Source organism: Phaenicophaeus curvirostris, chromosome 1 (assembly GCF_032191515.1).
Source record: "Phaenicophaeus curvirostris isolate KB17595 chromosome 1, BPBGC_Pcur_1.0, whole genome shotgun sequence".
NCBI lineage: Eukaryota > Metazoa > Chordata > Aves > Cuculiformes > Cuculidae > Phaenicophaeus > Phaenicophaeus curvirostris.
Window position 1 is genome coordinate 201,203,447 of NC_091392.1, and position 288,358 is coordinate 201,491,804.

Here is a 288,358-nt window from a genome sequence, read left to right on the forward strand (position 1 = left end):
CAAAGTTTACATCTACTCTTTCAATAAGGATAGACATAATAATAATTTTAACTAAAGCTATGCTTTTTGGGGGTGGGGGGAGACATTGTCAATAAAACAAATGAGTTACATTACAGAAATGCTCTTTTTACTTAGACTTACTACCTCCAATAGTAAGTTATGCATAAATTCAGGCCCTCTGGACATGGAAAAAAAATCTACAGGGCATATTTTGCATATTACCATAATTTGATGGTCTGTGATTTCTCAAGAAAACAGAAATGTGAGAAACATGTTGACAGTTCAGTCTAATTCCAGAATTCTTTTGACTATGTCGTAGTTGCTGCTTGTGAGTACTGCAAATAAAAATAACTTCCCATGGCCTAAAGAAAAAGGCTTCTTTTTTGTTTTCTTTTATTTTTTTTTGCTAAAAGATTACTTATTTTATACAGTGCTCTCCATGACAGGATATTTATGAGCACGTGTTCAAGAGACCGAAGTGTGTTTAATAAAGCTGGCATGACTTTGAGGATCATTTGAAAAGATCTTCTATGATAACAATAACATACAATATATTAAGGCAAAAACAATGTTCTAGCTCTCCATGTGGTAGCTACAATAGGATAAGGCCATTGTATGGACTCTACCAGCTACCCTGAGTACAACAGCAGCATCTTTGCAACACATGATCCTCTGTCACAGAATCACAGAATCACAGAGTTGGAAAAGACCCATCAGATCACCGAGTCCAACCATTCCTATCAATCACTAAACCATGCCCCTCAGAACCTCGTCCACCCGTCCTTTAAACACCTCCAGGGAAGGTGACTCAACCACCTCCCTGGGCAGCTTGTTCTAGTGCCCAATGACCGTTTCCGTGAATTTTTTTTTGCTAATGTCCAGCCTAAATCTCCCCTGGCGGAGCTTGAGGTCATTCCCTCTCATCCTGTCCCCTTGTCACTTGGGAGAAGAGGCCAGCACCCTCCTCTCCACAACCTCCTTTCAGGTAGTTGTAGAGAGCAACAAGGTCTCCCCTCAGCCTCCTCTTGTCCTAACCTGGGATCACATAGTGGCTTTCCTGCTCCGGGGTTCAGAGATGAATTACTCTGAAAAATTAGACAAAGACAGCTGGACTTCAGGAATAATGAAAAGAGTCTTTTACAATATAATCATATAGAAGAGAATGCATACAAGCTATAAAAGATATATATCCATCAGTAATAGAAGCAACAAGACTAGGTTTTATGAACACCTTCATAGGTGGAACTTGATTATTGATCTCATTTAAATCTTCTGACCATTGAAAAAACATTTTCTGCTTTCAAACTTGATGTCATGCACACAACTTGCGCAATAGCATTTCTTTATTTTTAATCACTTATTGTCTTGATGTATAAATTTTATATAGCCTAAGTTTAAGATGCTAATTACCCATCCTCTGCTCACTTCACAATGCCAAACCATTCAGCAGCAAACTCTAGGGCAAGCCAATCCAGCCTCTTGACAGGAGAAAATGAGTTTTTACTGCTGGTACCTATTTAGTGGCCAGATGGCAAAACCACCTTCTAGTGTTATGGTAAGGTGAAAGATAATGCCAAGACAGGACAGGATTTACCTGTGAGCAACCCACGGAGAGTGGTAACAGTTTAAGAACACAGGTGAAGGTTTGGAAAATTGAATTCTGGTTTCCATTCTCAGATCGATAAACGATATGCCATGCATTAAAAAATATTGAGGACAATTTTGTTCGTTATTTCTTCCCCCAGACTCCCTACCTCCAAATACAGCTGACTACGCATACACAGCTACATTAGCAGGGGCTGAGTTTCCAAGAATTCATCAAAATTTCCAAGAATCTGGAACCTCACACTTCTGCAAAACAAAGTGCGGTTGTGAGGAGCCTGGCCATATCCCCATCTCCGTGTTTGCTAACATACCTCACAGGGACCTTGTAAGAATTCACTAGCTGGGACAGTTCATGCAAAAAGGTATTCGGCATGGCTCACAGCCCATCTATTTCTGCTCCTATAAACATGAGTAACAGAGCTGAGCCTTATATTTACTTCTTGATACAAGTGTATGCAGAGCAGAGCATAAGCTCTGAAGATGATTCAAGGGACTCTGAAAGACATGCTGTAGGTGCATCTCCTCTTACTTCCTGACAAATTCTGTCTCCAAAGAAACTTAGAAACTGCCTTAGTAGCAGTGTCTTTAATTTCCTCCTATTTGTATGTTTGCTAGATACACATCTATCTTTTCCACAGGGATAATAGCAATGCTTGACTTTTTACACCAGAGAGACCCATCTCCAGTCTCCAGACATTACACACAGTCATTTATGAAAGCCTTCCTTTTTTCCTTCCAGTTGTCAGGCAGTTTAAGTTCTGCACCAGCTGGTGACAAGTTAAGACAATTTTCCTCTGATTTTCCTCTTTCCACCCTCTGCACTGCCCAGCTCTGCTAGGTTTCATCCACCTCGCTTAATGTAGAGAGTGTTGCCTGACACATTACTCAAAAGCAGCCCACACAATAACATTGCTCTGGATCTCCATCACCTTCTTGCCCATGCTGCTTTCCCAGACAGACTTGCTTCAGGTGAAATGCAAATACAATTCTTGCCAAAAAGATATCCCCCAGCTTTTTCCACTTTAGCAGAAAGACATAGAAAATACTGCTGGTTTTGGTGTTCCTGGAATTTTCTCACACCCTTTCTAGGAATAAGAAAGGGCATCTTTTTGCAAACCCATTACTACACACGTGCATGGTTATAAGAAAATGCTCTGAAGGGACATTAGGTAAATTATATCAATTTTCATAGTTCTATAGCAATGTATTTATACAAATTACAGTATTCTGTATGTATTTACACACTGTTACAGAATATCAAGTAAATAACACCAATTGTTCTTTTTTTTCCTCAGATTTCCCTCAAGTGAATTTTAGTGCTCAAGAAAGGTGCCAGATGGACAGCACTAGAAAATAGAGACTTCTCTTTGTCCACAGCACAGGAGGAGCTGCTCTGCAAGCCTCCCCACTTTGCTATGTCAGCTCTCTCCAGCCCTGTTTTAGCAGGATCACATAAGGATGAGGAAGGCATCCCTACCCCTGCACACCTTGGCAAAGGCGCTAAGCAGCGCTCCGGTGATGATGGTTTTACCCATCCCCCGCCAGAGCACAAATAGAAATGATTCATTTTACACAAGTGACTGAACAGAATCTGTTGTTCGCTACCCGAAAGAGGCCGAATTCGACCCAGTGAACCTGCAGGGAGTGGCAAACTGCCAAATCCTGGACCATCCAGTCTCACAATAATGCCTATGTTAAATTACACATTTCTATATTTACATAAAGCCAGTATTTACACACCATTATGGGTTATTTGAGTAAATCGGTTACAGTTTATTTATATGGACTACCATAAACTCATAACATTTTTCTTGGGTTTAATCCTTTCTTTAGAAAAATACAAAAAAATAAATAAATAAAACGTTAGCTAGTAGTAATGACTTGCCTATGACTAAAAAACCAAGTCAATTTAACATTAAGATTCAAACCGTGGCCTAGTATTGTGGCCTCAACTCATAGTATTTTCAAGCTTTGCAATTAATTTCCTGGTGTATGTGTCAGATTTATCAAAAAAGCAGAGTTGTAACTTCCCTGCCTTGCAGTAAGATTTATCTGGTTAACACAGAGCAATGAACTCTAATCCTCTCCAGAAGCTCATTTTCCTGTCCTACAGTCCAGCACAGCCTTACATCACCTGGACTGAGCGATTCAGCACCCAGTTAACCCACAACAGCAAAACTGCCTGCAGGTCTCAGCAACTCCAAAGGGTTAAAAGCAAACACGTGGGCTGCAGGCAAAGGCTTCAAATTCCCAGGCAATAATAGTCTCTAGACAAGTATGTCTAACTGTACCCTATAACTCAACTAACGCAATTTACATATCTTTATCATTCAAAAACTGTTATAATAAAATGCCAAATTCTATCCAAGATTATTGATATCACCAGTTGAGACATGGACCCTCCTGCCTGTGTCAGTACAGAAGTCACATTCATTCAGGACACCAAGTCAGAGATTATTCCAGAACAGAATTAGGTTTCAAATCATATATATCACATGGACAAGAGTGACTTAAAGCAAAAATTACTTAATTTCAAATAGGCTAAAAACTTATGCCTAGCTTCTCTAACGTATGTCAGTGCTTAGCCTCCGTGCCTCTGTGGACGATCAGGGGTGTTGGGACCAGCCACGCTCCCAACAGATCCAACAGCAAAGGTTACACTCAACTTAATGGCATTGGATTCAGATCCTACGGGACACAACAACTAGAAAATGCATTTGTCATATGGACCTTTAGTGATTTTTCTCTTTATTTTTCCTTCAGGGCACTGGGGAAAAAAATACCTCTTCCTAAGTGTTAGTTCCCAAGTGGTAACTGCTAATCAACCTGTTCATGTGCTTAACATAAAACACTACAACTCCTTAATTATTACATTCTGTCAGCTCACTAACAGTTCATGAATATTTGAGCGTATTTTAGGAAAAAAAAAAAAAACAAGTTTAATACTGTCCCCCTCATTGTCATTATTGATAGAGATTTATTAGTTTCATTTTGCAAGTTTTACTTTAGGAAGGGTGCTATATCATGTATTATGACAGTTCACACTGAAAGCAATTTTCCATAAAAGATGTTACAATGACCCCTATGGAACTCGTATAATTTCATAGTAGATAGTCAAGTGCACAAATAAACATTGTTTACAAGAGTGATCCTGTTAACCTGGTTCTTGCCCTCTGAAACCATTATGTGCTTTTTGTGGAACCTTAAAGTTAGTACAATTGTTGATACTACTTATGTTGTTTCTGGCATTCTGCTTCAGGAAAGAAAAAAAAAAAAGCATATTTATCATTTAGCTTTGGTATAATCTGCAATAGGTTTTAACAAGTAGAATATATTCCAACCCCTATATTTTCCACAGCTGTGAAGTTTACAAGGATGTAAGAAGTCACTTTTTCAGAGAGGAAATATTACAGACACAGAAAGTTGAAGACCCAGTTTTGTCTTTAATCCTCTGGGGGTAAGCTATGAAACAAGCAGTCAGAAGAGTGAGGACTCAGTGTCATGAGTGGTGTGCATACTTGTACAATAATACGGGAACAAAAGAGATTGTCACCTTTAGTACATGAGGGTCACTAGAATTTATTATTATTATTATTATTATTACCTTTTTATTGTTTGTTTTGCTTTTTTTTATCCATGCACCTTTATATTTACTTGCATGAATTTACCACAGGTTCATAGTGGCCTTTGCCATTGTAATGCTTACAGAGCCTAAAGCTTCCAAAATGCCTATCTGGCCTGTACATATTTCATTAAAAATAAACTCTATATAATAAATAAATATATAAAATAAATAAAATGTTGCCTTTGGAATTTCTATAAATAAATTTAACTTTTTATTTTTATTTTTTTACTAAGAGGTCTTTGCTTTAAACTCAGTGGGATGAGACCCAGAGAGCAATTAACTGAAAAGTCTCTTGTTTAAGTAAGACTGCACCCTCCATGCCTTTGTAAATGCAGCGTACACTTGAGCAGGCCACCAGCCAAAAATCCTGATGAATCAAAGTATGGCAGCTATGCTGATATATGACGAAGTACAACTGATCAAAAATTTAAAAGCGTGTCTATTCCCCTGCATGCATCAGGCCTTCCTCCTCCTCCTCCTCCCGTCAGCTCCTCTCTCGCGCACTCTCATTCCCATTCATCCTCCCTTTCTCTCTCTCTCTCTCTCACACTCACTCTCTCGCGCTCCCTCTCGTACTAAATCAAGCGAGTGGGCATAGGCTCTCCTCCAGGAGGACAAACCTTTAAGTGCAGAACAAAATCAGCATGTTCCATCCAAGCCTCCATCATACATTATGCATGCGACAAAGTTTGGCAACAGTGGAGCTGATGTGATGACACAGCTAATCAATAAGAACCCACCGCATGAAACCTTTATAGTGGTTACTTTTTAAGGGCTCAAGTGAAGGTATTGTCTTTGTCAACTTTGGCTTAGAATATCCTTATATAGTTCCGGTACTTTCTCAGGGTCCACTGGTCTAGGTAAAAAATGTGTAAATTTTTGATGCCGTTTAGTCCTAGTCCCTTCTCTTGGAGTCCCATCTTTATTTAATGCAACGTAGTATCGTCTTCCAGTGTCCACGTGTTTATAAAGATTTGATGAATATGTGTTATACCAGTTTTCTTCAAACTGCTCTCTGAATACACACTCCTGGGTTAATTTTTCCTATGGAAAGAAAAGAAAAAGCAGTAAGGAGATGGATAGCCATAAAAATAAGCTATTTTTAAAAGAATTACTATTTTCACAGCTTGAAACCAGCACCTCCTTGTTCAATTCACAAAATGAGCCATTTCAGTATTCCCAGCTTTAGCTAAATAAAGCTTTATTGCTGGCATTTTCATTAAGCAGTCATGAGGGTAGATGACTGTGAAGCAAAACTGATTCTCCAAAAGCCTCATTGCCCAAATCAAAACAGCAACAGCAAAACTGGAAATAGATATTTTAATTTCTGATCATTCCTATACAGCTCACAAGAAGTTACTGGACTTGTATAACTAATTACTTCAATTGTGAGTGCAGGCATTCAAACAGACATCAATAAAGAAAACTAGAACTGTTTCGCAGTGCTGTAATACAATTTAGGGCCCTAAAATTTCTTTTCATTGCACGCAGAACTCAATACATTTCATTAATTCAAAAAAGATACAATTTACTACCCTTTGTTTGGTTTATTATTTGTACCACAGAAGCACAATCCAAGAAAGCTTCGAACAGGAGGACAAATCCCACACTCTAAGATGAAGTTAGGTGAGGAAATTCCTCCAGGCTTGCTTTATTAGGGTTGCCCTCATGTCCCGTCCTAGTGATGGGACTCACTGAAGACATCAACCATTCATCAGATACCTTTGCCACAGACTCCTGCTCCTTCCAGTTCACCCACTTATTCAGTCTGTGTGTACCCTTCCACACCTTTTTGGTCTGAATAGATGGGGTTTGCTTAAAAAGCAGCCACCTGATAACCGGATTCATTTTAGGAAGGACTCTTACAAGTGACTGAGCAAGGTGACTGGAAAAAAACAGTGCTGAGCTCTAGCATGGAAGAGCTGTTGGAAAGCTGGGAAAAAATAAGCTTGTAAATAGACTTTTCAGCTAGTACAAAAAATATAATAATGATAACTTAATACATTTTTTTGTAACAAGAGTTCTCACCTGAATAGCAGTCACATCAACCAAACTCAGCTTCCAGCTAAGGATCAGTTTCTAATTATTACAAAGCTCCACACAACGCAGACTTCTGTGCATGTGTGTTTCAGACAACAAATCTTAAAACAGTCCTTTTAGATAGATACACAGGGAAGGGAAAAAGTACACCAAGACCCAGGTGCTGCAAAGCCTTTACACCCCCCAAGCCATAAATGTGTGCCTGTACACAACTAAGGACCCACAGCTCAAGAAGCACCACGCATGGCTTAACCCAGGAGCTTCTCAAAACCCACCATGACCAGAAACTTGTGTCTTGTCCTGGGGCCACCTCTTCTGCTCAGGAGTCAGTTCACAACCCTTTCGCAGAGCAATATGCTTCAGCCCAGATATATCCTCACTGCTTTGCATGGCAAGGCTGGTGAAAGCTCTGCAGCCCACTAGGGTTGGGGATCGGGGTCCCAGCCAGGTCTAAGGAGCCTTACGCCCCTTACAGGAGTCACCCAGGAACCATCCCACGTGGGGAGAGAAATCCCTGCACGAGTGGGGAGAACAAGCCAGCATCCCTCTGCACTGCTACAAACTAGGTACTGGGCTGCAAAGCCAGGGTCCTTCTCAGCACCTAAAGGTTTGGCATTTGGAATTTTTTTTTAAACTCAGCCTGTGGCGAGTCCAGTAGGCAGGAAAGGCAGCAAAAAAAGCAGATCCTGACTTTTCATTTCATGGTCACTAGGAACCTCAACACCCTTCAGGAAGGAGAAACCCCCAACAGGACCAGATTTCAGATGTCAAACACTTGGTTATTCACTACAGCAGGGCTATGTCCCTGGGTGGACTCAGGTGGCTGTGGCTCGCACAGTCCCAGGTGGAGCCTGTGGCAGAGAAAAAAGAAGGCAGTCCCATCCCTTGCAGCCTCTCCTGTGGTTCCACCAGAAGAATTCCCTCCCTGTGGGTCCAGCTGCGCAGCACAGGCAAAAACATGAGCACCTGTGCAGGTCGGGGATATATAACAATTTATTTTAGAGGTGTTTCTGAGTGTAACGATTTTTATGTGCAAAGTAGCTCAAACAGAGCAACACACTATACTGGTTATAGGAAAAAGAAAAAAAAAACTGTTTACATTAAATCCTTGTCTATGGGCCAGATCCTGCAACCTCCTATCCATAATTGCCTTGACAGGTAGAAAGTGCAGCAGCAATGAATTTTACTTGACCTCAGCAGCAGCTAAAAGTTGCACCCATTGCAGCAGTCCTCTTGTACCACCTCGGTGCACAAACTATTATAAAAACTATTCAGCTGCTATAAAGATTGTCTTTAAGTAGAGCTTTCATTAGTGTTTTCATTTTGCATGAGGTTTAAAATAATTTTGTTTGCTTTACGGCAGAAGCAGATGCTAAGGGGTGTTATAAGCCGGGTTTATACATCCGTGGGGAAAGAGAAACTAATTCAAATTGTTTTCCTTCTCTCAGAAGGCAATAGGATCACATGACAAGCACTGCAGAAGCACTCCCTGCTAAAAATAGCAACATTTTAGGGAGATATTTCAGTCCTGTCTTGTTTTCATTAATTATTCACTTCATCTGCATTTTTTTTAGCATCACCATAAATTTCTATCTTTGCAAGAACAGTACTTCCCCATGCCCTGAAGGAGAAACTTTAAAATAGCCTCTTTTTATCTGGCAGGTTTGATGGATCATGACAATGCTGCAGTGCACTTAACTAGCAGACCTTGAATAAGGGGGTTTGTATTGTACTGTGCTCTGGAGGAGTTCCATGGATTTCAAGCTTACAAATTCAGTATTTATTTTACAAGCTTATCCTGGTTTTGCTTTTTAACCTCTTAGAACACAGCTACAACTCTTTTGTCCTTCCCCAAAATTCTCAGAAAATCATGCATAGACAGCAGGAAAATAACTCAACAGGAACCTGACAGAGGAATCAGGATGCAGGTGTAGGGACACTAACAATTACACATTCAGATAAGTGAAATAATTTCCTTATAATTTCAAACTATTTCCTTCTAGGACACCTAGAAATTCTGGCTTCAGCCAGAGACTGCTGGAGTAAATTGGTGTTGGAGACTTTGAATAAGGCCCTGTAAAACCGATATCTAGTAGGATAGTCATCTATGTGAAGTCATAGAATCATTAGGTTGGAAAAGACCTTTAAGACCTTTGAGTCCAACTGTTAACTGTCAAGCCCACCACCTAACCATGAATTAGCATGACACTATTTAACACTAGTTTACACTCAGGTTCTGAGCACACACGCCTTTATTCAAGCCAGAAATGAGCATAATACAAGGGTGAGGCTGGTCCATCCTGCCGACAAGCACTTTCTTGCCTCACCAGCTCAGCATGGGAAAGTCTTTCTGAAAGCCAGCTCGCCCAGTATGGGAAGAAGATGATGTTACCTGATCACAAGTGGCTTGCATTTCCCCTTCTGGCTATGACTTTTTTAAAGTCCCTGTATGCACAGTCAAAAAGCAATATTTAGTCCTACAATTCAGCCATTTTTGCATACTTTTATTCTAGCAAATGGCTTTCCTATCATTTTTCTGTACCAATATTTCCTTCCACCATAGTTAATGTCACTAGACATCTTTGTTGAGGTCGGACACAAATACCAAACACACCCAACTCAAACAGCTGCGGAAAGTGACCCGCATTCCTGTGAAAAGAGAGGCTGCCTGCCTTGATCAAATCATTTAATTCAGGAGTCAAATAAAGAGGTGACCTCAAAATTATATAAATCAGATGTTGCGCCACATACCACATGTTTTCTATGATGACTGTTCATAGAGTATTCCACTACAAAGTGATTGATTCTCGATTTACTACATTTCCACACTTTACCTATGTTTTTTAACCTGCTATTTGACTCAGAACACCGAAATAATTGAATTGTGCAAAGATGCATACATCATAAAGGTGGAAAAACAAGGCAGATTTAATTCAGACGTCTGTTAACGCTTGGTCAGTGTTAGCAAGCCCAGAATCCCTTTCCCTTCCTACACTCTCCACCATCTAACAGGGGAGAAAGATCATTATGTTATCCTATTTCTAGGTAGATGAATTAAAAGTGAGATTGTAAACTAATAAAGTAGATAGTGACAGCCATCATAACAAAAGATTTGCCATCTTGTCTAAAAATAGATATCCCTGTGAAACAGCTAATTGGAAACAGGCAAAGTACATGTACGGTGCCCAGAGAACAGTTTCATGACTCTAAAGAATAGTAAGACATTTGTGCTGCTTAGTAGTTGGAAGTAAAGTACACGTTCCTGTATAAAATTCATCTGTGTTCTTTTTTTTTCTCTTAAATAACCTTACAGAGTTAAAACTCCAATTTATTTTGTGGCCTGACAAAAGGAAACCTTTTCAGACTGCCATTCCTGAAGTCACAACAAATACATTTCATGTCTATTTGGTTTAATGCCACATATAGTTTTCCCTTGCACAAACTGCTGCACTAATTCAAGACACTTCACAAGAAAAAAACCTGATCCAGAAGTTCAAACAACTATTAACAAGCACACCTGATATAGTCAGCATTTCCTACATACCTGCTGCATGTTATCACCGGGTTAATCCACCCTGTGGTAATAAAATCATGTTTAAATACATAGTCTCTCATATAAGTTCACGAACATCCCTCATTATGACTATATGACGTTAACAAAAATCTTTATATACAGTGAAGAGAAACAACAAAAACCCTGTTCTCTTCCGAAGTGGTTTTCTTTGCTGTTCTACCTACAAACACAGATATTTTACATGCAGTTGGCCCTTCCCATGCTGTAATGCAAACAGAGTCTACAACATACCACATTCTGCTAATAATTAACACTCATCCAGAGTTGTCATAAATAAAAGTCTAATTTAGCATTTATTGTAGTGTTGTCTGATCTCCCATGCTACGCCTGTTAGTCTCTGGCTGGGTAGACAAGGTCCAGCCACAACGAGAAGCCAAATACCAGTGTCCGAGCAGCGCTGCTTTCCTTTCCAAGTTAGGCAGCAGTGCAAGGCAAGCCATGCACATAGAGCATCTAACTTTGTGAGCACCACAGAGATTTTTTTTGTACAGTTTCACCAAGCAATGTTTTTTTTTTCAAAATTCTTCGTTAAATAATTTGAGGAAATATGGAAAAAAAAAAAGAAGAAAAAAAAAACAAGTCTGCCAAAAGGACTAGTTGAGTGCTTTTTTGTGTTTGTGTCAGTGCTTCTCCACGACCATTTCAGAAAGACAGCAGGAAACCTTGCAAGGCCAGAAGAGAGACCAAGCAAACAGCCAGGCAGCCACACTGCCACTCACACGCATTTCATATTCCATGGCACTTTTTACAAGATGAGGGAAATTAGGCAAGGTGTCCTGGCAAAAACACAGTTGGGCAATTGCATTTTCCCTGCTTGAGATCACCTTGTAATTTTACAGGGATGAAGTATTCATCTTAGTTTCTCCTTCTAAACTTCCAAATAATTTGTATAATTTTTTTATTATAAAGAAATCTCCACTTTCTGAAAAAAAGAAGTGTGACTGTTTGCTACTGCTGCCATCAAGCAGTTACGAGAGTGCTTAAAGATCAATATCTTTCATACAAAAAGCCTGTAAAGTTCCCAAGACCCAGGAGAACCTGGTCCTCTTGGGAGCATTATTATCAAAAGCCACGATAGCTACACAGATAGAGACACCACGGTGCTTCTGCTCACTGATGAAGGTGACAGAAAAGCAAAGCATCTTGAACAAAGCAAGCAGACTCCAGAATCAACAATAAAACTTATCAACAATAAAAAAAAAACAAAAATAAAAATGGGGTTGTTTAGCCTGGAGAAGAGGAGGCTGAGGGGAGACCTCATTGCTCTCTACAACTACCTGAAAGGAGGTTGTAGAGAGGAGGGTGCTGGCCTCTTCTCCCAAGTGACAGGGGACAGGACAAGAGGGAATGGCCTCAAGCTCCGCCAGGGGAGGTTTAGGTTGGACATTAGGAAAAAATTTTTCACAGAAAGGGTCATTGGGCACTGGAACAGGCTGCCCAGGGAGGGGGTTGAGTCACCTTCCCTGGAGGTGTTTAAGGCACGGGTGGACGAGGTGCTGAGGCGCATGGTTTAGTGTTTGATAGGAATGGTTGGACTCGATGATCCGATGGGTCTCTTCCAACCTGGTTATTCTGTGATTCTATGAAAACCACAGGAGACTGTCAGTGCAGCAGGGGTTTTGTGGCTTCTCCCTTTGCCCCATTGCCCCTCTCTTCCCGCTCCCTCACTCTCCACATCACCATGGGTCTCCTCCAGAGGGACCAGAGTGGCACGCAACACTACGCTCTCCCAGGGCTGTTTACAGAGCTTTTCTGACATGAGCTGCAGGAGGATGAGATGCCAATTATGCCTCCATCCACTCCTGCCGCTGCCAAGTCCACAACTTTTGCTTTTACCAATAGCCACTCCTTTGAGGTTTCAAGTTTGCAGCATCTGTCAAGCTTCAAGCACACCCTCCCCGGACGTGAAATCATTATAGGAAGAGCCACCCCACTGTGCCCCACTGGCATCTGCCAGCACAGGCTGCCTACCAGAAGACATGCTTCTGGCCATGAAGGTTTGATTCAGATCTGCCAAGTGCATTAGATGAAAATTAATTTCCACCTAAACACACACCCAGGGTCTGCTCGTGCTGCTGCTGGAAGTCATAACAAAGCTCCAGGGACAGGCCTTGGGCCACATAAGCTGTCACAGTGCCATTTCTCTGGAAGCTGAGGAGCTTCCTTCTCCGTGCCACAACAAAGCAGGACAAAGTCAACTCTTAAAAAACAAACAAACAAGCAGGTGTGTTCTCCTCCCTTCCATGCCAGCAGGACCAGGCCCACACTGTGTCATTAACTAGTCATACTTCTGACCTCTATTTTATTTTTGGTTTCCCTGGCACAATCAAGAACTGCAGCCATCAATGTTATCTAAGCATCTAATTCATAACGCTTGGCTGAACCCTTCCAAGAATCAGAAAGCAAGGTGGTATGCAATCTGATACAGGGCCAGAGCCAATTTTTAAAGACAGGAGAAAAGTTCCCATCAGCTTAAATGGAACTTGGATCAGGTTTGCAATGATAAAAAGGCAACAAATATTTTAAGACACTAAAAGAACCATTTCAGGCACGCTCAGATTTACTGAAAGCTGTAACTTGACCTATCCCAGCTCCCCACTCCACAAATTCTCTTCTATCAAAAGACAACGTGTATGTCAAACCAAGACTGTTATCCTACAGCTACACTCACAATCTTTAGCATGAAATACTAGTTAAGCTTTTAATCTAATAGAGACTTTTAGATAAAACACACTTTCCATAAATACAGTTAAGATGGAGCATAGCATCAAAGTGTTTTGTCAGTATTTTTTTTACTTTGTTTTATAGTTTTCTAAGCATGGAATGCTGAGTTGAAAGGCAGACCTCCTCCACCAGAAAGTGCAGCCTTTTTGCAGGGACAGCTAATCTCACACCTGAAAGACATTGCTAAGTGGGTGAACAAAAGTACTTAATCTGTGTGAGTCTCTACAGTCAGTGAGTATTGACCAAACTCCATTTATCAACCATTAGCAAAGCGCCTTATCCCTCAGCTACAAGGTGTCATCATAAAAACAGCAGAATGCTCAGGGCCCTTTATGAAACACTTTACCATGGGGACCAAATGATCGCAACACATACGTAGTGACAAAAATTTACACTATAAAAGTATTTCATATTTTATTCTTCCAGGAAGATGATTTGGTCAAGGACTAGTGAACAAAAGCTTGTCTCTATATTTTGTTATTGTTTTTATATAAAGCTACCTGCTGGGTACTAGCCCAGAGGACAGGGACATTACCTTCAACATTGCCATTCTGGATGGGGGTCATCAAACAAACAGAGCATCACAGGCTATCGCATTTTGGAAAGATCCAGTCCTCCTCGCTGAAATGCCAAAAATCCACTGGAGTCTTGGAAAACAATAAATTTGCCAGAGAGATTTTAAAATCTACAGTGCTTTGGTGGGCAGTACAGCAAAGGGTTTATACTCTAAGATTTTTACCCAACAGAACTCAATTGCATGTGCAGGTTAAGTTGTTAAAAGGCCTAATCTTTAAAATTCCCACCAATTTAGGACAGAAAGGAAGGCCAGAATTTCAAAGAGCTGCTGCAGATGAAACAATGTCACATTTGCCCTTTGAGACAGCAGAGCTCCTCCATTGGCAAACATTTCTCGTAAGCAGCCTCTCTAGAGATGACTCTTTGGACACTTCCCCCATTCCTTTTCCCAGCAGCAGTCCCACCATAAAATCATGGATCTAGTTACATAATTTTTAGTGTTTCACTTTCTGAATAGGACAAAAAAGGTATCCCTAAAATTTCTCAGAGAATCCACATATCTGCTACTCCCTGACAGGTTCTCAGTGATACAGCTGACCCAGCCTTTGGGAGACGCTGGGGAAAGTCAGGTGGCTCTGCTCCTCTGTGAGCCCCCAACTCCTCACATACACACGCAGTGGACCCATCTTTCAATGGGTCCAACTTTAGCTACACAGTTAATTTCAGCTTTGATGAAAGAAGTCGTCAATCTGTCTAAACAAAAAAATTGATTTATAAAAACAACTTCAACAGAACTGGTGATTGAAGAGATCAGAGAACAGGCAGTTGGTCTACCAGGTACCAGCAGCACATGGACCTTCCAAAGAACTAAGATTTTTAAAATATAAAGAAAAAAAATACTGATGATTTTGTGTAACCTTTACAACACTTGTATATTCTAAAATGACTTAAAGGAGTTTCCTAAGCCTTCCCCTGTAAGTTTCCTGTTCTGAGTCCAGTTTATACACTAGATGCTGTCCTAACAAAGGCATCAGCAGGCCAAAATCTCCCTTGCTATGCAAAAGCAATAAACATTTACGTGTTAAAAGACTGTTGCAGACTCTCACAGGCAGGAACCCTGTCTAGATTTAAGTTTTTAAAATTATGAATACAGTAGAGCTCTTATCTTGATCAGGATCTGCTGACACAACCATAAAATTAATTGGTGGTTTTACAGGAGCAAGTCCAATCCTGATTCCATTGAAGTCAATGGTATTTCAACCATAATAGAATCAAGTCAAAATTTCTCCTGAGTCACGGTTGCCTCCATAATTGTGTTAAATTTAAGAGTAAAGTTTAGCAGATTAAAGATGCACAGCCTGGGCCAGACCTCAAAAGTATGCAGCATCCACACCAGAAGCCAAGCTTTTCCTCAGCAGCAGTTGTGGAACATGAATTTAAAATCTGATCTTCAAATCAAACTTAATGGCTGAAGCCTGCCTTTATAAAAGGAATTAAAAAGAAACCAAAGGGCTTTATGAAAGGGGGGGGAAATGGATTTGCACTGTAACAAGCTTTATTTCTCCAGCTTTCTGAATGTGACACAAATGATCTGCGTTACTGCACATCACCAAATTAGCCTGAGCACATTCAAACTGCAGAGCAAATCTCAACCTAGACAAAATCCCTAATGAAGTCCCTGCAGGGCAGACTTCTGCTACTCTGTCTTTGATAATGATGAATGGTAAAGTGGGAGAGAGTGCCACATTCACATCCCACTGGCTCCTGAGTCAGAAACAGAGCACATCAGATCTTTATCTGATGCAGCGAATAATCCCCAAGCATATCTCAGTATGTTACTGCTGCTGATGCTCTTTTAGCATGTCACTTCAACATATAATATTCTCTGATCAACTGAAGACGCTGAACCTTTTCACACATCCACATCATTCACACAGCTGGCTCCTGGAACGTTCAGGGCTGCAGCGTCTGCAGAGCTACACAACTGCAAAGAAGTGAACCCGAAGACATTCAAACTGAACATGGCTTCTGCTTGCTTGCTGGGTAGGATTTGGGTTTGTGATGCAGTTATGCCACTCTAACAGCATGGTCCCAACCCCTCTCCCATCCCGCGCCGCAGTGGATTCCCCCAGCAGTGCCTGCAACAGGCAACAAGCCAGTTCAGGGAGCTAAAGCAGCAGAGAAGCAACCACACACACACACATAAAAAAAAAAAAAAAACAAAAAAACTTTATCATGAGGCTTTAGATCCCTAAATTAGCCTTCTGACAGATCAGATGAGTGCTGAGCGCTGGTGTCGCAGAAAGGAAGGAAGCAGAAGCACGTAGCAGAGGCAGGGAACCAGGACTGTCCTTTCTAGAATGGGGTTTCTGCAAGGTCTTAGGTCACCTTGGCTGGCTCCTCAGGCAGCATCTCTAATCCCCTATAAGAATACAGAATTCCAGACTTCCTTCATTAGAGGAAAGCAAATCATTCCATTAAAGTTTGAGTAGGATCTTGCTTTACCACAGCTCAGCTTTATACACCCGTACATACAAATACATATATCTTTAATGGAGAAGATATTCTAATATTTTCCTGTCCCACGCATGTAGTGAGAATCCAAGATCAGTGGAGAATTGCAGACCAAGGCAAAGAGATCACTGAGAGTTTACTGTCATATAAAATTATCCCCAGGCCTAGTATGCATCTGGAATGAAGTCATCTGAGGAAAATCAAAGACCTGAGGAAAAGGGTAGTATCTGTCCCACAAGAAACTATTAGCAGGTGTCCCTCTTTGCTGACAGGTGGTATAATCCGTGAAACTCTGATTTAAAAACGGGCTGAAGCTTTAGTTTCAAAAGAACTGCAATAGCTGCAGTTTCTTACAGAGCTTTCTCCTGTATTGCCTGTGTTAAGCATGTGGATTCACCTATCGTTCTTCCTGAACCAGCACAGACATCTCAAAAGATCTTTCTTTACTACAGAGCTCTTTGTACCTCGCTGAGTGGGCTGTAGTTTCTGCTCCCCCTCCACCCCATGCTGGCACCCATGAGGAACGCCACTTCGCGGTACCCGGCTTTCAGCAAGCCTTCCCATGCAAATTCAAAGAAAAGCTATCCACAGTGGGGATGTAGATGAATTTGTAAATAAATCTTTCTAAGTAACTAAAGTTTCAGTGCTATTTTCACACTTATGCCTTGCACAAAGAAAATGTCCACAATTACAAAGCTGTTTCTTACTGTACTATGCAGAGAGAAAGCACTTATGCTTCATCTCCCACCTCCTTGCAAAGATTCCTTAGGCCAGCTCACTTCCCCATGATCCAAAGCTTTCCCATTATCCAGTCTAAGCTTTCTTGTGACCCTTCCAAACAAATTCATTCTTCTCCTCTATTTCAAGGACTTTTTTTTCTTTCCTCGGTGTTAAACCTCAATGTATTTACGGAGACCAAGAGCGTAACCTCTCAGTTTTCATTCTGCAGGCTAAATAAGCCAAGATCTTTAGACTCTATCATTTGATAGTCTTTTCATCCCTCTTTTCATCCCAGTAAGCCTTTTCTGCACCTGTTTCAGTTTCAATTCATCTTCTTTAACACAAGTGACCAACTGCACTTTGTATTTAGACTGGATCCTACCCGTGCTGTATGCAGTGGCACCAACAGAGCTCTCCCTGACCCCTATATGTAAACATTTTGAGTGCTTTAGGTCACCAAGCCCCTTCTGTGAGGCTGCCTTCTGTGCTGAAAATACTTCAGAAAATTGCAACAATTTCACTAACACACTACTACTTTTTTATGACAAGATGTTTCATGTCCTTAATAAAAACAGGGAATAAAACCAGCCCAAGGACTAATCCATAACAAATCCACTACTAGCTTTACTCCAGTCTAATACTTTTCAACACTCCCCACTCCTGTCTTCTCTTCAGTTTTTTCACCATCTATCCTGCAAGCCTCCTCCTAACACCCATTTTACCCACTGTAGCAAATGCTCTCCTCTGCAGGTCAAACCTCACGCAGTCCTGCAGATTAGCACAACTGCTCTTCCCATTTCTAGAAAAAGAAACATCTACCAAAAATAAAATATCAGGCTAGTCTGAAACTATCTATCCAGCTTCAGTAAACTAATCTTGTATCTGCTTCCAGGTCATCCTCTACACTTCCATTTAAAAGCATGTTCCAACACCCCGAGCACAACCAGAGCTGGACCTGTAGCCCTCCAGCTTCCTAGATCGTGCCCCTGGCTAAACACAAACCACATAGCCAGAGGTCGGCAAATGCTTGAGGATGGCAAACACGTGCATTGCCTCTGAGAGAAACAAATCCTCCCTCACCCAGGCTTGCTCCCACCTTTGCACCACATCTTGCAGTGACCTGGGGAGGGGATGCTGTGGCTGAAGACATCTCCTTCTGCTTGGCCAGATTGTTTGCCAGTTGCCTGCTTCAATTCACTAAGCTGCAACAGAAAAAGCTTGTGCCAGCAAAGAGGAGGGGATGGATAGTTGGAGGGGAAAGAGCCACGTCTTTGAGCAGTGGTGTCAGCTGCCCCTGCTCCCTTTGTCCATCATACAATAGGAAATCCCCCAGATCCATGTTACCAACACAAGGAGCCAAATTAGCAGCCATATTCAGACAATATTACATCTACCCTCCCGTCTGAATACACAGCACTGGTAGAGCTTCCTGCTCCCTTTTCATTTATAGAGGTTCTAAAGTTTTTGCCTTACATTTTAATATACATTTCATCAGGGCCCCAGTCATCTTTATTGCAGCAATTTCCATTTTATCCCTGTGCTTCTACGCCTCTAAGACACAAGCTTTTCTGCCACCTCCCCTTCTCCCATTCCCCACAGACCCACTGCCAAGCACTCAGACCTGCTGCCAAGCTCCCACAGCCTATTAGTTTCCAATCCTTCCTGGCAGTTTCACCCTTGCTGCAATACCATTTAGACAGAATTTCTGCATCTCTGACAAAGTTTCAAGTTTCCTTCACATTCAGAGCCATAAGCACCTTTTTGAACTAGTCCTCTTCAGATCTCAAAGTTTGCCCTTTCGAAGTAGCTACAGGCCCACTTCTTGCAACTCTTCTGCTTAAAGTGGATTTAACTCAGGAAAACGTAAGTCTCTGTTACAGCTAAAAAACACCACTGGGGGTTTGATCATGGAAGTGTCAGGTTTTCCTGAGTAATGCTGCTCGTGCAGGAAGCCTCACCTCTCCTCACAACTCAGCCGCCCCAGAAACTGCCCTCTCTCTCTGCACCGTTTACAACTTTTACCAAAAGGTGCTTTATTATTTCACACACAAGCAGAAGGGTGTTAACCTTGCTGCTGCATTCCTTATGCCTTTGGGGATTTGACCATTCTCAGCCTAGAAATCTGTGCCTCCACTCAGGGAAATTGCATTTAATTCTCCCCCCACAAACTGTTGTACGCTGCAACCGTCCTGTTTCCAAGCTCCCCTCAGGCACAGGTACCTGTGTGTACAGTAACAGACAGGTAATCCATATTATAAAAACCATCAATTTGAAGCATATGGAATTGCTTTAGATCGGAAGTGTTTAACAGGAAAGCGTGAATGATACTGCAGGGTAATTTATTTATCATCTGTCCTATTCTTAGATATCTATAATGACCATATACTTGACTCAAATGCTGTTCCAAACATGCACCTTCAACCTGTTTTTTTTCTTCACATTGTTTCCGTGCACCTTGACCCACCATTTGAAGGGCTGAACAATTCCCTTCCCTTATTTGCACGGGAACATAAAAGATATTTTTAGAATGCAGCAAAAGAAATCCTTACCTGCACCAAGGAATTTTCAGTGAACTATGAAAAATTGTCCCATTTTTGACAAAAAAAAATCTGTTCACCCATCTTTGTAGCTGCATAGTCCTTCCAGGACTGTGGGGACACAAACAAAAGCACAAAGCACTGCAGGTGCAGCCCTGCTGGGACAATAAAGAGGCATATCGCCACCTCCCCGCTCACTTACTGGGAAAATATGTTTCTTCAAGGACAGCACTCTCTCTCTCTCTCGCTCTCTCTTTCCTCCTCCACCCTCTTCCCAGCAGTTTTAGGAGCAAAAGGCAGGTTTAGTGTCCCAAAAACATTGGGACAAACAAGTTTCCAGTTAATTTTTTGAAGGACAGCAATTCATTACCCTGTCACAAGCAGCCCTAAATATCACTTTGCTGCATACACCCTCTAAGTCTGAAACCCAGACATGAGGAGCTTCCCTCCCTGGCTCCAGATCTGGGCTCTTCAGCTCCATCCAACCTGCTCTGTGGGCACATGAAACTTCCCCCTCTCTACCTTCCCCTCTCTTTCCAAGCATTTCTAGCTCTCTCCCCCTTCCTGAACAACTCCACCATAACCCTCCTGTCTTCCAACTCCCCCTGCACAGTTTCCCTCACAGCTGTTCCAGATCTTTCAACTCCAAATTTTCGTCCTTGAGCATCCAAACTAAGCTGCCTTTTGCCACCTGCTAAAGACATGGGGAGCATTGGAGATACTGGCATTTCATAGAGTGGTCTGGGTTGGAAGGGTTCTTCAAAGGTCATCTTATCCAGGCTCCCTGCAGTGAGCAAGGACATCTTCAACTATATCAGGTTGCTCAGAGCCCCACCAGATCTGACCTTGGGTGCTTCCACGGATGAGGAATCTATAGCCTCTCTAGGCAATATATTCCAGCATTTCACCACCCTCATCATAAAAAATTTCTTCTTTATATCTAGTATGAGAAGATGAGTGAAGCAGGTCTGTGCCCGACAGAAGGGAAGGGATGCTGGCCGTGGGATGCAGCACAGCTCTCTCCTGCAGGAAAGTCTGGTACAACGAGGGCAGCTGAGGTGAGGGTGTCCCATGGTCCTGCAATGCTTGAGGTAGCGTGGGACTTCCTCAGAGGACACCTTTCAGTGTGAACAACAGTCACCCTGTGGGTGCACATCACTGCCTGCCATGTGCACACCAACTGTTGATATTCCCAAGCACAGGGGCGCAGGGCAGCATGAAGGCGGTGATAGCCCATAAGGGGATGAAGGTCATGATCAGAAAGACCTCCCTTAGCCCATGGCAGGGCACTGAGGATCACAGCTAAGAGACATTTGCTGACACTTTTGCCACAGGTGTTGGCAAGGGCTGTTTGGCACTCAGGAAGGAAAAAGGTCTTCATGTCTCTATCCTTTGAGTCCTGTCTGTAGTTTGGATTTTTCCTCCTCTCCAGTGACAAGCACAGTAGCTGCTGTGAAATATGATGAGTCATAGCTGCTGGCTGCAAGGGAAAGGCAAGGTAAAAGGAGAGCAGGAGCAGATAGAGACACGAGGGAAAGCTGCTGTCACTAACCAACCGGCCTCTAAGTCATAGAATTATAGAACCACTAGGTTGGAAAAGACCCATCAGATCACCGAGTCCAAACATTCCTATCAATCACTAAACCATGCCCCTCAGCACCTCGTCCACCCGTCCTTTAAACACCTCCAGGGAAGGGGACTCAACCACCTCCCTGGGCAGCTTGTTCTAGTGCCCAATGACCGTTTCCGTGAAATTTTTTTTGCTAATGTCCAGCCTAAATCTCCCCTGGTGGAGCTTGAGGCCATTCCCTCTCATCCTGTCCCCTTGTCACTTGGGAGAAGAGGCCAGCACCCTCCTCTCCACACCCTCCTTTCAGGTAGTTGTAGAGAGCAATAAGGTCTCCCCTCAGCCTCCTCTTCTCCAGGCTAAACAACCCCAGCTCTCTCAACCGTTCCTCATAAGGCCTGTTCTCCAGCCCCTTCACCAGCTTCGTTGCTCATCACCATGTCTCCTCTGCAATATCACATACATATATCTTCAGCTTTCCCTGGCTAAATCCGTGTCACAAGGAAGAAATTGAGAACAGCCACTCTGTAATACACAGCTGCCTGAGAACAGTGTGAGCGTCACTGCGCTCTTTTAGCCAGAAGATGCAGTAGGATCTGCCCCCCGTAACAGTGGCAAGTTGGGAAGAGTTTGTCAGGCAGTTAATCTAGGAGGAAAACAGCACTTTGAGAAGGCCAAAAGGAACGTGTCTGGATCAAGATATGCTGAAACTGCCTTTACTGTTGCCTTTCATGAAAATTGGCAGCGATGACCCATCCTGGCTGCTCTGTTTCACCATATGTCTCATCTCCAGTGGCACCACAAATATGCTGGGAAAAATCTTCCTGTGCCAAATGTTTCAAACACAAATATAGAAGGATAGAGGTCATTTAGGTCGCTAATTTGAATCGCACCTAATGTATTTTTCATGCAGCAATCTGAATATAAATATGATAGTGTCATAGACGCGAGGCATCTATTCTGGCAGTGACGAGTGCTGCAGTGCTGAGTGCCTGCAGAAACACCTCTGCTTAGACCCACAATGCTGATGTAGAGCAGGACCAGCTATTTCCTAGTTTACTACTCAGTTGTGCATGGGAAATGGTTTTCCCACCTTAGAAAACACGTTCACAGCCTCACAAATGTACCTGCTCCATGACAAAGCTGATGCTATTCAGAGCCCTGAGTGAAGAAATCAAGACAGAGTGGCCTATCTCCCAGCACAGGCAGCAAACGGATAACTTAGTGGTGCTACAGAACAGTTCAAGTGACTGCTGTGCTTAATTCAGGTGGAAAACTGGAACCTCAGTCTATCACGTATCAGTCTTGAAACTAATTTCAGTTGAACTGATCTCTCTTGCCCAGAAGATAATTCTGAGGAGGATTGTGCCTTGCCTCTGGTTCAAACTGCAACATTTATTCCCACCACAGAACTTCATTTTCAATTAATTGTGGGTTTTGCCTAAAAGCAAAACACTGTCACTTGAAAACGTCCAGCCAATTCCATACAAAATCTGCTCTGAGGCCTGCTTATCTCAGTGTTTCCATGAGAACTGACAGTTGCTGAAATATAGGCACTAGGATGGCTAGTGTTGACAAGGCTTTAAAGCATCGTCACACTGAGTAGCCATTAGAGGTTATATTTCATTTGAAGTCATGTAATTCAATTACCATCACTCTTTAGTACGTCCCATCTCTGGGTGCTGACAATAAGCCATATCATCCATCAGATTTTAACCTGAACTTTGCATTCTAGCTCTACAGATTGCCAGTTCTGCATTATGAATGGCTTCATATTTTTAGCATCATTTCTTAGGGAAAAGAGGTTATCCACTCACATTGTACATCCATCTGCCTGTCTATCCTTCCTTAACTTTTGAAGCAGTTTCAAACAGGAGTCAAAGGTCTTCAAGAAAATTAAATTCCTATCAGTTTTGTGACTAGTCAGAGGCAAAGTAAAGAATAGAAATCACTGGCACATCCCAGTTGGGAGTAGTGAGCTATGTAATTCCTGCAAACTAACAACTCGGTGAGCACAGACAGCTAACAGTGTCTCTTTCTCCATGCAAGAAACATAAAAGGCTGTGGAATTTGTGTCTGTGGAGGGACACAAGGTGAGGGAGACTCATGTCTTGGACTGTGAGACACAAACGCCTAGGAAAACAGGCTCCTTTACAGCTGCTGATCATGGAACAACTATTTTATTAACACAGTGAGCTTAGTAATTTACAAAGAATTTCTTGTGCATATTTCTTCAGCAAAGAATGTTTTGAGTACTTCATTCTGACAGTCAAACACATTGCAAACGCTAAATATAAATTGCACACAAAAGTCATGTTGCATTTGCTTTCCAAAGTTTATGCATTTAAGCTCTATCAATAATCACATTTTCTTTTCCTGAATGTCTGAAGTATAGAGTAACTGATTCACTATGTTTATCTGTTTAAACCACTACTCTTACTGATGATTATCAACATTACTGATTCATGTTACTGTTGTTGTTCTGCTTTTTTGCTGTCTAACTGAACCATAAAAGTACTCATGACTTCACCTCTTTATCCCATTCATCAGCTTCACAAGCATTATGACTTCTGACAACTTACTCACTCCTCACAGGCAACTTGATGACATCTGTCAATGCATCCATTCCCTTTCTGTCTTCTTCTTCCCATCCTGCCAACCTTTTTCTCTTCCACTTTGCCATTTATGCTAAATTCCTTTTCCTTGGCCTTTCCCACTCACTGGTGCTCATCATCTCTGCATCTCCCCTTCTCCCATGTTCACACATTCTCCATCTCAGCCTTGTTCCCCTTTCTACCACATCTTTTTCTTTCTCCCACATACACTGCTGGCTTCCTCTCCTATCCTGCTCTTTGCTTGGAAGACAGTCCCCTTGCCCTCTCTACCTTCCCTCTCTCACATAAAATTTTATTGGAAAGGAACCAGTGAACCTGGACACCCCCATAAGAACACTTCTGCTTGACCTTCCTGGTCTTACTTCCTCACACTCCTGAGGAATTTTCACCTACCCTCTCATCACCATCTTCTCACATCTCTGTCCACTCTCACTGCTGTCCCACCCAGTCCCTTCCCCGTCCTTTTCCCAGTCATGGTTACTCTCTTCTGACTGAGGTATCTTCAGCTGCACCCAAAACCACTCTCTATCACTTTAACTCCTTTTTAAGTGTCTCTCTTTGAAACATTTATACCACCAATCAACAACTGTTACCTTCTCCACTGTGCTTCTGGTGAACCCCAATGAAGCCTCTCTTCACTTTAGACCCTTGCTTACCCTTCGAACCTGCCATCCTCTTCCGCAAATCCAGCCGCTTCTCTAGTCCTCAAATCCAGCTTTGGATGTTGATATTCTACTGCCAGAAGACGTTGCCTTCTACTGTTTGGGGAGCTATTTGCCCCATTTCAAGATTCCCCTTGCCCACGATCTACCTGGGATGTGAACCCTCATGTACATCAGATGTCTTAAGTATTCCCAGGTAAGGGTCATATCGCACACATACACACACATACATTTTTCAGGCAGGTTGGATTGCTGTTTTTTTCACATCTGAAATACTGTTTTACTCACCCCTCCCTTGCTCCCATCACTCAATGCTGCTGCCAGCCTGCAGGGACCACCAGCTTAAGTTTCATTAAGACCACCAAGCCCTTGCCCTCGTTCCTATATTTTTTATAAATTTTACCCACCCCCATTTGGCATTTCTTTATCACATATGCCACCCTTTTACCTCCCCCTCTACTTGCTTTTGTCGTTCCTAGAAAGCTCTCTGCCTACGCACAAAAGGCAGTGACTTTGTCTCAGTTTAGGCCTCTACTAAAAGGACAGGTTTACAAATCTTACAGTACATCCTTAAGCCTTCAGTGACCAGCCCTGGCCATCAGTCTACATTGTTTGTATTCAAATTGTCATCTGTCCACATTATTACTCATTCCCAATTTTGTCACCTCTTCCCTCTCCTGTATTTTTACACCACCCACAGGGTCTTGTTTCTCATTGGACTGCAAGGTACTTAAAACACAAACAGGGCTTGTACAGTGTCTGGTGCAACAGGGGCTTGTAGGAGTTATCAAGCATTTATCCCACAGAACATAAGGATCATGACTGACCAAGACATGTGGGAACTTACCGAGCCGTACAGTTCCCCTTTCTCATTCATTCCAAGGTAGAGTCCACTGTCGACTCCTCGGATGCTGACCAAGCCCACTGCTATACTGATAAATTCCAGTATACCTATAAAACGCAGGAAAAAAACAGACAATGTATACGATGTTTCCATTGAAAGATTTGGTTTTTCTCAGATGTGACTGATCTCTGAGCAACAAGCAGCTATTTTCAAAGGTGTTTTCCCATTTTCAGAGTTGTTTGGAGGAAGATGAGGAGTAAACAAATATATCTTAAAGTACAATACTTGAAGAGTGAAGTCGTTTGAGTCTCTGCTAGAAGGATGCATTTTAGACAGCATTATCATACCAAATTAAAAGATTGTTCTCAATCTCTCACGTAATTTCTAAACACAAATCTAAAGCTCACCCTTATTCTAATTTAGACAACAAATAATACATCCCAAGAAAATAAAAATGAGCATTTAGATTGCCAAAATTAGCAGTACTAAAGAACCTATGAAATTTGTCTTGCAAAACAATTTCTGAAAAAAATACATTTGAATCAGCATTGTGAGATGAAAACAATATTGCACATGGAACCAAATAACCTACATCCAGGTATCAATGAATTGGAAACATTTACTCACAGTATGATCTTCCAGAAGCTTGAGAAATGAAAATCCTTAGTACAGTCCAGTCTTTCACACATCTCTGCCTAGATATTAACCATCTCTCTGCTGTGTTATTTTTTACTCATCTCAAAGCTGAAAATTAAAATATCCTAAATCTAAGTAATAGTACATAAATTATTAAGCCTTTCCATGCTTGTAACGGCAACCTTACGCAAATATTTGTGCACTAGAGATACGGAGATTTTGCAGAGAAGCACCTTCTGTAAAGCTCCTAGATTCAGCATCAATGCACATGGTACAGTAAGTGTCTGTATCAAATATCAGCTCATCTGGTGAGTGTTTGGGGTGGTTTTGGCAGCCTTCCCTGCAAACTGCTTACCTCTTCAATGAGGATGCTACCAGCCAAACCTTGCATAAACCTAGAAGTCTTGTGGAAAAAAAAATGGAAATTGCTTCCTATTTGGGGAGCATTTGTTTAAGACAGTAACGACCTCGCAGGAGTTCCCCAGCAACGTTCAGAGGCACACTGCTGCGTTATGCTACTTTGTGAGCCACAAAACAAAGCACAGAGTGGCATTTTTGATATATTTTGTGAATTTTCGTGCCTAAGCACACCGCATAACTATTTTTAAAGCTTATTGGAAACTATATTTACATGAAATAATAAAATAACAGCACAGTATGTGTTGAGCCTCATGTGGCCAATAAAAAAGCACTTTCATGGATTTCTGAACAATTAATTTGGCATCTCTCGCAAAACAGTTGAGCACTAATCAATAACAGGCATGAATCACATAAATCTAACACAGCACAAGTTGAAGCCAATAGGGAAAATTTATAGCCAGGCTAATATAAAGATGAAATGTATTCCCTGTAAGGGACCATTGATCATTACCTTATATATTATTCAGTACTACAAACACCAGAGTCTTATTGTTTTGATAGCCCTGTTTTAAGGCCCAGGCATCTTAAATTATTCTCTGCATATGCACAAATAAAAAATACCGGGAGGAAATGCTTAGTAATTACAGATTTTTTTTCTAAAGTAATAAAAAATGGTAGCATGCGGCTTATCTAGCATATGTAGTATCTCAGATACAATCAATCCGTTGAAACAATTTAAACATTCCCATTGTATCTGGAGACAAAACACTTTCAGATTTCTTACTAAGGCTTCTTCTACAAAGCTGTTGCCAAACTATCATATTACCTGATATGTATTACCAAGCAATTTTAACTGAGGTTAAATCTTATGTTAGGTGTGCAATATACCATCCTACGGCTAAATTAGTAACTCTGGCATGTTTCTCATGAGTATAAATGTAGACTTTAATTGCTGCCCTCATTTCAAACATTTGGGTGCATGCTGCTTAGTGTGTCAAAAGAACAAAAAAGCACTGTCACATCCTATTGTAAGTGCACAAGATTAATTTAAGGTGCTTGGCAAAGCGCATCCACATATTTGAGATCAGAATAGAGCCTTGCTCATTTGAAATATTCAAAAGCCTATTCACAGCAAGTTTTATGTGCCATGCTGTTAAGTCCTTCCAGAGATTATCTGGGGCCAAGCACGCACTCTTACACAAGTGTCTTGCCAGTTTAAGGATGGCATGATTTGGCTCAACGCTTCTATTAATATTTTCACTGTATAGTTTCTATAAGATACGTATAGTGCTTAGGACCCGAACCAGATATAAAAATAGATATTCCTGTTCAAAATGAGGCTGGACCAAATGAAAACCAGGACAGCTCCAAACTTTACAAGCTAGGGCCCTATTTATAGCTAAATATAGGGAAGAGAATTAAAGGAGAGAGGAATTAACTGTCTCAGTGCATGGAGTGCTGAGCATCTTCTTGTCAGACACTGAGCATTTTCTTTAATGAAACCACTCCAAGGCAAAGACCCGTGAGGAAGAAAGTTTGACGGAAAGTTATTCCTGACATGCCCCCATCAGCCCTTCAAGCACCTTCCTCCCTATGACCCAACTCTGATGGTGCTGAACGGCAGCAGGACACCAGGATGCTGGCCATGAAGGCCAGTTCTGCTCTCCTGCCAGGCTCACGGGAGAGAAGAGGTGGGTTGCTCACACAAGGTGAAATTTTGACTTTCATCTAGTTCGGCTCGGCTGCACAACAGACCTACAGAAGTATGTGCCTTGGGTTTAAGTAACGAACATCTACAGATCTTTTTACTGTGAGCGTTCCACCCTTTGCACATTTTTTGTATTTGGCTATATTATAGGCTGGATTGAAGCAATTTAACGTCCACTTAGCACGCTAACACACCATCGACCAACAGGGTAAACAAGCATCTCTGCCAACCAATTCTTTGTTCACCTTGCAGGGGATGCAGGGAGAAGGGATGCAGGGAGAAGGGATGCAGGGAGAAGGGGAGCGGAGGAGCGCAAGTCGCTGGAGCAGCCAGCCAAGCAACCACCCCCCCGGGGACGAGCAGAGGGGCGAGGAAAGCGGAGACCTTGGTGGCTAAGAAGCTGCCGGGAGGTCACCCCGGTGCCGGGGCGAGGGTCGGGGCTCCCCTGGCGTCCCCCCCACCCCGCCCCCGCCCGGCGCAGCTGTCACCGCTCCGCCCGCTCCCGCACATGATGCCAATTAAGCGCCGGGAGCGCAGACAGCCGAGAGCCCCCCAGGAGGCATCAGGGCTCCGCTTCACTTCCAGGCTCTCCCAGCGCCCTCGCCTCGCCCCCCGCTCCGTCCCCTGAGCATCCCCCGCATCCCCTCCCCTCGCTCGCTGCGGGGGATGCTCAGGGGCTTTCCCTCCCCCTAAAATGCAGACCCCGATTCCCATTCCTGGGGGGCAGAGCCCTCCACAAGCACACACGCACCCACCCACCCCGGTCTGCCGGCTCTCCCCGCAGCGAGGGGAGCGGGGACAGCCCCGCATCCAGCAGCAGGAGGGATGGGAGGCTCGCCCCGGGGCTCCCGCAGGTGATGAACGCAGCGGTTCCTTGTAGCAGCAGGTCCCGGGGAGCGGAGGTCACCTGCTGACAAGCTTTTTTGCGCTTTTTTTTTTTTTTCCTTTCTTGCACGCTCCTATTTTTTTAATGCTGTGCATGCAGTACTTGTGCTGACGCACAGAGGCACGCCTCTCCGCTCTTCCAGAGTTCCTGAATTTACAATGACTCCACTGTCTAGCAAATGCCCTAGACTAAAGGAGACTGCATCAAAAAAAAAAAAAAATTAAATTTGTCACCCAGGAGAGATAAGGCTTTGATCACCTGAGAGCGCATTACGGGAGGGACCGAGCCGGGCTCTCCCGGAGAGCTTTTTCTTTGAGAGATGGACATCTTGCTGCAGAAATTGCGAAATGCCAAGGCTCCCAGAACCGGGCGAGTATAGACACACAGCACGGCTCGGTTTATTGTATGCAATGGGCACGCATCCAACATAGCATCACAAAAGAATTACTCTTATCTGATGTCTCTCCAGAGGTGTGTGTGTGTGCGGGGAGGGGGATTCCCACAGGGCAGAGCCCAGAGAGGAGTTTACGCGCATCCCCCCGGGGTTTTCTCTTTGTCCTCCTTATTCTTGGAGGAAAACTTCCTTTTCACTTTCTTTTTTCACTTATCGTCCTCCCACCCACCCCAATCCCCCCCTACACACACACACACGCAGGTTTCTCGCACACGCTCAGAGATCAAGTTAACCCGCTCTCCCACGGGCACCTCCAGACTTGGGATGCAGCTCTTCCCAGGATCACCAGAAGGCTTTCCCATCACCAAAACCCGAAGAGCATCTGCCACTCTGCAAGCTGCCGGCAAACACAACTGCAATGCCACAGCACCAATTCAAAAGCACCTGAGATCCCTTCCCGACCCCCAAATAAACCGGGAGCCCCAACGCATCCCTATGGCTTTGCCATGCCCGGGCTGCCCGGCAGGAGCATCCCCAGCGCGCTCCGTGGGGTTTATCACAAGGGCGCATCCTGGGGAGGAGAGGGTGATCAAACCGCCACGGGGGGGGGGGAAGATCTATTTAAAGCCAAAGCGCTGGAAGAGCTGCTCCTCGGAATCGGCAGTTTCCTACAACCGCGGCTGGAAAGCCATTTGTAAAAAGGGAACGCCGCGAAAAACGTGGTCACCGCCGCCTTGCGCAGGGAGCAGCTGGCGACCCTCCTCGGGGGGCTCTGCAGGCCCCCCCCCCCCCCGCAGTTCCCGCTGTGAACACAGCCGCGGGGTCCCACGCCTGCCCGCATCGCACCCTCCCTCCGCATCGCTGGTCCCGCACCGCCCCCCCGCATCGCTGATCCTGTACCGCCCCCCCTCATCACTGATCCCGCGCTGCCAGCCCCGAACTGCCCCCCCGTATCACTGATCCTGCACTTCCAGCCTCGCACCGCCCCCCCCGCATCGCTGATCCTGCACCGCCCCCCCGCATCACTGATCCTGCACTTCCAGCCCCGCACCGCCCCCCCGCATCACTGGTCCGACACTGCCAGCTCCGCACCGCATCCCCCATCACTGATCCTGCACTTCCAGCCCCGCACCGCCCCTCCGCATCACTGATCCTGCACTTCCAGCCCCGCACCGCCCCCCCGCATCGCTGATCATGCACTTCCAGCCCCGCACCGCCTCCCCGCATCGCTGGTCCTTCACTTCCAGCTCCGCACCGCATCCCCCATCACTGATCTTGCACTTCCAGCCCCGCATCGCTGATCATGCACTTCCAGCCCCTCTCTGCCCCTCTGCATCACTGATCCTGCACTTCCAGCCCGCACCGCCCCCCGCATCGCTGATCCTGCACTTCCAGCCCCGCACCGCCCCCCCCGCATCACTGATCCTGCACTTCCAGCCCCGCACCGCCCCCCCCGCATCGCTGATCCTGCACTTCCAGCCCCTCTCTGCCCCCCTGCATCACTGATCCTGCACTGCCAGCTCCGCACCGCATCCCCCATCCCCCATCCTACACCGCTAGCCCCGCACCGGCCCCTCCCGCATCACTGATCCCGCACTGCCAGCCCCGCATTATTGATCCTGAACGGCCACCCCGCACCGCCCCCCTCCATCCCTGATCCTGCACTGCCAGCCCCGCATCGCTGGTCCTGCACTATCAGCTCCGCACCGCATCCCCCATCACTGATCCTACACTTCCAGCCCCGCATCCCTGATCCCGCACCGCCCCCCCATCACCGATCCTACACCGGCCCCGGGGACCCGGGCGGGCGGGGGACGGAGGAGAAACCTACGGCCGCTCGATCCTCATCCCTCTCTCTCCATCCCTCCCCCTCCTGCGCCCTTCGGAGATCAGCTCCTACCACACCGGCATCAGCTAAACAGCTTCACACAGCAATAAAATACAGTTTAGATATGGTTCAACATCTGGCATTAAAATACGAAGAGATAGAGAGAGAGGAAAAAAAATCATCACAGGACTTTGTTTTTACGACCGAATTTCAGTGCTGTCAGGTTGGGTCACTCACAAGTTAACTCCTTCCAGCAGCTGGGAGCGTGGCGAGCTAACCTGGCATATTTTCTTCACCGCTTTTTAATTAAAAAACCCGAAAGAATCGGCTCATCCGGGCTGTTTTAGTTACTTTTTTACATTCCATGTGCCCGGCTTTTATCATTTTCCCAGGCACCGGAGCAGCTCCAGGCTCTGTGTGAACTCCCAGGCTCTTCGGAGCGGCCGAAGCAGCCCTCGCTGCTGAGTCACAACCCGCGTCCCCTTGGACATGAAACCCAGGGGATGCTCCTTCCAATTCGCTGCCAGCAGCTCGGGAAAAGCAGGTTTTGCTGCAGCCTGCCCGGCGGGGGAAGGGGTGAGCACGGACCCCACCTGCGCCGTGCGGGATGCGGGATGCGGGATGCAGGATGCAGGGTGCGGGATGCAGGGTCCGGGATGCAGGATGCAGGTTGCGGGATGCGAGGTGCAGGTTGCGGGATGCAGGGTGAAGGATGCAGGGTGCGGGGTGCGGGATGCGGGATGCGGGATGCAGGGTGCAGGGTGCGCGGGGTTCAGGCGCTGCCGGAGAACCCGCGCCGGGAAGCGAAATAGGCTGGGTTTGCAATTCTAGCAGTTACCAGGGCAGGTAATGAGCAGAGAAAAACGCAAGAAAAGCCGCCGTCAGTTTGCGTACAGGACGACAGCCACTCCCTTCAGGAAACTCGGCGCATTTTAAATTGCGGTGGTTAATGATTAAAACCCCTTTAAACTCGCGAAATCAAATCATTCAGCAGAAACGTCCCGAGCAAAAAAAAATTCCACCACCACCTCCCAGCCCGTGTCTGCTCCGAGGCAGAACTTGGGGCTACACAAACACACACACCCCCCTTTCCATCCCACCTCGCACCCCCCCACCCCACCCCCCCACCCCGCAGTTCTGCCCCATTATTTCATCCCATGGCCGCTAAAGGGTTAAGGATAATACCTACCAAATCTGCTGTGGTCTTGCCTGGTTCCCTGGATAGTACCATTGGGGAAGATTTCTAAATGAAATCCAGTCCTGCAGTATAGCTGCCTCCGCCTGAGGATCCCCTTTAAATGGTCCAAGTCCGTGACCGCGGGCCCCCTGGGCAGCCCACCTGCCTCAGACTGACCCAGGTGGTCACTTAACAAAACCGGACTGTCCACCGGCAAAACGGGCACATTCCCAAAGGGTCCTGCATCCTGCACACCGAAATAGTTCCCAACTTCACCTAAGGGAGCCATCAGAAGATTCTGCTTTTAGAGAATAAGAATAAACAATAATGATGGTGCCAAACCCAGGAGATATAAAGATTAGGTATATTCCACTCCTCTCCCCTCCCTAGCGCAGTTACAGAGAAAATGTTCTTTCTTCAATCCATTAAATGCATAAATAAAAGTAATATTCTGTTTTGACTGGTACAGGTTCAAGGTCAAACCAGTTAGTCTAAGAAAACCACCACTTTATACTCACACACTGACATATTTATAAACATATAGATGTGTATATCTATATGAATGCATATATCCCCAGCTCTTAGCAAGCAATACGGTCTTCAGCCCATCCAACTGTAATAAAGAAAAAAATCCGTAGTTTCTCCATTTGGTTTAAGGTAAGAATGACCATAGCAACTTAAATACCTAGGCGTTATAGGGTTTGGTTTTTTTTTTTTTAAGATGCACAGGCTACGTCAGGATTTATGGATTCTGACTCCAGAAAGGCATGCGCTGTTTTTACTCTATAACAGACTGCATACATCAGCATGAATCCCGCAAAGGGGGAGGGGGGAAATCTCACGTTGTTGGCTGAGATAAATCCAATTAAAAAAAAAAAAATCAGGAAAAAAAAAAAAAGAAAAAAAGAAAAAACTTTTGACGTCCAAATGTATTATCCAGAATTCTCAGGAGGTTCAGCAGATGTCCACTGGTTTAGGATTATTGACGATCCACGAGCAAAGCAGCAACATACAAGTGCTTGTGCCTTTCTTGGCTGGCTCGGAACAGGTGTTGCTTCTGCAGGGCTCCCAGTGAAATGTTGTACTCCAGCACTGAGCTGCAGCTCCTGGATCTCCATCCAGCACGCAGAGTGGCGCAGGAAGAGGCATTGGGCTGGGTTTAAGGTAGTCCTGATTGCTGCTGGAAGGATTCTCCGAGGTCCTAGCGCTCAGCCCTCCCTACCTGCTGCAATACCGAGCGGCTTCCAGCGCTCGGGCTCTTACTGCTCTGCGGCAGCAGCGCCCGCCGGCAAATAAATAAATAAACGGGGCGAAACTTCGGGGGGAGGGAAAGAGAGAGAGGAGAAAAAAAAAAAAAAAAAAGCAAGAAAGCGCCGCGATGCTAAATATACCGAGCTGGAGCGCTGCGGGCTCCTCGGGAAATGCCCGCATTAGCCCGAGTCCCCCTTGACATTGGCGGGGGGGCAGCGCCCCCGCACCGCAGCCCCGCACCGCAGGTAACCGGGCTGTCCCGGCGTCGGGCGGGGGCTAAATGCGGCTCCCCGAGGGGCTGCGGGAAGTTTGGGACCCGGGAAGGAGCGGGGGGGAGTCCTTATCACCCACGATGTATTTTTTTTTTAACCCTCACCCCGCCTTTCTCTGCCCCCCCCCCCCCCCCCCCGCGCTGCGGGGCAGGATTGGGGATGCTGCCGTGGGAACCTCTGCCACCGCTCCAGGGGGGGAGCTCCAAACGGGATCTGGGGGGCTTCAAAGGGAACGTGGGGGGGACCTGGGGGGCTCCGGGGGGGGGAGCTCCAAATGGGATCGTGGGGGCTCCAAAGGGAACGTGGGGGGTGACCTGGGGGGCTCCGGGAGCAACCTAGGGTGCTCCAGGGGGGACCCGCAGGGCTCCGGGGGGACCTGGGGTGCTCCAGGAGGGAGCTGGGGAGCTCCGTGGGGGCACCTGAGGAGCTCTGGGGAGTCCTGGGGTGCTTTGGGGGGGCAGCTGGGGAGCTACGGAGGGACCTGATGTGCTCCAGGGGGGAGCTAGGGTACTCCGGGGGGACCTGAAGTGCTCTGTGCAGGAGCTGGGGGGCTCCAAAGGGGACCAGGGGTGCTCCAGGGGGCAGCTGGGGTGCCCCAGGGGGAACTGAAGTGTTCTGGGGGCGACCTGGAAATTTCCAGGGGGGAGCTGGGGAGCTCTGGGGGGACCTGAAGTGCTCTGGGGTCACCTGGGGTGCTCTGGGGGTGATCTGGGGTGCTCCAGGGGGAGACCTGCGGCTCCCCCAGCTTTAGTTTTTAACAGCACAGTGGAGGGAAAGGAGAGGCAGGCAGGAGGTGGCATGGGGGAGGCAGGGGTGTCAATAAGTATGTGTTCTTCCCCACCAACCCCCCCGCCACCCCAAAAAAAAAAAAAAGAAGTTATTTAAAACCACCAGGAAAAACCCAGCGAAGGGGGAGAGGATTCCCGTTTCTTCTTATGATGCCGAAGATTGGTGGTGTGGTTTTGCCGCGCTCCAATGTAGCTGCATTAATCAGCAAAGGGACAGAAGGGTCTCCTGCCCTTGCAGAAGGGTGGCTTGGGCAGAGCTCAAAGACCGAGCATGATGCAGAGGCTCGTGTGAAGGAGAGGACGGCTCTGGCAGCCCCTCAAATTCTATGCAGAACCTGGAGACAGGCTCTTTTGTGGGTGGGGGGGGAGGGAGAGAGAGGCTGGCATCAAAAAAAGGAGAAGAAACATAGTGTCTTGGGGGTTGGGGGGGGAAGAGATTGCATGGTGTGAATGATGATGTGCATCTCTGAGGTAGCGGGGCCCAGAAGGTCACTGGTAGAGGCTGGAAACAGAACTCCAGAGAAGGAAAATTTTGCAAGGAGGTTAATTAAAAATAATTGACTGCCTGCACATCCTCCTGCCTGGTGGGCATGCGGTGGAGGGGGTGGCTGTCCTCACCCTCACCACCCCAAAACCCAGCAGCCCAGCTCTGACTGGTGCAGCCTTTCTGCATCCCCCCCACTTGCCACTGTGACTTAACACTTGAGGGAACAAGACTTCTAGTTTCCATGTCTAGCGGGAAAACTGCAGCAGGGAAATGCTGTGCCCTGAATCCTCATGGACCTTTAGGGAACTGACATGCACTATGTCAGTGGTGCATGAGCCACCTCCCTTTCATTTGACTCCATGGGTCTTTATTTCTGTCTGAAGGATGGGATGCAGAAGCTTCAGAGCATGGTCCCATAATGCTAGTTCTGCACAAACCCACAAAAAGAAGCAGCTGCTGCACGTCAGTCCATGCACTTGGATGCGCGAGAACGGACAAGCCCCCAGCCCCCAGCAGGGAAGTCAGCACTCTCCACTAAAAACTTCCATAGCATTTACCCCATATGTGGGGTTTAAGGACGCTGCTCGCACACGCACACACACGTACACGGGTTATATCAGCATGAACAACTGCAGAATGACTTGGGAAAAAGTGCGGAACTCACCATGTCAAAAATCATTATTCTTTATCAACTGGATCACGGAAGTACCCAGAGGCCCCGTTTAGGGATCACAGTCCCATTGTGTCGGATACTGTAGACACATGTAATAAGAGAGATGCTCGATGCCCAAAGAGCTTATGATCTTAACCCATGATGAAAGACAACAGGTGTATTCCACAGGCCCATGGGGGAAGGAGAAGGGAAAAGCAGCCTTGGGAATAAAAAGCAACAGGCCTGGCCAATGACAAGTGTTTGGTGTCAGAAGTAACTTTTAAGGAGATTTGAAGGAGAACAATAAAGGACCTTCATGGTTATTAACAGGAAGGTTTGTCCATGCAGAATGTCTAACTTGGAAGAGAACATAAAATCGCTTGTTAGGATATCGGACTGCTGAAAAGTGAAGGTTTGTGCCACTGGCAAAGCAGAGGGAATATTGCAGGGTGCCCAAAGGGCCTGGTATCTGGTGTGGTCTCAGTCTAGAAACAACTGGGAAAGAGGCTTTTTTTATTTTTTTATCTAGTCCAGTCTTCCGTATGTTGCATCCTGTACTTCAGACCAGCACACCTTACGAAATGTATCTGAAGGTAAAAAAGTAAGTATTGGTATAGTTGCTTTTTTTTTAAAAAGGAATTTAAATGGAAGTCCACAGATTATTTGCTATAAGAAGTTTAGTGTTATAAAAGTGTTATCTAAGTTGAGCCTTTGATGTTTGAATTACTCATAAGTATCAAAGCCACACATGAATTATGCAGGACATCCCCAAAATTATACCCATCTGTGAGTAGGTGGTGTTCCAACCCTGCTTCACATAAAACCTATCTGTGATGTGTAATGTCAAACTTACCCCTTACAGAAGTTTGCCTTTACCGATAGCTGGGGCTGTATTACAAACCTACACTTTTACCCCCAAGACACTGAGGCAGGAACATCCCTAGCTCCCCTCTACTCGAGATTCACACCCACTTCCCTTATACCCTCCTGGAATTAAAGACTGCATCTGCCACAGTGAGTCATCAAGAGCTTACTCATCAGCTTTATGCAGGATTTTAACTCCTGCAAGCAGAGCTGGTCAGAAGGAGCCTGGATTTCTTAAGTAGTTCCTGGTACATGTTCTCCTCACACATACCGCCCTAGTGTGACATCTCTGGCAAGTTTTAGACATTTTATTTAAAAAAAAATAAAACAAAAAACAAACCAATATTTCACCTCCACTCTGCCAACCAGTTCAGCCTCACATGAACTTCTCAGTTTTTGAGTATCATTTAGAAAACCGTATCAGCCTGCCATAAGAAAACGGGGGGGGGCAGGGGTTTCATTCCCCCAGATTGCATAATTTCACCAAAAATACAAGATCTTATTTTGAAGCTGCAATGAATCTAACTTGTTTATTTTTCCTTGTAGACAGAGAATTGGAAAACTTACACTATTAAAAAGACAGGTACGACAACTTTCCTGTGAAACACATGGCATTTGCTATTTTTACTAAAATACCTTGAGTCAGCAAACTTTTAAAAACTGCTTTTTTATAAATCAAGAATAATATAGAAAGTAGTGCTATTTTCAGTTTTATTTACAAATAAGAAATTTTAGGTTACTTGGAAATATGATATAAGCCCAGATATAAGATTATTAACTCATTGCACCTCACTTAAGGTTGCCACAATAGAGACATTGAGATCTAAACTACTCGTTCTTTAATGCAGATAAATAGAAACAAGTTTAGGGCACAAATCATATGACCTATTCTAGGCGTCTACTTTAGGATGACATGACTCATGCTCTAAAGATGCTTAATTATTCCTCGTGTATGAAGGGAGCCTATATTAGATGTAGGCTTCTACATGACAGAGGTCTAGATAGGACTGGATGGATCCCACCTGCTACTACTCTATATATGTGATTCAGCATTTCCCCAGAATGGCTGGTGAGGGCACTAAACTATTAATATAGCTGAGCAAATTAATCCTCCAAAGAAAACTCATGTCATCTCAGCAATGAAAAGTCACTGAAAGTCATGGTTATGAAACATTCGATTTGCCTGGAAATAAAATATTTGTGAAAACCTATTAACCGTGTGATGCGGGTTGATTGGATTAACCTAAGTAGTACCTACGGGTTTAGAAAACTTCATGTAGAATATATCTGCATCCTCACTTCAAAAACTGTAGAAATAAAATGAAGCACTTATAACAAAAAAAAGATTACTTCTAAGAATCTCAGAAGACAACATAGAAGGGCCCATTTTCTCAGTTCAGCAAATTTTCAGACCAGAGGAGTGTAAAACATGTAGTTTAGATGGAAAAGTCGAAGAAGACACCAACAATCACAGCCGCAGCAGGATATCTGACAGAGATTGTGGTATTATGGTATTTTGCTGCATACCGCAATTAGTGAATCTCTGCTAAATTAGCATTGGCAGAATACGATCTTTGTGACTGTCCTATGGAGGAATTTATCACAATACATGTTTTAAGGTATTTAAGTACAAAAGTAATAATGCTGTTATTGTTCAGATGTGGTTGATAGCATTGACACAGGTGTTGATAAAGTCTTATGGAACGTGCGTCCTTCTTGAGTGATGCTGGAAGGTAGGTAGGGTGATGTAAGTGTGACAGCTACCAAATATGTTTCAAATTCCTTTCATGCACGTATTCATGCATGGCTTTTATCTGCTTTTCTTAGAAATAACTTGATGTTCCAAGTCCTTCCAGCTAAAAAGCCAAAGCACTGTTCATTGGAAGAAGAAAAGAGGAAGAAATCAGAGTTGCCATGTGTGCAGGTGACCACAGAGGCCTCTGCATGGCCAGTGACGTGTGTGGCACAGCTCACAGAACCGCTCACCGCAAGAACGGGTCTGCCGCTGCCCACCCTTTGTCCTGTGCTCCTGTCCTGTCCAAGCACACACAATGTCCTCTGTTCCAAGAGGTTTCTGTCTTTTTCATGCTGCCGTGCTGTTGGTGCTAGTTTGTGACTGTAGGCTTGGCAGGGCTTCCTAGCAGGCTGCGGGGTGTCTCGGAGGTTCTTCCTTTGCCTGATACACTCCTTTATTGGAGAGTTAATTGCCTGAAAGGTGAGGTGACATCTGTACACCTACCAAAGCCCATATCCAAATGACCAGACCAGAGCTGTAGCCAGCAACTGGCTGGTCACCATCTCCCTTGGGGCAGGGAGAAGGTGCTTCTCAGTGCTCATCTGGCTCAGCAGGAGCTGGGTGGGTGCCACCACTCACCCTTCATCCTACACTGTAGCAGGTGCAGCAGCCCGCCGAGCCTTCACTCCAGTGGAGAGAGTGGTCCATGACGTCTCCGTGCCATCTCCATGGTCCATGCCGTCTCCGTGCCGTCTCCGAGCCATCTCCATGCCCACCTTCTGGAACTGTTAAAAGCCTCGCTAGCTCCCCAGTGGAAGTGATTACCTGTCCAGGTGCAGCACCATGGCCGTACAGGACATTCCCTCCCACATGACTTTAATTGGAAGAAAGGGGAAGATTTAGACTAGACATTAGGAAGAAATTCTTCATGCTGAGGCTGGTGAGGCACCGGCACAGGTTGCCCAGGGAAGCTGTGGCTGCCCCATCCCTGGAGGTGTTCAGGGCCAGGTTGGATGGGGCCTTGGGCAGCCTGGGCTGGTGGGAGGTGTCCCTGCCCATGGCAGGGGGGCTGGAACTGGATGATCCCAGGCTCAGCCTCACCTCTGCGCCGGGGAAGATCGTGGAACAGATCCTCCTAGAAGCTGCGCTAAAGCCCATGAAGGTCGGGGAGGTGATCAGCGGCCATGGCAGGGGGGTCGGAACTGGATGATCATAGAATCACAGAATGATTTGAGTTGGAAGGGACTGTAAAGATCTTAAAGATCCCTTGAAGATCTCGAAGGACCTTAACGAGCTGTACGGTCCCTTCCAAGCCACGCCACCCTGTGCCCCCCTGCCCCGGGGGCTCGGGGCTGGCGCTGCGGGGGCCGCGCTTGTGCGGGGCTCTCTTGCCCTCTAGCGGGCGAAGCCGCGGCCCGAGCGGCAACTCGGAGAGAAGGGAGTCGGCCCGGGAGCCAAGGGAGACCTCAGCGTGCCTGCAGCTACCTGCGGTGGGGCGGGTGTTGGTCTCTTTATAGAATCACAGAATGGTTTGGGTTGGAAGGGACCTTAAAGATCATCCAGTTCCAGCCCCCCTGCCCTGGGCAGGGACACCTCCCACCAGCCCAGGCTGCCCAAGGCCCCATCCAGCCTGGCCTTGAACACCTCCAGGGATGGGGCAGCCACAGCTTCCCTGGGCAACCTGTGCCAGTGCCTCAACACTCTCAGAGTGAAGAAATTCCTCCTTATATCAAGCCTAAATCTGCCCCTCTCCAGTTTATACCCATTTCCCCTCATCCTATCACTACAAGCCTTTGCAAACAGTCCCTCCCCAGCTTTCTTGCAGCCCCTTCAGATACTGGAAGGTCGCTATAAGGTCTCCTTTGAGCCCTCTCTTCTCCAGGCTGAACAACCCCAACTCAGCCTGTCCTTGCATGGAAGGTGCTCCAGCCTCTGATCATCTTTGTAGCCCTCCTCTGGACCCATTCCAACACCTCCATCTCCTTCTTCTGTTGAGGATTCCAGAACTGGACACAGTTCTCCAGATAACGACTCACAAGAGAGGAATAGAGGGGTAGAATCCCCTCCCTCGACCTGCTGGCCGCACTTCTTTTGATGCAGCCCAGGATATGTTTGGCCTCCTGGCCTGCAAGCACACATTGCTGGCTCATGTTGAGCTTCTCATCAACCAGCACCCCCAAGTCCTCCTCTGCAGGACAGCTCCCAATCACATCATCCCCCATCCTATATTGAAACTGAGGATTGCCCCGACCCAGGTGTAGGACCTTGCACTTGTCCTTGTTGAACCTCATGAGGTTCTCACAGGCCCACTTCTCCATCCTGTCCAGGTCCCTCTGGATTACATTCCGTCCTTCCAGTGTGGCAACTGCACCACTCAGCTTGGTGTCATCAAACTTTCCCAAGTAACAAGTGATAAGACGAGAGGGAATGGCTTCACATTGTTCCAGGGGAAGTTTAGATTAGATATTAGGAAAAAAAGCTTCACTCAAAGTGTTGTCAAGCATTGATACAGGCTGCCCAGGGAAGTGCTTGAGACAGCATCCCTGGAGGTATTTAAAAGACAGGTAGATGAGGTGCTTAAGTATATGGTTTAGTAGTGGACAGGTACGGTTGGACTCAATTATCTCAAAGGTCTTTTCCAATCAAACAATTCTATGATCCTATGATGGGGCAGTCAGAGGCACCATTCGTTTTTGGTGGGTGTGATTCCCTCAACTGGTCATGATGGCAGCCCAAGTCCCCACTGGCTGGACCTGAGGCAGCCAAGCAAAGGCTAGTCTCCAAGGGGAGCATGAGGCTGTGCCCCCCCAGTTTCTGGGCAGGCACTGAGTGCCCACAGCTGCTGCTGCTGAGGAAGGGAGCAGTCACTGAGGACATGGCCCTGCCATGCAAGCACCTAGAGGTAGCTCTGCAGCGAGCCTGCGGCTGGGCAGGGATGGAAGTGGAGCTGGAGGCTGTGCTTGGGTAGGGGAGGGTGGCTGTGCTTGTAAGACCAGTTTTTAAGTTGTCTTGCCTTTGCTTACTAAAAGTTCTCCTTTTGTGCTAATGAATTAGAAATATTTCACTGTTGCGATCTCCATCATTTTCTTCCTTCCCAGATCCAAATCAGTAAAAACTTTCTCCTTTCTTACTTATTTTAAATGTACCATTTCCATCTAACAAAAGATCTTATGCCATCACTAGGAATTCTTCCTTTACAAAGATGTTTCAGAAAATTTTCATTTCTTTTTAAACCCATCAGTGACTTTCTTCCCATAGTCTTCAGCTTGACTTTATCACTTTCCCCCATTTTGCAAATCAATTTTATTCTTCTTTCTCCCCATTTTTTAATTATTTTCAGTATTATATATTGCATTTTTGTTCTGACTGCTGTTGTAACCACTGAACCACAACAGGCTTAAAAGTTATCCTTTTTATGAAATATAGCTTGTTAGCTAGCTAACAGAATTCAGAATCTGAGTTTGTCTTCTTCCTTGCTAAAACTTTTCCTCCTCTCACTCTTATTTATGATTTCCCCTTCTCTGGGAAACCCTGATACCTCTGGGGTAACCTCCCCCTTTCATTTTTGTTCTTTGAAGAAGGGTAGTGATGAGAAAGCCCTATGTTTGCCAGTTGTGAATGTAGTTGGTTACTTGGAATGCAGTCACTTGGAAACCTCCACTCTCTGCTACAGTTATAATAATCCTTTGTAATATTTTACATGCCTGTGTCTGTTTCATTCGCTTAAATGCCATCCAATTGCCTTGTTGATAACTAACATATTTTGCATCATTATGCCTGTTGATTTCTTTAATCATTCTGATGCTATTTCACCAATAACTCAACAGTATGTAACTGCACTCTGATCCCCTGATGTGATGGGACAGAAAAGGTAACCATTTTCTTCAAATAATTACCCTCAGTATGTACTAATGTTTTCCTTTTGATTGGCCAAGGCAAAAGCACCTCTGACTGGAATCTTGGCTTGTTTCTCCTGAACTGCCTGCTTTTAGTGCAAGACTGGAGACCCTTTCTCCTTGTATGGGGAGAAAAGAAGCTGTAGACAGTAGTTGTGGGGAGCTGAGGGACTGTGAGGTTACTAAGCTACTCTCCATGGAGGACTGCCACCTTCTGTTTAAGGGATTTCTGTATTGTGGAACCAATCAACGGTAAATTTCTTTGACAATATCTGTGACCATCATCACAGATGTAGCAAGCAGTGGTCCTTTCATATCATAGATCTTGTACTGTACCAGAGAAGCATCCAGGTGTTAACCACGATATACGGTGAATATCATTCTAGCCATGGAGACTGTACCACAAGCTTGTCTCAGCTCTTGATTGCTCGGCCAACGGGGCTAATCCTGTGTTCAACTAAAAATGTTTAGGTCTGATCCTAGTAGAAAATTCAGTGGCACTCAAGACATTAACATGGTGGAGTGCTGATCTGCAGACAACAGTGACATCACACACCATTAAATGGTGTTTGTTAGACTTCTTACATTTGATGGTATTCACCAGCTTAAGGTACTCAGGGATCTTTCATCAGTAGCCAGGCTATAGCCCTCTAACACTGTCAACTGTTAGTGAACTACTGCACTGACAAGGTGAAGGAGGAGAGAAGGGACTGTGCTGTACAAATTGCCACCAGTGTAATATTTTCACATGTTGTCATGAGCCACCAAAAGCATTTTATGTATTATGCCATGTGCTGGTGAAGAGTTGGAAATGCCTGTGACCTAGCAACTACTAAGGTATTTCAGATAAGGAGATTTTTGCCTTCAGATCTCCATGCAAAGCTGAAACCTGCTTGATGTTATACAGGGAGTTAACTAACAGTAACAGTGATCTCTTCTAGGTTTAAAATATGCAAAAAATAGGTTTTCAAGAAGAGGAAAAATAAATCAACAGCAGTGGTTCTGAGGTACTACACAGCCCTCAATGCAAATCTCCTTCTCTCTCTCTGGCTTTCAGGGCAATCATAGAATTATAGTATAGTTTGGGTCAGAAGGGACCTTGAAGATCATCCAGTTCCAAACCTCCCTGCCATGGGCAGGGGCATCACACTAGACCAGGCTGCCCAAGGCCCCATCCAACCTGGCCTCAAACAGTTCCAGGGATGGGGCAGCCACAATTTCCCTGGGCAACATGTTCCAGTGTCTCACCACCCTCATGGTAGAGAAATTCCTCCTTATATCAAGCCTAAATCTGCCTCTCTCCAGTTTATACCCCTCATCTGATCACCACAAGCCTTTATGAATAGTCCCTCCCCAGCTTTCTTGTAGCCCCTTTCAGGTACTGGAAGGTCGCTAAAAGGTCTCCTTGGAGTCTTCTCTTTGCCAGGCTGAATGACCCCAACTCCCTCAACTCGTCCTTGTATGGAAGGTGCTCCACTCTTCCGATCATCCCTATACCCCTCCTCTGGACCCGTTCCAAGAGCTCCATTTCCTTCTTACGTTGAGAGTTTCAAAACTGGACACAATACTCCAGATGAGGTCTCACAAGAGAGGGATAGAGAGGAAGAATCATCTCCCTCACCCTGCTGGCCACGCTTCTTTTGATGCAGCTCAGGATACGGTTGGCTTTCTGGTCTGTAAGCGCACATTGCCGGCTCATGTTGAGCTTCTCAATCCTTTTATCAGGGTCACCCCCACACTTCTAGTACCAGGCTGTATCTTTATCCCTACAGGGGATGCCTTCCTACAGAGGAGCTGAACAGGAGAGAGTCTCTACTCCTCTGCCCCTACCCCTCAAATTCCATACTGGGTTTCCACATCCTACCTTCATTTCTCAGAAAAAAAAGGGACATTGAGATGAAAAGCACTTTACTGGCAAGAGTTTGGTTCTCTGCCTTCATAGCTGCTCTTGATAAAAAACAGCTTTCCCATCCTGTTGTTCAGAGATTTCATCAAAATCTGTAAACCTGAAATCCACTGTGGAGATTCCAGCCCCCTCCCAGCAGCTGTTATTTGAAGAGAGCTTAGAAATTCACCAGAGGGTCTGAAAAACACATTAGCACTGGGAATCCACAACTAGGATTTCACACCAGAAATAGATGCTGTCTGAACTGCTTTGCTTTTTCTAGACATTGCAGTGAAATCACTGACAGGCAACTGGAAAAGAAACCATTCAGGGGGTTCCTGTGCTTCCTTTGCTTTAAACATTGCTGTAAGTTTGTGAAGAATACAGTTACCATCAGGGATTTTCAGGAACTGGCTTTATAGCACAACAAAGCACTGAGAGCTCCTTCTTCTGCAGATACAGACAAATTGGCTCTGATTACCTTGCCCTTACCGCAGTAGCACTGCAGCCAACAGAACTATGCATGCAAATGTTGAGACATCAGGCAGGATCAGGTATCCTGCTTTTTTTTAGATGGGGGACAGGCTTGCGAAGAAACATGGCAAAACTGAAGGGAAATTATCTTGCCAATCCTCATGTTATGCTATTTGTATAAATCTTGATAGGAACAAGCAGGAGGAATTTGTTTGAACTTTCTGGAATTCATACCATGTATTCTTGTAATCGTCTGATCGTTCCAGCTCTGTATTTGGGAACCTGTTTCTGCTGCCTTGCTGAGGGCTGCTAAGGACCTTGTAAGCTTGCTGCCTTCTTTAGAGTACATGTTTTGTGACTGTGTCTTCCAGTGAGGCAATGGTGACAACACTGCAAACCTCAGTCTTCCAAAAAACCGAGGCAGATTTTCATCTTGGTAAACTGTCACAGCAACATCCCATTTCTGGAGCTCTGACTATTAATATGAATAGAAGATAAGCACATTTTAGTCTTTTATTTCCTTGTTTTAAAAAAGCCTCTTAACTGTTCTTCATTGCAAACCCTCAGAATTTGTGGGCCATTCTTGGTCATAGCTTCCATAATAATGGAAAACTGTAAAAGTCATCATAGAAGGCCAGCTGAAAGCAAAGGCCATGTACACCAAGCACAGGGAAATGAGTAAAAGATCTAAGAACTGCCTAAACATTTACAGAGTCACTCTGTGAATTTCTGGAAAGACTGCCATCCAGCTGCTCAAAATACTTGACTCTCAGCTGTAAAAGTGCAAGGACTGAGTCCTTAGTAAATGCTCTTGGCTAATCCTCTTTGTAGCTTTGACTGTCACTAAGTTTTTCCTGCATGCAGATTTTGGTCCAGTAGTCCCCATATTTTATTTATAATTTGAGTCATATGCTGCTTTCATAATTTTTTGTCTAGTCATTTTAAACATCTTTGCACAGTATCCAGACAGCAAGAATGCATCTTGTAGCTGTTACTATATTTGCAAATTCCCTTGGGTGTAAGTGAAGTCTATATAACACAATGTCTATAAAATATTCCAGATTTACTGCATTCCAAAGCTATTTAAAGTTGAGGCATTGGAGTTGTCTACTAACTTATTAGTGATAATGAAGTTTATTTTGTAGCATCACTGAAAGATAAAAATAAATATGTAAGACACAAAAATTACATACTTGGAAAAATACAGCATACTGGTAATATGCTTGAAAAAGTTGGTCATTTATAAGGGTGTTTTACAAATTGAACAGAGAATCAAATAACTTCCACTACTGAAATTATCTGAAATTATGCATTTTATAAGGCTAAGGGCAAATATTCAAAAAACAGAGCCTAAATTAAGACTGAAAGGTTACGATTTTCAGAATTGCTCTTTGTTGGCTCTTTTGGGGCACTTATATTCAAAAACTCTGAAGATGCTCAGTAAGTGAACTTCAGAAAGTACACAGAGAAAATGAGGTTTCATTAAGAACTTTTCAATAACTTTGACTATTTACTTACTTATGTCCTCAGTAAGGATAAGGCATTAAGTGCCTGATTTTAAGCTCTCTCTGTTTTAAATTTCTGGCCTCATTTTCCTGTAGTGAGACTGAGATTACACTTTCATTAATCTGTGGGGTTTTTCAGATGTAGAAATTCAAAATACTTGCTTTACATTACTTCATACCACCTTAGCCCTTCTGAAAATTATGTCAACCAGTATAAATGACTAAAGATTTCTTATTACATAGACTATACAGGTATGATCTTTGCTTTAGAGTATTTGGATAGTCACTGGGGTAGTCCTTCCAGGTTATGGAGAGCAAACATAAGCTACCAAGAAGGCTAACAGACACAGTACTTTTTTATTTATGGTGCCTTTTTAATCACATGATTCTTCTTATGCAAACTGAGAAGTAGAGCTGGTGCAGGCAACAAGACAGCAGCAAGCCTGTATGCAAGATACACCAGGAGACAAAGAATAGAATCATAGAATAGTTTGGGTTGGAAGGGACCTTAAAGCCCACCCAGTTCCAGCCTCTCTGCGATGGGCAGGGACACCTCCCATCAGACCAGGCTGCCCAAGGCCCCATCCAGCCTGGCCTTGAACACCTCCGGGGATGGGGCAGCCACAACTTCTTTGGACAGCCTGTGCCAGCGCCTCACCACCCTCACCATGAAGACTGGTTTAATACTGCATTTTGCCTGTAAGTGGCCTTCCAGCCTGACCTTACTAGCAATTCCGTTGAAGAGTAGTTCTTCCATAAACTACTTCTGAGCAGAAGGTTGTAAATTTTTTTTTTTGCATCTTTTGAACAGTGTTTAAGCACAAAGATCACAGTCCTTTATTAAATGCAGAGCAGTCTGCCTCCTCCTCTCTCACTTTAGGTGGGCAACACAGGCATAAAGCTCACAGTGATTTTCATGTTCAGGGACTCTTTCTGACCGGAGTGCGAGTGCTCTGACTCTCAGGACTTTAGCAACCTTAGCAGGCTGCAAACTCAAATCCTACTTCTGTGGAAATAATTAGGCAGCAACCTCAAACCTCCTGGAGGAAAGCTTCACACAAGTGGCTCCAATTGCTCAACTGTATACAACTGCATGAGCTTAGCCGATTTCCAGTCTTACTCCAAGGGGGAATATAAACAACTCAGTTCAAGGTCGGTTATGCCAGATCATGGCAGAACATGAATTCACACTGAGCTGGAGACAAACTGTTCCTGACATTGCAATCTTTGAATATTTTCACAAATGCAGGCACCCTTGCTAGTCATGCATATGTAACTGCTGAAAATGAATATCCATTAGGCTGCATTTACAGTCTATTTAAGACTGTTCCAGTTTCACTGAGGACTAGACTGGTTATCAATTGACATAAAAGAAAGAAAAAGCTAAAATTCCTATCTAGTGAGTGATACATATCCCAGTCCACAAAACTAACCTTCAGTTTAGACCTGATAGGCGAGGATTTCTCTCACATTGCAGAATGCTGTCTCATGCTATTCTGAGGACATCTGTTCACAGTCACTACAGCCTAGCTGGTTCCCATCAGTTCCAGCATTTCAATAGTACTAACTGCTGCCACATGGCAATTTCTGATGAGTCTGCAGAAATCCATCCCATCTCTTCTGGCTGAGAGCATAAGCGCCAAGATTGCAAAGTCATGTGAGCTCTTTTCACATCTTGTCTTCTATGATTTGGCTTTTTCCCTCTAATTTCTTACAATTGTCAAATGGTTCTTACCCTTCCTTGCTTCTTCACCTTTTCAGGAAGGTGCAGACCACTCAATTCAACCAGCTTTGATTTCATCTCCAGTTCAGCTCTCAGAAGGGAGTTATCTCATCAGCTTCACATTCCATTGCAACCTTGCCTTTCATCTTAGTCATGTGGCTGTTTGATGGGTGGAACAAGAAATGCCCATTTGTGTACAGAATCCTTAAGCTTTTAATCACTGAGCATTTTTAGAGCAGAAATTCCACTATTTTGCCCTTAATAATAACAGGCAATGACCTTGCACTGGGTATTACAACATTTCATCTTGTTCCTACCCTTCTACCAAAAGTTCATTTCGTTCTTCTTGTGTAACAATCTGATCTCTTCCATTTTCCTTATCAAATGTGTCATCCTCAAACTATGAGATTCCTCAAAGAACTACGTGTGTAAAACAGAGACTAACAGAATACGATATTCGAGAGCAAGACCCTGTATTTTCATATCAGCTATGGCCCCTGTGCAATAACCTCTTTGTCAAAGCTACCTTCAGCACCAAGGGTTCTGCACAGTAGTATACACATCTTCTGAAATGCCAGAAATTGTTAATGCATCCTCCTTCTACTCCCATTACTGATAGGAACATTCTCAGCTATGGAGGGTTAAGGCTACAGCAGAGCCAGGTGAACAATTGACTTACCCTGTCCTGCTGATGATGTGTCACATCCACACAAAGACAATCCCCTTTGTGCAAAGAGCTCAGCAGGAATGCTCAAACCTCAAGCTCTTCTATTCAGCTTTTCAGAATCAAGCAAAATTTCCTAGGCCTTTTTGATTTTCGTTTTATCTCTTTGTGTGACCGTTATTCTCAGTGTTTGTTAGGTGGCAACATACCCTCAGGGAGGAGTATTTTATGGTACCCTCATTTTCTGGAATACTGCCTTTTTATTCTTGTTTAGGCCCTTGGCTAGTTTTAGCACAGCCAATGTTCTTTAACTGACAATAAATCAAAGAGAACCACAACTTCAGATTTTAAATATATGAAAGTCAGTAGAAGTTCGGGGGAAAACCAAAAACTCTCCCTAAGCTTAAACTGTGTGCACAAAATCTGACAGAACCTTTTGGAATTAAAAATCTCCACAGTACAAATGCAACTAATGTGATCACAAAATAACAGACTGCATTCAAATATATCTGTAAATAAAATATGATCTATGTCACAGACTTGGTTAAGGTGGTTGGGAGACTGAGACTCAGAGGAGACTAATGTTATCTACACAAAAAGACTGCTTTTGGTTGGATTTTTTTGTTTGTTTTGAACAGGTCTTTTATTGAGCTCTTTCTGACATGAAAACCTTGATCCAGAAGCTTTGCAAGCATAAACCTCGCCTCAAATTCAGCAGAAGTTCTGTGGATGCAGAACTGATGGGATAACTTTTGGAACACACTGTACAGTGTGCTCATATATGCACATAAACAACAGCACCTATTTCTCTAGCAGTGATTTAGAGATTTGAAAGCAGAACTGCAGTGCTAGGTTATGAAAGCATCTCGTAAGTCAGAAAAATCTAGAAAGACGATGCTCATTCCCCTCAAATGAAGCTTTGGGTGAGGTTGTAGCCTCCATTTCAGCTTGCATAACATGTAAAAGATAGAAAGAAAGGCAAACAGAATTCCTCTTCCTTTTTCATCATCACAACACTGTTGATTACAATGTTATTAGACATTTTTCAGGCTGCTAATTCAATGCCCACTGGCAGTTCTGCTCTTTCTTCTTCAAGTACATTTTAATGGTATCTCATCTGAAACTCAAGTCTGGTAAATATAATAAATTTGATTGTAACTTAGATTCCCTAGTTATTAAATTAGCTTCTGTTCAGAGAGAGTGATGAATCTAAAGGAGAAAAAGCTACAAATTATACCTGACAGCTTTAATGCTCTTATAACTACTATTTTAATAAAAGAAGTTGTGATTCATCATAGATAATATGTGTTGCGAAAAAAAATTGGGTGAGCTGAGAAAATAATGCTAACAGCTTTGCAAAACTACTTACAATTTAAAATAATTTGGGTGGCAGAGAAAATGGGGGTGATTCTGAAGACTAAAAAGTGTTCCAAATTATGTTAATTTTTTTCTTGCAGAATCTCTGGTTTTGTGTAAAACAATAACAGTAATTTCTACTTTCGTAACTGCCAAGGTAATAGCAAGTATGGAGAACCAGGCAAGATACCTTTTGTGAGTAAACATCCTACCATTTTTCTGATTTGCTAGAATGAAAGCTGAGATTGACTGTAAACCCTCACTTCATGTTCATAAGCCTAACACATATTAGTGCTTATATGACAACAGGGTTATGTATTGCACAGAATCAATATTATAACTGCAGGATTCATAGGAGATGGTAGGTCAGATGGCTTTAATGACACATTAAAGAACTCAGAGAAAGCAGCGGAAACGTAAAGTATAAATAATGGCATTCTTGTCATAGAATCATAGAATCACTAGGTTGGAAAGGACCCACTGGATCATCAAGTCCAACCATTCCCATCAATCACTAAACCATGGCCCTCAGCACCTCATCCACCCGTGCCTTAAACACCTCCAGGGAAGGTGACTCAACCACCTCCCTGGGCAGCCTGTTCCTTTGGCCCAGAAATCAATCACTTGAACCAAGCTGCATCACTTCTGTTTGTAGATGTCCTGGAATTGCTTACAGCACATCCTAGGGGGAGTAACTTTTTATTTACACCAATTAGATAGAAAGCTTGAAATTTAAAAAAAAAAATCAACTGTAGGTAGCAACAAAAAAAATAATTAATATTATAATCTTCATACTTCAAGATTTAATATAGAAAATTAAATTAAGGTCTAGGCTACCATCTGGAATTTCACCATTCCATTTTCTTAGGGGAACAAATCTTTAAGATTTAAGAAATCTTTTCCATACTGAGAGTTGTCAGCACTTCCCTCCTCTACTTTCCATTGTCTAGACTAAACTAAATTTCAGTGTTTCCTTACACTGTTGCACTTCACTGAATTTACCGCTATTTATTTATATCTTTTAAAGTGCAATGTCCCAAACTGGGTACAGTAAACCAGTTCAGGCCTCTGAAATGCATCTTATCTGGCCTTCCTTTCCGGGTGATCTTTCATGGTCCCTTCCAGCCTGAGCTGTTCTATCATTTGTAGCGGAGTATTCAATCCTTCTGTCTCTCAGTACATATCATACAGGAGAATTGTCTTTAGGTCACACAATCGCATTTATCGATCTCATTTAGCTTGTAAGTTTCTTCAGATCTATGCAGTCATCTTTATAGTCTTCCTGTCCCATCTGTTGTTCTTTGTCTGTTTTGCTTTTGTGCAACTGTTTCATCCTTCATCAATGCAAGAACCCATATTTATTGCACTTGTTGATTTTAAGCCATGTCTGCAACTTGGGAGGATCACTTTACCATTCTGATCCCTTTTTCCAGTGTAGTTCCAACTTCTTCCAGCTTAACATAAATTTTGAAATTTATAAGCGTATAGTCTAGTCACCCATCCCATCACATCACAGAGAACTGTCCCCAGATTCCTAAAGCCTACAAGAAATGCCATCTCAGATTGACTATAAGCCACCACTGACCACTTTCCCAGTGCAGTATTTTTTGATCAGTTGCCTTCATCCATCCTTACCTTCCAGTGATTTCAGATAGGCCGTACTTCTTTTGTTACTAATAAAACCCAAAAGAAAACAGTGAGAAGCCTTACTAAAATCAGTCATTTTTCTTGCTTCGTCTATACCTACTAGGCAATATATTGAAGAAGAAAATTACTTTTGTGTGACCTATGTTCTTAAGAGAAGCATTTCAGCAAGTTTTTATCACCTTATCATGTTCTGGGCCTTTAGAAACTGCTTATTTAATAATTTGTTCCAGAATCCAGGAGTGGAAGCTTGTTAGGCCACCTGACACCTTGGGTTCTCTTCTATCTCTTTTTCTAAAAGGTATTATGTTTCCCTTTTCAGTCCTCTACTGTCTCCTCTGTCCTCTATGAGTTTTCAAAGATACTGGAACTATGCAAATGATTCAGTGCTTATTTTAGCTTGTTCCTGAATTACTTCAGAAGGCAGAGGCAAGAAATGTGAATGTAACTCACCCAAGTATCTTCTCTTTCTTAAAAATTTTCTTAAATATCCAGACAGCAGTAACCTTTCATCTGTGTTTTGAAGACTATCTGATGTTTAAGAAGCATACCTGTGGGCATCCAAATTAGCCAACAACATGGTATACTGGCTAATGGACAAGTTTACAGCTTTGAAAAAAATCAAGTTACCAAAGGAAATTCTAACTAATTAAAATGATCAACATAATCCATAAGGAGCAATTGCAACCTAGCAGAATTTTTTAATGCTACTATGTAATGATCTGAGGGGTTGATAGTTTGGGGTCACAACACAATTCTGATCATTGCAGGACTACACCATTTTTGTTGAAAGGAGAGAATAATTTTAGGGAATCTAAAACCACTTCTGCAGGATATTTACTATTTGTTCTGACTAAGCTGTTTCTGAAGCTAGGGGGAAAATAGAGATTATGAAGAGGGCAGGTTATGTTTTAGGGTATCAAGCACACATAGAAGTACAAAAGATGAATTCTGGACTGAAATCCAGAAGGGTTTTGCCAGTGACTTCAAGTAGATTAAAATCACAGAGATTGTTTCAGTGTCTTAGGGATATAAGGGACTTCCAACTTGCATCATTTAGATACCAAGGAACTAGAATAAAGTGCACTAAATAAAGCATAAAGTTAATGGTAGACATTCCCACCATGCTTTAGGCATTGCTTTCTTACATCTTCTTGTAACTTACTTTTTTTGGACCATAGTCTGTCCTGTCTCTTCAGAATGTCAGTTACAATAAATTAGAATCAGTGGAGTTAGTATAGAATCATAGAATCACAGAATAACCAGATTGGAAGAGACCCACTGGATCATCGAGTCCAACCATTCCTATCAAACACTAAACCATGCCCCTCAGAACCTCGTCCACCCATCCCTTAAAAACCTCCAGGAAAGGTGACTCAACCACCTCCCTGGGCAGCCTGTTCCAGTGCCCAATGACCCTTCCTGTGAAAAATTTTTTCCTAATGTCCAGCCTAAACCTCCCCTGGTGGAGCTTGAGGTCATTTTCTCTTGTCCTGTCCCCTGTCACTTGGGAGAAGAGGCCAGCACCCTCCTCTCCACAACCTCCTTTCAGGTAGTTGTAGAGAGCAATGAGGTCTCCCCTCAGCCTCCTCTTCTCCAGGCTAAACACCCCCAGCTCTCTCAGCCGCTCCTCATAAGGCCTGTTCTCCAGCCCCCTCACCAGCTTCGTTGCTCTTCTCTGGACTCGCTCCAGAGCCTCAACATCCTTCTTGTGGTGAGGGGCCCAGAACTGTACACAGTAGTAGTTAGAAAATTTTTAAAATTATGTGTAAGGTAGATGTAAGGCAGTACATGAGTAGTAGCATAAGACAGACACAGACACCCTTAGATTTTAAAATCAGATGTGGCACCCCAAAAGTTTAGTAATACAGAAATTTTATATTTTTTTATTTTGCAATAATTAACTTTGGAAACCATCAAAATAATGCAGTATTTGCAGAAAATACTTTACAAATAGCTTCTGCCTTCAGAGATTATTTCTAGCTCTGTTACTGCCTTGTTTTAAGATCTTAGACCCTGCTGCATTTCATGGTACCCAAAGAAGGCAATCAACTTCCAGTGATCCTAAACAGATGCTGCAACACTTAGTTCTTGATGAGGAAGCCTAACTCTTCAGAGTAGCAGAGTCCCCTGTTGAACTCTGTGAATAGAGTCTGTTACCTCCCCAACCACCAGTGGTAGTTGACTTTCTGGTGATCAGCAAGTAAACCTAGTTGCTGAATACACACCATATGACTTATAATGAAAAACAGATTATACAGAAATAAATTAAGAAGCAGAGTAGACTAAAAATGGGAGAAGAGAACGGAAGCAGATGGCATGGACATTAAGTTATTTAGATCCTACTTAGTCTGTGACAGCAACCATTATTTTTTCAACATAAAAATGCAATACTTGTTCCTCATAGTTGCCTTCCACTTTGTCCATCCAGGTCAGGTCAGAGCAGCGACCTCTTTTGGGTGCCAGGATGTTATCAGGTGTAACAGAAGCTGCCATGGGTAGAATCGGGGTAAGATCATACCATGGATGGTCATTGGTTTCCAGCAGGTGGCCTATTGGCTCTGCTAGTCCTCAGTCCTCTGCTGCTCTAACGCTTCCTGGAGCTTCTTAGGTCTTATGGAGTGGGAGCCTCCAAGCTGACATCAGGTCTTGTGAGTCAAAATAGCAGTTTCTCTTGCTGCTGTAGAGAGCAATGAACAATAAACTGCTTTCATCAGTTGCCCTCTCCCTACTCATAAAGCCCCGCCCCAGCTAAGCTTAGGGCAGCCTGGCACAATACGCCAAGCACTCCTAAGCGCCTTCAACTAAAACAGGCAAGCAGGCAGGTAGCCTCTGCAACACTGGACCATCTGCCTTCGTGAACTCTCTCTGCAGCAGATGATGGGAGTGATGTCTGAACTGACAGAAGATATGCACACTTTTCATACAAAGCAAGACAAGCTAGGGAGGGACTTCTTACAAAGGCATGTACTGATAGGACTAGGGAGGATGGCTATAAATTGGAGAGGGGAAGATTTAGACTAGACATAAGGAGGAAACTCTTCCCAATGAGGCTGGTGAGGCACTGGCACAGGTTGCCCAGGGAAGCTGTGGCTGCCCCATCCCTGGAGGTGTTCAAGGCCAGGTTAGATGGGGGCTTGGGCAGCCTAGTCTAGTGGGATGTGTTCCTGCCCATGGTAGGGGGATTGGATGATCCAACTCAAACTATTCTATGATTCTATGGTGAACGAGACGTAAATTCCAGTGTTCCCAAATACAGGTGTTCATAAGCCTAGTAACAAGTTAGTACTTAGGGTATCACAACTTCTCACACGCAACAGCAATTCCCTTAGCTGCACCTTGAAATAACACATCTGTGCTTCCATCTGTCATCAGGGTGGCATCCCATAATCAAACCATGTCTGACTATCTCCTTTGTTGCCAACTCCAACAGCATATGTGCCCAACAAGCTTGATATCCAGATCTGCAAGGGTTCCTTTTCAAGAATACTTGCATCAACAGTAAGCAGTAAATAAAAGCACCTTACAGTGTAGGTATTTAGCATTGAACTAAAACAATCTCTGTTGCCCTTACAGTCAGGAAGAGTGAAATGCGTATTCTTGGGTTGAAATTCATCTGAGCCACTTTAAACCTCTTAGGATGAGATGGATCATGGTGCAGAGATGCATGCTCCTCCCCACTGACTATAACAAGAGCATAAGGCAATTAATTTAGCTGCAGACACCTCTATGTAGACATGTACTTTTAGGCAGAAAAAACCCAACTGTGTCTTACATATCCTTGCCATTCTGCACAAAATGATGTTATACATGGTTTAGTCTCACCAGTTTGCTTTCCTCAGACATTAAGCCGATCTGTTGTGGATCCTGACTAATACTAATATAGGTACATCTTCTATGCTGCGTAAAAGAGAGAGACAGACTGAGGTCAGGGATCTGAACCAGCACCATACGTGGGTTCTGGCCATGCTCTGGGCTGCTCCAACTCAATCTCTCCACTACAGACCAGATACAGAGAGAGACCATGCCTAAACCGTGTGAATATGTGAAACCGTGTGAACCATGCCTAAACCGTGTGTGCCTGGAGGAGAGGGACCTGGGGGTGTTGGTTGACAGCCGACTGAATATGAGCCAGCAGTGTGCCCAGGTGGCCAAGAAGGCCAATGGCATCTTGGCTTGTATCAGAAACGGCGTGACCAGCAGGTCCAGGGAGGTTATCCTCCCTCTGTACTCGGCACTGGTGAGACCGCTCCTCGAATCCTGTGTTCAGTTCTGGGCCCCTCACCACAAGAAGGATGTTGAGGCTCTGGAGAGAGTCCAGAGAAGAGCAACAAAGCTGGTGAAAGGGCTGGAGAACAGGCCTTATGAGGAGCGGCTGAGAGAGCTGGGGTTGTTTAGCCTGGAGAAGAGGAGGCTGAGGGGTGACCTCATTGCTCTCTACAACTACCTGAAAGGACGTTGTAGAGAGGAGGGTGCTGGCCTCCTCTCCCAAGTGACAGGGGACAGGACAAGAGGGAATGGCCTCAAGCTCCGCCAGGGGAGGTTTAGGCTAGACGTTAGGAAAAAATTCTTTACAGAAAGGGTCATTGGGCACTGGAACAGGCTGCCCAGGGAGGTGGTTGAGTCACCTTCCCTGGAGGTGTTTAAGGCACGGGTGGACGAGGTGCTGAGGGGCATGGTTTAGTGTTTGGTAGGAACGGTTGGACTCGGTGATCCGGTGGGTCTCTTCCAACCTGGTTATTCTGTGATTCTGTGATTCTGTGAATATAAAGACCCATAAATGCTGCGAATGTCTTGTGAACATGGGCCACAGTCACTTTATCTTGACTTGCTGCTCTTGGTATAGCTTATGCCTCCTTGGACGCATGCAATTCAGATATTGCAGAGTGCCAACTCCCTCAAATTCCCTCAACGCCCTTCTCTTTTCTAGAAGTGAGTCCTGCCATTGACTGGAAATCCCTCTGGGTATGCTTAGCCAACAGCTCCTGCCTGAACGGTGCCAGGTGAGGACCGGACCCCAAAGAGCAGCTTTGTCCACAGTTTTTTCAAGGATTTTTATTACTGCCTTTATTGCTATGCCTTTGTGGGTGGCTCCAACAGTCCCTTTTCACGTAGCTACTGACCAAGGAACTCCTCAACAGCAAATATACTAAGACTGCCCACAATATTTACACAAATAGTATAGCTTTTGTTCAACTCTGTAAGAGTCAAATGCAGACATCGGTAGAAATGGGGAGATTCTGCTGACCACAATGAGCTATGTATTAGGACTTTCAACTTCTCTACGAAAGCATCACAGAACCTTTTATAGTGAAGGTGTCTACCGCATGCTCCTGCTATTAGCGTAGATTAGACCCTATACTAATTCTAGATACTAAACATACGCATTTGGAAAGTAATCATGCCTTCCCTTGCTTATACAAAGATAGGTGCAATCAAAAGATTGTAAATGGTATTCTGAGCAAAAGAAGTAAACACTACTTAAAATAATGGAATACATTACAGAAAACAGTAATTTAGAGTTTCATAATGCCCTTCTTTTTCAAAGAAATAATAATATACACTTCACCATCTTCAGCAGTATGAAAGACACTATAATTTAAGATAGCATTAATAAATCACAGTAGCACTACAAAGTGTTATTAATAGTAGCTTTAGACGACAGTCTGGGAAAAGAAACAAGAAAGAAGGTACCTTCCACTTCAGCATTTCCAGGAAACATATATTTTTTAAATGTTTTATAGGTTAAAATGCTGATAATTTTATATTTGTTTCTTTAGTAATACTGTGAAGTAATGTCTTTGCCATCTTTAATGTATTTCTGAACTACATAACAATAATTATTTAAAATTATATCAATCCCATTGCATTTAAAAATACAGAGTCTGAGTCCCTAATAAATCCTGTTTTTTTCAAGTAACACAGATAATATTCACTTTGCCAATCTTGACTTGTTTTATTGTCCCCTTATGTACAATTTCTATCCCTCTCTCTTTTTAAGTACAGAATCCATACAGTGGAAAGCGTTAGGCAACTTTAACTATAGTTATTGCTGCCAACTCTTCCTATAAAACTTAAGAGTGAAATACTGGTATAATTAAAATTGATGGCAACACTCAGTCTGATTTCAGAGGATGAAAGAAAAGAGAAGTAGCACTCCCTGAAATATAGTAAGGTCCCCATAATAAAATTTTATATTTACATGGGAAGCACTAGTAATAAGATTTCAGGTAGTTCTACAATTAATATAGTACAGGCAAAATACATATAGAAATGTATACATATTTATGGATATAAAGATCCAGCTAAAAAGTAAAACTGGTAGGATTTCACTTAGATATGGGTCTATCTTTTTATCGGTGCCAGTAACACTACAGAGGAATGTTTGGAAGGGAAGAAAAATGAACTATAACTTATTCAGCTGGAACCATGAGGAAAACATTAACCACTAAATCACACAATGTAATTCTATTACTTAAAATGTTTTCAGAGGACCACCGGATCTCTATTATTGTTGCAGAAGTGCCACAGGATCTTATCATTAAAAGATAAAACAGCAGCTGAACCACAGTTCTCATCTCGTAGCAGTCCCCAGTCTTCAAAGATTTATGTATACAGTTAGTTTTACACAGCAGGATTTGTCTTGCTTCAGACCACAGAACTTCTCAAAATGCTTAAAATTAGACATGATACATGTTACTTCACATAACTGAGACCTACAGCCTAACGTAGAGAACCATAACGAGTATACTTTTCAAATTCAAAAATGTGCATGTTCTTTCAGAAGAATCTATCAGTTTAACCTCTTTTTCTTATTCACATAAAAGCAATATTTCAACAGTCTGTGCACCATTTCTTTTATGAATCAAATGTTTATCACAGAAAGGTCACTACCAACTTAGAAACTGTATTTTTAAACCTTCTCAATTACATCTCTAGTATCTTCAATTCTTAAATCTGTTTTTTTTAAAAAACAAGAATTTTGCTATCAACTTCTTCCTCCGATTTTTTAACTTGACTTAGAGTAATGCTTCTGAAGTTTGATAGAACTGATTACATATGCCAGCAAGGTGTTTTTCAGCTCACTACACAAGAATAGAGTGGGAAGACAGTTAGTATATTAGAAAAGTCAATACAAATTAATGCTATAAGAGGTATTTGGGGGGCATATATCTTAGATAAATTTTCATTCTTTTCCTTTTAAACGGACCCTATCATGATACGCTGTCAAGTAACTTTAGCAAGTTGTAAATATTTGAAGATAAGCTATATTTATGGCCTAGGTCCTAAATGCAAAGATTGCTATTAATTCTTATTTATGAGCTAAATGGTGTTATCTAGCCACAAAATGTTCATATTATTTTCAGTCTTATTAGTGGACAGATGTTGACTGTCTGGTACTTAGTTCCATTTCCATCACCTCCAAAGCCTACAAAATAACTGGACTTTCTGTAAACTATAACAACAGAACATTGTCATCTTAAGGCTTCCTCTTCAGAGTATTTCAGGTTCCTTGACACTGATCTCTCAACTGGTTGTTGGTGTTTGGGGTTTTTTTCTTTTGGAGGAGGGATGGGTAGAAATTACAGAATAATGGCCTATCTAGCATAAGAGACATTTTTGAAATCCCTGAAGCCAACTCCTAACCTGCATCATAAACAGTCTTGGTACAGGACCTCTGAGACTCTGGATAGAGATCAAGGTATCAGCCGGACAACTTCAATGACTGTCCAGTTTTATCCAACCCCCCTGTAGATTTTGAAGTGCACTGGGATTATTTCATTTTATCATTTAAGAAAAAATGTCTTCCTTATGTTCATATCCTTATCTGCCTCAGAGTGCTTTCCTTGTAATCACAGGCAGACAGATTGCTTTCACATCTGTTGAAGTAAAATACAAGTGATATATGTAATGTTGAAGGGGCTAAAGAAGGCTTGGCTTTGTGAGGCCTTCCATTTCAGTCTTCTGTCTGACTTTCCGCACAGTTCAATCTAAGGTCCAGTTCTTACAAAACCAAACAATGGTATTTTCTGCCTTTCAATTAGTCTTGTCTGTTCAGCTCCTCCAGGAAAGTATCCAAAATATTGTTAACACAGCGCCTAGTCTACTAATACCTTACTTTTATTTGGAGTTTATTGTCAAATGTACATATGGTATATAAGTCAGACCACCCCCATGCTATTTTTCATGAAATGGGGTCATGTATATAAAAGACAGCTTGCCAGCCTCGCCCTCAATTCACAACTGTCTGGTTGCCGCCTTCCCCAATCCAGTTTATGCAGCATTTGGAGTCCTGAAAGACAGATACGCTTGATGGGTGGCCCTCAGACTGGATGACTGAATCCATCTCTCAACTCTTATTCTATCTGAAATAGCAAGGAAGGGTTTAAATTGGATGTAACAGGAGTTAATTTAAGCTACTACAAGGATAAATGAATGCTGGCACTAAGCCTAATGCTCTTGAGGGGATTGGAGTTCTAGCAGAGAGTGAATCCCTGTTGGAACTTGGCCTAACGCTCCTCAAAGACATTGAGACATGGAAGTGGACATTCAGGCTTACTTGGTATTTTTAAATTTTGCTTCTGACTTTGTAACAAGGCTTGAAAGAAATGAAGTTTCTGCCAAACATGATTTCCTAAGAATCACATGGGTCACACGGGATTTATTTCATAGTGGTGCGTCTTCACCTTTTGATGTGACTTCATATTGTGTTCACTATGCCTAACAAGAACAGAATGCATTTAAGTATTGTTATGTAACAATTCAGTGAAACATTGAATCTTACAGGAAAATTACATTCTTAAACATTTAAGAAAATATTTTATTAGGCTTTTCATTTGCTTTTGCAAATTTTCAGCAACGCAAATATCTCTGGAACCAAGTCTGAAGTCAAAATGTAGAAAGCACTTGTTAAAAAAAGCAGGCATGTCAGCTTGCTAAATGGAATGACTTCTGTTTACAAGAGGTAAGTAAAAGCAAACTGCAGGAAGCCTCTGAACTAACATTTTAGTGCCACAGGGCATAATACTTCATGACATTTGTCACCGTGTAGCTCCGTTTTTCTGATGAAACATCCTGTTATATTGACCATACTGTCAAGTGTCATTTCTAGAGACTACAGTGACCTTTGCTTTCTATCATAAACTACTCTGCAGTGATACTGCATCAAGTGACACAGAACAATACTTTAATAGGCAAGGGTTTTCTGACTATTTAGGTGCATGTTCTAGCACCCACAAGTATACTGGTCCTGTTCTGGCAACACAGGTGCAGCACAGCAGTAGCTTTGCACTCCTGAATACTGAACACACAAGGATCAATTTACCGCAGAGGAAGAAGGGGTGGCTAAGGACACTTAACTTCCCCATCAGCATTGCGTGCTTGCGGTCATATGAGACTAGCTCTCCATTCACATCGCAGTTGTATCTGTTCCAGGCAGGAATGTCATCTGAGGAAAGACAAATGACCTACTTATTCGTTCTTACTGAAAGAAAAACTGAAAATATCTGGCAGGGTGCTGAACTAAACCTGCTTACCTGTGTTGTGGTCGTGTGTTCAACTTCAAAGGATCTGGCATTCAGAACTCAAATCTCTCAGCCTTCCTCTACAATGTTTCTGAGATGTCACCAGCATTTATGAAGTGCTTGTTAGTGGCTGGCACAGAAAGGGAAGTACTCTTAATGTGTTTGTGCAAATATTCTTGTGCCAAACTACAAGGCTGGGATGGCAAATATTTTGTCTGTCTGGAGGGAGGTAGAAATAGAGGACAGGAATTTGCTGCAAGTTTTACATCTCTACAGCATAAGTGGGATTTTGCAGTGTGTTTGTGCATGACGACAGAGGGATTTTGCTGCTAAGTTTTACAGTACCTAGGGATTAGAAAGGATTTTCCCATACGAGTTACTTTCTAGACTCTGGGGGTAGGAAAAAAGATTTTGCAATGTACATTAGTTTGTGGAGATAGAAACTATTCACTCTGCATATTGCATTCTTGGGTGATTTTGCAATGAGCAGTCATTTTTGTTCCCAGAGAAGGTGTTTCTGAAGGGTTTGTACCCTGCTAAGAACTCAGGTGGCACATTCCTGAAGATGTCCCAAACACTTAAAAGAATGACACTCAGTGAACAACACATGCTAATGGAAGACTGGATAAATTCTGAGATGCCATTAGTTAGATGGCTGAACTTACCATCTATGAAACTGAATTCATGACTCAAAATTCACATCAGGGAAGGAGAGTGAACTAAGATTACTTTAGTGGCACTGATGGATGATCATCGTTTGTCAGTGGATAGAGGGCAAAAAGGCTTTTCCATGTTTCAGAGCCTTTACCACAGCATTTGTAATGCTGACAACACAGTACTGGCTGTTATATCAGAAAGAGGTGAAAGATAGAGTTTGCTAAAATCGACTGAGTATTTTATGAAGTACTTTAACCAATAGCCAAAATAATGGGAAACTGCATGCGACAATTTCTCTCCCCAGCCTCTTCCATTCACATGGAGCCCCTACGTGAACTACTCTGAAAAGAGGGATACAGGCACTGCCAACCTACAAATGACATTTAGCTTCATCTCTGCTCATCTTCAAAGATGATCCGAGGGCTGAAGCACCTTCCCATACAAGGACAGACTGAGAGAGCTGGGGTTGTTCAGCCTGGAGAAGGCTCAAAGGAGACCTTATAGCGACCTTCCAGTATCTGAAGGGGCTACAAGAAAGCTGGGGAGGGACTGTTCGCAAAGGCTTGTAAGTGATAGGATGAGGGGAAACAGGTATAAACTGGAGAGGGGTTAGATTTAGGCTTGATATAAGGAAGAATTTCTTCACTCTGAGGGTGATGAGGCACTGGCACAGGTTGCCCAGGGAAGCTGTGGCTGCCCCATCCTTGGAGGGCTGGGGGGGGAGCGTCAAATCAAGGCATTGGAAAAGTGCAGAGGCATCCTGAAGTCGAAAGGCTTTGCCAAGGAGCCAAAAGTCAGATGGCAGCTGGTGGTGGTGTCACTAAAATTGTTGTGGGAAGATGAGGTGCTTTCCCTAATCAGTTTTGAAGAAAGGATGTGCTTTTGCCTATTCAATATAAAAAGGAGATGCTCTCTCCAGTTAGACTTGACGGAAGCTTTTCCCAATTGGTTCTGAGAACAGTTGAAAACTCTTTCCCCAGTTTGTTGTGAAAAAAGGAAGTGCTTTCCTCAGTTTGATAGGAAAAAAGAGATGCTTTCCCCAACTTGTTCTGAACAAAGGAGGCGCTTTCAGAAATTTCATATAAGAAAAGGAGACACTTTCCCCAGTTTGGTATGAAAATAAGCTGTCCTCAATTTGCTCTGTAAAAAGGAGACTCCTCAGTTTTTTTGGAAAAAAAAGGAGGTGCTTTCCTCAGTTTGGTGAGGGGGAAAAAAAGGAGACACTTGCCCCAATTTTTTACAAAAAAGGGAGATGTTTGATTAAATGTCCCGTCTTTTTAGCAAAACAAACCTTGAATGTGTGTCGCGGGGCAAATTTAAAATCAGAAATCATCTGGTAAGCTAAGCCAAACAAAGATGAGATAACTGAGAAACACAAGGACTAATGATTTGATTTTAATACGAGCAAGGAACTGGCAAGAGTTCAGCAACAAAGGGCTGTGGAATAGCCACAAGAGGCAATAAAAGTGGCTGTAAAATAATATATTTGGCAATTTGGGGCACACACATGGTGAAATATCAAGGTAGTATGGGTAGTTAGGGATATGCATGACTTTTCTCAGAATTCTATGAATATTTATTTCTCTGTTGTGTATAAAATTGTGCGGGCTTTGTTGGTGGCTTTACACTGGAGTTTGGAATTTGTGCAAACTCTGAATAAACATTATCAGTAAGGTGAGCTGGGGTAGGTGCACCCAAGTGATAGGTGATAGGACAGGAGAGAAATTTAGATTGGACGTGGGAATGAGTTCTTCACAGAAAGGTTTATCAGGCACTGGAACAGGCTGCCCAGGGAGGTGGCTGAGTCACCATCCCTGGAGGTGTTTAATAGGTGGGTGGATGAGGTACTTGGGGACATGATTTAGTAGCAGACAGATACGGTTGCAGTTGATCATTTCTAAAGTCTTTTCCAACCTAGTGATTCTATGATTCTAAGTAAAGGAACTGCTCAACCTGGTGACAGAGCTTCACAAGGTGTGCAGGCTGAGGAGTATCAGGGAGTCAGAGAAGGAAACTGACTGGTGGAATCATATGCTACTGTCCCTGAAAGAGATGCATAAGCCAACTGCGGCACAGGAGACAAAGGTCTCCCCACCCTCTTCCCACCATCAAGCACATGGAGGAGGCCCAGGAGATGGGGGAGGATGGAAAAAGGTTACTGTTCAGGTTGGCAGGTGAATCCGCACCAAGCCTGCCTTATTCTTCTCAGGTGCTTGTACACAACAGGCCCTGAAACTGCATGGGCAAACAGCCGATGATGTGGGTGTTGATCCTTCTGGGATGGGAGGGAGCATCTAGGCAGTCAACCACCTACATCACCACCACTCGGGAAGAGATAGAACCAGAAAACTCCTTAGTCTGGTAAAGCCCTCATGACTCACTAGTGGTTTTTTGATGTAGGCAGTGAAAAGATAGCAGAGAGAAATGATAAAGCAATCAAAATGGGTTTCTGAACCTTGGGACTGCCACCATGATATCTGCCTTCTTGAGCATACCGCTGACTTTTACCCATAGACACTCAACCTTGTCACCACCATCGTTGAGCTCAAGGCAATCGAAGCTACCACTGGAGCGAGTCCAGAGAAGAGCAACAAAGCTGGTGAGGGGGCTGGAGAGCAGGTCTTATGAGGAACGGCTGAGAGAGCTGGGGGTGTTTAGCCTGGAGAAGAGGAGGCTGAGGGGAGACCTCATTGCTCTCTACAACTACCTGAAAGGACGTTGTAGAGAGGAGGGTGCTGGGCTCTTCTCCCAAGTAATGGGGGACAGGACAAGAGGGAATGGCCTCAAGCTCCGCCAGGGGAGGTTTAGGCTGGACATTAGGAAAAAATTCTTCACAGAAAGGGTCATTGGGCACTGGCAGAGGCTGCCCAGGGAGGGGGTTGATTCACCTTCCCTGGAGGTGTTTAAGGCACGGGTGGACGAGGTGCTAAGGGACATGGTTTAGTGTTTGATAGGAATGGTTGGACTTGATGATCTGGTGGGTCTCTTCCAACCTGGTTATTCTGTGATTCTGTGATTCTCTCTTTCCTTGCTTATCCCACCTGGAGAGTTTATAGCCAACCATGGCAGCACTCCAGCTATATGAGTTGTCCCACTACGTTTCCATGATGGCAATTACAGCAGTTTTCTTGCTATACAGTGACTTCTAATTCCTCCTGTTTGTTGCTCATGCCGCACGCATTGGTGTAGATGCACTTGTGATTCTTGCACCAAAGTTACTTGAGTATTTAAGGATTTGGGCTTTTACCATAGAATAATTTGGGTTGGATGACTCTTTTCTAAAAGCTCCTTGGTATCTGAGGAGTTTGGACTTCACAAGACTTGCGGCAGGTGCCCTTTGGGGTGAAGCGGGGGGGGAGGGGTGAGGGGTGAGGGGGGAGTGGGGAGGGCAGCGCCCCCGCACTGCGCATGCGCCGCGCGTCCGGTTCGAAGCCGGCGGCGCCGCGGCAGCTTCCGGTAAGATGGCGGCGTGGCGAGCGGCGCTGGCGGCGGGTGGGCGCGGGGCGCTGCGGGGGCGCCTCACGGGGCTGCGGGCGGCGCGGAACCGGCGGCCCCCGCCCGGCTGGAGCGTGGCGGCCGCGGCCTTGCTCGGGGGTGGCTCCCTGGTGGCGAGTTACGGGGGGCGAGCGGGTCTGTGCCCCGTGGTGCTGGCGCAGGTAAGGGAGAGACCACGGGACGGGGTCTGGGGTGGTCTCGGTCCTGGGAACTGGAGGGCTGGGGTGATTTGGGACCTAGGAACCGGCGGGCTGGGGTGGTCTGGGACCTAGGAACCAGCGGACCAGGGTGCTCTCGGACCTCAGAACCGGGGTCCCTGGTGGTCTCAGACCTAGGAACCAGTGACACCATGTCAGACCTTAGAACTGGTGGGCTGGAGTCCACGGTGGACTCAGACTATGGAACCAGCGGGTTGGGGACCATGGTGGTCTCAGACCTAGGAACCAGTGGGCTGGAGTCTATGGTCATTTCAGATCTCATAACCGGGGTCTGGGGTGGTCATGGAATTGGCAGGCTGGAGTCCACAGTGGTCTCAGACCTTGGAACCACGGTCCGTGGTGGCCTCAGTCCTCACAGTGGAGGGCTGGGGTGCTCTCAGTCCTCATATCCAGTGGGCTGGGGTCCACAGTGGTCTCAGACCTTTGAACCAGCAGGCTGGAGTCCACAGTGGTCTTGGACATGGGAAGTAGCAGGCCGTGGTGCTCTCGGAACCGGTAGGCTGGGGCCCCTGGTTGTCTCAGAACTGGTGGACTGGGGTCCACAGTGGTTTCTGACCTCGGAATCGGCGGACTGGTGTGGTCTCTGACCTCAGAGCTGGCAGGCTACAGTCCACAGTGGTCTCAGACCTCAGAACTGCTGGTGGAGCCCTTCTTTAGGTCCTGCTTGGCACTGGTAGCCGGGATCAGCACCGGGATGGCTGGAACTGATCTTGCCTTGTCTCCTGGATGGGAGCTCTGCTGCTTTCTTTGGGGTTTGCCTTCAGCTCCGAGTGCTTCCCTCCTCCGCTTCACGGCCTGAGGAACCAGTGTGGTGTTTGCAGGCTGAGCTCCTCATTTCCCTGGTAGCTCCCAGAGTTTCTCTTCCTTCCATGGTGCCCTGATACAAGAAGCAGATAGACAATGTTGATGTTCTTCTGCCTCACTTGTTACCCTAAGAAGACAGGAAGAAGAGTGGTGTGGCCCTTTACGTGAGATTCGTATGTCCAAAAAGAAAAGGAGGGATTTGATGCAAGAAATAGTTACTATTACAAAGAGTGGGATATTTTTTATTTAAGCTAAAGCAAAGTTTCATCTAAATAATTGTGTTCTTTGAAAGTTAGGCAGAACGTCCCTCTGAGATAGCATGTTTTCTTTCAAAGAGTGTTTTTCTAGGCACTGTTCATCCTTTGGCGATAATAACGCCTAGCGTGAAGTTTGACCTGTGATGAACAGATGTGTCGTCTATAATCACCTCTGTTTACAGTCTTTCCCTGTCTCAAATAGAATGTGAGGCAGAGAGCTGGAGCCAGCTCCAGACTAGCAAGAGTTTTGACTCTTGTGAATTTCCCAATAACATAAAATGAGTCCTGGGAAAGTAATAGAATCTGCATAAGATTTCTGGGAAAACTTATCCATAGGCATGTAAGTGGGAAATGTATTCTGTTCCCAGCTCTTGTCTCGCTGCACATGATTGATGGAGATGACTCCCACATGTTGCCCAGGCCTGATAAAGGGTGCTTGCTTTTTAAAACTCCAGAACAAGTTTTAGAGAGTTTATTTAACGGCATTTTCGGTATCGTTCCAGTCTTCACATCAGATGCTGTTAGACAGCCATATACCTTTCCCCCATTAAAAAAGAACATTGCACAGAAGTAGTTCTTTTCTATCTCATACTTCATCTGAAATGTGTCGCACACGACAAGAAGGTTTCCTCTTGATGTCTTCAAACTATGTGCTGTGAATATTAAAATGTATTTTGCCTGGTAGCATCAGTGCACACTCACACAAGTTACATTCAAATCAGTATTTACAGAACGTTCTTCACAGGTTCCAAAATAGAGTTATGCTTCCCAACTTCATCCTTGTCATGAGGAAGTGAACTTTATCCCATTGTTCCTTCAGAAAGAAGGTGGTACTATCAATTAGAGTTGGTTGGGTATTTCAGGACTGGAAGACCATTTGGTTTTTAGTCGAGAGGATTCAGGTGGGCTTGCAGGAGGTCAGTGTATGCTTGTACTATTCTTCTACTTCATTGTAGGGAAATTTTGGAAGTATTCAACAGTTTGTATGCATCAGTGTCTTGTCTTTTAACAGGGCTTGAACAGGCTGAACTACAGGCAGGTAGATAAAAACCTTAATTCTTGAGTCAAGAGCAAAGAATGATTAATTTTTTATTAATTTTTTACACTGCAGACCTAATTGTGGAGATTTTCTAAGCTGCAGCTCCTTAGGAAACTCAGTCTTTTAAAAAATAAGCTTGTTTCTAAATAGATTAACTGTTAGTCCTCATTCTTTGGACAGTGCATGTTGAAACTTCATTTTTCTGCATGCAGCTTCTAGTGAGGAAGGTACCCATTGTTCCACTAGAAACTTACTGGAAATGTATCTCCTTGTAAAGAGCCAACAAAATATGATTTTACTTTTAGTTATGTGGCATTTTTAATCAGTACTGCGTTATGTTTAAATAGCCCTCTCGTTGTCATCAATTCCATGTATGTATGGGAGTCTTGCATAAGTAGGTGTGTATGTAGTTACATATAAAAAGTGTTAAATGCAGGAAGTAATCACGTTTAAAGGCTGTTGGGTGAAGTGATGTGGCTCTGATGCTGATATGTTTGTGGAGTAGCTTCCATGTAATGTATGGACAGTCCTACAAGTATGCATTTTAATTTTCTTGAGGAACTCTGAAAGTCTACAGCTTTTTTAGTTGGTTCATTTTTGGAGTCATTAAATTGCTGGACTCCGCAGATCTTAAGTCGTTTATTCAACTTAAACTTTTCAGTTTTCAAATACAAGGCTGTTGGAGATGCTGTTGTAGTTGCAGGCAAAAGGTCTCCATATACTTTGTACTCCATGTGGCTGCAATTAATATATTTAGTTTTTGAAAACTACCTAAGAACTGACTCTGCAGAGCCAGTAAACTGAAAGTGGAACTGGATTGTAAAGGCTACAAGGAACGGAGTAATAGTGCCCAAGTAGCACACTGTGAGTCTTTTGAGCAATTTAGAGGCTACTTGTGGATTCTTACTGACAGAAATAGGAAATACTCAAAAACAAAACAGTGTTGAAATAAGTATATCCCCTGTTGCTTATTTTTCAGAGTGATATTTTTTTTTCAGCTCAGAGCTTATGCAATCCTGTTAAATGGAGATGTTTTTCACATTCTAACAGTGGATAACTTTGCTTTCTATTATTATTGCTTTTCATTATACTTGATCTCAAGCAGCCTTGCTTGAGACTGTGCTGGCAAGCAGTTCTGAACCATTTGCTGCTGTTACAGTTTATTATATAGTGGAAATGTTTGCAGCATAGGTACGTGCGATGTAACACGTTAAGGCAATTATTTGACATTAAACAGCACAATTTTAGTTATCATTGTGTTAGTAAAGGAATATGTAGTGGAGATGTTTACACTTCTTTCACATCAACCAGGCCTAGCGTTTGCTCTTGAGAGTGGAATGGGATTATGCTACAGTGCCTTCCCATTTTCCTTAGTAATATAGTCTTTACTGTTGAATCTTAAGAAGGAATTGCTGCAAAATGGAAGGTAGTTATTTAAAATATTGGACAGAGTGAAGCTAACAAAGTTACTACGTGTCTCCATGCTGTAAAGACCGACAGAATATGATTTTATGTTTAGTTATGTGAGGTTTTTCATCATCGCTGCATTATGTTGGAAAGGTCCTGTTGTTAAGACCAATTCCATATGTGTATGGGACTCACTAAGCGAGATGTAACAGCCGTTTATAGCTTCATTGGAGAATTAAAGTCTTCATTGTGAATACCTGCTGTTTGTTTAGTTTACGTAGTTGAAGTTGATAACTCTTTAGATTTTCCATTAGTCTCAACACAACTAGTGTCTATCAATCTAGACAAATTTTTCAGCTATACCTTGTTCTATTCAACATCAGAAACACAAGTGTCATGGTTCACAACGTTACTGTTGAAGCTGGCAAACAACTTGTCTAAGCTAAAGTTCTGTAAATTCAGTATTTATTCCAAAGCTTGATACTTTTGGCATCCAGTTTCTCAAATCTTTATTTAAGTCCAGTCCTTATGTGGTACTGCAGTGGGTTTAAAACTGATTATATGGGTTGTTGTCACTTCTGACTTCTTAGTGTGAGTGAAATCAAGCCTGTCTACAAACCTTTGCAGAATCAGAGGTCCTACAGAGTCAGTTAATCTGTTTTCCTTTTTTAAGTTGTATGGGTAGTGCCTGTTTTATTTTGTAGTGGCTTATATTTGGTTACTATTTGCCAACATAATTGTTAATTCTGGCTATAGGTTTTCAGTTTGTTTTTTGTTTTGCTTTTTTTTTTGTTGTTCGTTTTTGTTTTTAAAATTGGTTTCCCCTCAGGTTTTATCAGCATTTTCACTACAATTTGCCTTTTCTGACAGCTTACGTTGAGTTGGTATCATATTAGTAATATGACTTGTTTTATGTGATGTAAGATTATCTCTGATGTAAGCTTTCATACTGTGTCTTCAGAGCTTCAGTAATGGATTTATGAAGTTATTTTTCTGTCTCAATTTGCTGGCCTGCTGTTTAGAAACTTAGAACTAATACATACTGGAATAAGTCCTTCATGCTGATTGTAAATCTACTGTTCCAAAGTAATTACAGCAAAATTAACATAATCTTTTAAATTTTTAATAGATACTAGGTGTTAGTTTTGTCTGCAGTTATCTACCACTGAAGCTGCACTGACAGTATTCTAGATCATATTTAGCCTGCTGGGAAAAAATAGATCAATTCTTTCAAATGAAATGAAAATATGTGCCAAGGGACTGTAGTGTTGTTCTCATAAATGCACAGATTGCAAATGATAAAACTCTTGAAAAGCAGCAAGCTGCCAGGGGTAGCATCTCCTGCCCCTACTGAGTGCTTTTTGGATATGACTGTAGTCTCTAGCTTCAGAATGAAGAATATAATTTGATTCACCCCTGAAAAGTTGCCATCCCTGTAGAGTTATGTTTTTGGCCGAGTCTAAGTCACTGTTTTCCAGATGAGACTAACTGGAGTGGTTACTAGCACACGTATGAAGTTATGCGTGTGCAAAGCCATTTCTGTCTGGTCCCATAAGTGTGGTTTCATTTCAGCACTCTCTTCCTAGGGTTATGGGAGCATTAGTTGGTACTTAAACATTTGATACTGCATACTTGGGGTAAAGAGGAAAACCAGTTTACAGCATTTTTCTTCTGTCCTTATTAATAATTTCTGTTACATGATGGTCTGTTAATTCTTTTTATCTTCCCTTCCTTACTATTGCCTGTGTTCTATCGGCAATGTGCTACAATTCTTCCAGATAAGAAGAAACTAGATTCCTGTTCTGGAGAACTTAAATAAATTGTATTTGAAAATACTGAAAATATTACGATAATGCTTACAACAATGGTTAACAAACCATTTGTGCCTTTTTCTTACCTGATATTTCTGAAACTCTCATTTTATTTCAAATTTATTTATTGAAATAATCCTCTTTTGGACTCTGTTAAATGTTTTATTTCACCTTGAACTGCATCGAATGTTTCACCCTTTTGTAGTTTTCCAGTGTTAACAGAGGTTAAGAGAAGCAAAGATAGCCACAGGTGATAGTGGTGACTTCATGTTGCAAAGATACAAAAACTGTTATCCCAAGCAACTGTGCATAGAGGACTTGTAATTATCAAAACTGGAGCTTAGATTAGTTTTCTGGGATTACATGTATAACCACCACAAAAATTTATTTAAAAAATATTTCAATTTGGAACTATTGTCTGACACTGTTTAGAGAACCCAGAACATTCTCCAGGGTCCCCTAAGCACCAGGTTTGTTCAGGGAAGATTCTTGGTTCTACCAGTACAGAGAAGGCAAAGTAATCCACTGGAGGATCTCTTCCCAAATCCTAGGCGTGGTACAGAGAACTCGGAGTGCCACAGTTCATAGGATAATCTAGGGAGAGATTAATTAGAACTGTAAGTTTATAAGGGTTTTAGTAGAAATCTCTGGACTCCCAGGCTTGGAGGCTGATAAAAATGTTTCTTAAAACTTCTGAAGTACTGTCTGTGTTTCTCAGTGACACTTTGAGATTTGCACCCTGTCACCAGAGAGATGAATGTTGAGTTAGAGCTTAAGACAAGTTCTAATATGTTGCGTGTGGTTTTCACTCCAGTAAAATTTCCAACACAAATCAATAGATGATTTGCATAATAATGTCTGCGATAAGCCTGTTACCTGTTTAGCATATTTATACTTGTTTGGTAATTTCTGGCATAAAGATGTGTGAAATATATTATGGTGTTGTCAAGTGACTCTTGTTATATGCTCCAAAATAAATGTAATCCCTTGCACACGTATCAGTAGCAGCATTTTGTTTCAATTACTTGAAGTTATTTCTTCAGAGTAGTGGAAGGAAGAATTGCATAGCTCTGGAATTTTGATTTTTTATTTTTATACATCCTTTACACGTCCAGTACCACTTTGTGACTTAAGTTGTGCTTACACTACTTTTGGTCCACACTTCCTCACTCAGTGTATTTCTGAATGTTTTTTGCAATAGATTATGTTATTTAGGAAGACAAGCTGTACATAATAATTGCATGCGAAGGATTTTTGGTACTGGCAGATAAAAAAATATATATATGGCATTTGAATTAGGTTGCCAAATAAAAAAAAATAGAGTATTTCTTTGTGGGAGCTATTGCTTAATATATAAGTTACATGTAAGTGCTTTAAATTGCATGACGTTGGCGAAGCTTGCTGGAATTTTTGTGGGCGTTTCTTTGCAATCTGTTTGAAAAGCCCAGTTCATGCTAAGGGAAGAACACTGCTATTAGGATGAGGTGTCTCGATAAATATAGAACCTGGGATTAAATTGCATACGGATTTGTAGTGATGTATGGAATCGCCAAGAGGGAGGAATGTGATTCTAAAATAAAACTAGAAGGAATATGTGCAGTCTAATCTGAAAAATATACAGGAAGATTCTTGTGCTTACTTTGTTGTAAGAAAAAAATCGCCTGCTTTTGTTGGATAAAAAATCCTAGATGAGTTTTCTGTCCTAAATAATATTTTAAAGTGTTTGAGTCTTTATAAGAAATTAATTGAGAATACAAGTATAGCAGCATATAGAATACATTACTAGGATACTCATGAAGTAAAATTAAGCATTTATAAATTAGAAGTCTGTAGCATAATGTCTTAACAGGCTTTTGAAACTTAATGCAAATAGTTTTAATCCACAACTAGCGTGGTACTTGGTGATAGCTCATGGGCCTCAGACAAGCGTGATATTTGAATTCAGCTGCTGCAAACCTGACCACATTGTTAGGTCATTAATGCTCAAAATCTCTGTAGTAGAACATGGCCATGTAAAAATCATCAAAATTGCCGTTGCTGTTGTGGGCTGGAGCATCTCTATATAAGGATTATATTTTTTAATATTTTTTTTAATCTCTTCCCTGCTTTACCTTGTCCCTTTCCTTAAAATGCGATCCTTCCTTTTTTTTCTTTCTCATCTTATTTTGCTGCTGACCGTTGTTCTTTCTGCATGACAGAAGATATTGTGCTGTCTGGAGTGGGCTGGGACACACCACTCGCAGCCAGGCAGTGGTCCCCTCACAGCGTTTCATTTCTGTTACAGTTGTAGCACGGCTGGAAAGGTGTTAGAGGATTCCTGACTGCGTCTTCAGATTGCGTCCTTGAACCATCTGCAAGATGGTCACTTAAAATCTTCTTGCCACTGAAGGATCTGCAAGACTGGCCGCCTTTGGGGGTGTGGTTTGATTGAAGGTGCTTCAAATTCATGATGTTTCTTTGCAGCAGTGCCCAGCGCAGGAAAGGCTCGTGGAGGTGCAGTTAGCCTCTTGTCAGCATGTGGTAACATCCCTCTGCCAACTCTGTGTTTTACTTTCTGCTGTATCTTTACTGCTCCATTTCCTGTCTCGATTCATATTACAAAACCATGGTGTGTTAGGTCATGACAAGGCAGTCAGCTTTGAAGATCGACACATTAAATACTTTCTATTTTTGAGCAGGAAACAAATAGTTTTTTTATTACACGACTGCAGTATCAGTAGTCTATAGATATGAGAGAGTTTTAACACAATTCATGCATATGTCTTATAACTCTGGTGTATCTTGTGATTATATTCCTGTTAAGTTTTTGCTTTACCACGTATTGGGAAGTAAAATGAAGTACTACAATATAATTGGTTTAGTTCTATGCCTCTAAATGCCTTAATAACATTGCTGCCTCCTAATTAGTCAAGGCTGAATGAGTTTCAGTTAATAGTCCCAAAGTATTATGGGAATAGTATCTGTTCAAAAAATGTATATTAAAACAACATTCCTCCAGGTTTTAATCATCAATAAATATGAATCTCCTCAGCAAGAACTCCTCTTTGGAATTAGATTGCCAGCTCAGCCTACCTTAGTCTTTTTTCTTTACCTTGAATATGCTTCAGCCTTTCTGAAGCTGTTCCTTTTGTGCAGCCAACCAGGGTAACCTTAGCTACCTCTTGTTTAACTCTGTATTTCAGTGTACTATGGAAATACTGTATGTATCAGGTATCCACCAAGAAGCCTAAAGCAATACCTGAGTTGTTAAGTATGTCACAAACATCATTCTTGGCATTGGTGACATACAGACACTGTCATGTCGTGTGCCTGAAATAGCATGTGGTATAGAGAGTATAGAGCCTGTAGGACTGTGATGTTATAATTAATTATAGACTTAAGTATTACTTATAGGCAGGCATTTGTTTCTCAACTTTAAATATTCTTTTCAGCTTTTTGAATGCGAGATATTTATATCCTGAAGTTTGGGGCTTTAAAAATATATTTATTCCATTCCCTGCGTGCACGGAGATCCTTTATGCAGGTGTCTTCATTGATACTAAACCAACATGATATCAAATGTAATCTTAGAGGTCAAAGTTAAAATTTAACTATCTTTCATCTAATCTGTCACCTTTTAGTAGATTCACTCACTATAGGCTTCAGTGATTAAACAAAATGCAACTAGCATTCTTGCCAGGCACTTTGATACATGGGGACAGGTGGGGTGAATTAAGCCCAGTAAGTGTTGTGGTGGTTTAATTGCAATCTAGTAAAGGGTTAGTATTTGAGCGTCTTTGGCTGTTTATGTTAGCAGAAAAAACATAAACACATAAGAAAATAGCTTGCCTGAAAATAAAAAAAAATATTCTTTTGAATGGAATAAATTGCACAAAATAATATTCTGATTTTTAACAAAGATCCCAGGGAAGAACTAATATTTGTGTACTGGTGATACAAGACATTTCCTCCAGTAAATACTTTGTCTGGTTTGAAAATATATATTTTATTTTTTCTTTTTATCTGTAGTACTTTCTTAGATGGAAGCTATGCTTTTTTTTTTCCCCTAAAGCTTTGAATGTAGTGGTAATTAGACTTTTTAATAAGAAATAATCTGTTGTGTACAAGTAGTAGTATCCGTTCTGCTGTTGCTGATGGTGTTTACTGTTTTTCAAATTTGTTTGCTGGATTAGCAAGAGAGCTCTGTGTCCTTACAGACCTTTCTGTAAAAACTTGGCTGGCTACATATGACTATTCCTAACAAGTATTTGGCATCTTGGAAACACAAGGTAGTCAGAAAAAGAAGAAATTACTCAGAATCTAGTTTAGCTTGTGCTATGGAGAAACTTATATAGTGATAGCTGTTACTATTTAGCTAGCTATTTCTTGGTAATAATTGTCACAGTAGTGTTAGGCCTATTTATTTAATTTCCTGATTTTCTGCATTGGGAAGTTTCAGGTCACTAAATTTTGGTACATTGTAATGTAGTCAATGTAATGTTCTTTTTACTATGGTTCTTATAATATGGTTACTTGACATAGGCTTAATTTTGTTTGAATAATACTCCAGAAAGACACTAGCTAAAAAAATTTTCAAAGATAAATGACAGATAAAACTGTGAAATGCTCATTCAGAATACCTGTAGTCATCTGCATTGCTTCATTACTACTCCTGAAGGTTTTTATTAGACCATGAACTAAAAGCCATTGAAGGGAGCCTTGTCAGCTTTAAACACCAAGCAGCGTTTGAAGTAGCTCCTCAAGGTTTGCGTCCCTTTCAGTGTAGGAGAAATTTCAAGAGTGACTGTCTTGTACTGATGGAGTCTATAAAAAGCAGTTATAGCAGATGTAGCTAATAAATATTATCAGCACTGATAGCTTCCCAGCCCCTTTGCCAAATCAGCACAGAAACTCCTTTGCCTCCAAAACCTGCAGAGACGAACTGTAGCAGAGATGAAAAATTTACGTGAAATGCAGGAAATCAGTGTTTCCAGCAATAATATTTTTTCTTACTTTTTCTTTTTTTTAAAAAAAAGTACACATTTTGTTTGATAATGAGGTCCCTTTCAACCTGGCATTCTATGATTTTTGGAGATACTGCCATATTGCATTAAGAATCTATAACAAATTACCATGCAATGTTAAAATGCATTGACCTGTATATAAATCTATATACATATGGTATCTCTACTGCAAATTTTTACTTTGTATGTATTGATAAGGGTATAATAGTATGCATATGTATAAAATTACTAAGATACAGGCTGTGTGAATGGAGTAATAAAAAAATAAATACAATACTGTGGTAATAATTGTTACGGCATTTAATTTGACAGTTTCTAATCTAAATTGTCTGCTATGCCCAAAATTTAAAGGATGCATTCTGCCTGAAGTCCCATCCAAGGCTCCTTCCCATGGCCTTGTAAGAGGCAGGCGGCTGTGTGCTGCTGAGTCAGGCCGGGCTTTGAACTTGGCTGCATCCACGTGCTGATGTGAAATCTTGCCAACGAGGAAAGTGGAAAGTTCCGTGCTGTTGTATTGCACACCATGGCTAAATGAACTTGGTGATAGTATTATATTCTCTCACAAAGTTGCCAAAATGCACTTTATTTTTCAGTACAAAAGTCTTAATGGTTACATATTGAGCATGTTATTTGATAGTCTGCTTCTCATTTCCTACAACTTAGAAAATTAGAGGATACCAGAGCTTAATGCTGTAAATGACGGAAGAATCAGTTTGGGGCTGCAGTACCTCATCTGTACCAGTTCTCTCAAGGTTTGTTTTGAAGCAACTGCAGATTTACCTGGTAATTTGGTGGGTTTTTTAAGGAGTTGCAGAATCAAAATAATATTTGACATAGAGCTCATTTTCTTTTGCTCTGGCTTATTTAGTCTGAAAGTATTTTCTTCTAACCTTCCACCAGATTATCTGGCAGTGCATGTTGTTTTTTCTTAAGTGACAAACGTTTATCCTCTGCAAACTTTCGATTGGATGTAACCATACCTTCCCGAATGGAAGCTTCTCAAGAAAACCTTAAAATATGTTTGGATTAATTTATAGTAACTAAATATGCTCTATTTTGTGGTATACAGTTAAAAGGTCAACTTTAATTTGCCATTCAAAGTAGATCAATTTCTGTATGATATCAGAGAATCATAGAATTGCTTGGTTGGAAAGACCTTTGAGATAATCAAGTCCAGTCCTTCCTGTCCACTACTAAACCACACCCCTTAGCACTTCATCTACCCATCTTTTAAATACCTCCAGGGACTCAACCACCTCCCTGAGCAGCCTCTGCCAGTGCCTCAGAACCATTTCAGTGACGAAGGAGCTGGAGTGTGGCTTTATGGGTTGATGGTTCTTGTGTGTGTTATTGTTGTGGTATTTCTCCTTCTGGGAAATAAAGTAATTGTTCTTTTTTTTCACCTAGGGCTGTAGTTAAGCCCTTCTGTGAAGAAATTCCTGCTTGTCTGTCTTGAGCTCTCTCCAGCAACTTTCTTGAAAGGAGTACTAAAACCCTAAAATAAGTAACAGCATTTAGGGTGTGACCTGTGGGAAGGGCTCAATATGGAAAACAAAACAGTTACTATACTTTTTGATTTATGTTTCTGGATTTTTACCAAATCCGTTAAAACTTTAGATTTTCAGCTTAGCTGAAGAACCATCATGGACAATAAAGAGCATAAAGTGCATAAAATTACTTTTCCTAGAACACAGTGTTTTCTTTTATTCTGAATATGCCTGTTGTATGGAATGTTCCTACTCAATCTCCCAGAAAAACACTGTAGAAAATTGCTGACATACTTTTTTCCCAGCTGCTGTTAAATTTAGAAAACTGACAATGTTGTCTTGCCAAATGGTGTTGCGTTGTTATTTGTTATTTTTAAGATTTATGTTCTTATTTCTCTTCAGCCTCAAAAGTGAAAAGTACAAAGAAAAACTTATATTTAGGTGCACTGGAAATGTGGCAAATGTTAATGAGGTAGACTTGGCATAGCAATAAATACTGGATTCTTTATGTGAACACCTCTAGCACTTTCATCTGTCAATATGCCATCTGCTTGCTGAATGTTTATCACAGGTACCTCATTTTATAATTTGTGACAAAGAAGTCCCTCGACACTACCGCTTCTTGAAATTACAGTGATGCAATCAGGATACGTTGTCAGAACTAGTGATTCCTAGTCAGATTCCTTGATGTAAAACTCCTAAAGCAGTATACAATGTTCCACTACTGATCCCCTTTTCTTTGCACCATACAGGCATTCTCTGTCGCAGTGGTAGGAGGTGCTATTTCCAGCTTTGCAGAGTACTCATACTGAGCGTAAACAGGACTGACTGCTTTGGGGGAAGGGTTTGGGGGTTGGAACTAGATGATCTTTAAGGTCCCTTCCAGCCCTAACTATTCTATGATTCTATGACTTGTGAATGCTTCTCCATCCACTAACTGCTTTTTAATTAGATCTTTGTGCAGGTCTGGGAGTCTTCCCTTACAGCAAACGCTGTGGGATGAAATTGTGCAGAGGGTCCCGAGTCCTCTCTCCTTTGCATAACCTATGGGTTAGGTCACTGTCCCGCTACCGCTTCCAGGCCCAGCAGACTCAGTGTGAGGAACCTCTGCGCTGCCACTTGCCTCCAGGAAGCAATGTTTGCTTCTGCTCACTCCATGACTGGAACCAGAGGGGCTGGACTCAGCTCAGCTTTGCATATGGAATGAGACGTAGCATGTAATGAGAAACAGACACTGTGGCTCTGGGCTAAACTGTGTAGGGATTAAATTCTGGATGTGGTGTTACTGTGATGGAATCGGACCCTTCCATACAGTTCAGTAAGAATGTACGTGATTGTGTACCACCTCTATAAATTCATGTTACGTACATCTGCTTCTGGTCGTCAGAACTATCCAGTTGGTCTGACTAGTCTCCTGCAAGTGGATTTAAAAGTTCCTTGCAAATCTGTGAAGTGTGCTACACTTCATGCATGCAGTGTTCCTTGTCATCCTGGAGGTTGTATCTGGGTTGTTATTTTGCTACTTCAGACCTGGAGATTGTCAAGTTTCTCATCACTGCATGCTTGAGGGATGCTTCTAGCCCATGTAGTGTTCCTGTGAATGTGTTTGGCAAAACAAAGTTGAGAGACCCAATATCCTTTTTTACACAAGCTGCTGTAACTGGAAAGTTTACACAAGCTTTTATTTGCCAGACCGAGCTATACAGCGTTTCTTCTCTGATACTGAGTTACTGACGATGATCAGGTTATGTTGAGGTAGCCATGAGACAACAGTGATGTACCTTTTGATTGTGGATAGGGTATTGGTCATAGAGGCTACACTTAGCAAAGGGCAAAGTCTGTTTATAGTTTAATAAGAATTTGAGGTTAACGTGCTAGCAGCAGTCATGCCTGTGCATCAGCTGAGTAATTTTTCATGCTGAGATATTTTGCTGAATGTGACCAACTTCCATTATAAGCAGTTCATAAGAGAAGTGGTTTTACTTTTGTAGTAAAAAATGTCCCTTTATTTGGTTTTGGTCCTGCAATATTCCTATTTAATATAGAACTTTTATAGTAGGGGAGGCAAGGGAGGAGAACGTGAATCTGCAACTCCAGAGCTTGCTTTACGGTGTTTTTGGAACTAACATATGTGTAAGACACTGAATAAAGCACCCTGTGTTATTGTAGTTGACTCAAAAAATGTTATTCTATGTAATTAGCATATACAATAGCATAATTAATTTTTCATTATGCATAAAATAAGTGTCCATGAAATGCCTGACATTTAAAGATATTAAATTGCTGTTTTATATGTAGAATCAATTTAGCTACCACATAACCAACCTGCTAATGGTAAAACAATGCTTTAACAGGAGACTAAGTTGAGCTTCATAGTAGAGTGATGTAGGGGTCATGTATGTGTTCAGAAAACATAAATCAAGTCTTACATTTTCAGCTGGTTCAATTTTAAGGCTTTTATTTAGGATCATGTGGATTTTTGTTTGTTTATTTATTTGTTTGTTTTGAACTGCCAGGCTTGAAACTTCTGAATTTTAAGGGCTAGAAGTTTTTCAGTTAAAGCTGAGTTACTTTCTCACTATTACGAACAGTACTGTGGCTTTAATGATATCAAAGGCTTTGCTATTATTCATGATGAAACTAAGTCACAGGATCAGTGTGTGTGTATACGTACACTTTGTATATCCTTGACTTGAGAATCAGGAGTAGCAAAGGTCTTGAGTTCTGAGGTGGCATTTGTTAAATCTCCAGGTGAGAAACGTGACCTTCAGGTTCCTAAAGATGGAAAGGGAGAAAGAATCAATCCGCACACAGAGGAAACTCAAGAAAATTGTAGTGTTTTTGGAAAAGGAGGGTGGGATTTTTTTTTTACATGGAAATAGCTTATCTAGTACATAAAATCTTTCATTATCTTTGTGTCTGTCTGTTTTTTACAGTTATTTTTGTCTGTTGAGATCATTGATAATGACGAAGTTTTCATGCGCTACAGCAGAACAGATAAAAGCCTGTGTTACCTGAGCTGTGTATTCTGGGTTGAGATTGGCTGGGGAAGTAAAAGCTTTGGTGGTTTTTTGTGAGTGTATGTGGGTTGTAATATTGCATGTCACTTTTCTCCAATTCTCCTCTTTATCAGCATGGGAATAGCTGTGTTTGTAATGCCAAGTTTGATATGGAATTCCAGCAGCTTTGTTTTAAAAGTAACAAGGCCACACTTGAGGATAATGATAACTGTGCAAGGAAATCCTGGGCATTTGTGTTTGTGTGCAGAAAGCCTCAGATTTTCCTCTAGCTGTAAATTTGCTAGAGAACTGGCAGAGGTTTCGTAAATTATTTTTTTCCCACTGAAAGCAAAGCAGATGGTTGTAATCTACAATGGAGGAATATGTCTGTGTTAACAATATTTGGGAAACTTCTACTCCTTAAGACAGGAAAAAAAGAGGAGAGGTAATTTTTCAGAATAAGGAGAGTCTGAAGGTTGGAATATGAAATATTTGAGCTCAAACCCGTCATCTGGATAGAGCACAATGCAAAGCTCAGTCTGTATCCTTTATATCGCAGGTTTCAACCAACTTAATAGGTGTTCTAGGAGGATTTTTTTAAAAGCTGAACAACACCAACAAAATTGTCAGATGTACTGAAACTGTGATGACCTTTTCCAGTCCAGATACTACAGGACTTAAACCAGTCTTATATAAGTATATGTAATGCCATTTTATAAAAAGGAAAAGCTTTCTGGAGAGTTGTCCTTTTTTTTTTTTTTTCTCTTTAAAGTAGCAGTATTCTGCTTCCTTTGATATTATTTATCTCTGATAAAAATATGATTGGTTTAGGGTCAGAGCTATGCTATTTCTCAGCCAGATTTGGATATAACTGAATGCAGCAAATACTCGCTACTGAAGAAAAAACTAATGCGTTTTGAAGGAAGTGTATCTTCAGCTTTTTTATCCTCTCAGTTTACCAAGAACTTCCCGGAGGGCTAGGGTTTTTTTCTGAGATTTAAAGTCAAAGTAATTGGGATTTTATGAGTCAAAATAATTGTTTTTATGGAACATTTAGAAGGTTCTTTCACAGATAACTTGGTATTCAAAGTACAGTTGTTTCAGCATAACTCACGTAAGTATCTGTGTGACCTGTATCATTAGTTTAATTTGCCTGTTTTAAAACCAGTATTAGATTAGAGTTGGAAAGATAACGCAATAATTTACCAAGTGCTAAACTGGGTTTAAAACCCTCCTTGACGGTATAGCCTGAAGTATGTATCTCAGTTGTGATAAAGATACTAAAGTTAAAAATAAACGGCAGGAGGAAGGGCATATCTGTGGTGTCAGCGAGGCATGTGGTAAGCTGATGTATAAAGAGAAGGTAATGGATCTGCTTGGATTCCAGCCAGTGGTGCTGGATGCGGGCATTCTGCCGAGGCACATTCCGGGGCATTAAGTACAATCCCTTCCCCAACCGTGCTGAGCCCTCTGTGTGATTCATCTCCTCTGTGGTCCACTCTGCTCAGTCGGTTTCAGTCCTGGTACAACTTCTTGATAGTTGCTTTTTCAATTCTGAGCCAAATTTGACTTTCAAACACTTAGACATTTGACTCCCATTTGAATGTACTACACAGGCACTATCTTTCACCTTGCTACTACTTTAAAAAGGGTATTTGAATCTTCTTTCTGTAAATATCTGGTTGTAAGCAAATAAAGATGATTTCTTTTTTAATGTATTTTTTTTAATTTATGGGCACTGTTGGTGTTAGCATGCAAAATAAGTGGTGGTGGAATTTCCTTTCAACTTCTCTGTCATGTTAGCAACAGATTCTGAATCTACAGCACTTTGCTGCCTTATAGTAGCGCTAGAGGAAAAAACTGCATGATCCATTTTTGTGAACACAAAGAGGAAGAACACAAGGAAAAAGGAAAAGGAATTATTCATCAGTGGAAGTCACCTGTATATTTCAACAACAAGGTATCAGGTGCTGCAGTAAAACTCACTCTCTAAAGGTGTCCAAGATGGAATTTTACATCCTCCAGCCTTTCAGAAGCATCATGGCTATTTTTCCCCACCAGACTAAATTTTCACATTTTCCCATTTTCTTAGCCATTTAAAAGCAAGATGAATTAGGCGCACAATACTCTCTTATATTTCCTAGAGTAAAAACTTCAAAGACCTTCAGAAATGTTTGTGGGATTGGCCAAGTGCCCCTCCCTGTGCTCAGAGGGATGCGTTACCTCAGATCCCCTGATGACAAGCATCTACCATTTTGTGAAATTAATTCCTCCAAGGTTGTCTTTGACTAGCAGGATTATTTGGCCACTTGTTTTATGGAATGACCAGAGCAAGCCTGAATGTATAGACTGTAGCTTTCTATGTTTGGTTGTATGCAACCCATTTATTAAGAAAGAAATGTTATGAAGGCATTTAACAAAATATAAATGTTCATAATATTGTAGCTTTTATTATCAGCTGCTCATGCTAGCAGCTATGATTACTTTTCACTGGTCTTGAAAAGCCGTTTTGTAATGAGGTTTCAGATAAATATTTAACATCAGACTGGGCTGAAATTAATCTAAAAGATATTAATAAGCCCAAGGTAAATGTGAGCTGCACTTTGTTGAGAGGCTGTGCCTTGAAGCTGTGAAATGACCTGCATTTCTAGCATGAGTGTTCATATTCACTTTTTAAGAGCCTAATGGTCAAACCCTATTTTTAGAATAGCTTGTTTTTCTGACATGCTTATAGCAATTAATCCTCATTCAAATATGTACGACTAGAAGTTAAGCTTGCTAAACTGCTTGATTTACCTTTTGCTTCTCCTACCTTCTTAGAAAATCTTCTTACTTTAAGTGCTACATATTACTGTTTGTATTTGTGGATTCAAAGAACTAGAAACACTGGACAGTTGAAAGTGTGTAGAAAGGGATGGCATTTTCATTCTCTGTCACTGGGAATGGAGTGCACTGGCATCTGTCCTTCTGCATTCCCACAGCCTTGCTCAAAAAGAAGCCAAGGCCCAAAGAACTTGTGTTTAACTTGATGCTCTCATTTAACATTCTTGATGCTTCTACTACAAAGCTATTTATGCATGGGACCTAAATAGCCGTTCACAGCTGCTGCCAGCTTACACCCTGGCGATGGTTATAGCTACTCACACTAACACTGGTGAGACTTCTTTTAAAGATTGTATTTTGATGAAGGCTGTTTCTTGGTTAGAACCCTTACCTAACCCTGTTGATGTTTCACACATTTAGGAGAACTGACATGAAGCTCATCTCTGTTAAGTAAGGGGAGCCATAAGCACTTGAAAGTTTTTAAGAACAAATGAATATATTTCAGGAATAGTAGTGCAAAATGGTATAAAATATGCCTTACACTGGACAGTGCTTCAGTTTTGGCAAGTTCTAGTTCTGATAGTAGGTATGTTTTTTACTGTAGTTGAGTTACCCTGTGCCAACTGTTTAACTGTACTTTACTAGTAACTTCTACTGAGCTATCCTAAGCATTTAGAGTTTAGGGGTGTCAAAAGAGAAATTAATATGCAGCTAAACCAAAGGCAGCAGTGTTTACACTGAGAGAAAATAAAAAAGTAACACTAAGAAATAGCTTGTCATCTCTTTCTCAACTCAGTTATCTATTCATTCCATAATCCTATTAAAATAAAGATAAGAAAATAAATACCCAAATCTTTTGTTGGTGCTCTTGTGTAGTGTAGAGTGGGAAAATGGCCCACTGAAAATTCTGATGTACTGTTCTCTCTTCCCACATAAAAATGTTCTAATTTCTTCTTTCAGGTCACTGTTACATTGCCTTCCTCTTGCCTCTAAAGAGCATCTTCAGCTGCCTTGTTCCTGCTTTGAACTTTCAGGCTCTCTTTGAACACTTTGATTAAAAAAAACCAAAACCCAAACACTTATTGGAGGAGAAATAAAGAGCAATATCCTGTTCTCAAACTAAAAGATAACTATATAGCTATGAAAAGCGAGTTTGAGCCAATGATATTGGTATCTTTGTACAAGAAGTGGTGTAGGTTAGTATTATTCTGAAGAGGCAACATATGTTCTTCAAGTTATCCATATAGTAACTAAAGCAATTAACTTATTAAAAATTCTTGCAACTAATTTGTACAGATATTACTGCGCCAAACAAAATGTGGCATTATGTGATGTACAGGTCAGAAAGTATACAGAATCGTGAAACTTCTTTTATGGTAGAATTCATAATGAGCACTTGTGTATCTTAAGAAATATGTGCAAAATGTTAAATATAAATAATGAAAATATGCACAAAATATTAATTGGAAAGGGATGTTATATTAGGAGTTGCTTTGTGTTGACACTGAAAGGAATTATATACATTTTGTTTAGTTGCCTTATGTAAAGCATTAGGGGTGTTAACTATGTATTAAGGAGAGCTTGGTTTTCCCTCAGTAGAAGCTTTAATGACTAGCTTAAAGGCAATTAATATTTAGACATAACATTACCTATGGGGGTAATTAACAGGTTTAGAATAATTAATGAATAACATTGCAAGGACTGTAATTTACATTGCCTAATATCAACTTTTAAAGCTTTATTTAAAGGTTTTTGCTAGTTAAAATGTTAAATTATTTCATGAACAGGATATAGAAAAATAATGTTGTAATTTCTTTGTAGCCTTCATTTGATTCGACATTTCATTTAAATCAAGACTGTAATAGTAATTTACTTTTCACTAAGCAGATAGGCTAGAGGTTCAAAAAGCCTCACTTGGTATTGCTTATTTTTAAATCTCTGAAATTTAATTTTATTTTGTGATTGGATTTTCTTGATTCTATAAGAAATAAATATTTCACCTTTTGGTGTGTATCGGTAGGGACAAGGAGAGAGACATGGACTTCTACATGGGCTTTTGAATTCTGTTTTGTGCAAAAACGAATTCCTCACAAGAGTGGAAATAAGCCCTTTAACTGGCACATCTAATACTGCATCATAGTTGGCGCACTTCATTGATGTTCAAAATGACTGAGGTGGTAATATTTATACCTGAGTAAAAATAGAAGCCCAGCAGATATTTTAAGCATGCACATTGTACCTGACTTCCTGTGGTTTGGTATTTCTCCAAATTCATAATTGTACTTAAGAAGTTCCTTTTTGGTCTTCCAAATCATTAGGAAAAAATGGACATTGCTAACTGATGTGGGAGTGGCATCCCAGTGCTTCTGATCTCTGGTGTTTTGAAGTGGAAAGAATAATAGCTTAGGTTGATTGAAGATTACTTCAAGAAAAATGCATTTAAGAAGTGGTTACTTAATTGATATGTGACCTGTAGGGTTAGAGAAGCCATACAGCAAAACTGCAGTGAAAAAGCCTGGCTGAACTTTATTTAAATAATGCTTTCAGATGCTATTATACATACAGATTGTAATCAAAATGACTGTTTTATCTAAAGCCCCGGCAGACACCATAAGAATTGGTACTTTATATTATCAGTAAATTGCTCAGGCTGCTGCTCAGCCTGGCTAATTGCTTTCCTTTCTATACTTTCTTCTAATTAAAGAAGAAAGAAAACTCTGACCCAGCTTAGTACTGGCCAGCGTTGTGTAGTAGGAGCTGCCACTCTTGGTGGTTCACCAGTGAAGAAACTTTTTTGCTACCTGGCCAAACAAGGTGCTTTTGGTTATAAGGCAGTTATGCTCCTTGAATGCTGCTGAGTATGGTGACACATTGAGTGTTTGTTTGAGGAGACCTCTTTCCCATCCCTAACAATGTATTGACCATTTGACATTACTTCATTTGTAGAATGCTTTTAATTTCTATTTATAAATGAAGTAAATAACCAGGATTTTTTTTCCAATCTTTTATGTATTATCATGATTCTAAAATAAAACCAACCTGGTGGATTTCTACTGTGTTGTGTTTTTTCTTCAGGGATAAACTAAAAGTTCTTGCTTTTCTTGAATTACTCTGTCCATATGTGTCTGTACTTGATGCTTTTATCTTGAAAAGGATAACGCTTGATGATTGCTAACATTTTATTAGCATTGTTATGAGATGTGGTGGCATGTAGCAGTTGTGAGAGAAGATACTGTTCTCTAACACATTAATCCTGTGTTATGCCGGGCTATGCACAGACCATTCACATGGTCTTCATTACTTATCATTAATCTTCCATGTCATACTTTGTTCAAATCTTTTGCCTGTTATCGTTCCTTAATTGGAGTCCATATTTAAGTATATGGAACGTGGAATTTGTGAGTGATGTGGTGTCCAGAGAGGATTAACGCAGCACTCTTGGTTCCTCTTGCTCTGGGTTTTCATCTTAATCATTTGATTGTTTTTTTCCAGTCAGTCAATCAATTCTGTTTCCTAGTTTTTCACATAAAGTCACAAATAATTGCAGACTTCCCAGATATTCATAAAATTATTTATGAAAGTACCAGAACTCACTTTTTTTTATTTAAAAAACCAAATAAATCTATATTGTTTTTACATTCACTTGTTCTACTTCACTTTCCTAGCAACAGTTATTGGATTTTATTGGAATCTATAACTTTATAATTTTCATAATTTTTCTTATCCATGTAAAACCACTGGGAGATGGAAAAAATAAAAAAGCTTTGTATGGTTAATATGGAAGAATTAACATATACTATATCGGTATCTGTAATGTATCATTAGTACTGTGATTCTTTGGTGTTCCTTGATCAAATACCTCTTACTGTGTTGAAAGAAACTGGTTTTGGTGTAGTCCTGCTTTCAGGAAAAGATTAGTGTTCATTGTAGCACAGGCCTTTTTCAGTACCTGTAAGTAACTGTGTAGATTGCTTTCTTAAGTTGTTACTAGTTTAAGTAATTTAAATTAATTAAATGGTTTCATTTTATTTAGTAGTAAAATAGCAGTGCTTAAAAGTGGTATGGCAGGAGGATGGCCAGAATTGCTGCATGCTGTTGCAACGGGCAGGCAGAAGCATTGATGCTGTTGTGTTGTGTGTGCTTGTGAGTGAGCAAGACCTTTCCTGTGTAGAGCATAGAATTTGGCAATAGGGGTTGTGCTTGTGTTGTGAAACGGAGGGGGGACAAGTTAGTGTTTGTATGGTATGTGGTTTGAGTTTACTTTGTTGGATTTTTTTTAATTCAAGGGCTTTTACTCTTAGGAAGCAGTTCTGGTTCATCTTTTCATAATGACATAATAGACCTCCACTTGATGAATGATTTTAAAAATTAAATGCAAAGATTTTGGAGGACTTAACCAAGTTGCTTGCTGCTAAAGGCACATTTAAGTTTGCTAGTAACATTTATAGGTATGTGTAATTTTTGTAGATATAACAAAACTCAGATAATTTGAAAATAAGTGTTTCCTATTTTATGTACATAGAGACTTGTTATTGATAAAGTACCATTGATTAGTAAGTTCAAGCAAAGCTGTGGAGTAGACAAAAAGTAAATTGCATGGATAATAAAATAATAGCAGTCTTGAGGTCTGTAACTCTTTCATGGCTTAGATACATGATATTTTGCTGGCATGAAGTTATAAAACCTGTTCCTTTACAATTTGTAATTTGACTTCAGTCATGCATAGACTTGTTGACAGCTATTTACTAGAAGTCTACCTTTGCAAGAGACTGGTACCCTGCTGTGTAGCAATAAAGATATCAACATACCAGCTGCATGAACTATTTTTCAGCTGTGTTAATATACCAGCATTAAAAAAATGGGAAAGACTTGCACTTGGAGTAGAAGTGTACAAATGCGCTTAATTTCTCATGTTAATTGCTTGGCTGCCTGATTATGCTGTTTTCATTAAATTGTTCTTTATATTTTATATTTTTATCAAATATCAATATTAAAATTACTTTTTCAAGCTATTATATTAAAAAATGTTACTGCCTGGCAAATCTGAAGCCTGTTTTCTATTAAACTCTTATGTTAGTAACTTGAAAAGACACTTTCTGCAGTTTTGTCACCCATGGAAGTAGACGGCACAGTGTGGTAAATATAGACAATGCCATTTTGTAAAAGCCTTTAGGAAAACTCTTGAGTTGGTGTCCAATAAATGAAAATATTTGTTTACAAAATTCTGAAAGTTGTAATGTCACCGTTCGGAGAAAGCTGTGCTTTTCTTGTCACCTGCCACACACATACTTTGAGGGTACTCTGAAAACTGGATTCACTTTCTCTGCCTTTCTACTCCACGGCTTAAACATTTCCACTGAGCGCATCAGTCCAGTCTGGTTTTCTATATCACTAAGATGGGAGACATGCCCAATCTAATGATTTCTTCTTTGGCATTTCCAGTTGAATTTGGTTTGGCAGTTAGTAGGAATTAATATTCTTATTTTGAAGCTGCAGCTTTTAAAAGTTTACTGATTCTTTTGATTGTAGGAGCAGTAAACCTAGTTAATCTGTCACGTTGCTCTACTTGGTCTGTTCTGTATCTAGAAGGTAACCAGTAGCTGTAATAGTCTGTATTCTCTGTATCTTTTTGGGGGATACAGGGATGGTTTGGGCTGCTGCTGTTGCAATGAGTTGGTGTTCCCATTCCACAGGACTTGCGTTAGAATGTTGTTCAAGTATCGTTGGACTGTGTCTAGTCCTGTGGGGTTTGGGTTTGGTTTCTGCAACTTATCTGTCTTGATGCTAAGTAATAACATGCAGAATTACAGAATCCACAGGTAGTTATTATTTCAGCATTAATGTTGCAGCTATTCAGAAAACAGAGTTACAAATACAGACGTGAAAACAAAATCGTAACAGAAAATATGTATCAGTAAAAACAACCCTTTCAGGCACCTCCAGACTTGCGAAAGTGTAAGCATAAATGGGGAGATTGAAAATATCATTAGTACCCTATAAGTAACTTTGAGATGTCAGATAGATAGGAGCCCTGCCTTTATGTGTTGTGGAAAATCACATTATATTTAATCTTTCATTTAAAATGGAAACTTTAGCCAGACTGTTAGGAAAAAACTTGCTGTTGTCTGAACTGTTCTTAACATGTAGAGGCGGTATTATTTTCTCTGTTATGTCCTCAAACATATTTTTCCATTCGAAGTTGGCGCTGTATGATAGAGTCTCCTGAGAAAGCTCTCTCAGCCTTTGATTTTGGTTGCACTAGATTGTAGCCCTTCATTCTTGACCTTGGAATAAGGATAGGTTACGCTGTTGTTCATCGTTACCTTAACAAAAGTCTATCACCTGAAGTTGTCTGCAAGACATATTTTAGTTACTGATAATTTTTCAAAAGTGATTCTTACAGCTAAAGTATATCAAATCCTTTTTTAATTTGTGCTCTGCTAACTGAATATTTCTAATTTCATGGTGGAGAAGTGATCCTTTTCTCATAAAAACAGCAATACAGGTTCAGCCAAGAAAGAACAGGGGAATTGGACAAGTGTATATGGCACTTTTTAGAGCATGGTGGCCACTTAACGTTTGGCAGCCTAAGGAGAAACCGTCTTTGGCAAAAGATTTACTGGCTTTTAGGAGTTTTTATTCCTTTCAGTGAACATCTCCTAATTTTACTTGAATACAAAACCTTCTAGTTTCTACAGCATAAAATGGCAGCATTTAATAGCTGCTATGTCAAGAACTACCTCCTATTGGTTTTGAGCATTTGATATCCAAGACATCTACCTCTTTTTAATGTTTCAGATATAAGTCAAAATAGAAGCTAGGAACAGACTTTAATATTTTATCCAAATTCTGTATTTGCATTTGAATAGAGGGCTAAGTATCTCAAGTGTATTATTAACAAGTATAAAGTTAAATTAAAAGCTTTTTTTGTAACAGGAGTGCTATCTTTCGTAATGAGTCTTATTTGTAATAGCTAATGGAATTGTGAATACAGAAATCTTTCCGAAATCTAGCGCAGAAATATTTATGCAGCATTCTTTTCTGTCTGTGAATATATTTGTTCCACGCAGGTTGGTTGGACATAATTATATGCTTAGACATTTCATCCCATCTTCAGCAGTTTTAGAGCAAGAAATATCGCAGATTGCTATTGCAATACAAGGTCACTTCTTGTGCTCTTTACATCACATAGAGAAAATATTGGATTTCTTGAGGTTGGTCTACGTTGTGATCCCAAAATTGTAGACTAATCAATAGATGCAGAAGCAAAGTTAAACTGACTTGCTGGTGGCCGAGAATCTGTAGCATGTTTGTCGCCACAACTTGACTGCTTGGTCCTGCTGAGAATGTTCAGCAAAAGATATAATGCGGGGAGGTTTGAATTGGGAGCAGTTGCCAATTCTGGCTCCAGCTGTGAATGTCAAGAGCGCCATAGCCAATGTGTTGTCTTTTCAAAAGCAGGTAATAGCTTTCAATTAGCCTCTGTACTAGCGGGATTCTGGTAACTTTCTATTATGCTTACTTTCTATTGCAATTTCAACACAAATGCTCAAATAATTCTTAAGTTAGGGATAGAGTTCTAAGCCAGGGAGAATTGCTGTAACCTGCAGTATGACACAGTTCACCTAGCCCTTTGTTGAAGTCGAGTTAACCAAACCTAAACAGTAAACTTTCTCAGCTAAGCTGGAGCTTTGCTAATACACCTGCATTTGTAGGGGGGGTAAAAATGTTCATATCTATGTTGTCAGATGAACAAGAATATATTATAAATTCTAATCCTGTTTTGAAAACTTATCTGGTCCATGACCTGCTACCTTCCTGCATGCGAGGGGTCCCTGGGAAAAGAGGCAGCAGCAAGCACGCTACTCTTGAGTGTAGTGGTTTAGGCTGTCAGGCTGGGCTGGGCTTAAGTAATATATTCTTAAGGGTGTCTTAGAATTTGAACTTTCTCTGGGGAGTATAATGTTCTTATGTTGGTAAGTATAAGTAATGGTTTCATTTTGTTGAATGAATGGTCTTTCTCTGTAAACTTCTGTGAGCAACTTTCTAATTTTGTTGAGAAATTAATGTTCTCTACTGTGAAATGTAATGTTCCGTAGCTAAGATTTCTTCTTTTCCCCAGTTTATCACCATCTATATTAAAACAAACAAACAAACCCCATAGGAATTAGGGCTACTAGTAGGCTAGAAAATAATTATATTAATAAAAAGAATCTCTGCCTTTAACCAGCTTTCCTAATAAAAGAACTTTTCCATCATTGTCTATATACCCGTCTATAAACTTACCTGCCATTTCTTCAGTACCCAGCAATTTTACTACTTTTGCAGAACGCATTCAGTCTGGGGGTTTTTTTTAAGTCCATGCATTTACTGTTTTATTGTTTGGGTGTCTTTTCTGGTCCCGAAGCATGCTTTCTGCATTGCTCGTTTCCGTTTTTGCTGGCACTCCTTGGTGTGGCATTTACTGATTATCAGGCTGTTGCTTGCACCATTTTGTAGAATGTCAAAGCTGTGAGGCTGCTGCTGCTGCTGCTATGCCAGGGTTTGTTGATGAATAAAACCTGAAGCTCTTCAAAACCAGATATAAAATCATAGAACTGTTTGGTTGGAAAAGACCTTTGAGATCGAGTCCCACTGTACCTGTCCACTGCTAAACAATATCTTTTAAGTACCTTCAGGGATGGGGACTCAGCCGCCTCCCTGGGCAGCCACTGCCAGTGCCTGAGGACCCTTGTGATCAGGGTTTTCAGTGAACCGTTTTGTTGAACCTCATACAATTGGCCTCAGCCCATAGATCCAGCATGTTCAGGTCACCCTGTAATATGTCTATTACTCTCGTTACTTTGGATGTCTAATTAATTCATTTCAGCCTTGTTTTTCTCCTTGGATCTGTCCTTACATTTCTGAAGATCTATTCTCATATTTTGGCATATTTTGTTCCTCAATGAGTTCTATTTTTTCCACTTTTCTTCTCTTTGTAGTATTGTTTGGTCTGATTTGCTGCCTTTATAGCTTTTGGAATTGTAATTGCCATTGTTAATTCTGTGCTCCAGAAGTTCTTTCTGGACAGTTACAATGGTTTAATCAAATTAGGGTGGATAATGTTAATAGGTGCACTCCCATTGTTAGAATTATGGTTGGACTCGATGAGCCGGTGGGTCTCTTCCAACCTGGTTATTCTATGATTCTAATTCAAAGAAAGAAAATACAGTTTAGTGTATTCATTTAGTATTTTATGGTCTTTAGGTACATTTAGTCTGACATTATTACTATGGTTTATTTTCAGACCCTCATCTGTGGTGAACATGACTCAAAGATTTAGTGTTTCAAATATAATTTCTTGCAGATTTGCCATTTGTAGTGTATCTTTGTAGAAAATTATGTGTACGTCTGTAGTTTTGGATGTAAGATTATAGCCATTTTGTAGAAGTTAAAATATAAAAGTTACCTGGCCTTATAGTGAAGTGGAGAGACGATCCAGATAAACTGTACAAGGACATCACCAGGTTAGTGGTTTCTGTGTGATTGGAGGTATGTTGCTGTTCTAAGCTTGAAATGTTCTCAGACGTCTATCTCAAACCTTGTGCAATTTGCTTGTCTGTGTATGCCAAAGCAAGATACATAAGATACATCAAAAGAAGTGTGGCCAGCAGGTCAAGAGAGGTGATTCTACCCCTCTATTCCTCTCTTGTAAGACCTCATCTGCAGCATTGTGTCCAGTTCTGGAATCCTCAACAGAAGAAGGATATGGAACTGTTGGAATGGGTCTAGAGGAGGGCTACAAGGATGATCAGAGGACTGGAGCACCTCTGCTATGAGGACAGGCTGAGAGAGTTGGGGTTGCTCAGCCTGGAGAAGAGAAGGGTCCGAGGAGACCTTATAGCGACCTCACAGTACCTGAAAGGGGCTACAAGAAAGCTGGGTAGGGAACTGTTCACAAAGGCTTGTGGTTATAGGACATGGGGCAATGGGTATAAACTGGAGAGGGGCAGATTTAGGCTAGACATAAGGAGGAATTTCTTCACAATGAGGGTGGTGAGGCACTGGCACAGGTTGCCTGGGGAAGCTGTGGCTGCCCCATCCCTGGAGGTGTTTAAGGCCAGGTTGGATGGGGCCTTGGGCAGGTGGGAGGTGTCCCTGCCCATGGCAGGGGGGTTGGGACTGGATGATCTTTGAGGTTGCTTCTAACCTGAACTATTCTATGATTCTGTGATTCTATACCATTTAATATTCAAGTGATGTTTTGCCAAATGTCAGTTATATAGAAATAGTATCAATATAACCTCTCTCTGCACCTTATTCTACATCTTTTATTTCTAATAGAATTTTACTTCTCTGCTTCAAGGGGTAGTTAGAAGGCAAGTAGATGTTTTTCAATATAAGTTCTTCAAATTTTCCATTGTATGAAAATTTTCCATTGTATGGAAAATTTCTATTCTATAAAAATTAAAAACCCACACACAAATAGTTAACACTATGTACTTCATAAGCTGCTTGTTTGAGTGCCGTTATTTTCCATTTAACAGAATGGTATGTACAGCTCTGTTTAAGTGTGCTTGTGTTCAAGTATACATACACACAGGGAGTAAGATAACTGCATTTTTAATTGCAAGAAATTTTTAATTTTGAATTGGATGTTTCTTTGCAACTATCATGCATGTAATTTTGAATAGAGTTGGTGTTGTGTTCTGTTCTGTTCTCACCAGCAGTTCTGACCCTCAGTTAGGTCCAAGCCCTTACTTCCTGAGGTCCCATCGATCAGCTCCAATTTTCACATAAAGTGACAAAGCTCTCTGCTTTGTCAGATTTGAGAAAAGCCAAGCCTAAAGTCTTTTGTACACTGTTTTTGAGAGGGAGGAAGGCATATTTCCAGATAAGATGGTTAGTGGTTTAAAGGAGCTACCTGTTGTGGTTTCAGATGTGTGTTCGGCCCTTAAGCTGTCTGTGATGTAGTGCATCTAACATCAACATCACACACAGTGATCAGCTCGTACATGTGAAGCATGATCATAGAATCATAGAATAACCAGGTTGGAAGAGACCCACCTGATCATCGAGTCCAACCATTCCTATCAAACACTAAACCATTCCCCTTAGCACCTCATCCACCCATGCCTTAAACACCTCCAGGGAAGGTGACTCAACCACCTCCCTGGGCAGCCTGTTCCAGTTCCCAATGACCCTTTCTGTGAGGAATTTTTTCCTAATGTCCAGAATGATGAATGATGTTTCAGGCTCCTGGTCCTGGGCAGCTTGTGTGCATTAGCCTTCTAGCTTTATATGAATTTTAGCACTTCATCCTGTTCCAGTGAAGGTCTTTCCCAGTGTTAACCTGTCTTAATTTATGAAAGAGCAGACCAAGGTACATATTGCCATTTTAAAACACCATGTCATTTTTACCTTGCTTGTTGTAGAGCCTGCAAAAGCCATCTTCATTGCTCTGACAGATATGGTCAATTCACCTGTTTACTGTTGTTGTTCTTTATTTTTTCTCCCTAGTCTGAAATTTGCATCTTCTTGTTCTTTAGTCTTGTTATGGCTGTAGATTATACATATCTAATCAAAGAAGTTCCAGTATTTTTCGAGGTAACACCACCACTAAAATAAATTGCTCTGTGATCTTTTTAGATGGGAGAAATAGATTGATCTCTAGATGTGTTCTTCAAGATTGAATTATTCTTTGAACCTTATCTGCTGCCTTTTTTTTTTTTTTAAATGAATTCCAAAATTGAACGGAAGTCTTTGTGGTTTCACGAGCTAATGTGGGGAAGCAACATAATATCTGTACTCCTAGTCAGGATTTTTCTTGTTTAATTCCCATTGCCAGCAAGTCCTAAATATATAATGTTCAGCAAACCGTCTATCATAAGCCCTAAATCAAAATGTCAGATCCTGGCCAGGAAACCTTTCAATATGAGATATGAAGAAGTGAATGGATCTAAATCAGGAAGGCATAGTGTTTGTGCAGAATGGAAATAGTATTTGTGGACACAAGATGGGGGGAAAAAAAAGGCATTTTAATATGTATGAGGGGCAGAAGTCTCTTAGTTACCTTTTTCAGTGACAGATAACACTGCCAAGTTTTTGCTGAAGTGATGAAACAAGCAGTGCGGGTTGTGGATGATGGTCAGGGGCAGATGATCTGATGACTTTCTGTCCTTCTGGGTCTGAGAGAAGGAAGGCAAGGACACAACAAAATCAGGAAGTCATTGGCAGTAATGATGAAGGTTTAAGGTTCTTCATTTGTTGGAAAACAGTTGGAGGATGTGTCCCAGCTAAATGCCTGAGGCAAATCACTTCTAGATTATGGGACAGAAGGCCCAATATAAAGTAAGAGCAAGGGGAGAAGTTGAAGATTTGAGAGAATGATGTAGAATTTTTTCTGCCTCGTCTTTGTACCTTGAATGAAGAAGTAAGCCAAGTGAGAATATAGCTGTAAAAGAATAGATAAGACTGGGACACTAGTAGCTGAAAGTAAGGAAAAACATAGAAGCAATAGGTAGGTAAGATTTACTTCATGGACAGACTTTCTCTTCTGTACCAAGTCAGTTGGAAACATGACCACCTGTGATCTTTTTGTCACCTGAAGCTGGTGTTTGCTGTCCCCACAGCCAAAGTGTATGATCATTCCTCATCCTGCTTCAGGCAAAATGAACTACATTAGTGTATATCACTGGTGATAAACCAGTAATGAGCAGTGGAAAAGAAGGAAGGAAAATAGGCTCCTTTGGCTGAAACATCTGTTTACAGCGTGCATGTCTGTGATCTTAATGAAAGGGCACTGTATCAGCTTCGCCATAGACACCTGTAGTATCCGTAGGCCAAAGTATGGGGTCAAGAAATTAGAACTAGAGCTACAAGATCAGGTAAAGAAAGAAATGCTAATGATACATGGCAAGTTTTTGCTGGGGGGAGGGAAAGGGAGTGTGACAGAAAAAGTAAAACAATTTGGAAAGATCAGTAGAAGAAGTATGAGAAGGAAGGATAAAGCCATATTAAGTCATCTGGGGGTAATGCTGCCAACATTTGCTACTTGAGTTAACCAGATCACATCTTAAGTCATCTAACAGCAACCTTATCTTTGAGAAATGGTGCAAGATATGGATTAAGTACTAGAGGACTGGAAAGGATAAATGTATCTGTTGTCAAAGTGAGGAGAGGAGTCAAGGAGGGGAGAGTGCAGGCATCTTAAATATTGACTTTTCCCCAAAAAAGGTTTGTCAAACTTTTTATTTATGTGCAAGGTAATGAAGAGACGATTAATCACCAGCGTGGGGTTAGAATGTCAAACTAGTTTAATTTCACTCTGTGATAGAACAGTTGAACCTGTGAATAGAAACAAAGCAGTAGCTGTAATATATTTTTACTTTATAGGCTTTCGTAAGGTTGCCTTTTGTGACGTTTTCATAAGGAATACGCAGAAAAGTGATCTAGGAGAAACTAGTGTACAGTAAGTACAAAATTCATTGGAGTACTATTACTATTGATCAATTGTCAGTAAATTGCTCTCAAAATGAAAAGGTATATTGGGCAGGGTTTCTTTGGAGACCTGCCTGAAGTTGGGTTCTTCTGTCTGTTTCTACCTAAGTGAACTGAATGATAAAATAGAGAGTAACTGGAGTCATTCTGCAGATGACACAAAACTGGAAAAAGACTGTCCTGGAGAACAAGATCATATTTCAGAATGATGTTGGAAAAACTGGAAAAAAAATCTGCAAACAGGTGTATGAGAATACATGACGCTTATTCATAAATAAATCATAGCAGTCCTTCAGGAAAGGATTTGCATTTTTTTTATTTGACAGTACTAGTTGTATCGAAAGGTAACCTTTCCGCTAGCATGTACCGGTAGAAGGGTAGCCAGTGTAATGAGCAAAGTCAGCCTTATTCTTAATTCAGCAGTATCGGAATCTCTGCTGGAACTCTGGGGAGTCACGTTTCAAGGAAGGCTTGGATTCCTTCAAAGCTGACGAAGGCATCGTAGTTGATCAGAAATGTAGGAAGCATCTGTTGGAGGAAGAATAAACCATTTTCTTTTGTTTAGTCGGCAAAAGAGAAGACACAGGAGAGAGCTTGGTTTTCTGATATGTAAAAGGCTGATGCAGAACAAATAAAATAATAATCCCTTGTGTCACTGGTGACCACGATAAGTAAAATGAATCCAAACTCAACCAAGAAAGACTCAAAGGAGGTGTTACCAGATTACTGAAGTAATAAAGCAGGTTGCATGAGAAAGCTGTGAACTTTATCATTGCTAGGCTTTCAAAAGCTTGTTACAGGCAAGAAACTGTAATTTTCCCCACTTATTTTAAGAAATTTTTTTTTTTTTCAGAAAAATCATTCATTAACCTGTATTTTTCTAAAAGTTTCTGACTGAACGACTGCCTGGAACATAAGTATTCAAGTTGAGGCAAGAACATCAGTTACATTTCTATGGCCTCCTGCTTGAATTCATCTTCCTTGAGAAGGAAAGTGAGAAAACTTTTTCTTCATATTTTCTTCATTGTAACAGGGTGGAGATAATAATAATAAATAAAAAATACTGCTCCCAACTGTAGAACTCTTTCTTTCAGGAAGATTTATTCTTATTCATATTGATCAAAGTGATAAGCTTTCCTTTTGATTCAAACATAATATATTTGATTCAAGAGACATTTTATTTTGCAATATCTTTTTGATGCTCTAGTAGGAATTTGAATTCTAGCAGTTGATATCTTCAGGTTAGTTTTAAACAATATATTTGTGTTTTTATAGTAGCTTTCAGGCAGAAGTCTGTCCCTCACCTTTCTCTGATTTGAATTTGAAAGGCAGCTCTTCAACGTGACTGTCAAGATTATTTTAGCCTTCTAACACTAACTTTACTTTCTCAATTTCTTCAAGGGTGGTCATCTATTTGGGGGTTTTGGGCTGTAATCTGTATATACAGAAGAAGCCCTACAGAGCTTAATTAAAAATTCATTGCTGTTTTATGTTTGACAAAAAGCTAAACAATGCATTAGACTAAATTGTCCATTACATTTTCATGCAAGACAGTGTAATCCCATGAAAAATAGCCCTAGCAGTAAGAATAAAATTTATCATGGGATAGTCCTAATGCATTTATATGCAATGAGAGTAGATTTAATTATAATACATTTAAGACTGGTATGCCAAAGGCAATAAACTTTACAACAACATACTAAAGTTTAATAAGCATGAAACGCCATAAGAACAATGTAGACTAAACCTTCCTTGCATCCGAAAAGCTGAAATGCAAAGAAGTTTTTATTTATTGCCTCAGGTAAAAAAGTCTGTAGAAACAGATAAGTGATGACAAAGCTTTGATGTTAATAAACCCAAATGGAAGTCAAAAATCAAAGGTTATAAAAAGAAAGATGACAGAGTTATACCCTGTAATTAGGTGTAATTTGTGCTTTTGGCACAGCTATTTGTCCTGCATGAATGAGAGGTTGTCTTATGTTTTCTTGTCCTTGTATAATAGAATTGCAGTACGGACACATCCCACTTCAAACCTTCCTGGGTTGGGGTTTGTTTTTCAATAAGTATTTGAAAGCAGCACACATTGATCCCCTCTCACGTGAGCACTGTATATGGTTTACCCTTCCTAGTACTTGAAAATAATTATAAGCTGAGTGTTTATAAAACACTTGCAGCTAGAAACAAAGTAATAATTTTAGAAAAATGCAACCAAATCACAGAATGAGTCTTTGCATTAAGTATAAATCATACTTACGTCATGTAAGTAAATTACATGAAAACTAGAAAATTAATAATCCAATTAAATTATTTAATGAGTTCTGTTTAGCAGCTGCATAATTGGCTGTCTCATCCATATTTTAAACTGTTGTAGAACAAATTGCTGTTAATTAAATAATTTAATTTAATTGATTCCCGTCTTTGTTTTATGGTGTCTCTGCATGAGACCTCAGATTTTCAACGCTGAAACCTATTTTACAACCATCTCTTTCTGCCATGTACCACGAAAATCTGAAGGAAATCTTTTCTTCTACTTCCTATGTTGCGAAGAAACTGAAAGAGTCTATTGATTTGGGGAAAATTGCAGGTTTTACTAATGGCAAGATATCTGTACAGGTATCGGGTTTTAGACTTTCCTGTTCAGGAATAATTACTGTATTTTTAGACATACTAAATTTTCTACATCGTTACAAAATTGCCACAAGGTTTGGTGACTGATGTGTGGTGTCAATCTCTCTGATGTGCAGTTCACAGCTCTGGGTTGGTGGGGTGTGAAATACACTAGCAGATCACCTTTTGGTTAGCTGCATTACACATTTAAGGTTGTAAATCTATGATATGCAGTGTAAGAACTGACTGTTCCAGCAGTGTAAAGCCACTTGCTGAAGGTTCTAATTCTCTTATATATGAGAACACGTGAAACAAAATGAAAAAATGACTGTGAATCCCTTTTATCTTGGCCCAAATATATGTTTGCTTTGTTTTCATTGTCTCCTGTATTTGAAATTTGAGTCTGACCTGTTCAGAAGTTCTCAGATTATTCCCATGAATGCTGCAGCGTGGTTGCAGATCAGTGTTCACTGGTGGCATGAGGTGGCCCTCTGCCTCCTGTGGGTATCCTTTTGTCTGCTGGTACCTCCTTGGAAGAGTGTGTGCTTGGACTGCAGGACCCTTTCTTTCCTGTTGTCTTTCAAGTTCATTAAGCCTTTTTCATTAATTCCACCTTAAAGGACAAACTCCTTGGCAGGGAAAAGGGATCTCTGATGATTCACGAATTTCCTTTCTGTTGGGGCCAGGAGAGTTGCAGTTTCCCTTCTGGGGATCTGTGCTCATTCAAGAGTGAGGGATTCCTTTGTTCAACCCCAATATCATTCCTGATGCTGTTACATGTGTGTCCTATTCCCAGGCTATATTGAGGAAAAGGATTTGGCAAGTCTGTAGCTTCTTCAGCTGTTAAAGGAATAATCTTCTTGTTATAAAACCAGTTATGTAAGTATTTCATTTCAGAGGTCACATTTTGGTAAGCTAAATAGACCGGCTAAAATTCTGGGAGCCTATGTGGGATATTATTCAAATAAAATGAAAAAAGGCAAGTTCTCAAATGATGGTATTGCAGCTCATGCCCGTGCTGTCAGTACTTTAAAACAGCTTCAGAAGATTCAAGTGAAAAGACATAGTGTATTAATAGGCTGCTACTGAAGTTACTTCCACTCTTCTGTTGAGATTGGGTGGGATTCAGTAGAATTCCAAATATCTGTGGCATGTGACAAGAGCAGAACTTTCAACAGAAATTCAATAATGGTCCAGTGATCTAATAATTATAAAAGTAGATGCCTGTAGACAGGCTTTAAACTAGTATCACCACAGGATTTCTGCAGTCTAAAACTTTTCTAAGAAAACTAGAAAAAAACCTGTATGCAATTTATGTTCATCTACTGCCAAAGATGCACGTGTTTCTACCTCACCTGTAAAATCACTGTCTTCTAAATGTTCTGGTCATTATTGAATTTATCGTTTCTGATAAATGTGATATTGTTAGTGACGCATGGATGAATATTTCTTATATAATCTCAGAAGTTAGAAAATACTGATCTCCCAGAGAGTTCTGTGTGTTTCATGCTGACAAGTTACTTTTTGCTTTCCTCTTTTCTTCCCACTGAGATCCATTTTTTATTTTATCTGTAGCTTTTAAACTGGGTTTTCTAACTGCAGGGAATGAAAAGATGTGACCTTTATTTGTCTCTTAAGTTAACTAGTAGAGCAATGCTCTGAAAGGCTCAGCTCATTGTCTTTTCTCCTGATAACATTGTGAGTTAAGCTTTCCCAAACAGACTTGTTTAAATCTGTTTCTTGGGCTCAAGTATCTGCTCACAATTGCTGCTGTTCTTGGAGTGCTGATGCTTATTGAAAACTATAACAATTTCAGAACCGCTGGCACTGTTCGTTTCTAACTGGATGACAACTCCTGTTTAATTGACAAAATCATTTTGAAGTTTTCTTAAGCCCACACTCTGTAGTCACAAAGTGTACCTTAGCTTAGGATCGGTTTCTCTCTGTTTTTCTGGTTGTTATTTGGTTACTCTTTTGCTTCCCCTTTCCTCCCAATTAATTATGACTTTTTTTTCATTACTCTCAGCTTTCCAGGTCTGTCAGAACTGAGGTTGTTTCTCTATCTCGACCATCTCTTACAAGGTTCAGTTTACACCTGAACCATTTACACACCACACAGCAGAGGTGGGAAGTTGAAGCAGGTCTCCTCAGAGCCCGCGCGAATTGTGACCCTGTGGTCATGCCAGCTGCCAGCTTTCTCTCGAGACCATCTGGTTTGCAGAAGGACAGAAGTGCATGGAGCGTGGCCTCCTGGCCAGACACTGTTGCTTCTCAACTCTTTGGGTCAAACCCAGCAACTTTGTATGGCTTTGAAGGAACGGCCAAGTATTTATTTGGGACTTCCAAGTTGTCTTACCCTAGGTAATCTGATTTTCCTCTCCATTGCCCAAATTATTATGTTGTGGAAAAAAAATTTGGAAATTCTTTTTTTGTAAGTTTTCTGTCAGTTTGAGCTGAATCAGTTTGTGAGATTTCTCTCTTAACTCCAATATATAAGCCTGAACCTTTTTGCTTGTCTTTGGGTGGAGCCATTTCAAATTAAAGCATAATTAATTTTTAATTCAGAGTTGTTTTCTTTTAAAAATGAGCGTGTGGAGTGGGAACCTAGAAGCATACATTAGTATGATTTATGCTGTTGCGTACATCAGAATTAATTCTTTGTATTGTCCCCATACTCTGTTGAGGTGATGCTACTTGTTGAGAACTGGGAAGGGAGAATTGGACTCCTTTGTGCAGAGTTGTACCTTTGCATAGAGACTTATGTTAATGTGTTATTGTTTTGTTTCTTTTTTTAAATGTAGGATTAATCTAGATTGGTGGTTACAGAGATATTTTGGCAATGATTGAAGTAAATGTATATAGATTAAAACTAGAATAATGGATAAGTTATCCTCTTTCAAATATTTAACTACAATTACATTAGATTTCTAGATAGGAAAATATTTCTACTTGTCTCTCTGGAGTCTGTATCAGTTCTGGAGTTCTTTGTCTCTTTTTGGTGGTCTGGTTTTTTTGAGTCATTAATTTGATGAATGTCAAAGCCTTGCCTTTGTTTAAAGTGTAACAACATCTTTATTGGAGAATGTATGGGGATGTTATCATCTGGAAATGACGAAGACAGATCTGTGTTCTTTAAAGCACCTTTGTTCTAAATGGTGCTTCTAGAGTGCAGTTAGTTCAGCGGCTGCAGTCGTCATAGCAAATCAGTTCCCTCCAAAGGCAATGATTGTTGTAAATCAGACCTGCTTAAGTCATCATATCAAATAGACAGGGGCTGCAGGCCATGGCCCAGTGTAAGGAATCGAGTTATTCTTTGCCAGGGAAGCATTAATTGTTTTAGGCCAAGAACAGAACGTGAGTACTTGCAGAGAGGAGCAAGAATTACTGAAGTGTGATTGGTTTACTAACTGTGACTCAGTAGTAACTTACTGCTTCAGGTAGCTTTGGATTTAATAAGTAAAATTTAATATCACCTGATCAACTTCAAATTTTTGTTAGGATAATTTCACATGCATTTTGTTTTTACAATTTATCTTCTTTTCTGTAATGGCTAGGTGTGCATTTGCATTGCAAGTTAAGTGCTAGAAAAAGTGTAGTAAAAGTTTATTTGATCCTCTTAAAGTTCTAGGTATGGAGTTTTACCGTTGAGATGCAGTTTAGTTTTTCTTAAGTGTACTGATTTCAAAATAATTAAAATGCTTGTTCTGGGGCAGATAAGCATTTTTTAAAACTATCTAGCAAATATAATTGAGAATTGGGGGTTATGTGAATGATGCTTCCAAAATGTGTTGCAGTTTTTCAGGTTTTTTAGTAAAAGTAGAGATTTGAAATTCAGTTGTGCAAAACCAAGACGTGCAAAACCAGAATATTCATATACTGAAGTGTTTGAGTACTATATAGATAACTCAGCAAAATCAGTAAATGTAAATATATGTATACACACATGCACGGGTATGAATATAACTGCTGATGCTTCCACATAAAAACCTGTGGAGAGAAAAGGCAAGAAACTTCCCATGGTGTTTTTACATCGTCCCAGTAATCTACCTGCCACGGAGGGAGCACCTGCAGAATTGAGGGGAGATTGGTGTGGTTGTCTTACCTGATCTGTCTCTACCTTTCCTGTTGAGAAAGTTAAGAAAAGGCCTAGGTTTTCTTTGTTTAAATAAAAATCCTGTCCTGTTTTAGAAACAAACTTTTGTTTGAAAATTGTACCATGGCTTTCTTGTGCTTTGATGTCAGTGTTTTCTGCTTCCAGACAATGACCCTGAATTGCAGTAAAAATGTACTGATAATATTCTTTTCAGAGAACCTTTTATTTGTTTGGGGTATGAAAATTCCTTTTTTCATCACTCCAGAAAGCAAGCGCCATTATTCATCTCTGTCGTTTCCCCTATTCCTGTAGTTCTGAAATTTGTTTTTCAGTGTCTTTGAATAGAATCCTGCTGAGTTCTCATGAGGTTTTTGCATCTAAGGTTACGACGTTTAGGTCTTTTTAAAATCAGCTTTCAGAATTAACGTTTTACTGAGTTACTTGTATCTGCCAGTATTAAGTAGGCCGGGAGTATTCTGTTCTGCTTTTTGAAACAATAACAAATTTTGTCACTTTAAATGGAAGTGAGAACAGCATTATATAATTGCTGTTGGTTTTAGCTCAGATTTCTAGAGTGTACCACAAATAAAACCCTAGCTTTGAAAGTGTCGAGGAAAACATTATGGCCTTGATGATTTCTGACAAACAAATGAGGGTTACTTATGGCAAGCCAGTGTTGTTGAATTAGAAGCTATATTCCAGGCCTGCTTGTAAGTCTTCACAAATCCTATCACAATGGAAGCCAGGGAGTAACAAAAATATTGTGAAACAAATGCCTCCTGGGTGGCTAATTATTGGCATTCTTTTCTCTTTACTCAAAAGGAAGCTCTGCATCTTCCCTGTAAAATGCTGCCTGACTTGAGAGCAAGAATGCTTTGGGGTGGGGAGCTGAAATCCCTTCATGTGGTTTATTTGTGAGAGATTTCTTATTCATGCTTTTATTTTATTAAAAAAATAGTTCTTAAAAGGAACTGCATTAAATCCTTACTGTCGCAAAAGACTGTTAATACCTTGGCTTTCTCTATTAAAACATCATGTAAACAATTATTGCGTTATTTGTGCTGGCTTGTGGATGTTGTTCCAATTTAAAATAAATGTTGCATTCAGAAGAACAGCTAATACACAATTTAGCATGTTTTGTTTAGATGAGCTAATGGAGTGAGAAGGCTTTTCAATTTGTTATACTTTCTTTTTAAGTGAATGCCAAAGCTTTTCTGCTGATTTGAAGTAAGAACTTATGACCATTTTACCATTTATCATGTGCTATAGAGGTTGCAATTACTTCTTTTCTCTGAGTGTTCCTGTATCAGCTTGATTATTAAAAGCTTTGGATGCCATAATGTTAATTAGAAAATGACAATGGCATAACTACATTCTCAAATTCATGGAAAAGTGGCAGTTCTCAGAAGGAAGGAATAAAAGGCTGATATGTGCCTTCCTGTGTCTGCTGAAGGTGGTTCATGTTATAGCTTTTCAATAGGCATGAAAAATTAAAGCATCAAATTTGAGACAAATTTAGAAACAATATAGAAAATTAACTCACTCGAAGAAGTCTAAATTTGAGGGTGGAAAAATAGGTTTCCACAAATTATGCTTTTGTGTTGGCTGTGAAAGCCACCAAACCGTTTCTCACTTAGTTTTTCATTTAATAGGCCACCACTTGTGTTCCATTAATTTCAGTCCTTTACGAAATCTGGGAAAGATTGCTGTAAGGGTGAATAACTATCTCTGGTGATACCTTGATGGCGTGACTTCCTGGGTTTGGCTTTCTTCACTTGCATTGTGCTTCCTAGGAGATTAGAAATTCATTATTGTGCATCTGTTCTTCCTTCTTTGTGAAAGCTGTCAGTCCAATATTTTGATTAGGGTTATGATTTGGGGGAAGAAAGGGTATATTGTTAGGGAAGAGAGAATCTATTCTCTGCTGACTATGCTGCAAACAGGTTTTGTTACAGCATTTTCCTGTCATGATTTTCTACAATCCCTTGCCCCACGGAACTGAAGCAAAAAAAGACAGAAATCCAGTGTCTCTGACATGAAGTTTCTGTTTTTCAGAGCATTGGTATGTATTTTCAGCTCTGAGGGAGCTTTTCATTGTGTTACTCTTATTAGTCCTGATAGTGAAGGGTAGAAGAGTATTTTACTATATGGAAACAAGTGTTTTTCTTGTTCCATGAATGTGCAATACTCATCCTAAATCTGTTCTAAACAAAAGAAAGCCCTTGTGTTTTATAAGAACATCTTAGTGACACAAGTCTGATCACATCACTGGCTTGTTCAAAACTGCAACAAGGGAAAAGAATCTAGTTGTAACACAGCGAAATAGCTCACCTCATCAGCAAAAAAGCTCTTCGTAGAGCAACAAAAACCTGTGGCGGACAGCTGTGAAAAACCTTACAATTTCTTACTTCCATGTTTTTGGCATTAATGAAAAAACAGGTTTATAATTTAGAAGTAGTTGAATAGTCATGGAATACAGAAGCAAAAAAAACCCCTCCTTAATGCAAAGTGACTTACAGTATTTATTTAAAAATCCACAATTAATTTACCATGTGTTCATTTTGTTAAGGCTACTAGAATTATTTTTCTTCCCCTAATAGTGTGTAGCTGCGTATTTGTGTGTGTATATATATTAAAATAAAAGCATCACTTCTTGTCCAAATGTGGGTGTTGTACCTTAGGCTGATGCTAACTAATCTCAGAGTACTACTTCAAAATCAGTCAGGTTTCTATACGTTAATAAAAGTTAAGTAATTTCCTGATTTGTAATCAGGATAACTCCACTGACTACATCTGAGTTTTCTGATTTATACTATCTTGACCTGGTTTTACTAAAGAGAAAACTGAGCAGTGACTAAATACCAAAAAGTGGGAGAAGGCAAGTGGGACAGAAGGAAAATGTTCTGTGAAGATGGAAGTATAAAAAAGCAGAAAGTTTAGTCAGGAAGTCATGCTCCCTGACCTAACCTTGGAATGCAGAATATGGGAGAAATGCAGAAATGGTCTAGGAATTTCTCTGGGCTGTGTCATTTAGAGGGAACAATCTGCGTGCATACACAGTGCATCATTTTTATCTTCAAACGTGGTAAAACCACTCAGCTAAGGAATCAGACTAAAAGACTTCCTTGAAAAATAGATCTTCAAATTATGCTTAATCCGTTTGCTTAAGTTCTGGTTGAACTAACTGAACCTAAATATGTCTGTAAAGCTGAGCACACATTTAAGTCTTTTGTCAAATGCAAAGAGTCTTAAACTAGTTTTGCATGCATTTAAATATTCTGATCTACTGTGGTCATCTCAGTACTCTTACCTGTGTTCCTGAGTCTAATAAAAACACAGTCTGTTAGGTTAGAGATGTAGAATCAGAGGTGTTCGGCTTTGATGCCTTATGCTGTCTTCACAATCTCTACCAGTAGGCTGCCTTTGGAGTATTAAAATGCAGAAATGGAAACCTGGCAAAGTGTGTGCTGCTGCCCTCAGCACTTCTCAACAAAACTGTCGTCATCAAACGTCAGTATTTACAGAGCCAAGTACAAAATAAGTTAATGACTGAAAGTAGAGGAATTTAATATCCATTATCAGTCTCTTTGATGTTTAAATTCTGCTCTAAAATAAAATTGACGGAGCTGTGATTGACACGAGCACTAGAGTTGTTGGTGAAGCTTGACGTGGGGAAATGGTCCTGCTGAATTTCTTGGCTAAGTGAGGTGAAGTGAGGCATGGAGTTGGGAGCACATTCATAACAAACTTGAAAAACTGTAATAATTTGAAGTTCAGGTGAATCATACTATTCTTATCAAATACTAAACTGACAAGATGTTACCCTGTATTGTATGTTCCCCCTCTCTTATCTGTGTGTGTATGTGTCTATATACGTAGAATGCAGTCCGCGTGTAGTAGTGCATGCATGTGTATATATACACAAATACATGAAAATCCCAAACTGAATATGTGGCGGGCTTCTTCCAATAATTAAAATTCAGCCTTCAGAGTCCATTTCATCTCTTCCCCCACTCTCCTCCTCTCAGTGTTTTCATGCTTCATCATCACCAAATGAGATATCCGTCCAAGAAAGGGCGACTATTGAAACCAATGGTGATTGCTTTGTAAAGTAACATAGCTGTCAGAAGTATTAATAATTTGTAGAGTGTATCAGCTATTTATTTACTTTTCACCTTTGGAAGTAAGAAATTGTGGTTATTCTGAGGAAGCGCGTCTTTTCATTTTTAATGGTAGTGTTTTCCAAAATCACTTAAAGCAAAAACTCAGTGAGGAGCAAGACATTTAGAATATTTTAGTACAACTAACTGATTCAATGGATACATATTGCAAGTTGTGGTAATTTCACTGCCTCCCAGTCCTGCTTGTAGCTTCTGTTGTTCATTAAAATTTATAATGAATTTCACAGCTGCTTTTGATGAGTTAACTAAGGTAACAGCCTGTGTTTTGCCGTAATTGGACTCTCCATGTCGTCTTGGCTTGCAACATTTTGAATCCTGTTAAACATTATTAAACTTGTGACACCCTGTGGCAGTGGTGAGGCATTGCATATTATCTGTTGCTACGAAAGATACTATTTTGAACATGCTTTTGGGGTAGACCCTTCACTTTTCTGGACTAGGGTGACTGCAAACTGATTTTCCTCTCCCAAAACAGCCCTCTCAGAGGCAAAAGTAGGAGTTGGGCTTATTTGCAGCATCATGCATTTTAAAAACAAACTAATTTACTGCACCAAGCAAACATGTTGTGTTTCACATCTTATTTTGAAACTGCCTCTTTAACACTGATGTTTCTGAAGCTACCTTCTGCCTGTGTGCACCGTGGCAGTTCAAGAAACAGCAAGGGCAAGCAAATATTTCTGCAAAGCCCAGTCTTCACTGAACATTCTGTCTTTGTTTTATCATAAACCCTTGTAATTATTTTGTAAAGCAGCTGTTAGTAATAGTTGTTATATTATCAACTAATCAAGTAAGGTAGCTAAGACACAGTTTTATATGGACTTTTAAATCATTATCCTTACAGTGCTCTTAAGGATTCCTGAAAGAGCTTGTAATAACCACTTACATTGTATGTTGGCAGACAGTGAAGGATGAGCCCATGGGGACAACTCATACTGCGTCTTGAAATATTCACTATAATGTTTGCACCTCTCCACTATAAAGAAGTGTTGCCCTACAAACCCGTGAAGCAGGAAGTTATTTTGTCCAAGCATTATATTCTCTTGTACTAATAGGTTGTGATTTAGTGATTTTGCTTTGCATCACACCCAACAGAAACGGGAATGGGATGTGCTTTTACTGCTGCCATGGTTAAGCCTTGGTATTCTGATACAACGTGGTAAAATACTTGACATATTTTTATCAATAAATATTTAGCTTGGACAGAGGACAGATAAATTGCAAAATATTATTTATGTATCTACATGCATCATACAGATATGTATATACACATACGTGCCTGCTTTTAGGAGCTGTGCCCCAACAGTTGTGCCCCCAACATGTGTATGGGGCAACCTAAAAGTTAACAGGCTTCTGAAGTCACAAATGCTTACAGTTTCCAGGTAGCTCCAGTGGCTTCGCTGTGACAGATAAGGTTACTCAAACTTTTTCTTTACGAGCCTGGCTCCAGTTGTTTGCAAGTGTCAAAACATAACTCACTCTGAAATTCTCTGTGCCAGGACTCAGCCTTAGGCTGAATTTTTCTGAAACTTCTTGGAGAAGATTAAATGGAACGTACGGGCACTTCCAGGGAAGTGTCTTAGGTGCGGGAAACAGGAATGTGACAAACTCGGATCAGGAGATGGAAGGATAAAACCAGCTTCTGAGGTGGTAGCTGCAGGTTGGTAAAGGAAATAGCAAAGGGGAAACTGAGCAGCTGATGGAGTGGGTAGTGGGCATGGGACAGTGGCTGAGGCAGGGCGATCTCTGCAGAGTACACGTTCTGGGAAGTGCTGTCCTGGGACGTTCCTTTGCTGTCTGTAAAATATGAGGTGTGGGGATTTAAGTTGATCAAGGTGACCTCCTGCCAATTGCTCCCTCAGATCAAACATTGGAGGTGCATGCTGTTGTGAGAAGTGTGGTTACAGAGTAGAGACGGTGCTTTATAACAGAACTTGGGCTTTTTGTGTACTTTAGAGCACTGAAACAATTGGAAGAACTTTTAGAGTCATATCATTATGTAATATATATGTATGAAAGCAGACTAAGTTATGACTGAGTTAGTAGTTATGATTTGGGACATGTTTTGAGTCCTTGATTTTCTAGTTTTAATGTTCGACAAAGTAGACTATTTGAAGATAGTGCCACTAGAAGGGTAAAAAGACTCAATAACAGTATAAAATATAATGAGAAGAACTGTGAAGTAGTCCAGATACTAGAAACTGAGGGCAAAGCTTGAATTAATTCTGGTGGTGGTTGTTGGTTTTGTGGTTTTGGGTTTTGTTTCTTTTTTTTTCAAAGAAGAATTGAGAGGACGCTAAACAAAACATTCAGCACAATTCACAATCTTAGCTGTTGTTTTCCTGGAGGGAATTTGCACAGCACTGAGTGTTAAAGGCTTCTCTAAAGTCTACCTATGTAGAAGTGAAAAAAAAAATAAGCAGCAAATTTTGTTGCATTATATGAAAGATGAATCTAGAGGATGACTCCTTGTTTGAAAAGTTGCATAATGAGATTGATAATAGTGCAAAGAGTGAAGTAGGGAGTAGAATTCATATGAAAAGAGAAGGAGCTGGGTCTGAGTCATTTCACCTGTAAAGAGATGGATGGGCATCTAAGAGTGGTTATCAGAGATTGGGACTGAGCTGTGAATTGAATTAGTCAAGCTTAGTAGCAGAAAGGTAATTTAGACATCATCCATATACCATGCTATTTGAATACACACCAGACAAAGAGTAGCTCAAGTATTTAACTAGACAGGAGTGGAGGGACATGGTAATTCGATAGTGACAGAGGAGAAATGTCCACCTTGCCTGTATCAGACAGACCTCACTGAGTGGGCTGCAGGCAGTAGCCTCCTTGCTGACTGTGGTTAACACTGTGGGCAGTGCTGAGCAAGGCAGCTGGAATTTGGACTTTTCCAACCTCCCCAACTTGACCTTTGCTTGCAGAACAGCCATCATATCCATGGCTTTTTATGACTTTGTACCGTGTCCACCTATCCTGCTTGGTCAAAAATGTTAATACATCTTTGATAAGAAAATAATTGTGTGGTAAAAACAGTGTTTAGGAACAAAGGCCACTTCACATTGAGATGTAATTAAGGATACCTTGTATTTCATTGTGTATCTTGCTGCCTCTTGAGATATGATTTATATCTCCAAAGAGTAACCAGTCTATTAAACCCCACACTTCTCTTTCAACAATACTTTATTATGATAATTACTTTCTGTTTCTAGTTTTGGCAGCTTAATGCTTTTTATTGAAGCATCACACTACAAACCTATATTTTCTGTGTGTTAGTATGCTGGTTTAGACAAAAGACAATTTCAGCCTATGATCAAATTCTTGCATAAGAGAATCTGAATGCTCAAATCAAATGGGAAGACAGACTCCAGTTGTTAAATCCTATACTTACAAATCCTTTGTTCTGTTGTTAGCTGTGCTTGGTCCCTACTCTTTCATTTTGTCCTTTCAGTTTCAGACCTGTGACTAACTCCTTTAGGTTCTCCTAGATCCTGAGCCAAAAAAAGTTGTAGGTTAGACCTGCTGCTCTAAAAGAAAACTTTTGGCGGTCTCATTTATTGCTTTTCCGTCCTGATAGTAAATTGATTTAATTGTCTTCAGGATTACTTTTGTGTCATGAGCCAAAGAGCGTATTCTGTGTCAGGGATATGCAGGTTCTTTGTAACAGTGATGTTTTCATCTTATGCAGTAAACACGATTGGCAGTCATTTTTCATGTTAACAAGTACAGAAAGATGAGAAGATTTCACAGTTTTCTTCCCAAGTATAATTTTGCCTATGACAGTAGCTACTTAGAGGTGTGTTAGCTGATAGTATGTGTTTTGTCCACTTTTTCATATGACATCTTGATCACATAAGATGTTCCTCGGATCTGATGAAGATGAAGGATCACTGAAGAACAGTTGCTCTGAATCAAATGTTAAAGTGCCTGGTAGCCAAAAGAAGGTAAAAGGGTTGTTGGTACTGCAGGGCACAGGGACATGTTGGCAGGGGTAGCATTCCTGGCTAGCTTTGAATAGAAAAGCTAGCAGTGAATTACACCTGTGATTAACACAACCATAGGTGTGTGGAGGACTCTAAGAGTCATAAGAGCAGTGTTGGTATGAACATTGTTCTGTTTCAGCTACACTAAAATTATGAATTTCAGTTTGCAAGCTCGTTTTCCAGAAATATTTTTTAAGTCTCCTTTGAAAGTCAAGAAGGAAAGGTCGGAGAGAGAGGGGTTCTGGTTTTGGGGTTTTTTTTTTGTTTTGGGAAACGGTCTGCTGACAACTGGCTGTTTCTGTTTTCCTTTGTGTCAGTCCATTCTGCTGTGCATTGCTTAGTGGTCTTTTTTTTTATGGTCTCCGTGAAATTACTTGTCGCGTCTGGTATGTACTCATATAGGAAAAGTGAACTATGAGTCCATATTAGGAGGTGTTTATAGTAATTACTGTGGAGACAGTGGCAAGGATGGTTAATTATTGCAGTATGTTATTCTATTGCACAAACCACTGGAGTTCTGCTACCTGTGATGAGTTAGGTAAGGCTGAAGAAGCCATGAGAATAGGGTTTGGAAAACAAACCTTCCATTAGACTCATACATCCTTTTCCAGGTATGTGTTGGTTGTTCTCTGATACTTTCCCCCTCACTATGGTTTCTGTCATGGGCAGTTTGACTGGTATGGACACCTTTGCAGAAAGGACATGAGGCAGAAATCTTCTTGTACTGCAGGAGGTTACTATGCAGTATCTGTGTCCTGTTCAAAGTTCTTTTCCTGCTGGGATTATTTTTGTTGGGCAAAGGTTATCTTTTGGCCTGTGGGCCCTTTGCTTGTGGTAACCAGGTGTTGCATTTTATGTGTCTGATGTGGTGCTTGGGATGCTGACCTTAGGACTGTACCAGAGGATGATTTGGTGAACATCAGAGGTTGATGTCTTTGCAATAGAAATCAGTGAGGAAGTTTGTGGTTTGGATTCAGGTGATTGAGGAAGTAGTTTTGTGTGTTCTGGTTGTAGTGTAGTTTTTCTACTGCAGTTACCTAGAAAGTAATTCTTGAGGTCGTCCATCAAGAAATGGCATATTGCAAGTTTGCTCTGGGGTCTGTGGCTTGAAGACTGTCATTAATCTTTGTTTGGATTACTGGTTTCTATGCCTTAAGGTGTGTGAAAAATGTTTTTTGCAGATGTGATAACAGAAGAGGACAACTGCATGGCAGTAGTTCTTGGATGCCAGTTCTTGGATGCCAAGATGGTAACTCCCACACATGAGTTGCATTCAAGTACTAGTGCAGTGGAAACCATAAAATAACTCCAATTTTCTGAGCCCTGCTGAAGATAAGTTGTGTAGTAGTTGATTTTATTCAAGTCTGAAATTACAAATCAAAAATGATGAATAAGCTGCAATATATTTCCCATCAGCTGCATACTCTGTTCTTGTTTGAAATATCTTTAGCATAATTACTTTCTTGCTGACTCTTAAGATCTATCTTTTGTCTATTCAGGGAAGGTTAGGTTAAGTTGCAAAGCCTCTTTTAACATCTAGCATTGTTTTCCAGTTAGTACTGAACAAGGTTATAGGCACTGATTCTGCTCTTATATTGTTTCAGGCATGAAATAACCTCTGATAAAGTTTTAAATACTGATAACTGTGAAGCTCAGAACAGGTGAACTTTATTAACTGATATTTTACTTTTTTCAGCTGTAAAATTGGATTTGTGCTTATGGCTTTAGATCCAATGCTGATTTTCTTTAATTACTTGGTAAATAACTGTTAGAGCTGAGCTTTTCTGAGACCTTTTGTGAGTGTCTAAAGATTAATAATCACAGAAATTTTTAAAATAGCTAGCTGGCTTATTTCTAGCATGCTTTCTTTTGCTGATGGCTTTTGAAAGCACTCTATTTAAAACCCTACCGTGGATTTAGAATGGCTTTGAAATAGTTTTCAGGGTGGCAGAATAGAAGGAGTGTGATTTGACTACTTAATCTCTAGCTGGGGCCAAGGGCCCCATTTGGCTGGGACCAATTATTTTACATAATCCTATCATTCTTACAATATGTTAATGCATTGGATGGAGGAATGACCAATGGTTGCAAACCCCCCCCCCCAAAATTACAATAAAACAATTCCTCATAATTTGAGACTGTAGTATACAAGAAATTGGTTTTGAGGAGCCTTGTTTTTGGTGAATTAAAATGCACTTGTCCTTTTTTTATTGTTATTTTTATGTCCCTTTTTTGTTACAGATGACAATTAGGCTAACATTGTCTTAAAGTTGAAAACAAAAAATATTAAAAACATTAATGTTCCTTCAATTAATTTTTCCAGCACGGTAGCATAAACTGAATCATCAACAGACTGTGAAATCAGAACATGTATTTCTTCAAATTGTGTGTTGCATCTGCTATTCCATCATAAAGCAGAATACGTATTTTCTAATATAATTGTCTGTAAGCTGAAATGTAAAATACTTATTTTTGCACATTTGTACGTTGGCATTCCCTTTAGTTGGGTTTCTTAAATGTTTTGTTTGATTCAAAAATCTACATTGTACTTTCCACCACACCTCAGTCTTGACTAGCGTTTATTAAAGTTTGATTTGCCAGGTCATTTCTGTGACTCTAAGTCAAGATCAGTAGGTTGAAAATTGTCTGAAGGAAAGAAATCCACCTCAACCTTAAATGTCAATTCTATGAAGGTGATTGAGTTTGCGCTTTTCCTTTAAAGATCAACCTTCCTGCAATAATTCCTATATAATCCTTGTGTAGTTAAATAGCACAGCACTCATAGCATGGTTGAAATATATGCAAGGCATCAGCCCAGAGGTTTAACTCTTAATAACAGAAGGATCAAAGAACTTTGCTGACAGAATTTTATTTTAAAATAAAACATGATATAGACATTGATGTTAGTCAGATTAAACGGCTTTAATAGCACACATTTTGGATATTTTGTATTGTAGATTAAAACCAGTTCTCCTTGCCTCAGCCACAGAAAGAAATCTCACACACCTTCATCATCCTAAAACAAAGGTTGTCGTTTCAGTCTGTTCACTAGTTGATGGGTCTGTGCTGGAGAATGAGGCTTGTGAGACAAGGGAGACAATCTGTGACGTGCAGCTTCTTTCCCTTTGTGCAAAAATAAAGCATGTATGTTTGAAAACGAGCTTTGATGTCTTAGAAAAATACTCATAACAGAGAGATCTTTTATGTTTTTAGCTTACCACATAACTGAAGAATTAAGCAAACTTCCTTTGAAAGTAACTGCATCGCTGTAGGGTACTGAAAATAATGGAAGCTACAATATCCCATTAGTAATTTGAGTGACTTATATAGGGGACAGTTCAGTGTCTTTTTCCTGTACTAAAATTTGTCTTTTGGGAGCCAGTTGTGTGGGCTTACACAGTTGGCTTCTGGTCTTTAGATGACACCTGTTAAGAGGAACTCAATCACAAATTACTTGGAGAAACTGACTTTAACCAGAGTCCTTTTTTGGCTCATCAAAAGTGAGATGCAATGTTTGTAGGAAGTGTGCATCTGCTTCTCATAAGCTGTTGTTCTGAAATACCAAATGATAAAATAGCTTCTGCTGTGGTGAGGTGTATTTTGTCCCATCATTGAAGTAGACATTCTTTCTATTTCAAACCAATGCAGTGTCAGGTTTATATGTTAATATTTAAATCAAATTCTTCCTATCAAACATGCAGAAAGCCAACTTTCAATATTGAAAGTGACAACTGATTATCAGTACAGAGATTCACTGAACTGTGGAAGACAAGCAGACTATTTTCTTTCCCTCTCTTTTATAAAAGAATATATCAAAAATACAGTGTGATTGCTTGCCAGGTTTTGTAGTTTCCTAAATTTTCATTCTGCTAAAGCACAATGTATTATTCTTATAAATAGTGGTAGTGTGTGAGAATTGTCCTCACAATTCCCAGGTAAAAAAATATTTGCAAGGAAGGGAAGAAAGGATATGAATTGCTTGGAGTTCTCTATTTAAATGATACTGTGGTTTTTTAATACCTACAAGTAAACACAGTGTCAGGCACATGAGTATGATTTTTAGTTTTTAATTTTCCAGGCTGGAGCTTTATCTGCCTGTCTGTTTTCCTCTCATAGTATGTTTGAATAACAGCTATTATTCTTCACTCAGCTCTGTATATTCTTCAGAGGCATGAATGCTGATATGTGTCCATCAGAGCTAATGTTTTAGGATTTTTTTGTTTTCCCTCTTGCAGGAGATGAAGGGGGCAGAGAGGGGGGTGTTGTGCCCATGAGGTGTCCAGCTTCTCTGGCTCCTCTTCTCCTGAGCCCTTTTTGGCATAGAGTCCCTCTCCTGAACTTCAGACACTTAAATCCTGCTCTTGCCCTTCCTCATTGCCTGCTTCCACCTACCACCATCTTCTTTCTCACTCTGATCCGGGATTTGGAAAGCCTTAAGATAAGTGTGCAAGAGAAGGGACCTTTATAGTCCCTACAGTATCTCTTAACAAGGGGTTAAAGCCTAGCTCAATCTGTCTCAGAGAGGTTTTTTCCTCCTTGTTTTATAAACAAAACATTCTATCTTGGGATGTTCCAAGAACCACTTTTTATATTCCTGTTCACAAATTGAGGAGAAAATGCAAATGTCATGAGACGTTCAGTTATAGATGTGAAAGCCTGTTGCCCAAGTAGTTGCTTGGGAGGAATGGAATTAATAAAATAGAAAGAATACATTACAGTGTTTCTGATACGCAGTATCGCCTGCATGTTCTGTAAAATGCTGGTAGGCTGGGATCTGTTTCCTCTCGCAGGACAGGAGAACGATCAAAGCAGGGACTGCTTTGTGAGATCTGCTGTCCTGCCACAGCTGAAACCACTGGCTGGGGGACGTTGGGGTCAGCTCTCGTGGGTCAGCTGCACAGGCAGGTTTCCACATTTCCATCCGGCCCATGGAGGTGTGTTGCTCAAAATCCAACTCTTGTTTGCAAGGATTGAATTCTTTTCTACTGTGTGTTAAGTTCACATGAATTTGTAAAAAAATTAATATTTTGGGCAGAATATTATGCTGGTTTGAGAGGTTTTTTAAAATCATTCAAATTTTAGCTAGTCAAACTAGGCAGTCATTTAGAGAGTAATTAAAAAAACATACTGGCTCTTTTGTAATGTAACTGCTAATTAAAGCTAAAGCTAGAAAAATGGGTTCTCGTTTTCATTTTCTAATTCAATTTTTAACATGTAAGATATATGAAAATAGATTCTATGTTCAGTATAACAGATACAGATAAATTCGTGTTCTTTTCTCTTTTATAGAGGTGACTCTCTTTAGTATCCTAACACACTGTGTTCCTGTTTTTCTAGTAGGTCCAAAATAGATGGGACAACTTTTCCATAGTTAACACAAATAACCCAGATAATGTGTTTTGTAACAGGGAAGCGGAGATAAATCTTTCGAAACCACCATGGAGAAACCCTGTGTGGAGAAGTCGGATGACAGGATAGGTCCCTTCATTTCCAAAGCAGGCAGATGGATAGAAAACTCAGTGTAGTGCAGGGTCTGGACATTTTAAAGGATTGTGTAGTATGTAACATGAAACTGTTTCATTTGTATTGCCAGAGAAATCCAGAGGTAATCAAAACTGCTAACAGAATGAGTTTTGTTAAATTTATTAGAAAAAGAGTAAGAACCCTTAAGACTCCTTTGAAGTTTTGCTCCAACGCAGTAAAGCATCATGATAGCCATCAGGTGTAATTGGGACAAAAGGGACTTTGATCTTGTCTTTCCAAGCAGACCCCCTTTTGAGGCAGGATCTCAGTTCTTCTAGCTTAACAGATGCTCAGAGAAGGGACTAGGTTCAAATTTGTTCCCAGATTACACTTTCTTTTTTCAGACTTTGTGCATTGTAGGTGCATTGTCAGTTTTGTAATTGAAGACTTAACTCTTTGCTACGATAAAATTTAGAGTTTTCTGGTTTGGGTGCACAACAGTTTAATAAAGATGCCATTCTTAGAGAAACATAATATATGCCTGATGATGTAGCAGAATCAAGTATGGAAGAGCTCAAATTGCTCTCTGACACGTTGTATGTCCAGTCTCCAAGTACTATATGCAAAACTCAACAAAATTAATTTTTGCATTCTCAACACTCATACTCAGGGTGGTATCAGTGACAAAAGTTCTGTTGTTAACTTTCCTATCACAGAGTGAAATTTCCCTTATTGCAGTGTAAAAGCAATATTTGCTTTTATTTTTGCTGCAATAAAATGTTCCAGTAATGACCTGCTAAAGTTTTATAATATATGCTCCACTAAACAAAGGGTTCCCAAAATTCATACCAACAGAAGCTCCGATACCACTGGCCTTAGGAGAAGTTTCTGGCTTTGTTGGCATCTGCAGGAGGGACTCCTTGCTCTGTGTCATTAGCATCCTACCCTTCAAGTTCAGGACTTGCACCTATACGTACCCTGATTTGTTGATAGGTGGTAGCTGCAGTATGAAAAGCTTCACCTGCACACTTCAGATGGTCCAGCTACTGCTTGTGCTGCACTTCTGTCATGTTAAGATAATTGAATTAATTCAGCATTTAAAGATTCTGCCTTGATGCCAACAGATTTCAAATATATAGCTCAAAGTCACACTGCCTGAAATTGTAAGTGGGTGCCAACAGACAGGCTTACTTTACCTTAGTGCATCTCTTTCTGAAAATGTCCCCAGATACCACTTCTGATAGCGATCTTTTATTTCCTGCTTGATGTGTTTTCTTTATTCTAATAGCTTCTCGCATCTTATATTGTAGGGGTTATCAGAGATTTATTTTCAAGTACTGAGACCTTAGAGTTTGTGAAGTATTGTTTACCCATCCAGATAAAGTTCTTTGAAATGAAGTTTGAAAGCTTTATTGCTTGTTAGTATGTTTAAATAGTAAAATGTTTCTTAAACTTTAAGTAGCAATTTGTTGCAAGAGATGTGATGCAGTACCATCTCTGTCTTTTCAGCTGAAGAGTCAAAGCACCTTTTCCATAGATAATGCAGAAACTCTGTTGTATTTATTTCTATTTCCTATGACTATCAAGAAAGTCTCCAAATGTAAATATAAGCAATACTCTGCTTATCTTTCATTTTCCTATATTTTCTGCAACCATAAATCTGCAGGAATGGTTTTCTTTTAGTCATTTAAGTGAAGTGCTAAATGCTGAAAATATAAGTGTGGGTGATAAGTGTGGTTGCTGATCAAAGCAACTAAAGAGAGTGCAAGTCCTGTAATGACTCAGGTGATTTTTTTTTTGTTATAAAGTCCCTAGGAGCCCCAGGCTTAATCATGCAAGATAATTGTGCTTTGAACACATGTAAACTCACCCAGTGTTTTCCACTTTGACTTCTTTTTCAAATGCACCTAGTTCATGAAAAGATAAGCTAAGGCCAAGACTTGATGATCTAAGAGGTCCTTTCCAGTCCTATATGTTCCTATTTTTTCTGTTTCTCTTCACTGTTAGATTTTTCTTCTTTTTCCCCTTTTGCTAGAAACACTTCAGATGGAGTGGAGGCTCCTCTCCCTGCCCACACCAGTTCTTACTTAGCTGTGCTCCTTGTGTTCTTTGAGGGTAATATGTGTGTGTGAGACAGACATGTGCTTGCCAGTCATTATGCTAAACAAAGATGGAATTCTCTCCAGTTTTTCACCCATTATAAAACGTTAATTTACTGCAGAAAAGAATTTAAACACAATTATGTCAGTCTGAGCTCCATCCCTTGGGACTTTGGAGAACCGCGTGCTTTCTGTGCTGTGCACAGTCTGTGCGATTTTAAAATAGGAAAATTCATTGTCATTGTCAAAGATAATCTAAAAAGGAAACAAAATATACTCTCACAATAATTGTTGTGGTACATCCTACTGCATGTTCTCCAGCGAAAAAATGTCTACATAGTAAGTATGCTTTGATGAAGCTGGATATACTTTTAGAGGCTTGGTAGAGGGTAATGTCCTGCTCAGTGAGGAGTTTCAAAGCCATTTTTTTTTCTTTCATTAGCATCCTGTTTAAAGCAGTTGATTCCTTACCAAATAAAGTGTAAGTGTATCTATTTTGCTAGTGACATAAGTGTGACAGCAGAATATTGTCACTGCATTCATAGATACCATTGGAGTGATGGCACTCAAAGCTGGACCTGAAAAATTGCTTAACTCGGTCATTTGTGAAGCTGAAATCTGTACAGCTACTTTGATTATCGTGGTTACAAAATCACAGTGTGAAAGAGCGGGTGCAGCCCAATGTCTGCAGCTTGGATGGTTTCTACTACAGCTGGGACAGGGCTGAGTCTGCTTGGACAGTGAGCAGTGGTGCCACCCACCTGTTTGTGGGTCTTCGTTGCCTGGGTTCCAGCGGTGCTGGGACTCAGCAGGCTGCAGTGATCTTATGTGTCCACTGACAAGTTTGAAAGGGCAATCATCACCTGTGTAATCTGCTGAGATGTGTTCTTACAGTGGTACGATGGGTCATGGTCACACTCCTAGCTACACAATCAAAACCAAAACATTTAATCATCTAGTACATTGCTTGGGATTGCCGCCGATGGCTGTGGTAGTTGTATTTACTCAGAATAATGAAAATGAAGACAACCTTTTAGTCTAAGACATTATTTTTGAGCAAGTATCTGAGGGAAAAGAAGTACAAAAGTGGAAAATGGCAGGGGAGTGTAACTATAGATAGTCTTTAAGGTCCCTTCCAACCAAACCATTCTTATGATTCCATGAAATGACCTATCTACTAACCATATTAAGCAAAAGCAAAAAAAGAGGTAGTGATCAACATGTATTTATTTTAGACTTTTAGAATGTATAGCATTTGTGTGACCTTAAAAATAGCAGTGTTAAAAAAACGGCTTTAAGGAAATTCAAAGCTCTGTTTTTTCTCTGGATAGAGAATGTGGGAGTCAATGCAAGGTTTTCTGCTGGCTTTTGATAACTTTGTGATTGGAAAAGTAGAGGACAACATTAATTCCCGATATAATTCCTTTGGATTTTGACCGAATTTATACATAATTGAGTAGTGCTTGATTCTAGGATGCATCCTCTATTGTTTTATACTTCATTAAGAAAAGCAAAACTAGGTTTTAATACAGGAGCAGGTCAGAATAAGCTTTTTTCTTTTTCTCAGAAACCCTCAGAGCTACAACTGCTATGATTGCTGTATGCCAGGTATTTGTCTTTGTCTCTGAGGTATGTCAAGGAAAAGATTGTGCTTGTGATGTTTATTTTCCTCGGCAAAAGTTTCCTTCCTTTCCCTGCAATTGGAGTTGCTCATGTGAGCTGTGGGCTACATATGAATATTGGTGCCTTCTGTGGTCTGTCCCATTTTTTACTACACCTGGTCCCCAAGGAGTTAAGTCAAACATAGGTTTATCAGTGGATAAATCAAATGTTACTGTCTCAGTACTATAAGGAGAGACACATCTTTCTCTACTGAAACCAGGAGGAGTCTAAGGCAACAATTCTCACTCTTTAGGCTGTTGCTTGGAATGTCATGAGCATGTAGACAGTGATCTGGGAACAGTGTTCTGGGGGTCTTTGAGCTTAGGGACCTGTCTGTCGTCCCAGTCATACCTTGCTTAACTATTGTTCAACATACAAAGAGAAATTTAATCTAATCTCAAACTAATTAATTCCTCCTTGTTTGCTACAGTGGCCAGAAATGCTCTGCCTCTACTCCTTAATATTTCATTTTCTGAGTAATGAATTTATATCTAGTAGGGCTTCTGCCTCAGGATGGCTTTCAACTCTGTTTTGGGAATTCTTGCACTTTTATTTAACACCATAAGTAATTTTAAAAATGGCACTAACATAACACTTCAGTGCCCCTGCCAGAGGAAATGGTCCTTGTAGTTTGTAAGCAGAGCGAGAGAGAAAGGGCAACATTAACCAGTCAACTTCTCTGTTCATTCGTTTTCTGTGTTATAAAGGATGTTTAAACTACTTCTGTTTGGAGATAACTTATATTTAATGGTCTCTAAAAAGGCATTGAAATGTTGGCTCAGATTTTTAAAAACTACTAATCAAAATTTTAACGAATACAAGAGAAAACTGCTTCATCAAACATCAGACAGCTGACAAGAATTATAGTCAGGTAACTGATTCTGTAGCTTTAATGGATTTCTGGCAGAATCTGTAAGTAATAATTAAAGAAAAAAAAACCTCTAAAGTATTTTTTTTCAGTCTAAGCACAGTCTGCTGTTTCAAATTTCTATAAATAAAAAGTAAAGCACGTTTAATTTGGACATTGGAAATTACTATTCTGCCACATTTCTGTAGCATAGGTAGAACTAACGTGTTACCACATACTGATGCTCCACTGCATACACTTTTCAAAACTAGTTCATATCTCACGCTGGTTTTCTTAGCAAATCACTACAAGTTTATATCAAGTTTTAGATTTAACTAGTGTTTGTGCTTTTAAAATCATTTGCTTGTAATTCCACAGTGGTATCGCAGACATATCATTTGTGGTTCTTTAAGACATGTCTTTCTTTGATAGTCTCAAGTGTAAAACTACAACAGTGGTAGCGTTTTATGGAAGAGGAATTAATGGAAAAGATCAGGGGAGTGATGAAAGAAGTCACAGAAACCTGCAAGTTCTGTGAAACCTTTCGATGAGCTGATAGCACATTGAGTAACAGCCTCTGTAGTACTGGTTAAAGGTTCCCTGACTCAATAGCTTGAAGAGTAGTAGGTGCTTCAACTTTTTTTCTTTCGCACTGGAACAAAAGGGTGATTATATAGTGATGCTGGAGGCTTTCAGCTATGAGGTGAGTTGACTTGCCATTGAGGTAGGAGGTGGTAGAACATCATTTAAAATACCGATTGTAACTCCACAAGCTTTGAAATGGAAATATTTTTTTGCACTAATGCAATGCAAAATTCTGCATCAAGTTTCCAGAGTTTAAAAACTCATCAGGAAGTGGCAATTTAGGACTTTTTTCAGAGGAGAGGAACAAATGTACAGAGGGACCAAGCTGTACGAGTGCTAACAATTTATGTGATTTATCTGCCCTCCCCACATACACACACTGAGTTAGTCAGTGTTCTGAGTTCTGTTGGTGTGAGATGAGGATAAACTCCTTAAACATTACATCGGTCAGATAACTAGGAAGGAAAATTAAAATAATTTGAATATTACTAAAAATTGTCTTACAACCCACAGTGTTTTTTTAAAATCCTGATAGTTTTCTTGCAACTAGAATCGTGAAACAGCTGTTGTGTAAATCTTAAATAGGTAAGATTTTGTGGATGTTTGGTGAACCTGGTTCCTACCTCCCTCCTCAAGGGTTCACAAGAACAAGCTATGAACCTGTCACAGATCCCAGACAGAATATCGCTGACTATTCAAGACTGAATATTGAACTTCAGGTAAGTGTGATTTGAAGTGGCAGGATTACATTTGGGAATATAAAAGGGGTTTTTTTGTGGCAAGTCTTTTCATGGCAGCTGTATGAAGCTGTTCAGAAGTGTGGAGTGTTCAAAGTAGTCCCAGCAGGGATGGATTATTGGAAAAATGCAAGTGAGGTGGGCAAAGCTGCCTGATAGATTGCAAAACCATATGATAAATTATACTGATCACATGCATATGGCCCCCATATAAGTAATGTATATTTGTGCACAGAGATTTATCCTCCCCATCACCTTTTTTGTAGTAAAATTCAGAGCAATGAATTAGGAACGATACAATCAGATATAAAAGGATTTAGAACTGTTTAGGTGACTGGGCCAGCAGCTGGCAAACGTGGTTCACTGTGGAAAAATGTAGAATAATTAGTCTGGGAGCAAGAAACTAAAGGAAACACAATGTGTGCTGCAATGGAACAATCATTCAGCACACTGACTAGGAAAAGGATTTGAAGGTTATTGTGGAAAAATCATTGAAACCATGAGGCTTGTGCACAGCTGTGAGCAAGTAAGTTACTAGGTTGTATCAGAGGGATAAAATACAAAATAAGAGGCGATACAGTTACAGGAGTGTTAGGCTCCATCTGGAATACTGTATGTAGTATTGGTCACTGTGCCACACAAGGAAGATATTGTCTGGGAAAGGGTACAAAAGCAGTAGCAAAGATATGTAGTTTATGTGTAAAGATTAGGGAAGATGATCTAGTAAAATGGTTACATATATCCTTTGTACAAGATTAAACATTAGGAGTAATCTTAAATATGGAGAAATAGAAATGGACAACTTAAAACTGCATAAAATGGGTGGTAAGGATCTGGAATAAATTATTTCAGAAAGTCTGTTGGTATACAGAATATATATAAATACTATAGACTTCACAAAGATAATTAAAGGGGATTACAAACAGTGATAAATCTGTGATTGAGTTTCTAAATTTGAAGGCAGGTACGTTGTTTTCCCCTCCCTCCCCTCTTAAAGGTTCATGACTTGAATGACCATAGTTTTCAGACTTATTGCAGCTTCTAACTAGGAGGGGGCACACAGTTTATGGCTATGAATTATGTCTGTGAAGACTTTTTTTAAGTACATTGGGGAGCATCTGAATACTTTGTGCTGTGTATTAGGAATAACAACTTCAATCTGCCTGTGCATTTCTATATTTCAGAATTCTGCAACTAGAAGTTAAGGCTGACTGTTTAGTGCCTCTCTAATGCAATTTCAGGATTATGATGCACTTACACAGTGTGACATAGGTTTGGAAATGTGTTTTAGAGCATTTGCTGTTTTATCAACCTTGGTTCTTCCATTAAGATTCGGAGCTAGAAAGACAAGCATATTAAAGAGTATGGCATTCAGTGTTTATGTAAGTGGTAAAATTAAAGATGAGAAAATTTGCTAAAGCAATTAAACTATTTTCAGTAATACAAGTCCCTTTTTTTTTACAGGATTCAGCACTTGGCTGGGTGGAATGTATAACTTTTTTTTTTACCCTCAATGCCGAGCTAGCTGTTGCAAGAGCAGCAAGACAGCATGTGAATAATATGAGAGATAACTCCATAGACTACAGTTCTGTGGAGAAAATTGCTCTGGAGATTTGAACTTGGCTATCTGCATCTTTCGATCTAAACCAAATGTAGCAGGTCACTGGACTGATGTTTGAGAAAGCAACTTGTCAGGCTTGGTGTAAATTGTTAACTCCTTCTGGGAACCTTTTCCATTTTGACACCTTGCTTTGAAAATCTAGGAATTATTTTGTCTCAGCTGCTTCTCTGTTACAGTCACGCAGCCGTGGCGATGAGGTCAGTTCTGCTGCAGTCTTTGTGTCCAGTATGCTGGGGCCATGCGTCTCTCAAAACATACACGACAGAGCCGAGCAGTTGATATTTGATGTTGTGATTCTACGTTTTAGGTAGATATCCATGAGACTGAAATATCTCTGAGGCAGATGCCTCCATCCCATGTACATTACATGCACATAACCAAGGCAGTAAAGCAGCTCAGAAGGGGAGTTACAAAGCCTGGGAGCTTTGTAGATGGCAAAATGAAACCAGTGTGAATGACAGTAGTGCTTCTGCTATTCACTCTGAATGATAATTTAGCACAAGTTGGAGGTTAGCTTCTCATTAAAGCAAGTTGCTGAGAGTTGGATAGTACCATGCTTCTGTAGAAGGCAACTTTCTTGTCATCTCCCACTGACTTCCAGACCACTAAAGAGCCAGCCATACATGTACTGCTGACATGTAGCACAAAAGGAGCAAACTGTCTTCATTTGAATAAAAGCTGGGAACTTAAACAGAGAGAATTCAAACTAGGGAGCACAAAGAGATCCTCTGCCTTCTGTATCCTTGCAAACAGGTCCTTGCTTTCAGCAGGCTTGATGGTCAAGGGGCAGCAAGCTCTGCCTCTTCCCTCTTTAGTCCTGAGGAAGGTCTGTCCAAACTGCTGTTTAGCACTACTCTAACTGCACTTAAAAACATCTCTGGCCAACCAGAATTTCTTGCACGAAGACTTAAGTCCTTCTGGGAATGGATTATTTTGTTCATGCTGTTGCAGGCTGAATCAGAACTGCTCCTTTAGATAGAGTTCCACTGGTGAATGTGTCCTGATACTCCAAAGTGTAGTCAAAGCCTTGCAGAAGTTTGTAATAAAGTGGTACTGTGTGAGAGATTTATGCTACAATCATCTACATTTTCATACCTTTAGATACCTAACTGATCCTGGTCTTTAAGTCATTCTGGAATCAGTGGCAAGAACCAGTCTCCTGCAATTCAGATAGCAAAAATGTATTCTGTTGTTAATATCCCTCCCAATTAGAGTTTGAACTCTGGAACAAATCTAAACCAAATTTTAATGTTAAAATATTAATCTTTAATAATTAAAGAAAACCTGGTTTTCAGCCGCATTCTTTTGACCCACCTTTGAAAGTAACATCAGGTTGTTTGCAAGAGCTTGGCAAGAGTGTCATATATAATCATTAGGCTCAGGTTTGAAGAGCTTCTGACATTACGTTAAAAACAGTTTGGCAATCATAAAACTGCTTTAGCTGGATGAGTGAGATCAATGAAGTGTGAGAAAACACATCAGTTTTGAGTAAAACCATGTATAGTTTAATTTGAAATGTGCAGCTGCAATTTGCAGAAAACAAAGCATATAGCAAGCACAATGCTTTTATTCAGCTTAAAGTTAAAACATTTTTTCCAGCTATCAGTTTACAGCTTAAGATAATGGATTTTGGCAGTGTGCAGAGCTATTAAGTAATGTTTATTAAAATGGATAAGAAAGGACTTAAGAGGTGGCCGGTAAAAGACTATTTTTAAAGGACTGGTTAGTGGAATAAAGAAATCACATTTTCCAATAGAAGTAAAGTTTTATGTCCCTGGATGCATCATTAATGAAAAGTATTGTGGTGATATCTTATTATTTAGTACAGTTTGTGAAGTGATATGGAAACTGTACTTACAGAAGGCTTTTTTCACCTCTGCTGTGAGGCTGAAAAACTTGTGTGTTAAACATATGTCCTGGAGGGAGAAGTAATCAGCTATATTCAAGTTTGTCTCTGTCACAAAACTAGGGTATAATTTGACACAAACTTGACATTCCCAGGCTCTATTATTTGTTTCACAGTTCTTCACAATAGGCAATAGATGTGTGAAACTCCAAGCCAAAAGTCATTAAAGTCACTAAAAGTTTGAATGGGCTCAAGTAGATGTTGGGTAACTGCCAGAAAGTGATATAACCAAGGGTTGTTACATACATAGAAACCACATCATCTCAGGATGTCCCTGAGCTCAAAATAGATTGATACTGAGAATATTTTTATTCCAGCCTAGGCATTTGCTTATGGCCAGTGCTTGAATTGATGCAGACTCACTGCTATTGGATTTTAAGTACATTGTCTGACTCATTCAGATGCTCTAACCTTGCAGCCACAGAATTTAAGTTAGGAGAAAGGATACTGGATGAGTTGGATCTTTGTTCTGACCCAGCTCAGTCATTCCTTCATTCTCCTGAGTCTGTGAAATTCAGGAAGGCATTTAAATGTTTTTTAAATACTTGCCAGAAAGCACTAGATGTATGCGTGAGTTCAGTTCTGAGCATGCTCTGACTGTGTATGTGTGCATTTATTTGATTTTCTGAATACAAGTGCTTTTGAAATTTGTGTATCTGCTAGCAGGTTATATAAGGTCCTGCGTGGGAAGTCAAAGCTATGGAGCGCTGCAGAGCCTTGGACAAAGGACTAGGGTTCTCTTTCTGCAGTTAGAAGCAAGGTATCTGTGTAACTATGTTAAGTAAATATTTTATAATGGAATAAGCTTTAATGTCATATATAGATCCTCCAGAGATTTCCCCATTAAAAAAAAAATGTAAGTATCACTGCATTTTCCAGCCGACTTTTCTTTGGGCAGACTTCTTATTTCACTGTTTTCATGAGCAATGAAAAATATTAACATATGACAACATTAAAGCTAGATAGGGAGTTTATGCAACACTGTACGCCTGTTTGCTGGAAGGTTTACCTAGAGACCCTGTTCTTCACTGCAGATGTTCTCCACAGGTCACCCATCTAAGTGCAGGTGATGACAAGGAAAGGTCAACTGTGCCATGCCCTAGATGGGGTGGAAACCTTAGAAATGTGCATTTCTTTTTTGTTGTCATTGAGAATGAAGATGGTGTTTCCTATGCACAGTGAGAAGAACCCTGTAACTTGTTTTTACCCATCTCACTGCTGTCTTCAGTGCTAATTCCTGCTATGCAAACCCCCACCACCACGCTACCTCCCCAAACTGTTTTCAGGTTCGGTGGTTGCAGAGTAAATAGCATCTCTCTATTCTTGACAACAATGGGGCACTTGTGATCTTCTGCCATCAAGAAGCAGGAGTCTTAGATGGGCAAAGAATGGGGCAATGTGGGGGTAGGCATGACACGTGTTGGATCTTCCTTTTTGTCTTTTCCTCTTCCATTCAGTTGCTGGGCAAATGTGGCAGACCAGCGGCTGTAACAGAATCTGCATCTCTGACAGCTGGTCTCAAGCCCAGGTTTTGGTGATATTTGCCTCAAGTTTCTCTGCAAACTGAGATTATGCTTATTGAAGACCTTAATGGAGAGACATTTGACTTCCTATTTTAAATCTTAAAAAGCCACATCTGTTGTGCACTGTGATATTGAGAAACGGGAGGAAAACATGGAAAAGAGTGGAGCAGAGAAATAAAGTGAGTTATGCTGTAAAACATTTGGCTGGCTGTTCTGTCTGTCTAAAAGTGATTCCCCTCTTAGTAATAAACCACTTAATAAATGCCAAAGCTGGATTTGAAGATATTTGACGGTGTTACTAATAACATACTAATTGCATTGTCAATTTTAATAGTGTAAAAAAGAAATAGTATTACTATCTGAGATGCTAGAGGTAAAGGCATAATATCCCTATATTTTAAAATTAAGTGAGGTCTACGTATTTATGGTTGGGCCAGTTAGCCTGGTCTTTGTTCTTAATCTGTTTTGGGCTCCTCTGTCTGTCATCCTGAATTTTGTGGGAAAGGGTGAATTAGCACGTGAATGTCATTCTCTCTGAAATGATATTCTGGAGAATTTCAGCAATGTCTTTAGTTAGAAGATATGTTTTGCATAGCAAACTCTGTGTTGGTTGTGTGGGTTATTTTCAACCGAAGTTTTGCAAAACTTTAGCAAATCAGTGAAATCAGTGAATTCAGTTTGTACTTGCTGCATATTGGAATAAGCATCCAGCTAGAAAACCAGAATTAACCTGTTTTTTGTGAATATGATTAGTATTAGCTAGAATTCAAGTCATTGATCAGTGTTTTCAAATTGTTAAATTATAGTGGTGGATAGTGAATCTCCTCCAGCTGAGCATCAGAAAACTAATTTGCATTACTTTTAGTTACTTCTGTAAATATTTACAAAGAGGCATTCTGGTTTTGAAAAATCTGGGCATGCCTGGTCTTAGGATGTATGAGAAGCTATTTTTTTTTTTAATGAGAAAAGAGTTTGAACAAATATAACATTAATTTGACTCAATCCAGGTTTAACACAAATTCATCTTCTTGGATTAAATGCTGTAGTTGAACTATTTTACTAAAGAAATCTGAGATAATCTTAAAAACTTGGAAGAGGAGGAGAAGAAAGAATTGTATCAGATGTAGCTCTGGACTTCCCTAAGAAATTTAATGTTTGTGCTAATAGCACAGTCTGCTTCCAAGAATATGGCAGCTGTGATAAATGAAGCAACACTGATAACCACTGAGTTCTTGAAAAAGAAAATCAGCAGATGCTTGATGACCTGCTTAAATGGTACTACAGCCTCTTCAAAAGCAGTTTAAGGTGCAGCCAGGATGACTGAAAACAACTTTATCTCTGGTACGGAGGAATGTAGCACAGAGAAATGGATGACCTATCAGGTACAGGTTTTTGCTAGATTGAGGTGCTGCAGAGAAGAAAATGGTAGTGCTGTGCTGTGACCTTGCAGTCTGGCTGAAGGTGCAGCAGTGATGGGCTTTCAAGGGAGGATTGAGAAAACATACTTGAACTTTCATTATAGAAAGAAAGTTCAAAATTAGAGGATGGAATTTATAAACACTAGTAAAAAATGAAAGGTCATTACAAATCTGTGGTAGTCGGGAATACACTGGTTTTACGCTCTAATGACTCCAATTAAAGTAAATATTTGTCAGTGTTACCTTATTCATAGTGTTTTGTGTTGAATTCATTTAGACTATCAGGGTAACTGTTTTTGAAACTGCTGAATGTAAAATAGGTCTTTTTAATTTCTAAATCTAATGCCTTGGGTAATAATGTCCTTGATGCATGGGTTAGAGGTGGTAAACCATTTTCTCTTTACAAATAAAGTGTGTCTACACTTAATGAATGCAAGCTTCTGTTACCTCCTATTGGTGCCCTTGTCTCATCTGTCTGCTTTCTGTGGTTTTTTTTTGTTAGAGGCTGTCAACAACTGATTTTAAAAGTTATGATCTATACAGCAATCTAGTGGAACTTTTAGGATCATTCTTACCGAATTTTAGTGTGATGCTTTTTGCAATCTATTGAAAACTTTAAATATCACATGAATGTTTGATTAAATAATGTGTGCTTAGTTCAAAGCAAATATTCAGATACGTCAGTTTTAGACTTCTGAGTTCTTGTTTCAAATATTTTTAATTTATGGTGAAAGTTTTAGTTTTAGAAAAGAACGGTGATGAAAATGTTTAACTAGTAAACGGGAATACCAGAGTTTAGTTAAATCTTTCACTGTGGTTTCTGGTTTTCTGGACAAGTGGCACACCAGCACTGTTTTAGCTGTCCCTCTTAATTCAGTTTTCCATGTGTAATCTCTGTGTCAAGTGAAAATACTTGAGAAGAAAAATTCTGCATAGGTAGAAAGTTTAAAAAAATAAGCAAGACTAGGAAAAATATGTCTGGTCATTGGAAGATGAAGTGCGTTTTAAGACATCCAAGTTTTACACATAATATTGTCACAAGATCGGTGACTCCTACAGAAAACAAATGATTTGTTTAGAAGTGAAGTCAGCAGCTTTATGGAGATATAAATATAATTTTACAACTTAATTACAGTATAAACATTTCTTGTGGTTACAATGACTTTGTTGTTATTGTTGTATTAATCTTACAGGACATATGGGTGTTTATTTCAGATCCGTCCTGGGACCTGCTAAATCCTGTGAGCCTAACTGACCACTTTTCTGAAGAGCATAACTTGTTAGCCATTTTTCTTCTATGTGACTAAACCTTTAATAAATAAAAAAAAAAAGCTTTCCTTTCTTTTTTCTTTAAAGAGATTGTTGAAGAAATAAAGGCTTTAAAGGGATTGTTTTCTTTCTTCTACATGTTGTTATTCTCTGATTAATTTACCACTGTGCAAGTTTTATCTAATAGTGTTAGTTCACTGTATTTGAAAGTGAAGAACTGCACGCTTCCCAGATGCTGTTGAATGCTTTGGGAGGTTGGGTGGCGGTAGTCTTTTTTTATGGCAGCCTAATTAGTTAACTCTCCATCATTTATGTCACCTTTTTAAGTACCAGCCTCTCTGAGAACTGAGAAAACCTCAGTGTAACGTAGGTAATAACTGGGTTTAAAATCTGATGAACTTCTTATACAATAAAGAGTGTATTGTGACAGTTTCAGCTAAGTATTTGTTTTCAATTTGGTTGCTTATAAGAGAACCTGGAAAGTATCTGGCCTTGGGGTTTTTTTTTCTTTTTTTTTTTTTTTTTTTTTTTGCCATTTGCGTGTCTCTGTGACCTGAAAAATTTTGTTATAAAGGGGCCAGAGAAAAGCTTAGACTTTTTTCTCCAGGAAAGTTTCAAGTTTCTGGAGGGAGCAGGAATGTGATCAGCTCTGTAATGTTCACGTTGTCACAGAAGGGAATTCAGACTCTTTCTGAACACAGTTTTCCTGTCTTTCCAGCAATCTGGCACACCTGGGATTCTTATATATTTGCTCTTAAGGGAATAATTTTTTTTTAGTATTATCTACTATGTGGGCTGTTCTTTATTTTAAAGAGTGTGGGTTTATTTTTTATTTCAGAATACTTATAGCAAACATTTGTGTAGTTGCATGCCCTCTTCTATTTTGGTGTGGTATTTTCAGGAGGGCTGGGGAATTCTGTGGGTTTTTTTAATTAAAAGAAACAAACCACAAACTGTATAATTCTTAATTCCCTTACCAGTAAATGTTTTGAAGTAGCTTTGCTCTGTAAAGCCATTGTACAACCCGTATGTACACTGGTATGATGTACAGTGACGTACGATACTGTTAATTACATGTGTGGATTAAAACGAGTTTTAAAGCACCACCTTATAGATCTTGTGACCAAGGAGATCTCTCTTTCCATGAAGAATAAATTCAGGGCTCCTGTCTCAGTTGAGCATAAGCCAACAGGACTTTCTTCCAAGATTCACTGCATTTTTTAACTATCTGTGTTTTCTTTATGTCAAAGCCTTCAAAAAGGGAGACAGTGAAATGTGGATAAATTCATAATGACTACAAATTTCTTTTAAAGCATTTGCAGGCGAAGTAAATGAAAGTACTGGTTTACAGAGGCTGATGACAGCTAGCATATTCAATTCTTGCATATTTAAGTTTGTCATCTTTTTTCCAATCTCTGATAATGTAAGTGCTTTTAAGCCTTACGTAGGCATCCTGTTTCATTTGGTTTCAGTTGTTTTTACTGTTCTATGCAGAAACATATTTCTTAGTCCAGGAAGATGAAATCGCAGGATATTCCTGCTTTTGAGGTGCTTCTCCTTGGTAGAGAAGTAGTTGTAGGTGCTCTGGTTCTGCGACTGCAGAGTTGGTTTTGATCAGTGCTGTGTTAGCGTGGTCAGCAACTGCAGTGCAGGCTGCATTTCTTGTAATGCAATCCCAGTGTTGTGGTGAAAATTCCCTGGCAGGGCAAGTCCAAAGTACCTCAGTTAAAAATTAACAGGATTCGCATTTTAGTATGTCATTAGATTTGGCACACAGTATGTTTCAGTGAGTGGTACAGATATCTAAGGCTGTTGCACGTCTACTTTTATGGAAGGCTCCGTGCATTCAGCTGCTGTTTAAAACATTTTGGATGTGCAAACACTTTAAGAGTAGTGCTTAAACAAGATTGGTATTCTGAAACGTGTTTTGAAAACATGCGAGCAACAGTCTTCTCTCATGACAGAGAGGCAGTTCCATGGTGTTTCCTTTGGCTTGCAGGTGTATCATGCCAGTGTAATGCCTTTTCAGGAATGTTTTTGGCCTGTTGTTGCAAACGTAGGGTGTGCAGAACTGTTGGAAGTGTCGGTAACCACAGACAGAGGCACTTTGAAGTTGCTTTAAAAAGCTTGTAAGACCAGTTGTGGTACGTTTTGGGTATTCCTTTTTTAACTTTTCTCCTCCCAGTATCTCTAAACTTACTACTATTGTAATTCCCATTCCATTCTATTTACCCCTCCTTACTCAGCCCTTACATAGATTATGGTAGCCATCTGCTTTCTCACCTCTTGTGCTCACACATGGACATGGATGGATTTAAATCTGTGCAACCATTGTGTGCTAACACAACGTATCTATTCAATTACAAAAAACATTCTTGAAAATTTAACCGCTTTGATTTTTTATTAGGTAACTCCTGACTGCCTTCTTACATACTATTGCATTAAATATACCTCCCTCATCCGTCGCTTTTCATCTCTTTAATTTTCTTTTCATAGAACCATTAGGTTGGAAAAGACCTTTGAGATCATCAAGTCCAACCATAAACTTGTACTGCTTACTTTGCCTATTGGAAAGTCATCTCCCTTTTTTGTTGTCTTCTCCCAGTCTTGGTTTTGGACATGCATTTTCTTACGTCCTTGTGTTTAGGTCAGGCTACTACATCTACCATTCAACAATTTATTTTCTCCCTTGAATTCTTGCTTATAAGCAGTGAGTCCAGAATTCATTTGTCTCCTTGTTTAGAACAAAAACTGGTCTAGCATTTAACTACCTACTGTTAAAGCTGTTCATTCTTTTCCCTGGCCATATAGTTGTTTCAGAACGAAGCATTATGACAGTAAAAAGCTTTTAAAGCTTTAAAGTGTAAGGTGAGTATACAGCACCATGCCGTTGGCATGAGTTGGACTGCAAAAATTCCCTGTTTGAATTGCACTTCTCAAACGTAGGCATACATAGCCTCATTTTGAAGGGGGAGCTGTTGAACTGAACCACCATGTGACAAATGGATTCTAACGTAGTTCAGAACAGATCACGTAGAGCTACTGTCTTACCAAAAAAGAGAAGCTATTTGAAAAGACCATGTGGTTTCCTTCTACAGCACAAGCACACATAAGAGGTAAACTCTTATTAACTTGAAAAGTCCTATAGATCTGCGAGCAAAAAAATCATGATGGCTTAGAGCCTCTCCCAGCTCCTCCTGAGAAGGCGTGCCGAGACACTCGATACATTATTTGAATTGAGAAGAGGGAGGAAAAATAAAGATATTATGGCATTTTTTTAGGCTAATAGTTAAGTTGCATGTATAGATTACACATTTGCACATAGCATACTTCAAAAATATCTAGCTATTCTTACCTTTAAAGATAAATGTATTTGTGTCTTCACATTTTAACTGCACTTTAATACGCAGTAATTGACTGAAAAAGATCAGTGAGAAGTAGGTACAACACGTTTTTCACTTAAATCCACTGACTGCCAAATACAATAGGAGTGTGGTGAGTTTTCAGAGAAAGCTGTATGAACATGTTTCCTGGGCATGTTGCCTCTGAGGTGTCTGTGGTCCCCCCACTGCTCTGTATGTATTTAGTACTTGTGCAGCAGCGTGTCTGAGCGGCGTGTCAGCCTCGGCAGGGGGACGTGTAAGTGAGGTGGTGTGAGAACTTGCAAGTTGAAGTGTAAATGTATGGTTTGTTAAATGAACTGGTTCTCTGGCTTGTTAGAGTTTGGGCACCTCATCTGCCTTTGTTATATTCTTTGGATGGAAATGTGTTTGTTTCTGACTTCTTTTAAGTTTATGTTTAAAAATGAGCTCCGCTAAGGCTGAAATTGCTAGAATCGAATAGCAAAATTAAAAAAAAAAAAAATGCGGCAACTTATAAACTAAGAGTGTTTTGTTTTGGTTTTTTATTTTCCCAAATTTTGGGTTAATTCTACATTTGGTATGGATTCTAGTAACTGTGGAAGACCTGCTCTGCTGCACCAGTTTAGTCTGAACTTGGCAAAAATACAAAAAAGTGAGAGAGAAAAATTCAAACTACAAATGTCAGGGATTTAGATGCAAATAAACTGTTCAGCTGCTGCTTCAAACATAACCGACACTAATTAGTACTAGCACAGCAGAATTGGCTCAGCAGCTATTTGAAAGAAAGGAGGGGAGTGGCACCTGTTTGTCCATAGAAAGGGCTTCATCTAATTTTGGAGTGTTTATATTCAGCAGTGTTAAGAGTAGCCAGACACCAAGGCTATTGCATTCTCTTTCTCTGGTTGTCCTTCTTTTAGGAGTCTGTTCTGTCTCGGAAATAGCTGCTAAGAAAGTAGTTGAATCTTTTGTCCCTTTCATATTTAGGGATTTCAAGGCTGTTAAAGCTGTTAGTAACATCGTTGTTTATTTAGTTTCACATTGCTGAACAGTCATTCAAATACAACTTATTTCCAAACAGAAATCAGTGCTTTTTTCCTCTTCTTTTCTGTCTTGCTTTATGTCCAGGCTTACAGTTAGACCTGCGAGATTGAAAAATGTAATGTTGAAAAAATTAATACAGATCAGTTCACTTCAGAAGAACATTTCGCATCTGATCTTATGTCTTTAGCTTGACGTCGAATTGCTAACCCGTACATTTAATTGAGACTGCATAGTACATGGCTCACATTCTTTATTGTGAAAGCACAGGCTTACGCAAGCTTTCTTAAATATTACAATCTTGAGGTTTCTGTAAGGAACATTTCCATCAAATGGATTTCTTTCAGAACCCTTTTTTGTCTATAAATTATTGCATCATATGAAACTTTCAAACACTGAGCTCCAAGTAGTATCCTCTGTGCATTCAGTGTGAATTCTGCGCATGTTAAAATGTGCAGCAGGCTTTGAGGTTAAGTTACCTTTTCTGTTATTTTGATCATTCCAAATTGGATTGAGTTGAAATTGAGATATAATAATGACACAAGTTAACTGCAAAGTTTTCATCAGTCTTACGGAAATTTGATATAGAGTTGCTAAATCCATCCCTAGATCTAGTGTGAATTAATGGATCCAAACCTAAGGTTCCCAGAGAGCCCACTGGCACCAACTGGGTTTTAATTACGTCGCACACATTGGTTTAGTTATCCTTATAGCAGGTAAAACGAGTGCTGAAAGTTAACTCTTCCAGATCAGGGAAGAAACAAAGAGTATTGATCCTCATTTCAGAGGAGGAAAAAAAGTTCTATAGCTTAATTTTTTTTCCAAGGGAAAGTGGAAGAAAGTGTCTAGATGATGGAGAAAAGCAAGGCAATAAAAGGATACAAAGAAGCAAAACAAGTAAATATGTGGAAAGGAGTAGCATGAGAAAAAAAGAACTAAGTTGGGAAAAAAATTAACTGGAAAATGTAAACTATGTTATAAGCAGAAAAAATTAAGATGGAAAACATATTAAAGGTGCAGGCACTTCAAAACACCAACTTCTGTACAAAGGGAGAAGAAATGAAAGGAAGTGGAAAACATAATTTTAAATTTAAGGGAGAGGCAAGTGCATTTGCTTATTTTAAGTCATTTCTGACTCATAATCAGCTGCAGATATTTGAGTTTGTATACAAGTACTTACATTTTGGATTAATGTAGAATTGCTTAGCAGTGTTAAAAAAATCACATCACTGTGATCAGCAGTTAAGATCACAGATAAGGGTTATCAATGTTTTATTTATGTATGCCTTCATTTTTATTTAATGTGTATTTTAAAAAAAAATAAAGTTCAAATGTAAATATAAGGGTTTTACTTGACTTAAGCTTTCTTGGTTTTATACCAAAAAAAAAATATCAAAGCTAAAAATTGAACACCAAGAATTCCTTATTAGCATCATACGTTAAGAAGCTGATAAACAGATTCCCTGCATCAGTCTGAAAATTAATTGTAAGAAGAAGTGTTGTGCTTAGGCATTTGTCAGTGCAGGAAGCCAAGAAGGAAACTATAGTCTTCAGTAATGCTTACAGACGCCAGTGGTTGGTCAGCCGCTGATCCCTTGCCGTGTCTCTTGCAGGGGAAAACACTTGCATCCTTCTTGAGCCCCTTTTATGTCATTCAATTCTAATTTACCGTCAGCTATCGTAGCTTTTCAGTGGACATTCTCAGATTGACGTTGGAGCTTGGCATAAAGCCACAAAGGCAACTAAATTCCAAATTAAAGCTGAAACTTCATTCTTAATTCACTCGGTTGTGTGGGGCTGCTGTGGGGCGTGTGGGAACACCCAGCGTTTGAAGCCCCGGCTGTACCCACACACAATAGAACAAGTTAAGGATGGAATTTCAGCCCCAGCCTTAACGTTAATGCAGCATAGCTCTTTGTGGTTTGATTTCTTCTTCTATGGCACTGTTAAAGACAAAAATAAGCCCAAGTCAATCTCAGAGTCATTTTAAATTATGCTTACAAGAATCTTGTGTAAGAAAAAGTAATAGATTCTTCTCACCCGTTGCCTCTCAGTAAATTTGAGTTTTTGCATCCTGCTTGCTTTGATTTTGCACTGTTGGAAACTGCTGAGGTGTTAGATTACAGATACCTTAATATCTGAAGTCCGGCCCTAAATACATAATTGCTTCCTACAGTATACCTGTTTCTACTTGAAACTCATTTTGTGGAATAGAATTAAAGAGGAAAACTCAGCTTTTTGTTCTGTACATGCATTTTTATGAGCAAAATGAGCTTTGACAGTGTTTTTAGAAACATCAGGAATGTCAAATCATTTTCATCTGAAGGACTTCTTGGATGACTCAAAAGTACTTGGAAATTAGTCAAGACTTAATTGAAGTGGGAAGGATGCTGAATTGTTGAACGAGATCTTGCTCCCTTACACATGCCTTAGATTGATGCTTTAAAAGAAGATCAATCTTAAAATTAAGTGATTGAATCAGCCTCCTCTTCAAAACGTAATTTTTATTCAGTCTTTGTTTAGGCGTGATTAGAATAGTTATTCAGTCATTTATCCCTTCACAGAGTAAATGACAGTTATGCTTCTAATCTTCTTTTGAAAATCCATAGCTTTCTACTTATTCCCATGTATTTCCATCTTTTACCAATTTCTCTTCTGTGGGTCAGGCATCCCTGCTTGCTGAAGACCTGGAGATATACAAAATTTGTGAAGAGAACAGTGAAGGAGGGGGATAAAACTTTCAAAGGAGCGTATAACCTCCTGTTGTTGACTTGCCTGTATTCTACACTTAGACACCTGACATGGCCTGTACCTGTGAAACAGGATGCTCAGGTCCCCTTTCCTTTTCCCCTTTTACCCAGATTTAGGCACTATCCTAAACCACAGTTTCAGAAATAACTTGATCGCTGACAATAGAAGTCCAGCAAACAGCGAACCATTTGGTGGAAATAGGTGATATAGTTAAAGCTAAACGTTTAGTAATTATGCCTCAGAATGTCTTCTCAAATGATTGTTTTGACTTGGAAAATAATCGTAGTGAAGTGCTATGCTCATATTGTTTAGGTTGTGAGTGATTTCGTGGGGTGGAATGAAGAACTGAGGCAGTATGAGGGTTGTAGGTGGCATTGTGGCTTCTCTTACAGTGACAAGATGCTTTGGTAAAGCTTTGAAAACAAAGTAGGAGATGGCACAGCTGATGCATTTCATCCCATAAGGTTTGCTTATCTCATTTGTGCAAGTATTTGACGCTGACTTTCATAAGAAAGGACACATGTTCCCAAGGCCATTCTGCAGTTCAGAGATGCTAGTTGCATGAAAAGAAAGGGGTTTGATGAATCTGTAGTTATGTGTTACTGTAATTCTGATGAGAGTATGTTCTCTTCCAAATACAAGGCCCTCTTCAGGGTTAATATGTGAACTTATACTTATTTCGGTTAAAACTGAAATGCTGAAATTCAGTGCTTTGATTTCAGTAACAAATTTAGCTTTAGACAGAATTCCAACAAATGCTGCAAGACTTAAGAAACTTGAAAATCCGGTTTGTTTGAAGATATTTTAGGATTAGCCCTTTACTTCTTGTCTAAACTTTTTTATTCTGTATTTGTGCAGAAAGGTTGCTTTTCATTCCATAATTTTAGTTAAAGGACAACTGTGAAGCAATTTTTCTTTTTTTTAAATTTGCCATCGGGCAAACATTGCTCATGTTATGATGAGGAGATGATTTTAATACAAATGCTACATGTTAATACCCAGCGACTATGAGCTATTAATTCGATATCTGCAATGTTTGTTGAATCTTGTTAAATAAGCAATTATGGACTCACCTATACCTCAAAGATTTAAAAAAACCCTGAAGCTAAAGTTCTCGTTGCATTAGAGTTATTTTTAAACAGTGTTTTCCAGAACATACAGATCTGAATGATCAGCTTGTATTCCAGGCTGTGATGAAACTCCATACTATGTAAGAAGCTTAGAGCAATGATATTGATAGAAAACGGCCGTACTTAAAACAAAGCAAACCTTGGTTTCCGATACTTAGAAGTAGTCCTCATTCTCCCTGCGTATCAGAATATGACTATTTTAATTCTAAATTATGAGTATTTTGGATTTTTCTTTGTTGTTGGCCCTCTCCATACCCCCTGCCTTCATTGAAACCCAAGGTTTGATGGAAGCAAGCATGTGACTTGGGGAAACTAAAATTGACTATAACAAGATGCTTGTATTGTTTAGTGAGGTGTTCCCACTGGTCTCCTCCCTCCTCTGTTTGCATCCTGGCTGCGTGTCTCTGTCCCACAGTTTGCTCCATGACCGCACTCAGCCCAGCAGACCCTGTGTTTTAACATCAACTGGTTGAGACCCTCACTGCACCTGCAGCTGATCTGAGTGTAACCAGGAGCCACTTAGCATCTCAGGATGCAAAATGCAGCATGTGTCACCACTCTGCTGGACTGCCCAGGCACCAAGCAGTCTATAGGAATGACCCAGAGACTGAAAACTGTATCAACGAGTAGTGGTTGTTTGCTGGAAGGTGTGATGCAGCACATCGAATATTGCCATGGGCACTGACCTAACTGCAGATCCATTTTGCTATTTGCTGACTTGTTTCAAGTATGTTTGAGTTGAGATCTTGGTACTTATCCTTGGATTTTCTTGCTCCTCCTTCACTTTCTCACATCTTTGAACAGTCAGAACATTGAGCTGGTGGTAAAATTGTTCCGTAAAATTGTATCCTCTGAAGGATAGGCGTATAGTTAAACTAGGACATCATTGTCCTTTCATCTTAGGAGTTGTTCCATAACTTAATAATTAATTTCAGGATTGAATCATTTGCACAGATTTGCACATTTCAGCCTTTGAACCAGTCACAAAGCTGGCAAAACGCTATTAATATTTACTCTTTGGTCAGTCTCGTTTTTTGTTGAGTTAGCAAGCCTTGGCTCTGCAAGACTCCCAACAAGTAGCAGAGCTGGCAAATGAGGAGGTACAGGACCATGTGGCCGAGAGGAAGGGAGTGGGAATCTGGGGTGGCCTTTGGTGACAGCAAGCCATTAACTTGGCTCATTTGTGTTGTTAACGTATGCTTTCAGCGAAGCCAAAAAATACTGTGAATGTCATATAAACATGCCGTTCATTAAAGCTTCAGTTCCTGGTAGGCTCTTATTGTGGCTACCTACAAAATATTGATATTAAACACGATTTGGTATAGGATTCTTCGTAATTACAGACTTGTTCTACAAATGCGTCCATCTTTATGCATGGATTTCTTTTCTGTTTCAGAAGGAAGATGTCAGTAATGCAGAAGGGGACGAAAGACTGTCTCTTCGGAAGCATCGCTTCATGCATTTTGCATCATTGGAATATGAAGGAGAATATTACATGACACCAAGAGATTTCTTGTTCTCAGTAGTGTTTGATGAAGTTGAACGTAAGTTGTTTTCATGTCATTGTATTTGTGAAGAAAAGAAACTTGCAGATGTAATGTGCAAATCAAAGCGGTGAGATTCTTTATCGAACAGAAATCAGCAGAAGCCAGTTATAAATGTGTGTTTGGATTCTCACAGGCACAACTGCCATTTACACCAGTGAAGAGAGACTATTCGTTTAGAAATCTTGATGATGGCATTACGTCTTTACATAATTTGCATGCCTGATCACTATGTAGTTCCTCAATTACTTACATGCCACAGAAAATAGGAGGGCTGTAATAAAATAGTGTTTATTCCATTCCTGACCTCGTTATCTGTCTGTTCACTTCACTCTGTGACCTTTTTTTCTTAGAAGAGGCAATGGTGGGAGTGACTTGAATGAGCGTAATAAAGCACAGAGCTCAGCTCTAGATTTCTGGTTTCAAATCTCCTCTGGTTTATGCAAAACTTAGTTAAAAACAGATCAAAATTGTATGCATGTTTCTTTAAAAAAGTAGTGATGAAAGCATGCCTTCTGAGAGGGTAGGACCAGCACAAGAATAAAAAGTACATGGGTTCTTGTCCTCCTTTCCTTCAGGTTTTCTGGCCTCATTAACTCTGCCCCATTCCTCAAGTTTCCTTTATCTCTGTTTGTATCATCTTCTGTAATTTCCATGTTAAAGTAATTTCTTAAACTGCTATATGATTTTTCTAAAAAAAATTGACTTTTACAGCTTTCCCAAGAATTTTTTACATTAAAAAGGTTAAGTTTTCAAAGTTTCAGAGAGGATTATTATTCAGAGGACAAATACTCTGTTAATAAATCTGCTGAGGGAAAGAGCAGGAAGTCTCAACGTCAATCACCAATCTCTGCCGTCTGCATGTACTGACCAGGGTAGCATGTTGTCTGGCAGAAGACATTCCTAGTCTGGAATGCTCTGCCCAGCTGGCATCAAACGTCTGAGTGATTTGGGGATATTGAACAGGAAATAAGGAAGGGAATTCAGGGTAATGTTCAAGGTTTCAAATTCAAGGAATTTAGGGTTTGAGAAACAGAGAAGATGCCGAACTGAAAACACTGTGATCCAAGCCTGTGAGAAACCTGATGCAGAACTGAGTTTACTGAGCTTCAAGTGGTCAAGGAATAGGACGCAAGAATCTGTATTAAAAGAAGTTTTTTTGTGTCTGCTAGAAATTGATAGGTGATAAGGATACACAGCTTTGCTGCTGACACACAACTCCCAGTATTATACAAAGCTGAATATAAATCCTTAAAAGGACTTTATGACCTTGAGAGTCATGGAGGCTCTCAAAATAACTTCTTTTAATAGTTTTCCCCACCAAAACTTGGGTCATTAAGTTAAAAACCTAGAAGGGATTTTCTTTTCGGTTTTCTAGCCTGAAACACTTGAAAGACAGTGAATACTGAAATTTTCAGTTTTGAAGGTGTGGGTTTCAGACACTTTTCTGTGAAAGCAAGGTTAGAGAAATAAGTGTTTTTCAGTCTTAGCAGTTCATACATATTAATTGGTTACTCCAACTGTAATAGTACACATGCCGATTTTTAATGAAGTGGTATGTGGGTAAGATTTATTTGTAATGCAGCTGAGTTAATTGCAGTTACTTTGCTAATATAAATAGGAAACAGCGTTAAACAGAAGAGAAAAAATGATAGCAAGAAAAAAAACACGTGAACAAAAAAGATCTTTATATTAACGCATATTTAGCATTTCAAATTGAGGTCAGGCTTACAATAATGGCATCACAGACAATTCATAGAAGAAATGTCAGTACTTGAACCTAATGCTGCTAAACTTATTTTTAACCATCGTTGGTGCAGGTTATCTGGCCAGTAGCATAAACACAAAGGTAAGCGCTTCTGTTCAGGTTATATTGCTTGGGATATTAGGTTTTCTTATAAATGCAAACAGACGTAGCATTTGGTAGAGAAATTAGACGTCTTAAGTGTTTTAAAGGTGGTGAGCTGTTCACTATGTTTAGAGAAGCTTCCTACGAGAAAAATAAACAGACCTATTTCAAGCGTCTATTGTATATTCAGGGTAGATTAAAATGATGAACTTCATTGCAAAGCAGCAATTACTTTTGGAAACGTTCTGCCTATATCATAAAATTAATTCCCTTTTACCCTGAACGGTGGTTTTAGAAAGGAAAATAGGGATGCCACCACTAATCCTAGAAAGTCCTTCACTTACTGAGATGCAATTTTAAGATGTGATACTGCATACAAATAGTGAGTCTCGTAATGCTGAACTTAAAGTTGTAATGATTTTGTGATTATCTGCCTGTTTTTGAGTAATAACTAATAAAGAAACTCAGAACTCTCAGAAAAAAATGAAGCACCCTGGCAATGACTGTTCATAAATATTTGCTTACAGAGTAATGGAGTTTGCCAGATGGTTGCTGTTTATAATAATCTGGAAGGCTTAGCTCTCTCTGTAGGCTGTTCTGAAGTTTTTGTTTCTGCTCTCTTTTTTACAGATAATAAGCAGGAACATGTGACCAGCCTCACAATTTAGTTGTATGCACCAAGAAGTATTGCTGAGGTTGATCACAACGTTCTGTTGCTTTATTCCTATTCAGTGATAAACTCTTCCAAAGGGTCAAAAAGCAGGCAAAAAGAGGAAATGAGAAGCCGTTATGGGTTGGGAATAATGGTCCTTGTTCAACAGCCTTGGGGGTTTTTGCTCGCTGGTCATTGTCATTGGAGAATGACTTCAAAATCTCCTGTTAATTTTTTAAGCATAATTAAATTTAGAAGAAAGTAAACGTGATGTTGTGTACACTGGATGAGTAGCTGAGTTGTTGGTGCTAGATCAGAAGTGCTGACATTAGAAAATACCAAAATATTTTAGCTATGCCCAGATTGTCAAATGAATTCCTGTACGCAGTTGGGTGGAATTTATTACTGAAGCAAATATCTTAGGTGTGCCCTTTGACAAGGTTGCAAAACATGCAATAAATTATGATTTATTATAGAACGCTTTCCCTGATAAGAAAACAGATGAACTGTAGTGCAAAAATATATCAGCTGTCATACAACCTGGGTGATCTTGAACCCTGCTTGATAGACCTTAGTTCACTAGTTCTGTTCATTTGTTTCCTGGTGCATGGATCTCTCTGTTACTCATTCTCTTTAAGGTAAGCCAAAAATTGTGAAATCTTGGCATTTCTATTGATTAAATCACACCTGCAAAGTTATTTACTGTCAAGGTGATAATGAAGAAAAATATTTACAGTCTTGCCATCTAAAGAGAACGAGCTGATAACAAATGCAGAGTTTCCTGAAAGACTTATTTTGTTCTGCATATTGACAAAGCAAAGAACCCACTAAAGGAAGAAAGGCACCCTCAAAAAAAACTTGCTGGCTTTTACATGCAGTGTTTCACACTGGATTAGCTTTGTAAATATTTGCCTAATTCTGTTACCGTTAGTTATTTTATGGAGGGAAGCAGCCACCACTTTATAAACAGTGGCAGACAGTAAATGAGGTGTAGTAGTGTGGCACAGCGTTTGTGCTGGTGCAAAACGCCTTACAGCAGTGTTTTGCGCCAGTTAATGCAGCGTGTGCTAAATGCACTGTTGGGATTTTCAGATCCATGGCTATATGCCATGTAATCTTGTGTTAGAACGATGCTACCACAGGGATGTGTGGCAAACCATTGCAAAACTAGCAGGTTCTTCTGGGTATTTGTGGGATGTTAATGCCACAAATGTCATATCTGATGCAACGATGGTTTAGTGAAGAAGTGTTTTCCAATGTCCAGTAATATCTAATAAGGATAACATGAATTTGCTGTGTTGCATCAGAAATTCTGGCATTATAAAGATAACAGGTATAAGAAGGATAAAGCTCGACTGACTTACACTGAATTGTCATTGCAATGTAGAAGTACTTTAAAAGACCCTTCCAGCTTCATGTAAAAGTTGTGTTTTAAGCAGTTGTGCAAATTGCAGATTATACAGCCAATATTGTGTTAGAGCTTCTCCGTGGAAATATCTCTGGTGTGCTGTTGTTGTAGAGCACTTAAGAAAATCTATATTAAATTTTAAAAAGGACTGCAGATACAAGAATCTTTCAGAAAAGTAAGGCCTTGCAGTTCCTTAAATCTGGAACGTGTTTATTTTCATTTTTCTGGAGATTGTTCTATTCCAGATATACCTTCCTCTATCAAGTAGAAGTCAAGCATTCAGGTTAGCTTGTCTGATAACAACTGACACCTGGTAAATAAAGAATTTTATCCTTCTGTAAATACTCAGTCCAGATTTAATGTATCACAGCGTCTTCAGGTCCTGAACCGCTCTTTTACCTGCCATAAACAGATTTCCCTGTTCTCTATAGCCCTGGTATGCCAAAGGCAGCATTTCCACAGTAGATTCCTACAAATCAGTGACTATTTGTGTATTTTAAGTTTGCTGGGAGGAGTTGTTTGACTTGGTTAAGTTTTCTGTGAAAATGTGGTTGGCACACGGTTGTTGTATGTTTGCAAGTTTGATAAGATTTATGGCTTCGGATTGCCCCAGCACCTCAGCATGGTCTTTAATGTAAATGGATCTGAGGAAAATATACAGTGCAAGGCTGTGATGGGTAGAAAATTGAGTTCTTCATTGTCCTTAATGGAGACCAGTGCTGGTGCAGTCAATGGGGTTTGGAGAACCCAGAGGGACCAGCTGGGTGATGGGCACTTCAGAATGAGCTCAGTCAGTCATTTCGTTTCTGGATCTTTAATTTCCACCTCTTGTGGGAGTTCAGATGCATGTACTTCAGTGTCTTATTTTTGACCCAAATTTCATATATGTTAAGTAATCAGACTGATAATGAGTCATGCATGAGTGTCCGATTTAAAACCTAGGATCCACAGTCAAAGACTAAGATTCACACTTGTGTAAATGGTGAAGCTCTGTAGGTGAAGTGAGGGTTGAAATGTTATACGCGGACCTATCAGCACAGCCGGAAACTAAATTCAATCATTCTGAATCTCTGCTATGTTAACGAAGAGATCAGTTTCTTTCTATCTCTGCGTTTAGTGTTTTTTAGCACTGACGCGGTGGTGTCACTCAAATCTCCCAAACAGTAGAGAACTCCGCAAGACGGGATATACAGGACAGAGGTGCCCCCTTGCCCAGTGCAAGATGGAAGGGGAAGCAAAGCAGAGGTGAAGAAGCAGCATGATGGTTTAAAGTCATTATATGAATCTGTTCTGAGTTTTAGAAAAATGAAACAAAATTAGCCATTTCTAGCCAAAGCTTTGTGGTCATCATTGTTTACTCATTTCTTAAAATGGGATTATGAGTGAAGGAAAGTAATATTCCTGCTGATGGATCTGAACACATAAGAAAAGACAAGCTGAAAATTTCTGCTTCTGTAACCAGCCCACACTGAATTTTTCATTTTCAGCTATCCTTCATCACCAAAAGAGTATTAGGAAATCCTATCACAACCCTAAGAAAATCTTTAAAATGACATGTTGTATATATTTGACCCTTTACTTTCCCTTAAGTATCCAAACACAATGCTAGAATTGATGTTCTGCATAAAATATTAGATCATTTTGCATAAAATATGTACCTCAGCCAATTGTTGGTAAATATATAAGCTAAATAAGATTTGGTTTTCTTCTTTTCTCCTCAGCAGTACTATGTTAACACCAATAACTTAGTTACGTAGGCTATCTGATGAAACACAAATGATATTCACAGAATCAGTTTGTCTAAAAATCAGTTTGAAGGGAAATAGATTTTTATTTGAAAACAGTAGAAATACTGCAGAAATTCCTATGTTTTTGATAATGTATATTTCTGTCTGGGCATAAGCTTTGTTGTGAAACCAAAATAAAGATGAATGCATTTTCATAGCAGTTGCATCACAAGGTACTAAATAATAAATCGGAGATGGGATTCTTGAGGGAAATGGGGTCTTCCCTCCACAGCAATCAAATCCAGTCTGTTGGCCAGGCTGCTTCTTTGGTGTATTAACCACTGGCCACTGTACTCACTTATTTGTTTGTTCTTGTTTTTCAGAAAAAATTGTTAGGTTCAGAGTCCAAGAAAGAGATGCAGGAGGGGCTGTGATTAGAGCAGAGGTGTCAGGAGAGCTGGCTTCCAGCACCATCAACCCTGTGACTGCAGCAGCAAGGAAGCATAGACGGTCTGCTGGGGGAGTGGGAGGAAGGACTAAACTGTGGTGTGCAGAGGAAAGGGAACCATAGAGCAAAATGACTTTAACAAGAAGAAGATTCTATCATGTCATTGCACAGAGGGAAGATGTCCTTTTTCTTCCCCTTTTCTGTTATCGTGTTACAAGATAGGGCATGAAGCTGCCTGAACTTGAGCCAGCGGTGCGTGCCCAAGTGGTCAAGAAGGCCAACAGCATCCTGGCTTGTATTTAAAATGGAACGGCCAGCAGGAGTAGGGAAGTGATTGTGCCCTGTATTTGGCACTGGTGAGGGCACACCTTGAATAATGGTGTGTCCATTATTGGGCCCCTCACTACAAGAAAGATACTGAGCTGCTGGAGTTGTGTCCACATGAGTTAACGAGGCTGGTGAATGGTCTGGTGGTGGTTTAGTCTGGAGAAGAGGAGACTGAGGGGAGACCTTATTAAGACTTGATGGTCTTAAACGTCTTTTCCAACCTTAACGATTCTATGACTCTGTGACAGTGCTGAAGGTATCTAGGTTACATTCCTTATAAGGCTGAACAGGTTTGATCCTTAATATCATGCCGAGATTGTATTAATTACATTCGTTTTTTTCTGGTTATGTCTGCATGATATAACAGTAAGGTTGTAAGCAGCTTATGGCTTTGTTGTGATTAATTCTTGTTTTTCCCTTTGTGACATTGCTGACTAGCTGGAGAATGATGCAAGAATCAGAGGTCTTATCTCAACTAACTGCAGTGCTTACTGATTAGGTAAAAACTTCAGCAAGATGTTGTGTTTTGAAAATATATCACTCCCGTTTAGCTTTCTGAAAAACAGTTGTTAATGAGAAGATGCATTGCGACTTCTGAATGAACGAAAGCAATTTTTTAAAACTCAGCACAAAAACACTGCCAATATTAAAACTGGCCAGGCTTCAGCAGTGTTGCGAGCAAGAGGCAAGTGGTCTCAGTACACATCTTGAAGGATTTAGTTATTTAAAGTGTGAAAGTTATTGGTTGTTTAATGGCATGTGAATGGAAAACAGATTCCTTGAAACAAATGAAAATGTATTGTTCGCATACAGAATACTTGTAGTACAAGTAATGGAAAGATCTGGTTATTAATAACAAGAGTCTGTTTGTTGTATAAACATCGTCTGCCTTAGAATTTCAGAAATATTGCAACAATTTCTGCTTTAGTCAAGTACTGCAGTTCTGTGATATTTAAAATACTTAACAGAGAAGTCACTTTTTTTTATAATACACATGAGCATATATCAAGAGCCCCTACAATCATTCTTGTTCTTTGAATATTTTTCCTATTTGTAATGATTTCTTTGTTTTTGTGAAACACCACACACTGTTTCAACTACATTTATAACATTCTGTCACATACCATGGAAAATAGCTCTGGATTATTTTCTGCCATGGGTTCTGAATACTTTTTGACTATTTACCTCCGTATTATTTTTTTAATAAATTCAGTGGAACTTAATCAGTTCTGAAACATCCTGCTTAACTGCCAATTAAGTCTTAACAGATGTAGCGTGAAAATCAGACGCAATGAATTTTTATCACTCTTAAATGTATTTTAATTTCTTGCAACATATGTCCTTAGCAGAGGCAAGAATTGGTTTGTACCTAAGAAGTACAATCTGTTTTTAAAATTCCTTGGGTTGCATTCAGATATTTAGAACTGATGGGGATCTGGCGGACACTTGGTGGACGATAGCAGGTGCCAGGAGTGCAGGTCAGGCTCCTGCCAAAATCTAGTGTGCATTCTAACCTCACATTTTCAGTTGCTTGTAACTCTTTCAGTGCTGATTGTTCTGTGCTTTTCCTCAGGCCAGTGCTGAATTTTTGTTGTATCAATCATGTGATTTATCCTTTTTTGACTAGTTTTGATATAGACTGATATTTCCCCTGCATATTCTCATGACAAATGTTACATTATGGGGGTTTTATAAGTATCTAAGGTAGAACCATGGAGTATCAATTATCTATGACTTTCCTTCTAGGCAATAATAGGAGGCAAGGTGTGCAGCCTGCTTTGCTAGATGAGAGGAGCTGTGCTTGCTTGCCAAATGGCTGGAGTCTCCAGGGAGGCCTTTGAGAAGTCCAACTACTCCCTGTTTTGAAAATATCGGCATTGATTTCCTGAGGGAGAAACTACCTCCGTTATGCTCTCTTTTTTTAGTCCCCAGCCCGTAAGCACCTGCAGCGGCTTAAGGCACAGATTGCAGTCAGTGGCCTTTCTCATATACTGTGAAACAAAAGCAAATACTAAGCTCAGAGACCATTTTCCATGTGTAAAACACACAGATTTCTCTAGTTAGAGCCACCTGCTTACAGGGCAGTGCCCTTTCTTGTGTTTACCAGCTTCATTACTGTACAGGAGTATAGTAATCAAATCAATCTTCCAACATTGTCTAGTCCATCAGACAATTCAGTCCTTACAGCACCATCCATAATTCTGGCGAGCACCCAATTGTTGTGCTGGCTACATCTTCAGTTAAGTGTCTTTCCTCTTAGACCTGGAAAAGCAAAAGGATTTTTCAGCCATAGCTATTGTAAGATACTACATTTTCAAACAAATCCTGCCTTGGTTCTTACTAGGTGAAAGGTAGTTCAACATCAGTACTAGGTCTAAATGCATTCTAATTGGGCATTCTGGGTTTTCTTACTTAGCTTACCAGTACGTAGAAAATGCCAGTATCCTGTGATCTCTTGTTCACCCAAGGGGTGTGATCCTCCTTGGCTTAATAAAATTAAAAAAATGGGATCCTTGTATGGAATTTGAGCATAAAACATGGCCAAAACAGCTGCTGTTTGACATTGTTCAGACTATTTCAGTTGTCTTTAGGAAGAGCTGATGTTTGAAGTCTTCGGAATGATACAGCTCATTTTCCCAGGTGCTAGCCTTCTTTTCAAGCCTTGGATTCATATTCTTTGCCCCAGTATCTCAGATTTTACTGGAGCTGCTGGGACAGTGGAGTCTTAACTGCTGTGTTGGTATTGGCAAGTGCTTAGTAAGTCATGTATCCCACCAGAAAAACTGCCAGTTCCAGAAACCAGATGACTTTTGTCTTTTTTTTTTTTTTTTTATCTCTCCAAATGGATTTTGTTTTTCCTGGGGAGGAGTGAGGTGTGTTTGTTCTTAACTGTGGACTGGATCCAAACAGTTGTGAGCCTGACAGGTCAGATTGTTGTAACAGAGAATACTAAAATTAGTCATTTTGTTTCATGTGGATGAGCAACTGCTTTTCTATTGGTACTGTATTTATTTACTGTTTCTGACAGCTTCTGAACAGTCACCCACACCATGACATAGCATTTCTAATTCTCCCTGGATTTTTTTGTGGTAATGTCAGAGCTCACTTCTGTTTTGCTGCCGCTTTGTTGGGAGAAAATGTAAATTTCAAAAATTTCATTTACTTCTCTGGCTTTGTTAGCAAAGAGAGTATTATTTAGCAGAAAAGAGCAACATTTTTTGTGATGTATAAGGTTATAAGAGCGGTCTCTGCTGTTGAAAAAGGAAGAAGGGCTTTTAAACCAGTCCGGCAAATTTAAAGGTACAGCGGGTAACAAATGACTTTTCTCTTTCACTAGAAGAAAGCTGCCTATTGTTTGCTTTTCATTTACAATTCTCAAAGTGGGTGCAAAACGCCTGCTTAAAATTTGGTTCACATTTCAATCCAATCTCTTTCCTCTGCAGCTAAAATAAATGCTCATTTCAGGAGGACAGTCCCTATTCTTTATGTCAAGTTGTACTGCTGTGAAGATGGAAAAAGATATCTGCTTAGACTCACTATTGTGAGAACAGAATCACAGAATGGTCAGAGTTGGAAAGGAACTCTGGAGACTATGCAATCCAACCCCCTGCTAAAGCATGTTCACCTACCGCAGGTTGCATAGACATGCGTCCAGGCGGGTTTTGAATATCTCCAGAGAAGGAGACTCCACAGCCTCTCTGAGCAGCCTGTTCCAGCGCTTCATCACCCTCACAGAAAGTCTTCATGTTCAGAAGACTTGTGTTTATTACCACAGCTCACCTAAGTTAACGTGTAGTATCTTGTAATGTGTTTTTATGGATTCATATCCTCGATTAAGGTGACACTTAATGACTCAGCAGTTGTTTTTAGTATTTCATGGCTAAGCATGTTGAAATTTATGACATATATTCTAAAAGTCAGCTCCTGTTTTAGCAGTTTAAAAACTCAAAATATAGACCTCTTATAATTTTTTCATATTCAATTGAAAATCATTTGTAACCACTGCTTATAGTGGAAGATAGTGACTCAGCATTTCTTCTGTTGCTTGAAAATTATTCTGATATCCAACCTAAAATTAATCTGTTTAAACCACTTGCTGTTGTACCAGCGTTTCCCATTACCTAAAATAGGGTTTTTTGCTTTTGAATCTTAACCCCATGATTCATTATAGATAATTATATTACCACTCTGTGATGGTTTTTTAGGTTAAGCAAACCCGAGTTTATTTTTTTCTCTTCTATCTGGGTGAGGCTATCCACTCCACGACTTCACGTAGGTAGCTTTATTCCATGCTTTTCTGAATTCGATTGCTCTTTGTAAAGTCATCTTCATTTCCTGGCTCAGAATGCAATCTGCTAGCAATCGCTGTGGCCTAAGGGATGAAACAAGAATTGAAGTCACGAGCTTCTTAAATTAATACTGTTGCTGAAACATCTGAATTGTCACATTGCTGCTTCAGTCAAGGAAAAAAATGGTAAAAAGCAATGCTCATTAGAGCAAAACATTTAAACTTGTTTAGCCTGTGCTTCACTCATGGTCAGGACATGCAGAGCAGCTTCCAGCACCCCAGTGGGTGCTTTGGTCCTTCTTTATATCTCCATGTGTCTGCCAGGCTGAATGTAATAAGGTAGGACAAATTGTTTGCTGTGTTCTTAGGTGAATAAACATTAAATATAATCCTAGAATTGTGCTTAAGACAGAAAAAGAGAGACCTGGCAGAGAACATCCTTTTAGAAGGTTATGTACTGTCAAAGGCCCGATGCCCCCAGGTAACATACAACTTAGTCCAAGGTTGCTCTTGAAAGAGCAATTAGTTTTGTCAGAGAAGCTGACTATGACAGGAAGGATGCAATGCAAGGGCAGTAGGAGCCAATGAGAGGGCTAGTATATGGAAAGCTGCTGCAAGTTATCATAGAATCATAGAACAGCTTGAGTTGGAAGGGACCTTAAAATTATATGAGACATAATTAGTGCGAATTCTGATGGGAACTGTATTTATGCATTTAGATTTGCCTCTTACATTATCTTTACTGAATAAATATTTCTATTCTATTTCTGTTTTGACAAACTGAAGACAATGTCTCCTCTGGTGCTTGATCAGAATTTTTTAGAAAATCTTATTATAAAATTAAAGCCAGGATAAAGCCAAATGTCTTTCTGAGGTTTGCTTCATCAGATTATTTGAATTCAGGGGGGAAAAGTTTTGTTCTGAGAAACTAAGGCGATTCTAGAAAAGAAGAACTTCATTTTTTGAAAGAGATTATTGATCTTTCTTGTCTAGATTTTTTTTTCTGCTAGATTTTTTTCTTTAGCGTGTGAGAAGTTCAAAGTCAGAGGGTCAAGAAATGGCTTATGTTTGCTTCTCTTATTCAGTCTCAGAAATTCACCCCTTATTGCAGAGAAGGTGTCTTATTTGGTGCACAAGACTTTCTTTCCTAGTGGTAGGGAAAGCTGGACATCTTGTCAGTAATTTATTATTAAACATACTATTAGCAGCATTAATTTTTTTCTAAGTTGCAAATTAACCAAACCAGTCTGGCCACTGCAATAAGGCACAATGAACATTTGATTTCAAGCTCTTCTGTGATTTCTCATTACCTTAGTTCTTTCCAATATTTTAGGGGAGTTCTCAGACTTTTAATGATCCTACTTCTCTTCCCATTACTACCTTATCTTCTGAATAAAGACAATGTTCCAAACTGGTTTTATGTAACTGTCTGGTATTCTGAGAAACTAACCAAAACTAGATGTCTATTAATCTCTCTGTGTGGCAAAAATAAACCTTTCTTAGTTTAAAGTACTAAGGAGCATGCTGTTATCACTTACATACCGCTGGAGCCCCTGCTGTAGGAAAACTTTCCAGACATCTGTTAATTGCTGTGTGATAGATGTTAATGATGTATAAACAAGTCAGACTCAGCAGGGGCTGTTCCTGGTTTGCTCAAAGCTTCTGTACGTGCTAATAACAAAATGAGCTGATCTTAGAAGCAGAAAGAAACTCCTGGCAAATTTAAAGGTAAAAACGAGAATGACGTGGACCATCAATTGAAGGAAAGCAAGTCTGCCATTGAAAGGAACTATTATTAAACATGAGAAGGAAGATAGACAGAAAGAAAAGCTAGAGATGCAATAATGCTTGAACCTGGAAAGCTATGGAAATAATTAAATAGGGCTGTACAGGATCAGTAAATGCCCAAAGCAGTAGCCAGTCTGCTATAGGAAAATTCCCAAACATGGTCATTAGAATGTCCTTACCTTCTCATGATGGCAGTTGGAAAAAGTAATGTCATCATTGGGGTCATCGGCATTAAAATGGCCTTCCTAAAATTTACGTGTAAGGTTGCACTTCAGAGCCTTATAAAGGGAAAAGATTCCTTCTGGAAATTCTGATTCTACCGGATCAGCTTCTTTCAGCTCTGAATAGCAATTCTGTTTATCACTAGTCATCCTTATAATCTCCAGGAATCTAAAATATCTGAAATTAAGTGCTATAGTACTGCACCTTGCCAAAAGTCTCTTCCCCTGAATTAGCACTTTCATTCTTTTCTTTTTCTTATGCTAGTTAACTGATCACTCATAGGAATTGGAGTATCCCTGAGGAGAAGGACTTTGGGGTGTTGGTTGATGAGAATCTCAATATGAGCCAGCAATGTGCACTTGCAGCCCAGAAAGCAAACCATAGTCTGGGCTACATCAAAAGAATTGTGACCAGCAGGTCAAGGGAGGTTATTCTTTCCCTCTACTCTGCTCTTGTGAGACCTCACCTGGAATAACATGTTCAGTTCTTGAGTCCTCACCACAGGAAGGACGTGGATCTGTTAAAGCAAGTTCAGAGGAGGCCACGAAGATGATCAGAGGGCTGGAGCACCTCCCATACAAGGACAGGCTTGAGAGAGTTGGGTCTGTTCAGACTAGAAAAGACCTTATTGCAGCCTTCCAAGTACCTTAAGGGGGCTACAGGGAAGCTGGGAAGAGGCTCTTTGTCAGGGAATACAATGATAAGGTGAGATATAGCGGTTTTAAGCTGAAAGAGGGTAGATTTAGATTAGGTTGAAGGGAGGTATTTTTTCCTGTGAGGGTGGTGAGGCACTGGCACAGGTTGCCCAGGGAAGCTGTAGGTGCCCCATCCCTGGAGGTGTTCAAGGTCAGGTTGCATGAGGTTTGAGCAACCTGATGTAGTGGAAGGTGTTCTTGCTCATGCAGGGGGCTTGGAACTGGATGATCTTCAGGGTTCTTTCTGACCTAAACAATTCTATGGTTCTGTGAATTAGTTGAAATTACTGCATTTGTGCTGAAAAAGAAAGTGATGCACTAGGTTCTACTGTAATAGACATCTGGTAATTCAGTTTGTCCTTTTAATGAAATTAATTGCAAAATTGATGTTTCTTTAGTGAGTGTTTATTCACCCTTTTCTTTCAATGGACGGTGTCAGGAGGGTTTTGGAGGATGAGGAACAGACAGATAATATCATCAGTTGCAAAAAAATAAAAGTATCTTGAGTAAAACCACAGAATATTAGCAAGTGGATCCAAAATAATCCAGTGTACTTTCTTTTATTGAGTAGATTTGTCTTAGGTTTTAGAAGTTCCATTTATCCGTATTTAATATAGTTGGTAATTAATTTGCTAAAGCATTTCTAAATTGCTAGTACAGAGAGTGATTGCATCCCTTCTAGTCCTCTTACATAGGTATATTTGTTTTTTCTTCAAGAAAAGTCTACTGCAAAGCAGATATGAATAGGAGCTAGAGCTGTAACTAGCTCAGGTCACCCCATGCAGTAACCGAACACCACCTAGCTGGTATTAATTCTTAATTAATAATTAATTAATAATTCTTAATAATCTTAATTCTTTCATTCCTAAGCAGAATTTATATTGCTTATAATTTACAAATTAACTGTTCTGTAAACTCAGTAGCAATGCTCTCAGACACCTAGTCACTGTAAACTGCATGCTCATGAATGGGGCTTACCTTCTGGAAGATAAGCATAATAATGTTCTGAATTTTTTTGGCATTTACCAAGATCTGGACAGCAATACAAAATGTCACATGCCTTGAGATTAAACACAGTGCTCTCATTAATGAAATTACCAACATAGAAACATTTGCTTTCTATAAAATCCCCAAATTCACTGTTAAATTTGGTGTTTAGTGCTCTGATGTCTTGACAGACAAGGCAAAAATGCTGTCTTCATGGTCACTGGTGAGAATTGAAGCCAGGATAGAGTCTTCAACTGTGTAAGAGTGTGGTTGCCTTCGAGATAAGCAAGGCATGGAAGTCATAAAACCTCCACATGAAACCTACAAACTATTGCTTGTACTTGGTATTTGGGGTTATTGTAGGCTACGAAAGCACCTGAACTGGTGTTTTCCTATTGCGAGTTAACTGGGTTAAGTTAGCAAGCTGTCTTGTATTCATAGCCCTTCTAGAAACAAACGTCTATAAGCGTATCCAAAACTCAACTGGACATTGTCTTGGGCAACCTGCCCTGACTGAATCTGCTTTGAGCTTTTTCTAGTTGTTTCTGTGAGAAGATAAAGACATTCCAATTACCACTATGATCTCCAGAGCTCCCTTCCAACTTCAGCTGTTCTGTGAATGAGGCAATTTCCCTCAACCACGGGGAAGACCTCACTTCCAGGGTCTTCCCACAAACTTCTCTGAAATTTGTGAGACTCCCTTTCATGATCACCAAAAAGGGGCTGTTTGTGCTATATTCCCTAGAATTGTTATCACTGGGAAGGAAATAAGAATGTTGGAAAGGATGTGTTCAGTCTGCAGAGGTTGGAAGGAGTAAAATTCTGGACATTTGATGGAAGGACAATGTACAAGCAGAATGAAGAAGACTCAACAGATACCATCATTAATATAGTGCAGCAAAAGAAACTGATCATCCTGCTGATGAGGTTTCCAGATTTAACAATAGAATTACATCAGCAATCCCTCTCTTTTTGTTTTTCTTTCTGTTTTTTCTCTTCTTTTTTATTCTCTCTTTTTTTTTTCCCTTCCAAAGGTCTGATTGGGGATTGCTGGGATATGATGAACAAAAGTTTCCCAAACTTCCATTATACTTTTCCAATTGCTGTCACCTCTTGGAGGATTTTTTCCAGTCTTTCTTGGAAATTTTACTGCATGTTGCTATAGTCTAAGTAAATTAATCTTTAAAAGAAAAAAGTACTGTTTTTAACCAAAAAAAGAAAGCATTAATGATGGCATAAATAATTTTGATGTGTGATAGGGTGAAACAGGAAAAAAGTGAGCTACTACATAAAAGGATCTAAATAGCTTTTAATATTTACAGGACTCTTGAGAATCCATTCAATTTATGTGAAATGTCAGTGCTGCCGGTTACTTACCCATTGCAGTAATTTAAGTTGACTTGATGCACTAATATGTCAGCTATTTACTGCTTGGACGCAATTGCTATAAATGCCCTACATAGGAACAGAATTATGGTCACAGCACTACGTTTTTCATGCTGATACCATGAATAACTTCAATTTTTTTCTAAAAATATTTCCAGTTTTAATTTTTAAATTACATGAAGTTATTACATGTAAATTTTTTTATGCTCTGCTGGGAATAAGGAACATTAACAATACCCTGAAGTTGTACTCAGATGAGTAAGTTTAAGAAAAAGCAAACTATTTCATAAACAAAGCGGTTAAATTTCTGTCACTAATGTCTTTTGAGCCCCAAACTACAGCTTAGTATAAATGCTATCTTTAGAATGTGTGACCGTGTATTTGTGTGCACATAAACTGGTGAGATAATGTATAAGCAAAAGTGTTGGGAGCAGTAGAACAAAGTAGGTGACCCACATGATTTTTTCTGCCCTCATTATCTGTAATTCTTGTGTGTTGGAGGGGTCATTTCTTATCAGAGTGCAATAAATAAACTACAGTTACTTCATATAATTTGGCACAGTTTGATATGATTTGATTTGTATATTTGTTTGATTTGGTATGTATCAAAGCAAGGTGAAAAATATGTGTACTCTCTGACACATATGCTCTTCTTCCTTATCCCAGAGTTAGAAAGGTAACATTATGCTAATGATAAATTCTCACACAGCGGTTGAGTTTTTCATCTGACACCTCAGTGATATTTGCAAGCAAATTAAGCCAATTTGTAATAATTAATTATCTTTAATATTAGAATAGACAGAATATGCTAGAATAGATTCTTTCAGTTGCAAGGGACTTACAGCGATCGCCTAGTCCAGTGGCCTGACCAATCCATAGCTGATCAAAAGCTAAAGCATGTTAATAAAATAGAATCATAGAAGCACCAGGTTGGACGCTGACAGGCTTAGAGGAGGGCTGCAAAGATGATCAGAGGGCTGGAGCACCTCCCATACAAGCACAGGCTGAGAAATTTGGGGTTGTTCAGCCTGGAGAAGAGAAGGCTCTGAGGAGATCTTACAGCGACCTTCCAGTACTTGAAGGGGCTGCAAGAAAGCTGGGAAGGGACTGTTCTCAAAGGCTGGTAGTGATAGGACGAAGGGGAATGGGTATAAACTGAAAAGGGGCAGATTTAGACTAAACATAAGGAGGAATTTTTTCACCATGAGAGTGGTGAGGCACTGGAACAGGTTACCCAGGGAAGCTGTGGCTGCCCCATCCCTGGAGGTGTTCAAGGCCAGGTTGGATGGGGCCTTGGGCAGCCTGGTGTGGTGGGAGGTGTCCCTGCCCATAGCAGGGGGGTTGGAACTAGATGATCTTTAGGGTCCCTTCCAGCTATTCTGTGATTCTATGATGTTATGGCAGGACCCCTCTCCATCATCTTGTTGTGCTTAGTCTTTAACTGTATTACTATTTTTTACGTTCTTTAAGAAGCGTTTGAAAAGCAGCAGTTCGTCACAGTAAGGAAGATCTTCAGATAGATGGAAGAATACAAATTGTAAAGGAAGTAGCTGCATGAGATGATAGGTGTTACAGTAGTGATGGTGGCTTTACATTGAGCATATAAGCTTAAATAAAGTCTTACACTGTGGAATAAGAATCAATTTCTGGTGCTGTTAAGGTGTTGACCTTTTATTTTGATCGCGAGATGATTGATCTGCACACATTTTCACTCTGAATCAAATTTATGCCTGCTTACAAGTAAGATCTAGTTTGCTCGTTGTGCTCGTGGTTAGATTTTAACTGTCATTTCATTGTTGTTGTTCTTATCCTACTTTAGCTGTCCTTCTGGTTTTTTTCTTATCCCACTGTGTAAGACTTTATGTCAGAGTAGGATCCGAGTTCCTGAATTCAGAGTTTTCTTGAAGGCTTAGTCTAGTTTATGCTGTTCCCTGTGCTAGATGAGACTGACTACCATCTCAAGTCTAATACTAGGAATTTTTCTTGAGTTGAGGCTCTGCCTGCCTGCTCGTTGTGCAAGGTCCATGGTTTTGTGCAGATTCAGAAGGCAACATCCATCCCAGAAGTCTGAACTGTTCTCTGTAGGCTGGCAGGAGTCATTCTCCACCCTTCTGGTCTCAGAAACGTGTATTATGGATACAGCTCCTTCCAGGTAATCTTAGTTGTCCTTTATAGTACTTTATTGCTCCAATTATGCAGCCACTCTGCCTCTTGAACTGCAATGCACTTTGCCCTGGTGTCTTACTAATTTCTTAATAAAACAGAGAATACAAGCCCTTAGCGCTTCTAACACTGAGCTGACGTATAGGAGGTTGGAAAAAACAGGTTACAGATACAACACGTACTAAAAGCACTCATGGTGTGAGTTACCTGGTTGCATGCAGAAGGATTCATTACTCAGTTTAGATATATAAAAGCTGAATGTCAGGTCAGAGCAAGTGATTTTAGCATCCCTTTAAAGTTAATGGAAGGTGACAGGTATTAGTTCATGGAAGGAAACAGGCCTGTATTAGACACCTATCTCAACCTGGAATAAACCCTTTTCTGTGTATGTTCTTAAACTATCATAGTTACAGCAAAGCACCATGGAAATCACTAATTCAGATTTAGACACCTAATTTTTAGGCATCTAAATGAAGCCAGCAGAATGAAGCATGAGGTGCTTATTTGGGAGTTTGAGCACTTGCATTTCACTCGACGTGGTTTTCCTCTGGATGCTGCCTCCAGTCCTGAGCTCAGAACCAGCCTAGAGGGCTGGCAGCCCCACGTGCAATTGTGCTGTGTGCTTGGCTTCTTGCTGTTCGTGTGTTGCATGTGAAGTCTTAACTCACATCTCGTGCTCCTTTTGCAGTGGACGCCTGCTGTTAACACATTAGGTCTATTCTGGTGTGGGTAAAGATATCCCTGCTCGTGCCTGGGAATTTTTGTGTCTGCAGGGTATGTTATTGGAAAGAGAGCGCATCTTTGAGCAAGTCACTTTCCCTGGATAATACCTAAAGGAAAGTTGTTCTCCGTCTCTCCCTGCCATTGCCACACACTGCTGGTACAGCCCCAGGGAGTGCTGAGCTGCTCGTGTGCTCTGCAGTGACCACTACAAAATCTGGTTTTACCCTAATGCCTGTGATTATTTTGGAAGCCCTGGCACCGGTGGCGACTCAGTGCCAGCGTCTCTTTAACAGGTTTTGAAAACTAGCTTATTTTAATTTTTCAGTCTACTTCAGTTTCCTAAAAGATTGTGTCATCCTTTGATGTTTTCTCCCTGCATCAGCATCCCACCCTTTTTACCCCGGGCTGCCTTACTCACAGAGAAACTTTCCCGTATTGACTGGCTCTGATGCAATTGCTTTTCTGAAATGGAGATTTGCCAGCGCTGGCCTCAGCCCAGCACTGTATATTTCTCGTTTCCTCAGAGGAACGATTGCTCTAAATAAAGGACAGATGCAAAGCTTGTTTTGTAAAGCATATCAGAAGCTTCTATTATTGCAGATTGTCTTTTCCACTGGGAATACTTGGATTTTAATTCAGGTGGTTCAATTACTAATTCATGTGATTGAAATGACTTTTATCAATTATCTTTCCGTGGAGCAATGCGCTAGTTCAGTAAAAGCTTTCTAGCTGAAGTGGTTTCTTAATTCATTTAAATGGCACACTCATTTATTATTCAGATATTAGTTTGCCAGGAGTTACCATAGCACTGTGACCACTTGGTTTGTCACGCATTCAAAAAGCCTTAATTTTTATGCTATCCTTGATTTATCTCCAGTATCTCCGATATCACCAATTTTCAAAACGAGGCCTTAATGAAATAATTACTGGTTTGTACATTTTCCCTTTTACATTATTGGTTTCATTATCAATAAGTACTTTATAAATGCATAGAAGATGTTTAAAGAGCTGAGAACATAAATAAGGTGAGTAGGCAAAGGACACCTTGTTGAGAGAAGGTACTTCTCTAGTATCATAAAAAATATCTGAGAGGGAGCTGGGAATGAAATACAAGCTATTGAATTTCAATGATCTTGTGTTTTAGGCTAATTTAAACAACATTTTAATGGAGTTCCCCCCAAGGAATTCAATGTACATGATTCTTACATAACCCAGCTGGCCAGGGCACGGGGGCAGGATTCTCAGAGTCCAGCTTGTGTGGAAGGTGACAGACAGGGAGGAACACAAATTCTTGTTCCCAAGGCAGGCAAGGCTGCAGGGGTGGCTCTGCTGTAAAGGCCACAGCGTGAGCTGCACACAGTGGGTTTCACTTTTAAAATGCCCTGATCCTGTCTGCAGATTACAACTGTGCTGAAATCTAGTCCAGCTTAAAAGGTTTATTTCACTCATAATTCTGCAGAATCAAAATTTGGTTGAACTGCAGTGTACTTAATGCTATTCTCATCTTATTTTTTTTCAGAAAAAAACAAATGGTTTCCTAATACCCCAGTATGACTTTGAACTTGCCAAGCTTCAGCAAAGATAGCAATGGTTGCCATTTAAAATTAAAAAACTTTAAGAACAAATTTCTTCATTTTTTACTTCATTTTTTACGCTGTGTCTGTGTGGAGTGGAGCTAAAATCGTAGAGTGGTTTGGGTTGGAAGGGACCTTAAAGATCATTGCGTTCCAACCCCCTGCCATGGGCAGGGACACCTCCCACTACATCAGGTCACTCAAAGCCTCATCCAGCCTGGCCTTGAACACCTCCACAGGTGGGGCATCCACTACTTTTCTGAGCAACCTATTTCAGTGCCTCACCACCCTCACGGTAAAAAAAATCTCCGTAGTGTCTCAGCTAGATCACCCCTCTTTCAGCTTAAAACCATTACTCCTCATCCTATCCCTGCACCCCGTGATAAAAAGCCCCTCCTCAGCTTTTTTTTTTCCCTGTAGGCCCCCTTTATGTACTGAAAGGCTTCTATAGGGTCTACCATTTCATGGTCACTGCAGCCAAGGCTTCTCTTGAACTTCAGAATCCCCACCAGCCCTTCCTTGTTGGTGAGAATAAGGTCTGGCATAACACCTCGTTGGCTCTGCTATCCCTTTAATCCTGATCCACAGAGATTGTGGTCAAACCGTCTCAGTGACTTTGCTGATGGAAGGGACAGGAGTTTGTTCTACCCTCCTAGGAAAATATATCTACTTTTTACTTTTCTGATTTAAGGCTGTGAGGAAATACTGTTTCAAAAATCAGTTTTCATTTCCGTATTACAAAAACAGAGCAATCCTGCAGACATGTAAAATCATCCTTTCTTGCAGATAGCAGTAACTTCTCTACTTTTGCTTTTGGCACTCGATTATTTTTGCTATAATGGTTGATCTTAGTGATTTTGTTTATTCTTTAGCTCTTAAAGTCTTTTGTCAGATCTAAGCCTTTCCTTAGCTCTACAGGTGTAAATGGGTGTTAGTGAGTGCAAGTGGGTGCTTGTTGAATTCAGCCCTTTCCTAACATTAATCCTATCATTGATGTCAGGTCCATTCTACATCTTAGCGTAAAAAACTGATAGATGATGGAAACACTTCTATTGTAATAAATGTACGTGGCAAAATACCCAGGTTTGCCAAGGGCAAATTAAGGCTGACGTATCTGCTTCTGGCAGTGTTTTCTTAATTACAGTTGTCAACTCACTTTCTTGGCTAACAGCACAGAATTTGTGTGCTTCTAAGTCGAGTTGATACTCACTGAACTTAAAAAGCTTTAAACTTTTTGTCCATGAAAGGTGTGTCTGTACCTCATTGTTATTTCATGGATCTGCTATAGATGGTGAAAATTAGGTGACAGCATCTGCAAAATATGTAGAGACTCTTAAAAATACTCATTGTCCTTTAAGCCAGAATTCCATCACAGTCTTGGCAGGTCTGTAGGAAAAAAAAAAAAAAAGAGAAAAGTTGGTTTTCTTCTCATTCATTCAAGTTCAAAAGAATAAAAATTCAGTTTCTTTTTCTGATATCAAAGTAAGACTCTTACTACCACAAACAAGTTTTCTGTTGTGTCTTGAGTTTACCCATTGGTAAGTATCTACCAAAGTAGAAGAATAAAACTGTAGAAAAATGCATTGTACAGATCTTTTACTTATTGGATGAAATAGTTCCTAATGATTTTAACCATTGCCTATACTTCTCAGAGAGAGACTTGGAGATCTTGGTGTATTTGTAGTCATGTGTCAGGAATGCCAGCACCAAGATGTAATCAATAGAAAGAAGAGAGGGGTTTTTTTTAACTGTCTGAACTGGCTAAGAAAACTGTTCATACCTTTGCAGTGCATTTTCTGCAAAGGGAAGTTAACTTTCTTGTCTTAATTATTGTAGACAAGGCCTTAGAAGACCTGGTGCCTCAGAGGGCTGCACATTTGATATGGTAGTGTGCAATATTAACAGAGCTTTCCTTGTTGGTATTTAAAGGGATCTCATTGTTAGGAAGTGAATAAATGGAGAGAATAAGCACTAAGAGCTAAATTAGTATTCAAGGAATATTATGAATATTACAATAAAAGTAGCTAATGTTTCCAAGAGAAAACTGAAATTTGAGTCTTCACAGATGATTTCGTATGGTGACAACACTAACAGAATATGTGAGTTTAATTCTTAGAAAATGTTCAGTAATTATTGGAGGAGACTCATTCTACAGTTTAAATTATTACATTACTACAAGATTGTATTCTAGCACTTTACTCAAACAGCAATATGAAAACTAGCCCTGGTGTCCCAAATATAAGGGTTTTTTCAAAATAATTCCTGTCCTCCCAGCACCCATGCTTGCTGACCCCTGTGTATCATTTTCATTTGACTAGGTTATTAAATCTTTTGATTTTGACACCCATTCGAGAAAAGCACCATTAAGAGATTCCTCATTTATTACTCTGCTTTTTTCACTACTTAGAAAAGTAGAGGTGTCTTTGTTTATCTCTCAGTTTGTCCCTTTCCCTCCTGCCTTTTTTCCTCTTTTATTGTAGCAGCAGCCGCTTGCACAGTCAGTCGTGGCAGGGACCAACCCTCACCCACCTCCTTCTGCCCCTCACCACCCCCTGCGATGATGTGGCTGCCCCTTTCCTCTTCTGCCATACCACAAAGACTTCTCCTCTGCTAGTCCATTCACCTGGGCCAAGATTCCCTACTCAAGGGTAGCATTTGTATAAGTTCTAGGCAGTTGCAGTTTCAGCTCTGCTGGCTGGTGAAAAGGCGGTTCAGATGCCTGCAACAAATTTCCCTTCCTTTTCTCAATTTTTATCATGCTAGGGTAATTCTCATTGAGGACATGTTCGCTAAAACTGGAGGTGTTTCAGAGTTACTGTGCTGAATACAACATCAAAAAGAGAAACACAGACTTAACCAAGCGTAGACCCTCAAATACTTGGACAGCTAGTGTTTCAACTGTAGCTCTCAGTGCTTTCTCCTTACCTTGCATCAATTATTCATGTCTTTGCTGTTCCAGCTCGAAGAGTTCACCTTGTCTCCCTTCTTCATCCTCCTGGACGCCAGCTACTGCCTACAGCTGCGGTACCAATTGTCATCCCAGATATGATGCTTTTGGGGCCACTAGGAGAATGGAATTAGTGGAGCTGCTAACCAAATAAGGGAGCGTGGCTGGATTCAATACAGACAAGTAAAGAAAAACATTGTGGGGTGGTTTTCCCTTTTTTCTTTCACATACTGCTTTTTGCATTCCTACAGCCTGACTCATTCCCTCCTATAAGGCTTCTTGCCAGGTGGGTCTCCCAGAGCTCAAAGAACTGCTGTAGTTTAATTCCACAGTGAAATGTGATGTACGGCAGCAGCAACATTTCAAAGCTGAGATCTGAACCACTTAATTTGCTAAGAAGCCATTCGTTAAAATGCTCTGTAGCAGTGAGCAGTGTTAAACTGTGGTGTTGCATCTTAGAATTCAGCCTTACTGGATGTAGTGAATTTTGCTTGTTCTCCCAGATTGTTATTAGTCTGACTTCTTTTATCTCAGATTAGGCAAAGCAGAGGATTTCGTATGTCCTTTGAGCTAGAAGGTATCTGTCTGTGTGGCTTTATATATATGTGTGTGTATGGCTGTAAATATATGTACAGGCAGGGCACAAAAATGTATTCATCCCCAGTAACAGGTGGTGTTGGCAACACCTGCTGCTGGGGTCACTCAACACTCCAGCATTAAAACCCTAATTTTAGTTGCTTACAACTTTTGTCAAACTTAAACATTTGGGTTTAAATGTTATGTGCCAGGTGTCTGCCTTAGGCTGATTTGGGGGAGGGAGGAGGGAGAAAGGAATTTATCAGCAAAACTGTTACTGCAGAGACCAGGGCACTGGTTTGCCTGTGCTGAAAAATGAACTGTTGCTGGTTGAGATGTTCCAGCAGCTTCCCTCGCTCAAAGCCAAAAACTGCTGGTGGAGACCCTGTGCAGCTGGGCATGTCTTTTGCCAACATTATGGAAATTTACTGTTTTACTGAGTCTGCACCTCTGTCTGGCTCAATTTTGGGGCTGTAGAGCTGCTTGGTACAAGTTTGTTGCCAGCTGCCCACCCGGCTGCCTCCATCGTGCCCGTTTCCAAGCAGCGGTGCTGGGCTGGTGACCCTTCAGCTGCAAGATGCTCATGAAGCAGCAGAGTGAGCCTTGGAGCCTGAGCATGGACCAGAGCAAATGCAAGCAGCTTGATTTGTGCTTACACAGCATGAATGAATAGGACAGAATGACTGGCTGGTGTCCAGAGGAACTGGTGATGAAAGAAGGGAGTGATGGGCTGAGGGTGGTAAGAGTGAAGGACGCACGGTTTTAAGAACTGTGTGAGGAGAAATGCTGAGGAGACGGGCTGGTGTGGTAGGGCAGATGGACTGAGAAGGGCTGGAGCACAGCTCCTGCCAGTCCCTGACTGCAGGGTTTCTGTAGTCCCTGCCTAACCAACTGAAACAGTCCACTGTTAATACATCACAGCTCCTCAAATGGGTGATTTACAGGGGAATACATCCTATGCTGCTGCCACTGGCTCCCCTGATTGAGAGTATAGACCTGAACTTACTAGTAAACACTTAGGAGTTTGCATGGTTTCATCTGATGCTGTTGCAGGAGGCAAATTTGGTTTTTCAGTTTACTTCCGCTTAATAAAAACATTAACTTTTTTTTTTTTTTTCTTTTTTGGTATATCCTAGCTTTTTCATACTCAGCCTCCACCAGGACTATTATGTGTGCATGCAAATCCCTTTGCAAATACTACAATTGTTTCTTGCTGTATAATCTTGCTTTGAAATCTGTTTTACATTTGTAGCTCACACTGCAAAATCACACTAGTAAGTCAGTCATAGATACCAAAGTGAGCTGTGGTTTCATCTAGGTTGCAAGAACATCTGAAACAGACTGTTTATGTTATTTTTAAATGTTGTCCTTTCTTGATTGTTGTTGGAATTAGAAACAAACTGCCTGTTGCAAAATATTCTGTTTCATATTACTTAGCATTTTTCCATAAAAATCTGAAGAAACGCCGCAGAACCTGATCAAAGTTTAAAGTGAGTTTGTTATTGAATAATGATGACTTTTTTTTCTTATTGTAGGTAAAGCCTCAGCCAGGAAACTGACAAAGAAGGTAAGCAAAATGTTCCTTTCCTTCTTCAAAAGAGCTTGCATTCTTTCTGTTACTCAACAGAATAGACTTCTCTTTCAAAACTGGCTTCATATTTTCTTGTTTATGTCTTTAAAGGAGGTAGATGCTGCACTGCTGTGTGTTGCCAAAGCTAAACCAGGACCGACCTTTTTTAGAGAGCTTGGTGATAAAGGTAATGAGCACTTTAGATACAGAAAAATGCATCTTGTTTTTTATCTCATTATATGGTATGAATTGAATTTATTTTGAAAGAAGGTTTCATGGATTTGACTTCATCTCCATCTAGCCAGTAGCTGCCTCCTTGGCAAGTCTCTCAGTTATGCAAGAGAGAGTAAAGAGGCAGGGCTGGGAATTGAAAGCCTTCTGAGGTGCAGGAAGAGACATGAAAAAAATCGGAAAGGCTGCTTGGAGAAGAGAAAGAGGCTAGAGGGATGGCTTCAGCACAAAGTGGACTTTCAAGACTTGTTAGTAAGCTGCTATTTCACTATGTAACTTAAACACATGGAAATTAAGAATGCAAATAAAATTTTTATCTGGTTATGTAAAGTGGCATCCCTGATTCCAAAAAGCAATTGAACTTACTTCTCCTTCCTCTTTAGGAGCTCATTGACCCTTCACAGACCAATATGCTTCAGTTTGTTTTCACCAATCATTTCCACCTTATATAGGGCTACATAAAGAGAAAACTGTGAGAGCTGGGATATTGTTTGTGTAACAACAGGGAATTAAAGAACACCAAATAAACACCTCATTAGCATAAATTAATTGAAGGGAGAAAACAAACAAGGGGATCAAGGAAACCAAATAGATGAGTAATTAACCATTTCACCAGTAACAAAGACTGGAATCCCCAAACTAATGAGAAAGACCAGCAGTGTCTATTCACAAACTTTATGTAGCTTAGAGTTCAGCCTGAATCCCTTATCCGTGGACATTTCTGGAAAATAAAGCTGCCTTTGCATTGCTGCGATTCTTTGGCAAGCGGGAGCCACAATCTCTCCATGCACAGCGGATCCCCGGGCCCGGCTGGCAGCTTGTGCCAAGAGGGCAGCCCTCAGTCTCAGCCTGCAGTGTTTCTCCTGCCCTCTGGTCTCATGACCTTCTCTGCCTGCTGTTCATTTCTTGCTTCCCTGGGCAGACATGGAGGGGTCTTCAGCTGGGTGCCTTGCTTGTCAGTCCATTTCTGCAAGCCCCAGCAGCCCTTACACATCTCTCAAGAAGCTAAACATATGTTCCTATTCTAGGGAAGGCTGGATTTTGTATTAAGTCATCAGTCCATGTCTTTCCAAATTTCTAGTTATATCACAGAATCACTAGGTTGGAAACGACCCACTGGATCATCGAGTCCAACCATTCCTATCAATCACTAAACCATGCCCCTCAGCTCCTCATTCACCTTTAAATACCTCCCTGGGCAGCCTGTTCCAGTGCACAATGACCCTTTCCATGAATTTTTTTTTTTTCTGATGTCAGCCTGAACCTCCCCTGGCGGAGCTTGAGGCCATTCCCTCTTGTCCTGTCCCCTGTCACTTGGGAGAAGAGGCCAGCTCCCTTCTCTCCACAACCTCCTTTCAGGTAGTTGTAGAGAGCAATAAGGTCTCCCCTCAGCCTCCTCTTCTCCAGGCTAAACAACCCCAGCTCCCTCAGCCACTCCTCGTAAAACTTGTTCTCCAGCCCCTTCACCAGCTTTGTTGCTCTTCTCTGGGATTTCCCAGATTTGGTTTAAAGGATTCCCAGTCTTTGATTCTTGGATGTTCTTTATCCCTGTGTTTTTAAAGCCTTTCTTTTTCTAGTAGTCAACACTGCAGATCCCGAAAGCACTCTGCCCAGCAAAACTAGGAATCCACCAACAGAAAGTGAAAACATAGCAAAGCAGCACAGCCACCTTTTATTACACCTCTCCCAGCTGACTGCTCCGCAGAAAGGGGGCTCAGTGATACACTCAACCTGGCATCTTTTGCATTCTGGACAGGGCTTTGATCTCCCCTTGATCAGAACTGTGGGTCTTTATACTCTGTCCTTCCAAAGTCAGGTAGGAGTTTGAGATGATGCGGGAACTTTCAGTGCAGTCATCCACGTGTCTTCACAATTCATGGAGTTTTTGCAGTGTTTGGTCATAATGCCTTAGTGACTTTGATGCTTTTGCTTTAAGTAGCAGTATTACATTTTAAAAATATAAATATTTACGTGTTGTATAGTGCTTTTACAAGTACTAGAATAATGAATTTGCACTTGTTCCACTGTTTAGCTGAGATAATTTTAACTACCTTCAAATTGTTATTTAAATATCAAGTAGAGGGAAAACTGTCATCAGTCCAGTTTGCAAAGCGGAATGCTAGGGAATTCTGCCTTCTAGTGGGCAGTTTTAAAATTCACATTGTATTTTGTAGGCACACTTATGATTTATTCAGCAGCAGAAATATTGTACTGTCAGCATTTGTTATAAAGTTTGAAGGTAGAGATTTCTAGGGAGGGACACGGAAGGTTCATTTAGTGTTAGATGAGGACAGTGTTTTGCCAGTGCTAACTGCAAATATTTGGCTGCAGGCATGCTGAGTCATTCAACAGTACGTGAAGCTTTTATCTTTTAAGTTTTGCTTGGACATGAGTAGAATTTCCTTTTTTTTAATTTATTGCATCTTTTAATTTGAGTAACTTTGTAGTGATTACTGTACAATAAAAATAAAATTACAAAAACATTTAATTTACTTTCTGGATAAGGTAAATTGGCCATTCTCTACAGGTAGTAAAAGGACAGTAAAATTAAAAGAATTTTTATGGAAATGAGTTCCTGAGTTAAAAAGTCATATCTCAGATTACTTTAGTATATTGTCTGCATTAATTTCATATAATGTCCGTCACACAGCGGGTTTGCTTAAGGCACCAAGACCGGTTTTAAAGGACAATCAAGATTTTTTTTTTTTTACATATTTTTATTTTATTCACCTTTTAACTTATTTCACTTTGTGACTTTTCAATCAGCTTACAATAAGATGATGAAAACAGGGTCTATGTCTTGCCTCTGCCATTTCTTGCAAGGCTCTTCTTTCCAGCCCTCTGAAACTCAAAGCAATAGCTACCATGCTTCTCCCTTGAGCCAATGAGTAGGGTGTTGTCTTTATGTTGGTCTTTTCTTTACATCCTGTCATCTCCATATATATTTTGCAGATCCTTTCTGCAGAATTTTATAAAATAAAATGTTCCCTGTCTACCCATCTAGCTAAAACTCTCCGGGCGCTCAATGTTTTGTATCTCAATTATTATTTTTTTCCCCATGACTTTAACAAACACAGTCTGCCTTTCAAACACTTTGATAAAGATAATTTTCTTAAATGACTCCTTTGAATATGTCATCTCTCTTGTATCCCAACACTAGGCTCTCCTTGTTCACTTTCATCTAGTGTAAGCTGCTTGTCTTCACCTTCCAGACCTTCCCTAGGCTGCACATCTCCAGGCAGCACATCTCCAGGCAGCCTAAAGGCAGACTCCGGCTTCGCCTTGGCCAGTGATGCCAGCCTTCATCGCTTGCCGGATAAGTTTTTAGGCAGGGATATTTGTGCAGATACCATTGCAGTCCACAGCTGGGAGGTGTTTGCTATATAGACTTGAAAAGTTACCTCCTTGTCTTTCTCTGCGTTCTTTCCTTAAACATTCTTTTGCTGTGACACGCACAAAATTAGGGAGCACTTGATCTTGATCACTGCCCATTGCGCTATTTTCTTGATTTCTTTTCTTCCCATTTTTTTCTATCTGGTTTTTTATCTTGTCTTATATTTAGGTGTATGAGCTAAAAAATGGGGTAGGAGTTATTTCTCTGTTTGGTTTCAAATTTGTAGAAATTGTGGACATTTTATCTAGGAACGTGATTCCAAGCTTTGCAGCAATGCAAATAATAAATTGCATTCTTGCAACGGCAGTAACCCTGAAACTTGTAAGCAAAACTGAATCTTTGAGATGAAAGTAGTTTATATTTAAGAGCATACTGTGTGACCGTAGTACTGTGCTGACTTACACATGGTGCACGCTGCATAATAGTGAATAGTCCTATTTCGGCAGAGAGAAAAACAGATGTGGAACCAGAGGGAGCTGGCAACAGGGTTAGCATTAGACCTGACTTTAGCTAAGACTTCTTGAATTTTCAAACTCTTGCATTCAGCAATTTAGTATTGCTAAATTCCAGTACTTTAAGCTTGCAGTGTTAAGTCACTATCCGAGGTGAGATACAAATGCTGTTGGCTTTGCGTAATAATTTATTTAATTGCTTATTACTGAAGCTTACCTTATCTATCAATTAACTAAATATAAATTATAAAAACTAATTTCTCTTCACTTGGATAGGCGTTTCAACTTCATTATTTTAAGCATTTTCAGCATTATACAATGTTTAGCTCATAAGTTAAATGTAGCTCAGTTATTTTGAAAAGTGATTTATAAAAAAGCCCTTTACATTTTTTTCTCCAAACATTATTGCGGGGCAGATGGTTCAGATTCTGTTGTTTAACCACCCTCGCTACATGCTCTCTATCTTTAGCTCGTACGCTCTATTTTGACACTATCACATCTTTGTGTTTGTTCAGGCTTTTCACTTAAGGCGGTATTTCAAAGGAAAACACTGGAATTTTCCTTCGAAAGGGGGGGAAATACTTTCACCTTGTAGAAAGGACGTGTTCCTATTTTTGAAAAAAAAAAAGAAGCCTCCTCTTGGCACATGGCCCGGCAATAGTATCAGCACAATCTAGCAGCCTGGCAGCTTTGCGTGTTGCCATGTTCCCCTTGAGAATTACAGGGAAGCTATTCTCCGCCTTTGCGAGCCTGCCAGAGGATGGAGGACTTTGATCCTTCAGGGTAACGTTAGAGTCGTTCTCCTCCCAGGTACTAAATGTGACAAAGCGCATTTAATTTATTTGCCTTTTATATAAACATTGAATGTTTTCAGTGAGAACTCAAAGATTTAGCCTAGGCATTTTATCAATACCAAATAAACCTTACTTTCTTAATTAGATATGAATATTGAGGAGTCTCTGGATAGAGGATTTTACCTTCAGAGCACTAAAAACAGATGTAAAAACTTTATTAAATAATAACATGGCTTACTTTAATAACCTATTAAATATGATGTTTAACTACGTGTTTTATATTTATTAGATTAGATCTTTCAAGTCATACTATAAGTATTTTTTCCAACTAATTTTTTAACTTTTATTTCAGGGTTGATATCTTATGCGGAGTACTTATTTTTACTGACAATCCTTACGAGTAAGTATTATATATTTATAATACATATACATAAATATTCAGCTACTAACAGCTTTCCAGGAACTTTTTCTGGTATTTTTAACTTACAAATTTCTACATTATAGGAAAACATAAAGAACTATCACATGCAGAATGATAAGACCTTAATAAAAAAAGATGTAACTTTAGTTGATTGCAATTTATTTCCATAACGTTATCATTGGTCCATAGCAGCTCTTCAAAAATTATGATAATCCCTGCACCATGGAATCAGTAACGTCTTTCAAGAGGGTTTGGGAGACGGGAGACATTGTTACAGGACCACATAATAAGGGGGAAAAAGAACCATGGAGGAAGATAAATTATTTGTCTTCTGGATAGTAGTTTTAGTCATTTGAACAAAGAGGCATTAACATTATAGCTCATGCAGTGACGTAAAAAGCTGTTGTGATGTCTAAAAGGTTGTTGCCTGTAATTGATTTCTTCAAATATGCAGTGGATGATATACATAAACAGCAGACTTATGCATTGTCTTTGTGTTTGACTTCGGGGGATTTTTTGCTTTGTTCCTTTTGGCTTTATTTTCTCCAAGTATTTTGCACGTATTTTTTCCCCCTCCTTTGCCTTCTTCATTTTTCTCTCAGTAATTTTTTTTAAGAAAAACTTTCATTTGGTACTTGCTTTATCTGCAAACAGCAGGCGTTATTTGGTTGTGCGTGGAATTGATCTTGGATTTTCTGAGTTTCCTCACTCGTACTTACTCTGTGCCATCCTTTCCACCTCCCTGTGCTGCTCTGAAGAAGTGCAGATGAGGCTGGAAAATCCTGAGATTTGAGATGTGTGCAATGAGCATTACGCAATGAGACCCATAGACTAATAGCAAAGTTGTCCACATGCTTGTCCGTCTAGTAGTCCACATGCCGTCTTGCCTGACAGACTTATACAGGTCTAACAGGTAAGACAAGGGACAAAACTAGGCATACTAGATCTCACGGTATCAGTGGATGGGAAAAAGAGAGAAGGAAGCAGTCTTTCTTTTCCAGATGAGCTGTAGATGCTTGAACCTCATCACTTCCGTGGCTGCAAGGGCCATGGCAGAGCCTTAAACAATTTCACAAGGTTTCCTTGCTCTAGAATTCTACCCCCTCACGGTGTAGTACAAACAAGTAACGTTGGTCGCCAGAGAGTGGAGAGAATATGATCAACCTTCCAGTACTTAAAGGAGACCTACAAGGTGATTGAGTCACCTTCCCTGGAGGTGTTTAAAAGATGGGTGGATGAGGTGCTGAGAGGCATGGTTTAGTGACTGATAGGAATGGTTGGACTCGATGATCCAGTCAGTCTTTTCCAACCTAGTGATTCTGTGAAGAAAGCTGAGGAAGGGCTTTTTATCAGGTAGTGCTATGATAGGACAAGGGGTAACTGTTTTAACATGAAAGAAGGGAGATTTAGATTAGACCTCAGGAAAAAATTTTTTGCTCAGGATGGTGAGGCACTGGAAAAGGTTGCCCAGAGAAGTCATGGATGTCCCATCCCTGTAGGTGTTCAGGGCCAGGTTGAATGAGGTTCTGAGCAACCTGGTCTAATGGAAGGTGTCCCTGCCCATCGTGGGGGTGGGGGGGTGGAAAAGGATGATCTTTAAGGTCCCTTCCAACACAAACCATTCTGTGATTCTATGATAATGACTGTCAGTACACACCTCTCACACAGTTTAGGTCGCCCTTTTGCAACTTATGTCATTTCTCAGCAGACTGGCATTTGTTCTTACAATGTGGCATGAAGGGTGGTCTTGTAGGAAACTTCACCTAGTACACAGCATTAAATAGTATTGTGTGCATTATGATAGCATACAAATATACTATTTCACCAGTGTAACTCCTCAATGCTACACGCAACTTGTACATGCATTATACCATGTGTTCAAGTGGATTTTAGAATCAGAAATAAAACAAGAGTCTAGCCCAGTTTCAAAATATTTATCGCAACTCAAAAAAGAGTGATCTTTTTTTAAAAAATGACAACCATGACAGCCACATTATAACTTCAGAATACCTTAATTAAAGTTGCAGAAATAGGTGCCAAAGATACTATTTCTTTAAAAATCTATGGCAGCTGTAAGTAAACTCACACTGATTTATTGGTTGAAACAATTAGAAAATTGAAGCAGTATCAGCACAAGTTGTTCCACTTCTCCAGATAGTCAAATAACCCTACTTTTCACAGAATTTATATAGGAATGTATTGAACTGCAAAAACAAATGCACCTTTTGATACAGGGTAAAATACTGTGCTAATGTGGCTGCTTTGGTTACCCAGAGGAGGATCTCACCGATGATTTTGAAAGCAAATATCAACAGGCATTAGTGCCTCTATCTTTACCTAGCAAGTGTCCCATGTCAGTACACAACCTGTCTCTCTCACTGGTGAGAATGAATGTGAGATTTCTTAAAGCAGTCATTAATTTTTAAATGACTTCTAAGTCACCGACAGAACAATAGGGAAACAGGAAAAGAGCCACTAGGACAGGACAGTTCCGGTTCTGCTAACCAGACATTGCTGCTTGTCGTAAAAATGCACTGTCTTTAACAACACTGAACTTGAAAATGTAATTTTGCTCCTCCTCCTCCTCTCCTCTCCTCTCCTCTCCTCTCCTCTCCTCTCCTCTCCTCTCCTCTCCTCTCCTCTCCTCTCCTCTCCTCTCCTCTCCTCTCCTCTCCTCTCCTCTCCTCTCCTCTCCTCTCCTCTCCTCTCCTCTCCTCTCCTCTCCTCTCCTCTCCTCTCCTCTCCTCTCCTCTCCTCTCCTCTCCTCTCCTCTCCTCTCCTCTCCTCTCCTCTCCTCTCCTCTCCTCTCCTCTCCTCTCCTCTCCTCTCCTCTCCTCTCCTCTCCTCTCCTCTCCTCTCCTCTCCTCTCCTCTCCTCTCCTCTCCTCTCCTCTCCTCTCCTCTCCTCTCCTCTCCTCTCCTCTCCTCTCCTCTCCTCCGTCTCCCTCTGAAGTTTTCACCTTTACTCAAAGCTTCATTTCAATTAACCAGTCACAGAAGCTGACAGCTTGGTCAACCTGGGAATAGTTGGAGGGGAAGCACCTAAGTCTAACCTGCACTCACAGCCAAGATGAAGCCCTTCTGTTGAGATTTTGGAATTTTGCCTGATTCTAATTAAATACAAATATATCTGAGGTAGTCTTTGAACTGTGCTTATTTTACGAACACATACCTTTGTGGTTACATCATATCAGATAAGTATGTCATCTCTGAACAGTATAAGCAGCTTTAGGTCCTATATTTTCAGTAACAGCTCTCTTATCTGAAAATTGCAGCACAGATGGTATGAGTTACTATTAAATACATCAATTACTTTTATTTTAAATATGTTATAGGATAGGCTCTTCTTGCTTTTGTACTAGTTTTAATTATTACAACCCAGTTGCTGGGAAAGGGCTCTGCTATGCAGATTGTAACGGTATTTATAAAATATCCCTGCATCACAGGATTGCTCCACGGAGAACGTTATTTGGCTGCTGAAGATGTAGTTATTCCTACAATGTAAAAATAGTACTTTCTTTAACCACAGGGTATTTCTTTAACTTGCACCCATTGTAGAAAGATACTCTTAAAAGCAAGACTTAAAACTTTACAGGATGGAGCTGGAAGAATATATTTCCAAAAGAAAAGCTCTGAGGGCATTATAGTTTTTAGAGATACTACATCACTGCCCTCATGAGTCCAACACTGTTCTTGGAAGCATGAATCTATTCTAGAGACAATAGGTCCGCAGCTTTCGTGTTAATACCAGACTTGACTGGGTTGTGGAATTAATTCACCTGCTCCAGAAATTACTGGGAAAAGTGCTTGCTACTGCAGAGAACTGGAATTGCATTTCAGCAGCATGCTGCTCCTGTGTGGGCTTCCTAATGAGCGAGGCCACCTCCTGTAAGCAAAGTAAGATCAGGAAATTGTGGGAAGGAGCTTAAAACACACCGTGTTTTTACAGTGCCTGCGAGACTTGGAACTCATTACATTTTTGTGTTGAAGAGAAACATCCACTTGGTGAAGGAAATGCAGGGTAAAATTGTATAAAATTCCTGAAAAAATGAGCTTGATGAGAGTCGTACAAAACATGCTTTTGTCCAAAAAGACCAGAAAGGGTGGTTTATTACTTGTCAGTAATATTTGAGTACTTTGTTTAGGGAGGGAGGAGAAAGGAAGAAAAAAAGGCCTGGGGCTAACACAGCGGGAGCAGGAGCCGAGCGAGCTGGCCACGAGTACAAGATTGGTCTGTTTGCTGCAGAAGATTGCAAATATTGGCGAACAGTAATGCATGCAAAAAGTGCCTGAGGAGCACAGTAGCTCTTTCATGCGGCTTGGGAATAAGTATTGCTTTCTCAAGGCATGTCCCAGTCTTCTCACCTGAAAAAGGAGCTCAAAGAAACAGAGCAGAACTAGGCTTCAGAAGTTGGGCTTATGGAAACATCTGTAGAGAATGGTTAAGAGCAGGACAGTAGAACATAGGACGTTTTCACAGTTGTTGGGATCTGATGAACATTCGTGGTTGGACTTAGGCGCTGCTAGCATTTCTTGCTTTATCATTGCATCAGTTATCCCTTGAAATAGTAGTTAAAAGATGTTTTAAAAGTGTGTTTACATTTAAAGAGATACATACAGTTTACTGGAAATATCACGTACATACATAATGATGGAGAACTGATCTAGGCAATGTTCCTTTTGCATTAAATATTTACTACTGTAGAGTGTGTGTGTGCATACAATAAAATTCTTTTGCCATTTGTTGCAGAACCCCAGACTGGATTTCAGATTGCCTTTAAAATGTTGGATGCAGATGGCAATGAGCAAGTTGAAAAGAAAGAATTCTTCAAGGTATTTGCTTATATGCATATTTGTTTTGAAGTATTTAAATAGCCCAATGGGTTATAATTGCTAAATCACAGAATCACAGAATCACAGAATAACCAGGTTGGAAGAGACCCACCGGATCATCGAGTCCAACCGTTCCTATCAAACACTAAACCATATCCCTCAGCACCTCGTCCACCCGTGCCTTAAACACCTCCAGGGAAGGTGACTCAACTACCTCCCTGGGCAGCCTGTTACAGTGCCCAATGACCCTTTCTGTAAAGAATTTTTTCCTAACGTCTAGCCTAAACCTCCCCTGGCGGAGCTTGAGGCCATTCCCTCTTGTCCTGTCCCCAGTCACTTGGGAGAAGAGACCAGCACCCTCCTCTCTACAACCTCCTTTCAGGTAGTTGTAGAGAGCAATGAGGTCTCCCCTCAGCCTCCTCTTCTCCAGGCTAAACAACCCCAGCTCTCTCAGCCGCTCCTCATAAGGCCTGTTCTCCAGCCCCTTCACCAGCTTTGTTGCTCTTCTCTGGACTCGTTCCAGAGCCTCAACATCCTTCTTATGGTGAGGGGCCCAGAACTGAACACAGGATTCGAGGAGCGGTCTCACCAGTGCCGAGTACAGAGGGAGAATAACCTCCCTGGACCTGCTGGTCACGCCGTTTCTGATCCAAGCCAAGATGCCATTGGCCTTCTTGGCCACCTGGGCACACTGCTGGCTCATACTCAGTCGGTTGTCAACCAACACCCCCAGGTCCCTCTCTTCCAGGCAGCTTTCTAGCCAGACTTCTCCTAGTCTGTAGCCCTGCATAGGGTTGTTGTGCCCCAAGTGCAGGACCCGGCATTTGGCCTTGTTAAACCTCCTGCCATTGGACTCTGCCCAGCGGTCCAGCCTGTTCAGATCCCTTTGCAGAGCCTCCCTACCCTCCAGCAGATCAACACTTCCACCCAGCTTAGTGTCGTCCGCAAACTTGCTAAGGGTGCACTCGATGCCTTCATCCAGATCATTGATGAAGACATTGAACAGGGCTGGACCCAGCACTGAGCCCTGGGGGACCCCACTTGTCACTGGCCTCTAGCTGGATTTCGCACCATTTTCCACTACTCTCTGGGCCCGGCCATCCAACCAGTTTTCCACCCAGGAGAGTGTGCGCCTGTCCAGGCCAGAGGCTGACAGTTTCTCAAGCAGAACGCTGTGAGAAACTGTGTCAAAGGCTTTGCTGAAGTCCAGGAAGACCACATCCACAGCCTTCCCCTCATCCAGCAGCCGAGTCACTTTGTCATAGAAGGCGATCAGGTTAGTCTGGTCAAGACCTGCCTTTTGTGAACCCGTGTTGACTGGGCCTGATCACCCGGTTCTCTTGCATGTGCTTCATAATAGCACTCAAGATCACCTGCTCCATGACTTTCCCTGGCACTGAGGTCAGACTGACAGGCCTGTAGTTCCCTGGGTCCTCCCTGCGACCCTTCTTGTGGATGGGCACAACATCAGCCTCCAGTCCAGTGGGACTTCCCCAGTCTTCCAGGACTGTTGGAAGATGATGGAAAGGGGTTTCGCCAGCACATCCGCCAGCTCCTTCAGTACCCTAGGGTGAATCCCGTCCGGCCCCATAGACTTGTGGCTGTCCAGTCGGGCTAGCAAGGCTCTGACCACCTCCTCTTGGATCACGGGAGCCTCATTCATTAAAATTTCAAGCCTATCTTACAATCTAACCTGTGGTCATATACTTAGTAAATATTTTACATGAAAGGAGACATTGCTGTAGAAATACTTATTATATTTGAATCCACTTTTATAAGTGGTACCTTTGATTTGTATCTAAAAATCTGTTACTAGGGAGATAGAAGTTGATTCTGTGTTGTACCCTTCTTAATCCAATCAGCTACTTTAAATAATCATCTAGAAGAGTCTTTTTTTTTCTCTAAATATTTTAAGTCACTTTTTTAATTCACCATCGTTTCCTGGGTTTTATTAATTTTGTTTGCTGTTGCACAGGTTTTTTATCAATTCACACTTCAGAGAGTAACAGCAGGTTTTCCCGTATTTTCTATTAAATATGGGGGAGAATACAGATGGTTAAAAATGAAGAAAATCTTGCTCTGATGCTTTAAAGAAGAATAGGCTTAATTATATAGTTCATTCAACTTTAAAGTATTTAACAGGAAACTGTTAACTAAACGCTTCTTGTCACTGTAAAATTACTTCTAGAATGTAAAACTAGCAAATATAATTTTTAAGACTTCCCCCAGCTACATAGACTCCATTCATTGCCTCAGATCCTTCATTTGTATCGGAGGTGACTAGAGACAATTTTATAAGCTGAAATGGCCACTACAAAGCAAATTATTTTCTGTCACTAGGATGAAGTTAATGATGATCCTTAATGCAACAACTCTAGAGAACCATAGAATCCAAAACTCGATAGAGAAATGACAGAAAATATATTTAAGTGTATTTTCATAGTTGTATACTCTGAGTTAGTGATACAATAGCTGTTAGCATGCACCAATAGCCATTTTTCAGTGAAATGTCTCTTAGCAAGATTACAATTGATGAATCATACTTAAATATATTTTTAAATATTTTAAAATAGTCTTAGACTCAGTAGTATTATTTGAAAATAGTACTTTAAACTAAACCCATTTCCCAAGACAATGTTCCCAGAAGTGCCTAACTGAGCCTGCAGAGTCCCTGTATTCATTTGATGCTACACAAAGTCTTTTAAACCTGAAGAATATGGTCTGTTAAAATGTTAATTATTCTGCTGATTAAAATAAAATCAAATTCTAACTAAACTCTTCAGTTTTAGCCTACTAAGCTTGGTACAATCCTAATGAATTGTTATCAGAGTAGCAGTGCCCTCATCACTGAAATGTGTCTGTTATGGCTGTATTGTTCATCTACAAAATGCTACGTTAGAGGCGAAAATAAGTCCATGAGCACAAGTGAACAGCTTGTAGTGCCTCTGCACCAAAATGCCATGTTAGCAGCACTTCCTTTAAATAAGGACTGTGTCAGCTAAGCAAAAAAAAGTAGTTTCTTGCACAAATACAGCACAACTGTCTTTGAGAGGCACACAGTATGCCGTATCTTTAATACCCATTACTCATTTCAGGTATTCTAATTGAATCAGCCAGTAAGAACAGCAGAAAGTCATCAGGAGCAGAGGTGAAAACGTTATACGAATCATTAACAATAATTTGATTCCTGAAGAGGCAATAAAATTCCATGAAAATTATTCTATTTAGATAGATGGTTAGTTTGAATTTCCTTTATGGGCTGTATTGGTAAATTAATATGGAGTGGGCTTAAAATAAAAAATATAAATTGCCATGTCAGCTCCTAAGAATCTTTAAATTCAAACAAGTCCCACAGGATGCAGGCTAGTCAGAAGATGAGTTTTCTCATATGACTATTTACTTAACATTTATAAGCAGTGACTATTCTAAAGCAGAACTTGATTTTTTTAGGTTACTTCTGAAAAAGAAATGCTCTTGAATGTAATTATCTGGAAATACGTGTGTTAATCTTTACATGCCTTGGGTCAGTACACATCATAAAAACTTCTGTAGATAAAATAAATTAGTAAATTGTGTGGCTAATACGTAATTTGTCTTGTCCCAGTTGGCATCTCAGGAACATACATCTGAACTATCCTGTTAGTTATTTCCACACTGTTTTTGACAACAGTATCAGGAAACGTGTGAGAGAAAAGGGCAGTGGAAAAGAGTAGTGAAGAAACAGTAATCAGGAGACAGTTACTGTAAGCTTGATGTGATGGGAAAAGAAATTTCAGTGCTAGCTCATTTTCTTGCTTTGACACTTCTCCCTCCTTCCCATCTATTATAAACCTGTTAGACATCTATGTACATCTACATTATTTGCTGATCTAGGCAGTAAATTCTTTGAGGTAAGAACTTAGCCTTTTTGTTTGCAAAATGTCCATCATTCTTTAAATTGTGTTTATCTCAGCTCTCACATGTTACTGGATAAACAGGCACAAGATGTTTCATGTGGATCATTCAGGAAAGGGAGAAGGGTGATAAGCAGAAGCTACAACCCAAGTCCTTAGTGCCTGCAACACATAATAGAGACAGGCTGTTCGGACCTCTGTGGATCAGACACTAAAGGAGTGAGAGATGCAGGATTTCCTAGTAGATTCAGGAAATCTTGAATACAATTCCGTGTTTTCAACAAGAGACTTTATCTTGTCCTCCATAGCTTTTCAATTTCTGTGCACATTTTCCTCCTTTCCAGTAGGAGTCAAGAGTCCCTACCCAGGGAGAGATTCTTACTCTCTCTCCTTCCTTCTTCTCTGTATTCAAGCCAGTCTAATTTTAATTTCTGCTTCATTCATGTTTCAATGGTAACATTCACAATACAAGAGATATTTCAGTATTAGGTCCCAGAATCACGCCAGTCTGTATTTTGAGGTAGGCATCCACAAGGATTTGTTGCTTTGCCCTGCAACTCCAGGGTGAAGATAATGTGGTAGAAATGGCCTGTTCACAGATATTAGTTGCCATTCTTTAATCAGCCCCCGCCAGAATGCAAAGACTTAGAGCCATGTTATCTGCGTCTTTGTGAGGACAATAAGATACTTTTGTGAACTCTGCACTTCCAAGACATTCACATAAAACTCGGTAATGGGGGATTTCATAGAATCATAGAATAACCAGGTTGGAAGAGACCCGCCAGATCGAGTCCAACCATTCCTATCAAACACTAAACCATGCCCCTTAGCACCTCGTCCACCCGTGACCCTTTCTGTGAAGAATTTTTTCCTAATGTCCAGCCTAAATCTCCCCTGGCAGAGCTTGAGGCCATTCCCTCTTGTCCTGTCCCCTGTCACTTGGGAGAAAAGGCCAGCACCCTCCTCTCTACAATCTCCTTTCAGGTAGTTGTAGAGAGCAATGAGGTCTCCCCTCAGCCTCCTCTTCTCCAGGCTAAACAACCCCAGCTCTCTCAGCTGCTCCTTGTAGGACCTGTTCTCCAGCCCCCTCACCAGCTTCATTGCTCTTCTCTGGACTCGCTCCAGAGCCTCAACATCCTTCTTGTGGTGAGGGGCCCAGAACTGAACACAGTATTCGAGGAGCGGTCTCACCAGTGCCGAGTACAGAGGGAGAATAACCTCCCTGGACCTGCTGGTCACACCGTTTCTGATCCAAGCCAAGATGCCATTGACCTTCTTGGCCACCTGGGCCACTGCTGGCTCATGTTCAGTCGCTGTCAACCAACACCCCCAGGTCCCTCTCCTCCAGGCAGCTTTCTAGACAGACTTCTCCTAGTCTGTAGCACTGCACAGGGTTGTTGTGCCCCAAGTGCAGGACCCGGCATTTGGCCTTGCTAAACCTCATGCCATTGGACTCTGCCCAGCGGTCCAGCGTGTTCAGATCCCTTTGCAGAGCCTTCCTACCCTCCAGCAGATCAACACTTCCACCCAACTTAGTGTTGTCCGCAAACTTGCTAAGGGTGCAAGACTTGTGCACATAATAACTCATGTACATTGATCCGAGACCTCACATCAATAATAAGGCTACCAAAGATCCCAAAATCTCCAAAAACTACTGGGAATGTAAGTGGGGTAACCCTGATGGCACATGCAAGAGCTACGTGATTCAGACTTTCTAAATAGATTGTCTTTATACACTTGTCCTGGATAACAGATACCACAAAAAAACTTTCAGAGGTTCATTTAGGGCTGAATGAACCAGCAGTTGTGGTGGTTTCATACCAAGCACCTCTGCAGTCCTAGAGTATCTGCAAGCACTAACTTCTCTTAAACAACTGGAAGATGCTCTTTGATTGACACAACCTTTCTATCAGCTCTTGTCTTCTTCAGAAAAGATTACTTCTTAGTATGTCTTTAGTAAAGAGACATCAGTTGCGCATAATAGGTCTCATTATCTTTGAATTAGCCATTAGTGTCTTCCAGTGATGAAAAGCTGTAAATACAGATAAATGTTACGTGGGGCTGTTGAGTATTAGAGTCCATTTCTTGAGGGCAGAAGCTAAAGAGTAGTTGCTACCCTGTGCTGGAGAAAATCTAAAAACTACTGAGCAGAATTTCAAGCACTATAAGGATTTACATACACTGTAAGAAAACAATAAATAAATATTTCAGAACAGTTGGGGAAAAAAATTATATTGCGTGTGTATAGGTATGACATGGCATTTAAAAATAACACTGCCCTCACTGTCCTGAGGAACTCAAAAATTGAGGCTATTAAAAAAAAGATGAATTTGTCAAGATTTGAAGGCCAAGGTAAGACTTTTGGCAACACAAACAGGTAGTTTTTTCCTACTTACTACTTACAAGCCCATATCATTTCTCAATAAAAATCATAAGAAAAAATGGGGAAAAAATAAAGCCCTGAAAAGAGATTTGAAAACCTCACAAAAAGCGGCTGTTCAAATTTGGTCATGGATTTTTTTCCTAAAGTCTCCAAATCCAGAGTGCTTGTTGTAAGTCGTTATCTATACCTGAAATGTAATAAGTCCCTTGTTCTTTCATTTTTGCTGTCCTTTTGAGGATTCATGCAAATGTCTGTGAAAGGTAGGTGTAGCTTGTGCTATGTTGCAATCACTCATTCTTGGGGTAGTGTTGACCTCCCAGGCTAAAATACCATGAAAGAATCCTTGCAGCTGGGATGTCCCTGACGTGCTGCAAATTAATGCACTTTCTGTATTGCCTTAGAGCTCTGCTTGGGACAGTGGAAGTTTGATTTTTAAATGTGAGTCATTTTAGTACTTCCAAAAATCTTCTTAGCTAACACATTTGAGATTCATTTATTTGTGGAGTAGAGGGGAAACTCAAACCACGTTCTGCTTAATGCCAGTTCTGAAAATACATTTCTTATTTAATTAAATTATTCTTTCTTGAATAACTGCATATAATCTCATTTTTCATCTCTAGAAGATCATGTCTGTAGCAGAACTATAAAAGCTACGCAAACCTCTAAAACTATGTAAAGCTGTCTAGAAGTACAGCATGAAGATCACAGAACAATTTTTATTTCCAGAATGAGCTTTGATGTTGTTCCCCTGAGTTTCAAATTCATATGGAGTGAATGCTAAGCTTCTAGTGCAAGAAAATCTCTAAAACTAGAGTAAGTGCTGAGCTGCAACAGAAAGGTTCATATGTTCTGCTTTGTTATATTAACCACAGCTGATAATACATTTCTGGGGAAAAAAGTGTGTCAGAGTAGCAAAATACCCTTAAGTATGCAAATATTTTGTCATGACTGGAGAACCTTGCAGACCTATAATGGCTTCATAATTAAGAAAAGGAGATATTGATGCAAGTTTCTGAAAAAGGAGACCAGTTTTGTAATTTTCCTGTATTTTTTCATGTTTTAACAAATACAGCTACAGAGAATCATTGGGAAAGAAGATGATTTGAAAACAGCTGGAGAAGAAACTATATTTCAGGTATGAAATAGAGATAGATTTTACTTCACAAAAGCATTGTCATATTTCCCATGAACATTGTTGTGTTTTCAGAGTTTTTAGATAAGTATATAAGCATCGATATTAGTGCTTTATTTAAATGAAAGTGCACAGTTTGTCTACTACTTTCTAACTGTGAAAGAAAAATGTTTGTAATTTCTGAATTTCCTGATGAAATGTATGGAATTAATGTATTTTATTACTGTGTGCTCACTTTGTTATTTAGGTTCTGTAAGCCTCTGTTTCAAAGTAACATTTCTACTTTCTTTGGAAAAATCTCTGTATCACCATATGAGAAGAGATGACTTTTCGGAGAGAAACTGATACCGTAAACTTACTTAAGTGCTGCTGTTGCAGTAATATCAGCTTGTTCTGAGTTGGTTTGAAATGAGCAAAGGCAAAGATTGCTTTAGGTAGGTCTGTTTCCAGAAACAAATGGCTTAGGTGCAGACCTGAAGAAGTAGAGTATGATCTTGGAGTGTGATCTTCCAGCTGGGTTAGAAGTTTCAATGGATTGCAGACCATTAGCAAGTGCCAAATACAGCTCATCAGTGAAAGGAGCAGATAAATTTCTGCTCTCTTCTGGCTGTTTTCCTCTGAATTCTGCCAGTATAACCTACCTTTTTCCTTGCGTGGAGTCTTTGCTAGCTCCTGTAAGATTGAATGAGGCTGAGAACAGAGAGGGGAAGGTATGAGCATACTGAAAACAGAATCACAGGACAGAAAAGAAAGGTTGGAAGATCTATAGAAGGTTGGAAAAGATCTAGAAGGTCATCAAGTCCAACCATAAACCTGATACTGCCAAGTTCAGTGCTAAACCACGTTTCCAAGCACCACATCTAGACGTATTTTAAACACCTTCAGGGATGGTGACTCAACCACCTCCCTGGGCAGCCTTTCCCAGTGCCCGACAACCCTTTTGAAGTAATTTTTCCTAATATCCAGTCTAAACCTCCTGTGGTGCCACTTGAGGCTGTTTCCTCTTGTCTTATTGCTTGTTACTTGGGAAAAGAGACCGGTACCCACCTCCCTACAGCCCCCTTTCAGGGAGTTGTAGAGACCAATAAGGTCTCCCCTCAACTTCCTCTTCTCCACTTCCCTCAACCACTTCTCGTAAGACTTGTCCTCCAGCCCCTTCACCAGCTTTGTTGCCCTTCTCTGGACACACTCCAGTACCCTAATGTCTTTCTTGTAGACCAAAATTGAACACAGGATACAAGGTGAGGCCTCACCAGTGTCAAGTACAGAGGGATGATCACTTCCCTACTCCTGCTGGCCACACCATTTCTTGTACAAGCCGGGGTGCTGTTGGCCTTCTTGGTCACCTGAGCACGCTGCTGGCTGACGTTCAGCCAGCTATCAACCAACACCTCCGAGTCCTTTTCCACTGCGCAGCTTTCCAGCCACTCTTCCTCAAGCATGCAGCATTGCATGGGGTAGTTGTGACCAAAGTACAGGACCTGACACTTAGACAGAAGAAGCTGATGAACTGGGGCGAAGCGGGGAGAGAGTACAGATGGATTATATCCAGCCATTACTATAAGGAGCTGCTTGCATCTGCAGCACTGCTTTTGTTGCACGCTTAAATTGGATAGTGTAGCTGAAAGATGCGTTTGTCACCACAAACTTGCTTTCAGTTATGAACTGCAAATGGATAATTAGGCATGGGGCAGCCATCGTTCATTTTGGAAGCATTCAGTAAGAAATTTATACAGGGCTCTGCTTTATTAACCTGTTATGCATCAGCACTTCGTACAAAGAGTTGGTCCAGCTCTTGTTCTTTGCTTTTTTACCTGCCTGGGATATAAAATGAAAGTGGCATCATTGCTAACACCTTTAATATTTACTGGGCATAAACAGAAACTGTCTTCTGATGCATAAAGGTTTTGCTCCCTCAATATGCATCCAGAGTTCAATTAAAATGACTAACGACCATATCCTTTTTTGAATCTTTTCATCAGTCACCAGGTTAAAATAGCTGGGATTAGTAGGGTTGTCTCCTGCTCAAAACCAATTTCAATTGAGACTTAACTGCCATGGCAGTGGGAGAAAAGGACCTTTATTCTGCATGAATGCACAGCTATAGGATAAGATTTCCAGAGAAACTTCGATACAGTTGGACAGATTTAGTTATAAACACATAAGCTTATTGGGAGCTAATTACATACCTGAGCCTGAATGTCTCTATTTTATCTTGCTTAAAATTTGTTTTCAGAATTCTCCGTTGAGAATAATCTGAAGTTATTGCAACCAGAAAACATTATTTTGTATGGTTAAAAATGGTATTATTGTCTGTTCAAAAGAGGAGTTAAATAGTTTTGGGGAGTAAAGCTTCTTTGGGGAGTAAAAACTCTTCTGGTCTCTATATTTCTACCTGGCAAAGTCCAAATTATTACTTTTCTTCTATTTTTTATTTTCTTCCCTTTCTCCGTTTCTCCCAGAAGAAGTTGATTATCTTTATAAGCAGTGAATCAGTGCATATGCTTTTACCTCTTATTTTTAATAATTATGGTAGTCCTAGTATGACTTTCAGGAAAAGCAGATAAGGCATAAAAATGTGGGGTTTTAATTGACTATGTTATTTTAAAGTTGAGATACTGAAACAGAAATCTGGTATTTGCGATAGTTCATCATTTCCACAACGCTTGTACAATTTGCATATAAGCTTGCTGGTTGTTCAAAGTAATCACAGTCTCTACTACTAGATAGAAAATGTTACTAACATGAAAAAAAGGTATAAACTTTAGTCAGCAATTTTATTTAATCACCAGGTACATCCAGGTATGTCCCCTGTCCCATGTGTAGACAGAAGTCCCAGTCAATCATTTACTGGATGGAGATACTACTCAATACTCATTGAGATGCTGTGTTAGGAAAAGAAAAAGCAGTTTGCGTGCTGTGCTCCCAGGGTGCTTGTTTCTCTGCCACTTTTACTGAGACTTTGACTGGCACATCTAAAATTCAAAGTTTCACCACCTAGTAATGAACTTTGTACGGGATTGCAGTGGACTTTGTTATCTGAATAAAAATATTTCAGTTGAGGAGTTTCTTTTTCCAATATTAAAGTTGATGTGGAAGAAAAGCCAAAGAATCTGCCCAGCCTTAACTGGCTCAGTCTTTTGGGAAGGTCCACACTGACTTCTCCAGAGCAGGCAGTCTGATGTACTCATGGCACAGGCACACGTGCACACAGTGAACAAGAGATTACAGGCAGACTTACAAGACTGGCAACCTGGTTCTTTTTAACTAGAGTGGTGCAGAAGTTAGAAGGCACTAACCACACAGCATAGGAATTCCATGGCATTAGTTGTCACTTAAAACAACAACAAATCCACAGGTAATGGGAATGCTGAATGTTGTTGAATGCTTCTACCCAGAACTGAGCTGTAGAATATGTCTCATTGTCTTGGAGAGTCTCAAAATGAGAGAAAGTTGGATGTTCTTGAGCAATGTTTGAAGCTAGGCTGCTTAGAGTGAAGTCTAGATTGCCTCCAGGGGTTGCCAGAAGCCTGGCATGATGAATTGACTGACCTAGTAGCTGAAAAACAAAGAGCATTTCAGATAAGTGGACTCAGAAAAATTTGCAAATACTTAGTCTTAACTTTGGAAAGATTTGGGACACTACTAGCAGATCAAAACAAAGGTATTGTTTTTCTTGACTCTTCTCTCCTTTCTGCCCCTGTTCTTCATTTATTCCCTCTCCTTATATCTTAACAAAAAACAATTTCAATCCAAAATATATATTAATTTTACCATTTCTATTAAACAAGACATTGCGCAGCAAATACCATCTCCCAGGAAGCAAGTAAGAAAGCAAGGAACATATTACAGATTCTAATCATGATAAATACTTACCAGTCATGCCTCAGGCAAATTCTGCAATGAAGGATGGTAAGAATCAAGAGACAGTAAGTCTGCTAACATTTCAGAGGAGTTTTGAAAATCAGTTAGGTACATTATTCTGAAAATCCTGTCTCACTGTGCGGTAAGTTTCTTTTTCGTGGCACTTGTTGCTACTTGCTGCAGTATCAGGTCCTAAATGTCAGAAGCTCAGTGGGTAGCTACAGGATTAGGTAGGTCTGTGTCCGTGACTCAGTGTTTGCAGCATCAACCTTCTGTGTTAACAGTCTGTGTAATAAGGAATAAATGTTGTGTTATCTGATCTTGCTTAAAAAGGAACAGTTGCATAATTCAGCAGTTCATGGTGCTTTTGAGAAGTGTACAAGGTATTATTACTCTAGGAAGAAAAGCCTGTATTTGTATCATAATATGTACACACACGTTCAGTAGTTCATATAGACTTGTGAGGCATCAGGGCTTGGTCTTGGGGATTCCTTGTCTGAATCATCAGACACCGGAACGTGTCTGAGTTCCCCAGCTGAGATCCATATCCCTGCCCCATCCTGCACTTGTATCGAGATGAGACTCAGAACATCACTATGGTTTTGCTGTTGTGTGCCTCAGCTTTCTCTAAAGCACACAGCCCAAAATGCTGCTGTGGTGCTCCCTCCCAGGGCTGAAGCCACCAGATACACCAGAATACAAACTTTCACTCAATTTAGATAGTAGCTCTGTAACTCAAAGCCCCCAGTCTGGTCCTTTTTAGAGTTCCAGGATTAGGTTACCACTTCATTCTTACTGCCAAGGGCGACATTCCAAAGGTAAGTTATTCTTTTACATAAGCTCAAGAGGGTGAGGTGTTAGAAATATTAATAGAACTCTCATTATCTTCTAACAAAGATTTGTCATGTCGGTACTAATTTATACAGCTAAGCAGCAAAAGCTAATGATTCTATGGACAAAAAAGCATTATGTACTAACATGTACTTTATTTTAATAGTTTTAACTCTAGGAGAAACAATTTTTTGAAACTTTACCCTTAAGCTGTAGTCTCTGTAGTCTCCTATTGCATACCCTGTTTTAAAGAAATGTACTGTTTTGTAGTTTTAAAATACATTTAACTCTCACTAACATGGTGTTTGGACATCTGCCAATTCCACTTTGGAATTTCCACTGATAAAGAGGGTAGCCAACAAGTAGGTGCATATTTGTTATAAACCCAGGGATAGGCTTTGTCATCTCAGATAAGATGAGATAGGTATTGTTTGTACATCTTCTTCTAGCTTGTAACTAGAGAAACATGAATAGAAGAAAAAACTTTTTCTGCTACAGACTTATAAACTCCGTTTTTCTGTTTCCTTTCCATCCAACACCAATTTTATTGTGAGGCAAGTAAATTGGAAGCATTAAATTGCATAATCATGAGTTCATTTTTAAAAATTACAACAGCAAGCTTATTTCTTGAATTCTGCAAGTCTCCTTTAACATGTAAGCAAAAAAAAAAAAGAAAAAACACAAAAAGCTGATTAAATCTCACTGCAGTGAAAAATATGTGGATTCTTCTGTTTCTTCTTAAAGAACTTTGCATTCTGACGCATAGTTTGAGTTTGAATTTCAAATAAGCATACATGAATGTTTGACTTTTGACTTTCAAAAAAGCATATACCAATGTTTATGCATCAGTCTTCACAGTAATCTGAAGTGCTTAAACTTTAAAAAGATAGTTCTTGTGGGTATTTAAATATTCTTTGCCTGCAGTTAAATGATAGAAGTTCAATAAGGACAGTTTGCATATGGCTTGAAAAGTTTTTTTTCTACATTCACTCATAAATAACTTGTATCACTGGCTTTTAGTGAATTGTAGCTTGCAGTGGAAATGAGAAATGTTACCTCTTTAACTATGAAATAACTGTGTCACATATGCAGTAAGCATGAAACACACAGTGGGCTAATGGGACTTGTTATTGATGATGCTGAAAGCTAGATAACCATTAGTATTAAATCTTATGAATAGACTCGTCTTTCATCTTGCCTCTTCAACCAGATAAAAGACACAGAGGCTATTTAGATGTCATAAGAATAGTTTGTTGAAATCCCTCCAGACTTACTCTCTTCATGTTGCTTAGTGTTTTGTTGCGTTCAAAGAAATGACAGTGTGCTAGTGCTGAAAGAAGACTAGAACAGAAATGCAGCATTATGCGTGGGTTTAGGTTTGTTAAAGATGCTCTTGAGTTGAAATAACTTGCATCCTTTGGCTACACAAATCTCTTCATCAGATTTAAAAAACAGATAGAAAAGTCAGTAACATTGAAAAAGTGCAAGAAGCCTTGCAAGACTGTGTTATAATAGAGCACTGAATGTTTGTGGTTTTCTAGTTTCATTTCTTAAAGTATCATGGATGTTTTTAAATGGCTGTAACACATTAGAAATATCTGACTAAAAACTTTTTTATAAAGCTATTAGTTTTATTTAAAGCTTCGATTCCCCTAACCGTAATGGTTTTTAGGGATTTAACTAGCTATCTTCTCAGTTCAAATAATAAAATACACCAAAGGTGGTTGTAAATTGTACTCATCTTTCATACAGAATACTTAGAGGCAGAACGTGTAGTACTGTTACCAAGAGTTATTCAGCTCTGAGGGCTTTGGGAACAGTAATTAAATTGCAAATATCTCTTGTGAAATTCCAATTCAAATAAATATTTCCAGATTTGTGGTGAATAGATACTAATAAACATACAGTGTATAATAATTAATCATACAGTTTCTGTTTTATAGGGAGCAGAACTGGAAAGCTGTGGTGTTAATACCATGCTGCTGGTACATTTCTTTGGAAAAGAAGGGAAGGAAAAACTTCGCTATTCTGAGTTTTTCAGGTATTTTTTCAGCTAAGCAAGCCTAACAGCCACCACTCCTGTTCCTACCCCCTCCACTTTGCACCAACACTGGCATCAATGTGACCCCGACACTGAGCTGGTTCAGAAAGTTAAGTAGGTAAAGAAGTGGGAGATTAATCATGATTTGCATGATTAAATATCTTCTCTAGCTCATGGGGCCTGCTGCCTGCAGGAGGAGTTGAGCACTGCGGTAACTCCAAAGCAGCAATGGGCCTGGAGGCCATGGGAGCCGAGATTGATGTTCTTGTCAGCTGTGTGATGGCATATTCCTTAAGACAATATGATTCATGAGTATTTTTCTTGATCAAGTCACCAAAAAAGTGACTACTAATCAATTAAAAAAACTTTTCTGAGCTGAGACACCCCCTTCCCCGTTACAAGCGTCATGGTAGGCTACAGGCAACTTCTCTGCTCACTTCAAATTCCAGCTTCTCTTGAAACTTTACCTGTGCCTTTCCCTTTGTCTTTGAGCTACTTTTGCAATCACACTGTGCAGATAATTTTTAGGTCAGAGCTGAGAATGGAGCCAGATAGTGAATCCCACCATCAGACTGAACCTGCAGTGGAAGTCTGAATGGCCAATACTCCCGAAAGTGTAGCACTGTATACCTGTCTGTTTCACCTTAAGCTCTGCAAAATCAGAAGCTAATAGAAGGTTCTAAAACTGAGGTAAGGAATCGTTCAGTTTATACGTCAAATACGTGTCAGAAAGGTGGTGTGATCCTTGTCTACATCAGAGCATGAAGTTCTGTGGTTGTTTTGACTTGAAGACCCAACTGGTTATCAGCTGTTAGTGTTTTAATTGGGTGAGATTCTTTCTTCCAATGTTTGTTTCAGTCAGTAACGATGACCATCACCTACAAAGCATCACAACTTCACTCTCTGTTACTTGGGAGATCAATTTCTTCTGCTAGTATGAACTCCAGACACATTGTGCTATGTGAACATGAGCCCAAAATCCAAATGCACTTGTTCTTTGAGATAAATGGAAGTTAAATGCCTAAATACCTGTGTGAATCTTGACACACATCTTATAGCACAACATCAAGAGAAGATTATCTACATTGGTATTACCTTTTCTACAAAAATGATCAGTCATTTACAGACTGCAAAAATAAATTGGGATAATATATTTTACTTCAATTTATGTTCAGAAACAGAGAATCTGCTCCAGCCCTTGTTAAATTAATGCTGTTGCAATTAGTAGAGGTTTGGGGAAAGGCAGAGTAGAAAAGGAAGAGTGGCAATTTTTCTAAGGCTCAGAAGTGTTCAGCTCCATTGGCTCTGGCACACACTGGTCTTCAAATAAACAACCTTTCTCTTTTGAAGACCTCGACTCAATAGGAATCTGAGTGAGTAAAGTAAGTTTAAGATGCCTCCAGCTCCCTTTTCTATAAATACCATAGATCCTGTCAATGAAACAAAAGGCAGAGAACACCAGTAAAAGGTGGTGTTTGCATATACAGTGTAAACTGAAAAGCCTCAGGTTTTAGATAAAATCCTACACTGACCAAATGAGGCATGACATTGATGAAACTATGTACCTAGTACATTCAGAACGTGTAGGTTAAAGACCTTTGCCTACCACACAGACAGAGGACTGTAATCAAAATCAAACTCCCACATCGTGCTCTTAAAATTTGTGGGGTAAGTGTAAGGTTTAATGCAGGTAATTTTTCAGCAGTGGCAGTTATGTTTCATAGGGCTGGAATGTGCCTCTTTATCACTGCCCAGACACTCCATCTCAGTTGCAACATGACAGTGAAGTTTGTTTAACACACAGAAAGGTGAATAAAAGGATCACTGTCTTTTTAACCTGTGTGAAGATATCACCTTTCACGTGATTTTATTTGCAAGTAAATCAAGCACATCATTTCTGGGTTCCTATTGTTCAGAGAAAATGTGATTTCTATCTGATAGCCTCTCATAACATTTTACCTTACGCGGGAAGCTATTGTTGGCTGTTTGATCAAAGTGCCACACTGTTTTTACAAGAGATGACTGATGAGCTGTACAGACATATATCATTGTCAAAAGCAGAAAATAACTATGGCAAATGCTTTTATCATTTTCCAAGTTCTTGCCTAGAAAGCTTTTCCATTGATCAGTGTAGTACCTAGTAGAAAGTAGAGGTGATTAGGTTTGATTAGGACACACTAAAACTTGTCACTAGTTAAATACAGTGTTGTACAGTCCTTGAAACTAAAAAAATAAAAGGCAGGAATGCTTTCTTTGTGAAATTTCACTGTCCTTACATGGGAATTCAGAAAGCTGAAACTAGTGTTCTCACTCCATTACTTGCATATATTTTCCTTGTGCTTCCTCCTTTTCAGTTTGGCTGCCATTAAAAAATCCTTTTGTAAGTGTGCAACCGTCTGTATCTACATGTACACCAGTGCTGCCTCACCCTTTGAGCCCACAGCCCAAACATTTAAAAAATGTCAGATAGCCACGGTCAATATATCAGGGCAATTAATTTGCCCTGTTTTCCTTTCTTTGCATTCAGATGGCACAAAGAAAATGGAAACTGTCTACATCTCTTCAGGGAATGTGGAGCTGATGTAGGCCAGTTCTTGTGCCTCCCTTCCTACTGCCCAGAACACGGTAGGGACACTGGTTATAGGGATGGAAAATGGTTAAACATGCTGTGCTCCATCTGTCTCCAAATGGTGCCGGGTTCTTGGGAAATCACAGGTAGGTGATACACACAATGACAGTCCTCAGGCTGTTTTTCACCTGACATAAAGAATGAGACCATGGAATAGAATATCAGAGCACTTTTCAACCTATCTTGGGCTGCTGGGAGCATGGAAGTGAAGAAGTAACCTTTCCATAGGTATTTTGTGACACCACCCAAGCTCTTTTCTCACTATCCTTCAGCATATGATCAAAACAGCAATCGAAGCGGCTCCTTTTCATTCTGCGCTGAACAGCAGTGGTAGGACTCTTGCTTCATTCTGCAGCTTCTCCTGGCACTGCTTAGAGGTAGAGGAAGCTATCCAGGACACACACCATCCTCTATCTTTCCCATAGTAAAACAGGGTGGTTTCAGAGGTCTCAAGGAACACATCATTCAGTTCCAGACTGCTACGTGAGTTCTTGAAGTTGTATTGTCCTCAACATAAGGACAATATGATAATTACTCATAAAAATTCAGAACTTCAAAAGCAACAGTTTGTTTCCCTGGCAAAATTTAGGGAGTGTAAATCTAAATTATCCTGGAGTATGTGTACATCACTAGTACGAATGGAGCTGGAATCATTATTCTCGTGTATCAGTTTGAGAAAATAAAAATACATAGTAAGCCTAAAGTCATGTAACAAAGAAGGGTAGATTTAGTACAAGAAACTGCAGCGAGGTGAGACTTTCTACTCAGAAGATCTGAACAAGCTTCTGTTTCAGATGACCACCACTCAGTTTTACATCTCAACTTCTAATACACAGCCCAGTCTTAGAGAATGTCAGATTTCAAACAGGAAGCCAGAATTTCTCTGGAATTCCAGGCTTTTTATTCTTTTCCATGGGTTTCCCCTGTATTTTGAGACACAAATAATTTTTGGTCTTTTCCTTCCAAACAATATTTCACTTGTGCTTTTATTTCCAGCTATATTGTATGTACTATGAGTAGAAAACTGTTTAGTTTTCTAGGTATAACAAATATTTCTTCTTGACAGCCACTGTTTTTTTTTTCCCTAAAGAAAGTCCCTTACTGATCTTGTTTAAGTATGTCTAATCCTAAATAAAAGAGGAGACAGTAATTCACTCCCTAAACAGTTTACAACTGCTATGATTTTTTTTTCAGTTATCTGTCCCCGAGCAAGCTTAAATCTCTCACAATCTCATTGAAGGGAAGAAAAAAAAAAAAAGAAAGGAAAAAGTGCAGAGAGTATGGAAAGAATATTCCAAAAACTTTCTAATCATTGTGGTTTTTTCTTGGGATGGATTACAATAGTCTTTCCCGGTATGGTTAAATAATGGGCATCTTTTAATCATATAAGGAAAACTAACCTTTCAAATCCAGTTGATGGCATTTTCTTACCTGATTTGTTACTTCCAAACCTCTTATCAGTTAATAGAATTTTGCCCCAGAAATATTCTTTAATCATTTTTTCTTTGTTATTGTCTGCTTTAGCTTGAAGGTCACAAATTTCTTAAGCGTACGCAAAACATGCCTTTTGCCTACATGTCCAGTTTTTTTCCTTCAGTATTTTGAATTCCTTGGTACATATCATTTTAAACCTTCATTTAAGTAACCAGAATGACCTATGCAGAACCACACTGCACATGCTGACATTTTTGATGTTCTGGGTTTGTGCCAATGCGTGGATGCAGAATCTCTTTCAGGTAGCATCATCAGCCAGTAGAAATTTGACTGTGATGATGGCTTTTACTTTTCCAGTCATTTTCATCTAGGGATTTGGAAGTGCTTTACAGAAATAGAGTACGATTTCCTCTTTATTTGTCTCTGTACCTACACTTGTGTCTATATATGTATATAGAGCCCTAGTAAATATAGAGCCTGGATCTTGTGAAACCAGGATCAGACAGTGAGGAAGTAGAGGTGGGAACAAAATCTGGCTTCAGGAGTATATATTTCTATAATAACTGAATCTGAATATTCCCAAATACTAGTAAAGATGCTGAGAAGAATCTCTATTTCTTCCTTTCCTACGTACCTAGCAAAGAAGTAGCTTGATTAATTTCTACAGAATGCTTACAAATGGAAGGTTGTATTTTTGTTTGGTTTGGCTTGGAGGACTGTAAATCAAAGAGGGTTTTGCCTCTAATGCTGAAAAGGGTGAGCTTGATTAACCGTCTTACCGCTTGCAAAACTGAATTTACAAGCATAGAATCATAGGATCATAGAATAACCAGGTTGGAAGAGACCCACCAGATCATCAAGTCCAACCATGATCTAAATAGATCTAAATGTTCCCTAAAGGTTAATGGTCATGCCCTTGTTAGATTTTCTGTATTCTGTTTTAAAGTCAGATTGCAAAAAGGCAACCTTGCAGCTGGTTTGCAACAGTGCTTTGGTGCAGTAGTGGGTCATCAAGTCTTCAAAAGGACTTCAGTGTCCAAGGAGGAGCTGAAGCAGAGTACAAATGCGCGGGTGATATATCCTCCTCTATCTCCGGTCTTTTCTTTCCTGTAAATCAGTGCGACAAGAGCTGGTCATTTCTGTATTAAAGTATTAAACCTCTGCACAGATTTTGAGTTCAGATCAAGAGGTATAGGAAGGAAAACTTGCCCTAACCTTTCCTTTCGTGTTTCTTCATTCTAGTGCTTTGCGTACCGTAATGAATACAACGCTAGCGCTCCATTACAACATCTCAGGTTGGAGGAGGAATAGATACATGTCTGAGGTCTCTCTACTTTTATTACATTTTCACTTCTATTAAAGCTGAGTTGCCCAAAAGACTTGAGAGACTCCCTCTTTCTGTAGTAGAGCACATTACAAAATGAGGGATAAATCCTGATAAGGTTTCTGGATACTGTCATACCACGATAACAAATTTGGCCATTGGCCTTCATCATGGGTGTTTTAGAGAGTGTGGACAAAGCAGGCTGTCTTAAAGAAAGTACTGTCTGTTCCTAGCTTTTTCCCCATCTTACAAAGTTATGATTTACCTTTCCTTTTTATTTGGAAACTTAGGGCTTGCTTTTATTTTCAAGCTACTACGGGATAAGAGTATTCTCAGTGTAATTATTTTTTAATTGTACAGCACATCTGCAATCGGAATCCTGTTGCCGTAGTTGAGTTCTGTCTCTCTTCTAAGTCCTCAGCCAAGCTCCCACTGACTTTGGAAGAGCAGGAATTCATTCCTGTGCTTGTGTTTCCTAATATTTGGATACATTTTTAAGGAATTTCCAGCTGGAACTCATCGTACCGTGGTCCAGTATATAAAAGCAAGTATCCCTGGTGGTGTCTTGGCATTTAAGCACAAAGTTTTACTTCCTAACTAGAAAGTTATTTTTAATAACTTTTAATAACTTTCACTTAAAAAAAAAAACTCATTAGGATTTTTAACTCTCACATCTGGGAATAAGGTTGACCTAGAATGCTGATGTGATGATTCATAGTATTTTAATTTTTGTAATATGGGAGGCTATCACATATAAATTTTAAATTACACTTTTCAGCTGCTGCTCTGAGAAGCATTTGGTACGGCAGGAAATCTTCCCACTCTGGCTTGCCAGGAGCAAGCCTACAAGTTGAAATGAAATACCTATTAATTTTTTTAAACCTAAATAAATGACGCCTGCTCTTCTCCTTAACCTGTGTAGTGCAGCAAGATGCACTGCAGGAAGGGTGCAGTGTTATTTCCCCAAAGCAGCTGGAGACAACCCAGGCCTGAGGAAAGAGAAGAGTCAGTGGAAAACCCACATTGGGACTGGAGAAGTATAATGCTTCATTCACTTTCCAACTAGTAGAGGGTGCAGAAGTAAGCACATGTCAAAAATGCCACAGCCAAACCCCTTCACTTTCCTGTTTGGTTTTGGTGCACCTTTCAGCTGGCTGATGTCTTTGGCTAGGTGGGCTACCTGCTCCTTCCTCAGCATGTAGAAGTGCTTGGTCTTTCAGCTGTCCTCCCTTTATTTGATATGGATAGTGGTCAGGTCACTGAGGGGTTTCTGCTTAAGGAAATGCAATATTTAGAAAAGATGGAAGAATATATAATTTGCCATCACCTGTGGGTACAGAATAGTACAGCAAATGATTTTGAGTTAGCTTCCTGAGATACATAACTCATATTTTCAATAACAGACCTTAAGTCTGTTGCAAAATGTGCCCACCTTTCATTGATTAAAAGCCAAGAAAATAAAACACTTGGCATCTTGTTTCCCTACATCCGTGTTTTAGGCATATTTGTGAAAGTGACCTCATTTTCAGCAGCTTTTCTGCCCCTAAACCGAACGTGACATGGGTTGGAAACAACAGTCAGAGATGCGGTTACTGTTCTGCCTGGTCTGTGCTTCCAGCCAAGCGCAAGCCACACATCCCGCATCTCATCTACTCCTTGCTGCTGGTGGCCACTCCCAAAATGCAGCCCAGTGGCCCTGGTCTGGACTGACTCCATGCCTCGTCTACATGCCTGGTCCATACCATCCTGCCCCTGCAACTTGACCTCCCTTCCTAGGATCCAGAGAGGCTCTTGCAGGGGATGTGACAGGGCTGCTTCTGCTACCCCACGCTGGCTGCCCTCCTCGGCTCGTGGTGATTTCTGGGCTGGCCAGAGGCAGCAGTCACCTCACGGGTTACAAGGACAAGAGCTGCATCTGAAAACCGAAAAATGGTTTGCAAGCATGCAAGTAAGCTCTCTCTGGTCTGTAAGACGAGGAATACCCCTTCCCACTGCTGCCACAAACAGGTCCTGTGGTGTTCATCCTTTTATGAGACAGAGAGTCGAGGGACTTGAAAGTGAGCCAGGTCTTAAGGTGGGTTGAGGAGGAATATACCTTAGTGTCTGACTATGCTTTGTAACCCCCTTTACTGGACTAGAAAAATGACCATATAAAATGTGAGGGTGTGTCATATCCCTCCTCAGTATTACCCCAATAAAACTCTAGCCTGAAACTTGAAATTACTTCCACTGTCAGGCTTTCATTTACCTGCACGTCCTGAGCCCTGAAGCATTTGTTGGCCCTTTACTTGCACGTGTGGCTCTAATTGTTAGAGGAAAAAAATACAAGAGAGAGCATATGCTGCAATGTCCTTCTTCAGCTAAGCCCTTATAGACTTCACAGAGCTTCGAGCTACTAATTGTCCAAATGATCTCATTAAAGAACTAAAGATAGATGTGCAGACTAAATGCCATAATTTCAGACAAAAGATCTCAAATCCAGTGAGGCCACGCAAAACCAGTGATGAGCAAAGGGGCCTCTGCTGATATTTACTGTGTAGACTCTTAGCTATCCTCTTCTCCAACTAATTGGTTTGTCCCAATATAGGAGTATTTAATTTTCTCCAATAACTTTTGCAGCTCAATCAAGCAGGGTTCTTTCAAAATACTAAAGGGATTCTGACAAGTGTCCCTGTGGTTTTAGCCTTTATTTATATTTAAAAATTATCAGTTGTTTTTGGATTGCCCTGTTTCTGAAGTCGAAATTACCAAATGGATCCCATAGTATTGTCTTTTACTTTCTTAAAATTCTTATCAGCCCAGAAGAAATCACAATGGCCACATAGACAAAGCTGGGGAAACTTAAAGCTACAACTCTGCTCACAGTTCTAGCCCTGTATTTGCAGGTTGTTACTTGTTTCTTGTGCTACATTTTGTTTTTTCTCTTCCTAGAAGAATGGGTGTCTTCCAAAAACCTTGATGTTCACCCCTTCCTTTTTCAGGCAGCTCTCTCATCTTTCCTTCCAAAACACCTGAAACATCATTTTCTGGGCTCTCCCGAACTCTGTACATGTCAATTGTAATCCTCTCTAATCCATCCGATAGCGAATGCAGAACTGATTTGCCAAACCCTTCTTTGCAGTTATAATCTTAGAGGCTTTTAGTCATCTTTTCCTGCAGCGATGATTTCAAGTTTCATCTTTTCTTTCACCTTCGTGATTATTTGAGCCTCATCTTTCCAGGCGCTTTCCAACCTCGTCGTTCTTCTCTTATTAATACAAAATTTCATAAATCATGTGCAAGGCCTTTAGTTACTATGTCCTTTGTCATTCGTTCATTATAATACTGCCTTACCAATCCTATTATCTCATTATCTGCACATTTTTAAACATTAGTAAAAGCTGTAGGCTAAGTGGATCTGTAAATTGCCTTAGTGGGAGCAATCTCTGAGTGCAGACTTAGAGAGCACCCTACTGGTGTCATTCTTGAAATGCAACCGTGGAAACGAATCCGCACGCGCAGGTAAAATTAAAGCAGTGACATTTTAAACGATGTCGATAGCATCTGTGATTAAGAGTTAGTGTCTACTCTATTTAGTAGCTAAGGTAGTAGCAGCGAACAGTGATGCAAGTATCAACCGTTGGATAATATCTGTTTACACTTAGATTCATGGAAAATCTGCAAACCGAAGTCCAAGAAATGGAGTTCATAAAGTTTTCAAAGGGTTTGAATGTCATGAGAAAAGAAGACTTTGCAGAATGGTTACTGTACTTCACCGATGAGGAAAACAATGAAATTTACTGGCAGCATGTGAAAGACAGGATCAAGGCAGGAGAGGTTGGTATATAAAGCGTGTTTTGTTTTGCTTTCTCATTTGTATGTGCAGGTTTTCATTTGGCTATAAGTATCTAATAATGTAACGAGTTTCCAAGTGAATTATTGCAGCCTTTGAATTTTATGCAATTAAGAACAATGATAATTTGCCTACTAAGAAATACAAACATTGACAAGGAGTCACACCTAAACACTAGGTCCCACGAGATTTAATAAAATAGTTGTTCTGATGTTTGAATGTATTGTTCATTATATATCATTTGAATTTTCTGAAACTCTAGAATATCAGTTTGGAAGAATTCAAGACTTTTTGTAAGTTTACAAACAACCTAGAAGACTTCTCTATTGCCATGCAGATGTTTACTGTAGCCAATCGTCCTGTTAAACGGGGTAAGTGCGGCACACTTTTCAGATTTTTTTTTTTAAAAAAAAAGAAAAAATGTGTTTTGTTAATTTGCTGTTAATTTATTTAAAGAAGTTATCACAAAGTATTCCAAAATAACACTATGAAGTCCAAAAGTAGTATATTGCTCTTCTTTCTGAATTTATTCTATTTCATGAAAAAAGGTTATATGAAGTTCCCAAAATGTTTTGATTTGTAAGTTCCAATGAACAACTGTGAGTGTTTCAGCTGCCGTATGCTGAGCCACTCACAGCAGACTAAACCATAGAATCATAGAATCTTAGAATAGTTTGGGTTGGAAGGGACCTTAAAGATCATCTAGTTCCAACCCCCCTGCCATGGGCAGGGACACCTCCCACCAGACCAGGCTGCACAAGGCCCCATCCAACCTGGCCTTGAACACCTCCAGGGATGGGGCATCAACAGCTTCCCTGGGCAACATGTTCCAATGTCTCAGCACTCTCATGGTGAAGAAATTCTTCCTAATGTCTAGTCTAAATCTGCCCCTCTCCAGTTTATACCCATTCCCCCTCATCCTGTCACCACAAGCCTTTATAAACAGTCACTCTCCAGATTTCTCGTAGCCCTTTTAGGTACTGGAAGGTCACTATAAGATCTGCTCAGAGCCTTCTCTTCTCCAGGCAGAACTAGCCCAACTCTCTCAGCCTGTCCTCATGGTAGGTGCTCCAGCTCTCTGATCATCCTTGTAGCCCTTCTCTGGACCCATTCCAACAGTTCCGTATCCTTCTTACATTGAGGATTACATAACAGGACACAATACTCCAGATGAGGTCTTGCAAGAGAGGAATAGAGGGGCAGAATCACCTCCCTCACCCTGCTGGCCACACTTCTTTTGATGCAGCCCAGGATATGCTTGGCCTTCTGGGCTGTGAGCGACATTGCCGGCTCATGTTGAGCTTCTCATGGACCAGCACCCCCAAGTCCTCTGCAGAGCAGGGACATTTCTCACCAGATTAGGCTGCTCAAAGCCCCATCCAACCTGGCCTTACACACCTCTAGGGATGGGGCTTCCATGACTTTTCTGGACAACCTGTTCCAGTGCCTCACCATCCTCACATTAGGAAGTTTCTTTCTTATGTCCAATCTAAATATACTCCCTTTCAGTTTGAAACCATTTTGTCATGTCCTGTCACTACAGGCTTTGGTATAAAAATCTCTTTGCACCTTTCTTATAAGATTGAAAGGCCTCAATAAGGTCTCGTTGGACTGTTCTTCAAGCTGAACAACCCCAGCTCTCGCAACCTGTCTTGATAGGGAGGTGTTCTATCCATCTTATCATTTTCGTGGCCCTCCTCTGGGAGGTCCATGTCTTTTCTGTGCTGTGGACTCCAGAACTGAACACAGTGCTCCAGGTGAAGTCTCCCCAGAGCACAGTAGAGAGCCAGAATCACCTCCCTCGACCTGCTGGCCACACTTCTGATGCAGCCCAGGATATGGTTGGCTTTCTGCGCTGCGAGTGGTCATTGCTGGCTCGTGTTGAGCTTTTCATCCACCAACACTCCCAAGTCCTCCACAGGCTGCTCTTGGTCCCATCTCAATTCTAGATGAGTAAGGATTTATTGCAACAATGCTTGCTTTAGTAGCAGTTGATACTAACAAAACCTTTTTCTAATAGCGAAACCACTTTTCTGAGGAAACTAAGTAGTACAAAATTCTTCTTTTGCAGAATCTTTAGGATCTTGCTGTTTTTCACTTACACCTCCAAACTGCCTTCTCCCTGTGTTTGTGCAGTTTTATGCAATCATGAATCTGAAAAACACACAATGTAGTAAAGTGGTTTTAAAAAAAGAAGATTTGGAGGAGGGAAACCACTTCTTTCCCATACAGTAGAAATAAGAACAATGCAACAAAAGTTTCATGGACATACAAATGCTTTTTTTTATAATCCTGAGATTGTTAGTTACAGGTTATTCTTGAAAGACAGCTCTCATAAGTTATTTCAAAATAGTAACATAAAAATTTCACAAGGAAATTTGATGAGACATTAACATTCATTGAAAGAAATATTTTATGGGCTCATGAAAAAGGTGAGAGAGAAGACAGGAAAAGAATTCGGTATTCTTGAGAGAGGAGTGTTTGGATGGGGATTGAACCAAAAAAGGGCAAAACTGTGAGGGGTTTACAACTTGTGACTTTCATCAGTAGTTAATCCAGCCTTCAAGAAGAGTTTTGTTTCCACAGCTTCTCTGGGCAGCTGTTCTAGTGCTTACCCACTCTCATAATGAAGACTTTTCTGTGTCAAACCCTTCCTGCAGCTTACATGATTGTGTCATACCTCCTTGCACCTTTGACTAAAACAAGGTGCTCTCTTCTCTGTAAGCTCTTCTAGATAGATGAAGCTGCAGTGAGATGCCCCCTTACACTCCTGTTCTCTCCTGTTTTGTGAACAGCCCCTCCCCAGCTTTCTTGTAGCCCATTCAGGTACTGGAAGGTCACTATAAGATCTCCTCAGAGCCTTCTCTTCTTCAGGCAGAACAAGCCCAACTCTCTCAGCCTGTCCTCATATGGGAGGTGCTCCAGCCCTGTGATCATCTTTGTAGCCCTCCTCCGGACCCATTCCAATAGCTCCATATCCTTCTTACATTGAGCATTCCATAACGGGACACAATATTCCAGATGAGGTCTCACAAGAGAGGAATAGAGGGACAGAATCACCTCCCTCGACCTGCTGGCCACTCTTCTTTTGATGCAGCCCAGGATACAGTTGGCCTTCTGGGCTGCGAGCACCCATTGCTGCCCACTGTTACTGTTGCTTGAGAAGTAGTGCATTTCAAGAATTTATTATACAATGAATAAAGATAGTGTTACAAAAGACAAAGCAAGCTCAAGAACACATGAACTGAGGCCTCCTAATAGTTAACTAGTTCACACATCCCAAATTCTCCTGTTAGGATACCCATGAGACACTGTAAATTGTATGGAATCCTGCTATTTACATGCTTTCCAATTTCTTCACATGTTCACAGTCACTTACGATGTACTATCGTGTCTTTACCAGCTGAGTTCAAGAGAGCAGTGAAGGTGGCAACGGGACAGGACCTCTCAGACAATGTTTTGGATACCATCTTCAAGATTTTTGATCTCGATGGAGATGACTGCCTCAGCCACAGCGAGTTTATTGGGGTCCTGAGGAACCGAATTCATCGAGGTTTGAGGGTAACAATCTAATATTCATCGAGGTTTGAGGGTAACAATCTAATATCATTGTTTAAAAATACCACAGCTGATAGGTACAGCTATCTTGTTACTGCTTGTAGAAACACAAGTAGAGATAGTGGATAGAAAGAAGTTATATTTTAACCTGAGGATTCCTTACTGTTTATGAATCTGGGAGGAGTGCTGCCACCTAGAACTTGATGTTATTCATGTGAATTATGGGAGCAGCAGCATTGCCGTACGTGTTATATTTGCACAGTCTGTGAATAAGAGTCTTTTTGGTGTAAATGCTAAACATACTTTAACTCTATTACAGGTACCGCAACAGCAAGGCATTCAAGGTTACTGGAAATGTGTGAAAAGAGAAAGCATTAAAGGAGCCAAGGAACTGTGGAAACAAACTGGGAAAAGTCCTTTTTAAAGCAGTCCATTGTACTTTTGCTATAAATGTTGTTATTTAGGAGGGTTTGTCTGTCCTGTTTACATAATAGCTAAATCAAAATACTCTTTTTTTTTTTTGTACTTTAGTTAAACTTTAATTAACCCAGTTTCTAATGCAATAATTTTATATCACTCTAGTGCAATCAGTGTGGTTTACAGAACTGTTATTGCTTTTGACCTCCATACAGAAGTATTCTTGTTCTAGGGAATAGCTTTATTTACTCCTCTGTGGAGTCTGTGCTGTAGCATACAGGACACGCGGGATTTAATAGGGGCCACTGGCAGGAATGTCACAGCAATATCATCTCCTGTTGGAAGAGTGAACATCATCTCAGGTAGCCACTAACACAGCAGTTCTCTTTCCCTGGCAAGGACAGAGCTTCAGACAGCCAAACCACTTGCACTATCCGTGCAAATCAAATGATCCTAGATCAAAAAGGAAAATTCACATGGTTTGTGCCTTCATTACCGTGAACTGCTCGTGTGCTAGTTCCAGGTGGATGATTCCACTAGATCCCATTTGAACATCTGGTTTGTCAACTTTCTCGATGATAAAATTAAACTGGAGATAATAAACTGTTGGTACAGGTTTTAAAAGTTCTACATTGATCTGTGAATGTGCATTGAGTCTCTCAGGCCTCTTCAACAAATAGTATAAATGAGAAGCAAAAATCCTTGTTCTGTCATAAACAGGGGTAGCTATGATTTGGGTCATAACTATTTTGCTTTAATTATATTGCAGAAGGTGAATATGTAACAAATGGCTGCTTTATCTTACTAAAGGTTGTGATGGGGAGCGCTGCAGTGTCTCAGGAACTGATGGTTAAAGTCAGCAGACGTTGGCAGAATAGTAAGTCCAAAGAAAAAGTAAAGAAAAATGTTTATTACCCCAAAATGCAAAGTTAGGTGTAAGATCCTAAGTAGTGATCCAAAGAAGAGATCAAAATTAACATTTAGCAATTATAGATGAATACTTTATAACACAGTATTCATCTGTGTATACACAGGTGTGCACGTTACGTGTTTGTTCTTTCTTAAAGCCTTAGGAGTTGACAGACCCAGGTCCACATCAGTCTTCCTGGTTGGCCACTGCCTATAGGAGATTCACCTGTCTGTAAAGCTCTCAAGGTTCTTCCTCTTTCCCTCTCCCAGTTGTCTGACTGGGCTGGGGTGAAAGCTTAATCTTTTAAGGCAGGTTTGTGATAACAGACACAAAAGACGGACTGGGGAAAAGTCTCAAGAAAATAACCAAGAAATCTCACCACTTTGCAGAAGTATTCTTCCCATTCAAGCATGACACTATCAATATTATTCTTGAAGTTGTATATAAGCTCAGCAGGAGGTGTTTTGTTGCAATTTCTTTGGGGTTTTGTGGGGGAAGCCTTGAGAAGAGGGGAACCTTGTGTTATAGACAGATACCAGAGCAGCCCTCGCTCAGATGACAGGCAGGAGAAACAGCATTAGGAAACCTTAAAGATGCCACCTAAGGAGTACTGAGATCGCAGAGATGGTTTTTGGTATTTCGGTCGCTATCAGGCAGGTTTGTGCTGAGGAGTCCTTCCACCTGAGCCTTGGCACGGTGATCTTTTGTAGGGAAATAGAGTGAGAAGCTAGCAAAGCAGCAGTGTGAGCCTGCCTGCTGCTCTTCCTTCCCTGGTGTTCACTTGGAGCTTTAATTTAAATTGTATTAAAGAGAAAATGCTTACATTCTTGTCATCTGTGAGCGTGCAACCACAGTCACCCACCAGAAGGAGCATGTGCCTGTGTGGGCATCCTGTCTAGAAGATCAGGCAGCAGTGACCACCAAGGATCCCGTTACTTCCCCAGGAAGGTCAGAATGAAATAAAATGTAGTAAACACCTCAGCCTCCCCACCTCGAACTGAACTCATGCACTGCTCTGGGGGCAACAGGAAATTTGATAGCTGGTTTGCTTCATGCATTTGGAAGTTGCTTGTGCCTTCTCATGATGGGAGCTACAAGAAGGAGAGAACTAATAGGAGCAAAGGTGCGGCAGCAGGACTGGCATCAAAGTACCGCAGCCAGCTTTGCATCAGCAGATAGTAAAGGACACAGTCGAGCAAGACACATCTGTATCACAGAAGTGTGTGTGTTCACCCAGAGTACGCTTGGTTCTAGTTCTGGATTTAATGCAAGGCATTTTACTTCTTGCTGTTAATATTTTGGCAAACATTTTTACTTTGGAATGGAGACTATCCTATAATGTTTTATTTTGTGTAATGTGTGTGGCTTATTGCTTTATTGCTTTTGTGGATTTTTTTGTTTACCAATGACTTGCTTCCTGCAAGCTGTTTGGTTTTCTTTTGGAAGAATCAATTCATTTGGCCTTAATGTATCTAGAAGTTTAATTCTCCATTGCTTATTCGTATCAGGGTTTGTGCAATCAGCAGTATCTGCTTTGGGCAGGAAGTTACTAAAAATGGAATTTCAAGTTTTATTTTTTAGCGAAAGCTTTGGTGTCATGTTCAGAGGAAAAAGAAAACAGATATGCATATTTTTAGATTAACGTTCTGTCTGTAGTAAAAAAGAAATTAAATGATTGATGAGGAATTACAATACAGTTGTGAAACATTTTCAGAAGAAGTTATCCTGAAAGCACAGCCAGGGAAGACTTGTCCCTCAAACGTGAAGAATCAGACTCCATTTCATCTGTTTTTGTTTGTCTTAGCTAAAAGGCTTTATGAAACAGTCTTAAAATAATTTCTCATGTTAAATACCATAGATTGAAAGAGTTGTTTACATAAGCGTTTGGATTGATGTTGTCTTTGAAGTAGTTGGTGGTAGATTTAACATTAGATACTTTATTTCTTTCTAGTAACTTTGTGGTGTTTGCAGCCTTTGTCTGTCAGCAGTACTCAACATAATTCAGTTAAAAGTTTATGCCAGCTGCCAATCTGTCAGTTAAATTTATCAATTATGAATTTTCATGTTAGGAATTCTTCCTCTGAACAGAAATGTGTATAAAAAATAAATAAAATTTAATTTAAAAAAAATCTCCAATGTTGCATCTGAATGTTCTGTGGAACAAAAATTGATTTAACATGTTTCAGAAGAATCCACAAGGGTGAGTATGAGCCATTTACAGCACATAACTCATTTACAGAATTTTAGTTGTATCCTTTTAATAACACTTGTAAAAAGTAAAACATAAAATGTTGGCAATGTAAAATTCCTTTCAATTTGTGTAGTTGAAGGTTGTTGTTTAAGAACATCTATTCTTCATTTCTAAAAGAAGCAAAAGCAGAAATTCAGCGTGATATACTAGAACTAAGAGAAACTTACTGTTTCTAGAAATTAATTTTGATGTCTCGGTTTATGCAAGCCTCTTTCTAAAAGCAGAACTCCCTCTGGAGTCAAACCAAGTCAGTAGGTTTTAAAAAAATGTGCAGCAATGAGGAGTAGCTGTTCTGCACATGAAAATCATAGAATCATTAGACTGGAGACGTTAGAGATCATCAACTCCAACCCTATCTGTCCACTACTAAATCATGTCCACAAGCACCTCATCTACCTGCCTTTTAACCACCTCCCTGGGCAGCCTCTCCCAGTGCCTGAGAACCTTTCTGTGAGAAAATTTTCCTACTGTCCAGTCTGAACTTCCCCTGGCACAGCTTGAGGCCATTCCCTCTCGTCCCATCACCTATCGCTAGGGGGAAGAGACCAGCACCCACCTCTCTACAACCTCCTTTCAGGTAGTTATAGAGAGCAATAAGATCTCCCCTCAGCCTCCTCTTCTCCAGGCTAAACAACCCCAGCTCTCTCAGCTGCTCCTTGTAACACTTGTTTTCCAGCCCCTTCACCAGCTTCATCTCTCTTCTCTGGTCACACTCCGGGACCTCAGTGTCTTTCTTATGAAAGAAATGAAATGAGAAGATTTGTCATGATGTTCTACGGCTGCATCAAAAGCAAATCTCTGATTTACTCCATCTCCTCCAGTTTATTATCTGCTTTCAGGCTTTAGACAGGTTGCCAGTGATGGTGCTTGGAAACACAGCAGCACCTGATCTGAACTCGGGTATCGTCAGGATGCTCTGGTTTGTCTGTTGAACTGGGTATTATCAAGAGGTCGAACGATATGTTCATTCTTAATTTCAAGCTGTCAATGGAGAACACATAAGTTTTTTATAAATTTAGGAATTATTAATGTTTTGTCTCTGGATTCTGAAGTGTCTCAGAGCTGATAAGGAATTTTGGGTGTAGAAATCTGACTATTTCTTGGCTCCAAGGAGCTTACAGATTACACCTGAGTTATATAGAAAGCAGAGATGAGACAGTAAGATAAACAAGATGGGTCATGGATTACGGTTTCATGGCACATTACAAGTCCAGTGTATATAACAAAAAAAAAAAAGGATCACTGCCCCATAAAGGGGCTAGAATGGGAACAAATCCAGATAGAGGAAATACCGTAAAAATCAGGCATATCAACTGTACTTTGACTTGAGGACAGAGATTAATTGATAAATGTACATCAGAACTTAAGAATACAGTTTTCTTCTCATGCAAGAGTTCCCACGGGAGAGTGTGAATGTGTCTCGTGCCTTCAGATTAAGTCTTTCCTAAAAAACAGTCACAGCTGTGTCAGGAAACTACTCCAGGGCATAAAAAAATCTTCAGTCCTCCTGAATGGGAAATAGGTGTCAAATGATGTGGTTAATGCAGAGGGAGATCCAAGCACAGGCAGCAGCTCCTGTAATGCAGCTGGTCACAGGGGCGGCGTGAAGGTGAAAGCGGTGGATGCAGTCGCACCTTGGGAACTCCTCCAAGAGAAATTGAAGAAATCACCCTGCTCAGGACAGGAAACGTGAGAGACTTTAACATGTGCAACATTAATCGGCAGACTAGGGCGCATCTCTTCACTGCTGCTACTTGGAGGTTTCCTGCTGGCTTTGTTGATTAAACAGTTCCTAGTTGGTTCAATAATATAAAAATTCTGAAGCATATGCATAGACAGATTTCCCATTAGGCTGGTATTGGCTTAGTAAATAATGTTTTCAGTCCATTAACCTGAGTGCCTCTGCTCGCTGTCCTTGGGAGCCGTGTTGCTGCTGCTCCTGCGTTCCAGCCTCCGGAGGAAAGCTGCTTAACCCACCCATGAGGTTTTAGAAAGGACACTTCATGCCCTGAAAAGCCGAGCGCTGTGCTTTTCCACATCCACATTCCCAGTGTGAAGCTTGTTCTTTCCTCTTGTGGCCCTGGCTGGGGGTGGCCTGCCTTTCCGTGCTGACCAGGTGGAAGAAGTAACACGGAAAGCAACGGGCTGTGCAAGCACGGATACCGCGCCTTGCAAGACAGAGGGTTTGCATTAGCCCTACTCCAGACACACAGACTGAAAATTTGGCAGGATGGGAAACTCTGTAGTCAGTGTTTGGGTTTTTTTCCTCCTGTGATTTTTAGACACCAGCTGGCTGCTGTGAATCATAGAAACATGGACTGGTTGGAAGGGACCTTAAAGATCACTTAGTTCCAAGCTCCTGTGATGGGCAGGGACACCTCACACAAGATCAGGTCGCTCAAAGCCTCATCCAGCCTGGCCTTGAACACTTTTCTTCATGAAACACAAGGAGAACAAAGATGATGATCTTCATTGGACTAAGATTGTACTTTGTGAGTGCTGCCTTTCTTCATTGTCTTTAATGGCCTCTGAATACAAGTACTTGCTTTTGGACGTGTTTTGCTAAATTGATGTGCTATTTTATGTGAAGGGTGAAACCTCTTGGAGAGGAGCTGCTTTAAAACTTCTATGAGTTTGGGGCTAAAGGAAGTAGATTTTCAAATCAGGACCATCCAACAAGCAGCTTGCTGGAGAAAAGAAGTACCACAGGGGTGTTGTACTGTAACACTGAATGACTCAGGTCCACTGGTTTAGGGAAAATTTGACAGTTTTAATATTATGGAGCAACGAGTAGCTCTAAATGCTTTCCAAGAAAACCAACTGGTTTTTTAAGACTTATAGAATCATAGCATCACAGAATGGTTTAGATTGGAAGGGACCTTAAAGATCATTGAGTTAAACACCCGCCCTCCCACTGGATCAGGCTGCTCAAATCTCCATCCAACCTGGCCTGGAACATCTCCAGGGATGAGGCAGCCAGAACGTCTCTGGGCAGCCTGTTTCTGTGCCTCACCATCCTCTCAGTAAAATATTTTTTCCTAATATCTAATCTAAAAATCTCCTCTCTTTCAGCTTGTCAATAAAGAGTTTTAAAATTCTCGTCTTTTTTTCCGGATACAGATTTTTTTTTAATGATGTAGCATCATACTGTGTTTTAATCTACTTTGAAATTTATTCTATTAGAATGAGTGAACATTAGCAGGATTGCTGTGTACATCTCTGTAATGCACAGAAGGTAATGCCTAGAGCAATGGGAGCTGAGTCACAGGACAGAGGATTACATTTACTGTTGAAAAAGGAAGAATATTAAAATGCAATGCTCTGCCTCTCATCCTTAGAAAAGGGGATTTCAAAAGAAAAGGGGACAAATCAAATTATCGGTCTTAAAGTCAAAAGAAATGAAGCTCTTTTAAATGCTTTTAGGAAAAGTGATAATTTAGGTGACATGAATTTCCCTGAACAAAAGGATGCTAGAAAAGCAAGGAATAAATCAACGTGGCTGAAATTCAAGTTTCCAATATGCTGTTTGAGCAAAAGAGCATCTCCATCATTTAAAGATTTGACCTAACAAACAAGAGCAACTGATCCCTCACAGGGGGTGTGCACAGAATTACATGAGCTGTACTGGAATGTGAGGAGCAAATACTTGCACAATCTTGGTTGGGTCCGTGTGTACATCAGAAAAATGAAGCCTCCAAAAAAATCATTTCTCTGATACTGCCAGGAGCAAACAATAAGGGTCTTAATGAAACAAATTATTACTTTGCATCAGTCTCCATCTAAGAGGCTGTTGGGATGCTTCTGTCAGGCGATTATTTCTTCCTGGAATTTAAGATGAGCTAAACCGAGAGGGGAAAAAATACAGAAACAAAATAGTTACAGATTTGTTGTAGACAATGAGGTCTAAATAGCACAGAGAGGACTTCTGAAACACTGGAGTGTTTGCTGTGCCTTGCCCTAAGACAGCTTTCCAAAAGCAACTGTTGGTAGCTGTGTTTTTTAAGAAAAATTTGAAAGAGACAGTAATTTACAGTGCAGTAAATTTTGCCGCCTGTTCCTGCCAACCTGCACCAACTATTTATTGCAAATAAACCAACAACCTGGAATGCTGTGTGATAGACCCTAACCAGAGATGAGGCTGCAAGGGGAAATGATTCACTTCTCCCATGAGGTTCTTTCAAGGTTATAGCAGGTGGGCAGCCAGAAATGGAGGTGGGACATCTGAAAATGGACTGGAGGCACTTTTTTTTCAACCATTTGACAGTGACAGGGTCAGATGTGAGTGGGGTGAGCAGCCATTCCCCAAATCCAGCATTCTCAGTTGCTGTTTGGCTTTCTAGAGTCTGCGCCCAAGTGTCATCACTTCTTCCTCCCCACAAACTGCCATTTGAAGCCAAGCAATCGGTGATTTCTAGCAGAGCTTTCTTCCATTCTGCTTGGCACCTATTCAAAGAGCTGGTTTCTGCTCAGGAAGTCTTTATAGAGATGTCCCAGATGGCTTTGAGAAGTAGTTAGTCCCTGTCAGCTGTGTCAAGAGCTCCTCATGCAGCGTCGCTCCTTGGGTGGGGGACTATGGGGATGAATAGCCCCTCCTTGCCACCTCACAACCTTGGCATTGTCCTTGTTTAATTCCGTTTCTCTTCAGTCAGTACAGAAACACAGAAATGTTAGAGGACGAGAGCTGGTCAAAAATCATCTGTCTTGTTCTAGATTGACGTGGTTGGCACTGGCTTTCTGACCCACCCAAGGCATCTGTCTGACTCACAACAGAAATAAAGGCCATGGCGTGGCTTTCCAGCCCCCTGAGGATGGTTTGGAAGGAGTCTTGGTGCCAGCAAAGCTGGAAGCCATGAGAGGAGGGTCAGGGCATGGTAACAGCCAGCCACACACAGAACAAGCTTGATAAAAGCTGTTTGTAGCTTTACTTCCCAGGTGCAGCTCCCTTCCCTTTAGATTGCGGGCTTGCGAGTAGAATGTTTAGTCACTGAATACACTAAGAAACTAACACAGCGATTAAATGACTAAAAGCAAACAACTGAAATGCTAATTATCATGCTTAAAACTTGCACTTCACACCCAGTGATGCTGCATTAGTCCTATCGCCCTTGTCTCTCCACTGCTCAGTGTCAGGGTGCAAACCTAGTCCTCTTTCCTCCACCTTCCCAAGACGTTTGGGCTGAAAGCTGATGGGGAGTCCAGCGAGGATCTCCAAGGGGGTTACACCCCATGTCCTGGTGCCTTCATGTCTGTAGATCAACGTTCCCATAGCACGGAGACACTCACACTCCTAATGTCAGAAGATCCCTCTCCATTTTTCTTACCTTCCTCCATTTTTTTCTACATCTGGAACCAGTTTCCGTTGCCAGCGGCTGTGCTTGGTGCAATTAATAGCCAGAGATACTGTAAAATTGAATGCCCCAGAGGAATTTTCTGTTAAATCAGCAGCCCCTTTTGCCACATGTCACTTCTGGCTATCCCAGGTTGTTACCTTTGTCACTGTGTCAGATAACCACCCCAAGTTTGTTGCTGAATTACTTTGTATGGGATTCAAAATTCCACCCCACCCCGCTTTGCCCCTATCTTCCCAACTTTAGCTGAAAGCATTTCAATAACGAATGAATTTAGGACTGTTAAATGTCAGACATGCCCGCTTCTTTTATATTGTTTCCATGATGTTTGCCAGATAGCCAATATGCCAGGAAAGTTTTCCCAGGCAGGCAGGAAGCACACTCTGAATATAGTCCAAAAGAATGAACTTCTGACATTCCATATTTCATTCCATATTTCTGACATTCTTAATATAATCTCTTTATTTAGAGGATTAACAGCAGATTTTATTTGGATATGCTCAGTGGGCCAAACTAACACGCAGCATTTACAGGCTGATAGAACTGCATCCCTCCAGGATCACTTTGGTTGCATAGGTACCATGCAGGCTCCATGCAGCTTCTGCACCTGCTCCATATTGTGCTCCAATCCAAAAAACTCATTCATTTGTTCTACTTTTTTTGTTCATTCCCCACCCCTCTCAGTTACTTCTGAGAGGACTATTAATAAATATTAATTACAAGGCCACAAAGCATTTAAAATCTGTTCCTATTGTCTTGAGGCCAATTATTAAAACTCCCTTGAGATCTTGAGAGAAACCACATGCCAGCAGCTGTTGCATGTTTTCACACCTTCAACAAGCAGAATGAAGATTAGACCTGGAACACTTTCACGATATCTCTGATGTGCTAACCAGCACAGCAGCCCAAGATTTTCCTAGCTCACATTCAATTCAAACTGCTCTATCCTTGTTAGTACCCCTCTAGAGTGCCTGTAACCAAGATGCCATCCATGCAACCAGCCACTCCTCCCACACCTTCCAGCTCTCTGTTAGGAATGGGCCAGACCAAACAGTTCCACCAGCTCTCTTCCTCTCCTGTAATCCCTTTCTTTAACAGCCCTTGCAGTACTATGTGCAACTTTGCAGCTCTTCCTTACCGTCCTGATCCTGCTCTGATGTTCTACCATGCCCATACAGTGAGAGTGGATCCCAAACTGATCTTCTATGTTCCCTGGGCACATCTCCCTGCTCCACAGTTATTCTGTATATGTCAGGATCAGAGCTCACTTCTTCTTTCCTCAGCTTTAACTCCCTGATGAATAAACATATATGTTCCCACACATACAGCCTGCTGCTGCTTGGGCATCTGTCCCAGGCATCCCCTCTCTCGTGGTGTTCTGAATTCCTAATCATTTGTTTTACTACTTTTTCCATCATCTTATCAGTAGGCAAGGCCATGATAGTCACCCCTGACTTCTGTCAGAGCAATCCTACCACTATATGGTTGGACTTGATGATCCAGTGGGTCCTTTCCAACCGGGTGATTCTATGATTCTATATCACACACAGCCTCATCATACTCAAAAGGACTACACAGTCCACCCAGTTCAGGTTCTGCCCACCCACATTAGCCATCCCCCCTTGCTGATTTTTCCAAGTCTTCTCCTTTCAGAGTGCTCCTGTCCCTGTGCTTCATAGAATCATTTAGGCTGGAGAGTTCTTTAAGGTCACTGCCAAGTCTACCACTAAACCACAGAATCATAGAATCATCGAATCACTAGGTTCGAGAGGACCCACTGGATAATCAAGTCCAACCATTCCTATCAAACACTAAACCACACCCCTCAGCACCTTGTCCACCTGTCCCTTAAACACCTCCAGGGAAGGTGAATCAACCACCTCCCTGGGCAGCCTGTTCCAGTGCACAATGACCCTTTCTGTGAAAGATTTTTTCCTGATGTCCAGCCTGAACCTCCCCTGGCGGAGCTTGAGGCCATTCCCTCTCGTCCTGTCCCCTGTCACTTGGGAGAAGAGGCCAGCACCCTCCTCTACACAACTTCTTTTCAGGTAGTTGTAGAGAGCAATGAGGTCTCCCCTCAGCCTCCTCTTCTCCAGGCTAAACAACCCCAGCTCTCTCAGCCGTTCCTCATAAGGCCTGTTCTCCAGCCCCCTCACCAGCTTTGTTCCTCTTCTCTGGACTCGTTCCAGAGCCTCAACATCCTTCTTAAGGTGAGGGGCCCAGAACTGAACACAGGATTCGAGGAGCGGTCTCACCAGTGCCGAGTACAGAGGGAGAATAACCTCCCTGGACCTGCTGGTCACGCCGTTTCTGATCCAAGCCAAGATGCCATTGGCCTTCTTGGCCACCTGGGCCACTGCTGGCTCATATTCAGTCGGTTGTCAACCAACACCCCCAGGTCCCTCTCCTCCAGGCAGCTTTCTAGCCAGACTTCTCCTAGTCTGTAGCCCTGCATAGGGTTGTTGTGCCCCAAGTGCAGGACCCAGCACTTGGCCTTGTTAAACCTCATGCCATTGGACTCTGCCCAGTGGTCCAGCCTGTTCAGATCCCTTTGGAGCCTCCCGACCCTCCAGCAGCTCCACACTTCCACCCAGCTTAGTGTAATCAACAAACTTGCTGAGGGTGCAAGTTCCTAAGCATCACATCTACACAAGTTTTAAATATCTGCAAGGATGGTGGCTCCATCACTTTCCTGGGCAGCCTGTTCCAATGCATGAAAACCCTTTTGGTAAAGTAATTTTTTCTAATATCCCATCTAAACCTCCCCTGGCATATCTTGAGCACCTCCAATACGAAGACAGGCTGAGAGAGTTGGGGTTGTTCACCCTGGAGAAGCGAAGGCTCCGAGGAGACCTTAGAGCAACCTTCCAGTACATGAAGGGGCTACAAGGAAGCTGGGGAGGGACTGTTCACAAAGGCTTGTGGTGACAGGATGAGGGGTAATGGGTATAAATTAGAGAGGGGCAGATTTAGACTAGACATAGGAGGAATTTCTTCACTATGAGGATGGTGAGGCACTGGCACAGGTTGCCCAGGGAAGCTGTGGCTGCCCCATCCCTGGAGGTGTTCAAGGCCAGGTTGTTTGGGGCCTTGGGCAGCCTGGGCTGGTGGGGGGTGTCCCTGCCCAGGGCAGGGGGGTTGGATCCGGAGGATCTTTGAGGTCCCCTCCAACCCAAACCATTCTATGTGTCTCCACCAGGTGGCGCCCGAGCCCGCGGAGCCTCCGCCGCAGGGCGGGGAGCGAGGGCAGGGGCTGCCCAGGGAGGCGGTTGAGTCACCTTCCCTGGAGGTGTTTAAGGCACGGGTGGATGAGGTGCTAAGGGGCATGGTTGTGTGTTTGATAGGAATGGTTGGACTCGATGATCCGGTGGGTCTCTTCCAACCTGGTTATTCTATGATTCTATGATTCTGTGATTCTATGATTCTGTGATTCTATGTTTCTATGATTCTATGAAAGGCGATGCCTTTCAGGAGGCTGCATCAGAAAGCAGGTTTCCTGGGTTGCTCCGTAAGAAACATGGCCAGCAGGTCGAGGGAGGCGATTCTACCCTTCTACTCTGCTCTGGTGAGACCCCACCTGGAGTCCTGTGTCCAGCTCTAGAGCCCTCAGCACAGGAAAGGACCAGAGAATCATTAGGTTGGAAAAGACCTTTGAGGTTGTCCATTAGAAAGACGTGGACCTGCGTCCAGTTCTGGAATCCCCAACATGAGAAGGATATGGAACTGTTGGAACAGGTCCAGAAGAGGCCACGGAGATGATGAGAGGGCTGGAGCACCTCCCATACAAGGACAGGCTGAGAGAGTTGTGGTTTCAGCCTGGAGAAGAGAAGGCTCCGAGGAAACCTTTAGAGCAGCCTCCTGGAGGGACTTTTTACAGGGGTACGTTGTGATGGGACAACGGGGAATAGCTTTAAATTGGAAGGGGGAAGATTTAGATTGGACATTAGGAAGAAATTATTCACTATGAGGGCGATGAGACACAGGTTGCCCAGGGAAATTGTGGATGCTCCATCCCTGGAGGTGTTCAAGGCCAGGTTGGATGGGCCTTGGGCAGCCTGGTCTGGTGGGAGGTGTCCCTGCCCACGGCAGGGGAGTTGGAACTGGATGATCTTTGAGGTCCTTTCCAACCCAAGCCATTCTATGATTCTATGACCTGTTGGAGCAGGTGCAGAGGAGAGCCACAGAACTGATCAAAAGCCTGGAACACCTCTCCTATGAAGAAAGGCTGAGAGAGTTGGTGGTGTTCAGGTTGGAGCAGAGAAGACTCTGAAGAGACCGTATTACAGACTTTCAATACTTAAAGGGGGCTTCTAAGAAAGACAGGGAAAAACATTTTAGCTGGCCCTGTAGCAACAGGACAAGGTGAAATGGTTTGAAACTAAAAGCGGAGAGCTTTAAACTAGACAAAAGGAAGAAATTTTTTACAATGAAGGTGATGAAACATTGGCACAGGTTGCCCAGAGAGGTGATGGATGCTTAATCCTTGGAAACCTTCAAGGCCAGGTTCATGAGGCTCTGAGCAGCTTGACCTAGCGAAAGGTAGCCCTGCAGGTGGGTTGGACTGGGTGACCTTCATGGTCCCTTCCAACCTAAGCCGTCCTATGATCCTGTGAAGGTCACAGCACTGTCACAGCCACTGGGCATTAACTTCAGAAAGCTGGACAGTAAGTTGTTTATAAACAAACCTTGCAGCATCCAGCAATCTTTCTGCTCGCACCTGTGAGCACACGGACACGGTGAGCAGGAGGCAGGGGCAGCCGAGCCTGGGGGCTGGGGAGCAGAGGCTGAGGCTGAGGCTGGTCCTGGGGCTGGGAGACGAGGCTGGGGGGATGGTTGTGAGGCTGGAACTGAGACTCGGGCTCTGGGCTGGGGGGTGACAGCTGAGGGCTGGGAGCTGGGGACTAAGGCTCAGAGTGGGGCTTTGGGGGTGAAGGCTGGGGCTAAGGGCTGAGGCTGGGGCTTGGGGGTGAAGGCTGAGGCTGGGGAGTGGAGGATGGGGGGTGAAAACTGGGGACTGGGAGCTGAGGCTGGGATTGGGGACTGAGGCTGAGGCTGGGACCGGAGACTGTGGCTGGGGACTGGGGATGAGACTGGGAGGTAAGACTCAGGACCTGAGACTGTAGCTGGGGTCTGGGACTGGACACTGGGGACGGGGACTGGGGACTGGGGACTGGGACTGGAGACTGAGGACTGGAGTCTGCGGCTGGGGACTAGGACTGGGGACTGGAACTGGAGAACTGGAGGTCAGACTCGGGACTGGGGACTGGGAGGTAAGACTCAGGACTGGAGACTGTGGCTGGGGGCTGGGAACTGGGAACTGGAGGCTGGAGACTGGGGACTGGGGACTGGAGACTGGGACTGGAGAATGGGACCGGGGACCAGAGGCTGCAGCTGGGGACTGGGAACTGGGGACTGGAGACTAGGACTGCAGACTGCAGCTGGGGACTAAGACTGGGGACTGGGACTGGAGACTGGGATTGGGGACTGGGGACTGCGGCTGGGGACTGGGACTGGGAGGTAAGACTCAGGACTGGAGGCTGCGGCTGGGGACTGGGAACTGTGGACTGGAGACTGGGACTGGAGACAGACTGGAGACTGGGACTGGGGTCTGGGACTGGGGACTAGAGACTGGAGACTGCGGCTTGGGACTGGGAAGTAAGACTGGGGTCTGGAGACTGGGGATTGGAGGTTGCGGCTGGGGCTTCGACTGGGGACTGGAGACTGAGCCTGGAGACTGCGGCTGGGGACTGGGACTAGGGACTGGAACTGGGAGGTAAGACTCGGGACTGGAGGCTGCGGCTGGGGACTGGGACTGGGTGGTCAGACTCGGGACCGGACACCGCGGCGGAGGCCTGACACGACGCCCGGAGCCGAGGCCGAGCCCGGGCTCGGGGGGCTGGCGGGGGGGGCCGGGGGCGAGGCCGAGCCCGGGCTCGGGGGGCCGGGGCGGGGCCGGGGCGGGGCCGGGGGCCGTCGCGAAGGCCGTGAGGGCGCCGCCCCCGCCGTGCCCGCCTGCCCGTGGCAGCGCCGGCGCCGATGCCTCCTGCGGCGCCCGGCGGGGAAGATGGCGCCGTCCCACGTCCTCAAGTGCTGCCAGAAGGTGCTGGCCTGGGTGCCCGTGGCCTTCATCGCTCTGGTCGTGGCCTGGTCCTACTACGCCTACGTGGTGGAGCTGTGTGTGTGTGAGTGAGAGGGCGGGGAGGGCGGAGGGCGCTGCCAGCCGGGCGGGCGAGAGGAATCCCCGCAACCCGCCTCCCTAGAGCCGCCTTCCCCGTTGCTCCCCGGCGGGGCTGCATCCCTCCTTGCCCGCCCCAGGCTTTCTTTCAAGCGGGTGAGAGGAAACCCCCTCCCCTACTGCCTCCGGGGCTGGGTTTACCTGTTGCCCCCCCCCCGCCCCCGGCACTGCCTCCAGGGCTGGGTTTACCTGTTGTCCCCCTTCAGTGCTTCCTCCGGGGTTGGGTTTACCTGTCGTCCCCCCCGCGCACCCTGTAGGGCTGGGTTTACCTGTCGTCCCCCCTCAGTGCTTCCTCCGGGGCTGGGTTTACCTGTTCTACCTCCCTCAGCGCTGGCTCCGGGGCTGGCTTTACCTGTTGTCCCCCCCACATCCTCCCAGAGCTGTAGGTGAGGACAGAGGGAAGCCCAGTCCGTGCTCAGCCATGGGCTCCCTCTGGAGAAAGGAGGAACAGGGACGGGAGAGGAGACCCAGGCGGAGTGCCTGAGGCACTTCATTTGGGAACAAGACCCTCGGGGAGGTGGTGAGGGGCAGGGACCCCGCCAGGGCTCCTCGGCAGCAGCCAGAGTCCCTCTGGAGTCCTTGCCCCTCATCTCTCTCTGCGTGAAGTTGCTCTTTCTCTATTTTTCTGTTATTAATCCATCTTACTGATGCATCAAATAACTCCTTGTCCACCTTATAGGTGGTAGGACGAGAGGAGATGGTCTCAAGCTGCAGATTAGATATTAGAAAAAAATTCTTTACCGAAAAGGTTATTGGGCACTGGAACAGCTGCCTAGGGAGGTGATTGAGTCACCATCCGTGGAGATATTTAAGAGACGGGTAGATGAAATGCTTAGGAATATGGTTTAGTAGTGGACAGGCACAGTTGGACTTGATAATCTTGAAGGTCTTTTCCAACCAAGTGATTCTATGATTATAGGTGTATTTATTCTCTTCTCCCCCCCCCCAGGTTAAGAACCCCCATGTCATTGAAGAGTAATGAGGCTGGAAACATCCCGCTTAAGCAGGGAGGGGAAAGGATTTAGGGCTTACGGGGGTTTTGTCAGGCCACGTCAAGGCTTTCTGGATGAGGGCTCAGCGTTATGTAAATCTGACTTGCAGATAGTTGTCAGTCAGAATGTTATTTACCCTTTTCTGTCTTCAGGAGGAAACTTCAGTTCAGGAGGATGTTGCCTTTCTCCAAGTAGGGTAATGGAGTGGCATAGCGATGTGCAGTACTTGTCAGACTTGGTAAAACTTGGAAGCAGCATAGGAAAACCAAGGAATGCATTATGGAGTGTTTGGCGTGTTTAAGTAAGGAAGCTGAAAAGAAAAAAAACACCCAGAAGTACAAAGAATTACTTCAAGCTACATATAGATCTGCTTACTGTATATAGGTCTTTGGGCTTTGTGTAACTCGTGTAAAATATGTGCTTTGATATCTCTTACTAGAAGTAAAAGGCTTGCATATACTTTATATCTGGGCAAAGTTTTAAAGACATCCTTCTATTAGAAATAATCAGTTACTATAGCTAGACCTCGGGTTTTTTGATAACCTTTCTGAATGTCTGTAGTATTTCACAGCTTTTCATGTTAGCTTTATGTATGTGGACTGGAACACAGGCAAAAAGTTATTTGGACTTAAAATAGTAGAAATACAGTTGTAAAATAATACTTGTTGAAATATTTTGTAAAATGTTGACATGAGAGAGTTAAAAATAATCGGTGTATCCAAACTTGCCAGATTACTATGGTTTAGTAGTCTGTGTGAGTAAATAGTACTGTTTTTCTGGGAAAATCGTGCTTAAAACTGTAAACAGTGGCAACAAACTTTCAGGCAGTCCTTAATACTGGAGGTCTGGGGCACAGGTAGTTGTTACAGCAGTCCTGAGAGGGGCTGTGTGAGGTTATAGACTCGCATTTTGCAGGTATGATGTGAAAGTTTTCTGTGCCAATATGACAAAAGGCAGATTAGGGCTTTCTTCTCTTAAGCAAAGAACGAAAGTTCGAGAGATTAAGAAATTTGCCCAGAGTTGCATAGGTGAGTTGGGAACAGAAGCTTGACCTCTGAAGTCCCAGCTCTGTGTCTTGATCACAGAATGGGTCAGGGCTGAGTGCTGGTTCTCTTCACAGGCAACAGTGAAGCTGCAGAGTTCTGTGTTCATTAGGATTTCATTTGTATCAGAATTACTGAAGGGGTTGGCTCCTATTTATGTGAGAACTTTTGCATCTATAAATCTGGTTTCTAGACATCTGGCACTTTCTGCTCACAAATCAGCTTTATTCTTAACGTCTGTACATAGAGGTTATTAAGAAACAGTGGGTCATTTAATAAGAAAATGACTTACTGATTTGTATTGCTGTCACTGATTTTTATTGTTGTTACCTGTCTAAATCAGACTTTGAGGGTTTTGTTTTTCTGAGCTTTTCTTGTTGTGGGTTTTTGTTTGGGTTTTTTTGTTTGTTTTTTATTTTGTTTACACTCTTGATAAAAGTTCGTCTTATTAGGGGAGAAGAAAATGGAGTCATTTGGGGGTTTTTTTGTGATAATTTTCTTTTTTGTGTCTGCTTCTTTTATACTGCAATTGAGTTCAAACTAGCATAGAGAGGATTTGTCGGGAAATATAGGATTTTCTATTTGTCTTGACAGGTATGTTTACTTTCTCCTGGTGTTCCTTATGATTTATTTTGGTTTGAGAACCACTGCGCTCTGTAATATGAAGAAGAGCAAGGATGTGCTTTTAGCACACAGCTAATGAATGAGGTGACGCTGGTCTCTGCAGATGGGGTGCAGAAGCAGGGCTCAGGACTATTCTGTGGCTTTGGCAAAGGGCACAATATGCAGCTGGTGTGTGCCTGGGTAAAGAAAAGACAGAGGGAGGAAGGGAAGCTTCAGAAAAGAGGAGATGCAATAGAAAATTCTGAGTAAATACTGAGAGTAAAAGAGAAATTGAAACCCCACAGACACTAGTGTTTCCTCAAAGGTTATTCTGAAAGATTAGGTAACTGCTAACGTGTGAAACTAACAAGGAGGAAGAGAGAAAGCCTTCATTGCTCCAACTATTTCTTCTTCCTGTTCAGTTTTTCCTTCTTTCTGTGTAGTCCCTGCTCATATATTAAAGGTTAAACATATATATTCAGTTAGTAGATAAAGTGGAAAGGCAAGCTTAACGTAGAATCAAAGTACTCCTAATAGTCAAAGTAGAAGATGGTAAAGTTAGGGCTGCTTTTTTCATCACAGAGCCCTTTTCCTTTCAGTTTTGCTTCTCTGTGCTGTTTGCCCCACCCTCCTCTGCTGGGGTGCTCACATATTGCTCAATGCCTTGCTTTTGGTGTCTTATTGACTCAGTCTCACTCTGTAATTCACTGCTAGTATGTATTTACTTGGTTATGCCGCTTCTATAACCCCGTATTATATTACTTACATCCTGGCTGTGAACACTGAGGAGGACTGGTGTGGATAAGATGAAAGGCGATTCATGAGCTTGTCTATTGTTTTCCTCCCATGGCAAACTGCCAGCATCGTTATGTCTCTCTGAAGCGTTGCTGTTGTATGCTGGTGAACACTGGCTTATTTAGACTCCTGTCGCTGCCTAGCTGTGATCCGTCAGGTAAATTAGCCTTTAAGCTAATTGGAAAGATGGAAACAGCCATTTTTCACAAAATGTGTAGAAGTTGAGGGAATGTCAGCAGAGTGGAAAAAAGATCTGTGAACACATGTAACTGAAAGAACTGCAAAAGGCTCAAGGCAGTGTCTCATGCAGATTTTTTTTTTTTAGTGTTCTGAAACTGAAAAACATGAATGAGCACTATTTCTCCTTTTCACACTAACTTGCCCAGAGCTCTGTTTGCAAGAAAGTGCACCTAGAAATACGTAAAGGATGTTGTAAAATAGCTTTTCACTAGTTTGAAACCATTTAATGTGTTCTTTCTTGCTATCAAGATGTATTTCTTTTAACGTTGCTTTTGTAAACAATGGCTGTATTATGCTGTAAGTGAATTGATCTGATTGTCACTCAGAGTGGAGCTCTTCTCTTGTGGTTCGTTTTCATCTGGTTTACATCTTATTACCAATCCCAAATGGTGATGGGATTGTAGGTGATGGGCTGCAATACAGACTGGCCAGAGGATGTTTTGACTCCGTAGCAGGAGCTAGTGGTGAAGCTAGCCTGTCTCCTGCAGGCAACCCTTTTGCTAAAACACTAGGAGGATTTGGCAGTGCAATCTGCACTGAGCAAAAAGAAGTAGCTAACTTCGGCTGAGCTATCTGCAGATTTTAGCTAAGGTGTATTGGCTGGTTTATTTAAAAAAAACCCTAAAAATATAATTTAGAATCTTTTTCAGATTAGAGTTTTACTTCTATAGCAAGAACTATATGTTCTGAAAAGCGGAGTCCTGGCTCTTCTTCTAGGCTCAGAGTTGTAAGGAAAATGACTTGTATTATGGATTTACTAATCGTGTAAACGTAGGGGTGTTTTCATGCCTCAAACTCTGCAAAGTATGGAAAAATGTAGTTTTGAAAGCTACGAGACTAATTAGTGTGTGTTCTTTTCATAGCTTCTACTTGCAGAAAGGTTTAGGGTTTTTTTTAACACAGTATAATGTCTGATGTGTTTCAAATCCTGACAAACAAAGCAGTCAGTAATTTAGAATATGTAACTTCATGTTAGTGGTACAAATTGAATTCTTCACTGTTGCAGGAGACTGCAATAGTTCTTGTCAGTAGGGAACTAACTCTGATTTCCCCAAAGCACAGTCCACATGAGCAGCACATGGTGATCTGTTGTAATGCTCCCATTTGAAGAGTCTGTTGCATAAACAGAAGGTAATTCCATCTGCCTTCTGCAGAAGAAATCTCTACTGAAAATGCTAATGCAGTAGGTGTTAAGCAAGGCAAGGTGATATTAACAGCAATGTGTCAGTAACTTCTGATTTCAGCTACAGAAAAAGTTGAAGTATCAGCAGTGAAGTACAACATTTGCATGTTAAGCATGCAAAAAGCATTCCCATAGGAAAAGAGGGTTACCTTTCAAGAAGAGGAACAGCAACTTAATCAGGTTACATCATTATTAACAGTTAACTATGTTTACGTGCCTCTCATGAATTTCAGAATAAAGAAATAGAGCCACTTTGAATGCACTTGGTTAGGTTGTAGTGTCTCGGCTCTGTTATGCACTCTATAGTGCATATTGTCATCTTAAATCAGAACCTTTTCTCTTATTAATGATAAATATAATAGAATGATAAATATAATAGATCATATAAATATGATAAATATAATAGACTGTATACAAATGTATTGGAAAACTAGACGCTCAGCTTGTGTAGAATAATTATCTGTATTCTTATATGGAGCTTTACATTGTATTGGTCGTTGTTTATGAGGATGAGTGGGCATGTGCCCTTTATATGGCATGAATTCTGCTCTCTTGGCAGTTCCCCGATGAAAAGCATTCCAAGAGTAACAGAAGTAGTCAGCCTGGTTTCTTGGAGAGTTGTCTTGTGTCTGCTGTTCCTACTCTTCTGCCAGCGGAAGGGCTCCATCCCTCTTCTCCTTCCCAGCCCCTCTATCTGCGGTGCCGGCCCCAGCCCTCTGGTATCAGTTTTCCCCTGTATCTGGTAAAACCATTCCTGATGGCTTTGCATTCATTGGCATCTTTCCTAGTTACCATTTGGTCAAAAAGAAGTGTGGTGCAGTGGCCAGTTGGGTGTTGCTTAGCTTGCCAGGGAGCCAGGCAGAAAGTGAGCACTGGAGCTCAGAGCAGCTGTTCGCTAACAGGGAGTGGGGGCTCTTTGGTGAAACTTACTGGCAAATACTTAGTGCAAGACATCCCCTCTGCTTCAAAACTTGGCTGAAGCTGGTCCATCGGCAGGGTGGCTTTGGAGTAGTGTGGGGAAGGAGCTTGGGGGAGCAGGAAGCTGAGTAGGTATCTGAGCCGAAGCGGGAACTCTGCTTGTGGTGTTATTTTGTTGTCGCTGTGATCACCTGGTGTGGACTAAAGCTTTTGTTCTTGGTTTCAAAGGACTTGGATAGTCTGAGTATTTAAGATTATGAAAAATAACTTCTCTCACATATTTCTTTGGTAACCACAGAAGGAGTTTTCTGTATGCTTTTAGAGTTAGACCAGTGAGCTAAAAACTCAGTTTCATTTTTAATCAGGGGTTTTACATTACTTAATCTCCCTGTTTTCCTACAAGACGCAGTGAATGAAAGGACCAGAATTTCAAGTGTATGTTTTCAGCAGACATTACTTTGACGTCATTGAGCCTCTGCATGCTGAGAACTTCAAGTTCTGCTGTCTGAAATTGAAATAATTAAAACTTTGTTCTCTAGCAGTTCATATTTTTATGAGTTAATGTAGACGTGCTTTCCATAATCAAAGAATTTACTGTGTAACAAATATGAGTTCTTGTATACTTTGCAGCAGGCTAAACATTTGGTTAGCACTGTACCTGCTTTTACTTTTGAAATTTGAGACTGCCTGCGATGGAAAATGGGATTAGGAGAAATCCTAGCTGTCTGTCTAAAATCTTGCCTGTAAATACTGAGAGTTCCCAGTGCTCATTTTCCACCCATATATTACATCACTGTTTTTCCAACTCTTTTTGTTCAAGTTTCCTACAAATGTTAAGAGTTAATGCTGGTTTAGCATGTACTTTCCTTACAAATGTTATAAACCATAGATTCCTGAGCTTCCTCAAACAGCTTCTATGGAGTTTTCAATTCAGTTGTTAACTCCTCCCCACCCGGTTCATATTCTTCCTGTAACAGGACAAGCATATCTGGTTTTTTTGTCTTTGGTGGGTAGAAAATTTAATAGAAATATTTGAAAAGTAACCACAGGCCACTTTTCTGTGTGAGCTGAATCTCCACCAAGGTCAATCTGGTATAAAAGGGTAATGAGACTACAACAAATACATTTGTTCTTTTAGCCACTTCCCCAATACTAACTCCTCCTGCTGTCGCTGAAGTGTTTTCTGTGCGATGTGCAGAACTCCTGCTGTCCTGAGTCAAGAACCAACCCTCCACAACACTTGCCCCTCTCCTGCTCTCCCCTCCCCAGTCCTCAGCAGAGTTCTTCCTACATAACCTTTGCTTGTGCTAAAAATCAAGTTCCTCCTCTGCAGCACTTTAAGCCTCTGATTTTCTTTTTTTCACAAAAGACCGAATGGCTTATCTGTTCATTACTTGTGTTCCAATTTTGACTGTTAAAATTATCTTACAAGCTTGTCGAAGGGGACTGTGCCACAAGAACAGGATGCTTTGCCTTTGCAGTGTCTGCAGCGCTCTCTGTGATGCTATATATGGTGCAGCATTGTCTCAAATGTGAAGCATGGAGCCATTTTAATCATTTACAGAGAGATCGAGTGAGGGCTTTATGCAGTGTTTTTTGTTTGTGGTATTTGTTGCGCATCCTGATGCGTATTTGTCTCCAGAGTGGGGAAATCTTATGCATCTCTTGTGAAGTGCTAAGTAGAGAGATAGCTCTTCTTTTTTCTCACGATTTTGTAGTTGCATGTGGTAATCTTAAAACTTAGCTTAAGCGCCTTGGCTGCTGCCTGTGTGAAGGCAAAGAACTTATTATTATACCATTCTCCTTGGCAATTGCTTTTGAGTTTGTCAAGTATGGTTTAAAAAAGTAGAGAAGTGTATTTCCACACTGCTGGGATCATTGGTACCAGGAGGCCTTCATGTCTATAGGTTTGACGTGCAGATTTACTGGAACGTTGCAAAGGAGCCCAGAAGAGAGCAAAATTTGGTTTCTATTCTGTTTTGCAAAGTCCCATGTAACTAACACGCAGGCCTTCCTTTACAGTATCCGGAAAAGGATGCAAGTTGTGCATGGGATTTTTGTGGGGATATTTTATGTGTGTATATTTTTGTCAGTTTACTGCTCCGTAAGTTTTGTGTTGTTTTTCTTTAATTATATATTTTAAAAAGCTTGAATTCAGCCTAGCGATTGCATGCAGAGATATTACGTGCTATGTTGCAGGGTAGATACTTGCTGAGATAAAGCTAAAGCAGCAACTGGTGCAGGTGATAGGCTTGAGCTTTTTAAATAATTCATAATTTAGACAAAGTGAAGCGTAAAGACAAGCTTAAAAGCCTAAATCTGAACACTAGATTAATTTTCTCTCTTCTTGTGTGTTTCTTTTTCCTATTGATGTTCTTAAACTTGTAAAGATCACGTGTTTCTCCATACTTCCCACAATTGCAGAGCCGCTTGGGAAACCCTATTGCCAAGGAGCCATTAGGAGTGGAAACGGGGATCTCTTCGCGAGCAGAAATGACAGTCGGGGGGATCTGTTAAACGCACACAGGGCACCAAGAGCTATGCTGCCATTCCCCAGCAGCCTGGTTTTATGACAGTGTCCTTTACTACGGAGTGACTGTGATGTCTTCTTGCTGCGTGGTTTCTCTGGAATCTTCAGGCAAGTGGCTGCACAGTTTGTTTCTGTGTAGCTTCTCTGAAGGCAGCGGGTTTAAGGGCCTGGATCACCTCGCACTTAGTTGTAGGTGTTTAAAAATAAACATTTTTCTGATCCAACTTCCCTTAACTAAACGTGGTTTCTGACTTAGGTGTTAAACCAATGGCAATAATTTCTTGTTCTTCACAAACGTTGTTTTCCACCAGTGTGCTGCTCCAGTACTTTGCCTGCAAGTGTAGATATTCTTGCAATTGCGTTACAAAATGTGATGTTCTAGGAAGATAGCAGCAAAAGTTAATTCTCTTAGTAGGTGTCATGCATGCATCAAACTTGACTCATTTCGTGCTAGGCAGTTTGCCAGTCCTGCTGTGTTACATCCCCTGCTTTGCCACGGGGGCCCTAAATGCATCTCTGAGGTGGAGTTGACAGTGCTGTTTCTTCCCTTGGCACACACTGCACTGACATTTGCAGTATTTCATCTGAACTTTAATGGCTATAAACTGAGGATGGGCAGATTTAGACTAGACGTAAGGAGGAATTTCTTAAATGGTGAGGCACTGGAACAGGTTGCCCAGGGAAGCTGTGGCTGCTCCATCCCTGGAGGTGTTCAAGGCCAGGTTGGATGGGGCTTGGGCAGCCTGGTTTGGTGGGAGGTGTCCCTGCCCATGGCAGGGGGATTGGGACTGGATGATATTCAAGGTTCCTTCCAACCTAAACTATTCTATGAACTTTTTAGAATCCCGAGTTAGTGCTTTCCAAGAATATGTGGTGAACTGTCAGCAGGCAGGTTAGCTCAGGGGATTTTATTTATTTATTTACTGGAAGTAACATTTACTGAATGAGAGTTGTATGGAAGATAGGGTATGCTCTTTTGTATGCTTGCCCCTCTGTTTTCTCTGCAGTACTTTTTCAGTTTTAGGTTAGGTCCTCTGGAGTATCCAAAAATCCCTTTGCGTTGGCGGGTGCAGTCTTTGTGCTGCCACTTTTTCATGTTCTTAAGTGGGTCTGGTAGTTAAATGAGACCTGGTGGGGCAGAAACATGTCCTTCTGTTCCTATCCTCCAACCAAAACTTTCTGTCGTATCATCTCTGATGTTTTTTTTCACCCTCTGCAGTGCCTACTTCTTGTGTTGTGTTCCTGGGGAGTTGCTGGTTATTTCTTCTGTTTTGCAAATAAACTAGAGGAAGTTGCTTTAGCTACGGTCAAGTTTTGTCCCAAGGTATTTCAGTCCAAGTAAGGTTTAATGAGTGACATGTTGTTTTGCAAGAAGAACAAGCAGCAAAGCTTCCAGCATCAAATTTGTTATAAATGGCATTTGTTATAAACCAACCTGATGGTCAATTCATGGACAGATTCCCCAAAGCGCCATGAGGAGTCTTTGAATCTTTATTTATTCCATAAATATTTTAATTTTTAAAAAAGTATTAAATATTTAATAATATCTGTTGTATGGTAAAGTCAAGTCTGGATTGCTGAAGACATGAATTCTCACCATTAGACTTTCCCACACAACTAATAGATACGTTTTTAAATGACGTTTTCCAAAACAAAACTTCCATAAAGGGTTCTATTGAAAAGATTGCTGTACTATTATCTTGATGGGAGTCTGTGTAAAGTACATTACTGGCTGCTATGTTGTTAATATGCCTCTGGCAGAAAATTAACTCGTATCATTATAGGTAGTTCCATACTTAATCTCAAGTGCCAAGTGCCAATCAAACCTGGCTAATGCTACAAAATAATTGAACTTAAATGTCATTTGTGGCATCCAATGACCTAATGCATGTGAGGAGGTCAGCTTCCTGGGCAGTTTGATTGCTCTCGTTACCTGATGAACTTGGCAGCAGCAAAATCCTTCTCTCGGAAAACAGAGCGCCTAATACTTCATAATGAGATTTACAAGGAGGTTTTTTACCTACAGAGTTTTGCAAGGGGATTTTGTCATATTTAAAACTTGTTGCAAGCAGGGCCAGTAAGTAGTAAAGAGACAACTGATTTTGGAAGAGTCCGAAGCCAAATGCAAGAAAGGGCACCTGATTAACAAAGTGGATCCCTACCGTCTGCTGACGGCTGTCACCGCTGGGCGATGGTTCATGTCTGCAGGTCACAGCAACTCTGTCTGGAATGTTTGTTCCCCATGACCTGGCACCTCTGCTCCCCTGCTGTCATACCTCACAGCTGTGTGCAATAGCTAAATAAAGACTGTTACTCTATTTTCATCTCCCTGGAGTAAAAGTAAATGGATTTACTAGTCGTGTCCTGAGCTGTAAGACACTCAGATTGAATGACCTTAATATCAAGGCAGGTATTGACTGGCAGTCACAGTCGTGAATTAGTGAAGAGTATTCTTTTTTTAAGAAGAAATGGTAACTCCTTAATTACGTGAAGAATTCTAGTATGAGAGTGAACTGTATGTTGATGGGTTTGGGGTGGGTAGATTTTTTTGTTTGTTTTGGTTTTTTACTTTAAATCTATTGATGGTTTCTAGTATTACCTGCAGGACACCTAATCTTGTGCAGGATGTGTAAGACACCTCCACACAACATATGATACTTGCACTCTGTCAACACCAGCCGATTATCCTGTTTGTCTCTGCTGGCTCTTGCAAGCCTCCTAGTAGTGTCTTAACTACAGAACCACTGCGCTTTCACAGATCCTGATGCTTGGGTGTAGTGTTACCATGAGCTTTATCTGGCCAGCTTGAATGTAAATATCCCTCCTTTAAATGCAAATGTAATTAATTAGTGGGGTAAACAATAAGCTAGCTCCGCTCAGATGTTTCTGAGTTTCCATGCCTTTCTGCCGATTCTGTTTTTTCCTGTTTCCCAATGTGCCAGAGGGAGCACAACTCACTGACTTGTGCAAGTACGAGCTCTCTTTGTCTTTCAAGAAGAAAACAAGCTTTGTTTTGGCTGTGTCTTATAGCTTAAAGGCAGTATCGGAAACAATTTATGTGCAGCGCTTCCAAATGGCTGAGGGATAAAGCTGTTATTGTTAGAATAAAGTAGAATTTTGGGGAAAGAACTGAATGAAGCAAGTTCGATAATTTGAGTAAGCAGCTGAGGAAAGCATGTGGAAGTAATGCTAGGGTGTAAAATCCATCAAAATGCAAATAGAATGAGCAGTGGCAATAGTGATTAAATAGCTGAAGAAAATCAAGTTACGTTAGGTTTCTTTGGGCAATTATGGTAAACTGGAAGCGAATAGTGCTTCTCGGGGAACAAGACTTTTTCAGAGGCAACAGACCTAGTATGTTGTTGCAGCTGAATGCTAACTTCATATCCAGAAAAGGTCTTCAGTTATTTGGTCTGATAAATCTCTCAATACATTATGGGTCTTAGTGCGGACACAGGTGTGGGGCTGTGAAGTTAAGACCTGGCAACGCTTCCTCCTGCATGCTAACCAAGTGTAACTCTTGATTTTGCAATCATTTAAAACATGTAGGCACTCTTGATGAGCAGACCGTTAGGAGACCTATGGTATAACTTTCCAAAATATTTCGTAGAGGCAGAGGTAAGGAGCTGTCTGCAGGATTTTGTGGATTCCAGAAGTCAGCTACCTTTGTAGCTGTGTTTTTGAACTGTGGAAGTGGTAGCACAGAAATTACTGTTCCCAGAATATACAGCAGAAATATTTTCAGTTGTCATAGCTTAATTCATTGCTGAATGTATCTCAGAACCCCAGGAGTATCTTGCATTGATTATGCTGATTTTTGCTGTAGCCCTGTTTGCATTTATGCATGTACTCTCTGCATTGAGGTTGAAAAGACTTCGGTGGAATAAAAAAATCCTTTATTATTGCAAGAAGAGAATGTTTTCTGGGCAGCAAGCTTCTGCCTGCTCTGAATTACTTGTTATAGTGAAAGAATTGTGTTAATATTGTTTTAACCATACAAGAAATCCTAACAGTGGCTGGTAACAAATAACAGAAAGGTCAGCTTAAGCTGCCTTATTTGAAATATTAATTAATCTTACCTGTCCCTGCAATCATGAACATAGAAAATCTGATGGCCATAAACAACAAAGCATCCCCCTTGCAGCGAGGTGTCTTCTCTGGCTGCATTTTCTACATCCTTTCTCCTCCCACCACAGATTTCTGTCACGCACAAACACGCTGCCTGCAGTATCTTTGGAGGCAACATCTTGTGATCTCTTGAAGTCACAAAGCAGCTCACTCAAGTGATGTGGCTGTCTGCACTGTGTGAGAGGAGTTCGGGCTGTAGCTCATGTGTTCATAGAAACAGCTGCACTGCTTTAAGACATTGGTGACCCTGGCAGGGTTTCTCTTGCTTCTCATGACTGTGTGCAACCCAGGACAGCAAGAGGGCATTCACTGCCATTCACCTTCACTGCAATTCTCTGCTGTTTGTTATCACTCAAAGTTTCCTTCATTAGTAGCTCAGATTTGAGCAGAAGCAACAAAGCTGGTGAAGGGGCTGGAGAACAGGCCTTATGAGGAGCGGCTGAGAGAGCTGGGGATGTTTAGCCTGGAGAAGAGGAGGCTAAGGGGAGACCTCATTGCTCTCTACAACTATCTGAAAGGAGGTTGTGGAGAGGAGGGTGCTGGTCTCTTCTCCAGAGTGACAGGGGACAGGACAAGAGGGAATGGCCTCAAGGTTCGCCAGGGGAGGTTTAGGCTGAACATTAGGAAAAAATTTTTCCCAGAAAGGGTCATTGGGCACTGGAACAGGCTGCCCAGGGAGGTGGTTGATTCACCTTCCCTGGAGGTGTTTAAGGGACGGGTGGACGAGGTGCTGAGGGGCATGGTTTAGTGATTGATAGGAATGGTTGGACTTGATGATCCAGTGGGTCTCTTCCAACCTGGTTATTCTATGAGTCTATGAAGTGTCTCAGAACACATGTGCTTGCTTTTGCTGTCTCTCTCTGACATAGGGGAGTGGGTAGGTGGTTGAGAGTAACTACCTCATACACCCCTGTAAGAAGAGTTGTCCACCACAGGTTGTGCTTCTGAGACAAGCATTGTGTTAGACTGAAGTGGTGGTGCATCCATGGACACACAGGACACACAGTGTGTATTTCTTCTTGCTGGCACAGTACGAACACTTGTGGAGCCTCCTCTTCTGCCTCACTCTTCTGTAAAACATGGCTTTCTGAATTACCTTGCAGTGCAGTGGAGAGAAACCTGTATCCTGTTCATCACGATCTGGAGTAAAAGAATACATCAATCTAATATCATATGAAGATAAAACAATTCTGGGTTCGTATGGCTTAAATTTCTGCAGAGGCTGTTCATTCCAGCTGGTGGCAAGTCATGCGTGCAGTTCCTGGACCTTCATAGCCTTTTGGCAGGGAGCTGGCACCATCTTCCTGCATTGGCTTCTGTCTACATGCTGTCAACTTGTTCTTCTTGAGTCATTTGTCTAAAAACAACTCCCTGCTGCTTAAGGAGGAAAGCACCTAGTGGGTGCCTGCGAGTCAGGAAATAAGAAACAGCTCAGTGTGGAAAGGTCACAGAATTGCAGCTTTTGCAGAAGAGTGGAGAGGTGCTAAAGTCTTCATGCTCTGGCAGTGCCCTGTAACAGGAGTCAAATGAGTGTTTGCTTAAGGAAATTCACTTGTCTGTCCTGCTTGTGTCAGTAAGTAGTGTTTCTACCATCTTCTTGTGAGTGATTAAGGTCTGCATTTACAAATGAGAATCATGTTACCATAAATCTAAGTTATGCTTCCAATTAAATGCCATTCTCTGAACAAATGAAAGACTTGGGATAATGTCAGTGGTGCTTGTTTTTGCAGACAGGGTGGTGCCTGTGGGGTGTTTCTGTAGAGTTTCAGCACTGGTAACTTCTGGAAATATGTGTGCCTGCATGCACATATATATGTATTAAGCCTTTTCCTTAAAAGCTGGGAAAAGTTGAGGGTGTACATCTGGTGAAGGGATGCAGTCACACATTTATCACTCTTTCTTCCCACCCATGAGGAATGTCAGCCAAAATGTGAATGTTACACTTGAGATTTGTGGAAATGCTGTAATACCCAAAATATGACTCCTGCGAGGAGCCATCATGAGAGAGGATGGGGGGATATAAACATAGCACATCAGTAAGAACATCGGTCCTGTTTTCTTTTCTTTACTTGTACGTTAGTTGCAGTTGCATTTCTTGCTCTGCAAGGAGTGTATCTGGCTTTCATTGGACTATGCCTCTTAGGGGAGTAGGGAGATGCAGTGTGTGGATTTTCTAGGGTGCTGGGAATTTCTTCTTTGAAGAATGAAGGTGAACTTGTCTTCTTTTAGCATGTCTCTTGCAAGGTCTTGGCAGATCGTCCCACCTCTTTGCCTCAGAATAAAGATGTTTGGACTTTTTCTAACTGTGCAGTGATTTGGAAGGTGCTTGAATACTTCATAGCAATCCTGAAAATAAGCCTGAAACTGAAAACAAACCAGCTCCCTAACCGTACTTGTTCTTCCGAGATGTTCTGGGAGGTTTCCTTGAAGGAGCTTTAAAAATTCTCCGTAGCCTTCTGAAATTTGTACCTCTGTCAGTTCATACTCCAAGAAGAATGTTTCCAACAAGTGACATTTCCCCCCAGCCTCATTTGTTACAGGACTAATGATGTCCCTGTGTCTGTAGGGTTGTTTCCTGTGATAACCTATAAGCTTCTGCCTCTTTCATTCTTGTGACTTAGGTGAGATGAAAGATAACGCACAACAATGTAAGGAAGAGTATCTAGAAGGAGGTGTCATGAATAACTGGGGTCATCAGGAAGAAAGTGTCTTTGCTGCCAGGGGTGATTCTGTGTGTCTAAATCAAAACTAAGACAGCTTTTTCCTCTGGTAAAGTCAAACCTGGAATTTCTGCTTGTCTTCTAAGATGACCAAGTTAAAAAATACGTTTTAATTCAGCCTAAGAAAATACTCTATTATTTAGTTTGGAGCTATTGTTCTCTAGAACATGAAACCATATGGTTAGTTTTGTGTGCTTCATGTTGCAGTGACCCCAGAGCATTGGAAGGTCCAAGGTGTAAGCTGCTCAGTGGTGCAGGACTGCCTAGCAGAGCATATTAGACCTGTATGTCCCTCGACAAGCTGGAACAGCACGAAATTCGGTGTAGGCCAATTTATCTGTCTTTGTAGACTTCTTATCTTAGTCGGGCTGATTTTGGAATCCTTGAGGTAGCCAAGGTAAAGCTCCGCACTGCAGTCAGACAGGACTTGTTCACTTCATTTGGCTGTCTCAGTGCTGTAATGTCGAGTTATTGAATCCTTTGAAATTATGAGGCCATTGTAGAAACTGACTGTGTGCTTGAGCACACAAGTGCCTGCTTCTGAGATGCTTGCAGTGAAGTAAATTGCAGATTTTACCGTCTAGTCATATTTTTTATCCTTTCCTAACAATTTATTGCTAAAACATCATAGATCTTCTCAAGGAGCCAGAAACTTAGTGTTAAGAAGCCAATCCTAAGAATATTTTTGCTCTTATTTTTCCTTCTGTAGCTGAGCAATAGACTGATTGCTGTGTTTTAAAATCCTTAAAAGAGCAGCTGTTTTCCAATGGTTGCATTTCTGGAACATGGGGAGATTTATGTGACAGCAGTGCAGAAGGCACTAACTTGTGCTAATGCATCTAATCTGCTATATAGTGTGAACCTCATGAGGTTCAGCAGGGTCAAGTGCAAGGTCCTACACCTGGGTCAGGACGATCTGCAGTGTCAGTACGGGATGGGGGACGATGTAACTGAGAGCAGCCCTGTGGAGAAGAACTCGGGGGTGCTGGTTGATGAGAAGCTTGACATGAGCTGGCAAGGTGTGCTTGCAGCCCAGAAAGCCAACTGTATCCTGGGCTACCTCAGAAGAAGCGTGGCAGGCAGATGAAGGGATGTGACTTTGCCCCTTTACTCTGCTGTCATGAGGCCCCACCTGGAGTCCTGTGTCCAGTTCTGGAATCTCCAACATAAGAAGGATATGGAACTGTTGGAACAGGTCCAGAGGAAGGCCACAAAGATGATGAGAGGGCTGGAGCACCTCTGCTATGAGCACAGGCTGAGGGAGTTGAGGTTGTTCAGCCTGGAGAGAAGAAGGCTCCGAGGAGACCTTAGAGCAACCTTTGAGTACCCGAAGGGGCTACAGGAGAGCTGGGGAGGCACTTTTTACAAGGGCATGTAGTGACAGGATGAGGGGGATTGACTTTAAATTGGAAGGGGGAAGATTTAGATTGGACGTTAGGAAGAAATTCTTAATGATGAGGATGGTGAGGCACTGGCACAGGTTGCCCAGGAAAGCTGTGGCTGCCGCATCCCTGGAAGAGTTCAAGGCCAGGTTGGATGGGGCCTTGGGCAGCCTGGTCTGGTGGGAGGTGTCCCTGCCCATGGCAGGGGGGTTGGAACTGGATGATCTTCAAGGTCCCTTCCAGCCCAAACTGTTCTGTGACAGTGCTGTTGCATCCTGAGTTTAACATGTAAGTCATACACAGTGCTTATTTTGTTTAAAACTGATCAAGCAAACAGCAGCACTTCTCCCCTATCCCATCCCTCAAACAAGAAACTGTGTTTTAGAAATGTTTAAAGTGAAAATGGTATTTTGCTGACAGCAATATGTAAGTATTTAGAAGCAGCAGAGGAGAAAAGTGATAGAGACCTAAGCTTGTAACGTGAAGTACAGGTCAGGGATGGAGGGACACTGGTAATGTCTTGTTCTGCCTTTGTTTTTTTTTCTTTCTGCATCAGATTTCAAACCTAGAATTTATTTCTTTCAAACCTAGAATTGATGGTATAAAGCTGTTTGTTACATTGCCTGCCTAGCAAATATGTAAAGGTCCATTTTATGTAAAGATTAAATATTAACTTACTTAAAGGCGGGCTTCGTTTTGTAATATAAAGATCTTGTCAAACTGTTTATTTGCCATTTGCTGAGTGAATTTGGATGAGTAGTAATATTGCTGTTCATTTAATCTGTCTGACCATGGGAATAACAGCAGTGAAAGAGATAGAAACAACTTGCACAAACTTCTGAGGCAAAAAGAACTGGCTATCTTTTATTTTTGTTTCATTTAAGGATGATAAGACACGATGAGAATCACAAGTTTTTCAGTGTGGGCTTTTACCTCAAACTGCATGAGTTTGCCGAACTAAAATTATTCTGCAAAGTCTCATGACTGTGTTCTGACCTGAGGGACCAGGCACGAAAGAGAAAATTATCTTCTTGGTGCCATGAAGCTTTAATTAATTTTTATGAAGTTTATTTAGGAATCTTTCTGATGAAGCCTCATAGGTGATACAATCTTAAGCTTCTTTTCTGCATGTGAAGAATGTTCATTATTTTGAGCCTTCAAACATCAAATTCAGTTCACAGGTTTTTTTTTTTAGTTCCAAGAGCAGAAATGAGGCTTCAGATTATGGATTGCTTTAATGAGAATTACTTACAAAAAAATTCTGATAGTTAGAGATTAATTAAGAACTTTTTTATCTTTCTTGTCTCAGGAAATATATGTTTGTCCAGCTGTGTGCAAAGCTGTTTACCCAAGATATATGAGGAGCCAAAGACAAAACTTAAAGTATTTCTAGTATATTTATGTTGTTTAAATTGAGCAAACAACTCTACTCAGCAAGCTTGTTTTAATTTCCACATTTTTAATGATTTCATCTTCTCATACCTTTCAAAAAGTCTTAATCAGAGAAACAGCACATTAGCAAAATTTCAAGCAAAAATACTTGTAGGATTTGCTTTAAAAATAATGTGACTTTTGTAACATGCAGTGGAGTAGCACTGACACTGCCTCATGGCACAGCTGGACCTGTTCTTACATTTACATGCATACTTTACAGGTAATCATGTGCTGCAGGTCTGTTTTTCTATGTGGATTGTGCCTCTGTTTCGGACTGAAACACGGGAGGCGGTTGTGCAAGTGTGCGTGACTAATGCGAAGTTAAGCTGTTCTTTAGGATTGACCTCCTTTGGATTGAAGCCAACCTTGTTCTATTCTAAATAGTAATTTCTTCCTTCTTTAGGTGGAAGGAAATGGAATCTTTTTCCATTAACTTCGTAGAAACTTCCATGGATAGAGATGCCAAGTGGATATTTTAAGTGAGAAAGAGAAAGAGGAGGAGAGGGAGCCATAAAAAGAGAAGGAGAGGGGGAGAGGGAGGAGGGTGGGGGAAGGTGGGGAAGGGGAAGGGAAGAGGGGGGAAGGGGAGGGGGGAGGAAGGGGAGAGAAGGGAGGGGAAAGCGGGGGGGGAGGGGAGAGAAGGAGAAGAAAAAGCCAACAACACCCCCCCCCAACCAGAACCCAAAAACCAAATATCTGGAGCAAAACCAGATATCTGAGCAGAAGTCATCTATGCTTTGAGATATCATCTCATTATGCCTCTTGTTGGCTATAAAAAGAGGTACAATTACATAATGTAGTTGCAGATCCTTTTGCTATAGATACCTCCAGTTAAGACCTGTGCCACCTTTGTGACCAAAGTAACCCTCAGAAGCAAGTATCCAATGTGTACTGAAGCCCTGTAGGTTGAGGACTCTAGTGCACATCAGGAACAAGATCTTTTGAACTGGCACACAGACTGATCACTGTAGAAATGTCAGAGCTGAGAGGGGAGAAACAGGTAGTGAGGTGAACTGCAGTAGGCAGGGTGTGCTCTGTTAACCTTTTGCTCATGCTGATGTCCAGAAGCTCAAATTCGATGTGTAAGAAAGAATAGTCAGGAAAAGATCCTTCCCTTATTGAGTTTCAGGAATTCTGTGTTTAATGAAGAGGTGTAGCAAGGGGAGTGATAGGAACAAAGCAACCCAGTAGGTACAACAGCTCTCTGTTCAGCATCTTGCCTGAACTGATGAACGAAGTGTGAAGGTCTAGGAGAAGCCTGAGGGCAGGAGGATGTACCACTAGTTAGCCAGTGTAAAAGGTGGGTTTGAACAGTAGAATTTGCTGTCTGGATAAAATGGGGTGAGGGTGTAGGAGAGAAGGAAGTGGAGAGGTTTTAACTATGCTGAAGAATTCAGGTCAGGGGAAAAACGTCAAAAATAGTATGTGATGGGAGGAGAGAAGTGGTGGGAGAAAATGAGAGAGGGAAGTGGGTTACATATAACAGTTTCACAGGGTCCTTCTGTAAGAACTTGTTTTATTGCATTTTCTGCTTTCCAGCGGTACTCCTAATAGCCTAGTTGTTGACATGCCTCAGAAAACTTTGCTATGTGCATATCTGAAGAGGAACATGCGTAAATTATGATCCAATTGAAGTCTGTGAAAAGGAGTACGCTGTCTTGCTTAGTGCAGGGAGCTAACTCTCTTCAGGTCTTCCACTGACTCACTAGCCTCAAGGGCTGGCAGGAGGCATACTAACTCCTGTTTTACCTCAGAGGGAGGTAGAGAAGCTCTACAAATACCCAAAATAAATTTTGACTCAACTGTATTCTAGGCTGCATCAAAAAAGCATGGTCAGCAGGTCAGGGGAGGTGATTCTGCCCCCCTACTCTGCTCTCTTGAGACCCCACCTGGGGTCCTGTGTCCAGTTCCGGAATCTTCCACATAAGGATAGGGAAATGTTGGAACAGGTCCAGGGGAGACCACAAAAATGGTCAGAGAACTGGAGCACCTCTGCTATGAGGACAGGCTGACAGCTGGGGTTGTTCAGCCTGAAGAGGAGAAGGCTTCAGGGAGACCTTATAGTGGCCTTCGAGTACCTGAAGGGGCTACAGGAAAGCTGGGGAAGGACTATTTACAAGGGCATGGAGTGAAAGGACGACAGGGAATGACTTTAAATTGGAAGAGGGAAAATTTAGGCTGGACTTTAGGAAGAAATTCTTCACGCTGAGGATGATGAGGTGCTGGCATAGGTTGCCCAGGGAAGTTGTGGCTGCCCCCTCCCTGGAAGTGTTCAAGGCCAGGCTGGATGGGGCCTTGAGCAGCCTGGTCTGCTGGGAGGTGTGTTGGGGTTGGAACTGTTTGATCTTTAATGTCCCTTCCAACGCAAACTCTTCTATGATTCTAATCCAGCTATCAACTATATCTCACTTTTTGCCAAACTTTTGATTCAGTATGGATTTACTTACGTTTTTTTTTTTTCTCTTCCAGTTACTATTTCTTCAACTGCAGAAAAAGGTAATTTTTAAAAATTTTTGAAGGGGTGAATAGTTTTTTTGCGCGTGAGTCTTAAGGGACGTAGAATCTAAATGTACTCCTTTGTGTGTAAACTCTGTGTGGTGAGTAGATTAGTGGCAAGAAACAAAGTAAATATTGTGAGGTTTAGCCTGTTTAGCTTCTACTGCTACAGGCTTGGGATGATGACAAGACCTTTGAGTAATGCAACTATGATTTATGTTTGCAAATATTTTTAAATGGGTATCTTGTATAAACAGAAAAAGGAGAAGAGAGAAGAAACTGCAGCAGGTCCACAAGTCCATTTTCTGTTTATCTTGTATGAACAGAAGATGACGAAGAGAGAAGGAACTGCAGCAAGTCCATAAGTCCATTTACTGTTCATTCCTGAACACACCCAGTAACCTGAAAGATTTCTGGAAGAGGAAGAATAGTTGTTCTACTGCTTGTTCTTTTCCAAACAGCTTACCAAATTCCTCAGATTTCCATTCTTTAGGATGGGTTAGAACTGTGCAAGACATAACTATTTCAAAGGCAACTGCACATTATAATTTTAAATTCCAGGTCAAGCAGTTAAAGCCTTGTTTTGACAAAATTTACTGAAGTTTTCATGTTACAAACTGACCAAAAAGATTCCAGCATTCCTGCTTTGCACCTTTGTTTAATTGTGAACAAAAGTCTTCTAAAGTACGATTTGATTCGATTCCTGTTCAAAATACAGCTTATGGGGTAGATTCAGATTATGAGTGGTAGATTAAGCATAGATTTGCATTTTGACAGTCAACAGAGGGCTGTCTTCAGAGTGTGAGACCACTGGTAAGAGGCTCTCATCTCTTAATTGTTTTTGGAAAGGAGCATGAAATTTGGAACTAGTCTAGCAGTTTTCCTGGTGGGGAGCATCCCAGAGAACACTGTGAAAGGAAGGAACCTTGATGGAATCTGTCCTCTTTCATCTTCTAATGAAGAGGTGAAGGAGTGGGAAAACTCCATAATAAACTGTGAGCCCATTCAAGATGGGAGCTGTGTCTTACCCTGGATTTTTATATCACATTGCACAGCTGGGCTTCACATAGACTTCACAAAATTCTGCTGATTGCTGCTGTGCTTTTCTGTTGACTTGTATAGGAATAAGTATTAGTTTCTAGTTTCTTCCAGAAAGGCCAGATCCATGTCTCAGTTAAGGAAGCCTGACAGAGCAGTGATATCAGTGTTGCACAGTTAGATCTCTGGCTTTAATACAAACGCAGTGCCTGTCTGGCTGAAGCAGGTGCTCTCAAATCTGCCAGAGAAGAAAAGTGCTTGATTAATTAATGAGACCGACAGTATCATTGGAACCTGACTGTTAGTCTTTTAGTAACTGTCACCTGCATGCTTTTTGTGCCCTCAGTTCTAGAGCATGCCTCAGCATCCTGCTTGCATTCATTTCTTTAAAATTAGAGGTGAAGTCTGTTTTCATTTGAACTTAAAGCTAACATTAACTTTATGCAGTTCTTATAAGCTTGCAATAGCCAAGAAATAAGATCAGAAGAGTAAAATGACCGAAGTACCAGTGATGTTGGTGTGTAAATCGATAACATGCATCTTAGCAAATATATTTTGCCGCATATTTCAGTGTACTGTGTTCAAATCCTTTTACTCCAGTACTTAATTATGACTTTTGATTAAATTAATGGTGATTTCTTCACCCCATTAAGGCTAATTGTTTCTTTGTAATTTCATATTCCTGTCTACATTTATATCCATTAAGATGGGAAGAAAGTCAACTCTGAATCTCTTTTAACAATATAATATACTTCTGTTATTTATTATTACCTTGCTGTAATCTGACTCTGTCTTGAAATTAGTGTTGAGAATGATTCAGAAACGGATGTTAAGGGCAAATCTCAGGAGAATTTAGCATATTTTAGGAAGATACTCAGAGCATTTCTTAAGACATTGTCCTCACAAGGGCATAAATTATGGTCTAATACGCATCAGTGCCTTTAAAGAGAAGTGACTTCACTTGGTCACAGCATGGCACCGAGAATCCTGGACTCCCTTTGCTTAGCTAGGGCTTCCTCATGGCTTTGAGTCTGGCTAAACTGGTAGATGTTGGGGTTTGAGGTTTTTGACGTGTTTTCCATCTACCTTGTAATTACAAATAAATGAGCTGAATAGGGATGAATCTGGTTTGTCTTTGTACTGGAAATTAATGCAAGATGATTCAGGGAGTCATCTGCAAAGAAGCTACTGCTATCCAAAATGATGGGTGGTAGATGGACTACCAAAGTAAAGCTGTCAAAAATGGTGTCTTCCCTCCCTCTCATTTCTTGGGGAGCACTGACAAGACAGATACCTGTAGTCACAGTAGGAATGGCAGCACAGAAGCAAGAATTTATTCAGCGTGGAGCTGGTATGTAGTGCTAATTGCAGGCTCTTTCTCCTCTAGACTGGCTGATGCCCATCACTGGAACACCCATGAAAGCTTTGCTCTCCCTTGAGTTGCCCCAGTTTGGCTGCTGAGGACATGCCCTTGGCTTTTACCTATGGTGACACATTGCAAGATTATTGCAAGAGTGCAAAACAACTGTAACAGCTGCCTCTTTCCAGTAAATACTGGTAGCACTGGCACAGACCTGTACCCTTGCTGCAGTTGGCCTTGGTGCCTCTTGTTCTGTGTGTGGTTGGGGCATTTACAGCCTGTGACAAGACTTTGAGATTCTGCTGTCTGAGTTATTGTGGGTGCACTAAAAATAGTCCTTCAGAAGAATTTGAATTTTGGGGGTTATTTTTATGGACAGAATGGAACGCTACTTTCTAAGCTAGCGTTGATACACCCCGCCTTCCCTTGTATCTCATTTCCTTTTTCCTTCTATTCAACTCCTCTCACACTCTTTTCCCCTAAAGCTCTGATCTGTGCAGCTGATTCCGCTCCAGTTTTGTGTCCATTTCTCCTCTCTTCCAAACCATTCTATTATGCTTTAATTGCTTAACTGCATTATGTTTGAATGTGTATAGTATGATTTTAATAAAAGACAATTTCTAATTATGTAGTGCATAGTACAGTGATACACAAATTCTTCCCTGTCAGGATGACAGTTGTAGGATGGCTTTAGAAAAAAAAGTGTTTTCAGTCGGCTCCACAGTTGAAAATTTGCCAAATCTGTCTGTAAGGTTGCAGAATTCAGAGGCCAAAGAAAAAGCATAATTCTCTTAAAAAGAACGCACAAATACAGTTTGTTTTTTTTACTGCAGCAAACAATGAAGATCCTGAAAGATAATAAATTAAGACCACATCTTCTGTGACTGTGCACAGGCATTTTCTGAGCTGTTGGAACTTCCCAAAGTTTCAAGCCTCTTCTGCTATCCATGAATTATGTCATAGAGTTTAAGGGACTGTCTTTGTATGCACAGGAAAGTAGGTCAAGTTTCCTTCTTCCTGCAACTCAAGATAATATAAGTGAAGATAATGTAAATATTTAGTGTGACTTCCTTTCTAAGGTTTGCTCTTCTGGCACAACTGATCTGTTCCCTCTTGACAAGTGATAAAAGAAGCGATTAGAGGAAATAAGATTGAAAGAAGCGCCCTGGGTCATGAGGTCTGGGTCTCTGGCCTTTAAGGCAACCCTATCACACAGACTCATTCATAAATTGGTTGAGCTCCCTACTAAAGCCACCTATGTCTTGTTGCCACTGTGACCATAGTAGCAAGATTCTTCCAGATTATATTCCTGTGATGATTTGAAAGAAGATACTTGGACAATTCTTGACTCACAGCTACCTCTCATCTCAGAGTGCAGTCTTCGCCAGACCTCTGGTTTGAAGGTTTTGCTATCACTGATGACCAGTGCCTTCTACAATGGCACAATACTGTGCTCTTTCTATTAGAAGTAGAAATTAAAATGAATTCTGTATGTCAGTTGTCCAATACTTTACTATAATCTGCAGTAGAATTGTAGCATCTTCTTTATCCTAAAAGGTTAGTCACTTACATGCCACAAGTGAAGCTGTGTTCGGTTCTGTGCGTTTTTTGTTTGGTTGTTTGGTTTGGTTTTGCCCTTCAAAGTCTGTTTTGAAATTGTACAAAACCTATGTAATTTCCTTGAGGAACAGGAACCACCACATTCAGTAATTTTTTTTTTTAAATGACTACTCTTAGAGTGCCAAATCTACCCAGGGAAGAGGTTTTAATATAACTTGATAAAATTAAGTGACTCATAGTGTCGTAGTTTAGCTCTCATCAAAGATCAGGGATTTTATTTCTTGTTATTTTCTGCTATATTCACCAAACTCTTATTTGTATTTTATTGCAGTTGTCTACCTTGTGGTTTTTCATCTGTCATTTTTCATGTTTGTATGGTCCTATTGGAAGACAATTTTCACAGCTCCGGCATCTCCCTCTAAGGAGGTAAATATAACATTAGACAAATGTCAGTGCCTTTTTTTATAAATAGCTGAACTGTTTCCAGTGATGAAACTCATTTGCAGTACTGCATGATTCACCTTTCCCTTCTCATGGTCTAAGATAGAAGAGCATGACAGTGTATCATGGATAAATATTATCAAATCACTCTTAAAATACTCTGTACTTTGTGTAATGACATTTTCTTATACAAAATGTGCGTTTAATTCATCACAAGTTTGACAGTCACATACAGTGCTTTACCATGAATTAGCTTGCTTGGAACCTGGGATCTTGAAAACCAGTAAATAAAATACAATGACAACATTTTTATATTTTCATTTCAGGCAGTTTTGACCTTTGTTTGGGTAAGAAAAAGTAATAATGCAACGAATACTCATAACCTGGAGGATTGAACCACTTAGTAGTGAGTCAAGAGTTAAGGTTTAATGATGGTTTAGAAGTTATACGTAAAGGAGCTTTACATAATGGCAATAGAAAGCATGATGACTGTGAGTTTTGTTTTGAAAAAGAACAGTATTGATTATAATAAGCCTGAGATGGATTACCTTGCTTTCCCTTTTCTCTAAGGTGTGTGTATGTAAGGATTAAATACTGGCATCAGATTTAAAATACTTCCCTTCCCTTCCTTGGTTTTATAAAGCTTTTAAATTCACTAAACTGTTTGAGGTTTTAGTTGCTTCATGGGGGTTGAATTTTTACTCTGTTTTTGGCAAGACTGATTTTCAGTGCTGATGTCAACCTTAAAACAGTTTTTAATAGAGTTAAAACGGTGCTTCTAAGGAAACGCAAACACCGCTCTGCAGTGCTTGGTTGTGGCTTAGGGATCTGTATCTTGGAAAGCTATGCAATATAAAGTGAAAAAGTCTAAGGACTGTTCTGCTGTTCAGCTGAGCAGAAAGAGTACTACTGACTTGTTAAGCCTAAAAACTCAAGGTAGCTTGTCTTTGGGGTGTTTTGTTTTGGCTTTATCTGGGAATGTTCTGCAGGAAAATGTAAAGTCAAGTGGGTTACCTAATAGAAATGGGGTTGGAACCTTGTTACTCTGGGTTTTGTAAAGCTGTATGAACTACGGCTTTTCATAAAGCTAATGGCTAGTAACTAGTCTGCTTGGATTCTTCCACAATAGAAAACTACTTCTGACAGTACTTATCCTATAGTTACAATAAAGATGTAGCAAACTGCATGTTCAGGGGGTGAAAGGGATGGTTTGGGCATATGGCATGTAATGAATATTCCTGTACCAGGTGTGGGGGTAGATTTAATACAACTTTCTTCTACAACTAGCTTTAAGAAGAAAGAAGGGAGAAAACCCACAAAACCAACAACAACAACAAAAAAAACCCACCAAAAACCACAAAACCCAACCAAACGAAAACAAAATACCACTACTTTTTTTTTCCTCTGGGCAAGTGCCTTCTGTTTGTGTACCAATGAGTAGTTTATGCTGGTTTTACTTAAAAATAAAACTTGACTTCAGAATCTCCCCATTGTATGAGACTGTAAGCGTATATATTTTTAGTTATTCAAATTAGCCATTCTTGCAAAAAAATAGCATCCTGTGATCTTACTATTGAACTAAAAAAAGATTCTGCAGCTGCTGTTTTCTTGGTATAATCCCTGCGCATTTGTCATGAGAGGGAACAATCGGCATTATACAAGATCCAGAAAGAGGAAGGAAACAAAGGGGCTCTTTCTGTTTTCAATAAGAACTGCTGGAACCTCATTGGAAATTCTGCTGGCTATGTGGTAACAACTTTTGATGTCTTTGAACACATCCTGCCATTGTCCAAAGAGACTGTGGGCTCATGGCCCTTATTAGTTTCTGAAATTAGAACCAAAATATAGCTCTTTGGAAAACTATAATCCCATCCAGGAATTTAAAAGTAATATTATGATGTTCCTTGGACAAATTAAAGTTTTTAAATCTTGGGATTTAGTTCCTTTTCTATGCATGAAAGGTTTGCCATAGAAATGTCATCTAGAAGTAGTGGGAGGTGTTCTGTCCATGGCAGGGGGATTGGAAATAGATGGTCTTTAAGGTCCCTTCCAACCCAAACCACTCTGTGATTCTATGAAGTAGTATTTAATGTTTAATGCCACCTCTGATTGATTGAGGTCATGGAGGTAGGTATTTGGTCACATAGCAGACTTGCAAGGGCAGTAGGAAGGAAGGCTTATTGCACCAGTATTTGCTGGCTTGATGCTTCATATCTGCCTTAAACTTTTGATATGAGCTTCTCCAGTTTTCCTATTTGAGTAAATATCTAGCTGAGAGAGGGATATTAAAAAACGAGGTCAAACTCTTTGTGGTGACTGAAATCTTAAACTTTGATTTCACTCTTTGCATAGATTGATCCTAGTTTCTGATTATGTTTTGTGCTTCACCCCTGAATGGTGGGTGCGCTCAATAACTGAGACAATACTGTATGTAACAGGAGGCTAAACTAGATTTTGTGAGATGTGAGGGAACTTATTTGCATTCTGGGTTAGGAAATAACGCAGAGAAATTGCAGCAATGTCTTACTGCTTCCTCCTTTCTGTAACTGGAGTCTTTATTGCTGCTTGCCAACTGACTGTAATCCAAAAGAGGAAAATGTACAGGATAAGAGGAAAATCCACACGAACTAATCATATACATGTTTTTGGTAGGAAAATATGGTCATATTAAAAGCACACTAAGCCAATTTTTGTTCCAGTTGCACACACAGCATTTTCCACTCACTCCCATGAATACTTTGTCTATATGTGCTCATAAAAAGGACTCTTGTAGTCCGTGCAGGAAGCTCAGAGTTTAAAAGTGTTTCAGAATAGAAAAACAACAAAGGAAATAGTGAGTTCAGCCTCAGTTCCTCAGGGGCATGTCAGCACTCTTGGGTTTGTGGGGCTTAATGGTAAAGCTCATAGTTTCAGTGGATACCAAACCAAGCGTTTCACAAGTGAGTAAAAGCTCTCCAGGTTCTTCTGGTAAAGATTTACATTTCAGTGAGGCTTCAACAGGAATTTTCTCATGCTTTACTCGGAATTGTAACTCTCAAATTGTACAGGTTGTGCTGAAGTTGCTTTCAATACAGTTTATGGATTTTGACACTAGTGTTGACTACTCCCAAGTCAAAATTGCAGTTAAAGTCTTTCAGCTTCTGTGCTGAAGCCATGAGGCTTGTACCCCTCTCTTATTCAGAGAGAGGAAGTGGGATAAGTGAAATTTAGTACCTTGTAGTAGCAAAGGACTGTTACACCTTTTTCTTGTTCACAAATATTTAAATTTATGCTTAGCAGGAATTAAAGGAAAGTTTGTGCCCTCTTAAAACTCCCCTGAGTCTCTGCCTTGCTTTGTGTTGAAGGGAAAATGCTGTAGATAATGGAACAGAGAAAAGATTATTTTCTTTAAAATATGTCCAGAACCGTCATGGAGTTTTAAGGAGTTCCTGTAATTTCTGCAATATTCCTTTTCCTCTCTTCGGGGGCTGTTGGGTCAGCAGGTGGGGGCTCTCCAAAGACGTAGGATTAAGATACATAGGACCTTTTCCTTCAGGCTTGACTAGAACACAAAGTTAATAATTAATCTCTTCTCTTCATTCTGTTTCTCCCTCCCTCTTAGTTCTGCTTGTCAAAAGCTGATAAGGAACAATATGAAAAAGAAGAGAGACCAGAATCCCAGCAGGAGATTTTGAGAAGAGCTGCTAAAGACTTGCCTATCTATACGACAACAGCATCGAGAGGTGAGATGAAGATAATTCTGTGCTCCTGAGGCTGCTAGTTTAATTCAGTAAAATTCATTTGATGTCACTGAATGAACAATCTATGAAGCACATGTTGCAAAAGCCAGGACCTTGCCTTGTTATTTATTTGGGCTGGGGTTTTTTTCCCCAAGAGAAACTGGAGTCCTTTGTGTGGGGATCTCAACACGTAGCCAGTATTTGGAATTAAAAACCAAAAAAATCCTCTTCTAGCAAGCAGATAGATGACAACATTTATCTCCAATAGTGGCTTCAAAAACTAAACGCGGCAAAGAAATAGCTAATACAGCTAGAAATAGAGAAAATTAAACTCTTTACTCAATTTTATAATCGTTTATATCTCCCTTTAAACTTCTCCTGAGCTCTATCAGTTCAGCAGGAGGAGAAACATCATACTTAAAGTGAGAATTTTAGAACGAATAAATGTTTCATTCCCATCTGTAATTCAGTACAAAGTTATGGGCTATTTCGGTATTTGCATTTAATACATACACGCATTTTTTATTCCCACATATATAGGAGTGGTATGTGAAACTGCTGCCTTATACATATGCATGTTCTTTTAAAATCTAGCTTTTGTACGTATATGTATTTGTTTCTCTTTCTTGAAACTAGCAACTCTATAGAGTTTTCAAAAACTGTAGACTACTCAGAATTACTGTTCACTGTGACTTTCCAGATGAAGTCTTAAGCGCACCTGGCCTGTTTGATGAGAAACCTCCCTTTAGGGGAATCCCAGTCTCAAGTTCCTGGAGTGGTCTTGGGAAGCTCTTGACAGCTTTTAACAGTTCTGCTTAGCTGTTGGTGTTGGTTTTCCTCCTCCTTTCAAACTGTCTATGCTGATGTCTTATTTCCATTGAGAAGAGCCTGAAGGCTTGTTTAAAAATATCCAGGAAAGATGAGGAAGAGCTAATTTACTGAACAGTCTGCTAGAGCAGTGTTTGCTGAAGAGGATGGAGAGAACTAATGCAGAAAGTTTGCTTGCTGAAAGAATGCAGCTTCACAATGAGATGACAGTACCCTGTCCAGAGATGAAAGAGGATAAGCGATGAGGGATCAATGCCAAAGAATGGAAGGTGGGAACACTGGGGAGCCAAAGAGTAAATAAGAATGGACTCAGTACAATAGTAACAGGTGAAAATGTTTTAAGTTCTTGTAGATGTGACATTTCTTATAGAACTCGAAAGTGCATATCATATGAGAGTAAGCACATGAAGGTCTTTGTGAACACACGTGGCAGGGGAGGGCAGGAAGCTCTTTTAAGATTCAGTTCATGTTAAAGGGGAAAACCTTTGTAAAATTAAATGAGTTCTAATGACTTGACTTGAATGCAGCAATCAGATACTGTGATCGATGCCAGCTAATCAAACCTGACCGTTGCCACCACTGTTCTGCATGTGACATGTAAGTTACTGAATCTGAAATGATGGATTTTCTCTTTCCTGCAATCGTTGTTTTCGTGTGTTCTTGTCTTCGGTGTGTCATAACAGCACGTTTTACTGTATGTTCCTCTCTCAGACCCTCAGTACCTGAATTTCAAGTTGGTGCAATATTATTATTGCAGGCTTATTGTCCAAAGTGGCCAAACCTTTTAGTAAACCTGCTTGTAGTTTTGTAAACCAATGCTTATATAGAGAGAAAAATAAAATAAAAAAATCAGCAATTGAAAATCAGCAATCTAAGGTACCAGCACCAGCAAGTGCTTATGCAACTCTTTCATGTGTCTTGCTTCTGCAGCCTTGAAACAGATGCATGCTACTAATCGTGTTAAAAATCCTTCTCTCAAAGATTGACAGGGGAATCGCATATTTTAACCTTTTCAAAGATATCGCTGCTATTCCCTTGCCTCATTCTGGATCATCAGAGACGTCTGTAAGACTGAGCCTGTGAGTGAGACCTCAGTAGGATGAGTTTGCAGAAGTCTAGTTAACTGAAGAACCTAATGCACATCTTTTAGCTAAAATCAAATGTATTGGCAAATACGGTGAATGTCTGTATGTCTGAAGCGTCTTGTCTCTGTCCTGATGCTAAAACTGGATGAAAATGGTATGTGGATTATTCACGTTACCCACTGTGCTGCTCTTTTCCTCAGTTAGCTTTAAAGAACAAATAAGCAAACAGAAAAGGTAGCAGAAATGGCCCAAGGGTGGACTTAGTTGCTAAGTGAATGCCAGGCTAACATACTTCATCCACACAACTCTGAAAGGTCCTTTGGATTTGTTTTCTCTCAATGTGCACGTAAAAACTAGTGTGGCTTAATGAACTATTACATGGTGTTGCTCAGTAATGCTCTGCACGTTCATTTAAGAAACTTGCTTAATAACTCTCCTGAATCTCACTTGGTGCTTTAGGGTGAATGGCTAGCTGCTATAATACAGAGAATTGGAATGGTTGAGAAGGAATTGAAGAAGATACAGTGGGACAAAATACTTTAAAAAACTAAACCAAATCAAAACCAAAACCAACCAACTCCCAAATCTGTAGAAGCTAAAAAGTATGTGTCTTAGAAAATGTATTTTTTTGCTTTAACTTACTGGAAATTATTTCTTTCAGATGTGTATTAAAAATGGACCACCATTGTCCATGGTAAGTTTATAAAAACAAAATAAATTAGTATAATAATGATGAATTATATCCTACGTGATGAATTAGATGCTCCTTCAAAAATACAATTTTTAATTTTCACATAATTCCTTGTGGCTTTAATATATGAAAAGAAATCTTGTTCCTAATGTGTTGCAGTATAGAGTTGTAGGCCCAGTATCTCAGATCATGCAGTTTCTCCTTACACAGAGAAACCCTGGCTTTAACACGACCTATGAGAAGTGGCATTTCTTTTGTTGGCCTTAGGCAAATGGTAGCTTGAAACACTTCTGAAACACTAGTGCCAGGCTGTTTTGGACATACCACTGACATCATTGTGCTTCTGCAAAAGCTGAATGTATTGGGTTTTATTTTATTTTGCTTTTTGTATATCATAGTAACCTCTTTTTCTTTCCCCTCCTTCTAGGGTCAATAATTGTGTGGGATTTTCTAACTACAAATTCTTCCTCCTGTTTTTAATGTATTCCTTACTGTACTGTCTGTTCGTTGCTGCCACAGTCTTGCAGTATTTCATCAAGTTTTGGACAGTAAGTTCTAAGTTTTTGTTGTTGTTGTTTGTTTAATCCTGCATGTATTATTGGAGGCTGCATCAGCATGTTGTCACTCACCATTTACTCTGTTTCATAGTTCATTACCATTAACAGCATCAATTGAAGTGACTGAAGCAGGAGAACCTTCCAGATATTAACAAACAAAATGTATTAGACTGCCCAGGGTGAGCAATTGGGGGAACAAGTTCTGATGCGGACACTATGCATTTCTCTGCTCCATTGAAATCGAGAGGCACAGCTCAGGTTTTTTTTGAGAATATTGGCTATAGATATGAAGATATAGAAAGAACTGGCTGTATCAAACAATTACATAAATATGTATATTTGTGTGTGTGTATATGTGTATATATAAAAACACTGGCAAATGTGAAATATAAATAACAATTTTTTATGTTCATAGACTTGTTTATGCATAATCTGCTAAAGATAAGGCAAATTAATTTCTCAGGAACTGACCAAGCTCTGTTTTGGAGTCCCTACACAGCCGTGTATGAACTTCATACCAGTGGCTTTTATTGATGGGTAGAATACTAAGTTACATGCAGCGTTAATGATATGTGTGTGTGTGTGTGTGTATATATATATATATATATATAAGTATTATTAGTTGTCAAATCATAAATACATATTACATCTTAGTAAATTCAATAACATTTATGCGGAGGGCAGCCATCCTTGTATGTCAGTGTTATATTCTTCCTCTCAGTTTTGTTCCTGTCACATTCCAGGCCGAACAGAGTGTTCTGTGGTGGTGTTCCCTTTCATCTCCAAAACCCTTTACTGTGCCTTCCTGTCTCTAGGCAGAAGGGCTATCATAAGAATTCCCTTAATCGATTTCTTTTAGCTAGCATGGAAAGAATCACTGTAAGTGGGAGGCTCTGCATCACATTTTTATAAGTAAATAACAGCACATATTTCTTTGATGCTAGTTGCTGTCAGAATAACTGATAAAAGCAGTCATTACCTGTAGCTGCACAAAAAAAATCTTTATTGGAGCAAAAAGATTGCATGTCGGGGTAAGAGGAGCTTGATCATGTACTCAGAACACCTATATCTTGAGACAGTTGGTAGTATCCAGCTAAGATAAATGGTGTGAAAAGTATGTTTATTTGTGTTCATCTACGCCCACGGGTCTGATCTGCCCAGGTACTGTTTCTTAGTCTGGCAGCTGTGTAGAGTGGCCCGTCACTGGACAGCGAGGAGCTGTGTAGGAATTGAGCTGTCAGTATTGTGTGAGATGAAAGCCATAAATACATTTATCAGTCATAGCTGTGGCTTGGCAGATATTTCAAAATGAAATGGTCTGATTCTGCTGTTCAGTCTTGCTTGACTGTTAATTTTTTAATTTGTGAATGTGCCACTCCCAAGCATCTGCCTGGCTGCTTTCGAGTGCTTTGTATGCAATTTCTAATGAAACTGTAGATACACTCTTACATATTTACTAGTCAGTGCTTGAGCAAAACTAATGAATTTGCTATGTCACCTCACTTCATGAGTGTTAGTGCAACAAAAGTCCACAAGACATCTGACCACAATGAGCATTTAACACCAATGTTTGCAGCAAGGCTCTTCCAAAGCCCATTGGACACGATACTGAAGTGGACCCTTGAGCAGAGGAAATAAACTTAAGAGGGAATTTTTTTCTTATTATTATTTGGTTGTTAAAAATGCTTCCTGCAAGAATGGGCTACTTCTGAAATATGACAATGGACAATGCAGTTGTGTGCTTGCACTTGTTTTGTTTGTTTCCGGTTACTTCCAAGACAGAATCTGGAAATGCTGTGATCTTATCATGAGAGTAGGTCTGTGACTCTAATCGTACTAAATCACTCATTCCACAAGCCTAATATTACTTTGATCTTATAATAGCCTGATTAAAGTAGATTCTAGAAGAAGGTGGCAGAACCATAATGGTATGGGCTTGCAAAATTTAGTATGTCTGTAGCCTGTAAGCTTTTAGGCAAGTGCTGTTGACTGCAGCATAGAGTCCTCTACATCTGTATCCAAATCAGAGTGGAGTACTGCTGACTTTTGCTGTCATAGTATATGCTTCAGTATATTGCTAATGCTTAGCTTTATCTGCTACAGCATCAGACCAGTTACTGTTTTGACATTTGCTGTTGGGGCTTTCTAGATGTTGGGTCTTTGCCCCTGTAGTTTGACTATCAGAAATGTTATTGTATACCTTCACAAGGTAGCACTTCTTTTTTGCTGCTTCATAGATGATTTTAGGAAAGTGCAACAAACGTGTATGTATCCAGTGTTGGGATGGAAGATGAACTTCTGCTTGGAGGGTGTAGCTTTGGTCACTTCAGAACTTTCAGTAATGAGATTGTGAAATTATATGTGCGAACTACCCAAATTTTAGCAGTCCGTGTTTCACACTGGCACTGTTGGCAGTACTTGCATAGAGACATGACATATGTTCACAGATACTTGCAAACATTGTGACACATGCACATGTACTCAACCCTTCTGTTGAAGAAAGTCCTTGTGTTTCCCACTTGCACATGCAAGACTTTTACATAGCATCTTTCATGCTCAATGCAGAAGTGCTGAAGAAAGATCTTGTTCCACCCCTGTGTGAACAGAATCAACTCCTCTGTTTGTAAATGCTTACCGCAGGCTGACGCACTGATGCAGATGTTAAAATCTGTTTTGTAGATCAAGGGAATGTGAATTACTCCTTTTTTTCTTTTAATATTCATAACTACTTTTCCTATACTCATGAAATTTTTATTTCTACCTAGAAAGTTACTAAAGATGAGCAGATAAAACCTCAGTTTAACCAAATGTATTTGACACAAACACCAGCACTGGCTGAACGCCCAGTGCTTGATGCCTTGTTTACATAGTACATGGTGGTACTCTCATTCTTGCTCCACTCCCTCCCGAAACTCATATCTTTTCCAGCTGTTTCAGTCTTTTTCATTGTCCTCCAAATTATGCTGTCAATCCTGAGTTTAGATAATTCAAGAATGCAATATATGTTCTAAGTGCACAACACATGCTTCTGGAAAACTTTGGTTGCATTAACAAAATAAAAAAGTGATTCCAGATCCTTAGTTAGAACTTATTGCCTAAGGACATATACCAAATATTCTGAGTTTTACCTAGATCTAAGCTAGACCTAGCTTCTAAAAGATGAGTAACAAGTCAAGCTCTGACAGCACTTTTTTGTTACGGGTTTTGTTGGGGGGTGTGTGTCTGAATTGACATATGCTCAAATGACTCTGTGCTTGTGAAGGTGTTTGTAGAGAGCTCCGTAGATTAGTGACTGGCTTCACCCTTTTATGTGTGCAAAGTAGCCCCAATTTTATTGTGCGCATTGCTTCCCTTTAAGATCTGCAGCTCTCTCACCTGCAAGTCTCTGCTTCCGTGCTGCTACTGAGTATAATGATTTTAAGTAACGTCTGAAGTTTCACTGTCTTTTCACATGCTGTGGCATGTGGACTGCTGCGAGAACACAACTGTGAATAAGCTTGTTACAGGCACTCAAAGCCTGCGTGCTTCTCTCCAGGAAGGAATTGGCCTTTTTTATAAGATGCTTCGGTTCTGCAGCTGGTATTCAAGAACTTAAAACCAGTGGCTGATACTCGATAGTCAGAAGAGGTGGCTATTCCCTGGGAATCGTGCCAATTATTTGTGCGTAATTCCAATAATCATCCTCCAGGTTATAGATTTACTGCTTTAGAAAGATGCAACTGAAATAAACTTGTATTTTCCAGCCCAGAGAAAACACAGAGACTATGCTGCTAATGCTCTTTGAGTTTAAATCAACTGGCCTGAGTATTCTTTATAGTGAACTGTTGTTTGAACGTGCAGTTCCAAAGGAATCATAAAAATAGAAGTTTAAAAAAATTAATTGGGAAACTAGGGAACACTGCATTGTGCTCTGAGGTTGGAAGAGTCGTCATAGCTTTAATGTGAAGCTTAGGAATAAGCAGCATTTGGAGAATGTACTTTCCTAGCCTTGAAACCAAGGGATCACAAAACAACATAACCGCAGCAAAGTGCACAAACTGTCAAAACAAAACTGCATCCAAGAAAAAAAAAGGCAGTAAATAAGGAAACTGAACTTAGACAGCAGTTCAGAGAGCTGGACTCTGCTATAATGTGCTTACTCTTGTACAATCTGATGGTAGCTAGCATTTTTTAGATGCTGTATTTATGTGCCCGACTCTAAGGTAAAAGCTCGAGCTCTCCCTAGGCTTTCTGGACGGATTAATGTAACTTAAAAGCCGTACATCTTGCCTACAACAGATCATTAAGTGCTGGCATCTTACTATGGCAGCTAATACCACTCTTTAGGCGTTTAGAGTTTGGAGTTTAAAGGCTGATTTAAACTAAGCTTTCCCATTTCTTCCTTTATTTTCTTAAGTACTGGTTTGATTTCAGATGTTATGCTAAAGATACATCCTACTAACAAATCTCAATATTGAAGGATTTTGTGAAGAAGAAAATCTACTGGTGTGATATGGGTTCTTTTTTAAACAAAGAAAATTGTGCAAAGAATGGCAATCCATTTTTTTATCGTTTTGACTGAAACTACGTTTAATGGCAATCAATATGTTCTGAAGTCAGAAAGATTTTTTTTTTATTCTGTGAAACATTGCTTTTTACACCTCTAGTGTATTCTGAGCTTTTCAGACCATTGTGAATGGTTTCCTTATGCAGAATAGTCACATAAACCTTACTGTAATGGAAACAACTAGTAAAAAGTGTACTATCTGGTGTAGTCATGCTGGTCAAGCTGAGGAACTGCTTGAAAGTGACCCAGCCACAATCTAAATAGCAGTACTTCTGTGCGTTGGTAGAAAATATTATGTCTTGGAAGTTGGTAGTGTACTCTTCTGTACATTGTCCTGCATTCTTTTGGAGAATGGAGGCAAAGGCTGCTGATGGGCATTGGAACTCAGCACATCTGAGAGCATGTGTGCACACCAGCCATTTCTTTCTTAACAAAGCCTGTGCTGTTTTCAAACACTTCGTCTTAACATAATATACAATACATAACACAGTGTTTAATAAATTGTCTTTGTTTGCACAAAGCTTTGCCGCAGGAAAGCTGCAGAGAATTGTCCAAAGGTAAAATTCAATATTGCTGTAATTATTTAAATACTGTCCCTGCTGTAATTTTTCTGATCTAGTCATTCCTGGTAGCTGTTTGGGCTTCAGAGGAGGGCCACGTATATAATCAGAGGGCTGGAGCACCTCTGCTATGAGGACAGGCTGAGAGAGTTGGGGCTGTTCAGCCTGGAGAAGAGAAGGCTCTGAGGAGACCTTAGAGCAGCTGTTGAGTACCTGAACGGGGTACAGGAAAGCTAGGGAGGGACTTTTTCTAAGGATGTATAGTGATAGCACAAGGGGAAATGGCTTTAAATTGGAAGGGGGATGATTTAGATTGGACATTAGGAAGAAATTCTTCACAATGAGGGTGGTGAGACCCTGGCACAGGTTGCCCAGGGAAGCTGTGGCTGCCCCATCCCTGGAAGGGTTCAAGGCCGGGTTGGATGGGGCCTTGGGCAGCCTGGTCTGGTGGGAGGTGTCCCTGCCCAGGGCAGGGCAGGGGGTTGGAACTGGATGATCTTTAAGGTCCCTTCCAACCCGTTCCACGATTCTGTTTGCACCATCACAGAAGGAAGGAGAAATCTGTTGCCTATGTGTATAGGCAGTGCACAGGGCTATGGATATACCTACATGTGCGGATCTTAATTGAAATGTCTTTTAGTCTAAAAAAAAAAATCAGCCTTAGCTAAGTGGGTATAGTGAATGAGCTAATGGAAAAAGTAATGGCAATAATGCTAACTAACAGCTGAATAAAAATAGCCTCCCTGCTTTAACAGTGCTGTTAAAGGTCAGCTACATCAGTAGTGTGATTTTTATAGAATCACAAGAGCAGTTTGCATTGGAAGGGACCTTAGAGCAATCTTCCAGTACCTGAAGGGGGATACAGAAAAGCTGGGGAGGGACATTTTTACAAGGACATGAGTGATAGGACAAGGGGGAATGGATTTGAAGTGGAAGGAGGAAGATTTAGATTGGACATTAGGAAGAAATTCTTCACAATGAGGGTGGTGAGGCAGTGACACAGGTTACCCAGGGAAGCTGTGGCTGCCCCATCCCTGGAGGTGTTGAAGGCCAGGTTGGATGGGGCCTTGGGCAGCCTGATCTGGTGGAGGTGTCCCTGCCCATGGCAGGAGGGGTGGAACTGAAAGATCTTTGAGATCCCTTGATATAGAACTGGAATAGTTTTGCTACAAATTCCATTGGCCTCTTGGAAGTGCAAGCCTAAAAATGGTTGGGGTTGAGGGTGTAATTGAATATGGCATATGGGTGGGAGGTTACTTTTTTATATGGCAGCTGTACTGAAATTGTTTTTCATGTAGATCTAGTGAAACACCTCTTCCTAGTCAGACATGGCAAATTTGTTTTGCTAGGTACATCCTGATTGTTACCTAAGCCTTAGAGAAACTGAAGGTCTGTACCAGGTCTTCTCTATGATTTGTTCACTCTTGGAAATACAGTCCGACAGCCATTTCCCTTTTACATTCCTCAAACCAGTTCAGAAGTAGGTTTGGTGTTATTACCTTTCCAGGAGAAGGTTGAAAGTTTTTGTTGTATTTTCTTCCCTTCAAAGAAAGTGATTTTGGACGTTTTCCCCGTGTCTCTTTGGGTGTTGATGCACAGTTCACATTTTTTAGTATGGGATTTTTTTTTCCTTGCCCCATACTGTGCATTCAAAAAACTAAGCCTCAGTTTTACACAGTGCTACCAAACAGGTGAACATATGCACCCATGCTACTGAACTCAGATGGAGCGGGTACCCACCAGCTTTGAATGCTGTTACACACCAGTTAAAGATGACATGGAAGGAGCTTGTGCTTTTTTTTGCTTTGTGAAAAATAAGGTGAAAGACTTATAGCAGAATGGGTGTGGCAGAAAACGTTTAGCGATAATACTTCATTAGTTGCTAAAAAATGTTAATGTATTAATCTCTTTCTCTCTTTCTCCCCAGAATGAATTGCCAGGTACCCACGCAAAATTCCACGTGCTGTTCCTTTTCTTTGTGGCAGCCATGTTCTTCATCAGCATTCTGTCACTCTTCAGCTACCACTGCTGGCTAGTTGGCAAAAACAGGTCAACCATAGGTCAGTTAATTAGAAAATGGAACCATTCCTTGCCCAGAAAACCAACATGTCAGTGAGAATTTGAGGACAACAAGGATATGCCATCACATATCAAAGGCATTTTTAAGTATCGTGGAATAAGAAGTGTATTTGGTGAAAAGTACTTAAAACGTGAAACATGGGAAAATGAAGCATGCGTAAGGGTCCTCTGCTGGAGCCAAGGATGATTCATGATGAATGTTAATTTGTTTCATTTGTATTTTTGAGATCCCTGAGCTGCTGTGCATTTTTTTGTTGTTGTGTTTTGACATAGTTGTAAGTATATCACTCAAGTGATACTTGCCCGTTACCCCGTTGGTATAATACTTCAAGTAGCTGTGTGGCCCCAAATTAAGGTGAAGGCTTTACTGAACGTGAACATGCCACATTTCGAATCAGATCAAAACCAATATTCTTAAATCCTGTGGCATAAAATGGACTTCACTATTAGGAAGTGGTTTGTAAAAGCAGTGCAGTAGAACCAGAAACACTGATATACATTTCCAGCGTAAGAAGGATATGGAACTGTTGAAACAAGTCCAGAGGACGAAGATGATCAGAGGGCTGGAGCACCTCCCATATGAGGACAGGCTGAGAGAGTTGAGGTTGTTGAGCCTGGAGAAGAGAAGGCTCCTAGGAGACCTTAGAGCAGCCCTTGAGTACATGAAGAGGGTACAGGAAAGTGGGGGAGGGATTTTTACAAGGGCATGTAGTGATGGGACGAGGGGGAATGCCTTTAAATTGGAGGGGTGTGTGTGTGTGTGAAGATTTAGATTGGACATTAGGAAGAAATTCTTCACAATGAGGGTGGTGAGACCCTGGCACAGGTTGCCCAGGGAAGCTGTGGCTGCCCCATCCCTGGAGGTGTTGAAGACCGGGGTGGATGGGCCCTTGGGCATCCTGATCTGGTGGGAGGTGTCCCTGCCCATGGCAGGGGATTGGAACTGGATGGTCTTTAAGGTCTCTTCCAGCCCAAACCATTCCATGATTCTGTGATTTCCTAGATAATAAGAGATTCCCATAATTTCTATGCCTAAATGTTTTAAATGGCATTGACCAGCATAAGGAAGTTACAGGCATTAAATCAGCTGAAGTTCTTGCTGAAGCACTTTTAAAAGGTTTTTTTGTGAGGTGGGTAAAGATGGGGACTGCTAAGTATTTCCATGACTGAATGAGTCAAGACCTTATGCCTTTCAAGAGAAGTTAAATTTCTACATTCAAAAAGAATTTTCAGGTTGCTAGAATTTTTCAATGGAGGATGATGAATTTTTTTGATTGCTCAATGGGAGGGTTGAGTTCTTTTTTCTTTGACGTATCTATAGCTAAGGAATATTCACAATCTCTTCTTTTAGCTTTGAAGAAAATTTCAGCATGTTCCTTGACCAAAATTCAGTGGTCATAATTGGCAACACAGTCAGTACTTTATTTATTTTCTGGATCATGATTCTAAAAGGAGAAGCTGTTGGTATGGGGAGAGCAATGAGTCCTTTTGGTTCTTGGTCCAGGGTGTAACCATACTGACTTAAAAAAGTCATGGTGGTTCGCCGTAGTTCATGGTGTGTCTGTGTTTCTAATTCAGTAGATCTCATCTTTCTCTGATACCATGGGATGCTCTTAGTTGAACTTCAGGCCCTGGCAGAAGTGGAAAAAAATTATCCTGTATGGGTTTAGGTCAGTAGAGCTTATGGTAAATTGCATTTGTGGTAAGTTGCAGAAAGTCTTCTGCTCAAAGGAGTCTTCACAGGCCAAAGAGTGAGGTAGCCATCCATGAATAAGGGATGTAGTATCTTTTGGAATGCTGATGGTACTTAGCTCTGTCTCAGCCCTTATGTTAAATGTGGAGAGAGAGATGACTGTTCTGCTTACATGACTTTCTTACCATTCATTTCTGTTTTTGTCATTAGCCCTGTGAAATTTTTCTGTGCTGATTACTTGAGATTACCTTTTTTTTTTTACCTCCATAATACACGTCAAGGTCGCCTTAGCGTAGCCGACACTGTTTCACAATAGAGAAGTTTGAGTCTGTTTATTCATCTTCCCTGGGTCCTTATCGCTTTAGAGATATTGTGTGTTTTTCTTTTACAGAAACATTCCGTGCACCCACATTTCGAAATGGTCCTGATAAAAATGGATTTTCTCTTGGATGCAGCAAAAATCTGAGGGAGGTTTTTGGAGATGAAAAGAAGTATTGGCTAATCCCTATCTTTACCAGGTATTCAGTCTGAATGGGAATGAATTGGGAAATAAATTGATTCCATTACTTTCACCTTGCTTTCCCTTCTCCTAAAAAATAAAGCACAACTGAAAAGCCAACTTGTAAGTCCTGCGCAATGAATATTGGTGTAGGGAAAATGTGCAGGAGTGAACTGAGCAAACTCAGGGCTTTTATTCAAAGACAGGGGCCTCATTGAGACCGACCTTCTAAATACAGAAGTTTGGAAAGCTTTGAGAAGTGCATTGCAAATCTTGTACACCTTTTGGTGGTAGTATTAGTGTCTGATCATAGAGCAGAAATTAGCAACTCGGAGGAGATCCAAAGGCTTGAACTTCAGCTGCATTGAAACAACATTAATTTAAAAACACCCCTTCTTGCCCCTGAAAAAAACTCGACAGCTTTCCTTTTGCTGTAGATGACAGTTTTGGTATTGAAAGCCTCCTGTGAAAGTGCATGTAAATAAGCAGCAGTGCAACAAATAATTCCGATGTGTTGTAAAATGCTGAGTTTAAAACTGAGCCAGTGCTAGGGAGTTGCAGATAAGTCAGAGAAGCTTAATGAAGCAAGACTGACCTGCTGCCCACTACCACCGCTCCTAAAAGTCAGCACAACAAAGTACGATTTGTATTCTGAAATACATAGACTACTGCTGTGCTCAGCAATCCATACTGAGTGATAGAGTGAGAACCATTTGAGCTCCAAGATTTAATTAACTGATCATCCAGCTTAGTAGTAGAACTGCCTGGCTCAAGTCTGGAGTTCAGTGCTACACTCGGTAATTGATTCAAGCCTGTAGCGTTTGCCTTTTGCATGGATGCTTGTTTTGTTCATTTAAGTCAACTACAAACAGTGATTTGAGTCTTTGTTTCTGGTTTAGTTTGGGTGATGGGTGCAATTTTCCAACTCGTTTGGTGATTATGGATCCAGAGCAACTTACTGTCTCAAGCCAAAATGAACCTGCCAAAAGGTAACCATAGCATTTAAGATGCTGGTTTTGTACTGTTCGTCCCTCATCTGGACAAAAAGCTGTTTCAAAATTATTTTTTAACCTTTTATATTTCTTGTCTTGTTCAGAGTGAGTTTGTGAATCCTCAGGGAGGATAAAGACTAAGAAATAGTACTGCTTGATGCAGAAAGGCTGGGTTTTGGCTTTGACCTGTAACAGAGGATATGACTCTAAGGAAACAGTAATATAGAAAGCAAGAGAGCTTAACAACAATCAAAGAAATCCTAGGGAAAATTGAATAATGGTCCATGAAAAAAAAACCCCTGCATTTAAGTTACTTCTTTTACTAAGAAAAAGGCAAGGTGTGGGTATTATTTGTATTTCACCTCCTCCAGTATACTTAAACGAGGGCTACTGAGACACAGTTTGCAAGAGAGGTAGGTCACTGACTGTTGCTGATTTTTAGCACTGGAGGATTTTCAGCTCATTACTCTTCATCCCTCGAAATTTGTGTGTTTTGCATGTTCAGTGTATTTAGATTCAGAGACACAGGAGCGTGGGAAACTTGTAAGAGTGTTTACACTTGCCATTTTAAAAGTCTCCTCTATAGTTTGAGGAATTTGTAGAAGGTTGCTGTCAACAGCAGTCACCTGAGTTTATGAGGCATTTTTGAGGAGTTCAAAGGCAAGACTGAGAAATTTCTTCTAGTGCAGCATAACCTTTGGAATTTACACAACAGGACCCTTGTGCAAACAGCAGAGTATCCTTTTGCATTAGGAAGATGTTCAGCAGAAGGCCCTGGCATTTACTGGTGGGATAAGATGGAATTAGGTTGTTCTTCCAGACGATATGGGTTAGGTTTCCCTCTTAACTACATGGCAGTAGTGTTGCTGCAGGTTGCCATTTATTATCCATCAGTCTGTGCTTTTTTTTTTCCCTTAGAACTGCAAGTGGCCTATGACAAGTAAGGGCTTAAACTGATGACTGGAACAAGCCTTTAGGAGAATTCAAGTTGGAGGCAGGGGGGCATTTTTAGTTAGCAGTGTAAGGGGTTGGTTTTGCTTGCTTTGCTCGTAAGTGACTTCACTACTCTAGAAATGTGAAATAAGCAGCTACCGCTGTTACAGAATTCCTGTTGACTTTGCCTACTTTTCAGCTCTGGAGCAAATCAGTCCTTTCCTACTCGACCACTGAGTGAATCACAAAATCGATTGCTAGCCAGTGACAGTCAGTGGGTGGAAGGTGGCCCTGAAGAGGAAAATGTTAAATCAGGTAGCCTGCACCGTAACACTTCTGATGATTCTTTGGTTTTATTGGTGGTGGGTTTTTCCATATTTTTTTTTAGGCCTTAGGAATTGATTGCAGTCAAGTAGATGAAAGTGAGTTCCATAGAATCAAGTCAGCATGTTTATATAAGTTAAGGCTAACTTGTTTCTCATGTTTTGCTCCAAGCTTAGTTATTACACTAAGGTAATGGATAGATAATTCTTACTTTCTCACTTACTGTTCTGAGATTTTTGGATCTTTCTATGTTTGATTAGGCAGAGGAAAATATTTTTCTAAAATAGGCACAACACAATAAATATGCTTTCTGGTTTGAAGTCTTTTCTGTTTGTTGTGCACATCTGTGAAAACACATAATTGAGATTCTCTCGCATTTTAGGTGCAAAAAAGCATATTATAGTTTCGTTGGAAAGCTGATCTCAGCTTATTACTAACCATCCATCTCAATGAGAAACAGGTAAGACTAACATAATTGATTGCTGTTTCTATATATGTATGACATAGACATCTTGAAGTCAAAAGTCGCTGGTTGTGGAATGCAGAGGAGTCCTCTGATGTTGGATGAGTAATAGAAAAGTCTTAAATAAAACTTGGAGAGGTTGTCCAGAAGACAAGAATAGGAGTAATGCTGTAGTGCAGGAAGCACAGGCTGGCTAGATCTGAGTCGAGTCAGACTAATCCTGTAATTTAGATTTAAGTGGGTAGTGCTGGATTTGTTACCTGACCAGGTAAAAGAAACTTATCTGCTAAACAGGCAATTTTAAGACAAAATATTGTCTTGAGGAAGCGCTACTCCTAAGGAACAGCTCCATAAGTCTCTCTTTCTTAGCTGAATATTGGTGGGCTGTGTTCTGCTCTATGCTGTAAGAAGCTGTGTGCACACAAGGAAGGAAGGTCAGTAGGTAAATACAGGCATCTGCATATGGACTGCTTCATCACACTTGAATTGACGGTGATCTTAGAGTTCTGCATGTACTTTGCATGTAGGAAATACAGCAAGTGCCGCCACATATGTGAAAACTTCCTTTAGCACATTTCCGGAGACTAAGTTAGACTTCTTTTGTGTTGACTTCGTACCGTGGTGAGCTTATAAGCTCCTGTTAAACTTTTATCTTTGAAAGGAAAACAAATATTATTTGGACAACCTGCAACCAGAGATGCCAAGGGCTGAGTTATTCACACCCGCCTTGCGTGCCTCTCTTCTCCTCCACCACCACCCCCCCCAGGAAAAAAAAAAAAAAGGGAGGACACAACAGAACTTGTAATGAATTCTTTGGAAAGAAAACAAAATTTGAGTTTGTGAGCTCAGTAATTTTAGGACCACTTTTTTGTGTGGTTGTTTTTTGTTGTTTTTTTGGGGTCTTTGCAGGGGTGGTGTGATACTTGACTGTTGGTCAGACTGCTGAGTGTAAACTCTTACAAAACCAGAATGAGGTTAGTTAGTGGTACTTCTGAAAAACCTACTCGACTATCAGAACCCGCCAATGAGGAGTTTTCCCTTTGCAGCTTTTCTTAACACTTTATATAAGTGTCCAAATACGTGTTTCAAGCAAGGGACTACTTTCAACCTCTAGCTATGTAAATATTAATGGGATCTAAACAGATTACTAATGATGCCAAAAATATAATCTGTAAGACTCATTTTGAAGTTGAGAAAGCAAGCATCATTTATTACAGCGCTGGGCACACGGAGAAATGATTCCATCAATCATGTGTAATGAGACAAGAGCTGCTTACAGAATGTATTTCCCACCTATGGGCATATGTACAGCTTTTAACAGAAATCTTATACAGATTCTGTCACTTTCCATGGACTAATTTTAATGTTGTTATGAACTTCACAACAGCCAAAGCTCCACTGATTGGGGCAGTATCAGTTCTCTGTCAGATCTTGCGTTCTTTATATAGAGACTGTAAGTGAAGGTGTTCACAGAAGAAGAAACATCTGTTCCGCACAGGTCATACTTAACACAAGATGTTACTGTTTTTCAAGAGAGCAGCGTCTGGAAAAACACTGGGGGAAAGAAAAAAACCCACAAACATGCTATCAGAGGGATATTCTCTCTGTAACTTTCAAAAAATAGTTACTTAAAAGAGGCTTAGGTTAGAAAATGAATTCTACTTTAGCTTAAATCAGAGTATTCCACTTTTTGCAGTAATAACTTCTCATATTACTAAGGCTATTTTGTCCTTCATAGAAAGGAATAGGTATCTTCTGAGAGTAGTTCATCCCAAAAACCTTTGATAGGACATTATAGAAAGGACTTTATTTGTCTTTCTGCTGACGTAGAGAGGGAGCATGAGTGACTGGCTTAGGCTAGACGATTAACTGATAAGAGCTTGGGATTCATTTCCTTTCTATCTTTCTTGTTTTCCTAAAGTCAGACCAAATTTAATAAAGGAAAATGGTGTACTTTGTCACAGTTTCCCAAGCTGCTGTAGCTTTAGAAGTTGTAAAAATAAATAGTGCATAATTGCATCCAACACACAAGCATTTTGGTATGTGTTACCTCAAATAATGGTTAGTTCAGTAGCCCAGTGTTTCAGCTATTCTGGATTCAGTTGGATTTGATCAGTTCCTGTAGGCCAAGGTGGTGAATTCCAGTCCCCCTGCAATTGTAACCAATGCTGCAGTGTCTCTGAGATTCAATCATTGTTTCATGTACTCCCGTGTACCCTCAAACAGATTAGTAATTGTATTTTTCAATTTTATGCCTATAACATGCAGCAGAGGCAGTCAAAGTTATGAATGACAAGTTAAATTCCCAGATTATTCTAGAGAAAAGAGCGTGATTTGCGGAAGGTGGCCAGTCCCCCAGCCTCACTGGGGCAAATAGCATTTGTGTCCCTATATCTATCAATTTAATTCAAAATGAATGAGCAATTCCTGCCAATCGGGGATCCAAGAGACTTTATCCACAGGTCAGTGGTGGTGGATTGATGTTCTTAGTGCAGATAATCTTCTAAAACATGAGGTTTAAAATAAAAACAAAATCCCCACACCTCCCAGAGGGCTATTTATGAGTTGAAGCTACCTTCACTGGCATCCTGAAGCAGACATCTGCAAATTACATCTTACCTGTATTCTTGTTATGCATTATGACGTATTTTTTCAAAGCTAATGGTGTAATTCCACTAATTACTCTCTTTGTTTCACTAGGTTTCTGCAACACATTTTGTGCTTGAATATTACTTAATTTTGTTTGGAAGAAGTTGATCAGTGAAGAACAGGACATGAACATTTTAGGAAGACACAATAAATTCAAGTTTCTGTGGATTCTTGTAAGCACTATTGCAGAGCAGGGAAGTTCAGACAGATGCCTTAAGATTCTTCATGTGCATTTATGCAACACTGAATAATGTACTGCTACCAAAGGGCCAAAATCCTGAAGTGCCCTGCTTGGATGCACAAGGTCCAGAGTGGGAACTATGCATTTCTGTTACGCTGCAGTGATAGGGGTAGATTGCAGAGATTCCTACCTCCTCATGGACTCCAGGGCACAGAATGAAAAAAGGAAAAGAAAAGAAATGAAAAGGGAGAAAAAAACTGAAACATCAACATAGAGCGTGGCTGGTGAGTCTGAAGTGCAACGATACAGAGCTCAAGGAGCAGGTGATGGGGAAGGGACTGGATGACGTGTTCTCCCCTCTTCCTGTTAACCAGTCTACCCTGTGATCATAGCCCTCCAAGTCTTTCAGGGCTGAGGATTCTTCTGTCTGTGCTTTGGAGCAAGGCAGTGCTGACAGCATAAAAGCCCTCCATTTGGCTGTTGCTTCTTTGCTGTAGGCTTGAGCCCCCTTATTATTTTAACTTGATTTATTTAATCATATCAAGAACAGAGCTCAAAGAAGCAAACTCATTTTTTTAGTTAAAAAGAACATGGTTTATTAATTCACAGTGGTTGTCTATCAGCATACAAAGAAAAGCCAATCCAAAAAGGAATTAACAATTCTTACATTTTCTGTTAATGTCTGCAGTGTTCTGTATGAGACAGTAACGAAATAGTAAAGTACCCCTGAGAAAAACCTTATTGCAGTTATGTGCTGTTAGAACATGTAAGTGGAGGAGTGTTGCTTTTCCTGTGGGAATCCTGATGGACATCTTTGTGGTTTCTTGTGAAGAGCTGATGTTTCTGACCCCTTTATGCACACAAGGGGTAGATTTTGTCCCAGATTTTTCTCATGTTTTAGATGAGAAAAGGAGAGCAGTGTGCTTAGGTACTGATGAACTCTAAAGGCTCACCAGTGAGTGGGATGGTGAGGTGGGACTGGATTCCCTGGCAGGCTCTGGCTGCAGAGGAGGTGTCCCATCTAACGTGACAGGACACCATCTTCTGTTCTGTCTTTCAGAGTTCAGTCATGACAGCTCCCTTGCCATAAGCAAGGTCACTCTGTGCTGGCTCAAAGAGTTGGATAAATAGGCAAAATGAGGGAGCAAGCCAGGAATTGCAAAGCTGCCAAGAACGAACAGCTGTTTGGCTGTTGAGTTGCAGGCAGGTGGGTCTCGCAGAGGCGGCGGCTGTAGAGGTGCTCCAGGAAATGGGTCCTTTGGGCCTGTGCACTGAGGAGCTGAAAACTTCCAGGGAGTGCAGCGAGAGCAGCCCTGCCTGTTTGGGAGGCCTGAAGGGTCTCCCAAAGGAGAGAAAAAAACATTTATTTTTAACCCTGAAGCGTTGTTTTCTTTCTACAGAAAACAACCGTTTTAAATGCTGAGTCACGTTGTACATGCTGGTTTAGTGCTATCACCTACTCTGTGAGCAAGTCATGAAAACACCTAGATTGTCACTAAAAATAACAGCCCTTAAGCTTTTATATCCATCAAAGTAATGACTATTGCAAGCCATAAACAGTATTGTAGTTACTGTAGGATATTGACACTGGCTGCAATTAGAAACTAGGCTTTCGAATTTCTTACTGCTTTTCTCTTTTAAAAAAAAATTCAAATGCACACATGAGTCGGGCACACAAAATGACATTAAACTCCCAGTGTGAGGACAGAACCCTGACACAGGGCAAGATTTGAGTGCAATTTCTCCTCCAGATTTCTCAAATGTCTTAAAATGATAAGCCTGTGGAGGTGAGACAAGATCTATAAACAGAATACTTAAAACTGCAATGCTGTTTTTGGTTTCTTACAATGGCTTATTCACAGAATGTGCAACGGACACATAATTGCTGCTCCTAGCAAAGGCGTATTAGGGAAAGAGGGCAGGAAGGGGTGTGTTTCTGTCAACTCATTCCCTGCAGTATTACCCTGAGACTGCAGTGTCACAGGTTGATCCGTGGTAAGCCTTTGATTGAAAACTTCTACTTTAACTGTTCAGAGGGTTACTTTGGAGGGAGTTTGGGCACTAATATTTTTAGTGATTTGAGTAGAAATTTTGGTAATACTTATATTAAAGCTTCCCCTTGAGTGTGGAATTCGCAGATACCAAGCTCATTTTGGTAGGCTATTCTTAGCACTTGGAAAACGGGATGAGTTTCTAAATGCCTACAGTTTTCAGGTACTGTTTCTGCCCTTCTTTGCTCGTGTGGCTTTTCTGTGTTGTAAATAATCTTTTGGGGTTCAGCCTCTGTTATGGCCCATGCTGACATGCACAGTCAAAAATGGAGGGTAAAAAGGGTTCTCTTGATATCTGCACAGCAAATCGGAGACTGACAAATCTCCGATTAATTCAAATTTAACAACTGGATGCGGCCAAGGTCGCCAACAAACTAGAACACAACTTGGGTTCGATCCGATACACCACAGTGCCAAGGAAAAAGAAGGTACAGTAAGAGAAGTGAGAGAAAGAAGTAGCAGGAGAAAAAAAGACAAATTGTCACCACTCCAGTGGGGTACAGCGGTTCCTCAGGAGAATGTAGTCCATCCAGCAGCAACTCCTCCAGCAGCAATTCTTCAGGAGCATGTGGTCAGTTGAGCAGCAGCGTTTCTTCAAGCCAATTCCATGGAGCGGTGGGCGCAGGCCATGCCTTCCTGGCAGGCCCTGTTAGCAGGTGCCAGGAGAGCAGTGCCTGCTTCAACACCTCCCCCTCTCATTCTTAACCAGGAGTCACAGAAAAGCCCCTCAGGCGCACGCAGCCCTGCACTCAGGCCAGGTTTGAGACACAACAAATACAAGTAAAGAAGTCGGTCTTTACAGCCTCTTTAGTTAAGATCAGCGCTATTCGATACCCACTCACTGAACTTACTGATTTGTTTGGTGTAGGGTCAGGTTGTAGTTCTCCAGAGCCCCAAGAGGAGGGAAGAAGCAGCGTTTGCAGCAGCATCAGTGTTCGGCAGCTTTAGCAGGAGCTACTCTGACATAAGTTAACCAGATCTGCCTGGATCTGGAGCACTGACTGACCATATTTATTATTTTTTAAAAACGCTTTGAGCTTCGTTGTCTGTTCTGCGAGGACACCGTCTGAAATTGTAGGTAAGTGAGAGATTCAGGTGTACAGCTACAGAGGCTCCAAACAGCAGCTACTTTTCACTGTCACCACGTCTTTCATGGTACCTAAAAACTAGCTTGGTGTGCACCATCCAGAGGCTCTGCTGTCCCTAAATGGCACCAAAGAGAGCAGCTGCATATAAAGTGACTTGCTATAATACTGAACACACTTACTACACTCATTAATACCAATTTATTTTGTATGTATATGCAGCTTTTTATAAGCATTTTTCTTAACTACGTCACTGTCATGAAATAATAAAGTTGCAAGTTGTAGTTAGTGTAATGTTGGTTAAAACAGGTGTTCAGCCATTTGTTTTCTGCAGCAATTACTTGAATCTTGTTTCCGTTAGGTAGTGAAGCCTGATATGTTTACAGAATTGCTTTCGTCATTTTGCAGGGGTTCCCCTGTCTTTCTTCCCAATCCCAAGAAACAGCACACGCTCAGCAGTCAAGCAGATGTGTTGGGGGTGAAGTATTAGGATGATCTTTATCGGCACCAAAGCATCAAGTGACAGGCAGCTTCCTTTCTGTTTACATCACTTAGCTGACAGCTTGCGTGTTTTGCGTATTCCTCTCTAATTTCTGTCTCGAAACCTGTTGCTATCGGCTTTATTGTCAGAAACTTAAATCTTTCTGAACAGCAGTTTACAATCATAAATCATCACAGAAAGAGGCAGCAATCCTGCCCTCTCTTCCCCTTTTAACTTAGATGATTTAAACATCCCTGGGTTATGTCTGCAATTATCTTTGTATTTGCCAGCAAGGGTCATCAACATTTGCACTAATCACACTGTCCCAGCTGTTCTACTTCCAGTTATTTTTAATTGTGCTGCCTAAACTTGTAATAAGCTGTATTTAAGTTTGAGGTGGAATATAAAAGATATATGTAATAACACATTTATTGTATTTTTTATATGTTACAGATAGGACTAGTCCTATGCACAGCGAAAATATGTTGCCATTTATAGTTTAATACTTGAAGTAACTTTTTAAAATGGGCTTTTATAAATGAATTAAATACAAAATCATATTGCTTTGCCTGGAAGTTTTTGTCATGTTTTAATTGTATTGTTGAATTTCCCTGTATGTATACTTTTCCATAAACGTTATCTTAAGCCATTTATAGCCATTCAAAGTGCATTCAAGTTTTTGTACATCAGTGCTCAGACCTATTCATACCTCTCTGAAGTGTAATTCATATTTAAATAAAAACATTGTACCATTTTAGGCCTCTTTTCCAAAGTGATAAAATATTAATGGACTTGACACTTGAATTCATCGGTGAATGCATCAACTTAATAAAAGTATCTGACAGAATCTGAAAATGGCTTAATGATAGTGTCTGTATATCGGATCAGGGAGACGAACTGCCTGCCTGGGAAACACTAACCATTCCACAGCTTTGAGCTCCAGCTCAAAGAAACCTAGGATTACAATCCTTCCTGCCCCATTTTCCAGGTCACTTGGTCTTGAGAAGGGAAATAAAAACACTCTCACTTGTGGCACTAAACTCCTTCTGGGCACTAAACACAACTTAAAAATCAGATTGCCACTCAGCTCTGTTCCTTTTGGATCAGAAATAATCTCTGTAAGCGAAGGCAGCAACGCCCAAGTCCCCACTGACACGACAGACATGCTGGCATTGAAATTCAACAATGCTTTCCAGGAAGGTTTAAAAAAAATGGAACATTTCACAATCTGTGAGTTCCATCCTCAAATACCTAACATTGCAATTCTAGTTCATCTTAGTCCTTGCGTGCCTGCTGAAGCAAGCACTGCCTATTGTTAGCTGTGTCTTAAATACTGATGCATACAGAAGTCGCCCTTCAGAAGGGAGAATCACCAGTTAAGGGTCATCTGGTCAGTGCCAGCCCTTAATCCCTTTCAGCGGAGCAGGTGCGTGCTCCCAGCTTTCAAAAGGGAATCAGTGAAGCTGGACATCTGGTTCAAATCATCACTGCAGTTGGCAACGAACGCTGTTTTACAGAACCCCCCTCACGAACAGAAGGCAGGCAGATGGCAGACAGCCAGAGAAAGAATTCTCTTTTTCTAAAGGGACAACAATAAGAAAACACACACCATTCTGTAGGACCACTTTTAATGTAGGAGTTCTTATGCTGTGAAGTCTCACTTCTCATCGACCCTTATTCTTCTGAATTACAAAAGTACCAACAGAGGTACAACAGGAGATCAGCGCATTATACGTGTCAAGTATAAACGCGCCGTATTACTCACAATGTCCACTTTTTTGTCACATTTAAGTGGTTTAAATCATCGCTGATGTATCTGTGCTCGGGGAACTTGGCTCTTGTCAGGCTTTTGAAAGCTTCCCATCTTGCACGTCTCTGTTCCGTGTTATGTTTGTACTCCTGTTCCCGTGTGAGGTAAGATCGACTCAGCCAATATTCATTCTCCGCTTCGATTTCCAGCCTTCGGATCATTGCTTGCTTCATGGCAAGGGTAACTGTTCTTGGTCGCCTGTATTTTCCAATCCATTGCTTTCCAGGGATTCTCTTCCGGAATAATATTGTTGTTAAAAACATTATGCCTTAAAATACAGAAAAAATATTATATTAGGGAGAAAAAAATAAGAATTTAACAAGAAAAATGAAAAATGTGCACACACAGACTCCACTGCCTTTTAGCTGGTTGTTCTGAAGTTCAGAACCTGATACTCGGAGCCAACCATTAAATACAGCAGACAGTACAATGACAGACGTATTGGAAGCTTAAGACCAGAAAAAGAAATCTTTATTTAGCTGAAGAGTTTACTCAGTTATCCTTATGCTGAGATTAAAGCACATCCTCCATAAATTAATTATCAAAACCCCAGTCTCAGCTACTGTTAAACTAAGGATTTGCTTCTTTGTTCCCTCCTCAAATAGCTAACTGCATTGTCTAAACAGGGAGTATTTCCAGGTCCATCCACTAGATCGAGATCTGTTTCTCCATAAGCGTACAATAATCTAGTCTTGGTTTTAACTAGGGGAAATCAGGTTTAGTAGACAAACCAAACATCCTGTGTTAGACCAACCAGTGTTCCACAAAAAGCAAGAATACGTTGTCCTACATAACACACGCGTGTCACAAGGAGGTGACAAAGGCCAAGCTACATTTTGATTTGACACTCGTGCTCCTCATTATCCTGTTTATTAGGCCTAAACATGCCTAAATCTCTCACTACATCATATCTTAATTAACTGATAAAGTTGGCCAAGCACCCGAGCCTGCCATAACCCAGCACTGCTGCCAAGGAAAGCCGCCCCACCAAAGCCCGCACCAGGGTACAACTCTACACTGATGTTCCGCTACCTGGTCCAGCTGGGAAGTGAAGCCTCACAGATTTGTGGGGGCACGGCTGGCTCAGCCTCCACACAGCCGCCCTGTGATTAACCACGGAATCATTAAGGTTGGAAAACACCTTTAAGATCATCAAGTCCAACCCTTAATCCAGCACTGCCAAACCCACCATTGAACCCTGTCCCTGAGCACCACATCCACATGGACTTTAAATCCCTCCATCAGAGGGACCTGGGCACAAGGATCCTGGCACATGGACTCCAGCACACAGAGAACCCGGCACAGGAACCTAGGCACTCAGACCCTGACACAGGGATCCTGGGGCACGGAACCAGGCACAGGTGACACCAAAATACCATGCAAATCTCTCCAAGGTTACTCATTATGGTTTTGGAGTATTCAAGCATGTTTGGAGACTCCCTTCAGGTTATGATTTGACCTAAGACAAGTACATCTTGCTAGACAACTAAACATCATGTCTGGAGATTGTCTGCATATTATCTCTCGATACAAGACAGATTTATATGACAAGATAATTAAACATACAAACCAGCTGTGTCAAAACTTATCAATTAATTCTCACACTTACATGGAACAACTCTATTTTAGCTTAAATAAAAAATATTCTACTTTTTCTAAAAGTAACCACTTCTTGTATCACAGGGACCGTGTTGGAATGGGTCCAGAGGAGGCTACAAAGATGATCAGAAGGCTGGAGCACCTCTGCTATGCGCACAGCCTGAGAGAGTTGGGGTTCTTCAGCCTGGAAAAGAGAAGGCTCTGGGAAGACCTTAGAGCAGCTTCCAGCACCTGAAGGGGGACTGAAGGTACCTGAAAGAGGCTACAAGGAAGCTGGGGAGAAGCTTTTACGAGGGTATGGAATTACAGGACGAGGGGGTATGGCTTTTAATTGGAAGGAGGAAGATTTAGATTGGACATTAGGAAGAAATTCTTCACACTGAGGGTGGTGAGACCCTGGCACGGGTTGCTCAGGGAAGCTGTGGCTGCCCCGTCCCTGGAAGGGTCCCAGGCCAGGTTGACGGGGCCTCGGGCAGCCTGTGCTGATGGGAGGTGTCCTTGCCCGTGGCAGGGGGGCTGGAACTGGATGGGCTTTATGGTCCCTTCCACCCCAACCCCTTCTGTGCCCTCGAAGGCGGCGCAGGGCCCGCAGACCTCGGGGCCCTCGGGACCCCGCGACACCGCCCCCACTCACCGACCCCGGCAGCGGGAACCAAGATGGCGGCGGGCGGGCGCGCGGCGGCTCTCGCGAGATCTCGGGGCGGGAAGCGGCGAAGAGAGAGGCGGGAGGGCGGCGGGTCTCGCGAGACTTTGCGAGACCCGGCGGGGCCAATAGGGCGCGCGCCTCCCGCCGTTCGAAGTCGCCGCGCGCGGCCACCGGCCCGGGTTCGCCTCAGCCTCGCCTCAGCGTGTTCGCTCGGCCTGGGGTTCCGGGCGGTCCTTGCCCGCTGCTGCTGGCTCAACGGGGCTTCCCTGTCTCCTCTCCTCCCGCGGTTCCCTCCCCCGCATTCCCCCGCCCTGTCCCTCGGGGCTCCCTTACCTTCTTCCCCCACCAAGGGACTCTGCTTTCCCCCCCACCCCTTCATAGCGGGTTCCTCTGCCTTCTCCCCACTTCCTAGGGGGGCCCCTGCCCTCCTTCTTCCCCTCCCCTCCTAGAGGGTTCTCTATCCTTCCCCTCCCCCCCTCCTAGGGGGTCTCCCCTGCCTTCCTTTCCTCCCCTCCCCTCCTCCTAAGGGGTCTCTCCTGCCTTCATTGCCCCCTCCTAAGGGGGCTTCCCTTCTACCCACCCCTTCCTAGGGGGCTCTCCTTGCTTTCCAACTGTTGCTCCCCTTCCCCGTGAGCAATGGACGTGTCGAAAGTTTTCTTCAGGCAGCTGCGAGACCTGGCCTCGACGGTGGAGAAGGAGGTGAGGCAGCTGGAGCAGGCCCTGAACAGGGAGGACACGGGTAAGCGCTGTCCTAGCCCCTTCTGCCTCTGCCTCTCCGCAGCCTGATGCAAGAAGTGGTTACTGTTACAAAAAGTAGAATATTTTGTTTTAAGCTAAAGTCTTCATCAAAGTAACTGGTTTTTTTGTAAGTTAGACAAAATGTTCCTCTGATAGGATGTCATTTTATACCACTTTTTTTTTTTTTTTTCAAATACTGTTTTTCCAGACACTGTTACATTTGTTGTTCTTTTGGAAGTGATAATGTCTTGGCTTATGTATGATCTGTGCTGAGCAGATGTGTGTTCTTCTGTACACAGCTCTGTCTGCAGTATTTCCCTCTTTCAAATGCAAGGTCAGGCAGAGAGCTGGAGCCAGCTCCAAATTAGCAAGAATTTTGACTGTTGTGAAATTCATAATAGCTGTAAAATTGGTCCTTGGATAGTAATAGAATCTTCATAAAATTTTTGGGAAAATTTATCCATATGCATGTAGATGGGGGAATTTATTCTGTAACCAGTTCTTATCTCACTGCACGTGACTGATGGAGATCCCTCCCTCATGTTGCCCAGGCTTGCTTTCTAAAACACCTGAACAAGTCTTGGAGAGTTTATTTACTGGCATTTTCAGTATCAGCCCTGCTGCAGGGTTCCCTGGGTTGAGAGGAGAGTGATCTAGGGAGCTGCGGTCAGTGACTGGTGGTGAGGGAGGTCACAGCTGGGCACTGGGGCTGGTGGCTCTGTGAATGGGGGGGCTACATCGGGTTGGCAACCAGTCACTAGCAGGGTTCCACAGGGATCCAGTACTCTATTAATCTTCAGAGGCTGGAGAACAAGTCTTATGAGGAGCAGCTGAGAGAGCTGGGGTTGTTTAGCCTGGAGAGGAGGAGGCTGAGGGGAGACCTTACTGCTCTGTACAACTACCTGAAAGGAGGTTGTGGAGAGGAGGGTGCTGGCCTCTTCTCCCAAGTGACAGGGGACAGGACAAGAGGGAATGGCCTCAAGCTCCGCCAGGGGAGGTTCAGCCTGGACATTAGGAAAATTTTTCACAGAAAGAGTCATTGAGCAGTGGAACAGGCTGCCCAGGGAGGTGGTTGAGTCACCTTCCCTGGAGATGTTTAAAGGACGGGCGGATGAGTTGCTGAGGGGCATGATTTGATTTAGTGATTGATAGGAATGGTTGGACTCTATGATCTAGTGGGTCTTTTCCTACCTAGTGATTCTATGATTCGTAAATGACCTGGATGCAGGACTTGAAGGTTTACTAACCAATTTTGCTGATGACACAAAACTCATAGGAGCTGTTGACACTCTTGAGGGCAAAGAGTGATCTAGAGGGATGTAGATAAATTGGAGAGTTAGGCAATCACCAACCACATGAAGTTTATCAAGGGCACAGTGTCAGATTTCGCACCTGGGACACAGCAACCCTGGATATACATACAGACTGGGGAGCAGCCCTGCGGAAAGGGATCTGGGGGTTCCGGTCGATGGCAAGTTGAATGTGAGCCAACACATTGGCTGTGTGCCCTGGCAGCCGAGGGCCAACCGTGTGCTGGGGTGCATCAAGCATGACGTTGTCAGTCAGTGGAGGGAGGCGATTGTCCCGCTCTGCTCCACGCTGGTGTGGCCCCTCCTTGACTGTTGTGTGCAGTTTTGGGCACGGCAGTATAAAAAGAATATTGAGCTACTGGAGAGTGTCCAGAGGAAAGCCACAAAGCTGGTGAATTGTTTAAAGGGGAAATCATATGAGGAGCAGCTGAAGTCATTTGGTCTCTTCTGCCTGGAGAAGAGGAACCTGGCGGGGGGGACACACCTCATTGCAGTTTACTGCTTCCTCACAAGGAAAGGAGGAGGAGCTGATCTCTCTGGTGACCAGTGATAGGACCTGAGAAGATGTGCTGAGGAGGTTTAGCGTGGACATTAGTAGTTTCTCCACTCAAAGGGTGGTGGAGCATTGGAACCGCTCCCCAGGGAAGCAGTTATGGTGCTAAGCCTAACAATATTCAGGAAGTATTTGGACAATGCCTTCAGACATATGGTGTAAATTTTGGAGTTGTCCTATGCAGGGACAGGAGTTGGACTTGATGATCCTTGTGGGTCCCTTCCAACTCTGGTCATTCTGTGATTGTGGGACAGCCCAGGAGGTTCCTTGAGAGTCCTGGATTTGGGTTCCTACCTGCTGTTGTCTCTTTTCCTCTGGGCATGTGGAGACGGGCTGGTGGCTCTGGGGATGGGCCTGGGAGTTGCTTGGCAGGGAATTATTTGAGCTTCCCCTCTTATTATCCCTCTGAGTTCCTCTGTGGGTAAGCTTTTATTATAGGGAAAAAATGGAATGAAAGAGGAATCACATTCTTGCTTTTACTGTTTTCATGGATTGAGACAGAAAATGCATTTGCAGGGCTTGTTCTCTCTCTGTACAGATACCTCAAGCTTCTAATTGGATTTCTCCCTGTTCCGTGTCTTGTCACATAGCAGGCATCCTCTTTGACGTTATCTCCATTAACCTTGATTTCCAGTGAAAGAAGTAATGACTGCATGTATAAGTGAACAATTCTAACATGTGCCCAAGTGCAAATAAGGCAGAAGCATTCAACGTTTTGTTGATGTATATTTTCCAGTGATGTCTATATCACCTTTTTTCAATTCCTATTATTATTTCAAGTTAAAGGATAAAAACTTAGTGTAAATAATCCTTGACACCCTAGGGACCTGCCTATCGTACCGACATCTGCTGTACATTAATTTCTACAGTATTAGCTGCTGCAGTAAAATGGAAGCCTGTGCAGTTTCTCTGTATAATCCTGTGCAGATTGCAGTCTCGTGCCATGCAGAGGTGCCTGGTATGAACTAATTTATCTTTGTTCTTCTCCAGCTTGACACTCTGTCTAACATATGACTCCAACATCTCCAATATAGGAGATTACAATCTGATGTAGAATGTATTTGCATGCTAAAATACTAAAGCTTCTTTTTTCTTTCCAAATCCTTTTATGTGAATGTACATATCAAAGACTATGAAGTGGAATCTCCAACAAGACTCTTACATGACCTCCATTGTGAAATCAAGACTCTGAAGGTAACGTTTTAACTTGTTTCCTTCTTGAAAAACTGGGAGGGGAGCTGTTCCATAAGCTTATGGTTCTAGTTTGATCATTAAACCTCAATACAACTTTGTTACTCAGCAGTTCTGACCTGTGCGGGGATAGGACGAGGGGTAATGGTTTTAAGCTGAAAGAGATCGATATTAGGAAGAATTTTTATTTCTGTGAGGGTGGTGAGGCACTGGCACAGGTTGCCCAGAGAAGTTGTAGCTGCACCATTCCTGGAGGTGTTCAAGGCCAGGCTGGATGGGGCCTTGGGCAGCCTGGTCTGGTGGGAGGTGTCCCTGCCCATGGCAGGGGGGTTGGAACTGGAGGACCTTTTAAGGTCCTTTCCGACCCAAACCATTCTATGATAATGGTTGTGGATGACAAAGTAGTGCCCAAAAACTTTTGGGTGCATTAAAGTAGATTTAGCAGTGTTTAGCCATTTGCAATCACTTATGTTGCTCAGATCAGCAAGGGACAAAGGTAGCAGGGAAGTGGTAGCTGTGCCAAGGTGTAGATCTAGAGGAGAATGATTCTGGAACAACAGCTCCCTAGAGAAGAGCTACGCTTCTTTGTGTTCAATGACTAGCATGCAAAATAAAGAAAATCTTTGCAGAAATGTCAGTACCTTCAGCCATTCAGTTAAACTTGGGAAGAATGTTCTTTATTTCTTTAACAGAAGTAGGAAAAATAGGCTGCGCAAACGTGCTAGTGTAGAAATAAGTGAGGTAAGTCAAGATGTAAACTTGAGGTTTACTATCTGCTCTGCACTAATTCTTTGTACATAGGGAGTAAGAGGCCAAATTCATTGCAGTTATCTCATATTTTTATGGAGTAAAATCATGTATATTTGAGATGTTACCAGTAGATAGTTATTATATTGTGAATTGTCTTCTTGATTTAACTTCTGTAAGTCTTTGTTCGCTGGTACCCTATCTATTTCTGACCCTTTCTAACCCAGTTTTCAGGCATAGATAAGACCTAACTTTGCTGCTTATCCTCATCTGAATTGAAGTTCAGTACTTATTCCCAAAACACTTTATATGTAAACAACTACCATGTGGTGATTTAAAAACCAGTGTTTCTGTGTTTTCCTCCCTACCTGCGCCCACGAAGAAAGATGTTAGTGCCAGTCTTGATAAGTGTTGCTCTGAAGAACAAGCTATTCATGACTTTTTGAAGGCAAGTGAAATATTGATGCAAAGAAATGCAGCAGATCTTGGAAAAATAAGGGAGCTGTTGGGGAGCCATGGCTGCAAACCACATGGCAAAGACTCTACAGGTAATATTTCTTGACAATACACTATGTGAAAACAAATGTAATTTTCTGAATTGTTTTTCTTTAGCCGTGTGTATATTTATTTTGATTAAGAGACTCAAGTACATCAATATTTGCTTTATAATAATATCCAGAAGGTAAAAGATTCCATTGTAATTGCTGCCATAGGAATAAATCAAAACACAAAACAAAACAAAAGTTAGATTTCATGGCTTGCTTTTAAGGTAGCATGTGGGTTTTTTCTCCAGCAGTAATTATGCTCAGTAAACATGTTAGCAAACACATTTCAATAACAAAGAGTATTATGCTGCTTCAGCTTCTGATGCATGAGAATTAGTTTAGCATCTAAATTAGTTTGTATTCATATGTGATGATTCCATTAGCTTAAATCACTATCGAGGAAACTTTAAAATAATGTGCTCTGCAGCAAAAATGGGACAAAAGAAGCGCATACGGGAACTAGGTGACACATGGGAAGCAGTAGTGTCTTGATCACTGGAGGGGGCAGATCCTTAATGCAGTTAGTGCACACACACTGGTGTGGAAAACTCCAGATATGCCACATGAATTTATGATACTCCAGCTGTCAGTACTGCACATCCTGCTTTTGCTACCATGGGCCCAATCTGCCTCTAAGAAGCCTTTGGCAAGGCACACCTTAACTTTCCCCCAAGTGTGTATCCAGTCATTACATAAAAAAATTGCAGTTGTGGACCATGTTCTCCTCCAAGTTAAGCCACTACAACTGTTTTACAAAGATATGGCAGGAAGCTTTAATTTTACAGTACCTTCCTTCCTGTCCCCTCTCTGCCTTTAAAGAAGACTCCAAACAGAGCTACAAGGTTAATTTATTTTTTAAGATGTATTTTTAAGCTAAGTGTATCTGAATATACAATACCAGTACACATGAAAAGATAATGCTTCAGCCATGTTGTTTTAAATAGCACTTTCCCTGCCCCTGCTTCTTTCATCGTGCAGAAATTCACAAATATTTTGGGGTGTTTCAGTTTATCTGACTACAGAAATGTACGGATTACATGTTTGCTTATTTCTGCAGTGGATTTTTCTTGTTATCTAAAAAGCTAGCCTCTTTCATGGGTTTCTAGTTGCTGCTTCACGACCTTTCTTCAATATAGTTTTTTTGAAGAATGAGCATTCTACCACTTTGTGCAGCCTTTGCTCTTTCCCAAAAAACATTTTCAGGTCTAGTCATACTTCGTTTTAATTGTCATTTATGTTGTATGTGTTTAATGACTTTCTACTTTTGCACTGAAATAAAAGCTAATAAATATATTTAAAGTTAGCACTTCCTGCCTGCTCCATGTGGGGAATTTAATTCTATTAAAAGTACACTTCTGTAAAAATATTTTTATTTAATTTTTCCTAAAAATAATACTTTCCAATAGAGTGAAATTCTGTAAATGTGTGATATAAATATAGCTTAGCCTGATATGAGCTTTTCATATCTGTTGTGGCTTCAGGTTCAGTGGTTTAAAATGAAGGAAGGAATCTATTTTTTTTTTTTTTTTTTACAATAATAAAATTTCAATTGAGGGGCAAGTCTCAATTTATTTTATCAATTCTTAAACCAGAAACTTCTGACATAAATCTGGTGGGTTTTTTTGATTACTTTTCTCTAACAGGAGAGGAGGAAAAAGAAGTTAAAAGTGATTTGATGGTGTATGCCCAGAATAAATCTGATGAAGAAAAACTAGATGTACCTCATCTTCCTGCTTCTGCTGAGAAGCCACCGTTGCCTGAAGACTCGCTGCGTGTCCCCCAGCTTTCTGATTTTGGTCTTACACAATATGCCTTCTCCAAGCCGTGGAGTGCAGGGAAAAAGCAGCACGCAACGAATGCATATCAAAAAAATTCGAAGAACAGGACTCCAGTAACACCACGGACCTCCAGTGTTTTGCCCAAAACACCAAAGTGTATGCTAAAGATGGATGATTATGAGCGTGTGACACCAAAGCTTGAACAATTTGGCATCAGTGAACATACCATGTGTTTGAATGAAGATTATACAATATCACTTATTCATAAAACTGCTCAGTCAGTCAAGCAGTGAGTAAATTACTCAAGTTCAGATTGTTTGTCTACTGAGTTTTCTGTAGTTTCTTCTCACTGTATGAAGTTTTTGCTGCTAGTGCCCTTCTTTTTAAGCAGGTGTTGTGTTATTATCTGCTAGCTGGCTACTCCTGTGTCTTTATTCAGTCCTCTACATGTCTTCTCATGTGCCTTTTGCAGTGCCAAATGCTGCCACGAAATAAGTGTCTGATATACTCCTTCCTTGACTGCACCATGATAAGAATCTTCCATCCACAATCTATTTTCAAAGGGAAAACATGCAGTATATCTGTGACCTTTTGCTTTTTTTAACCTTGGATTTAGGGACATGTTGCCTACAGTACACATGACATTACCAGTTTAAAGATTTCAAAAGCTTTAGGAATATACACCTGGAAAAAACTTCTAAAGCATTCAGTAAAATGCCTCATTATAGCAACAGTGTATTATCACTTATGTTATCCAGCTCCCACTTACAAACAGTTACAAACTTTTTGCTCTGATCTTTTATTGAAAAGACATCACCAGATTTTCACTGCTCTAATTAAAATTAAAGAAAAGAATTTGCAGCAGTGAAGTGTAGAACACCTTAGCAGTAGAACTATTTTTCTGTGCTTCTAAGCTAATCTAAAGGTAGTTAGATCATAAAATCCCTTGGTTAGAAAAGACCTTTGAGATCAGAGTCTAACCGTAGCTGACCACGTCCCTGAGCACTTATTCTACCTGTCTCTCAAATGCCTCCAGGGATGGTGGTTCAACCACCTCCCTGAGCAGCCTCTGCCAGTGCCTGAGAACCCTTTCTGTGAAGAAATCATTCCTGATGAACCTCTCCTGGTGCAACTTGAGGCCATTTCCTCTTGTCCTATCACTTCTGTGAAGAGACCTAACACCCAGCTTGCATCCTACTTTCAAGTAATTGTAGACAGTGATAAGGTCTCCCCCCAGCCTACTTTTCTCCAGGCTAAACAACCCCAGTTCCCTCCACCCCTTCTCGAGGCTTGTTCTCTAGCCCCTTCGCCAGCTTTGTTGCTCTTCTCTGGATGTGCTCCAGCATCCCAGTACTGAGGGTCCCATGTTCTTATAGTTGGTATTAGCAATGCATTCAATTCTAAATTTGACAGTATTTAGAAGAAACTTGCTGTTCTGCAGTTAAATCTTTGGTATTCAGAGAAATTTTTCAAAAAAAGAACCCCATTCAATATAAGTAGTGGCAATAATCATTTAGCTTCTTTTCTTTTTAATTTGCAATGTAGGCACAGATGCAAAGGTCTTCAGACCCATGCCAACTTAAATGAACTTGTCGCCCAAAGATCCCATTTACTGCAACAGTTAAATTTGGAATGTTGCTTTTAATTTTAAAAATAGCTTCAGATCATTGCACAATTTAAGTTCTTTTGCTACCTACAATTTTTGTGGGTTTGTACTACTTTTCATTTTTAATGAGAACTGTATTAAATGTGATCTTCAGATAGAGGTAATTTCTAAATAGATACATCCAAAAATGTATATTCTATTTCTGTGGCTTCCAGTGAAACAATTAGGCAGTCCACTAGCAATATTTACGTATAATTAAAAAAAATCACACTGGCAGTCTTCCATATTCCTAATGATAATATTAAAATTCTATACTGTGTTAATTATAGCATGATTGCTCTTTAACACATCATCATTATTAGTGACCAAAACGGGTCGGGGGACACTAATTGTGACTAAAGTTAAAGCTGCATATGTGTTCAGAGTCAGTGGCATATATGAGAGGTCTCAACATTAAGTCATTAGAGATAAAATGTTAGCTGTCTTTTAGCTTACTTGTTGTGTTTACTTTGTTTAGAATTAGCTTGTAGTTCGGTCAGAAGTTTTGAAACAGTATAAGCATCTTGTTACTTCCAAAAAGCACCCATCTCATCTCTCAGTGAGAAGGCTCAGTGTGTTAAATAGGCCCAACACAAAGCCAGCAAATACAAACCCAAAATTAATAATAAATATAATTTGCTACACTGCATAATGGGCAGCAGAATCTTTTCCCCGAGAATCAGGTAAGCAAAAAAGTCTAGTACAAATGAGGTAGGCTTTATACCTGTCATTTTCAGGTACAAAGATTGGTAATAATTCTAAACTTCTTGGAGACAACCCTATCCTTTCGTATCCCTTGCTTGTGTCAGCCAGATCTAGTACCTACCTGAAATCAGTCTAGCAGCTGTGCATTGTGTGAAAAACACTTTAAAAATTCATCTCAAAGTTCTTAAAAAATATTTAGTATCCTCCCTCTGTACTCGGCACTGGTGAGACCGCTCCTCGAATACTGTGTTCAGTTCTGGGCCCCTCACCACAAGAAGGATGTTGAGGCTCTGGAGAGAGTACAGAGAAGAGCAACAAAGCTGGTGAAAGGGCTGGAGAACAGGCCTTATGAGGAGCGGCTGAGAGAGCTGGGGTTGTTTAGCCTGGAGAAGAGGAGGCTGAGGGGTGACCTCATTGCTCTCTACAACTACCTGAAAGGACGTTGTAGAGAGGAGGGTGCTGGCCTCTTCTCCCAAGTGACAGGGGACAGGACAAGAGGGAATGGCCTCAAGCTCCGACAGGGGAGGTTTAGGCTAGACGTTAGGAAAAAATTCTTTACAGAAAGGGTCATTGGGCACTGGAACAGGCTGCCCAGGGAGGTGGTTGAGTCACCTTCCCTGGAGGTGTTTAAGGCACGGGTGGACGAGGTGCTGAGGGATATGGTTTAGTGTTTGGTAGGAACGGTTGGACTCGGTGATCCGGTGGGTCTCTTCCAACCTGGTTATTCTGTGATTCTGTGATTAGTAAAACTCCACTCTTCCAACTTTTTTTTTCAGGTTTTCAATGTAGAAGCAAGTAAAAAGAATAATAGAATTCGGTGCAGCAACTGAAATAAAAAATAATTAGGGAAGAACAGCAGAAAAAAAATAGAAGTGTGTGAACAAAAGTGCTATACTTCTTTTTCTCCACCGTAAAACTAAAAATCATAGGGTTTCAGGTATCTATAATACTTCAAAGGCAAAACTGACTTGAAAAAATGACTTTTAACTAAAATTTAAGTTTTGTTCTTCTAAGTAAATTACACTGCATCAAGTGTATTTTTAAAGCTTTTTGTAAAGAGACTCTATATCTGGTTCTCATAGTTGAAGTAACTTTTTAAATATTTAAAATAATTTTATTAGAGACACGTTTTGTGTAAAGTTTATGGAAACTTCCACTTTTCATCTGGTATTCTCTCTTTAACTGCCTACACCCTTCTTCCACAAGAATAGTTTGGATATGAAGAAAGAATTTTTTAAATTTCAGTTTTGTGGAATTGATGTTAAATGGCTTTTCCCTGTGAAGTCAGCAAGTGATTAACATAATCTTATTCAAAGTTAAAAATTAACCTAGAAATCTTTTTGTGATCACAATACCATTAGTAAGTTAAGAGACAAAAATATTTCCTCTTATTGTTCAGGATTTTTTAGGCAACAGGCAATTTAAAGATATAAGAGACTGTACACCTAACAAAAAATTGACGAACTGGGACAAAAAAAGTTGATCCCACCCTGGACACCTTTTGTTTGTTTGCTTCATGTTGGATTTTTTTTTACTGCTTTGGATTGAAATCTCAGTATATTTGATAACTTGTGGATGGACTGAATATTTGCATGCTACACATTGCTGCAGTAGAATCATTGATGAAAAATCTATGACAAAATTGTCTTTGAATGAACTTTTTGCTTTCGTGTGGATTAACAAATACTAGAAAAGTGATTAGGTTGACAGTATTCCTTTAATTGTCATTTCTTCATAATACTTGAGAGCTAATTGAGGGGTTTGGTTTTCAGGTTTGTTAAAGATAAAGTGAATGCCTCAGAAATGACATCCAAGGAAATCATGGTTACTCCTAGGCCAAAACCAAAAGTGGCACCTGAGAACGGTAAGTTAAAAACACGTGCAATTCATAGAAACATGTGCATTTTTTTACATAATGTATTCCTAAATCTAGTTAATTTAGGCCCAGTCATTGTATGAGTAGTAATGTCTAGGAAATGAAACATTGGTGGCTTCTATGGCAAAGTTCCTCACTTCAGGATAAACCTTTGCTCATTCTTCTACTTGTATCCATCTAGAATTATGAAAAGAAGTCCATCATTTTGTAACTGCCTTATTTTAAATCCTTCAAATACTTACTTGAAATAAAAATACAGTTTTGCCAACTTAGTCTTTTTCTGAGAATACCCATTAGAGCTGCTTAAACATAAGAAAGAAGGTGCTTTAAAAGAGGCTATTGAGACTAACTTAGATCTTTCAAGAGCAGTGCTATAACTTCTGTGAGAGATGTAATACATGTGAAGAAATTGGACAAACAGTGACAATATATGAGCAGCTAGAGCAATATTGTTTTAAGTTGGGCTTTTTCTGTTATATTCAGTAGTGGGACTTAATACTTTATTTGTATCTGCTGCTTTTATGGAATTCTGTAATCTCTTTATACTAAAAATATCAGCTAAAATGATACCAGTGTTCTAGAATATATAACTTTATGAAAAGCCGATAAAATTAGAAAACCAAACTGGAGCTGGTAACATTTATATATGTGAGAGTGTGTGTATGTGTTTATTTTTATCTCTTCCCTGCCTTCTCTTTAATTTCAGCAGCTGACTGGATGGTTTCTCCTATGGTATTTGTGTTCTGTACTCCTGATGTGAAGACCCCTTCCAGAAAAAATGAGACAGTATTATCAAAGTCACCACAGCCAAATGAACTGCCTCTTCCCAGTCATACAGAAACCCCGCAGTTGCCAAAATTTGAAGCAAGATGGCTAAAACCAGAAGCTAAGGTAGTAAATAGCAATTATGTATGTTTTCACACGCTTTTTACCATAAGCAGTTTTTCACATGTCAGTTTGGGATTCTTTTCCAATACCAGTTTTTCCTACATCATTGTAGAAGTTCTTTCTAATGGTAATTTTGTATGAACATTTATTAAATGCTTTATCTAAGATTTAACTGAAGGCATTTAATACCTCTTTTGTAGGAGGTAAAGCAGAGTGAAAAGATTGAGTCGATGACAAAGAATGGTGCAACAGATAAACAATACAAAGAAGATAGAGTTCCTTTTGCTGTGAGCTCTGATGCATATCTTGACCATTTTGGAGACCCATGTCCTCCCAAAATAAAACAGTATGACCAGTTATCTGATACTCCTCCACCTCCAGAAATAACAAGGATACCAGATGATGTTCTACAGGTTAGCTAATATACTTTTTTTCCCTAAATAGTTTTAATATCAAAATAGTAAAAAGAGCTTAGTTCTATCAAATTCTGTTCTTCAGAAAAGAAAGAGTTCTCTGCTACTTACTAAAAATGCATAAACTGTAATCCTCTTTTGAGTTCTTAGATTTTATTCCCTTTTAATGTTTCCTGTAGATTCTGTCCAAGTATAATCATAACGTAGACTCTTCTAAAGACAAGAAAATGGACAGCGAGGCAGGAAATGCTACAAGATATGAGAACGATTTCACTGATTACTGTGATAAAGAGAACAGGTATGATTAAATTTTACAAATTTGGTTAAGTAATTTAATTTGGAGGAGCTACAAAGATGATCTAACACAGAAATTCATGCAGCTGCTTGCTCTTCAGCTACTAAAATAGCTCTTGTTGCTCTCACTAAACAACTTGTCTTTGGCCTGGTATCTGACTGCCTTTATTACAGAGAACAAATATTATGGTTTATTGTATGCTTAAATCCTCCCAACATCAATAAAAGTAAACTGAGGTATAGATATATTTTGCTTCTCAGCATTCAAACGTCCAGTGAATGCTTTTTTCTGAGTAAATTTAAGCAATAAAACCAAGGAAATGGAGAAAACTATAGAAGTGACATGACTGATTTCATGGTCGTTTTGGCAATGACAAAGTTCTTTGAAATGCAGAGCCAGAAGAAATTAGTCTACAACAGCTTTAAAAAGAATTCAGTTGGTTTGAGTAGAAAGAATTTTTTGTGACAGCTTAGTCAAGCGTAGATACTCCTGCCTCAATGTAATGTATATAGCACTTGGGGATAATCTGTTAAACTTGGGGTCAGTACTGATTATTTACTAAAGAGGTATAAGGAACATGTATGGAGTCAAATAATAATCACAACAACCCATAATGAGTCTGATAAAAGTAGGTATCTTAATATACCTGGAGTTGGAATCCATTTGAGTAACCAAATAGAGCAAAGCTCTTTAGCTGACCCTTCTTTTTTTCTTTCAAGATAATTAAAATTTTATTTCAGTGTTCATCTTCTGCTAGCTCAAAATATTATTGAGGCAATAAGTTCATGAGCTGTTCTGAATATATTTGCAGAGGACTTTCTGGAATTTTCAAGACAAAGATCTGAAATCAAGCTGAAGACCGTGCTGAGACTTTCACTTTCATGGATCTTACACCAAATCATAACAAGCTCAAAAGGCAAAACAAAAACACTGGTGGAAGGAAAGAGCCATACAAAGGAGAAGCTTTTTAACTGGAAAAAACTATTTACCCATGATATGGATAAACTCATTCTAGCTAACAACTTGTGCTTAATTTTTAATTGAAATTATTGGCAAAACGTATCGAGGGTTTTTAAACAGATATATGCTTCAAAGGACTAGGATAGTAGGGGATATGAAGATAATACAGTTGTTTCACTTGATTCTCATGTTTGTTGCGTAGGCTTGTGCTTACAGTAGTATGTAGAGATGTGTAGTTAGGTTGTAGTAAAGGGAGGGTCCAGTGTTTTCCTCCAGGAAGTGGGTATCTCTGGCTGTTCTGGTGACACTGTTCAGGACTTGAAGTGTAGTACTTCTGCAGTATTTGGTATCTTCAACAGAAACAAGTCTTTTTCATTGAAAGAGTAACTCCTGCTTTACTGTTTAAAGTTAGTCACTTCTCCAATACTAAGATATATCAGATGTTCCTGCATCAGCCTCTGTTACGTCTCTGTCAGACAGGCATTTCTTAAGCTGCTGTTTCTGATCATTTTCTTACATCGACATCACATCTGGAGCTCTTCCTTTGGGCAGTCTAACCTCGTTAGCCCTAAAAGGTGACTCTGACTCAAATGTGAACTAATTGAAATATATTTTCTACTTTTGTCCACAAGAAACCCCAGCTATGTATGTTTGTCTGAAGCAGTTTGCTGTTCTCAATGTCAGTTGTTCCTCAGAGTGACTCCAGGACTGCTCTGACCTGCCAATAGCTAAAATTCTGTCATTTGTATGAGGCCATGTGTGCAACACATGGAAAGAGAGAGACTGTCCCAGGAGACAGGGTGAAAATGTATGCTTTTTTTGGTCTTTTCAAACACAGCTCTGCAGGGGGTTTTAAGCCCTCAGGATATGCAAACATCTAGAGATGCCTGGAAGTATTTCTCCAGTTGCTTAGATGGACTTGTCCTGGATAAAATATAGCAAGTAAAGGTGGCTTTTTCCTGCTATGCCAGTCATTCTCCAGGGTAAACATACACGAAATTAACAGGAGAAGCTGATTTTCCAGTTCTGGCCTGAACATGCTGTTATTTTTCTGTGCTAGCTTCTGTTTAAAAATATGTATGTATTATTATGTGTCAGTCTTTGAGCTTCATCGACACTTTTGAATAATAAATAAATCAGTCTCAGATGCTTGGTTGCTGCTTGCAAAACTAATCATCTGCTGCTATAAAAACACTTACTTGTTTTACCTAACTCCTTCAGACAGTCAAGGCCAGACCTGCTTCCAGCATCTTCGCAGACTAAAAACACTTAATGGGCTGGAATTTCATAGTCTTAACAAGGTACAAATAATTGTGCTACTGAACAAGAATCCTTGCAGCCACATAATTGTGCTACTGAGCAAGAATCTTGCAGCCCAACCAATTTACCAGCACTAAGCAGGAATGGGTTTTGCAGCCTGCCTTCTCCTTCCACAGCTCTCTATATTTACTTTCTTGTCCTGAAGCAAGACAGATATCCTGAAAGACTCCAAACGTGAAAAGGAACAAGCAGCACTACTGTCCTGGACCTTGCTGTATTCCCCCCACCCTAAAATTCCCAAAAGTCTTAAAAACGTCTCTTCTCTCTGGAGAAGAACTCTGTACTCACTGTCCTTTCCTCCCTCCAGAAAACTGTAGAGTTGTACCTAGCAGTGCTGGGTCACTATGAGCCACTTGCATATTTTTTCTTGCTTGTTAATCAATATTTTCTGCTACATTTCATAGCTTTTTCATGAACTGATATAAAAGGGATTCAATATTTTGACATACACATTATCTTCAAGGTAACAATTGGAATCTTAAGATCATCTGGTCTACTCAAGCTATTATACATGACTTTAGAATCTCTGAATGAGGTTTTAGTAGTTTTGTTTTCCTTGCCCTCAGTATTACCCTATTACAAACAATATTGCTGTTTGTGTTTGTTATTTATAGCAGGGCCTTTGCTTTGAGGTGGGTATGATCAGAGCAGCAAAGCAAAAGCTAGTTTTAGTTTGTTATGCTTTACTTTTGAAAAGCTTTTAGGTTTCAGTAAGGCCTAAGCAGTAGTTGGAGTACTGGGAGTGGAAGAGGGAATAGTTGGCAGAAGTGAAAGCGCAAGCAGTGTTGGGAACTGATCTGTGTTCATAATTAGTTGGGAGGGGTGGAAAGTTTGTTACATCGTTTTTTTACCTGCTCAGATCAGTTCTCTCGGGCAGGTGGCTGTGTGCCCATCTACTGAACGGCACCAGTTCAAATACTGGAACAACCGTGTAGCCATGAGGCTGGAGGAAGGTAAAACTCTGCTTAAAC

The 288,358-nt window shown here is 40.8% G+C and overlaps 4 protein-coding genes across 10 annotated transcripts; 3 read left to right on the top strand and 1 right to left on the bottom strand.

Annotated features, from left to right (window-relative positions):
- Nucleotides 1–2,732: 2,732 nt before the first annotated feature.
- Nucleotides 2,733–33,680, bottom strand: FGF9 (fibroblast growth factor 9). The gene is made up of 3 exons (XM_069883550.1): nucleotides 32,545–33,680; nucleotides 25,547–25,650; nucleotides 2,733–6,274 (listed from the first exon to the last, which is right to left on the bottom strand). The coding sequence occupies exons 1-3, from the start codon at nucleotides 32,819–32,821 to the stop codon at nucleotides 6,029–6,031; spliced, it is 627 nt and encodes a 208-aa protein (XP_069739651.1). The 5' UTR covers nucleotides 32,822–33,680; the 3' UTR covers nucleotides 2,733–6,028.
- A 31,684-nt stretch (nucleotides 33,681–65,364) lies between these two features.
- Nucleotides 65,365–206,371, top strand: MICU2 (mitochondrial calcium uptake 2). 2 transcript variants are annotated; one of them, XM_069883527.1, is made up of 12 exons: nucleotides 65,365–65,565; nucleotides 140,406–140,553; nucleotides 165,849–165,880; nucleotides 165,995–166,070; nucleotides 171,107–171,154; nucleotides 175,925–176,007; nucleotides 183,356–183,418; nucleotides 190,054–190,151; nucleotides 199,183–199,354; nucleotides 199,633–199,741; nucleotides 202,774–202,931; nucleotides 203,248–206,370. In XM_069883527.1, exons 1-12 carry the CDS (start codon nucleotides 65,371–65,373, stop codon nucleotides 203,350–203,352), a joined length of 1,287 nt encoding a protein of 428 aa, XP_069739628.1. In that variant the 5' UTR covers nucleotides 65,365–65,370; the 3' UTR covers nucleotides 203,353–206,370. The 2 variants fall into 2 exon arrangements, with proteins under 2 accessions (XP_069739628.1, XP_069739629.1); XM_069883528.1 differs by lacking the exon at nucleotides 183,356–183,418 and having other exon boundaries at nucleotides 203,248–206,371.
- An 11,500-nt stretch (nucleotides 206,372–217,871) lies between these two features.
- On the top strand, nucleotides 217,872–265,879 carry ZDHHC20 (zinc finger DHHC-type palmitoyltransferase 20). 6 transcript variants are annotated; one of them, XM_069883534.1, is made up of 14 exons: nucleotides 217,872–218,036; nucleotides 238,527–238,553; nucleotides 242,843–242,937; nucleotides 246,554–246,674; nucleotides 248,027–248,096; nucleotides 249,246–249,278; nucleotides 249,703–249,823; nucleotides 254,900–254,935; nucleotides 256,866–256,998; nucleotides 259,102–259,228; nucleotides 260,109–260,198; nucleotides 261,334–261,452; nucleotides 261,841–261,918; nucleotides 264,622–265,879. In XM_069883534.1, exons 1-13 carry the CDS (start codon nucleotides 217,919–217,921, stop codon nucleotides 261,876–261,878), a joined length of 1,128 nt encoding a protein of 375 aa, XP_069739635.1. In that variant the 5' UTR covers nucleotides 217,872–217,918; the 3' UTR covers nucleotides 261,879–261,918; nucleotides 264,622–265,879. The 6 variants fall into 6 exon arrangements, with proteins under 6 accessions (XP_069739635.1, XP_069739636.1, XP_069739639.1 ...); XM_069883535.1 differs by having other exon boundaries at nucleotides 261,334–261,449; nucleotides 264,622–265,878; XM_069883538.1 differs by lacking the exon at nucleotides 261,334–261,452.
- Nucleotides 265,880–272,987: 7,108 nt separating this feature from the next.
- Nucleotides 272,988–286,042, top strand: SKA3 (spindle and kinetochore associated complex subunit 3). Its single transcript, XM_069883525.1, has 9 exons — nucleotides 272,988–273,162; nucleotides 276,154–276,218; nucleotides 277,345–277,510; nucleotides 279,151–279,574; nucleotides 283,408–283,499; nucleotides 284,221–284,402; nucleotides 284,600–284,812; nucleotides 284,992–285,110; nucleotides 285,919–286,042. Exons 1-9 carry the CDS (start codon nucleotides 273,060–273,062, stop codon nucleotides 285,950–285,952), a joined length of 1,398 nt encoding a protein of 465 aa, XP_069739626.1. The 5' UTR covers nucleotides 272,988–273,059; the 3' UTR covers nucleotides 285,953–286,042.
- The last annotated feature ends 2,316 nt before the right edge of the window (nucleotides 286,043–288,358 follow it).

Bases quoted from the DNA above. Each gene is read 5' to 3' on its own strand.
- FGF9 (XM_069883550.1), bottom strand. From the start codon at position 32,821: ATGGCTCCCTTAGGTGAAGTTGGGAACTATTTCGGTGTGCAGGATGCA. The intron at 25,651-32,544 runs GTAGGTATTATC...TGCGTTTTATAG, and splicing joins GCAAGACCACAGCAGATTTG to GTATACTGGAATTTATCAGT. The intron at 6,275-25,546 runs GTAAGTTCCCAC...TTCTTTCCATAG, and splicing joins AAGGGGAACTGTACGGCTCG to GAAAAATTAACCCAGGAGTG.
- ZDHHC20 (XM_069883534.1), top strand. From the start codon at position 217,919: ATGGCGCCGTCCCACGTCCTCAAGTGCTGCCAGAAGGTGCTGGCCTGG. The intron at 249,824-254,899 runs GTAAGTTCTAAG...GTTTGCACAAAG, and splicing joins ATTTCATCAAGTTTTGGACA to CTTTGCCGCAGGAAAGCTGC. The intron at 256,999-259,101 runs GTCAGTTAATTA...TTTCTTTTACAG, and splicing joins CAAAAACAGGTCAACCATAG to AAACATTCCGTGCACCCACA.
- SKA3 (XM_069883525.1), top strand. From the start codon at position 273,060: ATGGACGTGTCGAAAGTTTTCTTCAGGCAGCTGCGAGACCTGGCCTCG. The intron at 273,163-276,153 runs GTAAGCGCTGTC...TACATATCAAAG, and splicing joins CCTGAACAGGGAGGACACGG to ACTATGAAGTGGAATCTCCA. The intron at 284,403-284,599 runs GTAGTAAATAGC...CCTCTTTTGTAG, and splicing joins GGCTAAAACCAGAAGCTAAG to GAGGTAAAGCAGAGTGAAAA.
- MICU2 (XM_069883527.1), top strand. From the start codon at position 65,371: ATGGCGGCGTGGCGAGCGGCGCTGGCGGCGGGTGGGCGCGGGGCGCTG. The intron at 65,566-140,405 runs GTAAGGGAGAGA...TTTCTGTTTCAG, and splicing joins GCCCCGTGGTGCTGGCGCAG to AAGGAAGATGTCAGTAATGC. The intron at 199,742-202,773 runs GTAAGTGCGGCA...TGTCTTTACCAG, and splicing joins CAATCGTCCTGTTAAACGGG to CTGAGTTCAAGAGAGCAGTG.